Source organism: Castor canadensis, chromosome 7, assembly GCF_047511655.1.
Source record: "Castor canadensis chromosome 7, mCasCan1.hap1v2, whole genome shotgun sequence".
In the NCBI taxonomy this organism is placed as follows: Eukaryota; Metazoa; Chordata; class Mammalia; order Rodentia; family Castoridae; genus Castor; species Castor canadensis.
The window spans coordinates 109209316-109460001 of NC_133392.1; the positions used below are offsets into that span (position 1 = coordinate 109209316).

The 250686-nt window shown below is 39.9% G+C and overlaps 2 protein-coding genes across 11 annotated transcripts; both read right to left on the reverse strand.

Moving 5' to 3' along the window:
- Window positions 1–76137: 76137 nt before the first annotated feature.
- Leprot (leptin receptor overlapping transcript) lies at window positions 76138–88205 on the reverse strand. Of its 2 annotated transcripts, none has more exons than XM_074079867.1 (4): window positions 87998–88205; window positions 84152–84227; window positions 80037–80223; window positions 76138–77805 (listed from the first exon to the last, which is right to left on the reverse strand). In XM_074079867.1, the coding sequence occupies exons 1-4, from the start codon at window positions 88188–88190 to the stop codon at window positions 77689–77691; spliced, it is 573 nt and encodes a 190-aa protein (XP_073935968.1). In that variant the 5' UTR covers window positions 88191–88205; the 3' UTR covers window positions 76138–77688. The 2 variants fall into 2 exon arrangements, with proteins under 2 accessions (XP_073935968.1, XP_020039551.1); XM_020183962.2 differs by having other exon boundaries at window positions 88026–88175.
- Window positions 88206–92199: 3994 nt separating this feature from the next.
- Dnajc6 (DnaJ heat shock protein family (Hsp40) member C6) lies at window positions 92200–224430 on the reverse strand. 9 transcript variants are annotated; one of them, XM_074079872.1, is made up of 20 exons: window positions 224299–224406; window positions 192529–192591; window positions 131976–132126; window positions 130803–130852; window positions 130547–130695; window positions 121742–121864; window positions 117663–117796; window positions 116318–116512; window positions 115330–115447; window positions 113868–113947; window positions 112852–113045; window positions 112664–112744; window positions 110256–110690; window positions 109008–109142; window positions 105584–105652; window positions 103497–103616; window positions 97908–98171; window positions 97557–97699; window positions 95725–95901; window positions 92200–94547 (listed from the first exon to the last, which is right to left on the reverse strand). In XM_074079872.1, exons 3-20 carry the CDS (start codon window positions 132107–132109, stop codon window positions 94446–94448), a joined length of 2703 nt encoding a protein of 900 aa, XP_073935973.1. In that variant the 5' UTR covers window positions 132110–132126; window positions 192529–192591; window positions 224299–224406; the 3' UTR covers window positions 92200–94445. The 9 variants fall into 9 exon arrangements, with proteins under 9 accessions (XP_073935973.1, XP_073935972.1, XP_073935971.1 ...); XM_074079871.1 differs by lacking the exon at window positions 224299–224406 and adding an exon at window positions 214831–215236; XM_074079870.1 differs by lacking the exon at window positions 192529–192591 and having other exon boundaries at window positions 224299–224430.
- Between the last annotated feature and the right edge of the window lie 26256 nt (window positions 224431–250686).

Consider the following 250686-nt stretch of genomic DNA (forward strand, 5'->3'; position numbering starts at 1 on the left):
GTTTAAACTTTTTATACTTAAGAGGGATTTTTATTCTAAATTTCCATAGAACAGATTTTATAGGAATTATTTATATTGCATAATTTCAATGGGTTTTAAATATATATACATATACGTGTACATATATAATGATGAGAAATATACCAACATGTTAACAGATTATTCTGTAATCTATGAATTAAGAATAATATAGATAATAATAATAATATTCTATAATATAATTACAGAATAATAGGTGAGCTTACTTTTCTCTTTACTTTTTTCCTGTTTTATTTATTTTATTATTTTTTTATTAGGACATATTCATTATATGGGAGAGATTGTACTAACAATTCTGATTAATCTTATACTGTACATTATTTACATTGCCCCCATCATCTCTCCCCCTCAGCCCCCTCCCCACCCCACTTAAAGCAATTGCAAGAGGATTTTTAGTTCTGTTTCATATAGGTATATGAAGTCCATCAAACATATACCATCACCTTAATCTCCTTCCTTCACCCTCCTCCTCCCACTAGTATCCCCACCACCACCACACACTGTGCCTATTTTACAGTCCTGGTTTTCATTATTAGTATTTAAGTTGATGTTCAAAGGGGTGTCTTAATGTATGCCCACTGTGGATGTGCTTTACTTTGGTCCATTCAACCAATTCCATAACTCTCCCTTATCACATTACCTCCCATCCCCCATTTTCAACATCTTTCAATACACATCCTCCCTACTACTTTCACATCTTACGTTATTCAATATTACTGATGCTCTGTCATTCTCTTTTCCTTTCTCTCTTTCCCCAAGTTTCATAGAGTAACAAACATGTTCTACAACTAAGTTTGTATATGATAATGCTTGTTTTTGTGTCTGTGTTTATCTTTGGATCTATCTTCCACATATGAGAGGAAACATACGTCTTTTGTGTTTCTGATCCTGGCTAACTTCACTTAGCATGATCTCCAATTGCATCCATTTACCTTCAAACTCCATGTCACTATTCCATGTAGCTGAGTAATACTCCAGTGTATATATGTTCCACAATTTCATGATTCATTCATGAGTTGTAAGTCATCTGGGTTGTTTCCATAGCTTGGCTATTGTGAATAGTGCTGTGGTGAGCATTGTTGTCCAGGTGTCTCTACTGTATCCTGTCTTACATTCTTTTGGGTAGATGCCCAGGAGCATCTATCTATCGTATAGCAGTTTTAGGTCTAATTTTTTGAGGAATCTCCATTCTGCTTTCCATAGTGGTTGTACTAATTTGCATTCCCACCAGTAGTGTGTAAGAGTTCCTGTTTTGCCACATCCTCATCAACAATTTGTTGTTGTTATTACCTTTTATTATTAACTGGGTAAGGTGAACTATAAGTGTTGTTTTTAGTTGCATCTCTTTTTAGAACCAGGGAAGTTGAACACTTCTTCATGTACTTATTGGCCATTTGTACCTCTTCCTTTGAGAACTCCCTGTTTAATTCATGTGCCCATTTCTTCATTGGGATGTTGATTCTTTGGGAGCTGACTCTTTTTAGTTCCCTGTAGATTCTGGATGTCAATTCCTTGTCAGATGAGTAGCCAGCAAAGATTTTCTGCCAATCTGTGCGCTGTCTCTTGAGTCTAGTGACTGTTTCCTTTGCAGTGCAGAAACTCCTTAGTTTGATGCATCCCATTTGTTCAGTTTCTCTTAGATGCAGAGCCCTTTGAGTTCTGTTTAAGAAGTTGTTACTTATACCTATTTGTTCCAGTGTTTTCCCTGCTACTTCTTGGAGTTGTTTCAAAGTTTCAGGCTTTATAGAAAGGTCTTTGATCCACTTTGAGTTGATTTTGGTACAGGGTGAAAGACAGGAATCTAGTTTTAGTCTTCTGCATTTGGCAGTTTTCCCAACAGCATTTGACTTTTCTCCATCATGTGTTTTGGGCTCCTTTATTGAAGATCAGTTGGCTATAGATGCATGGGTTTATCTTTGGATCCTCCATACTGATCCAGTGGTATTCCTATCTGTTTTGGTGCCAATCCATGCTGTTTTTATTTTTATGGCTATGTAGTATCATTTTAAGTTGGGTATTGTGATTGATCGAGCATTGGATTTTTTGCTCAGAATTGCTTTGGCTATTTGAGGTCTTTTGTGTTTCCACATATATTTTACAATTGTTTTTTCTATTTCTGTGCAGAATGTCATTGGAATTTGATAGGAATTGTGTTGAACATGCATATTACTTTTGATAGTATGGCCATTTTTACAATGTTGATTCTACCAATCCATAAGCATGGAAGGTCTTTCCATCTTCTGATTACTTTTTTGAGTTCTCTCTTCAGTTGTTTATAGTTTTCATTAAAAAGGTCTTTGGTTTATTTTGTTAAATTTATTCCAAGATACTTTATTGTTTTTGAGGCTACTGTAAATGGGATTGTTTCCCCGATTTCTTTCCCAGCCTGTAAATTGTTAGTATATAGAAAAGCTGTTGATTTCTGTATGTTAATTTTGTATCATGCTACTTTGCCAAAAGAGTTTTTGATATCTAGTAGTTTTTTGGAAGAGTTTTTGGGGTCTCTTAGGTATAGGATCATGTCATCTGCAAATAGGGATAGCTTAACTTCTTCCTTCTTTATTTGAATCCCTTTTATTTCTTGCTCTTGTCTTATTGCTCTAGCTAGGAATTCCAAAACTGTATTGAATAGGAGTAGAGAAAGTAGACAGCCCTGTCTTGTTCCTGACTTTAAGGGGAACAGTTTCAGTTATTCTCCATTTAGTATGATATTGGCTCTAGGTTTGCCATATATAACCTTTATTATGTTGAAGAACATTCCTTCTATTCCTAGTTTCTTCAGAACTTTTATCATAAAAGGGTGTTAGATTTTGTCAAAGGCTTTTTCTGTGTCTATTGGGAGGATCATGTGGTTTTTGTCCTTGCTTCTGTTTATTTGCTCTACTATGATTATGGATTTACGTATGTTGAGCCATCCTTGCATCCCTGGAATGAAACCAACTTGGTCATGGTGTATGATCTTTTTGATGTGTTGTTGAATTCTGTTTGCAGTATTTTATTGAGAATCTTTGCATCTATATTCATTAAAGATATTGGTCTATAATTATCTTTTCTGGTTATGTCTTTATTGGGTTTTGGAATGAGTGTAATGCTTGCTTCATAGAATGAATTTGGTAGTGTTCCTTCCCTTTCTTTTTCCTGGAAAAGCTTGAAGAGTATTGGTGTTAGTTCTTCTTTAAAGGTTTGGCAAAATTTGGCCATGAATCCATCATATCCTGGGCTCTTCTTTGTAAGGAGATTCTTTATTACTACTTCAATTTCATTGCCTTTCCAAGTTATCTGCAGTGATCATATAATAATTTTATAATTAGGAAAAAATTATTTGAAAATATCTATGTAAGTATATGTGTTCTTTGGAGACTAGTTTTGGGAATGATAGCCATTCAGATGTTCCTGAAGGCCTGAGGCAGTCCAGTTACTGTTGGATGCTATTTCCAATCCCATACCCCAACCACTAGCTCATTTAGGATCCTAATTAGTTGGAACACCTTTCCTCACCCTTTGAAATGCTGCTGGCATCAACACAGGAGAATCATATTATCTTAACTGCCAGTGAAAGTCACAGCAGCTGTTTATACTGTGTTCAGAAGATGTTTACTTTTCTTTTTGATGGTAGTGGGGTTTGAACTCAGGGCCTTGTGCTTGCTAGACAGCTGCTTTCCCACTTTTAAACCTCAAAAGATGTTTAGAATTAAAGACAAGTTATCCAGATTGTCTGTTTACAATTTTATACCAAGAACAAAAATGATTTAGCCCCCAAAATTAGTCCCAGAACTAAAATATGACTTTTCCTTATGGAATTTTTATTCAAATTTTTCAGTACTTCCTATTATTTCCTTATATTTGTTATCTATTTACCAATTTACCTGAAGTGAGCACCTGACTATAAGAAAAATTATAGAATTCTCTAACTTTTATACATAAGCCAAATTAATTATTATTTCCCTGTGCCTGAAAGAATATAATGGGAAATAAGGTTGCAAGAATAAATATTGGGAAATTACTCCTAGACTATTACCTGAAAAGGCTGCTATGACTAAACGGTTGGTTAGAATAAAGTCATTTCATAATTCTGAAGCTAAATGAAGTTTTCATAGAAATGCATTTCAAACTTAAGTCCTTAAAGGAAAATGGCCAGTATCTCTCATTCTGATCTCTACACACATACTACAAACCAATTTTCACATAGCACAAAACACTTTATTCTCTGCAGGGGAATAATGGGATTTGAGAGCAAAACCACCAGGTCTGCTCACTGACCTATAAGCCAACTCTCATAGTCAAGCTGTTACAAAATTTACAGATTTATAGAGAAAAACCTAAATGGTATTTTTTATAGAGCCCTAGTTCTCAATTCATGGGTCATAAAAGACATAGTATCTTGTTCATTTTGGTACTTTCTTGCCTTGACAATACTGACATGACATTAAGGAACTTTTATCAATATGGTTGTGTGAGATAACTCAATTCAAACTATAGATTACCAGCTCCTCCTTCTCCCCTTCCTCTGGCAGGCAGAGGAACTGGTTTTCCCCTGACTCCAAGCACATGGTTCTAGTTGGACTGCCAGTTACAGTATCCAGGCAACAAGAAACACACAGCATGTGGTCCAAGATGGACCTACCACAGAACCTCCCCCTCCTGACTCTTACTGGAAGATAGAATGAGAATGGGAATTGAGAAAGGCCAGTCAAGTTGTTCTCTGAGACTTTTCAAATAAGAACTGGGATGAGATACCAGGGTGAGTCAAAGGGCTGAAGAGCTTTTTCCTCTCAGATGGTGGATGCAATTGGCTCTCTGTGTCTACAGATTCCACATCCATGGATTCAACCCGCAACATATTCAAACTATTTTTTTAAAACTGTAGCAATACCAAACACGTGTAGGTGGGTTTTTTCTTGTTATTATTCCCTATACAATACAGTATAACTATCTACATTGCATTAGGTATTATAAGTAATTGGTAGGGACTTACAGTATACAGGAAGATTGCATAGTTCCTTGCACAGACTTAGCCATTTTATTAAGGGACTTAAGCATCCATAGATTTTTGGTATATGTAGAGATCTCAGAACCAATCTTTGGTGGATATTGAGGGAAAACTGCAAAAATGGTTGTAAGCTTCAGCTGCTAGTATTCAGGCTCTCTGTCCCATGAAGTAGCATGGTCTGCTATAGAAGATAGAACATTAACTTCAAGCCACATGAGTAAGTGTTTAGAAACTGTGGCCTAAAATCTTTAGAAACTGTTCAGAGGCATCTCAACTTAACTTCTTCAGTGAGATCCTATCTTACCAACTGGTAGAAACTAAACTTCAAAGATTTCCAGTTCCTAGTTTTTAGTTGTGGATTTTTGCTATTGTTGTTATTGGTGGTAATGGTACTGGTGCTTGGGGTTTGGTTTGGTTTTCGAGCTCACATTTAATTTCTAAGCAGATGTCAGTGAGAGAGGAAAGAAGGCAGAGCCAGCATAAGCAAAGGTTCTGATCCCTGGTCATCTGTGAATTTGGCATCTGACTCCTCTTTCTTAAGTGTTGATCTACATGGATGCATGCCAGCAGTCCATTAAGATCAATGACTGTCCTTGTTTGCCCTAGGCCTTTCTGAAGTGCACCGACAAGTGTCCTCAAACACCACTCTGGGCTATGGCACCTTAGTATGGCTTTCCAAGCCTATGGCACCTTAGTATGGCTTTCCAAGCCTGGCACTGTGTCTATATTACACTCAGGAATTGTTCTTCTGCTCTTACACCTTGCTGAGACAACTTAGAACTCTATGAGGCTAGTTCAGACCAAACTATCTTCATCACATAGCTGTTCCAAGCACACTGGGGCTTCTCTCTGCTCTTAGCTCTAGCTAGGATAAAGGACAGTAGTTCTTCCTACTCTGATTTTCTCAGCTTTTGGTTCCTGCCAAAATCACTGGGAGTGTCTATTGCTTCTCCCTTCCAGGGCTGACTCCTCAGACATGAAATTCATCAGGTACTTCAAAGACTTTGTTCTGATTTTAGAATGACTATACTTGATATAACAAAAAAAATTGAACTTTAAATACTAATAAGCACAAATGCCCAGTGTGTGTTGCTTAGAGATGAAGTCATCGGCTAGGCACAGGGCCCTTTGCTCAGTGGTACTCCAACTCAGCTCTCCTCGCTTCCCTGCTGGCTTTCCTCTCCCTCCTTATCAGTTTTCAGAGCTCAGGCTCTGAAACAATTCCCTCCTGGTCTGTGTTTCTGAAGCTCAAAACAGAGTGTGCTATACCATCTTCTGTGGTAATAGACCAAAATACTAAGGCCTAGAAGAGGATAATATAGAAAATAAAATAAGGGGAGGATCCAAGATGGCAACTAGAGTGCAGAAACAGACAGCGTGAGCTCTGTAAATCAAAAATCTTACTGAGATGCTGGAGCCACACTTGGCATAAATAAAGCACCAAGAAGAAACAAAACTTAGACACCCTGAACCCCTAGCCCATACAAAGCTTCTCTACACCACATTACACTAAGAAAACAGAAGAGCTCCCACACAGCCAGACACTGGCTCCAAAGCTGCTTGGAGCAGACCAAAAGGTGAGCACAAGCAACACACAGTATTCCCCCAGCCACCCCTGGAATAAACCAGCATAGCCCCCTGGGCAGACTGACCCCCTGCCCTGCAAAAAATACAAAAACAACATGGAACATGGAACTGAAAATTAACACATAGCAGAGGGGGTGGGGTGTTGTAAGTGCACCAGAGAAGTGGGGAGGATCAAGGAGCTAATCTTCATGTGAACTTTCAGTAAACAAAGTCTGGAAAGGCAGAAAGGCCAACAGTGGGCCGGTGATAAGCCACTGCCTGAAATAAGGCAGGTAGCTGTCCACAAAGCTCATCTCCTGACCCAGTGAGCAACATCCAAAGTCAAACAACACTGCAAAATTGAAAAGTAATCAGAAAACCATCACAACATGCTGACAGAAGGGGGCCAGCTGACAGATCACTGACCTTGCCTCAGAGAAAGGGGGCAAAGCAAAGAAACAAGACCCCAGTAAACCAGCACAGTGAAAACCCAACTCCAAAGCAGGATGGCTGGTGGGCTACAGAGCTGATCTCCAGAACCTGAGGACAACATACACCTTAAACTGCCACATTCATTGAGGGAGGAACTGACTAAGCAGCTGCAGCTGAAAGACAAAAGAAAAACTGGCGAGACTCCCCAACCACCTGGTGAGACTAAGAGCTTCTGCTTAAACACCAACACCAGGACTGGATGCTGAAGGAGTAACACCAGAATTACTAAGACTAAACCTGCAGTTTTTTTGTGTGTTTGTTTGTTTGTTTGTTTGTTTTGTCTCTTGTTTATTTGTTTGTGTTTGTTTGTTCCTCTCTCCCCATTGACTTCTTTGGGTTTCTTTTCCTGGTTGCTGTTGTTTTGTTTTGTTAGTTTTACTATTGTGAGTTAATTAATACTAAATTACACCCAGACCAGGGACAGAAATAGCATACATACACTAAGCTAAAAACCCAATACACCCACAAAATAAAATTAAATGAAGAGAAAGAAAACACTGAAACCACCAATAGCCTATCAAGAACATAGATACACAGTACCAAGTACAGCAATCAGAAGATGAAAAAGGGATGGAAACCATTCTCCCCCCAAAAATAATTTAATATAGGATGCAGAGGGAAATGAAGAAAACAGATAACCAGTTCCAGACTCGAGCAAAACAAAGATAAATGATGCCAAGGAACCCAGCAATGTCCACAAGAACAACCTCAAAGTAGAAATCTTGCAGGTAATCTCTGGGAATTTCATGCAGATGTTACTAGACAGGTTCATCCAAAATGTACAAGAGGCACTCAAGAAATTCCAGGACACCAAAAATAAAGAATATGAGAAGACACAGAAACAAATAAATGAACTCATAGGAGCCCTAAATAAACACCAAAGTGAAACACAGAACACTAGAGAGAGATAAATAAAGATGAAAATTGACAATATTACAGAGGAAGTGACACATGATATGGAAAACCTCAGAAAAAAGAATGAAACAGAAATACAAAACACAATGGAAGGCCATTCCAGCAGACTAGAACAAGTGGAAGACAGAATCTCAGAACTTGAAGATGAAATGAAAATTAAAGGAAAAACTGAAGAGTTTTTAGTCAAACAACTCAAGACCTGTGAAAGGAATATGCAAGAACTCACTGACTCCATCAAAAGACCAAACCTGAGAATCATGGGCATTGAAGAAGGAGAAGAGCTGCAAGCAAAAGGGATTCATAATATATTCAACAAAATAATAACAGAAAATTTCCCAAATCTAGAGAAAGCTATGCCCATTTAGGTACAGGAATCCTCCAGGACACTAAATATTTGACCAAAATAAAACAACTCCATGACATATTATCATTAAAACAGCAAGCACAGAGAATAGAGAAAGAATATTGAAGGCTGTAAGAGAGAAAAAACAAATAACATACAAAGATAAACCATTCAAAATCACAGCAGATTTCTCAAAGGAAACCTTAAAAGCAGGAAGGGCATGGAGTGAGGTATTCCAGGCACTGAATAAAAAAATAACTTCAACCTTAGGATACTCTACCCAGCAAAACTATCATTCAAAATAGATGGAGCAACAGAAGTCTTCCATGATAAGCAGAAACTAAGACAATATATGACCACCAAGCCACCACTACAAAAGATTCTTCAAGGAATTCTGCACACAGAAAATGAAAGCAAACAAAACCACAGGAGGACAGGCAATACCAAACAACAGGAGAAGAAACATTGATTCAGCTGCACACAATCAAACCCTTAAACAACAAAAACAACTAAATGGCAGGAATCACCACATACCTATCAATACTAACACTGAATGTTAATGGATTTAACCCCCCATCCAAAGACACTGTTTGGCAAACTGTTTTAAAAATGAAGATCCAACAATCTGTTGTTTACAGGAGACCCATCTCATTGACAGAAACAAGCACTGGCTTAGGGTAATGGCTGGAAGAAGATTTACCAAGCCAATGGCCCCCCAAAACAGGCAAGAGTAGCAATACTTTTCTCCAACAAAGTAGACCTCAAACCTACATTTATCAAATAATATAAACAAGGACACTCTATACTAATAAAAGGGGAAATACACCAAAAGGAAATAACAATTATCAACCTATATGCACCCAATGTCAACGCACCCAATTTCATGAAACATACTCTGAAGGACCTAAAAGCATATATAGACTCCAACACAGTGGTAGTGGGAGACTTTAATACCCCCCTATCACCAATAGATAGGTCACCCAAACAAAAAATCAATAAAGAAATTCTAGAACTACATAATACCATAGATCAAATGGACCAAGCTGATGTCTACAGAATACTTCATCCAACTTCTACACAATATACATTCTTCTCAGCAGCCCATGGAACTTTCTCCAAAATTGATCATATCTTAAGGCACAAGGCAAGCCTCAGCAAATATAAGAAAATAGAAATAATCCCATGCATTCTATCTGATCACAATGCATTAAAACTAGAACTCAACAACAAAAACATCAGTAAAAAACATGCAAAAAATTGGAAGCTGAACAACACATTGCTGAATGATTAATGAGGAGAAGGGGTCATTGTTGAAATAAAAGAGGAAAGTAAAAGTTTCCTGAAGTTAATGAAAATGAAAACATGACCTACCAGAACCTATGGGACGCAGCAAAGGCAGTCCTAAGAGAAAAGTTTATAGCCATGAGTGCATATATTAAAAGGACAGAAAGATCTCAAATCAATGACCTAATGCTACATCTCAAACTCCTAGAAAAACAAGAAGAAGCAAATTCCAAAACAAGCAGAAGGAGAGAAACAATAAAAACAAGGGATGAAATCAATGAAATAGAAAAAAGAACATACAAAGAATCAATGAAACAAAAAGCTGGTTCTTTGAAAAAATAAACAAGATTGACAGACCCCTGGCAAACCTGGCCAAAATGAGGAGAGAAAAAAATCAGAAAAATCTGAAATGCAAAAGGGGAGATAACAACAAACACTACAGAAATCCAGGAAATCATCAGAGACCACTTTCAGAAACTATATTCTAATAAATGTGAAAATCTTGAAGAAATGGACAAATTTCTAGATACTTATGACCATCCAGAATTGAACTAACAGGACATTAACTATCTGAATAGAACTATAACACAAAATGAAATGAAGCAGCAATAAAGAGTCTCCCAAAAAAGAAAAGTCCAGGACCTGATGGATTCTCTGCTGAATTCTATCAGACATTTAAAAAAGAACTAATACTAACCTTCCTTAAACTGTTCCATGAAATAGAAAGGGAAGGAATACTGCCTAACTCATCTTATGAAGACAATATTACACTCATCCCAAAACCAGACAAAGACATCTCCAAAAAGGAGAACTATAGGCCAATCTCCTTAATGAAGAGCAATGCAAAAATCCTCCATAAAATAATGGCAAACCAAATCCAACAACACCTCAGAAAGATCATTCACCACAACCAAGTCAGCTTCATCCCAGGGATGCAGGGGTGGTTCAACATACACAAATCTATAAATGTAATACAGCACATTAATAGAAGCAAAGACAGAAACCATTTGATCATCTCAATAGATGAAGAAAAGGACTTCAATAAGATCCAACATCACTTCAAGATAAAAGCTCTAAGAAAACTAGGAATAAAATGTCCCTCAACATTCTAAAGGCTATATATGACAAACCTATAGCCAACATCATAGTTAATGGAGAAAAACTGAAACAATTTCCCTTAAAATCAGGAATGAGACAAGGTTGCCCACTATCCCCACTCCTATTCAACATAGTACTGGAATTCCTAGCCAGAGCAATTAGACAAGAAGAAGAAATAAAAACAATGCAAATACATTAAAAAAAACTGTCAAAATGTTCCTATTTGCAGATGACATGATCCTATACCTTAAAGACCCAAAAAACTCTACCCAAAAACTCCTAGACGCCATAAACAGCTACAGCAAGGTGGCAGAGTACAAAATCATCTTACAAAAATCATTAGCTTTTCTATACACCAACAATAAACAAATTGAGAATGAATATATGGAAACAATTCCATTTACAAAAGCCTCAAAAAAAATCAAATACCTAGAAGTAAACATGACAAAGGATGTGAATGACCTCTACAACGAGAATTACAAACCCCTGAAGAAAGAGATTGAGGAAGACTACAGAAGGTAGAAAGATCTTCCATGCTCATGGATTGGTAGACTCAACATAGTAAAAATGTCTATACTACCAAAAGCAATCTACATGTTTAATGCAATTCCCATCAAAATCCCAATGACATTCATCACTGAGATTGAAAAATCTACCCTAAAGTTCATTTGGCAACACAACAGACTGTGAATAGCCAAGGCAATACTCAGCAAAAAGAGCAATGCTGGAGGTATCACAATACCCAACTTCAAACTATATTACAAAGCAATAGCAATAAAAAACAGCATGGTATTGGCACAAAAACAGACATGAAGACCAGTGGAACAGAATTGAGGACCTGGATATGAGTCCATACAGCTATGCCACCTCATTTTTGACAAAGGTGCCAAAAACATACAATGGAGAAAAGATAGCCTCTTCAACAAATGTTGCTGGGAAAAGTGGTTATCCACCTGCAAAAAACTGAAACTAGATCCAATTTATCACCCTGTACTAGTATCAACTCAAAATGGATCAAGGACCTTAATATCAGACCCAAAACTCTAAAGTTAGAACAGGAAAGATCAAGGAATACTCTGGAAGCAATGAGTATAGTCAAGGACTTCCTCAATAGAACCACAGCAGCTCAGCAACTAAGAGAAAGGATGGACAAATGGACTACATGAAATTAAAAAGCTTCTGCACAACAAAAGAAATGGTCTCTAAACTGAAGAGACCACCCACAGAGTGGGAGAAAATATTTGTCAGCTGCATATCAGACAAAGGACTGATAACCAGAATATACAGGGAATTTAGAAAACTAACTCTCCCAAAATTAATGAACCAATAAAGAAATGGGCAAATGAACTAAACAGAACTTTCTCAAAAGAAGAAATTCAAATGACCAAAACACACATGAAAAAATGCTCACCATCTCTGGCCATAAAGGAAATGCAAATCAAAACCACGCTAAAATTCCACCTCACCCATTAGAATAGCTATTATCAAAAGCACCAACAACAGGTATTGGCGAGGATGTGGGGAAAAAGGAACCCTCGTACACTGCTGGTGGGAATGCAAGCTAGTGTAACCATTCTGGAAAACAATATGGAGGCTTCTTAAAAATCTAAACATAGATCTGCCATAAGATCCAGCAATCCCACTCCTGGGGATATACCCAAAGGAATGTGACTCAGGTTACTCCAGAGGCACCTGCACACTCATGTTTATTGCAGTGCTATTCACAATAGCCAAGTTATGGAAACAACCAAGATGCCCCACTACTGATAAATGGATTAAGAAAATGTGGTATTTATACACAATGGAGTTTTACTAAGCCATGAAGATTAATGAAATCTTACCATTTGCAGGTAAATGGATGGAACTGGAGAACATCATTCTGAGTGAGGTTAGCCAGGCTCAGAAGACAAAAAATCATATGTTCTCCCTCATATGCGGACTTTAGATCTAGGAAAAATGAAGCAATGTGGTTGGACTTGGGTCACACACGAAGGGAAGAGCACATACAGGAGGTATGGGGATAGGTAGGAAACCCAAAACTTGAAAATGTTTGATGTCCCCACTGCAGAGGAACTAATACAGTAATCTTAAAATGACAGAGGTCAGTATGGGAAGGTGACTGGGAAGTAATAAAGAGGTCAGGTAGAGATGAATCAATTCAGGTTGTGATACACTTGTGCATGGAAGCAATGCTAGGAATCTCTCTGTATAGCTACCCTTATCTCAACTAGCAAAAATGCTACATCTTTCTTATTATTGCTTATGTCTTCTCTTCAACAAAATTCTTGGCTTCCTGGGGGTGAGAGGAGAGGGAGGGGGCGGGGGGCAGGGGGAGAAATGGCCTAAACAATGTATGCACATATGAATAAATGAATAAAAGAGAAAAGAAAATGCTGGGGAAAAAACACACCAGATAATCATAATAATCAAAATGCTCCTCTACAGAAGGCACAATGCCCAGACAGGAAAGAAATAAAAGTCTCTTGAAGGAAAAGTGAGTCCTAACATTACCTAACTCCTGGCCCTCGGCTCGCCGTGCCCTGCCTTCTGGAAGCTCAATCAACACTTCCTTTAATTCTGTAAGATTCCTTAGCCTGTGTTCGCAGTTCTCTCTTCTTAGGCTATTCTAGATCATATCTACCACTTCTACTCTCTAGAGTCTCACCCAACATAATAGTTTAGCCAAAATAGGAAGAGCAAACTTGAACTTCATCCTCAGATATCCTAACGTCACCAGTAACCTTCTCCATCTCTTACCTCAGCCTCTTAATATGAGTTTTCTTCCTTCTTTTTATTTTATTTTTTTTTTTTTGTCAGTACTGGTGCTTGAACTCAGGGCCTCACTCTTGCAAGGCAGGCACCCTACCACTTGAGCCACTCTGCCAGCTCTTTTTTTTCCTTTATTCATATGTGCATACAATGTTTGGGTCATTTCTCCCCACTTACCCCACCTCGCCCCCTCCATCTTCCCTCCACCCTCTCACTACCAGGCAGAAACTATTTTGCCCTTTTGTCTAATTTTGTTGTAGAGAGAGTATAAGCAATAATAGGAAGGAACAAGGGTTTTTGCTGGTTGAGATAAGGATAGCTATGCAGGGAGTTGACTCACATTAATTTCCTGTGCATGTGTGTTACCTTCTAGGTTAATTCTTCTTGATCTCACCTTTTCTCTAGTTCCTGGTCCCCTTCTCCTATTTCTGCCAGCTCTTAATGACCTCTTAATGACCAACTTTCTCCATATGGTAGAAAACATATTGTTACAATTCTAGGGTTTTCCAACACCAGATAAAGGAAGAAATAAATCAGGGGTTAAACTTTCCATTATTTGGTTTCAGGAGTAGAAATATAAAGAGAAAGTAAATTCTTGAGTTCACTAATTCTTTCATATGGTGTGGAAAATAGCTTGCATTTATATTATAACTATAAAAAAATTCCTCTTTGTGACAAAGCTATTTTGGCTCTTTTAGTGTTCCATTTCAAAAGTGTATAAGGGAAAGGATAAATTTTTAAAGATTGTTTTGTATTTTAAACTAAACACAGAAGAAAAAAGTAATGAGAGTTAAAAACAACAAAAATATTTTTAAGCAGGTGGAAACCAAAAAAAAATTATGTGTTACTCCCTTTGCAGCCCAAATTAAACATAATACAATACATGAAAGAAGGGCATTGTATTCCCAACATGGAAAAAATTTAAAGTCAAGGAGATTGAACTATAAATAACGCCCCAAGCTCTTGTACACTTCCCAAGCTTAGAGTGCTTCAACTTCTTTGTTTCAATTTGAGATTGGATGTACTTGACATTATGAAACATATTCCATTTAAAACAACAATAAACACAAATGTCCACCTCAGGTTGCTTAGCGATGGAGTCATCTATAAATGAATTTCTGAAACTATTGATAATAAAAGAAGAGTTGGACTAGTACAAATGCAAACATTCCTGGATTTGTGAACATGGAATTTCTAAGTCACTATCACCAAACTTCCACACTTCATTGAAGAGTCTATTCAACTTCTTGGTAAAACCATCAAATGCCCTCTCCACCTAGTCCTTTCCCTCTCCCCCATCAGTTCTCCAGTGAAATACAATACTGGCCTGTGTTTTGCGACTCAAAAACACAATGTTTTACAACATGTCCTGTGACAATGAGTACAGGAAATAAAAACTTTAATTTTTATAGTTTCTTCTATTTTCCCCTGATACTATTTTCCTTTTTGCCAGATGTGGGACAATATGTTAATGCAAACAGTGGAAACCAAGTAACTTGAGAGTCTACTGTGACAGTCGTTGGTAACTTTCACCAGATTTGTAAGATTCTTGTGGTAAAATGAATTACAGTTGAAATCTCTTTATGTTTCAAAGTTGAGTTCTCATTTAGATCGATAGTTCCCAGATTCTGTATTTCAAAAATGTGTGGAGAACCAGCCACCCTTGCCAACCCTTTATTTTGCCAAGCAAGGATTTAGGGAAAACAGTGTTTTCCACTATCAGCATCACTGAATAAAAAGGACATTTTAAGGCCAAAAAGTAGGCAGGACATTAACTTAAAGATGGGAAGAAGTGTCATCATTTCCAAGACAGAAAGTTGACAATTATATACTAATTGTACTAGTCAGAATTCTGACAGAAAATAGACCCTGCTCTTAAAGGGTTAAGCTAAAAAATATTTCAGTAAGGAGACAAGTTGCATAAGTATATCAAAAGTTTAAAATACATGTCCAATAAGAGATGGTGAGTTACCCAGAGATTGGCAACAACAGGAAACCATTACTCCCCCTCAGCCAGAAGAGGTGAAGAAAGGGAACTCTGTTTCCAGAGTCACATGAGAGCTGGAGTTGACAGGGACTAGAGTCTCAATAAATGCAGCCACTGTTAGGACCATGATGAAGAACCAAAGAGCAGAGCTAAAAACGTGCAGTCCACTCTGCCATCCTGCCTAAGCCCAACTGGAAATCAGAGGGCTTTCAGCCCATAGCATCAGCCTCCTGGAGCACATGAAGGGACTGAAAAGTTGGAAAATGAAAAGCGGTGAGGGTCCACTAGAGGATGGTCATGTGTGCTGGTGGTAGAGGTATGGGGACTACAGACAGAAGGATGTGCATGTGGAAGTGGGTTTTTTTTTTCATTTTAATCACCTTAATTGCAGGAAAGCTACAAGAGAAATTTTAAGATATAATTATATGCTTGATACATTTGTCAGTTAGTGTCTCAGTACCCAATAGTGTGACATCAAGTGGTGTTGAAATGAGCAACTTGTTCCAGTACTTTATTTTTATCTCACTCATTATGAAAAATTCAAGTTCACATAGGTGTAAAACAGAAGCAACACTCAACACTTTCATTTAGTGCAGAACATTTTGCATGAATTACGGAGTGCTACAATATAATAGCCTCCATGGATCAGGGACTTCTGCCCTACATGTTCCCAAATTTTGTTACCCATTGATAGCACTTGAGATCTTCAAAAAATACTGATGCCTGACTCACATTGACAGGCATTCTGATTAAATTGGTATGAGATACAATTTGACATTTTTCAACAAAGTTTTTCGTTTACTTCCGGTGTTTCATGCCTGTAATTCCAGCACTTAGGAACCTGAATTCAGGAGTTCAAGGTCAGTTTGGGATACATAGCAAGTTCAAGGCTAGCCTGATCTATATAATGAGATCCTGTCTCCAAAAAAAAAAAAAATTTTAATTAAAACCTTTTTTATTTTAGAAGTCTTAAATTTAGACAAAATTTATAAAAGTAGTAGAGTTCCTACATATCTTAAATCAAGTCTTCCCTCATATCTACATCATACAGTAGTATGGTGCATTGATCACAATCAATTAATCAATACTGATACATAATTACTAACTCAAGAACACACTTTAGGTCAATTGGGAGAGATGATGAGGGTGATCTATCCAATGTACAATATAAGCTTATTTGGAATTGTCACAATGAATTCCCCCCCCCGTACAACTAATATATCCTAATAAAAAAACTTAAAAAAAACACATTTTATTCAAGTTTCATTGGGCTTTACCATATATTCTTTTTCTGCCCTAGGGTCCCCTTCAGGATGGCACATTATACACAATGGGCAAGTCTCCTTAGGCTGCTCTTAGCTATGGTAATTCCAGACTTTTCTTGGTTTCTGTGACCTTGACAGTTTTGGGGAGTTCTGGACAGGTGTTTTGTGAAATGTCCCTCAAATAAGGTTTGTCTAGTGTTTTGCTTATGATTTTACTGTGGTTATGTGTCACGTGGGAAGGAAGACCACAGAGGTAACGTGACATTGTTATTACATCATACCAAGAGCACATTCTGCCGGCATGACTTACTCCTGCTCATACTGACCTTGATCAACTTGCTGATGTAGTGTTATCCAGTTAAAGGGTAACTTTAAGTAACCCCTCCTTTCCATATGTACTCTTTGGAAAGAATCACCATGTGTAGTCCACACTTAGGCATGGGGAGTTATGTTCTGCCTCCTTGAGAACAGGGAAGCTACACAAATTATTTGGCACTCTCCTATACAGATCTATCTTTTCTACTACTTATTGACATAGTCATTCTTTTATTTATATCAGTAAAGAGATGGGTATTTATTTTATCCTCTGGATTATCCAGTGCTACTTTATTTTGCTCTTTGGCTGTTAGGAATTCTTAACATTGGCTGCTGTCTCCTTTGACATGCCTTATCATAACAGGTATTTTTTTAAGTATTTCTTCACATTATGGCCTTACAACATGCTGCAGTTTCATCTTGTATATTTCCTGATAATGAGTCATTTCTCCAGAGATCCCGGTTCCTTTCTTGAAACAAACAGTATTAGAAACAAAGATCCAGGTGGGGTGCTAGGTGTGTCCTTGCATCTAGACCCTTTCAGCTGGACTGTACTAGTGACTAACTAACAAGGTGACTTTAAAAATCACTGTATTCATTTGCTAGAAATGCATAACAAAATACCACAAACTGCTTGTAGATCAATATCAGAAACTTATTTTCTTACAGTTGTAGAGGCTAGAAGCCCAAGATCAAGGAGTTGGCAGGTTTGGTCTCTCCTTGGCTTATAGATAGCTGCAAATGACTGCTTTCTTACTGTGCCCTCACAAGGTCTTTGTGAATCTCTAGTATCTCTTTGTTTGTGTGTCCAAATTTCCTTTTCTTAGAGGACATTAGTCAGATTGGATTAGGTTCTACCCTCATGGCCTTATTTCAACTTAATCACCTCTTTGAAGGCCCTACCTCCTTAAACATTCACATTCTGAGAGACTGGGAGCTAAGACTTCACCATATAAATTCTAGGAGATACAGTACAACCAACAATAATTACTCTTCCAGTGAGTAATCATTTCTTCTTGATTTCTATAATAAGGAGTCAAAGATGAGGACCACTGTATATTAATTTCTGTATTATAATTATTGCTTTATTAAATACTATGATTCTTGTTACTTTTTCAAAAGTAACATTCATTGAATTTTTTTTTTTTTTTTTTTTTTTTGCAGTACCAGGGTTTGAACTGAGAGCCTACACCTTGAGCCACTCCACCAGCCCTTTTTTGTGTTAGGTATATTCGAGATAGGATCTCGTGAGCTATTTGCCCAGGCTGGCTTTGAACCGTGATTCTCCTGATCTCTGCCTCCTGAGTAGCTAGGATTACAAGCATGAGCCACCTATGCCCAGCAAATTGAATTTTTTTTAAGACTCTCTCACATAAAGCATGGTTCTAAGAGAAAATACATTCTAGGAGATTTTATTAGAAGAATATGCCTTGCATATCTACTTGGGCCCAAGTATTATTCCTGATTTATGAGTCAATGTATTTGGCACAGCCAACTTATTTTTACTTTTTCTTTATTATTTAAATGATTTTTTGTAGCAATGAGTTTAGGAAATCAGTCTATGGTCATACTACCCTGAACGTGCCTGATCTCGTGATCTCGGAAGCTAAGCAGGGTCAGGCCTGGTTAGTACTTGGATGGGAGTTTAGGAAATCACTCTGAAGAGCTCTAATATTTAATGGACAGGCAAGACACAGACACTCCACTGTTCTGGATTAAATGCATCCCCCAAAAGATACGGTCAAATTCTAAACCCTGATACTTATGACTATGGCCTTATCTGAAAATATGCTCTATATAGATATAATCAATTAAGATGAGAATATTACTGACTACAGTGGGTCTTAGCCCAATATGACTTGAGTCCTTATAAGAAAAGAAAAAAGAAATCCAAGGAGAATATCACGGATGGAAGATGGCCATGTGAAGATGGAGGCAGACTGGGGCTATGCTACCAGGAGCCCAGAAATGCCTGGCACAACTAGAAGTTGAAAATGGCAAAAAAGTGTCCTTCCTCAGAAGTTTCAGATGGAGCATGGCCCTTCCAATACCTTGCTTGGCCTTCTAGCCTCCAAAATTATGACGTAAAGCCATGTTGTTTACAGCTATCTAGTTTGCTGTACTTTTTAAAAGCCATGCTAGGAAATGAATACACCCTCCAGGAAGACTGAGAAGCCAGAGAGGTAGTGAGAAAAACAGAATATTTCAGAGCTCAGAGGAGGGAAGTAGATGGAAAGTTGTTTTTATTGTCAACTACTCTAGACAGGTGAGGTGAGATAAGAGCCAAGTGATAACCTGTCCACTCATTCAGTTTAGCATTATACAAATGTATGTGGGTTTATTAGTAGTATTATAAGGAATTATTAGCTTCACGGTAGATAGCTCACTTCTACTAGATTAAGGAAGACTTCTTGGAGAGCATGACATTGAGGCTGTAATTTAAGGAACAGATAAATTTCATCATGAAAAATGGAAAGTAATATGGTTATAGGGTGAAATTATGGAGAAAAATAGAACATAGATGTTATTTTGGGGTCAGATGATGAATGTCCCTAAACGTTATAAGGAGTTTGAACTCCTCTCTAGAAACAGGACACAATATTAACTATAAGTTAGGAATGTTGTATATGAAATGCTAACAAATACTAGAGTGTAAGCAAAGATTGGTAAAATGTAGAAGGTAACAAGAAAGGTATTAGAATGCCCAAAGAAGAGATTCTGCAGATCCAACCGCCCTGGGGCATGGATTTTTAAATGTAGTTCCTATTTTGAAACCCTCCCATTTGCCGGGCCCTCATTCTTCCCCAAAAGAGGGAAGAAAAGCATGAAAATACAGCAAAGCTCTTGAGGAACTTGCTATATTCTTGACTTCAATTGGCCTGTGATTTATTTTCCCAGCTTTCCTTCCTCCCAAAATGCAATGTTTGACTACCATAAGCGTTTAATAGCTTTCCATTTTCCACTGGCACCAGCAGCCATCAGGGGCATTTCGACACTGTAAAGACAAGTACCCTTTGAGCTATCTATAAGTGAATACTGCTGCTCAAGTGCACATTGGTTTTCCTTTTAGACTAGGACCAGATAGTGCTTCTCGATCAGAGACTCGCTGGTGAGCATTTACCCTTGAGACAGACATGAATGAACCAGACAATTTTCTAATGACACTGAATTGAAAAGAAAGCTGTGCCTTGATTCCTGCTTGTAAATTGATTGCCTCAAAATAAAGATACAAACTTTGAGAGAGATCATTCTTTTATGCTTGACAAAAGAGGGCTCAAGCTATTCTTCAATGAGCTTTTAAAGAAATCCTTGATTTATTTATTTTTAGATAATAAAATAATATGAAGTCAGGCATATATCTTCATGGCTTGGGCATTTAAAGAAACAGCTGATGTCATTGCAAAGTAACTGCCATCTTTTGAGAATCTAAACAAAACTGAAAACAAGAGAACCTGAGGATTAGGAAAGAAAAATGCAGGGTCCAAATAAGTGCTTTTCCTTCTTCTGTTTATATAATAAAATGCACTTATTGTTGCCATGGCAAAAGAGCCAGTGTGTTTTTCCTCTTCCTCTGCCTCTACCCATTATTATAGCCAATACCAAAAAATGTCATGTTTCACTATCATAATTCTTGGATCATTATGCTTATCTGTCTGCATTTACCACTCTCTTCACAGCAATTCTTACTTAGAGAAATGGTGGCTGTGGGTGTCAAAAGTGGTTTCCAATAATAGTTAGAAGAAAGAGCAAGAAAACAATGATGGGAAGGAAGTCATCCAAAAAGACCTGGGCACTTATCTGACCTCAGCAGTTATTCAGCCAGGAAAGCCTTGCTGTCTTGGAAATACCCTCAGATCCCAAAGAAAACACTCTAAAAACACCACTTAAAGCAAATTCCACTTTGTGGATAAGCTAAATGAATTTTGTAGTGATCTATTGTCACCTTCTAAACCCAGCCATAATAATGAAAATACAGACATTCTCTTTCTTCATTATTAGGCTGAACTTATCAAAATACAATGTCTAAATTGGGGAATTAATAATCTCACTACTCTACAGTAGTCATACAACATGGAAGTAGCCTGTCCAGTTCATGATGCCGTTTTATTAAGAGGAGTAGCACATACCGTGTTTTCAAAAGACAGCAAGAAAAGTCTTGCTACCACATTCCCCCATTCATTAAATGATTTGTGTATTCAAAAACCATTTATTTAGAGCATTTTATCAGTAGAGAGTTTGCCTAGCATGTGCAAGGTTCAATCGCCTGCGCATATACACTCATGAAAAAGACTATTTTATATGCTAAGTGATGATTTAACTAGAAGTTTGAAAACAGCAAGACTTTATCCTTTCTTTCAAAAAGCTTACATTTTAAACATGTCGTGCAAGAGGCAGTTGAATGTTCTCCATTTAGGAAAGAGAAGACTAAGTTTGGAGATCTGTCCCTGAAAGGATAGAAAAGTCAGGGAAATGCCACAAACTGTAGAAAATAATCACTAAGGGTTAGATAAGTGGTTTCATCCTGTTAACGTACCCCAAAGCTTGACTGCATAAACAACCAGTTCATAATGTTCTTTCCTGCTCGTTCCCATTCCATCTATTCTGAAGGCAAAGCACTGACATCAGTTGTAGACCCTGAGTTCGTTAGTTCATGTTTAAATAATTCTACAGCACAAGGGTACTATTGGAAAGCTCAGGACAGGAAGGGTCCCTGCCCTTGAACAATACAGGAAGAGTCCAGCCAAGGAAAACTTCAGATCCTACTTTCAAATACTTAAGTAACTATCTGTGCAATAAGGAACAACTTAAAGTTATAAGAAACAAATTGAGACTAGTGAGTGAATATTATAGAGAATAAGCTTTCCAGTCAATATGCATTAAAAAAAAATCCTCTATAGCAATACTTTTCAACTTTTAATGTGCATATGAATCACCTAGGGGATCCTTTTAAATGTAAATTGTTTTTCAGATCTGGGGTGGTATCCGATATTCTCCATTTGTAACAAAATCCCAGGTTGTTTTGATAATATTGGTTCCAGAGCCACCTCTCAAGTCACATTGCACATTATCTAACGATGGGACTCATTAGGATATATGCCAATCACTGAAAGTATTTAAGAGATGCTAATTGCTAACAACTGCCAGGTTGGGAACAGACTTCTGCTCTGCATTTAGCCAAGGAAGTATCAAGAGACTATTGTTTTATCTTGATGCTAAATGTGTGACATAATGTCTCCTTTCAAATGAAAAGGTTTATTTTCATAACAAAAATAATTTTCCATGTGATTACTTATTTTAAATACTAAAATCCTTTCACATAGATATGGAAAAAGTAAGGTAAGATTTTCTACTTTACTTCAATAGATGTAGAAACAAAAGATCTTAGACATTAAATGACTAGTTAAAATTTTATTCCATAGGGCTGGGGATGTGGCTTGTTTGCATGCACAAGGTCCTAGATTTGATCCCCAGCACTGCAAAAAAAAAAAAGAAAGGAAGAAAAGAAGGGAAGGAAAGGAGGGAAGGAGAAAGAAAGGGAGGAAGAAAAGAAGGAAGGAAGGAAGGAAAACTTCACTCCATCATTCAACAAATTTATTGAGCAGATAATCTTAGCCAAATCTGTCACAGGGCTGCACATTTAGCAATAAACAAAACAGACATGGTTCTGTCCTCCAATGATCACAGTCCAGCTAAGCATCACACAGAACGCCTACATATGTCTCATTTGCTATTAGCACATTGAATAGTTAAAGAATCTAGGGTCAGAAAAACAGTCTATGACAGTGAGAACAAAGGACAGATAATGTATCATTTCAAGTGTCAAGAAAATAGCAAATACCAGAGAACACTGCTGAACTTTCCAAGCAGCTCTGGCTCCATTTGGTTGGACAGCATGGCCAACTTTTCACCCCACTTCAAGAATTGGCAAGAATTAAATCATCATAACTACTACAAACAAAACAGCAACTGAAAATCCCATCTACTCACTTCCTCACCAGTGACCCACCCTCCACATCCTACTTTATAGGACAGAATAGAAAACCTCTAATTGTTGCAAGTAAAGGGGACTTCATACCCCATGAACGGATCAGCCATGAGATATGGGTGAAATGATCAGCTTCTGAGCAGTAAGCATCATCTTAGGTTCTCTCTTGGGAAATTTATAAGATGAAGATTGGTGGAACTTCCAGCACTACCAGTGGTCCCTGCATCAGAGGTGATTCTTATCATCATCCTTTACTCCCTATTCTAAATTCCCTTTACCCTGAGCAAGCATCTGTGCCTCAATTTAGGCAGATTATCAAAAAGATTATCTGAATGCTAAATGTATTTTTCCCGATGTCACCTCATAATAACTGCCTACCACTGCCTTAAGTTAATCATCCCTGCCAGTGTGGTATTTCTTTCTTTCTCTCTTCCTTCCTCTCTCCCTCCCTCTCTCTTTCTTCCTCTCTCCTTCTCACTTTCTTTTTCTCTCTCCCTCTCTTCGTCTGGTTCTCACACTATGAGAAGCCTAAAGTGACTGGTGTGCTAACTAGCAAAATGTTTAATGGGACTTTTGATGCAAAATTGTTCCCCTTTTGAAATTCAGCAGTCTGGAAAAGCACAAATTTACCAAATGGATCACTGGATGGCAAATAGGGAAATCTTACTCTATCATTTGGTTCCCATGTCTTCTGCTAATAGGGGACACAGCAACTACATAATGGTTACTGATTTAAGATGTATCCTACATCCTGGAGGATAGCACTCCATCCAGGCAGAATATGATCTCTAAGCTGTCTCCACAGTTGCCTCTTCAAAGACTGCCTCATCAATCTAGGCTAGCAGCTTCTGTGTGGCAGTCTATGACAGACCAATAATCACATAATCAAGTTATGCATGGTGATGCATGCCTATAATCCCAGCACCTGGGAGGCTGAAGCAGCATGACCAAGAGTTCAAAAGAATTTAAGAATGCTAGAAACCTAGGAGAAGGTATTAAGGAGTGAACTGAATCAAAGTACATTACATTATGTATGTATGCACACACACACACACACATAAATATAGCATAATAAAATCTACTAAATACTGTTGGGGGAGAGGATAAGAGGACTTAAGAGAATATAATAGAGGAGTGAATTTGTTGAAAGTGTGCTGTCTGCATCTATGGATGTATCACAATGAAACTCTTTATACAATTAGTGTATGGTAATAAAATGCTAGAAACCAAAAAATTGCAACAAAAATGAAAAGTGGCTTCTAAGTGCATATCAGTATACTTAACACAGACAAGAAAAGAATCAGTGATCTTGGAGACAGGTTAATTGAAACTCCCTAAGCTGAAATTCAAAGAAATAAAAGAATGAAACAACCATACAGTACATATGAGAACTGTAGAAAAGTTTCTAAAAGGGGTAATATATGTATAATTGGAATACCAGAAACAGAAGAAAAAGATAATGTAGCAAAAGAAACATGAAGTAACAAAAGATGAAATTTTTTCAAAATTAGTCAAAAATGTAAAACCACAGATCCAGGAAGCTCAAATAACACAAAGCAGAACCTCTTTTTAAAGGTTATGCCTGGCATAATCAAACTTCATAACCAATAACAAAGATAAAATCTTGAAAGAAGCCAAAGAGGAATAAAAATTCTTACTCACAGAAGAACAAGGATAAGAACTACAGCAGACTTCTCATCAGAAACAATGCAAATGAGAAAAGAGTACAATAAAACATTGTAGTGTTGAAAGAAAAACACCACCAGTCTAGAATTCTCATCTATGTTTGAATTATCCTTCAAACATGAAGAGAAATAAATACCTTCTCAAACAAACAAAATCTGAATGAGTTCATATCCAGAAAAACAGAAGATGTAAGAAAAGTTAAAAACAATTTCTCCAGGACAAAGGGGAAGAAGGTTTATAGGCACCTCCATGTACTGAAGCACTGTCAGCGATAGAAAGGAACAAACTATCAGCCCATTCAACAACCAGGGTGAATGTAAAAGTCATCAGTCTGAACAGACTCCACACTATCATTCAATGGCATGAAATCTGGAAAAGGCAAAACTATAGGAAAAATTTAAAAATCAGGTTTGGAGGAAGGGGGAGATTCAAATAGGTGATGCACAGGGATTTTTGGGACAGTAGAATTATTCTTAATGCTGAAGGTATGGATTAATGCCTTCACAGAGCACTCACCTGGCAAGAGGGAAGCCTTGAATCCAAACTCCAGTGCTGCCAAAAAGCTATTCTTTATAAAACCGTAATCATGGATACAATTTGTATTATGTATTTGTAAAAGCCCATAGAACTTTACAGCATTATGTGAATCTTACTGTGTGCAAACTTGAGAAAAATCTCTGAGGGGATTACAGAAAGAAATTCAGAATGTGCCAAACCAATGTAACTGTAATACAAATGTATGAAAAAGTTAGGATGAAAGGTGCAAACCTAAGAAACATAGGAGACGGGCAGAGTCTAAAGGCAGAAGTTGTACATAAGCTCTGTGCTTTAGTTGATAAAGTTGTATTCCACAGCAGAATAGAATGACTTTGAAACCACTGTATGCAAATACTGGAAATAAAACAGTAAGTGAATGTGTGGCAGATGCTGGCAGCTGAATTTCTCACTGTCTGAGAGAAAAGGGAAAGGGGAGAAGACTAGAATGATCCATTACAGTTAGATACAGTTAGCTTAATATGGATCTAGATTAATATAAACAGAAACATCTGTAGATATGTGTATGTACAGGTGTTGTATATACACGTTTTTCTTTCATCTGTCGAGTGAAGGAGCCTAGAAGCCATGACAACCCAGTAGCAATGAGTACATGCAACACCTTGGCTTCTAGTATCATTTCTCTAAGAAAATTACTGGGTGAAATGTACTGATAGACTTAGAGAGTCTTATAGTGCCAGAAAGGAAAGGAACACTCAGAAAGGGAGCGAAAAGGCCACAATGATATGGGCATGCCAAAGGGAACCAGGAGCCCAAGGAAAGGACTCCAATAGGCCAACGGTGGAAAATTTGAGTAACAAAAGAGATTAAATAATATTGGATTATAATCCAGAATATAAAATATATTAATGGAAGACAAGAGACAAACCTGCTGTGCAGAAGAATTCCAAATAATTTATATGCTCCTCTATCTTCTTGGAGGTAAAAGAGGTGGATAATTTGTTGCTGCTCCATCTTTAAACCTTTACATGTGGGCAGAGTTTAATAAAGAAAACAGGGTTGGGGGAATAACTTTACAGGCAAAACACCTGGTAAACACTACTTCAGCCAAGTAATCAACTTCAGCATCAGCAATGTTGACTGTCTTGTTGATTATATGTACCCTAGAATCCTGCAAGTATTTGCCATGTGCGATTTTATTAGTTTAAAATGTTAAACTCCGGTTCACATGGACCACTTCAAACAAAAAGGAAGTTACAATTTATTTATTGCCATCTTAGTTGGAAAATACTATGCTGGGACAGAAATTTCCTTTCAATTATGTGTTCCTGGCTTACTGCCTTCTTAAAATAAATAAGGCAGCACAGTCCCACATCTTAGAACACAAACAACAGCACCATGTAGCAGTTAGCCAAAAATCAAAACCTCCAAAGCAGACGTAACCAACCCCCTATGCCAACTTCTAACTCTGTTGACTTTCATCTCCCTTGCTTACATAAGTGGAAATATTTTCAAGATGAGTACTATTTCATTGACAGCAGACTCCAGGTCTGTTAGCAGAATGGGGTCCCTGTGGAGAGCATCACCAAACTACATAAAATGAATAAGGTGACGTTCAAAATCCACTATGAAGAATCAACTGTCTAATACTAAGAAAACAGTATTAGCACAACAAAAACCAACAGAAGGTACAGAGAGAAGAGGACAGAGATGTGCAAAGAGTTTGCAAAGTATAAGAGGATAGCAGCAAGAAGAGAAAAACAGAGCTGAAGAGTGGCTCAAGTGGTAAAGCACCTGCCTAACAAGCATGAGGCTCTGAGTTCAAACCCCAGTATCCTCAAAAAAAAAAAAAAAAAGAAGAAGAAGAAGAAGAGAAGAGCAATTGCCAACAATGGCTTTGGGCATCACTTGCTTCTCCTCTAGGTTGCTAGGTAAGCAATTCATAATGGTCGGTATAGAGTTGGGAGAGCCAGACAGTAAAACTGAGGTTGCAGAAGAAACTGCAAGGATCTGCCAAAATGAAAGGAGGAGAAGCTTCATGGAAAAATCACAGTTAAATCGAGCTTTAAAAGATGGATGGGTTTTGGCATAAGAGATAGGGAACAGAGCATTCCTGTGTGGTAAGAACAGAATAACCTCTGAAGCCAGGAAAGGCAGGGATCATGCACACCTAGTACACACCTAGCAGGTGCACTGATCTAAAATGTAGGAAAACTAAGAGAATAATGTGAGATGACTCTGGGAAAGAGAGTAGACCAGACCATTAGGGTCCCTCAGGCCAGAAAGAAGTACTAAATAAAATTAATCCAGCAGTAGTGATTTTAATGCACTGGAACAAGGAGAGAGAATGCATAAAAGACGTGCATTTATAGCCTTTTCAGTGACTCAGGTAAGAAGACTGAACACAGCATATGGTTTCATCTTCATTATTGCTGGCATTTGCAGCTCCTAGTATTCACCTATTGCTTTGCACCTCATGGGAAAATTGTAAATTTTTGTTGAATTAATAAATTAATGCATAATAAAACAACATTTAATATGGTAATAGAAAACGAAGAACAAAGAGAAAAATACCATTGAGGCGAAAATCAATATGATTTCATATTAGATTAGAAGGGGAGAAAGTATATATGATTTTGAAGGTTGGAGCCTTGAGCTTTGGTGTGAAGCAAGGAAGATCATGAGTTTTCCAAGCCTACTTGTGCATAGGAAAGACTTTTTTACTGTTAATATTTCTCACTGGAGGCATAAGCTATGATTGAGCTTAGTAAAACCCACAGCACAGAAAGGAACACAATAAGTAGATTATCATTGACAAGAAATTAAACTTACAGATTATCTAGCTATACTTTTCAGAATGACTAGCAGCAGTGTTCTTAGCTAACCTAAAAGTATTCTACGCAACCATCCTACTCAGTTTTTCTCAGTAGCAAATACAAAACAAAAGCCTAATTAAATAGAAAATCTGCCCTATAGCTCATCTCACAATTTTAGAAGCAATCCATTTTAGTTTAAGTACTCCTCACAGATACCTTCTAAAAGGCAAAGATACTGGAAAAAATGAAACTCCATGTTCCAGCTCACAGTGCTTCCATCTCTACCCAGCTGGAATAATCAAAATGGTCTACATAGTCCCTGCACAGCATCAGCTGTTGCCACAAAACAGGATGGCTTTCTACACCACAGATACACCAGGGTTCCCTTGGACAGAAAATCACAGAAGGGTCTCCCCTGGAAGACAAAATCTTAGAGAATGAATCATATTAGAAAATCCCATCATAATTCCATCCCAGATCTTAAACTGAAGCTCAGGAAAAGGATGACAGAAGTGACCTTAACATTCACCAGTGACAGTGAGCTGCCTATGAAGAAATCTCATTCCTTGCTTCAGAGTAATGGGCACTTTAGGTTTTTCTGAAGTTTGCAACCTACACACACAAATAGACCCACACAAATAGACACAGACCTATTAGTTAGAAACAGGGTCTCTTTTTAGAGTTTAATGTTTTTGATCCCTGCAATACATTCTGTGTATATAGGAAAGTAATTATTGTACCGTTAAGTAGATGGCAAACATTTGACCACTCTCCATCTAAACTAGCAGAACATATTTTTTTCTTACTTTTTTTTTGCTGATACTGGAGATTGACCAGCACTAGACAAGTACTCAACCACTTGAGCCATTCGACCAGCCCTAGCAGAACACATTCTTAAGGCCAGGCTGAAGTCTACACTAGCAGCAATGACACAGTGGGGTGTGGTAAGGAATTGCAGTCTCCAAGATCTAGCCAATCCTTGGTTTTTCCCCCTGTGAATTTGGTCAGGTGTGTCATGAAGATGATAAATTATTTATACTTCTCAAATGATATACCCACAGTACTTTCTAATTCTTAGCTCAAATCTGAGGAAGCCCACTCAGGAAGGAGCCCAGAAGACACTTCCTTAACTCGTCCAAGAGGTGGAGACCAAAATACAAGCACTTCAGCCTTCAAAGGACAGGATCTGACTGGTAAGGTTGTTTTCCTAGGGCTAAGGATAAAAATGCACAGGATATGCCATATTTCACAAAATGTCTAAGAAAGAATGAAATATGTTGTAGAATTATCTAGGGTCTTAAAACACCATGTTTGTCTTAAACAGCTGCCATTTCTTATATCACTTTCCTCTAAATAATGAGGAACAACCCAGGTGAAGCAACTAGGATTTAAGCAGGGAAGAATAGAAAACTCACAGTGACTTAGGAAAAAGAGACTACACCATGAAAACAAAAATGGAAGAAACACAAGGGAATTTGTTCATAGAAAAAGAAGCATGGAATAATCCTCATAGGAAAGTTCATATTATCTCCTGGAAAGGGCTCTAAACAAATTGTGTTCCTACTGCCAAATTGTTAACATTTAAAAACTATCATCAGATGACTGGAAAATGTATTATGTTCTTTTAAAATGCTTCCCTTAATCCTCTACTTTGCAAGCTCTTTTCTGCATTTTCCTTTGAGGGCTTGGATAGCAGAATTTCCCAGTAATGAGGACAATGCTAGAAGTTATCTATTGAGCAATTACTAAGCACAAGGGACTATGCTAAGTGTTTTATAGACAGTCTTTTAATCTTCACAGCAATTCTCATAAATTGGTAGCATTAACTACTTTTAGAAATAAAGAAACTGCCAGGTATAGGAGGTGGAGGCCACACGATCATAACTTTGAGGCCAATTCCAGAACTTGTCTCAAAAAAAAAAATAAAAAGAAAGAAGGAAACTGAGTCTCAAAGATTAAGAGAATTGCAGAAAAATTGTACAACTGAAAGGTAGCCAAGCCAGGATCCACATCACTGATCTTAGCCCTATACAGTTTCTACTAAAGTGGATTGCACCAAGTATAAACTCAGCCTACTGTGCTGGCATTTGGGCTATGAAGAAAAAAGTCTTCTGCACATATCCCTGACATGCCCCTGTCATCTCTCAAACTGAACCCACAAATGATAGGACCCCACGATGGCAAACAAATAGGAATTTCAGAAAAGCAACCTGAAAGTGGGTTTCTAAATATTAATTGATTTGGTTGAAGTAAAGATGAATTAAAATCCCTGTGAAGGCCCAGCATGGTGGCTCATGTCTGTAATCCCAGCTACCCAGGAGGCAGAGATCAGAAGGATCACAGTTAGAGACCAACCTGTGAGCAACAAAATGCCTATTATATCCACTCTGAGTGTGCCTGACTTACTAGACACTCAATTTTGCAAGATCGCCATTAAAGTCTTGCTTCTGCTGTAAAAAAAAAAAAATAGAGGCCAGCCCCTGCAAAAAGTTAGTGAGACCCCATTTCAACCAGTAAGCCAGGCTTTGAGGCTGCAGCTGTCATCCAGGTGTACTGGAGGCCTTAGGAAACAGGATCAGCATCTGAGGCCAGGCCCAAGCAAAAAAAAACTCCAAGACCCTACATGAAAAGTAACTACAGCAAAAAAGAACTAGAGGCATGACTCAAGTGGTAAAACACCTTCTTGGAAAACCCTGAGTTCAAAACCCAGTACCATCACCAAGAAAAATAAAATCCCAGTGAATAAATTAATTTGGTCTTCAGTTTTATTCAATATGCACATTCAGAGTAAGAGTCCCAGTGCATCTTCTGGTCTGTAAATATAATCATATTTATTTATGAAAATGTGATCAACTCTTCCTCATTGTTGGATTCTCCAACAATTTAATGGAGTTAAAAAAAATCTACTCCATTTTCCCTTAGGAGTGCATATGTGTGTGTAATATGTATTTATATGTGTACATGTATGTATAAACCACACGTAACATTCCAGGTTCCCAATATTACCATGCTTTCAACAACCGAAAGTCTAAGAGAGAAACAGACAGTAGGCAAAATGTCCCCAAATAGGTATAGCAAAAATCATGTACTGAGAGCCCTGTGCCACCCCTGGTGCCCACAGCCAAGTGTGCAAAGCTTATTTTACTTATCATTGCTAATCAGCTTCACATTGGCAGCCTGTTTGTCTTCCATTCCACTAGTGACCAGAAGTAAATGGAAAGAGAAAGTTTTTACACAACAGTCTTGTCACCAGCAAACATGGCAACTGACAGACTAGTGAATCTAGAAAGAGTACATTCCTACACCAGTTTGTTTATGTATTGTTGTTGAATGACTGGGTAAACAAGTAAAATTTCCAATAAATTCCTTACACAATTGTTTTAACAACAGTTCCTGAGTGGGGGAAACTTGAGTGTTCTAGTTATCTGTGTGCAGAATATGAGTCAAGAACTAGTGTTTTATATTACATTGAATAAACTTTTATTCAGTGATTGTTTGATTTCAAGGACCAGAACTAACCCTGGTTACTCTCAATAAATGTGTGTGTATGAGTGTGTGTCTGTCTGTCTGTCCACCTGTCAGGGTGAGATATTAATTATTGTAAAGATTTAAAGATCTGACAGATGAGCATTTGATCCTCACGGGATTGAGCCATGGACTATGACACCATCCGGGGACCCAGGTAGCTATGTGGTTCACCTCATTTTCTCTCTAGACTTAATGTGTTCATTCTCATCCCTGTTACTATCGCTTCTGCTAGGGACTTTGGCTTCCATGAGACTCCTCATGTTTGAGAAGAGTTAATGATCATGTTTTATGCTTTATATCAAAGAAATGGAATACTTTAAGTTAATTTATGAAAGATATTAACAAACTATACCATGTTCATAGATGAAGATCTAATCCACGAGAAAGAAGTTGTTCAGGAGTGTGGAGATGAAAAGAAAAAACTCATTTAGTCATTCATCAAGAAATTGAATGAGTACCTACATATGTCTTACGCAGGGTTTGCTGCTGCAGTTATAATGAAGCACAAAATGAGACATAGTTCCCGCACAAAGGAAATCTCATTGCTATCTTCAAATTCTAAAGTTTCATCATGTTTAAAATATGCATTTAGGCTTGGTGCAGTGCCTCAAACCTGTAATTCTAGTTACTTGGGAAGCAGAGATCAGGAAGATAGTGGTTTAAGGCCAGCCCTGGCAAAAAGGTCATGAGACACAATCTAAACCAATGACTGGATGCGGTGGCAGGGAAGCAAACACAGGAGGATCATGGTCCAGGCAGGCCTTCCTGGTCATAAAGTAAGACCCTATCTCAAAAAATAACCAAAGCAAAAAGAGATGGAGGCATGGCTCAAGTGGTGGAGCACTTGCCTAGCATGCGCTAACAAGGCCCTGAGTTCAATCTCAGTGCTGCAGTAAATAAGTGTGTGTCTGTGTGTGTGTGTGTGCTGCTTTAGAAGGCACAGCACAGATCAAGAATGAAAGTTATAGAAAGGTAGATAGAAAAATAAACTATCTGATTGTTGGTAGTGTCCAGAAATGAAATGAAAAAGCCCAACCACAACCTCCCCAACCACAGCAGGTAGTGATAACTACCAGGAATATTGTTGAAGTGATTCTAGCATGGGAAAAAAGACTAAAGTAAGCTATTTGCCAAAATCTTTTAATTCTAAGATTCCAAAATGGATCTGCAGGGAATAGAGTTCAGAAACATAATGACCCCATCGGAAAGTCCAGCTCACTGCAGAAACAGCTTGCCAACAGGACTCATTGTGTTGTTGCCATCCTCATTCTTCTCAGATGTACTCTCTGTACAGACATCACAGAAATATTCAAAAAGATCCACCGTGCCTCCAAAAGAACATTTTTATAAGCAATGCTGAAGGCTGACAGTACAAATTGGTAATAGGAGCACTATAGGATCCATGTGACTAATCTGTTTTTAGAACAATACTGAGAAATGACACCACTTCTAATCAGAAAGGGAAATAAGCTGACCTCTCTGAGTGCATGTCTCTGCCTGTGACGTGATGAGGGATTTATGTAAACAACCTTGAAGATCACCTGCATCCCAGCCCCCCTTGTGAGATGCCCGCCTTGCTCCTGATGACCGCAGACAGAGGCAGGAAAGGCAAGATTTTACATGCAGACTTTGGAGATTTAAAGTCCTAGCTCCCTCACCTCTGTACCTTTTCTTCATTTGGAAAGTGGATATAATCAAAACATATGTCACTTGTAAGAAAAAATAATAAACTAAGGCATTTATCCTACTGCAGTGCCTGGTCCATAGTGACAACTTAACTGATTAGTTAAAAATTTACATAACAGGAACATTTGCAGTATCACCTGAATTTTCTTATTACTCTTTCCTCTTTTGTAGATGAAGAAATGTTTTACAGTTAAAGAAATTGAGACATAGAGAAATTAAATAAATTTTCAAAGTCAACAGTGAGTGCAGAGCTTGAATTTGAAGTCGAGTCATTTGAAAACAAGAATTTAAACCCATGTAGTTTCTAACTACTGAATATAGCTCTACTTCAAGTGTATTCTCTCTGCCTGGCATCTTTAATAATACCAGGCTTCTGTCTGCATTTCAGTCACGTGAAATGAACACATGAATTTAGTTTTCTGAAGCGCCGTCCCTCTCTTTCATTAGCTAGCAGACTCTCCCAAATACATTGCAATTAATTACAGAACAGGAATCACAGCAATATCCTTGACCAGCCATTCCATTCCTTGGTCCTTTTTGTTCAAAAGCATGGAATTTTCTAATTCTAGTAAACAACAATACAGGATGCATCTGATAGTCCAATGTTCACTCTGAAATTGATCTAAAAAATGTTGACTCCATTGGTCTAAGACCAAATGTGATCCCTATGGGCATAAACCAACCTTCCTTCCCCATGACTTACTACTGAAACCTGTAGTAGTCCCTTTTCTGTTACTGTAATACAATATCCAAGGCTGGGTAGTGTTTTGGGGAGTCTTTCCTAGCATGAAGTTTTGTCATTGGCTCTAGTGAGAGCCACCCTAACTATGTCACATGATGACATAGGGCATCATATGAAAAGTAGATATCACATAGTGAGGCAGGAAGCCAAAGAGAGATGAGAGGGGCCAGTCTTGCTCTCTTCACAACTCACTCAAGAACTAAGCAAGTTTCTAAGAGAGCATGTCAGTACCTTCCAAAGGCAGTACCCCTAAATGACTTCCCACCAGGCCCTGCTTCTGAAAGGCCTCACCTCCTCCTACATCCTCACTGAAATCCAAGCTTCCAATACAACTCCCTTGGTGGGGAGTTGGGGGGTACATTACACTGTGTTCAAGCCATAATTAAGGGGAAACTTTTTCTGTTGCTTGGAACACTCAAGAGTCTGATCTACTGGATCTATACCTCATCCAAACCCCACCTGCACCTTCAGTGTCCTCATTACAATTTTTCCTAGTTGATATCAACAAAGCTCAGTATTACAAGAATCACTGATGACATTCCCTTTCTTTAAACCACAGTGAATAGGATAAATACTGACCAGAAGTCGAGGCATGACCAGAGTGACTTAGAAAAAAAATGATTAGTTTAAAAGCAAGTGTGAGCTCTTGGCTTCCGGCATCTACCTGGCCACACTATGCTTCCCTTTGTATTTTCCTTTCCTAACTTTTACTAAACTCCATTCATACCATGTGACCTGCAATGGATTCTTCCCCACTGGATACAAAGAATTTGGAAGTGTTCTGATCACAGACCGAACCAACGCCTGTAAGATTTTGGCGAAGCCAGCCAAGAAGTTAAAAAAGAAAAATGTTCTCGTTTCCCTGTTCTTCTCAGTTTATAAGCTGACTACAACCCCATGGCCTGATATGAAAACTGACCACGAGTGAAGGAAAAAAAAGCCTTTAGGACCCAACTCATGAGGCAACAGGGATATCCATCTTCACAGACAAATGAGATCTCCATAGCAACCCAGATCTCCATGAGGAAACTTGACTGTGCTGGACAATAATTTGGACAGCTTGTGTCCAAATGAGTCCTAAGGAAAAAATGTAAGAAGACAATTTCCCCTTATAGGTAGGGTCTGCTGTCCCTTGTCAGCTTGCAGCAGATACTGAAGATGGATTGCCCCTCTTTGGCAATCCCAAAAAAGAATTTTTTGGAGTATTGTCTCTCAGGGGAATTGAGGCAGGCTAGAAGTAGAAAAAGTTGGGACTCATGCAGGTTGCCCAGGGATGGGCCAGATATGGCCGGGAATGGCCCAGGCCCCTCCCCACTCGTTGATTATTGGATGCAAAGCTCCTGGGCGTCCCCTTCCCATGGGTTAGAGTAGGTTTTAAGAGCACCTGAAGAGCAGTATCACACTCTCTTGGCTTCCGGCTTCTACCTGGGCCCCACTGTGCTTCCCGTTGTATTTTTCTTTTCTAACTTTTAATAAGCTCCATTTATATCCCTCCCAAAAAAGCAAGTGTTATTAATTAGTATTTTAACTGTGTGTATGTAATAAAAAGTCCATACTGATGTTACTAAACTAGATTTTTAAATCTGGAAATAAAATACTTTGTCAATGTGAATATAGTAGAAAAAAGCTTGTAAAGAATTTTATATATTCCTTGATACTTAAATATTTATTAAGATCCTATTATGGGTAATATACTATCTAGGAACTAAGGGTACAGAAATAAATGAAGAGAAAGTCCCTACCCTCATGGAGATAATAGTCTGGTAGAGGGATGAAAACATATGCATTTTGTGGGTTTGTGTGTATAAAAATGTTATTATAAATTGAATTGTACCTTCTTAATTCTTTTTAAGTTTTGTTGCTGCTTAATGGAAATGTAATAGGTTTATTTATGTACATTGATTGCTATCCAACAGCTTATCTAAACTTGTAAATAAATTTTAGTAATAATATCTGTAGCTTCTTTTAGGCATTCTATGTAAATTATCATGTTAATTCTCAATTTCCCAGGGTTGAATTCAACTATAACATATTAAGAACTTTTGCAAATGTCACAATGTACCCCCAGCACAACAACAATAAAAAAAAAGTTCTCAATCTCCTCTCTTTTCTTCTAATTCCTATGTGCTTCTTTCTCTTTGTTTATGATAGGGTCTTGCTTTGTAGCCCAGGTTGGTCGTTTTTAGAACTCACAATTCTCCTTCCCCAGATTCTTTTGTTTTGTTTTGTTTTGTTTTTTTGTTTTTCCCCACAATTTATTAGAAATATATATATTTTTTTCCTTTTTCTTTTATTATTCATATGTGCATACAAGGCTTGGGTCATTTCTCCCCCCTGCCCCCACCCCCTCCCTTACCACCCACTCCGCCCCCTCCCTCTCCTCCCCACCCCCTCAATACCCAACAGAAACTATTTTGCCCTTATCTCTAATTTTGTTGTAGAGAGAGTATAAGCAATAATAGGAAGGAACAAGGTGTTTTTGCTGGTTGAGATAAGGATAGCTATACAGGGCATTGACTCACATTGATTTCCTGTACATGTGTGTTACCTTCTAGGTTAATTCTTCTTGAACTAACCTTTTCTCTAGTTCCTGGTCCCCTTTTCCTATTGGCCTCAGTTGCTTTAAGGTATCTGCTTTAGTTTCTCTGCGTTGAGGGCAACAAATGCCCCAGATTCTTAAGTCCTAAGATTACTGAACTTGATGAATGGACCTCTCGTGTGCATTGCTGGAATTTTCTTATGATGCAGCATAGTGATTGGGATTTTCCTACCTATGTTTTAATGTAGGCTTATAATTTATTTTCTTTTTAGAATGAAATGAGTCGGACAACTTTTCCTTATCTTTTATTTTCCAAAATAACTAACATAGGGACTTTCTGTTCCTTGAAAATGTGTTTGAGCTCACCTATAAAACCAACAGGTTCCCAGTCAAAATACTGAGGAACAGAGGAGTAAAAGAAAGGATTGATAACTACATTATGTTATTAATATACTTAATTTTCTATTTCATCATAGGCTGGTAGGCTTTTTTTTTTCTAGAAATACACCTTTCTAGACTATTTTGAATTGAATTGTATTTCTTTCACGTTTTAAAGCCTCTTACTCCATTTCCTCAGAATATGACTGTATTTAAAGAAAGCATCTTCAAAGAAATGATTTAAAGTGAAGCCATTAGAATGGGCCTTTATCCAATCTGACTGATGTCCTTATAGGGGAGGAAATTTGACCCACGAGTAAAGAAAAGACCATGTGAGTGTACAGTGAGAACGCAGCCACTGCAAGCCAAGGAAAGAGGCCTCGGGAGAAACCAAACTGCTAACACCTCAATCTTGAACTGTGAGAGAATAAATTCCTGCTGTTTAAGCCATTCAGTTTGTGGTATTTCGTTATGGTAGCCTTAGAAACCCTACATAAGTCTCACATTTATTGACATATAAGCTAGTTGGTCGAAATATTCTTTTTTTCTTTTTTAAGTTGTATATGTTTCTTATTCGTACCGTCTCTTTTTCTTATCAGGCTTGCTAGAGCTCTTTCTGGCTTAACACATGTGAGGCCTCTAGGCTCAATCCTCAGCACTGAAAAAAGAAAAAAAAAAAAAAAGAACCAGATGGTTCTGCGTTACCAGTTATATAATTTCTGACACGCTACTTCTCTTCATTTTTCTCTTTTGTAAAATAGAGTCTTATAATACTCTCGTTAGATGAGTCAACATAAACAAAAATCACTTTTTTATAGTGCTTATTAGTTAACCACTAAATATTAACTTTTTTTGTCATTTTGTTACTGTGATACTGTTACCCAAAGTATCATCTTTGGGCAATTAATTTACTCATTTTTTGTTTTACATTATTTTAATTTTTTTCTTTATGTTGTATATTTCCTTGTTTTTGGCTTACTTTCTTGCTTTTCCTTGTTTCTGAAAGCCATTGCTAATCTATTTTTCAGTATTGCTTTTTCCTGCTCAGAAAATCTACTCAAACCTCTAAATTTCCTCTGCCTTAGCTACTTCCAGAAAATCTTGATACAAAATAGAAATTATTCCCTTGTATATATTTTACAATTTCCTTTTAAATTACCATTGACTGCAAGGGTTACTTGGCACCTAGTATTCTTTTCTAGTTTATTTTCAGAAATAACAAATCTTTATCCTCCTTCCATGTCATTTTAGCTTCACTGTAGCCCTTCCTTTTCAATCCATCTCCATGAAGGTTGTGGTTCCTAGGACCTTCTGTTCCTGATTCATGGGCACCATATCTTCTTGTGCTTTTCTGAGGATGCCAGACTATTTCTGAATATTTCTTCTGGGTTCCAGAGCAGCTAGTTACTCTTCCCCTACAAGTCTTCTTGATACAGTTTCTTTTCAGTGTTGGACAGTACATCGGGACTGTTTACTTTTTCTTCTCTACTTTTTGAACACGGCAAGAGCTGTTCCAACTCCAGCTTCTAAACAGGTAGGGCTAGTGGAGTTTCCCTGGGTCCTGCTCATTGACCGTTGGTATAGAGACTAAGCACCTTTCTCAGATCTGTAACTCAAGGACAGATTCACTACTGGTACAGCTCTCATTCCAAACCTAGCTTCTAGCTGACTTCCTTCTGACCTACCTCTGCTTTTCATGCTCCTGACCTCCACTCAACTCATCTTGTTTTTTGTTTGTTTGTTTGTTTTTTAGCCAGCTGATCTAATTAAGTATCCACTGAGGTCAAGTTACTTCCTTTCAACTTAAACCTTCAGGATTTTATTCTTGGGAGTTGCTTTCTTAGTGTACAGTAAATGCTTCTGATTATCTTCCACTTTTTGCTTAGTTGTTTTGGGCAATTATAGCTCAGAGTCTCACTGAGATGAGGAAGATAATGGCTCCATTTGGTGACAAATACAAACATCAGGAAACACACCCTCTGTCTGGAAGCAAGGCATAGAGGACTACCTCTAAACCCATTTTCTACTTGTCTGAATAAGGAAAGAGGTATGACCTACCACCATACTATGCCAGATGGCAGTTTCTGGAAGTGAAGCTGTATATGCCAGAGTGTGCTTTGGAAACTGCTTCATGATGTGCTCTGTCTGTATCACTTCTTCATGTATAACCCTGGGGAGAAGTTTGCTAGCCAATCTGTGACTCAATTTCCTCATCTTTATAAAAGAGATAGCTACTCATTGGGTTATTATGAGGCATGAAAAGGATGAGCCATGTGGACTACTTAGAGCTCTGGCTGACTGCAATAATCGCTCCAGGATCACTGTTGCTGTTAAGGAATGCTGCTGCTTCTGTTGTGAAAAGTGAAAGCTGGGAGACTTGGGTCCATTTCTCTCTTTGCCAGCTGAGTAATCCTGAGCGTTATGTTTCCTCTTTATGCCTTAATTTTCTCATTTGGAAAATTACACTGTTGATATACATAACCTTTGAAATTTCACCTGCTCTGACTTCCTAACATTCTGTGGAAGTAGTGGCAACACTGTGTTTCATGTGTCCTCTGGGACTGGAAATTCTTTATAAGAAGTCTATATTAAACAAACTCAAGTCTTTGTAAATCCCACAAAGCAAAACCCAGCCTGGAACAAGTACTTTAACATGAAGTCCTATTTGTCCTTAAGTGACCTAAGCAATGTATGCTGTTTTTGCAGTACATCTTTCTTTTTTCTTCTTTTTTTTGCCTCCTCTTTGAGCTTTTGTCCATCCATTTCAAGTTTCTGTGTCATTTTCCTTATCAATATACCATTCCTTTCTAAATTGAACTGGCTCTTATATCATTTGATTTATTGATCAATTGTACCTTAATATATAAAATGAATGCATTTCATTCCAACTATTAAATCAAAATTTTCTCATTTGGTACACAATATAGAGCTTTGTTTACCATGCTAAATGAATCCCAGGCATTAAATGCATGCAAAATATATTTGGGAAGGAGAAAAGGATGAAAGTAGTCCTACAAATCACGCATCCATGATTTCTCTTGCCAGGCTTAGGCTTTATATTCAATATTACCTAAGCAGAATCTGTCCCCATGATGGCAGGGTATTTTCTATCAGGTGTGTACAGAACCTATCAGGAAAGAGTTCACCAGACCCTGTCTAGCCCAACCTTCTATTGCTACTTCTTTCCCTTCACAGCCTCAGTACAAGTTGCCCAACCATCTCTAATTCCCAGAATAATAACTCAAACAACTACAAACTACTGTCTACCCAAGAATTCCAGACACTTAAAAAAATTCCAGAGCCTGTAGTCAAAGGAAGGTGTATCTGACCCAGAGTCAGTGTACTCAGTCTTGTTTAATTGCATACTTAAGAACAGCATTTCCCAAGTGTATATTCAGCGAAAATATAGTTCCATAAAATATAAAGTCTTTGAAAGCAGAGGTGAAAGGTACTATGGTTACATAAGTGTGGGAGGCACTGTGCTAAACAAAATCAAGAACTTTATTCATAACAGGACATTCCAAAGCTCCTAAAACATTATACATTGTGACTCTCTAAGAGCCTCCCAAGCTCTTTTTACTATAGTACCATTTTTTCAAAGAACACCTGTGAAAATTAAGACTAATATTACCAAACAATAACCTATAATGGTGAAGGACATTTCCCAACCTCATTGATCTTGGTAGTGGTGATGTGACTTGCTTTGGCCAATGGAGGGTTAGGGGATGTGACTGGAGCCAAAACTTTATATATTTTTGTACAGATTACCTTGTCTCTTGATTTTATGTCTTTGCCATGAGATGCGAGTCCATCCTGGTTAACTATTTGTCCCCAAATAAAGAGAAACACATGGAGAAGATCTGACACCAAGCATAAGTGACTCACAAGCATGAAGCAGAACCACCAAAGGAGTTCATCCTACATCAGTTCTCTTGATGTTTCCTTTCCTTTGTTACATGGCACTTTTCTACCATAGGAACTACTACATATTTTTTCTTCCCTGCTTTCAAACAAGGGGAGACCTATTCCAACTCCAGGTTTTCAATAGGTGGGATGAGTGGAGTTTCCCTTGGTCCTTCTCATTGTTCATCAGTATGGTAAGTGACTAATTTTCTCAAATTCCTTCTTCCTGCCAACCCACCATCATTTTCCAGTGTTCAACAAAATTAGGGCAGCCTTTTAGATAAGATACACCTTAGTTTTCACTGTGATTTTCACATTTATAGTTCCACACAAAAGAACTGCAGCTTCTGAGATGGGATAGGCAGGCCTACTACCTAGCCAAATGGGGGACTAGCCAAATGGATGATAATTGGCAGAGCTGCCACTGGGGCCCAGGTCTCCTGAATCCTGCCCATGGTGCTTTTCTTTAAACTTTGCTACCCCTCTTAAGTTTTACTTATTTATTTTTTATCTTTGGCATTCGAAGGAATTAAACTCAAGACCCCATACTTGCTAGCTAAGTACCCTACCACTTGAGTCATGCCCCCAGTCCGTTTGCTTTTTTATTTGTTTTTCAGATAAGGTCTGGCACTTTTGCCCAGGCTAGTCTTAGACCATGATTCTCCCACCTCTACCTCCCAATTGCCAAAATCACAGGTGTGAGCCACCACACCTGACCTCAACCTCTCTTTTTATAAGAAGCCATTCATGTCCTTCTGTATACTTAGTTCTAAATTTTTACACTTAGAGCCACTGTCTAATTTGGAAAGACATCAAGTAATTAAAGAATGACTTCAAAACAAAATCCAGTTGTATAATAAGAGTGTGTGTTGAATGACTTAAGTATTAATACCAAGAAGGCTTCTATTCATTTAGTTGAACAAAAATAGAAATCCAATGTCCTCTACCCAAAATGGCCCATGTAACTTTAAAAGCTACTCTAAAGGGATGGAGAACTGTGGAAAATGACTAAATGGCACTGAAAGCAATACTCTACTCTTTAAAGGTTCACAAATTAGGCAATGTGTGTGGCAGAAAGATGGGATCAAAAGGAACCAGGACACAGCCCTGAACAAATCCCAGAGTTTTTAATGCAGACAAGTTATGTGCTCAAGTACTGAAACCAATAGTTGAGTAAGTTTAAAAAACATTCCTGTTAAAGGAGGAATTGGGGTGAATAGGGTGGATACATTTTGTATTCATATATGAAAATAGAAGAATGAAGCCTGTCAAAATTGTTCTAAGAAGGGGGGAGGTGAGAAGAGGGAGAACAATGGTGGGGGTAAGTTTAACTAAGATATATTGTAAGCACATATGTAAATGTCACAACGTATCCCCCTGTACAACTATCATATGCTAATAAATGTTTTTAAATGAAATAAAACAAAAAAATTCCTGTTGAACCTATTTGAGGGCAGGTAAAGTCTTCATCATGGCCTTGCCCTTGTGTGTGGCGCCTACTGTTGACCAGGTGGCAGCAGACACAGTCAGCACTGCTTTGGTGTCACAAGCTCCTGACTCTTGCCCTCCACTGATCCTAGGAAGCATTCAAGCAATGTCTGGAGGTCATATTCATCAAAAAGATTTCTCTGATACAGAATTGCCTGATATTTCTCATAGGAATGGAAATAGTACAGCACTTTTGAAGGGCACATTGCCAATTTTATTCATTCATGCATTCATCATTGGTAGCTCAGCAATAAAGCTTTTGCCTAGCAAGCATGAGGCTCTGGGTTTGATCCCCAGAACCTCCCCAAAAATTACCTCTCTATGCCAGCCACTCTTACAGGGGCTGTGTGTGATGAAGTGAATAAAGCACACAGAAATGTCTGCCCTTGTGGAGCTGACATTCTAGTGCACATGGACAGGTAGGGAATAAGTTATTCGAAGGGAGAAGAAAATAGCAAGTAGATGGTAAGAAATACTATGGAAACCATTTAAACATTAATGAAGACAGGGGATAGAGGTGGGCTAAAGTTTTAAATAAGGTGGTCATGGAAGATTTTGTTGATAAGGTGACACTTATCCTAATGTTACATGATTTATAGCTACAAAGAAAACAAAAGCTGAATGAAACACAAAAGGTGTTCTTTGTGATTATATTTTTAAAAACATTTTTATTAATACAGTTATACAGGGGTTTTCATTGTGACATTTCCATATATACATGTATTGCACCCCAGTTTGGTTCATCCCTTCTATTATTTTCCCTCTTCTCCGACTCCACTTCTTGAAATGACTTTGACAGGTTTCAGTGTTCCATATGTACAGAAAGTACCTCAACCATATTCACCCTCCTTTACTTCCTCACTTATCCCCCTTCCCACTAGTGCCCTCCCCTTAACCTGACCTGTTTTACATTCCTGTCCTCCATTGTTTTAGTTTCTAAATACCAGGTTTTGCCCTGGTATTTTACCTGTAAAAATACTGTACTTTACTCAGCCTCACCCCCCTCTATTACTCTTTCTTAGCTTTTTCCCCTTACCGCATATTATTCAATAGTTTTCAGTGGTTATCTTTAGAAAATGTGGTTTGGGGTACTTTTTGCATCCTGTGTTCTGTGTGAGGTTTTAGTTGGAATCTTTGAGAAAGTGTTCAGGCATATCTGTTTTTTAAAAGATTCCCCAGCAATTCTGATGCATGATTAAATATAAAGCTGTTTCCTCCCCACCTTACATTTTAGATGTTATGCTGAAAAAGAGCATATTGATGTCAATATTTTCAGTTATGCATGTTTCTAAATATTCTTGAAGTTCCTGAAAGAGTCATACATAAATATTTCGCAGTGATCATGAGAAATAAGTGATGCAATCCGTTTGGACAAGTCACCATCATGCTCAATACATGCACAGCTGACATCATTGTTGTGGTTATTATGAGAAGCTTAATAGAGAGCACACTGTTTGATCTGGACCTTGGAAAAGGAACAGAATATGGATAAAGAATAGGCAACTGATGTGGGTAAGAGTCAGATGTTGGATTTTCTAGGCAGGAGAAATGCATGGCCAAAGGCAGAGGGAGTAAGCTTATTATGAACAAAGGCAATTCTTCCTTTGGCTCAGCACAAGTTTAACAGAGCTGCTCTACCACAAGCTCCTGCAGGTCTGGGCTGCATCCACCTCGTTCACTGCTTTGACACAGCACTTAGCACAGTCATTACACACAAAGAGATGTAAGTATCTGTACACGGTTCAAAGCATTTTCATCACAACTAAATGCATGTTCACTTTACATGTGTTCTGGAGCAGTTTCTGTGACATCAGTTCTTTTCATAAGGAGCTTATCAAAGTCATGCTGAGAAAAAAAGGTAACCAAGATATATTCAAGCTTTAAAGATAAAACGTAATCATTTGTTAGAGGTGTATGCAATGGCAACTCATTTATTTGGTGTGGCTAGGAAGTTAATAAATTCTTTATGCGGAAACATCCCTTTAATGCCAAGGTTTTTAAATTGTATTTTAACAAAGTTGTATGGAAATACTCTTTATTACAAATTTCTGTGACTTTCTAAAGATTAAAAAAGGACCAAAAATCTGAACCTTCCCCTAAATGAAACTGTATCGATTATGAATAAGAAGTTAACAGCCAAAAATACCTTGGCTAACTTAAGGAAACAAAAAGGCATTTTATTAGCGGGCTTTAGTGTCAGCCCCCACATTACAGGAAATTTGGACGATCATTCTAGAAAAGGTCAGGGATCACAGCTCCAAGGTTCTATGTGGAAAGGAGGAATGGGGTGTCTATTTGGAGAATTACCATGAAGATGAATGAGCCTGAGAGCTCCAATACTCTGCTCAACTTCCAAAATCCTGAGAGAAGGTAACTGACTTGTACCATAGGTTCAACTTTGACCAGAGAACAGAAAGTAATCTTTCCTGTGGGGCTACATAAAACTTGGGAAGGTTATTATCCCAAAGGAAAATCACAGGGCTGCTTCCAGAAGACTGCACAATGTATGGTGGATATGCAAAAATACAGAATTCCAACACAAGAATTAGTGATCGCTTTGAACATCAAGGATAATATTAACTTATATTTCATTGATGTTCTTGGAACCTGCTCAGCTGTTCCCTACTTTTCCCTTTCACTCACTGGCCTGGACTTTTGTAATGTTTTTGCTTCTAATTCTTTTGACTTTCTTCTTTTAAAGAAGCATTTCTTGCTACTCTCCGTTTATGTACCTTTGGCATTTTCTATCATTTTCCTCTTCTACTAGCTGTGAACTAGGAAATGAAAGAACCAAGTTTGCTAGATGTGTGCCTATAATGAGACTGTATGAGTTCATGAGTAAAATGCACAATACCTATTGAAACTATTCCAGGAATGGGAGGAGGAGGGAATAAAAAAGAGCAGAAGAGGGGGTGAATCCAATATGATATATTTGATACATTGTGAGAACTTTTATAAATGCCACAATGTAACTCCATCCAGCAAAACAACAAAAAAATGCATGTGATAAATTCATATACTTGGTGTCATCCACATTGACTGCTCAGAGACTTCTCTTGCCAACATCTAATTGTTTAGCTAAATATCAGACCCCTCTGTAAATGATAGTTCACCAATTTTAAGAATGCAATGTTCCTTTGTTGTTATTTTTGAGAGTATTTTCACCACATTATCAAAAGGACAGAAAGGGCAAATATTTAGCCAGTTGTTCAAGTATAAAAATAGAGCACAGAGAACTTAAGTATATTGGTGGAAGGCTAGTGTAAAACCCCAGGTGTCCTGGTGTCCAGTCTAGGAGATAGTTAATAGATTCAGCTATGTCACTATCAGGAGGTCAACAGAATCATAAGTCAGAGGCAGCTTAAGACTCCATGAATTACTAGCAGAAAAAATGTATAAAAAAAACAGACAGAGAAACTTCAATATGTAGCTACTAAATATACCCAATTCTGATAATAGTAACTGCAATGGGAACATTGACTTCTCTGCCCAATCACTTTTAACAACAAATTGACAATCTCATATGCTTACTAATCTGCAGATGACATAAAACTAGAAAGGATTATTAATATATTGAATAATGGAACCAATATTCTTGCTGGAATTATTAACTGAAATTTAACTCTTATGAAATTTAGCTTAAATTTTAAATGTTCTTATATTTACACCTAAAGCCCAAATTTACAAACATTTCATAAGGGATATCTGATTTGACCACAGTCATATAGATTTTGACTCACTACAAATAAAGAAATACTGGTAATACCACATATCAAACATAGTACTGGACATCGTACTAAGCATATGTATTATAGCAATTTTCACAATGATTCTAAAAACTATGCATCATTGTCACCATCATCCCCATGTTACATGTGACAAAACTGGTCATGTGAGAAGCTAAGTAAAATGTCAGAGCCCAAAAGCTAGTTGAAACCAGAGGTTAAACCTGTCTAAAACCATGTCTTACCTATATGCTGCTGTTTTATTTAAAAATAAATTCCACTAATAAAAGATTCAAGGAAGTCTCTTTGTACCGCTCATGTCTCAATTAGAGTACTGTATATAGCTTTTTGAGAATCATAACTAGATAGATGATTGATAGATAGACAGAAGATAGATAAATGATAGACAGAAGATAGAAAGGTAGATATATGATAGAAAGATAGATAATAGATAATACATGGATAGAGACATAGATATAATAGATATATCATTTATACAGATAGTAACAGTATATTCTGAAAGCATTAGAAAGCAGGCCACGTGGGATATGAACGGAAACAGAAAATAGTGTAACTGGTGCCTTTAAATACACTAATTTGAAACAGTAACTCTGCATGTTGTGAAGGGATGGCCCTAGGTGATGGATTTAGTCAGACTCTCTTAGCCTTGCGGCCTTGCACCAGTCTCCTCACCTGTAAAAATGATGATCCCTCCCAGCACTTGGAACCATTAGCCCTAGAATATGGAAAGTGACCAAGAGATAGCATGATCCTTGCTCTTTGTGGGAGCTAAAGAACAATGACCTTTACCTCCATATTAGGAAGAGCATTCAGAAAGAGAACTGGCTGCCCTGCGAGGTAGTGAGCTTCTATCCCTAGGGACTTTTAGCCAGAGTTTATCCATACATGTAGAGGAGTACTGAATTGTGTTACTTAAATCTTTTGATTAGATGCTCTCTGGAGTCCTTTTAAAAGATGAGATTCTACATAAGAACATATGTGCTTTCTCCTACATACCAGATGAGCTCACTGGTTAGCAGGGAACCATCTTTGAATAACATCAGTGGAATTGAGAGTGCAGGGAAACTCCCTCACCATCTTTGCCACTAACCCCTGGAATCAAGGGCACACCTTTTCCAGGAACCTAACAAGGTAAAAGACTATGTACTCCTAGAGAAAAGGTTAGATCAAAAAGAATTAACCTAGAAGGTAACACCGACGCACAGGAAATCAATGTGAGTCAATGCCCCGTATAGCTATCCTTATCTCAACCAGCAAAACCCCTTGTTCCTTCCTATTATTGCTTATACTCTCTCTACAACAAAATTAGAGATAAGGGCAAAATAGTTTCTGCTGGGTATTGAGGAGGGGGAGCGGGAGGGGGCGGAGTGGGTGGTAAGGGAGGGGGTGGGGGCAGGGGGGAGAAATGAACCAAGCCTTGTATGCACATATGAATAATAAAAGAAAAATGAAAAAAAAAAAGAAAAAAGAGAAGAATGAAGATGGCAGTGAACCTGAAGACAGATAAATAAAAATGACCCCACCTGAAGAACAGAGGAAGACATTTTTTAAAGTGAACACAAGCCAGGTGTGGTGGTGCACATCTGTAATCCTAGCATTCAGGAGGTTAAGGCAGGGGTTCCTGAGTTTGAGGCCAGCCTGGGTTGTAGAGTAAGACCCTGTCTCAAAATAAAATAAAATAACCAGAAACTCGGAAAAAAAAAAAAAAAAAGACTATGTACTCTCCGGTCAGTGGGCACACTTCATGTAGTTAAACAGCCTAGAAGGGAAGGTGACTTTGAGATCGATTAAGTATTTAAAAAGAAAAAGAAATACATACATGCTATCTACATATAGCTACACCTAAATGTCCCAGAGGGGCAGGGCTAGTTAAATAGGTTAAAAATGGAAGAGAAAGATTGCACATTGACTTCATTCACCACACCACCCTTTCTCCCAAATGATGGCTGTGTTTATGAATTACAGCACTTGATCTGAGGCACTGAAGTTGATTTTACCCCTAGCTTTTTTCTTAATGAAAATTTGGTAGTATGTAATATTTTGAAGACCGGAGTTGCTCTTTGCTTTATTTTTTGAACTCTATTTCATCGGAGTGTATTTTATTACGTTACTAAAGTTTGGAAATCCATCTGGGATGATGAAAAACTAATTGCAGACTGATCTCCAACCTTAGAGAAGTGTTTCAGGCATATTGTTTACACGTCAGAGAGATGAAATCTACCTCCTGAAGTTTTCTTCTTGACACATTTCTGGCCAGGCTAAAATGATGAGATTTCTAATATCACAGCATATTGTGTTTCTCTTTTAGACTTTGGAAACTTTTCACAATATGAAATTAATTAAAGTATACTGTGTCCCACATGTGCTCTTCCTGCTTGTAAATCTAACCCCTAACTCTTGACCAGACTGTCTTCCATTCATCCTTAAGAACTTTGCTTAAAGTCATCATTTCTGTGTGTAGCCATCCTGACCGCCTCCCAATCTGCATTAGATCCCCATTTCAGACTGTTCTAGTTAGTACTCTATAACTTTTCTTCTGCATTTCCTTAAAATTTGTAGTTATGTATTTACTTATGTGATTATTTGTCCTCTCCCCAGCTAAATATTACATACCAGTTCTAGCTTGTTTGGCACATGGTGGATGCTTAACAAATATTTGTTGAATGAATGAATGCATTCCAATGTTTTATGACATCAAATCAGAGATGAGTAGCTCAATGCTAAATTCCTAAGATGTTAAGTCTCCTCTAAAAGTTAAAAGTTCAACTTAGTCCCTCACCATAGTTTTGTTTTCTCAACTTTGGCCTTATTTCTTACTTTAAAAATGTAACACTCTAGAATTTTTGCATGTGTGTGAGTAGATCTTTCTTGAAAACATGATTGTTTATTTGTTCATCAAAGATTTGACCAAAGGTCTTTTGGGAAAACAGGTCAACAAGATCATTTTTTTTGGCTGGCTGTGCAAGCATTCATGCACAAAGGTCATGAGCAAGCAAACAATATAATGACACAAGACCTGACATGGTGTCGTTACTACATCCCCAATACTTCTGAGGACTACAGTGTTGTCTAGCTAATGTTTTGGGAAAAAGTAAAAATTTAACTCAAAAGGTGATTAAGCCAAATCAGTCTGCCAGAAAGATCTCCTCTATCCCCTGACTCCACAATGGTTTACCATAAATTCACAAGGGCAAAGACAAAGTCCACTGTGTTCTTCATTTTACTTCTGGTGCCCAGCACAGAGCTCGTGCTTAATACGCAATCACTGAGTAAATGGATAAATACCAACTTTAGTCTGGTTCTCCATGCATGGACACAAATTTGGAATAAGCAAACCAAGAGTAAATAGAAGGTGTGGGGATGTGGCTCAAGTGGTAGAGCACTTGCCTACCAAGCACAAGGCACTAAGTTCAAATACTAGTAAACACACACACAAGAATAAATCAACAAGAAAAGTTTGGTTATAAAATAAGTAATTTCTTAATTCAGCATTACTAGGTTACCATTCACCATGAGTGTTGTCCTTCTTCATTGCTGCTGACAAAAACATCTTTGAAGCTTCACTCTGGGATCTGCCTTTGAAAACTGGTTTTTGAACCATGTAAGGAAGACTGTTCATTAATTTTTACTCATAAACTTTGCTGCACCCAAATAATCATTAATCATCTACTTTCTTCACCATTCTTTATTTCAAATAGTCCTTGATAAATGTTTAAAATTATCTAATTATGACAAAATATTTTGGACACTTTTGAAATATTTTGGATGTTTTTGATTATTTGGGATAGAAAATTTGGATATAACTTCTCCCATAAAGTTTAACTCCTACCACATATACATAGAAGATTTATTTTTATTATAAATCTTAATAGTCATAAATGACATTGGCTTATCAGTGGTATATCATCACCTAAAATAAAAATTTCCTTCTGTTTATTTGGGAAGGACCACCCTAGGGAAATGCACTATTTACTTATCAAGGTTGCCAATAGCTGTTACTATTAATAAGTGCTCTTTCATATGAAGAAAATGAGCCAGGCAACGGTGGCTTACGCCTGTAACCCTAATTACTCCAGAGGCAGAGATCAGGAGGATTATAGTTCAAAGTTAACCCAGGCAAAAAAAAAAAAGAAAGAAAGAAAGGAAATTGAGATTAGGGCTCTTCTAAATTGCCTCATGGGGCAGAGCTAAAACCAATGGGTGGAAGTCACAAAGACATCAACTTCAATTCATTGTTAGGAATGACCAACCACCAATTAGCAAAATCTACTTTCAATATGCTAGTTGCTTCACTTCTTATTTTTGCGCTTTCACCACAAGAGGGTCACCATAAATTCTAGAAATGAAACTTGATCTCTTTGGTGATGGTGTTGAAGTAGGGAGTAGTTATTTCAGCCTCTCTTGGGCAATTAAAACACTATAAGCACAGAAAGGGCTTGAAATATAATGCTTTTGCTTAGAGAAGAGTGTGTGCATCTGTAGCCTGTAAAATTTGAATATTTCAAATAAAAATTATGGACTAGAATTTAGAGGAAAGGATGGCAGGAGGCTGAAGGGAGAGTAAGAAAGGACAGTCAGGCAGAGAAGAAAAATTTCCCTCCAAATTAAACCCTTTTCATTTTCTGGGTAGTATGCCACACTTTAGAAGGTTTCCTGGCTGACTCCTGCCTAATCTCACATCAAATGTCACTGCTGTGTGCTGTGTGCTCAGGAAGGTCATGAGTTTCTCCATTTCGGCAGCACTGGATCAGTACAATAATCCTTGAGGGCATCAAGAGGCACTGGGAAACAAATGAGAATGAGGATTAATACAGTCGTTTTTTTATAAGTAGAAGGCTGGAGTGGGAACTGTTTCAGCTCAGCCCAGGTCAACTTAACCCAGTTAGAACATTTTGTATATCACATAACTACACAAGTGCATATGCAGACACGCTGGCTAATTTAAGAATGTTACTCTCACCTGAACCCAATCATCCTAACTAGGCTCAGTGCATTAATTTATTTTATCTTCCTCTTTCTATCTGGAAAGTTCAGCTATAAATGTCAACTCATTATTTCTGTTCCTTCAAAAGAAGCTTTATGCCATTGTTGCCAACAACATGAATTCCAAAGGCCCTCTATAACCTGGCTCCAATCTAACGTTCTAGCCCAATAAATACAAATCCTTCCTCCAATCGCCACCACACACCCTGTGCTGTGCTATTTCTCACACCGCTCGTCACTGATACCCTCCAGCTCTTCCTTACGTGGTCCCAAACTTTCAAGGACAATCTTGAACACGTACTCTGGAAGACTGACTTTGTCATAGCTCAGGACACACAAACTAACTCCACACTTCACACCACACAAATAGTTCAGCCACCCTAGATGAGCTCATTTGGCTCAGCACAGCTCAGTTTAACAGGCAGAAAGTACATTAAAGTGACAGAGGGCCTTGTGCAAGCTATGAAAGCATTTCCTTTGACACAGTTGGGGTATACATGATATTCAATAAAAGCTTTCTGAAATAGTTGCCAATGTTTTAAAGGTAGCACTTTCAACTTTTTACATTTACAGCTTCTTTTGAAATACCAGAAAATGAGGTAACTCCATTTACCTTCCTAACTCTCAAAAATCAGCCACATTAAGTAGCAACTATTCTTTCATTTGTGCCTCTAACTTGATATTGTTTCCAGCACCACCTCTTTCATAAGAAAGCCACTTGCTTTCCTCAGTTAGACCCACTGGCTGGATCCTATGGGCATTTGATTTTGCACATACATAATACACATACATGTAACACCAATGAATTGTGAAATTTCACTCCTAGTCCACATGGATCTACAGAACTGTAGAGCCATGAGACAGTAAAATACCCTAAATTTGCTTCAGTCCTCCCAACCAAACAACATTTCCTTCTTCTTCCCATGCTATTCTTGCAGTGCTGGGAATGGAATACAAGGTCTCACATATGTTAGGCAAGTGCTATACATCCAGCTCTTTCTTCCCATTCTAAATAGAAATACAAGTCCTAGCACTCTCTGTTTTTTTCAAAGGTTGCAAGACTGAAATATTTATTGCTGTTCTGCCATCCATTTTTTCAATAAGCTTTTCATTTCAGAATGGCTTTAGATTCACAGAAAAATTGCTGAGATAGCACTGGTTACTCCCATGACTACAACCCATTCTCCTTTTTCTCTAAACTTTAATATGGCTTACCTGTGACAATTGTAAAAATGATAGTAACACGTGATTATTAACCAACATCCATACTTAATGCATATGTCCTTTGTTACTTATTTATCTTTTTCTTTCTAACATCCTCTTTCTGTTTGTAAAAGTCGACCCAGAATACCACATTACATTTAGACACTATGCTTCCCCAGTCTCCTCTTGACTCTAAGAGTTTCTCAGACTTCCCTTATTTTCTAAGACCTTAACAGATTTGAGGGGTACTGGTCAAGTATTTTATAGACTGTCTCTCAACTGGGAGATGTTCTTATTGAGATTATACTGGGATTGTGAGTTTTGGTGAGGAATACCACAGAAGGAATGTGACATTCTCATCACTTTGTATCAGTAATATATCATTGATGTTGGCCTTGACCTCCTGGCTGAGGTGTGACTGTCAGATTTCTCCACTGTAAATTTCTCCTCTTCCTCCTTCATGCCGTAGTCTTTACAGGAAGTCTGTGTGTACAGTTCACTCCTCAGGGATGGGGGGCTGTGCTCCACCTCTTTGATGTATCTACACAAATTATTTGGAAGTTTTCTATATGGGGGATTTGTCTTTCCTCTGCTATTTATTCGATCATCCACTTGTATCAGGAGAGGTAGACTACTGGATATTTATTTACCACTTTTAGCTATGATCCAATACTATTTTATTGTTGCGCAAATTTTTCTGTATTTGGCCATGAGGCATCCCCATTGACTCCTGTTTCCCTTGAACATATCCTCACCATTGTGTGGAGTTTCTGTTCATTTCCTTACTTTTTTGTACTTCCGGCTTATCCTGTCTATTTCCTGCTCCAGTGCTAGAATGAGCCAGTTCTGCTAGGAGCCTTGGTTTATTTCACTGGAGAATGGTATTACAAAATACTATCTGGGTATCTTCATCTATTCTATTGATATTTATTTTCCTAATAAGCAAATTCTTTGTTTATTGGTGGTATTGGGGTTTCATCTGAGCTCTTGTATCTGAGACTTGCCTCTAGCCCTTTTTGGCTTTAGTTTTATTTTTCAGATAGGGTCTCACACTTTTGCCCATGGCTAGCCTCCAACTACAATCCTCTTACCTACCTCCTGCATAGCTGGAACTATAAGCATTTACCACCACACTCAGCTTGGTTTTTTGATATAGGGCTTCACTATCTTTTTTCATCCAGGATGGCCTTGAACCACAACCCTCCCTTCTCTTTTTCCCACATAGCTGGGAATATAGCTGTGTCCACCATATCCAGCCTTCCCAATATTCAATTTCTAATTTCCAGAGTATTCCAAAGGTAATCTCCATGGAGAGTTCTATGACTTTTATTAATTCTCTCTCCCTAAAATGCATTAACACAGTATTATTTGGGGGTAGACATGAATGTGTGCATATGTATCTATGCACATATAGTAAAGAGTCAGACCCATAAGTTGTGAACAAAAAAATAGGCAAAGAGATAGAAAAAATAAGACCAAAGCAAAACCTAGTTTATTTTAGAAAATCCACTATGCCATGTAAAGGATAGACTCTTCCCAGGACTGGGGAAGGCAAGGGTGCAGAGGCATTGCAATTGGGCAGACCAGAAGTGGATTCTGACTCTGGCCTTTGCTGGATGAAATCACTTTATTTTTCTGAGACTCAGAGACTTTGGTTATAAAAAAAAATTCATTCAACAACTATTTTATGATCATAATATGTGGCAGTTTTCTGATATGTAACATAAGTTAGTTTCTGCCTCTCATTTGGCTTAAATCATAGAAAACAAACCACAGTAAAATAATAAGATGATAATAAATATAGCGATAAGGCCTATAAAGTACTCAGAACTAAATAGGAAAACAACAGCAGGTGTTAGAGATAATTGGGCTCTAGTTTAGACTATTTGATCTGTGATGTCCAAATGAGAAGGTGGACCTTAACAAGTTTGAAATATTAATAGTGTTATCTGTAGAAAGGAATGGGGGAAGGCTGCCCTAAGGCCAAAGGCTCTCAGGTAAGATGAGCATGGAGTATTCAAATAACAGAGGAAACAGTTCAAACAAGTGAAGTGGGTAGAATAGCCCCCCAGAAAACTTGACAAAATAAGTGGAGGGTAGATGGTCGTAGAAGTAAAATATAATTTTGTGTGTAATGGGAAGTTATGCCAATTCTCAATTTATTGAGTCAGTTCTAAATTCAGCCTTCTTTGCCTGAGTTGTGATGCTAGGGCTGGCTCCCAGGACCACCTCTCCTTTGCTAGATATACAGTATGGCACTGTGTCAGTAGCAGGCATGGGGAAGACATTGCAGAAAGGACCTCCACTTGATTTGAGTCCTTTTCTCTTCTTTCTTTGTTTCTTTCTTTTTTGGTTTGTTATTGTTGTTGTTACACATGTCTGTCATTAGCATGTTAGCAAGCACCTTCCCAGTGAGTTTTACTGGCATCCTAAAAGATGGTTTTCTAGTGAGCTTGGACAGCATCTCACAGGGCTGCACATCTTGATCACCTCCCCACAGATGTCTTTCATGCAAGTCTTGTCAACACCCTAGAGGGAGATTCCCAGAGGTCAGCTTCCCAGAGAATTCAGCAGCACCCTAGCTGACTTTTTAGCAAATATGACGGGCAACACAGTGGGTGACTTGCTCCATGCTGGCATCTAAGCAAATTCTACTATCCAGAGAGCCTGAGTCACAGTGTGGGAGAGCAACCTGTTGTCCTTGGTACAGGTTAAGACATGCTGGAGCTGGAGTGAGCAACAGAACAAAAACAAAATCTATCTATCCCCTAGAAGAAGGGCAGGAACACATGCTAAGCTCCTAAGCCAATAGCTTAAAAGCTCCCATTTAAGGCGTATTCACATCAACTCCTTTTACCTCTGAATTATGCTTAGCTACTAGAAGTGAAGAATGCTTCTGATGGAGTCATCAGTATGAAACAGATGATAGGGACCCACGTATCCCTGGGATACTAAGACAAGAAGTTAAGCTTTGTTAGACCACTGTCAAATATTGTTAAAGTGCTGTTACTGATAAGCTTTTGTTTTTCTTTAAATGTGATATGTTGGGAGCTGGGGAGACTTAACTCCCCAAACAGCTGCTAGACCCTTCTCCAGGACCCAGCTCCCTTGAGGAAAGGACTGTCAGTCAGGCAACTGGACTGCCCTCATGCCAATACCAAAAGCACCTATCTGACTCCAGAAGGAACTGCCCCAGCAACTGCTACTTCCACCCAGGCCAGAGGGTCAACAAACCCCTGGGATTGGTGCAAAGACAATACTTCATTTGCATAATAGACTGGACCATGATTGCTGCAGACACCACCGTCCCCTTCCTCTTATGGCTATATAAGCAGGCTGTTTGATTCACTTTGTGAGCAGGTGGTCAGCATCCCACAGGGCAAGCCCATCTCAGTGACATCCTAACAGGCAGCTTCCCAGCATGTCTTTGTGCTGCACTGTGGGATGCTGGTCAAGCTCACTCTTCCCACCCCACATCCCCATCCCATGTTAAACATAAAGTCCCCATAGTGGTTTTTTTTTGGAGTGGCCTTGAAGTGTAGATTAAATCCTTTCATTTTGTGCCTGGCACAGTGTTATGCGCCTGTAGTCCCAGCTTCTTGAGAGGCTAAGATAGGAATGGATAAGATATTCCTGGAGCCCAGGAATGAATGGCCCCTGGGCAACACAGAAAGATCCTACTGAAGGTAGTTTTTAATTTCTCCATTTAAGTTTGAGGTTTGGGGATCAGAATCAAATCGTTCCCAGCACTGTGCTTGCTCCAGCTAAAGAATGTCTGTAGGCCTACAGTTGCAATCTCATGGGTCAGAAAGGTCACCATGTAGCAGTTGTTAGCAGTTGTGACCCTCTGCAGGGAAGCAGGATCACACTGCTGGCACATTTCAGTTTGCTCACTATACAAGTTGTACAGAGCCAAACTCAATGGGCATTCACATACTGTAGGCTAACCCATCATGCCCACATCACATACAACTCAGCCTCACGCTGTGTAGAGTCACTCAGGTTGGGTATAAATGTACCATCGACTTCCGTTTTGAAAGGATATGAGTAGTTTACTTTTGGATTTCAATTTTGCTACATTATTAGTAGTGAATAAAAAAATCTGTGATATCTAAAAGGAAATTCTCCATCAAATAAGTGTATGACAAAAATGAATATCAATCCCAGCACTTAGGAGGTTAGGGCTAGATGATTGCAATTTCGAGGTCAGCCTGGCCTAGAAAGTAAAGCATTGTCTCAAAAAAAGGGGCAATAATAATAATAACGATCATGGTAACCATATGGATAAATCTCTAAACAAACAAACTGATACTGGACATTCAGTCTCTTGAACTCAATGCCAATTCACAAATAATGAGAACAGGATTTTTTGAAGAAAGGAGATAAAGGTTTTTAAGTTTTACCAAGCAAAATGAAGACCATAATGACATGCTGTCTCAAAAACACCCTACAGTCTTAGTCCCAAGGTGGGAAGGACAGGCTTTTAATGGAAAGCACAAGTTTCCAGATGTATCTGCTAAGGGGTGACTTTGGGCGGGTTATGGCCGTTGGGTCTGCCTGGTTCCCCATGTGCTAGATGAGTCTCTGGAGTGGTGTCCTTTGCTGTCCTGGACATTCCTTCCTTTGTTGATGTGCTGGGTGCTCTTTCATCCCAGTGAGATAAGGAGAGAAGCATCATGACCTTACCCAAAGCTGCAAAGACATTCTTGAGTTCCTTTGCATGGAGGAGTTGGCAAGGCGGAGGAGGGGAGAAAGGCAGGACAACGAGAAAGAAAAGAATTCTCTTCCTCTTTAAACTTGTGTGACTGTGTGATTGAAAGGAGACTGGTCAGTAAAGTGATTTAGTTACTGGACTGAAACTATAGTTGTGAGCATATTTCAGTGTCTTTTCCTGTTACATGGCTAAGAAAAAGGAATAAAAAAAAGAATGTCCGCTATAGATTCTACAAGCATTAAACAGATAATAAAAGAATCCTATAAACAATACTATGCTGGCATATTTGACAATTTAGATGAAGTGGACAAATTCCGTGAAAGACATATACATACATGGCTCATTCAAGATGAAAAAGATAACTCAAGAGTCCTCAACCTAGTAAAGAAATTAAATTTGGAATTTAAAAAGTACAAGCAACTAAAGGAAAAGAGATAAGTTGAATTTTACTATAATTTAATGTTTGTGCTTCCAAGGACGCCATCAAGAAAGGGAAAATAAAGCCAGCTGTGGAGACTCACGTCTTCGTTCAGGAGGCTGAGGCAGGAGGATTGCAAGTTTGAGGCCAACCTTGGCTATATGAGTCCCTATCTCAAAAAATAAATAAGTAAAAAAAAAGACAGTGAAAAGACAACACTGACACACACACACAATGGAACAAACTGTTTACAAATCTTTAATCTTATTTTTAAAACCCCATCTAAAATATAAAAACATTGCTTACAATTCAATAATAAAAAATCCAATCTAAAAATGGGCAAATGATCTGAACAGACGTTTCTCCAAAGATGTACGAATAGCTAATACACACATGAAAAACAGAATGCTCAGCAATATTGGCCAGGGCAGGGGTTAACCTTTCCCAAAGAAAGGATTGATTCTTTATGATAACTCCTGAAAGGTAACCTCTAAGCCTTGGAATGTCCTGCCCAATAGGGGTGGCCTTGCTTATCTGGGGGTCTTGGGTCCTGTCCATAGTCAAAGGTAATAGTATGACTTAGAATGGGGCCTATTATCATATTAGGTGGTCTATGTTAACAATGAGATTTATGATGGGCATCTTGGGTGATGAGGTATAAACCCAACCTCTGGAGGAGCTGGAAACTAAAGTCAGCCATAAAGGTGATCAGCCATGTCTACATAACTGACTGCACAATAAAAACTCTTGGCAATACACTGGACACATTGTCATACATCCTTTCTGAGAGAAATTAAGTGTTGTCCACACAAGTCGACTGGAAAGGACTTGAAGTTCTAGACCTTATATACAGGCTTATGTACTCTTTACTATTGCTGACTTTAATCTACACTTATTCACTGTAATAAACCATAAATGTGATAACTTTGCTGAGCTCTTTGAGTGCTTTTAGTGAACTACTGAAGACGGGGATCGACTTGGAGAATTTCCAAGCTCACAAAGGTCAAGTTTTCTTTTTTTAGGTCAATACTATTTCTACATACTAGCAATGAAAATTAAAAATTTAAAAATTAAAAATATTATAGTTAGCAAAAACCATGAAATACATGGAGATAAACAGAGTATGTATAAAGTTTAAAGAAATCAAAAGTGACTTAAGCAAATGTAAAAACACATCATATTCATGAACTGCAAGACTCATTACTGGTAAATGTCAATTTCCTAAAACTGATGTACAGATTTAATGCAATTCTAGTTAAAAATCTCAGCAGGACTTTTTTTTTGTGAAAGCCAACTATCTGACTTTCAAGGTTATTATAGACAGAGTTACATTAGTCAAGACAGTGTGGTATGGGAGGAAAGGTAGACATAATAAAATCAATGGAATAGATTACAGAGTCCAGAAATAGACCCACACATATATCGTTAATTTATTTTTTATAAAGATGCAGAGGTAATTCAAGGGAGAAAGAAAGTCTCTTCAGCAGATGGTGCTAAACACTCCCAGTTTTGAGTGTGATGAGTTTAAAAGTTGCCATCCACCCTAATAATTAAAAAGCTGAACAGACATAAAAATCAACAATTCTTTTTAGATTCATAAGAAAAGTGGGGTCACAGGCAACCCATTGCTCTCTAAAATTGAATATGGAGGGGCAGGTACAAAGAACCATGAGGGATCTCTGCAGGAACAAGTGCCGAGGTAAGAAAACCTAAACTGACTGATGAATTGCTGGAGGCTAAGTGTGGACAAGTCTGAGAGCTAAACACTCCAGGTGAGCAGCTCAGTGGTGGACTGCTTGCCCAGCATGCAGAAGGTCCTGGGTTCAATATTCAGCACAGCAAAAAGCAAACAAAAATTCTCCAGAAAGACACAGTCATAAGATGGCCCCCATGTTTTGAGTGTTTTACCTCTAAGGTGACAAAGTTCTCACAGTAAATATTGAATAAAAATCCCCTAATGTTTCTGGCAAGGGGTGGAGTGAAGAAAAGGAACTATGTTGAAATACACCAGCACTCTGTTCTTCTTAACAAAGCTAGGTTTCAGAGGAAGCTGTTTAACCAGAGTCTAACCAGCTGGGGTTTTAATCAGAGCCTAACTGACCTGGGGGAAGGGAAATACCTAACTCAAAGTCCCTCTAGCCTTCTTGATCCACTTAACTGAAGAGAAAAATAAAACCTAAAAAACACTTGTGGAGTTCCCAGTTCATAGGCATGCATTCACTTAAAGACTGAGATCTAATCAGAGAACTGTAGACTGCTTCTCCTCTATGCATGACCATCACATGACTAAAGGCCAATTTACAATGGTTCCTTTTACCCAAAACACCAGTCCAGCTCTCAACAAAAAAATATAAGATGGGACCAGTGGTAAATACCTGTAATCCCAACTGCTCAGGAGGCTGAGGCAGAAGGGTCACAAGTTTGAGGCCAACCTAAGCAATGTAGTAAGACCCCATCCTAAGGCCAGGGAAGCTGCTGTCCCAATTAACTTTGGAAATGAGTGACGTCTATAACACTAAAAGTGAAAAGAAATGCATTAAAAAAAAAAAGTCCCGGCATGGTGGTGCATACATTGGGAGGCACAGAAAGAAAGGCTGTAGTTCAAGACAGCCCAGGCAAAAATTAGTGAGATCCTACCTTAAAAACAAGCTGGATGTGGTGACCCATACCTGTGGTCCCAGCTACCAGAGAGGCAGAAGTAGGAGGATTATGGGTCGCCAGCCTGGGCAAAGTTAGCTCAAGATCCTATCTGAAAAACAAACTGAAAGCAAAAGGACAGGGGGCATGACTCAAGTGGTAGAGCACTTGTCTAGCAAGCATGAGACTCTGAGTTCAATCCCCAGTGCCAAAATAACAAAAAACAAAGAAAAAGAAAAATACAATGCATACTAAAAGACAAAAACACAACTGGAACAGACAAGGCAAGCATTGGGACCAGACATGGCAAGGATGCTGAAATATCTGACAAGGAATTTTAAAAAAACATGATTAATATGTAGAGGGCTCTAATGGATAAAGGAGATGAATGGACAATGTAAGCAAGGAAAAAAGAACAAAAGAAACACGAGGGAGAAGACACAGTGAAAGAGGCATGGAGAAAGCCTTTGATAGGCTTATCTGTAGATGGGACATGACTGAGGAAAGACTCTCTGAGTTTGAGGATCTATCAATAGAAACCTTCAAACTGCAAATGCAAAGAGAATAAAGACTGAAAATTACAACAGAATGTTCAAGAACTATAAAACAACTAGAAAGGTATCATAAATGCATAATGTAAATACCAGAAGAAAGAGTAGGAGAAGACAAAATAAAAAGTTTTTATTTTTCCTATTCTTAATTGATCTAACATAACATTTTCCTCAAAATAATAATAGCAACAATGTATTAGATTATGTATGCCTAGGTATATATCTTATGTGTGCTTATGCATGCTTAGATGTAAGTGAAATGTCTGACAGCAATAATTCAAGGGATAACAAAAAGGAATTACAGTATTTTTTTTTTTTTACTGTAAGTTACTCACACTACCCACGAATCACTGTAGTGTTACTGAAAATAGGATTGGATTTGTTGTAAACTTATGTTACAAACCCCAGGACAACCACTAAAAAACTAAACAAGAACAAAAAGAGGAGGAGGAGGGAGAAGAGGATAAATGCTAAGAAAGGAGAGAAGATGAAATTATGAAAAGTATTCCAAATGACAAGGTAGAAAAAAAATAAAAGACAAAATTAGGAGCAAAGAACAAGAGCAACAAATAGAAAACAGTAAAAAAAAAAAGTGGTAGACATTAATCCAATCACATCAGTAATGACTCTGAATGTCAATGATGGAAAGGCACCAATGGGAAGATGGAGATTAAGGGGACAGGAAATATGGACATATTTCAACATGCATATGACCTAAAATTGAACCAAGAGGATATAAATCGCCTAAACAGATCTATAACAAGCAATGGAATTGAAGCAGTAATAAAGACTCTTCTCAGCAAAGAAAACCCCAGGACCAGATTGATTTACTGCTGAATTCCACCAGACCTTTGAAGAACTAGCACTACTGCTTCTCAACCCATTTCATAAAATAAAAAGGGAAAGAACACTACCAAACTCATTCTAGGAAGTCAGTATTACTCTAATACCAAAACTAGGTACGGACATAACAAAAATAGAATATTGCAAACCAATTTCCTTGATGAACATGAGATGTAAAACAATTCTAATAAAATACTAGCTAACTGATTCACCAACACATTAAAATGATCATACAAAGCTGGGCACTGGTGGCTCACTGAAATCCTGGCTACTTGGGAGGCTGCAATAGGAGAAGAGTAGTCGGAGGCCAGCCTGGGCACAAATGTTTGTGAGATTCCATTTCAACCAGTAGCTAGGCATGGTGGCACATACCTGTCATCTTAAGTTACTCAGGAGATTGAAATCAGGATCATGGTTCAAGGCCAGCCCAGGTCAAAAAAATTAAAGTCTGTGAGATCCCCATCTCAAAGGAGAAAACCTGTGCCTGGTGGCATGTGATGGCGGGAAGTATAAAACACAAAGTGAAAGATGTCTACACTGAAAACTATAAAGCCTTGAAGAAAGACAGCGAAGACACTAGAGGATGGAAAGACCCCACCCCCTGGCATGTTCATGGGTCTGCAGAACTAATATTGTGAAGATGTCTATACTACTGAAAGCAATCTACAAATTCAATGCAATCCACCCCCAAAAAAATCCAATATAATTTTTCATAGAAATAGAAAAATCAGTCCTAAAATTCATATGGAGGCACAAAAGACCCCAAATAGCAAAAGCAATCGTAAGCAAAAGGAGAAATGCTGGAGGTATTATAATACCTGACTTCAAATTATACTCCATAACCATGGTAACAGCACCAGCATGGGACTGCACAAAACCAGACCAACAGAATAGAATACAAGACCATACAGCCACCTGATCTGTAACAAAGGTACCAAAAACATACATTGGCTCAAAAAAAATCAAATACCTAGGTGTAAACCTAACAAAAGATGTGAAAGACCTCTACAACGAAAACTATACACTTGTGAAGAAAGAGATTGAGGAAGACTATAGAAAGTGGAGAGATCTCCCCTGCTCATGGATTGGTAGAATCAACATAGTAAAAATGTCGATACTCCCCAAAGTAATCTACATGTTTAATGCAATTCCCATCAAAATTCCAATGACATTCATTAAAGAGATTGAAAAATCTACTGTTAAATTTATATGGAAACACAAGAGGCCACGAATAGCCAAGGCAATACTCAGTCAAAAGAACAATGCAGGAGGTATCACGATACCTGACTTCAAACTATATTACAAAGCAATAACAATAAAAACAGCATGGTACTGGCACAAAAACAGACATGAAGACCAGTGGAACAGAATAGAGGACCCAGATATGAAGCCACACAACTATAACCAACTTATCTTTGACAAAGGAGCTAAAAATATACGATGGAGAAATAGCAGCCTCTTCAACAAAAACTGCTGGGAAAACTGGTTAGCAGTCTGCAAAAAACTGAAACTAGATCCATGTATATCACCCTATACCAAGATTAACTCAAAATGGATCAAGGATCTTAATATCAGACCCCAAACTCTTAAGTTGATACAAGAAAGAGTAGGAAATACTCTGGAGTTAGTAGGTATAGGTAAGAACTTTCTCAATGAAACCCCAACAGCACAGCAACTAAGAGATAGCATAGATAAATGGGACCTCATAAAGCTAAAGAGCTTCTGTTCATCAAAAAAAAATGGTCTCTAAACTGAAGAGAACACCCACAGAGTGGGAGAAAATATTTGCCAACTATACATCAGACAAAGGACTGATAACCAGAATATACAGGGAACTTAAAAAACTAAATTCTCCCAAAACTAATGAACCAATAAAGAACTGGGAAGTGAACTAAACAGAACTTTCTCAAAAGAAGAAATTCAAATGGTCAAAAAACACATGAAAAAAGGCTCACCATCTCTAGCAATAAAGGAAATGCAAATTAATACCACACTAAGATTCCACCTCACCCCTGTTAGAATAGCCATCATCAGCAACACCACCAACAACAGGTGTTGGCGAGGATGCGGGGAAAAAGGAACCCTCTTACACTGTTGGTGGGAATGTAGACTAGTACAACCACTCTGGAAAAAAATTTGGAGGCTACTTAAAAAGCTGGACATCGATCTACCATTTGATCCAGCAATACCACTCTTGGGGATATACCCAAAAGACTGTTACTCCAGAGGCACCTGCACATCCATGTTTATTGCGGCACTATTCACAATAGCCAAGTTATGGAAACAGCCAAGATGCCCCAGCACTGACGAATGGATTAAGAAAATGTGGTATCTATACACAATGGAATTTTATGCAGCCATGAAGAAGAACGAAATGTTATCATTCGCTGGTAAATGGATGGAATTGGAGAACATCATTCTGAGTGAGGTTAGCCTGGCTCAAAAAACCAAAAATCGTATGTTCTCCCTCATATGTGGACATTAGATCAAGGGCAAACACAACAAGGGGATTGGACTATGAGCACATGATAAAAGCGAGAGCACACAAGGGAGGGGTGAGGATAGGTAAGACACCTAAAAAACTAGATAGCATTTGTTGCCCTTAATGCAGAGAAACTAAAGCAGATACCTTAAAGCAACTGAGGCCAATAGGAAAAGGGGAACAGGTACTAGAGAAAAGGTTAGATCAAAAAGAATTAACCTAGAAGGTAACACACATGCACAGGAAATCAATGTGAGTCAATGCCCTGTATAGCTATCCTTATCTCAACCAGCAAAACCCCTTGTTCCTTCCTATTATTGCTTATAGTCTCTCTACAACAAAATTAGAAATAAGGGCAAAATAGTTTCTGCTGGGTATTGAGGGGGGGAGAGGGAGGGGGCGGAGTGGGTGGTAAGGGAGGGGGTGGGGGCAGGGGGGAGAAATGAACCAAGCCTTGTATGCACATATGAATAATAAAAGAAAAATGAAAAAAAAAAACATACATTGGGAAAGACCATCTCTTCAACACACGGTGTTTGGAAAACCAGATATCCACGTGTAGAAGACTATCTCTCACCTTGAACAAAAATTAATTCAAAATGGATGTCCAATACCAGAACATTTGAACCTACTAGGGAAGACCCTTCAAGATTTGGCATTCTGAACAGAACTCCAATTACTCAGGAAGTAAGAGCGAGAATTGACAAATGGGACTGTATCAAGTTAAAAAACTTCTGCACAGCAATGGAAATAACTCCCAGAATGAAGAGTCAACACACAGAATGAGAGAAAAATCTTTGCCAGCTATTCATTAAACAAAGGATTAATACTCAGAATATATAGAGCTCCAAAAATTAAACACCAAAAAGGCAAATAAACCAATCAACTAATGCACAAATGAATTGTACTTCTTCTGAAAAGAAGTACAAGTAGCCAATAAATACCTGAAGATCAACACCGTTAGACAGAAAGGAATGCAAACCTAACTGTACTGCGATTCCATCTCACCCCAGTCAGAATGGCAACCATAAAGAAAACAAGCATCGCCAAACGCTGGCCAAGGATGAGGGAAAAAGACTCTTACACGCTGCTAGTGGAAATGAGAATTAGTTATGGAAATTAGCATGGAGGTCCTCGAAAAACTAAAAACAGAACTCCAATATGTCCTGCTAAGTCACTCCTAAGCATATGTCAGAAGGAATGTAAGCCAGCGTACACTACAGGTATGTGCACATCCATGTTAATGGCAGCACGACTCACAATAGCCAAACTATAGAATCAGCCTAGGTGTCTATCAACTAATGAATAATAAAGAAAGTGTGCCATATACACAATGGAGTATTGCTCACTCATAAATAAGAATGAGTTATGTTGTTTGTAGGAAAATGGATGGAACTGGAAATCATTATGTGAAGTGAAATAAGCCAGACTGAAAAGACAAATATCACATGTTCTCTCTCACATGTGAAATCTAGACCCTAAAAAGAAAAAAGAATGACAAGAGTGTAAAACATGAGGACTGTATGGGGGTGAGAACCAGAAAGAAGAGGGAAGGTGAAAGAATAGAGTGAAGGGAGGTAAATATGATCAAAATACTTCATATGCATGTATGAAAATAGAATAGAGAACCTTGTTAATAACTGTTTAAAAGGAGGAAGGGGGATAAGAAGGAGTAATTATATGCATGTATGGAAATATCACAACGAAACCCTTTTGTACAATTAACATACGTTAATAAAAAGAGGGGAAAAGTACAAATGACTTCTAAACACATGAAAAATTGCTTGGCATCTTTAAGCATCAGGGAAAAGCAAATCAAAACTACACTGACAGTCAGCAACAGGGAGATAGTGGTTCAAGGACAGCCCAAGCAAAAGTAAGACCCTATCTCAAAAACAAGCTGGGAGTGATAATACACACCTGTAATCCCAGCTCTTCAAGGGGTGGAAGTAGAAGAATTGAGATTTAAGACCAACCTAGACAAATATTGCTTGAGACCCTATCTGAAAAACAAACTAAAAGAAAAAGGACTAGGACATGCTCAAGTGGTAGAGCACGTTCAATTGCCTGCATTCAATCCCAGTCCTGCAAAAACAAACAAACGCAGGCAGAATGGCAATCATCAAGAAAGGACTTAATGAGGGGGCGAGGTGGCTCAATGTACACACATGTGAGTAAATATAAAAACAATAAAATTTTTAAAAAAGGACTCTTATTCACCATTGGCGGCAATGTATATTAGTTCAACCACTATGGCAATCAGTATGGACGTTCCTCAAAAAACTAAAAATAGAACTTCTATATGACCAAGTCATACTAAAAGAATCCAGGTCATCTTATCATAGAGATACTTATACACCCACATTAATCCAGGCACTATTCACAACAGCCAAATTGTGGAATCAGCCTAGATGCCCATCATGAATGAATGGATGAAGAAAAAAAAAATATATATATATAGTATGTATATACACACATGCATATATAAATGTATTTATATGTATGCATATATGCACCCACACACACACACAATGGAGTTTTACTCAACCATTAAGAAGAATGAAATTATGTTGTTCATAGGAAAATGAGTGGAACTTGAGATCAACATGTTAAGTGAAATAATAAGCCAGTCCCAAAAGATAAGTATCCCATGTTTTCTCTCACTTGTGGCTGCTAGGGGGGAAAACAAACAAAAATAAAGCAAGATCATGAAAGTAAAAGGGGGACTGCTATGGAGGTGGAAGAGGAAGGGCAAACGGAAGGGAGGAATGGGGATACAAAAGCTTAATAGATCAAGGTACATTACATGCATGTGTGGAAATGTCATGATGAAATCCCTGACTAGGTACAATTTAATATACACCCCCAAAAAAGGCATTTCTGGAATGGATAAAAAAATCAGCTCAATGGTATGCTGGGTAACCATCACTAGATCAAGAAACAGAACATTCCAGCACTCCTAGAGCCCCCTTTACAACTGTCCTGCTGTGGTTATAGTCCTAAGGAAACACTATTCTGGTTTCTGACAGCATTGGGTCAGTTTTGCCTGGTTTGGGGCTGTACATAAATGGAAGTCATAAAACACGTACTCATTCAAATCTAACTTCTTTCATGGCACGTTGTGTTTGTGAGATTCATTCAGACCTTTAAAAGTCAAAATGGCTGCAGAACAGTCAAAAGAACAAAAATTCCTCTCTGAACCTCAGGATTGGCTGACATGGCATATTACCATGCATACATCAAGTCAGGACCTGAATGCACCAAAGAAAACAAATTTTGAGAGTCTAACAATACCTTACAAGGTTTGAGATATACTGAGTTTGCCTTTTGACCTGGACATTCCAATGAACAGACAAAATCTGCAGTTATCCTGGTGTGCATGAGTTTCCAACCATCAGACTTGCCTCAGTCCTACTTATTTAGCCCAAAGAATGCTAGGCTGCACATACCCACTGCCCCTGGTCATAAAAATCCAGCGCACCCTTCCTGGCAGAGTGCTCATTCTGAACCTGTGTTTGTTCAACTTGCAAATCTGTTCTTCATCTGAACAAAACTGTTTTTTAACTTTTATTTTAACATCATCTTCATTTTCTCAGTTCACTCTTTGTATGTGTTTGTAGACAATAATTACTGCTACCCATTATTCTGTCCATAAAAATGCCACAATTTCTTCTTCAATTATACTGTCGATGAGCATTTGGACTGTTTTCAGGTTTTCCACATAATTTCTCTCATGGCAGAGTCACTTTTTTTTTTTTTTTTTGGTGAGACTGGGGTTTGAACTCAGAGTTTCACACTTGCAAAGCAGGTACTCTACCACTTGAGCCACACCCCCTACCATTTTAGTCTGGTTATTTTGGAGACAGAATCTCATGGAATATTTGCCCAGGCTGGCCTCACACCTCAATCCTCCTAATTTCAGCCTCCCATGTAGCTAGAATTTACAGGCATGAGCCAATGGTACCAGGCTACAAATTCTTGAAAAAAGCAAAATGCCAGCTGATAATGTATCCATATAACCCAAGGATTACTTCCTCAGTGTCCCAAAGTTGATACACACACACACACACACACACACACACACACACACACACTATCTGGAGTGCACGTCAACCCACATGTAGCAGAGTCCTACCCCACAAGTCTGTCTTTCTACTAGCGTTATCATCTCACTCATTCTTGGTCCACCTTGATCCTGCGTCTCTTGCCGCCGTTGCTAACCTCTTCTCTCTTTCCCCCATTAACCCCAACATACAGCCTCCTCTTTTTCTTCAATCCCCCTATTCCTTCTATATCCCAGAACACCAGAGTCAACACCAATGTGTACCCTAGCCTTTTAGTGACAGTCTGGGGCAAGGGGAGGAGAAGCAATGAAGAGGCCAGGAGGTTTCACCACTGAGCTGCAAACAACTAAAACACTATTAGATGTCTTTTCTCAAAAGTCCTTAGGCCACCATCCCCAAAGGAATGTCTCCCTGGCTCTGTTGGTGACTCAGGCCTTAGCCCTTGTGCTAGGATGTCCTCCCTCAGTGCCCCTTTCATCAGCCTGACACACACTCTTCTCACTTCATTAGGAAAGGTATTTCTAGCCCCTTCCCCTGTCCTGGAGCACAGCTCTTGGCACTCACATGACTCATCTAAGTACAAATAAACAACTGCCAAGTTTTTTGCTTGTTTTGTTTTTTTTGGGTTTTTTTTTTTTTTGCTGAACATTGTGCTGTCAGCCATTAAAACAGTACCTTTCCTCTTGCCCCACTAAATGAAGGAAATGAATACAATCTAAGCTTATAATCTCAAATCATTTTCCCTTTATTGATAACTTGAACAACCAACTGTGAACCTTGAGGGCACCATATGACTAAATTGCACCAGTCAGCTTCTAAGGCTGCCATGAGGGAGCAGTAGTCCCAGAACACCTGTGCTTTTCAGGATAACCCCTTGCCCCTTCACTCACTACCCTGCCCCTTCTGTTAAATCAGGTGACAACTCTATTTCTGTACCCCAGGGACCAACAGCCAACACCAAGCAGTCAGTGCTAGCCATGTGGCCCATCAAGCTTAACCCTATTGGGACACAGTTCCTCTTAATTTGAGTTTAAACAGAGTTTTTTGCCAACGTTATTGAAAACATGTTTTCATGAGAACTCATCTCGTTCCACCTACTGCCAGCTAAATTTATCTCCATAGAGTTTAACAACCTGGAATAATTAATTAGAGACAAAGCTATTTCCTGAGTACTTTGAACATAACTGTGATTCTGTGACTCTGTGATTCACTCTCAGTCGTCTGCCCCTGAACAAAATGCATTTATTTATGTTTCTGTGTTTTGTTGTTCTCTTTTGCTTCTTTCAAAGACAGATTTGGAAAAAGCAATTTTGGAAAAGCAATTGTTTTCCTCTCTTAATAGAATGGCTTTAATTAAGATACAACTACAGAGAGTCCATTAAGACCAAAATCATGCCTTCTCAATTCTCTCCAGTGGCTTCTCACCAAAGCTCTTATAATGACCTGTGAGGGCCACAGAAGCTCTCTACCCTCTTGCCTCCCCACCCGACCCCTGCCACTACCTTACCTCCCTCACTCTCCCCCAGAATGCTCCATGACAGTCAGCAAGTGTGCTCCAACTCAGAACCTTGGCACTTTTTTTTTTACTTTTATATCTCCAGTACCAAAAATAAGATAGTAGATACTCAATGAATATATCTTGAAAGGATGATTAATAAACAAAGTGTTGAGTGAAACCTGAAAACAGATCCTATGTTTGCTCCTTCTCCTTATTTACATCTCTGTAGAACAATGAATTATCTTTATCCCTCCTATTTAAATGCCCGCTTCTACAAGTTGATCTCTCTGCCTTTATCTTGATTTTTTTTTCTTTTTTTTTTTTTACTGCATGGCACTGACTACTACAAAATTGCATTACTCAAGCCTTTGTTACTTTAAAAATTGTCTTGCCCATTTAAAGGTAAGCTCCAGGAGGTCAAAGAATTTGTTAGATGTCTCCTCAACTTTTCTAGAATGTTTTTTCTCCAATCAAAAATTATAAGGCCATTTATATGTGGGTATATATCTAGATTCTTGGTTCTGTTTCATTAATTGTTATGGGTGTCCTTTCTCCAATTCATACCATCTTAGTTAGTATAACTTTATAACAAGTCTGGAAATGAAGTAGCATATTAATTTCTCTGAATCTGTCAGTTTGATACTGTGTCCAATCCTTATTGAAGAGGTATATATCTGAAGATTCCATGAGGATTGGGGACCTAGGACCTTTTCCTTAGCAGTATTCTGGGAAAGTGGGAAGACCTAAGAAGGGAAGTAGCTTTATGCTTTTAAGCCTTATCAGAGATGCCCTTCCACCAATACTGGCCCCAAAGGTATAACAACCACAGGCCCTACCTAAAGAAATTATGTCATCTGAGGCAAAGAGTAGCTTATCAGTAACTACTGATGGATGAAGTAACAGTTAGTAATGAGAAGGATGAAAACTTGCTCCTTAACTTAAGGTCTGGTATCTCTATGCTGCCCTGGTTTTCAATGCAAGAAAACTGAGTTTGAATTTTTCATCAGTCCAGTGAAACAAGGAGGCAGGAAGTTAAGTTAAGATGGTATAAAAAAAAAAAGAGATATGTTTGTGTTTGCCAAGGAAACAGAACCAATTGGATAGACAGATAGAAAGATAGATGATAGATAGATAGAAGATAGGTAATAAGGAATTGGCTTATATGGTGATAGAGGTTGTAAAGTCCCAAAGCACTCTAGTCAGCAAGCTATAGCCCCAAGAGAGCCACTGGGATAGGCCCAGTCTGAGTCCAAAGGCCTGAGGGTCAGAAGAGCCAATTCTATAAGTTACAGTCTGAGTCTAAGGCTAACAGCAAAAGAACAATGTCCCAGCTAGAAAAGAATTAGGCAGAGACAGCAAATTCCCTTATTCAGCCTTTTTGTTTTGTTCTCTTCAGCTCTCCAATGCTTGGATTGCCCATCCACATTGAGGAGCACAATCTACTTCACTTAGTCTAAATATTCAAATGTTAATATCATCCAGAAATGTCTCATAGACACACCCAGAATAATGTCTAACCAAGTATCTGGGCACCCATTGTCCAGTCAAGGTGACACATAAAATTAACCATCACGTGATCATCTTTGTACCTAAATATCTGGACTGAGATTTATACCTGTGGCATTAGAATCACTTTTCTGGCTCTTTGGGAAGACGTGGGTACACAAGCTTACCTGAATAGAGACATGGAGAACAGGAGAAAGAAAAGAAATTGCACAAGTATTTCATTGTTATTTTTTAATTGACAGATATACATATTTACCACATGTAATAATATGTTATATATGTGAGTGTATACATATATACACACACATTAAAATGACTAGATAAAGCTAGTTCCCTCATATAGTTAGTAGTTTTGTGGTAAGAACATTTTATATTCCCTCAGCATTTTTCAAGGATCATTTCACTTTTAAAACCTACTGAATGGAAGGCATATGCATTTTCAAACAACCAGACAGCCCAATGCATACATATATCATCTACCAGTGAGTCAATTCAGCTGTGAATTTGGACATTACTTATTTCCATAATACTAAGAGTCATGTGAAACCCAACCAAGCGCTTTCTGATGAGAAAGAGCTCAAGAATTTCTCATCAGGTTGAAAGAAGTAAACTTGAAAATCAATTAAAATGCAGATCATGACCGCTTTATCTAAACAGAATAAGTCTATTTTGAGCTAACGCTATTTAAATGTACCACACTACCCCTTCACCAAGAAACTCCATACCAATTAAACTGTCATTGAATAGAGTCCCTAGTATGTGCTACCTGTATTTATCCTGATTGAAATACTTTCATTTCAAATAAAGAAATCCAAACCAGAATCAATTTCACATGACAAAATGTGTGGCTAGGCTGGCATGGTGACTCACAGTTTAATCCTAGCTACTTGTGGAGGCAGAGATCAAGATGATTGCAGTTTGAGACAGCCTGGATGAAAAGTTCATGAAACCCCCTTCTCTCAACCAATGACTGGGCACCGTGGCTGTGTGCCTGTTGTGAGAATCACCTAAATTGGGTCTTTTCTGTCAAAGAGCTCAGTCAGTAGAGCATAAGACTCTTAATCTCAGGGTCCTGGGTTTGATCAAACTATGGAATATGTCTGTCATTGTGTGTATATTAGCTAATTTCCCCAGCTGTCTATGTGCTTGGCTGTAGAGTTTCTGCCTTTAAGCAGAGAATTGTCATCGGATGTCCTAAAACTCAAACTGCTAGTCTTAGGATAACCATTATCCAAAGGAATCTGTGCTTCAAGGTCCCCTTGGCCCCGGGTTGATTATATGCTGCCATTTCAGGTCAAACAGTCACTTCAGGCCTCAGTTTCCCCAGAACCCTAGAATTCCCGCCTTATGGGTCACCTCTTTGTCTTTGGGTACATCAACCAAATTAAGTTTCTGTCCATGTTCTCCAATCATGTCTGCTCTTCCCCTGTACCCTCCCCTAAACCTCAGCCTTAGTCAATCGTGAAGACAGTGAACCCAAGCTTCCTCCTTAGAGCAAAGGGGCATTCCTGAATAATGGATAAAAACGGAGGCTGTCCTTCTGCCTGTGTGTGTGTGTTGCTGGCTTGCCTGACTTAGGTCAGAAGCACACACCCCCTTTTCTGCAGAAGTACATTTTGCCTTGTCTATCAACTCTGGAGCACGTGTCTGATTTGTGATCATGGCAGCGCCCGGTATTTCTAACACTGTCATCCCAGATATGTGGGAAACATAAATAGAAATATCATATTCCAGGCTAGGCCCAGGCATAAGTGGGAGACCCTATCTCAAAAATAACCAAAGCAAAAAGGGCTAGGGGCATGGCTCAAGTGATAAAGCATCTACCTAGCAATTTCCAGGCCCTGAATTCAAACCTCAGTACTGCCAAACACACACACACACAACACACACACACACACACACACACACACACACACACACACACACACACACACACACACACACACAAATATATGTGGGCAGGTGTGGTGGTGTACACATCTGCAATCCCAGCACTCGAGAGGCTGGGGTGGGAGGATACAGAGTTCAAAGCCAACTTGGGTTACAAAGCAAGACCTTGTCTTATAAAAAAACGAACAAACAAAAAAGCATGTGGAATTAAACTCTTCTCGTTGCTAACACTGCCATGAACAACATGATATTCAGCTGTCCTCTAAAAGACTTTGAGCACCTGAATAACACTCAGGTTATCTCAGGTGTAGTGGGCTTTTTAATCTAACTGATTGGCTTAGAATTTTAAAGCCCATAAGAATTGACTGTTTTTAGCATTCTAACTCACATGAAGATAAATTCAAGCAATAATAATAAAAAAAAAATAGGGAAAAAAAAAGTAAGAGAAAAAAGATTTTCCTAACATTGCCTGAATTAGTCCTCAAGGTTGACAGAAGCTGCTGTCCTGTTGCTTGTGCCTCACTGTCTACACCATCATGAGGATTAAGGACCACTTGCTTTCCAGTTCAACCCTCTCTTTCCTATCAGGACCATAACCTGGCCAGTGTTCCAACTAGCACATAATTTCACTTCCTAATTCAAGAGCTATTTTACTCGTATTTTTATTCTTAAATTTCAAAATAACCAGGGCTGATGGAATGGCTCAAGTGGTAAAGCGTCTGCCTAGCAAGCATAAAGCCTGAGTTCAAACTCCACCCAGTACTGCCAAAAAAAGAATTTCAAAATATTCATTTACAGGATAATGGGATTATAGATATTATAGCAGGCATAAACTGAAGAAAGCAAGAACGAGCCCCAAGTTAAAAAGCTGAGTTAATTTCTAAAAATTTCTAATAAATCTAACCATGCTCATGTCTTAGAATATTCTAGAAAACACAAAAGTATACAAGCACACATTTCCTTAGTAACTGTTAGATGGAGACATCATTACACGTGCAGCCTCTGGAGAACTCCACTGTACAAAAGTAGAAAGGCCTCGGGGTCTGGATTCCATTTTGAGGACCACTTGTCTAAACACATGCACTGCTTTGCAGAGGTAAGACGGGCAGCCAAATTCCTTCCACCTGACCCGAAACCTTGCCTGCAACCACACCTATGCCTTCCACAGTCCACATTACTCCCTCCTCTCATCTTTTCTCTTCCCTCCAATGACCCCCTCTGGACCCTTGATCTCTTTCAGCCTGTCCTCCTCACTGGTACCTTCCCATCAGCATTTAATCATGATGGACTGTATCCTGCTCCCAAAAGTACCCTGAAGAACCTGTTCCCTTCTGCTTGTCTCTAGCCACTACCCTGTGTCCTCAGCCTCTTGGAGATGTCTGCACCTGAGCCTTAACTCAGTATATCCCTCAACTGTTGATGCCCTCAGGGCCTGTCCTTAGCTCTTGCTGCTTCTTTCTCTGTGAGATACTGGATGGTCTTTTCTCCTCTCTAGTTCAGATAAAATCTTGTACTTTTTATGTGTTAAGCAAAAATACCAAAGCTGTTGGACTATTTTTTATAAAAACATGAAAAAGAAAAGAGTGTAGATTTATTCTACCTAATTTAAAGGTATAGTATAAAAAGCTATACGTCTTTTAAACACGTGGTACCAATTCAGAATACATAAGTCAAAAAGAACTGAAGGAAAAATCCAAACACAAGCTAGGTAGACAAAATTTTTACTATATGGTAAAGGTGATATTGGAAATTTGTTATTTCACCAACTTATTAACCAGCTTAGATATCTGACTAAAGATACTAACAGAAGGCTGGGGGCACTGCTCAGTAATAGAGCACTTGCCTGCCATGTGCAAGACTCTGGGTTTGACTCACTGAAATACACACATACACACAAATATACACACACATACACACACACACAAATATACACATACACAAATATACACACACAAATATACACACACACATGAATATACACACATACACACATGAATACACACATACACATACATACACATACACAAACATGCATATACACACATACATATATACACATACATACACACAAATATATATACACACATAAATATACACAAATATACACACATACATACACACATACACACAAATATACACACACATACACACATACACAAATATACACACATATACATATATACACATACATATACACATACATACACACATATGCACACATATACACACATATATACACACATACACACAAATACATTGGGAGAAATAGTCTCACCTCACATGACTTATAAAAGGAAATTCTCAGTTAATAAAGATAAATCTATGTTAATGGATTCATAAAAGCTCTAGGAGAATTAATTTTTCTTCTCTTGCAATAGAATAGACCTTTCTAAGAATGCACATAAATTCAGATTTTTACGGAAGAAAATTCATTCGGTAGAAAAATGACATAAAATTTAAAATCACAGGATTACTTTTTGCCTGCCCAAAAGATTAAAATATTTTTACCAAATACAAGAAAGACAGTGCTTAGAATCTTTATATGTAAAGAACTTTTGCAAATCAACAAAAAAAGAAACATTTTTAAATGTAGGCAATTCATGAAAGGGAGAGAGAGAAATGGCTTAAAATAAAATAAGAATGAGAAGTGATTCAACATCCTTTTAAACATGCTTAATTGAAAATAATGAGATTGGGGTTGGGTTTTTTTCCTGAACAAATCAGCAAATCTTTTAAAACATGAAGACACATTTTGAGGGGAAATGGGTGTTTTCAAGAGCTGTTGAGCAGGCAGAGGGCCTGGTGCCATGAAAAATGGGCTTGTCAACCCAGCCTTGCTTTTCTAGAAAAGCACCTTAAAGAACTAAGGAGGTGTGTAAAGACTGACTCCTTCCTCGGGAAGCTACAGTGTGATCCTTTTCACCTCTTCTGCTTTTGAACTTCACAGTGAGGTCTACGTGACCACCATACCCAAAACTGCATGTCCCACTTAGGACTTCTCCCTTTTCCCCAGAACACTTTTATCAGTACATTAAGGTTATCTTGGTTATGTGAAATATGTGTAAGCAACTAAGACACTTTTGCAAAAGGTGGGATAAATTGATCGCTATTGCCATCTGAGGGAAAGAAAAGCTATTACAAGTCAACTAGACACTCAAAACAGCATCCCAAAAATTACTGCTATTGTTCTAAGACAGGACAGATTGTTGCTCAAAACAACCCATTTTAAAACATTAAGAACTTCTCACTTATTATCTTTTAAGCAAGGCAAAATCAGAATAGACTTTTAAAATTAAACTTTTCTTCAGTGGTCAAAGTAAAGTTTATTATAATAAAGTGCAAGTGTCATGATTAAAAATGCTGATTAAAATTATAAATAGTTTTTCTAACATAAATGCTGTATATAACTTTAACAATTCTATATGTACAGAGAACATTGAAAGCATAAAATCACGCACAACCAGATAATATCATTGTACATAATCCTTTTAGACCTCACTTTTACTTTCTGGTCCAGCACCACACCAACACATGAAGGTATAATTACTCAGATCACAAACCTCAAAATGGAAGTGTTTTGAATGTCTGTCAGTTATCATACATTAATGCTTAAAGTCATTGGTTGTATTCTGATCAAATGGTTCTATTTCTCATAGCTCCTTCTCCCAAAAGGTCTTAGATGAAAGATGAGCTAGAAAAACCATGATTACAGGAACTGACATGATGTACATTCCCAATGATTCATTTAAAGGCAGCATAAAATTTTATGTGAATGACAGTAAGTATATCAACACATAATAAAATCCAGCTGTTCCCGTCTGCTTGCTCACATGACTGCCATAGCTCTTTGGGAAGGAAAAGCCAGTGCCATCAAGAAGTAAGAGCAAATCAGAACTGCTGAGGAGTGAGGGGTGGAGTGACATTGGGATGGGACTGAGAAGAAGCGTGGGATTTTAAAGGGAACTGAGAAAGTGTTACCTACTCTTCCCTCCTACAAAAGCCTAGACTGGTTCCAGCCAAGCCTCACTCCCCTGACTTCCAGTAGGGCTCTTGGGTTATTACGCACCCCAGCACTGTTAAAAGAGCCACTGGCTTTCAGAGGACATGAGGCTCTATCTGTTCCCAACTGAGAACACTTTCCACAATTTTAAGGAATAGCCTATATTATAGGTACGAACATTTCATAAACACCAGGGAGAATCTGAACTCATTCTCAACATGAGGATAGGTGAGACAAATTTTTACAAATGAGCAGGTAACACCCAGAGGGTTAAATGGTTGAGTCATGAGGAAGACAAGGAAGCTAGGTGTGATGTTTATTCCTCTATGACAAAGTTTCTCCAACTTTAGTGCACATTATGGTAAACTTGGATCTCATCAAAACATCCTGGGAGAAGGTTTGGGATTCTGCATTTCTAATAAACTCCTAGGAGATGCTGATGCTCTTGATCTGTGGACCACATTTTGCAAGCAAGGGTCTACAACACACAGAGAGAGCAAACTCTGTCCTCCTGGGCCATAAGAGACCTGTTCAGTGTTCTCTGCCTACCCAGGCAAAAAGGTTTAGATGCCCTGCGTAAGTGAGCAGCTGTCTACTAGACTGGATTAATACATTTCCTGAAAGCATCATGACTATGTGAATAGCCAAACAAATAATGTAATTCAACATGAGTAAATGGAGAGGTCTATTTTCTGGGAATAAAACTAATCTCTTACTTATGAAGGTTTCTTTAAATTGATCATGATAGAAAGGTATAAAAAACCTCAGCATATTAATTTCCATAGTAAATGCCACAGTGCACACATATACATATAGTACAAAGTCTAAGAAATCAGAAAAGTGCTACCACTGCTCCCAGCTAAAATCATCTCCTCTTCCAAATATGAGGAAAAAGCCTTGAATGGTAAGGAAAATGACAGCATTGCCCGCCAACACAAGGCCACAGGCTCCCCATTTGATCTGAAACACAAAAAAGAAGGGTTAAATGCTTACTTCCTTCATTTTGAACTCTTCGCAAATCTGTTATCTTCTGCATTAGAAACCTCTAACGAAATATGACACGATGCTGCTAAAAGACTTCCTAATGTAATAGATGGAGGACAATGAGCCATTCACTTGTTAGTCTAATTGCTTCTGTGATGGCTGTTAATTAAATCTAGTATCATCCCTAACATTTTCCCTATCAGACATATTTCTCTATTTGTTTTTAGTTGACAATGACTGCCTTAAGCAAAATACATGCAGCAAGATATGAATGACCCAATTACAGTACTGGGCACTGAAATTTTCACATGCATCGACTTCTTTCACAGGAAACAGGAACTGGAGAGTTACCAATTTGCTTCTTTTCTAGGCAAGAAAAAACTTTAAATAATAATTTGCATTCAAAGGAAACAGCTTTCCAGCATGGCAAATGGTTACACAAAGGCACAGTGGGGGTGATAGTACCATCTAGTGGGCAATTTTTGCTTCAATTTAACCAGTGGAAACATTCATGAAAGTTTCGTCCCAAAGCATGATGACAGTATTGAATAGGAAAAATATAAATATTTACATCAAAACTTAAGAAGTGCTAGTCCAAGGCACAAGAAGGGTTTTACATGCAAAACCCTTCATTGCTTCTCTGTCACCTGATGAAAGTCTAATCTAGCATGGCATTCAAGATTCTTGCTCATCAGTCTTCCTCATCCTCTCTGAGCCTACTCCTTTTATGCTTCATCATATTGGAATGTTCTTTACCCCATACGTTGCATTGTCACACCTGGCTGCTATTCCAGATCATAGCCTTCTCTATCTAATCAAACCCTATTTATCCAACCCCTGCCAAACGCCAGTCAGAGTCTCTCTTTTCTTGCTGTTACTATGGCATTCTGATGTCTTAATTATCACATGTAGCCTATCTGCAGCACACTTACCTATCAGGACAGTCTCTGTGTGCTTTTGGAGCAGAGGCCTGTGTTTTACAAATAGCACATGCTCCAAAGATATTTGAATACCAAACATATAAATGAAATTTGCACGTATCTGATATAATGCCCCAAACTGAAATAAAATGTAGTTGGGCAAAATAAAAACAAAGAGTAAGAGAGTAGGTGAATAATTTTTTCAGAGAATTGAAAAAAATTATACCCACAATGTGTGTTCTGGAGACAAAAAAGGAAATTTCTATATTGGACATGAAGACATTGTCTTAGTCGGTGTACCTTCTAGTAGCTCCACAGACACTCCTCAATATATTCTTGATGTATTGAGAATTAAGTCCATGATCCCACATGCAAAGGAATTTAATATGATCTTCATTTTGTAATTACAAAAGTGTTGCTCTGTGGTCTTTCTGGATTGCCCTATAACTTAACAGGCAGGGGTAGAAGAACAATCTCAAAGAATACTTAAAAGCAGAAAGAGCAGGAAGCATACGTTTAGGCTAAAAGTTGTAAGAGAAACAAGGAAAGCATTCTGAAAACACGGCTGAGATACTGATAGGAAGGATCTAACGGAGAGGAAGAAGGGCAGGACACATGGTTCAAGCAGCAGAGCGCCTGCCTAGCGAGCACTAAGCCCTGAGTTCAAACCCCAGTACCACCAAAAAATAAATAAATAAAGTAGAGGAAGAACCCAGATGCTGGTGACTCATGCCTGCAATCCCAGCCCCTAAGGAGGCTGAGATCAGGGGGATCAAGGCCAGCTGGGGCAAAAACTACGAGACCACCATCTCAACCGATAGCTGGGTGTGCTGGTGCACACTTGTCGTGGGAGGCTGAGATCGGGAGGACCACAGTTCCAGACCAGCCCAGACAAAAAAGCTCACAAGACTTTATCTCAGGGGGAAAAAAGTTGGGGATGGTAGTTTGTGTCTGTCATCCCAGTGATGGCATGAAGCATAAAAGAAGAGGGCTGTGGCCCAGTCTAGCCCACACAAAAAGCTAGATATTATCTCAAAAATAACCAGAGCAAAAAAGAGCTGGGGTGTGGTTCAAGTGACAGAGCACCTACCTAGCAAGCTGAAGCCCTGAGTTCAAACCTCAATACCACCAGAAAAAAAAAAAAAGTAGAGGAAGAGAGAAACTAAAAATACATCTGGCTTTGACTATAAAGTCTAAGCAATGAAAATAAAATTAAGGGTTCAGACACAGACCTCCTTTGAAATAAACTCATGACAGTTGAGCAAAACAATGGGCAACAAAACTTACCACAGACACTCGAGCAAGAATAACAGGAAATCCAAAGGCAGAAACAACAATCCCAGTCGTGAAGAAATATGCCAGCTCCCGGCAGGCACTACTGGTGGCATCGGAGTCATATGTGGCTCTTTTGGCAATGAAGTGGGGGATGGGGGAGATGACGTAGAAAATCAGGACGAACAAGGGCCAGTAGACACTGTCAGGCGGACACAAAGGAAACCCATCTTAAAGACATACTATTGTCTTAAAATCACTGTTTTAGATATCTAGGTCAGAAAATTAGTTAATCAACTGTGAATATTAAAATAGATGATTTCTGCCAAGAATAGGTTAAGTAGTGATAATTTAATATTTACTGCTTCATTAAGATCTAGGTAGCTTATATTGTTAAGAAACTATACACACATATGAACAAAATAATAAAAAAAAAACAGCTGAACAACGTATGACCTAGAAGCATTATTACTGAGCTGCAATTTCTTTTTTCGACGTGTGTGTGTGTGGCTGGGGACGAGCTCAGGGCTTTGCACATGCTAGGCAAGCACTCTACCATGGAGCTACATCCCAAACCCTAAGCTGCAATTTCTCTAAGGATAGAATCTTATTAAGTCTTCTCTGCTTTCACTACAGAGCACAATACAGTGGCTTACACATGCTAATTTAATACATAAAGATCTTTTGGGTGCAGGCACACTGAAAGATTTCAATGGTTCATTATAAAACCCAATTCATAGCCATGGCCTACAAAGGCTTACATGATCTGTTGCTAGCTACTTCTTCTGCTCATTTTGAACCACCTTTCCTCCATTTTTATTCTTTCTCTCTCTCTCCTCCTCCTCCTCCTCTGGGGTTTGAACTCAGGACCTTGCCAAGCAAGCATTCAACCACATGAGCCATGTCCCAAGCCCTTTTTGCTGTCATTATTTTTCAGATAGGGTCTCACTAACTTCTGGTCCAGACTGACCTGGAACCACAACTCTTCTATTTCTGCCTCCTAAGTAACTAGGATTACAGACATGTACTACCATTTCTGGCTTTTGACATAGGGTCTCACTAACTTTTTTATCCAGACTGGCCTCAAACCATAATCCTGCTATCTCTGCCTCCTGAGTAGCTGGAATTACAGACACGCACCACTATACTTGGTGCCCTTCATTCTCTTAACCTGTAGCCACAGCAGCCTTCTTTCTGTTCCTTCAACACTGAACTCATACCTGCCTCAGGGCCTTTGCTGTGCCCTCTGTCCAAAATGCTCTTCCTGTCCACATCATACAATGTCAACTGAGAACCACCTTCCTGTGACTGGCTTCCCTGGCCCCTCCTCCAAAGTACCTCAGGTTACCCTGAGCACATCGCCCCTCTGCTTTCTGCTCAGCACAGCTCCTACCTGATACCGTCCTATTTATGAGAACAGGGATCTGATTCATCTTGGTCAGTCCCCATCCATCCCCAAGGCCTAGAACAAGGCGTTCCACTTATACATGCTGAATAAATGAAAAAAAGAAATAGACATTAAGTACGAAAGGCATGAAAATGCACATACTCACTAGTAGAGACTTTAGATAAACGCCAACCTTTATTAAACTAGGCAGTAACAATACTGCAACGCAAAACAAGACTGCTTTCTTTCCAAATTTTACTGCTTTGCACTTACAGAAAACTGTCATCTGGTTTCCAGTTGTATTTTTTTTCTATAAATCCTTCAAAAACAGTTATCTTTGTCTCTGTATTCCTTAAGGGAAAAAAAAGTCCCTATAATAATAAAAATCACCACAGAAGTGTGATATCATAAATCTTCCCAGACAGCAGCACCCCTAGCAGGAGGTGAGGTGAACCCAGCTATCAACAGCTTCCCATTCAGCCACAGACCACAGTGGCCAAGAGGGGAACCAAACAGCAAGATGGGAGTGTCCTTCATCCAGAAGCCTTGGGATGGATACAGAGTTTAGACCCCAAATATTAAACGACAGGGATTAGATTGTGCTTCAAGAATTGCCTAACAATATTGGTGCCATGGCTCTTGGGGAATCTCTAGTTCAAACCCCTTATTTTACCCATGAGAAAATGAGATATGGAGAGGGGAAGAAGCCTGGGATAGCCACAGCTGTCACCTGACATACCAGAGCCAAAAGCTCTTCATTCTTCTGGAATACAGTGACAGTTTCCTCAAACTGTTTCTATTTACAGTAAGCCTCCAATATCCGACTAAGAGACTGTTCATGTTGAAGCAAGCTGTTTACACAAAAAATTTAAACATAACATTATTGAGTAAATATGTAGGCCAAAGGTTGGCAAATTTTTTCTGTCCAGGAGCTAACAGTAAATATTTAGGCTTTGCAAGCCATGAAGTCTCTGTCTCATCTACTCTGTCACTGCAGTGTAAAAGCAGCCAGAGACAGTGTGTGGACTTGTGAGTATAGCTGTGTTCCAGTGAAAATTACAAAAACAGGAAGTAGGCTATATTTGGCCTATGAGCCAGTTTGCTGATGTCTGCTATAGACGCCAATCCCTGAGTCATCATCATGAAGACACAAAATTAGCAGTAATAACGGGTTATTTTCTTACTTTATGGGGACACAATGTATCACAAAGATCTCAAACACCTGGATTTAGGCTGGGCATGGTAGGTCATCTCTATAATCCCAGGTACTCATGAGGTAGAGCTTGGTAATACCGCACAGGACAAATGTTCGTGACACATTATATCAGCAGATAAACAGGGTATGATGGTGGTTCACACATGTACTCCCAGCTATGCAAGAGACACAGGTAGGATGCTTAAAGTAGGAGGCCAAACCCAGACAAAAACGCAAGACCTGATTGGAAAAACAACAAAACCAAAAACAGCAAGGAATAGGGCTCAAGTGGTATAGCACCTGTCTAAAAAAAATGCAAGGCCCTGAGTTCAAATCTCAGTACCACCAAAAGAACGAACGAAAACAAAAAGTCTGAATTTTGTTATGGAATAATGGGAAACTGTTTGACCAAGAGAATCAGAACCCAAGTTCCACTCCATCTCTGCCACAGATTGCTATACAATTTGGCTAAGTCTTTACCTATTCAGACTTTGGCTTTCTAAAGCTAGAACAAAGGAATAGCTGTGAGTGCTCTGGACAAACATGTTACTGTCTTCATTGCATCTGAACAATTTCGTAACAACCAGCTCCAGTTGATCTCAGTCACACTCTGTCAAGTGCTCGAGCCAATCACCTAGGACACATTCAGGAACTCTCTCCCCTGGTTGAGCCCTGACATCAGTTAACAAAACCTATTGGCTCTGCTCCTACGTCACTCTCCTCTTCTTTCCATTCCACTGCCAATAGCCTCAATTTTGCTTAATTCAGGCTAATTTCCCCATAAGATTCTTTTGACTACAGTCTCAGTACTTTCCTATCTAGCTTCACATTCTGCCCAAAACACCTCCCTCCCCCCCCCGTCCCCCCCCCCCCCGCCTGGAGTATAAAACCTAACCTCCACGTGGCATATAGACCACCAAAAGACTGACTATACATGCCTGATCAGCTCGTCTTTTCTGATTGTTAAATAAAGGAAGTTTGTTCCCTCTACCTGAAATCCCTACCCTTGACTCATCAGCCAGAAAAACTTTTTTATACCAAGTCTCAGCTCACAAACAGCCCCTCCATGCAGCCCTCCTACTGTCCCCAGGATACTCAGATACACTTTTTTTGTGTCCCACTGTACCCTGTACACATCTCCCCTCAGCTGCCATCTGATGATCCAGATTGTTTGCCTGTCTCTCAATCATAGCCCCAACTGTAAGCTCCTTGAGGACAGGGCTCATTCTTACATTCCCAGCTGTTCCAGAGCAGGACCTGAACTAATGCCTATTAAATCAACAGACCAATTTTAACTGGATGCCAGTGGTTCACACCTGTAATCCTAGCTACTTGAGAGGCTAAGATTAAGAGGATCAAGGTTCAAGACCAGTCTGGGCAAATAGTTAGCAAGATCCCATCTCCAAAATAACCAGAGCAAAATGGACTGGGGGTGTGGCTCAAGTGTAGAGAAGCCACTGCTTTGCAAGTATGAAGCCCTGAGTTCAAACCCCAGTCCGACCAAAGAACAAAAATAATAGATAAGCTCTTTCTGAAATGATAACTTACCCATAATCCTCCAAGGCACATCCCAGCATAAGAAAAGTCAGTCCAATGGCCCCACTGAAGGACAATGCCACAAGAGCTGTGAAAAACAAAATCAAGGGTTAAAAGTCCAGATCAGTGATTGCCAGGGGCTGGAGGAGGTAAGGGCAAGGGACAATGATAAGTAATGGGCACAGAGTTTCTTTTGGGGATGATAAACATGTCATGGAATTAGATGGCAATGATGGCTGCACAACATTGTAAATATTCTAAAAACCATGGAATTTTGCACTAAAAAAGGTTGATTCTATAGCATGTGAACATATCTCGATAAAAAAACTACTTCAAATAACTACTACTATGGACCACACGTTTATATACCCGTAAATTCATATACTAAAACCCATATATTAGGAAGTGGGGACTTTAGGAGGTAATTAGTTAAATGGGGTTAAAAGGGCAGAGTCTCCATGATGGGATCAATGTCCTTAGAAGAGAAAGAACTGAGAGCACTCATGTTCTCACCGTCTCTCGTCCCACTCTACCATCTGTAAACCAGGAAGCCCTCACCAGACACCAGATTTGCCTGCCCCTCTCCAGAAGTATGAGAAAATAAAAATGATATTAGGCCACCCAGTCTGTTGCATATTTTTATTGTATCCCAAGTTGATAAGACAACTGCCTGTGTCCACCACTTTAAAATCAAAAGTGCAGAAAAATGTCTATCAACTCCAGTACCTTTCACCAGTCCACATTTTCTACAAGACGGCTGCCAGCCAGTCTACACAACTCCAGTGAGGGGAAACACAAACCACCTGGGGCAGGTTAGTTAACTCTGACAGTTTCTAAATGTTGGAAGCTCTCCTTCCCTAAATTATATCTAAAACGGAGTCACTCTGCTATACCTCTGGTCATTCTGCCTTCCCTAAGCACAAGTACTTAACTGCTTTTATGTCCTTTAGGAAACAATTCCCAACTAGTAGCCACTGAATGAAACATCTATTCCCTGCATCTGCTGGACGCTCATCTCTGAGAGGATGGGAACATCTTTACCCTTGTCATACTGCTGAGTGACAAGCAGAGAACCAGGCTGGTAAAAAATTTAAAAATCTCAAGTCAGAAACATGGATTCAAATCTCAGCTCTGTCACCAACCTGCTACACAACCTTCGGTAGAAGCCAAACCTCTCTGAATTTGGCTTTTTACCTGTAAAATGGGTAAATCCCATCTTATGGCATTTATGGAAATTAAATGAAATAATTTATGTAAAGTGCCTGGCAAAAGGAAGTGCTCAATAAATATTAACTGATACAGGTATCTCCTCATTTTAACAGCGTACTTCAATAAAGACAAATGAATAGCATAGGACTTTTAATTTTAGTAGTATCCAAATTCTCCTCTAAAATATCCCTAATACTCACAATTAGTTATTGATTAAACTAATGAACAGTTTTTATTGCTCCCTTTTAATTTAATAGATTTAGAACTAGGCCTCTTCCTCCGCCTCCAATCTGGACTACTCTGCCTAGGGAGCCAGTGACCAACAGGGACCTCAAATTCAACCCCTATCACAATGAACCACCACCCCCAATCCCCTATCTACTCCTCCCAAATGCACACTCCACCTGCTCTTTGGAAGTCCTATCTTAGAGGCCTCACACCAAAGCAGCACTCTGCCTTCCAGCAAATCAGCAAGTCCAGATCTCTCTCAATCCACCCTGACCAAGGGCAGAACCTTATCATCTACTGCCTGTAACCAACCATGCCTCTTCCAATCCATCCTCCACACAGCAGTTGGTGGTATCAGTAGTGGTTTACATGCATGTACCCACGATCTGATTCAGCTGCTTTTCTAGGTCAACCTCCCCACCCTCCCTCTGAGTTCCTGAAAAGAACTCAGAGGCACCCCCTCCAGTCACATGTTATTTTCTCCACTTGGAATACACTCTGCCCTCCCCTGATCCCTCAGCAGTAGCAACCCTTTAGGTTAAGTTCTCTTTTGCAAAAGCAGTCCTCTTCCTCCCTAGAGGCGTAAGCAATGCCATCTGTATTAGTGTCCTCAGACTGCTGTGACAATAGAGTACCACAACCTGAGTGACTCAGAGCAACAGACATTTATTCTCTCAAGCACCTTCTGAAATGAAGGTGTCAGGAAGATGGACCACAGTCTCTTTGGATATGGTAGGAAACAAGCCTTTCTTGCCCCTTCCTGACACCTGGTGCTGCCCGTAATTAGTGCTGCTTGGCTTGCAGCTGCATTATGCCAATTTCTGCTCAGGTCTCCGTTCTGCATTATGTCTCCATTTCCAGATTTCTCTCTTCTTTCAAGAACATCCAACATTGGATTAGGGTCCATCTTAAGCCAGTATGATCTTACCTTGATTACATCTGCAAAGAACCTATTTCCTAACACGGTCACATTCACAGGAACTAGGGAGTTAGAATTTGAACATATCTCAAAGAGGGACATGATTTGAGCCACCATACCATCTGTGGTTCCCACTGCACCTGAGCACACCTTATTCTCTTACACAGTAATGCAATTATTTGTAGCTGTCACTGGATAATATTTCATTTATCTTTTAACCCCAAATCTCCAACATATAGCAGTTCCTCAATAAAAGCTGAATTCTCTGCAAAATGTTTCCTTGCTTTAGTCCTTTTCTACTTCCTAGCCTACATTCCTTTCTAATATATCACAATTTCTAACACTCACTACTGTACATTGCTATTATTTGGTACTTTTTGATCATTCCCAAACACTGTCTAGTGAGATATTATTTGTCATCTGTTTTCTGTATTCCTTTCAAATGTGTATATTATACACTGGACAAGGACCAAGTAAACTATGTTTATTCAACTGATATTGAATATAAAACATCAGCTAGAAATAATGATAAAATGTGTCTGTTGTGCACAGCTCACACAGATAAATTCATAGTGAACACGCAAACACATGCACAGCCGTATACACTGTATACCTGCTTTCAGCAGATGTTAACTGGCAAGACCTTTACGTACAAATTTCAAGGATAGGAACTCCAACACAGAAAACGAGCTATGCTAATCTATTTGAAAGATCACAAATGGAATCATTAGCTACCCAAAAAACAGAAGCCTTCAATAACTCTTTCCCCATTCAGAACCTAATTCCTCTGAATGCACACAAATAAGGGAAGTGGTGTTCTTGGTTCCCCCTTAGCCTCGACTGTCCCATTCAAGAACACAACTCTACACACACTACTTTCTTGCCTGTGCTCAGAAGAGTAGGGAAAACACTGAAGAAAGGCGTGTTAAAATTCCACCTAATCTAGGCTCCCAGAAGGCGAGAAATAAATACAGCGTTGCTGTGTGCTTTCCATTGACACCCACAGCCGTCAACTCTGCCCTGTTGGAAAAATCATTAGGAACGTAAGGATTAAGTTTCCCAACGCCGACAGGGGAGACAAAGGTTCCTTTGTCCGCGGAAGAGACCGCGAAGGACAGGAAGCGTTAGGGGGCGTTGGGCGGCAGCGAGGAAGGACCCGGGATCAGGACTCGGCGGCGGTGGTCGGGCGCTCGGAGACCCGGACGCCTGGAAGACGATGCTCCGAGGCTGGACCGGGCCTCCCCAGAGGCAGCGCGGACCGGCAGGGGGCGCCGGGGCTCGGCAGATCCCAGGCCAGGGCGTGCACCAGTGGTCGCACCAAGACGTGCCAGGATCCCCCGAAACGCCCCTCCACCCACACCCGAAGAGCCGAGGAGGGCGGGTGAGCACCTCCCCCCCCCACCCCCGGAAGCGGGAAGGGTGGCGGTGGTTCGGAAAGTCGGTCCCCTCCTGGTGCCGAAGGCACAGCTGTAGGTTGAGCCAAGCAGAGAAGGCGACCCCACCCCAGATCAGCGAGTCCCGAGGATGTACCCTTAACGCCTGCCATGTTTCTGGAGCTGGGGCCGCGGCTGCTTCCGGCTTTCTTCCTCCGCCCCGGCCCCCTTCCTCCGCCCCGGCCCCCTCCAAGCCAGGCCCAGGGCCGCCCAGCTGGTCCGGAGCCCCGCCCCTGGCTCGCGGAGCCACACAGAGCCCCATCTCTACTGGGCCTGAGCCCTGCCACTCACAACCACGCCCTGATCACGACCGCATAGCCCCGCCTCCTCCGCCCCTGATCCCGCCCTTGCCACGCAGATTCCCGTCTCTACTGGTCCAGATCCCTGCCACTCAGCGCCACGCCCTGATCCCGCCCTGCCTTGCCCCGCCTCCTCTGCCGCTGATCCCGCCGCCGCCACACAGAACCCCGCCCTTACTGGCTCTGAACCCTGCCACTCAGAGCCACGCCCTGACCCCGCCCCGCCACGCATAGCCCCCGCCCCCTACTCTCCATAACTCCGCCCTTAAGTTCTCAGAGCCCCGCCCCGCACACCCAAGGCTAAGCCTAGAGTAACCTGGGACCTGAGCTCTGCTTCTCACCCTCTTAACCGCCCTAAGCTCCGCCCCTCAATCTGTGGGCTGGGGCATCTGCTCTACCCAGACCACGGTCCCAAAAGCTCGCTCAGTCCTTTCAAGACGCCCATAGAAAGCCTAGCTGCCTGGAAACCCACCTGAGAGTGGAGACCGAGAAAGTGGGGAGGGAGAAGAAGGAAACAGAGGGGGAAAGTTACGTGCCGTGGAGGAAGATGAGACATGCAGTTACTAACCAGTGTAGGTTTTCTGTGTGCGCGGGCGTGTGTCTGTCTGCGCTCACGTGGCTGTGGGGGGTGAGGCGGGGCACCAGAGAACAAGCCCGGAGGAGACATGCCTTCCTAGGATCTTGACCTTAGAACTTCATGTAAACTCTCTCCTCTCTTTACTCTGGTTTATTTGTAGAGACAAAGACCTAAAAGACTTTTTTTGTGTCCATCGATTTCACGGACCTTTAAATAAAGAGCTATCATTTTTGCACGTTGGTGTACCTCAAAGGCTTCAGGTAACCAAAGCCAGTTTTTAGGTTTCCAAGCGCCACTTTTTACTTACCTTCTTTACAGGAATGGAGACTTTTGTCTTGATCTTAGAAATTATCCAACGCAAGTGCTTCTTACCTTTGGGGAAAGAGGTTCAGAAAGGGTAGGAATTATGCCAGAAAGCTCTTGGAGAGGTTGAAAAAAAGAAAAAGTGAAATTTCTGGACTTACAAGGGAAGAAAAAAAAAGTGTATGCTGAGATTGCTAAATCTACTGTGCAATAAGACACATTGAGAGGCACCACACTCCCATAACATTGGTACATTGTTATAACTGTACTTTGTTATTGTTGTTAATATCTTCCTGTTACTATAAATTATCATGGGTTTGAACACATAGGAAATGTAAATATAGGCTTTGAAACTATCCATGGTTTTCAGCTTGGCGGGGGTGGCTTGGCATATACCCCTTGTGTATAAGAGGGTGTACACCAAGTTCCCCTTCGTGTTAAAGCACCCAAGGGGAACTGCTCACCAGCCAAACCCTGAAAACCTGTGGGTTTCAGCTCCTTTAGTAGTTTAGTGCTGAGCTACTCTAGTGAGGAAGTTGGATTTTCCCCACCTTAAATGATGAGGTTATTCTATGGGGTTCAATGTCCCCATTCCCCTCCTATTCACTATCACCTTCTTTATCTCCTGAAAAGCCAGTTATAGGGGTTTGCTGGAGCCGAGCAATAAAATACTGAAAAGTGGTGAGAAGCAAGAGAATAGCAGTATTAGCCTTAGGGTGATATCTAGAATCTGAAAAATTCTGAGGCAGTGTTTGTCTCCATCTTGCTCTCTGCCCACACCAGCTGCCCTTTCCCATTCACCACTTTCGAGAGAAAGTTAGTCATCTTGAAGATGCTTTATTTAACCATCTCCTGACCAAATCTGCTTTTCCCTTGCCAGATGGGTCTTCCACTTACCCATTCCACATTTCCTGAAGAATAAGAGTCACTGAAACCTGAATCTTTACCCCCATCTTGCTATCAGTCTGTTACCTGGCTGTATGAGATCTGTGCCATTGTCAGGCTGCCTAGGATGACAGTGGAATTCTTAAGATGAATCTTAATATTCTCTCCTTGCATTCACACTATGAGCTAGGTTTTATTATCTCCACTTTACAGATAGGAAAACAAAGGCTCAGATAGTAACTAGCAAGTAGGAAAGCTGAGATCAAGTCCCAGGACACTCAATTCTAAAGTCAGATGGTCAGTGTTTCTATTATTCCCCAAAATAGATTTTATGCTCTGAGAAGGCAGGGATTAAGAAATAACAATAACAGTTTATGTTTAACTGGGATTTCAAATCCATTTGTTGATTTGATATTCATCTACATATCTACTGGTATCTTGATTGAATTAACTGAAGGGGCAGGAGAGGGGTGATCCCTTTCCCATCCTTCACAAAGTATCATTGCCAACACCCCTATAATAAAAGACAGGTTAACAAGAGAAAAGCTTAACAAATTTATTTGATCATAGTTTTATATGATACAGGAGCCTTCAGATAAAAGAGCCAAAGACCCTGAGTGAACTGTGTATTTTTATGCTTAGATTCAATGAAGCATGGACAGGCATGTACAAATACGACTGATCAAAAGGGTATGATCTAATAGTAATAGACTTAAGAGGGAAGACCAGCAAGGACTGTCAAGATTCTTCTTGGTCTCTCTGTGCAGATTCCTTCCTTCTGGGTACAGGAAGAATCCCTTCTGGAATAGGGGTCTTACAGCCTACAATCAAACAAAGAAGGTCAAAGAATTTCTTCATTGTAGACTCATACAGAAAGAAGGAGAAAAGTCAGAATAGTATCTTTAGTTTTTAATGGCTGAGTTTTGGAAATGAATTGTGGTTCTATGACCCACCTTATGGAAGAAGAGTTCTAGTTTCTATGGCTTGCCTTGAGAAAGAATGAGGTAGGTTAGAGACAGGAGGGCAGGAGAAGTTCAGAGAGAGTTTGCTTTGGGGGCCTTCACTTTACCATGTCATTTTCTTAGCCCCAATATAAAACATATCAGTAAGTTTACCATATATAGTATCATTTCTCCCTGTCCTACAGAGAATATCTGTCTCAAACCACACCTCAGAGTAAACTTCCCTAGGTCAGTTTCCTGAGGTAGGATATACAAAATCTGCCTCTTAGTGGCAAGTACCCACCTGTGAACAATTTATACACATGGTCCCTAATTCCTACTCTGCAGGGTTGTTAGGTTTCTATTTTACAAGTCATAAAAAAAGTAAGACTCATAGAGATTAAGAAAATTGTCTACCATAACAGACAATAAGTGGAAAAGTCAGTACTCAAACCCAGTCTTTTACTCTCACAGAAACATTCAGTGCTATGCCCAAACACCGTAATTCAGCTTTAGAGTAATCCAGCCCTGTTTATTTGACCTAAATTCCCTGATGGTGTTTCCAGCAGGGGAACTGCTCTGTTGCTGTGATAACTGCTTCTGGAATTCAACTTTTGTGCTCATTCCTTACACAATGGTGGTTCATCAGTGGCTTTGGGACCCAAGCAGCATTCTTCCAGATGCAGACAATACAGTGATGGTTTGATGTTTTTGAACCACAACATTTATTTGCAAATGGACATCCTGCTCAGTCCTTAAAGAACTAAAATATCTGAGACTTTGTGTCTATAATAAATCCCAGACTCAGCCCACAAATACACTTTTTCCCTTTTTCTTTTTTTTTTTTTTCTTTTGGCAGTACTGGTGTTTAACTCAGGACCTTACACTTGCTAGGCAGGCGCTCTTACCACTGGAGCCAAGTCCACAGCCCTACAAATGTGTTTTTGAAAATCCATTAATATTCTGATCAGGAGAGCAGCAGATCTATGCTGGTTCATTTCAAAACATGGTATTCACATAGCATGATCAGAGAGAGAAAGAATGTGTGTGTGTGTGTGTGTGTGTGTGTGTGTGTGTGTGTGTGTGTGTGTGTATGGATGATGAAAGTATAGGAAATCTCATCAGATTACATTTTGGTGAAAATGTATTATATGTTTTTCATATTCTTTCCCCATAATTTTCCTTTAAAGTGAATCAGGTCAGAGATGTAATTCAAATTTGTCATTGTATTCCTACAAGTACAAAAATAACTTAGGTTTCTAAAAATATTTTTGAGCCTTTTAATATACATTACAAATATTTTAGACCAATCACATTTTGTTGTGTATAATATATTTACAAAACAAAAAATATATTACAATAAATATGAATGAAACAGTGAATCAGATCAACAACAAGCTCTGTCACTACCAGATATTTAAAAGGAATCCATAAACCTGTTGGTCTGCATATGTTCAGAGTTTTCTGATAAACAGGGGTCCAGAATTATAATGTATCTGGAAAAGAGATGGGGGGAAGCCCCTGACTTTAAGTAAGATTCTTTCTCATTGCTAATTACATAATTTTAATGATATTTTTAACTGTGAACATTAATGAATTATCCAAACATGATACAAAGCTAATATAGTTCTATGATTTCAAAATGTACGTGACTTCCACATAATATCCTTTTAATTATTGTCATTATATACTGTAGTTCATACGATATCTACAAATGTGAATGAGAAAAGAAAAAACAGGTCACAGCAACATGTCTCACATTCCAGTTTTAAGTAAGACAAGCACATACTGGATCAAACATTATAATACATTAAGAAGTAACATCTAGTTTGTTATGGTTACCTTGAACAGTTTACAGCTGTGTATTTAAAAAGAGAACATTTTTTGAGAGTTTCACATTATCAATAAAATGTAAAATAAATAATTAATGTTTGTGACCAAAAAAGAAAGATCTATATGGAACCTAAAGAATTTTTGACATGCTGCTTTTCTGGTACAGTTTGCCACAAGAAAATTAAAACAGAAACAAAAAATGATTGTCTTTGAAAAACAACTTTTGAAAGCATTTCATGATATTGAGCATAAATCTTTTAAGATTAGCATCAAAATCTTCATGACCACCTGCTTTGTGCATATATATGTGCATTTAATATATATACATATATTTATATATATAAAACGCACATCATGTATGTGCTCACTAGGAGATCTACTAAAGCCACAGAATAACAAACTGCTTACCCCTCAAAATGAGAGACAGCCAAACACTGAATTGAAATCCAACCAGTTGGAGGTCTGGAAAAGTTTCCTTCTTGCCGTGCTTTCACAAAGGTCCCTATCTGAATATTGTTCCTGTAGACCTCCAACTACTTTACAACAATAAACCCCACAAAAATAATCCAAGGGATCCATAGTCATTGGTTGGGAAGGAACAGAGTTTCTCAAAGCAAATACTAACAGGCCACTGACTAGGTCTGAAGATGCACACAGCACTCTCCCTGCAACTGCACCCTTCTCCTGACTCCTCACCTTCTCCTGACCTTGTCTTTTGTCCTTATCACAACTGCTCACAAATCTACAGAACATTGAGTCCAGGTATTGATCCTGACAAAATGTGACTGGGCCAAACTGCTTTCTAATGTGTTACCAGCTAAGAAACATTTTCTTGACTAAGCAAAAAAATGAGTATTATGTCTTATGGTAAAATTGAAGTGTCTTTCAAATCAGGTTCAGAATTGTTATGTTATTAAGAGTTTTTCTTTAATCAACTATACTTTTCTCAAGGGAAAAGAGGGCAGCAGCCCAACATCCTGACCAGAAGTCAAGATTTCTACATCTTCAGAGTTTCTATTTTCTTTAATCAGCATTTGTGTTCATTTTTAACTTATCCAGGAAGAATTGGTGGTAATCCCTGAAATTTTACATAATCACTTCCCACAATCCAAGTTCCTTTATATTAGTTAGTGCTCCTGCTCAAATGACTATGCAGTATTATGCTAACAACCATACTTTGTAATTTCCATTAAAAAATAGTTGGTGGTTATGTTCCTGGAGTCTTTGTAAAACCATCACTCAAATTATCTTTCAAAAAAACCCACCTAAAACCGTTCTTTAAAACCATCAGGTAATCCTATTATCATAACTTTTGCTAATTAATCTTATTCTCACAGCAATAAGATGGATGTTATGCCTTCACCTTTGGTGGCCTCAATTTTCCATTTTCCCAGGCAAACAGCTTAGTAGGCTCCCCAAAGAGCAGGCTGGAATGTTCTGTCTCTGCAGGATCATCTATCTAAAAATTCCTTCTCTTGCTTTGGATCTTTTATGGCAGGGGTTTGGAGAAACCAAATGTCCACATTTCCTTATTATGAGAAATTAATTCACGAGTAATTTAACAGTTTAGTACTAGAAATGCATTACTGGAATTTTTGGTTCATCTGTGAAAACCTCAGAATTGTGATATACACTAAGCATTAGCACAGGTCTGCAGCTGAGACGAAAAAGCTCACAATTTAATACAAGGGCTTTTGGCCTTGGTTTTCAAATTCAGACCAGGCATCGTTTAGCTCCATGAAAATCATCTTTGCATATTGTTCATAGGGTTGCCCAGTAGCCTGTAGAAGAAAACAAAAACGCACATTAGATGCCAGAGTCCAAAATTATATTTAGATTAAATGAACTGCTAAGAAGGGTTCTAAGTAATTAAAATGCTTTCCTATAACACTGCTTCTCTTTTTATAGCCCAATCTATATGACCATAATTCTATGCCATCCCCCTGGAAATTCACATACGGTAATAGTGATCCATCAGTAAGTAGATAACAGAGCTTATTGGACAGCAAAAGATACATTTTCCTTCTCCAGAAGTGTCTACCAAATAAAAAAGCTAAATGACAGCCTGTCTCCAATTGATTGGGTTTCTAACCTCTTATTTTCCAATTTGTGAAAAGTTAAGTTCTTTGAGACACATAACAGGGGCAAACAATTTGTGCATTTTTCTGGGTTCCCATTTCTATTTTGATTGATCAAAATTCAAGTACTAGCCAAGTGCCCGTAGCTCATGCCTGTAATCCTAGCTACTAAAAGGGAGGCTGAGATTGGGAGGATCATGGTTCGAGGCCAGCTCAGGCAAACAATTCATGAGACACCATTTCCAAAATAACCAGAGCAAAATGGACTAGAGGCATGGCACAAGTGGTAGAGCACCTGCTTCACAAGTGTGAAGCCCTGAGTTCAAATCTCAGTTCCCACACACACACATACACAAAATGCAAGTATTAATGTTGTTTCTTATTAATTCTTCTATTCGAGTAGTCATAAAAAGTGAGGAGAGATGGAAATCAAATACATGGGATTCAAGCATGTGTTCCCAAGAGGCACCTCAATCATGACTTCAAGTCATGACTCACTTCTGTCTAAGATATCTGTCTGAATTATGATTTTACTAGGCCATGAGGTAGTGGAAGTTTCTAACACTGTAGAACACTTGATGCATACATACATCAAAAGACAACATAAATTGACACAAGCAGTTTATGTAAAAACAATGTGTTTAGTTCTGTTGTTAAAATCTTGCTGTTTCTCACTAATGTTGCAAAACACATTCTAATGCTTTTCACTGCTGTGTCTCCAAAAGAGAAAAGCTTCTTTCATCTAGCTCTCTGCTAGACTTGAGTTTTACTAAATACATGGCTTAATCAACCAGAAAATGGGAAGTATGTGTGTTTTAATACATGTTCATATAATGAAATGAGAACCAGACAAGTGATACGACAGGGAGGTCCTACTCACTTTATCTGGGTGCACAACCAGCACAGCCCTCCTGTATACCTTCTTCACCTGCTCTGGTGTCACCAGGTCTGCCATGCCAACTGGTTTCCACTTGGTCTCTCCAGCCCACAGCACAGTGTGCATTGTGGACAGAAGGGCTCTGATATTTCTCTCTTTGCCTTCTATCCATTCCAGAATCTGTAAATGTGGGGGAAGAGAATTAGGAAATTCAATTGTTTTCTGGTCCAAGACTCTGGAAACCTCCCCGCTCTAGCAAAATCAAACAGTTGGAGTACCCCGTACACTCCACACTGTTCCTTCTACCTGGGATGCATTTCCTTCCACCTCCACCACCTACCTTGTCTTTCTGGTCTTCAACAGCTTGCTCAGGAATCTCACAAAGTTTACCTCAGAGAGTTTGAATTCATTCCTCTTTGACCTCTTACACTTAACTACATGCTCCTAAGTATAAACTCCAAGAGGTCACACCTGCATCTGCTGGGTTACCAGAACTACATAAACATCCCTTTTAGGAAGGCCAGACTCAGGCTAAGGAATAAGGCTCAGTGGTAAAGCATGCTTAGCATGCACTGGACCCTGGGTTCAATCCCCAGCACTGCCAAAAAAAAAAAAGAAAAAGTCTTTCAAGAAAGCCAAACTTATCTAGGGCTACTGGTGAATGCTTGTAATCCCAACACTCAGGAGACTGAGGCAGGAACATGCCACTATATAGCAAGACCCTATCTCAAAAAAAAAAAAAAAAAAAAGAAGGCCAAACATGTTTTCTGGCCTGCTCTATTTTAAACATGTTCCTGTCATGATATGTGCCACACTTTATTGCAATTGTATGTTCATCTTTCCCTGCCATGAGGCAAAGCTGTGTGAGAAAAGGTACTGTTCCTTACTTATCACTCTATCTCAGGAACCAAGTAATAGACCTAACACAGAGCAGAGCTCCAAAGAGACTCAATGAATTGATCCATTTGGCCATTTATTCAACTATGAACATTCATAGATGAACCTTCAGAGTTTGAACAAATGAAGTGTTTAAGTTAAAGGAATAAAAAAATGCATTTATCATCTAACAGCCTAGTGAGTGTTTCCTGGTGTATGAATGGCTCAGTCATGGTTAATGATGGCTACTTTCCCAACACTTACATACTCTGTACCAATCAAACAACCAAACAAAGATTTTAAAAAATGATCAACTTTCTTTTATAGAAAACTGTTTAGAGTTTGCCTAATAAACTGTGATCCTAGGAGGATCACAGTCCATGACCAGCCCTGGCAAAAGCATGAAACCCTATCTGAAAACATAACTAAAACTAAAAGGACTGGGAGCATGGTTTTTGTGGTAGAGCACCTTCAAGTCTGATGTTACAGAAGTGACAATTCCTGGATGCATAAGTATTTCTCTATCAACAGAGAACAGATCCTGTTTTAGTCAACAGTCTAATAAAAAGCTCTCAATGCAGAAAGAGAACATACAAAAAATGCACTCTTCTCCTCACCAGACTCTAAGGACTTGTCTTTAGAATCTGAATACCAAGCAGCACATACAACCTCCCCGCAAAGCTACTTAGATATTAAAAGGCATGTACTCAAATCACAACTTCAGGAATCCACCAAAATACTGTGGTTGCCAGAACATAGGTGCTATGGGCTGAATGCCTATGTCATACCCGAAATCCATATGCTAAAGTCCTAACCCCCAAGGTGATGGCATTAAGAGGTAGGGCCTTTGGGAGGTGATCAGGCAATAGACTGGGCTCATGCCAATGACTCCACACACCTCTCTTTGTCAGAAGGCCTGGCCCCGTAAGACAATGACACTGAGTCAGGGGCTCACTCACCTTCAACTTCTCGGGATCCATTTCCTTAGCCATTTCCTCCTTTCTCATCTCAGCTATTGTTCGGGGTCCCTTTTTGTCTTTGTGAGCATTGAAGCCTTGACTAGAAAGTAGGTCTTCAAAATCTGCTGCTTTTTGTTTCCCTTCTGCAATACAATTTTTGAAAATTTTATTTTTACTCTTAAGCAGAATATCTTATCATTATCTCAAAGGATTTAGGATCTTCAAAGTGCTTTTCCATTCATTAATCGCCATGACACTCACAAATGCCCTGTAACAAGGCAAAAGACTGCCATGCCCATATTACAGATGATGACAGGCTACCTACACCAGGCCCCACACCACCATCCTCACCCAGATTAGTTGATCCTTTCCCTCGCTCGCCCTGGGCTGCAGGCATCGCTGAGAAGCTCACGTTGTAGTTGGGGCGGTTCTGAGGGGAGGAGTGTGGCATGCTGGGCTGGGGCTTAGCCTGTGACTGCTGCCAGTTGTAGCCTCCAGCCTGCTGCCACCCTCCAGCCATAGGCTGGGGAGATGCTTTCTGTGGCGAGCTGAGAGATGGAAATCCTCCACCCAGTCCAGTTGGTGTGGTAGGTTTGCTAGCAAATGAAGAACCACCTACAGAGCAAAAAGGAGAAGGAAGGTAAGGCTACTTTGAGTAACCTCTAACTCTTGCATCTCAAGAAACTGTTTGCAATGACTTTAGTGGAAACTGCCTTGACTGATAGCATAATTAACCTTCCTAATAGGTAAAAAAATGGCAGGCATATCTATTAGTTCCTTAATCCCCTCAGTGACACTTTTAGGTATGTTCTCATAGCCTCACATTTTCTTCAGATGAACAAACAGCAGCTCAGGATAGTTATGTGATCTTTTTAAAGTCACACAGCCAGCATGTGGAAGAATTGGAACTTGAACCTAGATCTTTGACTCCAAGCCAGAAGAAAGAGCCCTGGCTCTTCCCACCAGGTGATCGTTTCCCAACCTCCTACTGTCTAAGTAGATTTTATTTCTTTGCTAGTGTCGAAACTACCAAATGACAAGAACAGGGAATAAAACAAAGTTCACTCATTAAGGGGCTACTTAAACTTCAATTATCAGGGTTCATGATTCTTTATTTTAAGTACAAGCATGATTTAGTGCCCAAGAGTAAATAAAGATGATTTAAAATTTGACAGTTTCATCCTTTCACTGGTTGCATTTTGTTATAGGAGACCCTGCATAAAATAAGAATCTGAAATGTGTTGATCTCTTAGGGCCCTTTCATAAAATAAGCCCAAAGTAACAGTGACAATAAAATAACATTGATACAGCTCTTTAGAGTTTATAAAAAGTGGATACACACCTTAATGCCTTTGATCTACACAATACCTTTAAGGGGTAAGGTGAAGTCAAAGCTCAGAAATACTGATACACTCATGATCACACAGCTAGTTAATGGAGCTGAACTTGACCATATGCACCCGTCTTACTTTCCAGAATCCCTAATTCCTCCCAGAACTCTGAGCCTTTACCAAAACTCATCCTTTACTGTATCTACTTTCTATAGATATTTCCCCTCTGTCCTGATCTCAGGACTCCTGTTTCCTTCCCCACTGAGAATATTTTTATTATGGCCACTGGATTTAGAGCCAAACTGTGTTTGAGCCTCAGCTGTCATTCATTCTGCATTTATTCACTTCTGCACTCACTTGTATGTATTGAACATTCACTATGTGCCAGGCTACGGGAGATACAGAAAATCCCTACTCTTCTAAAGCTGGGTGAAAAATTTCATCCCTTTGAGCCTCAGTTTCCTCATCTGTGAAATTAAAATTATGTCTACATCACAGGTATAATGTGAAGACACAGGTATAATGTATGAAAGTGCTTCTCAACTCCTGAATGAAGTGAACTAAGAGGCACTGTACATTATAAAATAGGCAAACTCATATCCGAGCACCCACCACCATTATAAGGGCTCAAGAAATACTTTGGTAATACATGGAGATAATAGCAGGGCTAGTGACACACAGTGCCAAACCCTCTTCATGTGCTCTGAGTCTTCCTGTCAATAACTCCTGAACACACACTTAAGGTGGGGTATTCCTTCTGCACTGAGGTTTCATTTTGTTTCTTAAGGATGCTTAGTTTAGTCTAAATAGGTCTTAATTACTGTAAATTTTGGTAAATATGGAAAAACCTAAAGAACTAAAAAACCACTTTCCATATACCCACCACACTATCACTTATTCATTAATTTATGAACCACCTTTGCACTTCTACACACCAGGCTAAAGACACAGTGGGAAATGCAGGCACTGACACCACTCTCATGGGGCCTGTCAACTGCATGACTTTGTGATATCTAACCTTTCAGAATATTTTCTTCCCATGCTCAGCAATTCTAATTGTTAATGCTATTGAAGCAGTGAACTGACAGAAATACAAAGCACTTGCTAAACCCTGAGGCCACTGCTATCCTCATTAAAAGCTAAAGCAATGGCTCTCAACCTTTTCTGTGCAGAATTACCTAGGGAGCGCTCTCTCTCTCTCCCTCCCTCATTCCTCTCTCTCTCCCCCTCCCTCCCTTTCTAACACACACACACACACACACACACACTCACACACACACATACACATCTTGTATGACCATAGTGAGTATTTTACATTTGAGTAACATTTCTATCTTCCACTGTATTGTAAGGTCCACTGCCTGGATGGTGAGATGCAGTGATCTTCCTTCCCACCCTCAGCTTCAGTCACTCTGCACATGTTTCTGCTCCAGAGTTTCCAAGGCTTCCCCAAAAGTCTGGGGGAGGAGGGGAAAATAGATAAAAATTCTCCTCTCCCTCAATTTTCCTTATAATCCATTAACAACTTCCACCGATTTCCTCCATTAAGTGTCAGTGGTTCTGCCATTACAGAGTTCCCTTCTCTGGAAGCAGCCAGCACTTGGTCCTTCCCACACATGACTCCATTCTTATTGGTCCTCTATAATATATCCAGAATTATCTTCCTAAAATGCAAAATTAACTGCTTCCTCAACTAGCACTCAATCTGAAGTACAAACGAATTCTGAAGTCTTTCCTGAACTGGACTTAACCTATCCAAACCCTTCTCTCCCTTCTCTATCCTACCACAGATCCCAGCTCTCTGCTTTCAAGCATTGTATGTGACTTAAACATGTCCTTCCCTCTGCCTGGGCTCCTATCCCTCTGATCCAACTTCTAACTATATCATAGGTTTCAGCATAGAAGCCACCTCTGCCTGATTGGGCGATCTCAGAACACCTGCGCATCTCTTGGTCCTTAGCTCTTTTCAGATGTTGCTTTGGAACAGAAGCGATCACCTGGGATCTCACACAACCACCTGTACAAGTCACATCCAGCCTGTTATACCTGAATAGCTATGAAAGAAACCAAGGCATTGATGTTTGTTCATATCAGAATTGTTTCATGTCAAAATGCCTTGAGGAGGACTCTGGCTTTTGTTTTTTCTGCATTCTATCACAGTAGACTTCCTTACAGTAAAATGCCAGGTAATTAATACATAAAAGACAGAAAGAAAGATTGGAAAATCACAACCTTGAAACATGATAGTAGTAATTGCTTCAGGAAAGAGTCTTTTTTTGTTTGTTTGTTCTTCTCAAGACAGGGTCTCTCTATGTAGCCCAGACTGGCCTCACACTTACAGTCTTCCTGCCGCCACCTCCTGAATGCTGGGATTATAGGTGAGTGTCAACACACCCACCAAGGATCATTAACGAATGCTAAAACCATGAGGTAAAAGTCAAATGGAAAATAGGATATTTTAAAATAGGATTATCTCCAAACATCTCCCCCAAATTACATACTAGTTACAAAAATAAGCTGGTAACTTCACAGTGAATAAATCTAGCAGATAGCACTGTGATCAAAATTAAGATTAAACCCAAACTGAGGCTCTCTCCACTGGTCTATGTCCTTCAAATATCAATGCCATGGAAGGTGGAGAAGGCTGAGAAACGTTTCCAGACTAAACAAGTCTAAAAGACATGACTACTAAATGCAAGACATGTTGGAGTTTTAAGAACTTCCTATAAAGGCCACTTCTTCAGAGAGGACTTTCCTAAACACTGGTAATCTAAAATAACACCTAAATCCACCACTATTTGCCATCTTCTTCCTTATTCCAGAAAATACTAACATGCAGCATAGGAGCTATGAATGCAAACTTGAGAGCTAGGCTTCTGGGTACTGAAATCTTATGACTCAAACATGTCAATTAATTCTTTTTTTCATAGTTTCCTTACCTACAAAATGAGGATTCTAATAGTCCCTACTTCAAAAGATTATTAGGAAGATTAAATATATACAAAACACTAAAAACAGTGCCTGGCTTATGGTGAAGTCTTCAATAGACAGTAACTGTCATTAGTATTACTTTATGATTTGACATTGTGTATTTATTCATCTGCTGTTTGTTTCTCCTTCTAGAATGTAAGCTTAAGGAAAGCATGAGCTTTGTTTTGGTTTTGACCAACATTTACTCTGACCAATAGTGCTACCACATAGAAAGCACTTAGAAAATATCTGTTGGATGAATAAATGTACAAAAATGAACAGTGAATGAGATTTTTGTGTGTGGGGGGGTGTTGTCTTTGTTTTTCTGTCTGGAGTAACAAACTCAGGGCCTCATGCTTGCTAGGCAGGTGCTCTACCACTTGAGCCACTCCACCAATCTTTTTCTGTGTTGGGTTTTTTTGAGATAGGGTCTTGCAAACTATTTGCCCAGGCTAGCTTTGAACCATGATCCTCCTGATCTCTGCCTCCTGAGTACCTAGGATTACAGGTGTGAGGCACCAGTGCCTGGCTGTTTTGTTTTTGAGACAGGGTCTTGCTACTTAGTCCCAGCTCACCTCAAACTTGATATGTAGCCCAGACTGGTCTCCAGCTTAAAATCTCTCTACCTCCCAAGTGCTGGGATTATAGGTATGGACCACCATGAGACCTCACCCAGATGAGACCTCACCCTAAGTAGAATTTGACCTGATATTATTACTTTGAAATTTTCATTAAGATACAAACAAGGGGTGGGAGGAGAAGACGACTGTGTAAAATGATGTTGAGAGTTCTTAAAAGGGAAAATTGTGAAAACGAATGCAATTATGGCAAAAATGGCATGCATGCCCACATTCCCTATGGCTAACTTGCTTACGGAGGGCCCTCTAAAGAACATAGGCCATCGACATGGTCAATGTACAGCTTTGTGCAGGGCGCCCATCCTTATTTAACAACACTGCTCCACCCTAGGGAAAGAAGAAAATGGAGGAAGAAAGGACTTGGGGACAGGTAGTCCAATGAACTACTCCTTGCAGAAAGGTTCTTTGGCGAAACCACTTTGAGAACCTGGATACTGTATCCCTGTGGAAGAGCATCATCATGAACACTGATTCTCCAAACGTTTTTGCAGCAATCACAATCCACCAAACCCACGTGCACATGGAACACTTATCCTGAACCACTACTAACTTACAGCAAAAAATACTCTGGAAATGTAACACAGTCTATTTTCTGGGTAGAATTTCATAAACTGATCAGAGAGCAGTGTAGTAAATGAGCAGGAAAAAGACTAATAGGGTGAGGGTTTCAAGGGTAACACATACAGCTGCTGCCCTGTGACACAAATCCATCTGACCAGCTTCATCTCTTTCTGTTTCCCTATATATCTCTCCTTTGCCATGGCCTTTTCATCATATATTTCTGGAATCTCGACATTTATTCATACTACAAATGCAAAATAGCACATTAAAAAATGAATTAATAGAAATTATTTCCAGCCTGGTATTTGGTATCATTTTTGAAAATGCCAATCTTGACTTTCAGGATATAGCTTAATAGTATGCACTATTTGAGGTCCTGGGTAGCAATACCAGCTGGTTATGACAATCAAGATTTATATCTTAACCTGATAAGTTTATACCTAGTGTCCCAAGGTCAGCAAAAGGATCCAGAGTCTGGGGTTTGTTTTGATGGGTAGGAGTGCCATGTGAGGATCCTGTTGGGCTGGTGGCAGCTGACTTGCTACCCATTCCAAAACCTCCTGAAAAGGAAATAAGATCATTAAAAATGAGTTAATTGTCCAAGGCTGAATTCTGCAATTCAGAATTTCAGAGCTACAGCTCAGTTGTCTGAGGAACATTAAGGTTTGGAAATGTGTCAGAAGTCTCTACTTGAGTGAGGGGTGACCTGGAGCAAGGACAAGTCACAGAACAAGCACAGGTCCTTTTCTGCCCATAATGTTAACATCACTTCCAGTATTTATCACTCATGTCTCCTGACTTGGTTCTTTCTTATGGGATTTGGAGTCAAGACTGCAACTGAATTCTGGCACTGTCACTCTCTAACTGAGTTAGTTACCTTGGGCATCTTGTTTAACACCTTTGAGCTTCAATATTTTTTCATTGTTTCTCTAAAAAGAGGAAATAATACAAAAACAAAATCACAAGCAATAAAGTAAAAAATGTAGATAAATGGAACTATTTCAAGTTTAGGGAAATAGTCAAGAGAATGAAAAGGTAAATTGTAGAATCAGGAAACTATTTATAACCATATATCTGATCAGAAGTTAGAATGCAGGACATATGAAGAGTTTCTACAACTCAATAACAAATCAACAAATAGACAAAGGACTCACACAGACCCTTCTCCAAAGAAGATTCACAAATGGCCACAAGCATATAAAAAGATTCTTGACATCACTAATTATTAGGGAAAAATAAACCAAAATGACAATGAGGTTATCACCTCATAACTGTTAGGATGGCCATTAGAAAAAATAGCAAGTGCTAGTGAGGATGTGAAGAAATTTCAACCCTTCTACTCTACTGGTGGGAATGTAAAATAATGCTGTCCCTGGGGAAAACAACATGAAGGCTCTTCAAAAATTAAAAGTACGACCACGACATGCTTCAGCAACGCCACTTCTGTGTATGCACTCAAGGAACTGAAAGCAGGACCTCAAAGCGGTATTTGCATATCCATGTTTATTAGAGATTTATTCACGACAGCCAAGAGATGGGAAGAATCTAAATGTCGATCAACAGATGGAGAAGATCTGGCATATGTATACAATGGAACGTTATTTAGCCTGAGAAGGATTTTATTATGTGCTTAACAAGAATGAACCTTAGAGCATTCTAAGATGCAAAAATAGCCAGTAACAAAATGACAAATGTAGTAAGGGTCCATTTATATAAGGTATCTAGAGTAGTTCAACTCATAAAGACCAAAACTAGAATGATGGTTACCAGAGACTGGGGAGAAAAAAAAGATGGGCTATTGTTACTTGGTGGGTATAGTGTTTGACTCATGCACGATGGGAGCAGGATTCTGGGTATCTGTTGTATAACAATATGTGTGTAGTTGACAATATTCTCCTGTTTGCTTGTAAACTGTAAGAAGGGAAAATTTTATGTTGTGATTTATTCTGTTTAAACCACAATAAAAACTTCAGAAAGTTGTGATAAGTACATTGTGTACACACATATCTTGTATGACATCAGAATGCAGTCACTCAAGACAGCTCTCAATAAATGTCACAGTAGCCATGAGGAGATCTAACTTATTACAGACAAATCCAACCTCAAAAAGTACTTTGTGAAGAATATTCAGCATCTTCTCTGTGCCAGAAACTCTCATTACACAATTGTGTGTGATAAAAATTACCATCTCCATATTTCAGATAAGAAAACTGAGGCTCAGATTTGTGCAAAAAACCTCACGCGTTTCTAAGTAGTAGAGTTCGAGATACATCAGATCTGTCTGAATCTATTGTCAAGACAGATGTTCAGCAGATGAGACTGAGAAAAGTTAAATAATACACACTAAGTGGCACAATCATGTCAGAAAAGCTCTGGCCAAATATGAATCCTTAGGAAATATCAACACAAATTACACAAGTGTGCTCTGGGTAACTGGTACTCTGCAAGTGCTCACTTCATCATGGTGAAGAAATTATGCTTTAGTGATTGGATAAGTGCTTACAAAAAATAACCTGCTGACCTTTACCTGGTTTAGTATGCCAGTCCCAACCTGCAGAAACATCTGGCTGAATGTTCACAGCAGGTGTGCTAGAAGCTGAAAGTGGAGAGAAATGAGAACAAAATAGCTCAGAACCCACTTTTCTGAGTTCACCCAGGATAAAACCATCCCTTCTACACCCTTCATGGCTTCTCAAGATCCCAACAGATGGCTTCTTCTTCTGAGCTTTTGCCTCACTCTGCAGCACTGGGGACTTTCTGCTTTCATTTATGAGCTCACACGAGGCTCAGTAGAAGCCATGTAATATTTATTGTCTCTGTGCTTTCTTTGGTTCACCTTTGTTTTACTTCCATATTCACATGCTTGGAATTACAACTGTGCATATGTCTCTCTTCATTAAATTGTGAGCCCCTCGAAGGCAAGAATTGTTCTACTCATCTGTGTGTGTCCCGCCTGTACACTTAACAGTGGGTAACAAGAAAAGGGGAAAAATCCTTAAATCCAACTCACTTTAGCTTAGCATTAACAAGGGCACCAAAGTGTGACCCACTTAGATCTGATATTTTCTTTCCTCTTCTGCTGTGACACAAATTGATAATGATGAGTCATTCAGAATATGTACTGGTTACTAACTATCCACCACCCGCTATGCTGGTGACAGGATATATCTATTGTCACTCAAAAGAAGGCCATTACAGCTTCAAAATGGATTGTTCTGACCCTTCTCAAAACTCCAAACAGAATTTAGAAGAGATGTTCTGCTATAAAGAAGAATTTCTTTCTATGGTAACTTTAGGCTTTGTCCATAAAAATCAGTAAGAACAAATACTACGTTAATATTGCATATGGGATTGAAAACACACATACACACACAAACACACACACACACACCACCCAAAGAATGATCAAGACATCGGGATTAGCATTAGCCCCACCATGTTCACTGTTTTGCTTACTTAGTATGAACAATTACATCTTGTATCTTCCTACACTTAACTTAAAAAAAAGAACATACCACTAGCGACAATAACAGTTCTTTCCTTTCTACTCCCTCTGGTTTTTTTTTTTTTTTTTGGGGGGAGGGGGTATTGTTGTTATTGTCGTTTCGATTTTTTTGGTGGGTCTAGAGTTTGGACTCAGGGCTTCGTGTTTGCATAGCAGGCACTCAAAAAGCAGACTCTCTACCACTTGAGCCACGTCTCCCATTCATTTTGCTCTGTTTATTTTGGAGATGGGATTTCGAGAAATATTTGCCCAGGCTGACCTCAAACCATAATCCTCCCAACCTCAGCCTCCCAAGTAGCTACAATTATAGGCCCAACTTCTTCCTTTCTTTTCCTACAGCAACCCATGAAAATTGAGGTGGTAATTAGATAGTTTTACTGATATTTGTTATCTGATTCCTTCTTAGCTGTGATCTTAGTCTTACATCTATTAGGATACAGAAGGAGGCGTTAGAGCTGCATCCTTATTACTAATCAAGCCTACACATCTCAGCTGGAGGTGTGGCTCAAGTGGTAGAATGCCTGCTTTGCAAGTGTGAAGTCCTGAGTTCAAACCCCCTGTGTCACCAAAATAAATAAGTAAATAAAATTTTAACCGCCCCCCCCAAAAAAAAGCCTACACATCTCTTACAGCAACCTACCATATGCAAGTCATCACACCAGGAAGCAGAAACATAAAAGACATGTTGCCGTGCCCCTGGAAACTTAAAATATGCCAGAGATAGGAATATACAAATGAAAAAGTAAGTGCCTGATATTTAAATCATAATTTTGTACTTTATTATGGTTAGTTGCTTACTTGTGCTTTTAACACCATATCACAAGTGATTATTCTTTTAAGAGTAGATATTCAATATTTGTTTAATTCAAAGGTGGTATCTCTTGATTTCCAGAAGAGATTGGTGATGCCTTCTAGAAACTCAGGGGAAGCGTCCCAAGGATTTGACAGTGATCAGTCTGACCTCCCCACACTGACTTCTAAGTCTTACCTATGTGCTAACCTACACGGAGATGATGCAACTGGTTCACAAAGACTGAAATGATCATTTCTTTCCTACAAAGCATCATGGGAAATTCTCTTCACTCTCTGGCGTGATACAGACCAAAATGAGGAATGTGGCTACAAAGGAGTGCTAGCTGGCCTAAAATGGGTGGTAAACAACATGTTCCAACCCGCTCACCAGAACCAGAGTACTGGATCCATCCACTAGGCTGGAGTACTGACATCCATGTGCATGAGACATCAAACAATACTGCACAGAAGGGAGAAGGGTAAGGAAGAGTCATGGGGGCGGGGTTAGGCTGATTAAAGTACAATATATTTACAGGTAAAATCCCAAGGCAAAACCACACTGAACAATGAGCAGAGACTTGAACAATGAAGGACAGGAATGTAAAACAGGTCACGTTAAGGGGAAGGTGACTAATGGGAGGGGGAGGGTAAAGGAGGGAGAATATGATTAATGTGCTTTTATACATATATGAATATGGAACACTGAAAGCCGCTGAAGTCATTTTAAGAAGGGGTACAGGGAAGAGAAGAATAATGGAGGGGATGAATCTAGTCAGTGTACATTGTACGTATATATGAAGATGTCACAACACCCCTATACAGCTATTATATACTAAAAAAGGAAGAGTTAAAAACACTAGTACTCCTATCAAAGCAATAATTTCAAAGTATTAGAGTCAGGAAAAGTAACCTTATAGAGGATACTACCGTGCATCAAAGAAACATTGATAGGAAAAAATTTATTTATTTAATATTTATATATTAGAAACAAAGATAGGTAGCACCTACTGTGTCAGTAGTTCTCCCAGGCACTAAGGAAGCATCAATGAACAAACCAAACCAAAATCCCTGTGTTAATGAACCTCAGTCACACTTACAGCACACTCAAATCAGACTAGCCACATCTCAAGGGCTCTACAGCTGTGTGTGGCTAGAGACTATCACATTAGATGAAAGAGCTCCCCACATGAGGGTGGTGGGATCCCAAATTTCACTTGTGGAATACTAATTTCATGAAATGATAACATATTTTGTTAATTTAAGCTCTTATTTTTCCACATTTCAAAGATTTCTCCAATCAGGATGCACCTATCAATTAAAAAAGCAGTTTTAAAAAAAATTTTATTGGTACATAAAATACTGGCATCTCTTACAATCAATGGTACATTATGATTCTGTGTAAAAAAAAAGAAAAAAACTCCACAATCAAATAAGTTTTAGAAAAGCTGAGTAAAACAATGTTAAGCAAGCTTCTTTCCTATAAGACATCCCAGAGCTTTTAATATGTTAATGTGAATTGTTAATTTCCAAAGGGGAAAAACATTACATAGCTTCTCACACACACACAAAAGCACCTGCTGATGCTTTTATATCTGCACACTTCCTAGTATTCTGCAGAAACCTATGCTGCACTGAATGCAATGTAAGTCCTTACCATGCACTGTAGGTGAAGGACTTCTGGTGGGCTGTAGAAAGGGGTCACTGGAAGCACTGGATGTGCTCAGAAAAGAACCCAGCAAATCCTGATCTGACGGCTTAGAAGGTGCTCCAAACGGGTCAAAGGTGGTACCTAGAAAACAACAGGGAAAATGTATTTCTTAGTCCCATAAACTCACTTATTCTACAAATACCTGAGTTGCTACTATTGCTTGGCCCTAGGCCAAATACTTGAAAAATCAGTACAATGCCTGCCTGTTGGCTCCACAGGCCTTTCTATCCTGGTCTATCTTCCAGGGCTAACAATGGCCCCCCAGGATTTCTGACCACCAAAGAATAATCCCACATTTATAGACAAAGGAAGAAGCTGGACTTATTTATGAGATAAATCATAAATAGATTATAAATGAGGGGCCTTTAAAATCTTAATAATGCAAAATCAGCCAATCCAGATTACAGACTAGGTGAAAAGACAAGGTCACCAGTGATGACTCCATGAGTACCTAAATCATGCATGCACTGTAGGAGGTGTTTAGTGACCAAACTCTGCTTACGATGAGTGTTCACATTCAACGAAGCAATGGGCAAAGACCAGGCAGAAGGGCTCTGCTATTAAGATGAACAAAAGAAAACCCCACTCACTAGGTTTTTTAGTTTTGTTTTTAGTGGTCTCTGGCTCACTTGAAGGTTTTAAAAACAATAAAATGAGAGTAGTGAATAAAACTGAATTCTCATACTGTCTTACATGTATGAAACTCAAATATCTTTCTCAGCAAGCTATAGCAACTAGATTCATTGAAGTAAGGAAAAATTTGTGAATGAATTAAGAAAACTGAAGAAAGCAGGAAACCACAGTTGCTAAAAATAATGCCTGCAACAACTACCACTATTGTCCTTTCTGAGGATTGCACTGTCTTTCACGAAGATCTCAGCTGACCCCCAATTCTGCCCTGTCAGATAGAAGTGGATAATGAAACTGAAGCTCAGAAAGAACCTCAGAAACTTAGCTTCTTTCCCAAGATCAGGAACATAAGAAAACTGGAAAAAAAATTTAAAGTAAGAGCATGGAGGTCAAATATCCACTCTTACACTGTTCTACAAAAATAGACAATATTTCTATTTTCTCTTGTGTTCTCCATGTAAGGGGACCTAAATATAGACTTCTAAGAGCAGTTCAATTCTGTGTGCTTGACCCAAAAATTAGAATTCAAACCTGAGAAGTATAGCACACCAGGGAAACAATTACCTTCTCCCACTCGAAGGGTTGGTGACGCGGAGGTGGAGGTGGTGGAACGGCGTGGCGTTGACTGGGTGGATCCGGGTCCACTAGGATGAAACACGTCCTCCACCCCTGACTGTCCAGCCTGGGCAGGACCAGCCGCACCTCCGCCGCCAAATAGGTCACTCAGTAGTTCAGAATTGGTGGGAGGAGCCGCGGGCGGAGAGAAGTTCTTACTCAGGTCGGACCCCTCCAAGCCCAGAAGGTCCACCTCTTCCGCAGGTGGAGGGGCAGCTGGCTCCTGCTGCTTTTTGCTGGGCCTCTTGGCTCCGTGATGTTTGTCACCATTGGCATTGCCGTGCGGACTAGAAAGGGTTAGGAGTTCATCATCCGATTGCTCACTTTCCTGATTCACTAGTGCTGCGTGGTCCTCCTCACAGAGCGATTTCTCTGCTTTCTGATCTAAGAAAAGCCAGTAGGCCAATAAATGGTTACTAACAGCAGCATCTCAATGCTGAGTATTATTACTATTATTAATTGCCAGGCACACTGATAGGTACTTTGGAAAACAACAATAGTAACTCCAAGTTTCACTGACTTTTAATTTTCCAGGTGACTGCAGGCAAAAGCAAGCCCTTTCTGTAGTCCAAAGCAAAATGACTCACACACTACTAGGTAAACAGAATGGCTCTGCTTCAAATCATCCTTTAGCCATCCCAAAAGCAAACAGATGGGCCCAGGAAGAAGGTCTCTTGTGGGAAAAGAATGGAGAGCCAGGGAGTGACTTGCCTGGCCCTACTTCAGACAGTCTTCACAGAACTTTGTTATTTAATAACACATTCCAAATCAGGTACAGTCCCACACCCCTCATCCTTAATTCTGAAATGCAAAAGGCTATGGGAAAGGAAAGGCTTTCCTACCTTCAGTGTAAATTCAGCTGGCAAAAAAAACCTGATCTTAATATGCATGATTACAGGTTGTTCTCTGAGCTGCCACTGGGGATGTTAAGTAATAGATAACTTATGTGCCATATCACCTTTATAAAAATGCAAAAAGTCTGCATTTCTAAGCATATCTGGCTCAGAGAGGTTCAGGTAAGAGATTGTGCACCTGTGCTAAACCTATTTCAGAGAGTGACTAGACACATTACTTGTAAATTACTTACTAAAATGGCAATGGAAAGAGTGAAGTTTTATTAAAAGCCCTTGCTGTGAGGAAGGAAAGAGGTAAGGAAAACCAAGAAAGAGCTGCAAAATCCACGTGCTGTCTGGATTTGACTCGGTCCTCCAAGTTTGAGATGTTTTTGGTCCTATTTCTCAAAATAAAATTCTGAAAGTCTACTTTTAATTCAAAGGATTTTATGAATAATTGCTTCACAAAACACTGAAAATTGCTATATCAACAGAAGTAGTATCTTACATTCACAAATCAGAGGCAGATCAAGAGAACTTTAGCAAGACCATCCCCAAAGTCTTATGTAATGTCCTGACTTCTCAATTTCACACCAAACTTTGCAGTTAATCTCAGCAAATTCTAAAGCAAGAATGTGTGTTCACGTGCATGGAAGCAACTCTAGGAATCTCTCTGTTTATCTCAAACTAGCAAAAACGCTATGTCTTTATTATTATCTCCTATGTTTGTTTTCAACAAAAACGGAAAACAAGAGGCTGGAACAGGTTCTGCCCAGAAGCTGGAGGGGTGGGGAGGTGGCACAAACTATGTATACACATGTAAGTAAATGTAAAAACAATAAAATAAAAGGAGAAAGTAAAAAAAAAGAATGGCAATCTACAGATGGTTAGCAGTCTGAAGTGATATGTTGAGAAGAATTCTGAAAATCTCTCCAGGGTCAGGAGAAAAGAATACGGTGATGGAGCCCTGATTTCTGCTAATGGTTTTAAAGCAAGTAGCAGAGATACAAGTCAAGTGTTTGTTTTCCCTATGCCAGGTAAGCCCCCTTCTGCCTTGCCAATGACTACAGCAAACTGGGAGAAACACTCGACTTTACATTTTTAGAATATTTAGTTGAAGACAAGAAATAGACTCCTTTATTGATGTCTTTGTGTTGTCAGCAGTCTAAAGGGAGATCTTAGAAAATATCACACTTATATGTCAATCTGGAAAAGATGTGGTCCAGAACACAGTGTAGAGAGAGAATGTAGGATTTACCATAAGAAGGTCTTTTGCATGGAGTTGAACAAAGGGAGTTGCCTCATCTGAAAAAGTAGTGAAAGGTGTGAAACAAGGAGGAAGGAATCTGGTTGAGTTCTAAGTGCTGTTTTAATGTGAATTGCTTCAGGGACTAAATGTCTTTTAAAAAGAACCACCTAACTTAATCTCATAATCAGCTAATCCTATAATTTACGGAAATACTTGGAAGAGTGTGAAAGGGGGTAAAAGAAAGGGAAGGGAAGGGAAGGAACTGCTTGGAGTACCTTGCCAACAGAGAGAGGCAAAGAAGCCACCTTGCCCAACATGCCTGGGGTTGTCTGGAGGGATATCTATTGGAGCCTGTCCTGCAAAACAAAAGGCCATGAGGCATCAATGAAACACAGGAAATAAGGCAATGTAATAAGAAATACCAAGACTTTTCCTGAAAACCAAAACCAGCAGGTATCCATACCTCCCAAGGCCAGAGTATCTTGATGTTCCTGGTGAGAAGAGAAGAGAATGCTAGGGTTGACATCTTTTGTGCAGTAATGCTCCCATGGTGGGGTTAAGTCTACCGCTTTGTCATGGGGCTGTAGTTCTACATCCAACATCACCTGAAATAGCTGAGGATATTTTTCTGGTACATCACATGCATCCAATTCAGGCCTAAATGGAGATTTAAAAGAGTGACACCAGTGAAAAACAGTGGAACCAGAATGATGATCAGCACAGAAGTGATCTTAGGATGACTTTTAGGTTAAAAGAAACTCATTTCTAGGGAAGACTCAATTGTTAACTAGGTATGTTGCTTTGCTTTTCTGTGCCTTGGTTTCCTCATCTAGAGAAAAGAAGAGAATAACACCTGTTCAAAGAATTTGGACACTAATATATGTTAAATCATTCTGGAAAACAGAGCTGATACATCCAGCCAGTATGCACTAGCATGGCCCATAGCCACCATTCTGAGCCCTTGATTGTCTACCCCTATCCTGGTTTACGCAACACCCACCTTTCCCCAGCTTCAGCCACCCTGCCGACTTTCCTAGCCAATCTATGATATAGCAACTAAAGAGCAATGTCAGATGCAAAGGGGTCCTCTTGTGGTATGACCTCAGTGGTATGGCCAGGCATCCATTCTAATGGGTCATGGCTAATTACACACGATTGGTTGAACTGCCATCCTGTGGCAAACACAGGGATACACAAATGCAAAGGATCAAAGTCATAATACATTGTTCCCTTGTGTTCCCTCACATAGAATTTTAGACCATTCTGGTTGAAGTGTTTGATCCATTTGTACCTCTTAAGACAAATCATACTTAATTAAAAGATTTAAAAAACAGCCAGCCTCTCAGTACGGTGAAGCTACACTCAACAGTCCTACTCCAGAACACAGGACTCTGGGAGACACTGCAGCATGGCACTAAAGAGGCTCAGAGCTTCACAGCCATACTGGTGAGAAAAGATCTTTGTCTAAGCAGCACTTACTTGGTGAACTTTAAAACTGTTGTGTCCAGGGGTATGAATCCAGAATGGAACTGGAGCTGGAATATCTGTGTGTTGGTCACCTGAAAATATGTGAGAGAAGCACATTACAATCCATGAGAGAAAAAGGAAAATCTGAAGGTCTAGGGACATGGCTCAAGTGGTAGAGCACCTGCCTAGCAAGTGTGAGGCCCTGAGTTCAAACCCCAGTTCTGCCAAAAAAGCGGGAGTAGTAATCAAACCCAGAGATCGTATTTTGGGGAACCATATTTCTACAGCTGATTCTTTGTTTTCTATGAATACTAAATGATCTCCCAGCTTCCTTTCTAGCCTCTACCCTCTGTGAGCTCTGCCTCAGCAAGCTGGTTCCTCGTTTACTGATGTTCCATGCTTACGCCTTTTCCCCAGGACACTGTTCCAGCCAGTCTGAACTCATCCTTCAAGGTCTACCTTGAAGGTCATCATGCTCTCTGTAGATTATCTGGGCCACCACTGGCTAAAACAAACTGTTCTCATTACAGCACTTCATCTTCCCTTTAAAATGGTACTATGGATACTTGGACATGTAAATTTCCCCTCTAGGCAGAATTTCTTAAAGGAAACAACATAGCCTCAGTCTAGTCTATCCTAAACATGTAGGCAATGGTTGGAACAGAGCATGAATTCAGTAAATATTTGATTAATTAAAACACAATCACTTGCAACACCATTCCTAGCATCCAGAGTGGCAATAACTCAAATATCTATCAACCGGTGGCGAGATTAATAAAATGTGGTATACAATGGAATATTACTTAGCTATAAAGGGCAAGAAAGTACTGATACATGCTGTCACATTGATAACCCTACAAAATAATATGCTAAGTGAAAGAGTCAGCTGCAAGAGACCACATATTATATGATTCCATTTACACGAAATGTCCAAAATATATTAGGACAGAAAGGAGATGGGGAAAGGAAAATGAGTGGTAACTGCTAATGGGTACAAGGTTTCTCTTAAGTCAGGTAAAAATGTTCTGGAATTTGATAGTTGTGGTGGTTATGCAACCTTTTGAATATACTTAAAACCAATGCACTGTGTACTTTAAAAAGATGGCTTTTATGTAATGTGAATTTCATTTCCGTAAAAAACTAATTTTTTCACATCACATTCTTAGTTGAAATCTCACCCCTTAAGCTAATCCAAACAGAACACTGTAAGAAAGGCACAGCTTCTAAAGAACATGGCAGGGTAAAAGTTCCAGGGCTACCACAGCAATCACGCCAAGGACTTTGGGCAAGTAACAAGCTCTCTGACTCGGTTTCCTCCCCTATAAAATGAGGGAGATGGATGTAAACATCTTTACAGGCTCTTTCTTGTTCCAAATGCAAGTTACTAAAGCCCAAAGGACTGGGAGAAGAGATTCAGAAGTACCCTACTAAAATCTCAGAGGAGCTAATGCCATGATTCTTTGTGAAAGCTTACCTTAGCCTGCAGCCGGCTCCCGATGGTTGACCTCAAGTGGTACATAGAAACAATCACGTCTCCTTGTACAGTGATGTTCAAAGGAATGAAGATTTTTCCATCTTGCACACGGTATTCTCTTGAAATAGACATCAAAATAGACATTGGAAGAGAGTCTAATATGGTACAGTCACAGAAATACAGGTATAGCCCTCTGTGGCTCTGACCAAAGGACCTGTTTGCCCAGGCCTGGACCCAAAAAAACACTTCCTATTTGAGCAAAATCAGGAGTACAGTCAAAGGACTCCTAGGTGCAGACTGGTTCTACAATGGGAGAGCACTGGTCTGATGCAGGCCCTCTCCATCCTGACTGGACTCCAGGTAGTGTATCTGCTTATCAGACCCTTTCTTTTCTTCAAATGCATCACCCTTCATATGCTTAGCTTTTCCTAATCTTAAATAGTAAAGGTAGGTAAAGGGAACAAAAATCCAACCAAGATCTGTTTAGAAATAGAAATGCCATGCTCTATGAGGGTCTTGAATGCTAATCCCCCAATTCAACCTATTCCCAACTAATTTCATTTTATGTTACCACCCATTCTCTTCTCTCCAACCTCTCCAAGACCTCCCACTGGCATTAGGGATCCTATAAGTTCTTTAATTAAATCACCATCTACCTAACTGTTCACCTAGAAACCTCATTCATTTCTGATTTACCAAATTCCATCAAAGCCATCTCCTTCCTAAATGTCTCTGTTCTCCTACCTCCATTGTCTTAATGCTTGCTATAGTTCATGCCAGTTCCTTAGCCTATAGCACCATTCGATGTGAAAAGGAGCTACAACATCCTGGGATTTAGTTGGGCTTGTCTATGATCACTACTGCTGTCAATCTTTTTTTTTTAATTAGTCATTTCACAGTGCTATAGTCCTGCAGAAAAAATATAATCCAATTTACATAGGAATTGACCAGTACACAAGAAGAAGTGAAGAAAAATATCATAACTTACTTCATTCGTTCAAAATCTGTGCAGGTTGAATATATTTTGGTTTCTCCAAGCAGAACATCACAGTAAGGGCGACATCCATTTCTCTGCTTGTTGAAAAAAGGGATTGGACTGACAGTGATCGCCTTGATGGTGAGAGGCTTGAAGTGAGGACGGTAGGGTTTGTCTGCCAGTAGGTCACACATATAGCCCAGATATCTGAAACATGAGATTGCTATTCTGTGAGGCCCATCACACCAGAGTAAATGAGCAATCTTTGCTATGAAGTTTGTTGTTGCAATAAAAATTTACTAGCATTAGCAAAAGAGAAAGCAGAGTTTTTATCCACTGACACCATTATACTCCCAAAGACCAGATAAAGGGGTATTTATTAAATAAAAAAAAAAGTTTATAGGCACCAAGCGTGATGCACACCTGTAATTCCAGCACTTAGGAGGCTGAGACAAGAAGATAGAAAGTTCCAGGCCAACCTGGGCTACATAGCAAGAACCTGTTGCCAAAACAATAAATGAAACAAAAGCTTATGGGAGCTTTACACTAGCTCAATATCTGAACACCTATTCCTGTTTTATTCAGCAGATTAAGTTTATCAACAAAATGCTGATTTGGGATAAATTTTAGGATTTTATTATCAAAAGTACTTCCTTTGTTATTACTGTTGTGCTGAGGGTACTTGTGATGCTTACAAAAATTCTTACAATATATCAGATATATCATAGTTGAATTCACCTCCTTTATCATTCTCCTTTATGAAGTACTTCCAATTCAAAAAAAATAAGAAGATGCAATTTAAGTAGGAATAAAGGAAATAAATTATGACTATAGGAAAGGAAATTAATCAGTTATCCTTTGTCCCTATATCTCAGTCATAAGAGAAGTCTGTCTTAAAACTTATTCTCTTTTGAGTTTCTTCTTGTTAATCATGTCTCCCACATGATGATCACCAGGGGAAAGTATAACCAGCTACTGCTTGCATTTCAGTGAAGATCTAAATAATGAAACAAAAAAGGGACTGCTCTTAGGGCTTGGGATCAGAGACAATGGCATGCCTACATCAATCAGGTATTTTAACAGACCTGGGCAAATCTGAACCGTTGTCAGTCCAATATTCTCTCCTATAAAATGAGGGAAGTAGACATAAGTATTCTGGAAAGTTTCCTTCTCATTTTAAAATAACCAACTTTCATATAGGGGTTTTAAAAACTATATGAAAACCCAATATCCTAATCCAGTTTAATTATTTCCACAGATCAGCATAATGCTAAATGTTCCTATGAGACAGATGTCAAACAGTACATGGTACCCATTGGGCCACACTTGCACCAACCATGTCCCTAGCTTACTATACCTCCTGTGGGATGGCGACAGTCCAATTCCTGGTCGCTTTGCATAGAGCAATCGAACGGCGGGGCCAGGAGTAGAGTAGAGATTACAGAAAATAAACATAGCACCAACCAGAATTGACGATGCCGCCCGTCCATCCTGTCAAAGAAGACACATAAACTCACTAGGAGCAGATCAAATCTGAGAATACCTGTACTTGCAATTCACAGAGAAAAGGGGTAGGGTGGGGGCGGAGTGGATCCTCTTACCTGGACGTGACTTTCATTTCAGAATTGTTCATTTGAAAACCAATATCTTTCCTGGTTTTCAAGTCACAAAGCAGCAAGGGAAGGCTTTTTTTCCTTAGGATAAAACTGACTATATATTTACCCAAGAAATCCAGCAAAATTAATTTGACTTGCACATATTTGCTGAAAAATAATATAATCTTCAAAGTAACTTTGGACTTACTGTATCCAACTATTAGTTGGAGGCTCTTGGTTTAGGACTGGAAGTAAAGAGCTCAGGTTAGGTAAATGCTGCTTGTTGGGATGCTATATATATATATATATATATATATACACTTCACTCAAAGTATGTTCCTACTCAATGTAAAAATTTCACCTCATTCAATATAATCTGTTATGGACTGAATCCCTGTGTCTTCCAACCCCATTGTGATGGTATTAGGAAGTAGAAATCTGGGGGTTAATTAGGTCATGAAGGTACCGCCATCATGAATGAGATTAATGCCCTTCCAAGAAGAGGGCTTGCTCAGCCTTTCCCCCTCCCACCACCCTCCCTTCTTCTCTCCTCCACATCTCTCCCTCTCCTTCTCCCTCTCTCTGCTTTCAGCCATGTGAGGACACAAGGAGATGACAGACATCTACCACCCAGGAAGAATCCCTGATCAGATACTGGATCTGCAGACACCCTGATCTTGGGCTCATCGCCTCCAGAATTACGAGGGAAAAAATCCTCTGTTTAGGTCACTCTGTCCATATTGTACTTGTTGTAGCAGCCTGAGTTGACTAAGACAACAGTTAGTAACTCTCCTGACAGTTGGTGACTCGGAGTCTTTTAGAATACTCTAAGTGATAAGGATATTAATGCTACTTGAAGTGGCCCACTCCAGTTTACAAAGTGTTTCCTTATACTGAATGTGTTGAATCAAAGTCAATTTCTCCAGGGCTGGTAGCAGGGTTCAGGTGATAGAATTCTTGCCTAGCAAGCACAAGACCCTGAATTCAAGCCCCAGGACCATCAAAAAAATAAGTCTATTCCTCCACAGTTTTTACTCAATGATTTTCATTCTTCCTTCTGTAAGAACAAAAGAATAAACCTACTTTTCTCACTGTGAGAGCCCTTAACACATCAGAAATGCTTTCCCTTTCCACCAACACTTCTGTTTTCCAAGTTAGAGCAAGCCTAATCCCTTTGATTCTTCCTCCTTTGACATTCCATTCTAAGAAATATTATAATTTAGTGCATTTCCTCTGAACAGACTCAAGTTTTAAAACATCAGCCTTTAAAGGTGCTGTCCAGATGTCAAACGCAAAATGTGAAATGAACTCTGAACAACTAGAAAAGAAATATCACCTTCCTTAGTCTGGACACTGTGGTTTTATAACATAACCCCAGGCCAGGTAAGTACAATGCAGGCTAAGTCACTTCATAAATTCATATTGATCTCTGTATCCATTAAAACCCCTAGTTCTTCCTCAGATGATCTGTTAAGCTAATAGACAATTATGCTTAATCTTTTAGAACAAGAATTCTGGGCTATGCATTTAATTTCACATTGCTAATTTCTGTTAAACAACCAAACTACAAGAATGATTAAAATCCAGGTTGACTATGTAACCATCTCAATTATGAAAAAAACCAATAAGCTTGATTCCACATCTTCATCAAAGTTATTGATTTATAAAAGTAAATTTTCCCATAAGGATGTTGATCTATTAGTTACCTACCTTTAGAAACAGATATTTGGTCATAACCTAATTTAATATGTAGCAATTTAACCCAAATTTCTCCATCTTGACCATAAGAAACTAGGAAAACTCATGCAGGAATTCAATAAACTATCTCACCCAGTCTGCTAGCCTTGCTTCACAGTTGGTGTGTTGTTTGTGTTCACGAGTCCATATGGACTCTTTTTTTTTTTTTTTTGAGGAGTTAAAAATCATCTGTGCAAAGATTCATTAGAATTTTTGCTTTGAAGTACCATTAGGCTCCCTAGCCAGGACCAACTTCTTCCATCTTTGAGGGGAAATCCCCTCTCTTCACTTGCCTGGTACGTCTTCTCATTCCCTGATAGAACAGGGAAGCCACAATTGCTTCTCCAAGTGCTTTCACCAATCTGCCACATAATTTAAGTACTATGAAACCCTCCTACTTTCTCACTACCTATCGGCCTTGTCCTAATTATCATGTTATCCCCTTCTTGCTTAATATTTAGTCCTATGAAAAAAAAGAAACAGAATAAAGGTGTGAGGATTATACCTGTGCCTCAAGAATTTGTTGTTGGCCTTATTCTGTATACAACTAGAAGAAAGTAGTTTTTCTCAAACATCATTCTCTTTAGAATTTAGCCTTCCTGACACTCTCAATGAGTCCATGGTTCTTGGATATGTGTCCCTTCCTTCTACTTATCGTGCAGTTCTTTCTAAAAGTTTTATTTTTATTAAAGGACTGGTATATGCTTGTTATTTTTTACGAATGTGGAGTACACATAGGGCAAGTTGAAGCAGTCGTCCATAGCTTCAACTCCATTTCCAAGACTGGTATAGACGTCCAACTCAGATGTGTCCTTTATAATGGAAGCCATAGAACATATTGTCAAACCACAGTTTTTTGTCAGCCTCTTCTCTTTTCTTCTTCATGGGATTTTTATTCTTTATGCTTGTACCATTCGAACTGGAAGTCTGAAGTCTTTCTTGAGTCATTACACAGTTGTCAGACCCAGGCCTCTCTGAAGTTTTAGAAGATTTTTGAGGGAAAATTACCAATGCACTTAAGGCTGTTTTGTGTCTGAAAAGTAATCCTGTTCTGTTGTGTAATCTGCTGTGCCTACAAAAGGAAAACCTTATAGCCTTTGACATTAAATTCTTACAAACACCAAGTGTTTTGCCTGATTGCCAAGTATTTGGGACTTGAAATAGAAAGAAAAAAATGTTCTTCAACTTTCTTCCCTGCCTCAGCCAGCTGGCTCTCAAGGAGGAGGAGGAAAACAATCCAGTAACATCATAGTAAATATATATATATATGTATATATACATATACCGAAGTTGTTAAAGCAGTAGATTATTTCCAGTGCTTATGATCAGACTCCATTGGTGCATTCACTTGTTTATATACTCAGTCACTTATTCAAACCCTTTGTGCCTGAGTTACAAGGGTAAAAGAAAAGGGGCACAGTTCTTTTCCTTTAAGATAATAATCTAGTGGGAAAGCAGGAAGAAGAACAGCTTAGTATGACACAGTATATTAAATGCCACAGAAGATGTTTAGATACATAATAGAAATGTCTGTCTTGTGAAAAATACTCAAGAGATTAAGATTTCACTGAGTGTTGAGCTTTAAAGGACAGGTAAAATGCCTGAGAAGAAGGGTTGGGGAAAGGGACTCTAGGAAGTTAAGAGCCAGAAAAAAATCATCAGTCCCATTGGTAACTGCTCTAAAATGCAGTCAATCTATGTAACTACTTACAAGGGCATACATGCCTTTTTTTTAAAACTTATTTTTACTCAAAGGAAAGTAGTAAGAAAAAAATAAACATGCCAATATGTTCATGTCAATTTTATTCATACAAAACTCATTCTTACCTGTGTACCCACAGCTCTTGCTTCTACCTCCTTTTTTTAATAATATTTAGCATTTTTATAGTCTCCAAGTAATGTAGTTTATGAATATATCTGCCTCTCCCACTAGTACTCAAACTTTTAACAATTCTTCCCTCCTTTTTACATCCTTCACATTACCAAACTACACAGGGGCTCAGTAAATGCTGTTGAACTCAAATGTTACCTGTCCACCATTCTGGATAGAGCCACCATTTCTGACCAAGCCAAACCACAACCACCAGCAACAAAGATGACTCACCAAGCAGTGGACAACGCAGACGTTTTTGGGATTCTGTAGCAGCCAATTATACATATTCCGACACACAGCAAAGAGGTTGTGCAGACTTGGGGCCTGCCTAATGGGCCAACTGCATTCTGAGACCTAAGGGAACATAGCAAAAGGAAATGAATTCCCCCATCAACTTACTCCCAAAAACTGGTATCACCCCAAATGCCTTCTGGAACTGACACTACATCTTCTTTTAATATAGCCAGGAAGAGTTGGGATCAGGGTCTAAATGCAGAAAGAACAAAACTTAATACCTTAATATTTTATATTAAAAAATCCATTTCAGTAAAGATACGAAAACACTTTTAGGATATATTTTAAATTAAATTAGGCCATTTATACATCATACCTGCATATTTCTAGTCTCTTAGATAACATAGAATTTGGTTTCCATTAAGTATAAATGTTTTGACTAGATGTTTAACTATAGGATCATCTTACAAATCCTGCTCTATTCCTAATTTTATCTCAGCTCTCGTGATAATATGGGAAGTGCTGTATAGTAAGCAGGCTTATGGACGAGTCTTATTTTTCTCTTTGAGTGAAGGGACCCACAACTCCACAGGCAAAATCTTTTGTAGCTTCATTTTTCTTTAACATTTACATTCATTTAACATGCTAGATGGCATCAACTACGTTCCAGGAATGCTGCTTGGCCTGACCTATACAACAGTCAGATGAGGCAGGTATGATCCCCACTTTTTAGGTGAGAAAGGTGACTCACAAAGGTGATTTGTCCCCAGCCACACTGCTGATCAGAGCCAGCACTGCAACCCAGATCTTCTGAATATTAATCACTGGGCTTTAGCAGCATGCTGGTTGAAATTTATCATTTGTTGAAAAATACTAGGCCTAACCCCCAACTGATTAGATATTTACTAATTTAACTGAGAAATAATAAGGAGGATCTTAAACTCAGACAAACTTCATAATACCTTTAGATCTTTCTTTTGTCATACAATGTGCTGAACAGTACCTCCCCATGTACCTCACAGGGTTGTGGATATTCCACAGGGTTTATCTTAGAATCTGACATACAAAAAGTGATCCATAAATGTTAGCAATTACTATTATTGTTTTATCAACTAACTACCAATTCAAAGCTCTGAAGTCAAATGCATACTGCTATGGATTAAAAAAAAAAATGAATGAAGCCCTGACTGGTGAGACTACAGACTGAAGGGCCAGTCTGAAGGTAGGAGAATATTTGAGAAGCTGAGTAGCTCTCAGATGTGCATTTTTCCAAAGGTCTATCAAGCTATCACATGGAGAATGGTGATAGATGACAAGGGATTAATGGCAGGGAGACCAGTCAGGAAGCTGTTGAGGAATTGAAGCAAGGGATGATGGCGGCTATAGGCTAGCTGAGTGGCAGTGTGTACAAACATACCTGAGGGACTCAAGAGACAGACAGGAAATGGAATACCTGTACCCAGACTTCATAACTGATCATATGGTGGTAGTGTGCACATGGAGAAGAATCTACTTAAGAGGAAATGGCGAGAGGAATCAAGGATGATGCCCGTGATTCTTGCTTGGATGACCAGACAAAAGAATAGAAGCCCTGGTCGTGGTGACACATGCTGGTAATCAGTGAGGCAAAGAGGATGAGGCAGGAGGGTCACAAGTTTGAGGCCAGCCTGGGCTACACTTTAAAAGCTGGCAGAATGACTCAAGTGGTAAAACACCTGCTTAGCAAGTGTGAGGCCCTGAGTTTAAAACCCAAGTACAGAAGAGGAGAAGAACAAGGAGGAGGAGGAGGAAGAGGTGGAGAGAGGAAAGGAAGGAAGGAAGAAAAGAGAAAGAGGTATTATTTACTGAGATACAATTCTGAAGAAAGATCAGGTTTTACATAGATGACTTCCTCAAGATGTGCTCTTCAATGCCAACACCACTGGCCTAAGAAAACCCAAATGTCTCAAATCCCTTATGTTAAGCATTTGGAAATGTCTTTGGTTGGCTCTTTTCTAGTCACCAGATAGCTAAAATATAAATATAAGTGGGAAATTATCTGTGGTCTCTGTAGTACTAACCCTTATTCTTTATGGTCAATTTGTAACTTTTTTATGTAAGATGATTGTGGGGTGAAGGAGACCTTTCAGATTACCCATATTTGCGAACATTTGGGGATGACAGGTATGCTTTATTTAATGAAGTATTTGAAATGTTTGATGTGACTACAACCAATGCAGGGGTGATCCACTATTGGGTCTCTGTCAATTGGCTTGCACAATGAAGCCAACACGACTCAATGTGGCCTATTTCTGACCCTTTCTTTATCTCCAGTATATTCCCGATTGATGATTTTTCAAGGGATAGAAATGACTTACCGAATGAAAAATTTTAAAAGTGCAAAGATAATTTATGCTGTCAGAAGAATTACAAAATATATATTTGTATAAACGGTTTTGCTATACAATGTTTCTCTTCCCCTGGTAAACTCCTGCTAATCTTTTAAAACCCAAGTTCAAGTGTGCTCTCATCTCTGACACTTTTTCTAACACACACACACAGAAGCGATCAGTTTTCTACTAATGTCTTTGTCTATTTTCATCTATTACAGTTTTTGTTTTGCTTTGTTTGGCAGTTATGGGATTTGAACTCAGGGCCTCTCCTCTTGTTAGGTAGGCGCTCTACTACTTGAGCCACTCCACCAGCAACATGGATAATGACAAAGGCTGAGTTTTCACCCTGGATTTACCACTTACTACTTCTCCAGGCCTCAATTTACTTGTGTGTAAAGTGAATGTGCATATTATAGGATTGTGGTGAGGATTAAGTAGCACAATGGAAACACATTTAAATGCCAGATATCTTCCTGATCTATAGAATTGGCTGTTTATGTCTGTCTCCCTCTGTAGTACCTGAATTCCATGAGAAGAGAGACCATAATGTCTTCATTTTTGTAACCTCAGCATCTGTTGTCCATGTGTTGCAGAAGGTAGGTACTTAGTACGTATTTGCTGAGCAAATGAATGAGTGAAAGAATAAAGAAAAGAGTCCCTTTTGGCATCTCTTTTTCTAATAAGACTTGTCTACATGTACTACATCTTCAGAAAGGAACAGGTGAATCAAATTTGTTGGGTTTTTAAGATTACAACAGAGAAAAAGTATACAAAATTATTTTGCCAGGCAATATTTTTAAAGGTTTTAAAACTGTATGCTACCCACCCACACAGCAAATATCAACACCTGTAATATGTCTCAGCCAAAAGTTGGCTAAATTGTTCTTAGCACAATAGGCTAACAGCTCTAGAATTGTTAAGTCAATCAAGCAAATAATATTAATTTAAAGTATTCCATAATTATATGTTCACTTTTCTATGTAATTATACACCATTAAGCAAACACATAATTAGAATTTTTTAAAAGCATGTGCTCTTTCTAAAGAGGGAAAACACAAAGATATAAACAAAACCCAAACAAAAAGTTTTAAAGGAATTGAATTACGGCAAGCTCTCTCTGCAGCTCTGTGCTTATGTGCTAAGCACGACCTCTGGCTATATGAAACTTTATTGCCATCTCAGCCTCCCTGACCCCTGGAGTCGCAAGCATCAGAACATCTTGTCAATTACAAGGCTGTTATGATCCCGCCCAGTTGGAGAAGAGGCCACACCATCACCAGAGATGGGTGCCATTCCACCGTCACCTCTCTATTACCCCAGCACAAGACAGTATGGCCAGAAACGTCCCACATTCTAGGAATGGAAGCAGGGTGACAGAGAATCAGTCTGGTGTATCATATCCAGATATGATGTGCCATATCATCATCTATTATTGCCAGTGTTAATCATAGTTACCACTTACTGAGTGCTGGCTCCATGCCAGGCACTGCTAATCAAATTTATTCCTTACAATAAACCCACAGACAAAAATTTAAGAGTACTTGTATGCTAGGTACTCTTATTGTCCTCATTTTACACAAGAGATAACTGAGTTCAAAGAGAGGTGAAGTGACTTATTCAGGAAGAGGAAGAGTTGAGAGGTAAATGTAGGGTAATTTTTTAAGTTTAAAATTTGTGTAGATTATAGGATTTTGTTTCAAAAATGATAAAAAGTAGTTTGTGTATTCCCTCCTGTACTATCCTGTCTAATGGTTATTAACAAGAAGTCCATCTTGCCATTTGTACAAGGTGATAGCATCAAGTGGTAGCTATATTTCATCAAGGTAAGAGCTTCAGTTCACCTAAGGCAGCAAACTAGGTTGTGGGATCCTTGCCCCTGGGCTCCCAGGCTAAGGGAGCATCACTATTTCCTGTCCTGGCACTAGTGCATGGAGTCAGAGGGAGAGATGAAATGTGAGCTGTATGGTCATTCCTCAATAGACATCGCCTCACCACTCCCAAACCTAATCAAAAACCACTGGGCACTATGGGGACCTCTTCAGTAGACTCTGGAAGGAGAAAGGGGGAAGATAGTGACTTTCGGTCATAAGCCCTTTAAGAAGCCCAAATTGATAGTACATTTTCCAAAAATCAAATTGTTCCCAAAGGTGAAGAAATCCTATGAGACTGTATGGTTCAGAAATAATCAACATGAAAGCAGAGTCTAAAAGAGGCAGCTGGACAACTGGCTTCCATGCTACTGACAGGGTTCCTTCCTTATACTGTGTCTTTCCTGGACAGGCAGAGGAAGAGTGGGAGAGGGTCAAGGTAGCACTGGAACAGCATTACTCAGAACTCAGTAATGTTAGGGAAAAGTTAGACTTCATGCCCTTTCATCTGCTTTTGGTTTTGTTTTTGTTTTCAATGACAATGCCAAGAAATGAGTAAAGTAATGGTTCTTTACTCTGGGGGCGTGGCTACAAACCTTTGCAGAAGCCAAAGCAATGTACACACCCATGTAGTGGATGGATACAGGTTTACATTAGCTATAGGTAGTGAAGATGGCTATACAGCACTGTGAACATAATGATACTGAATTTTAGACTTAGAATGGTTAAAATGACAGCCTTCATGTTATATGTATTTTCCCCCAATACTGATTTTGAAAGTGGAGGCAGATGCTTAAGTTCTTTGAAGCCCACCAATGCATCTAAATATATAGTGGATCTGCAGGTCATTTTAACTTAGAATGAAGACTATCTGATGTAGATAGTACATCTCACTGGTCTCTGAGACTTTACTGACAGCACCAGTACCTTTCATTCCTTCAGGTAGATATTGGCTGTGAAGGATCATCAAAAAAATTGATGTTATACCTCCTGTGCAATCCTGAATAGTCATTCTAGTACTTCACTTTTGTTTTGTTTTGTGTTGTGTTTTGTTTTTTGAGACAGGCCTTCCAAGTACTGGGATTACAGCATACACCACTATGCACAGCAAGCACCTCATTTTTAATGTGAGGCCATCTGCCATGAATTGTTTTGAGTTGAGTCCTCCGCCAAAGTGAGACTAAATGGAGTTCTATTTTAATTTGGCCGCATCCTATTACATATGCAAATACTAAGAAAACTGCTATGTGATTATTTCATATAATTCCTATCAACTCATATGGCTTCTAATCATAAAACTTAACCAAAATATGGAATGACAACTCTCAGCAAAGTAAAATCTTCCTGGAAACAGCCTGTCTGTGCCACAACCACCTGTATTCCAAATATACAATCACATAATCAAAGTACAAAGTGACTGAGTTCAGTTTTCAAAGCATAGAGATAAATGGCATAGACAGAGCCAGACTCTATGAGTCTAAATAAAACCAGTCCCATGTTAGGTCTTTTCCAACATTGGTTATTTATAGAAAACTCTGCTGTCTACATTTATTAAAATAAGGTTTAATTAAAGACCCAGCCCTTCACTAAATAGAAAAGAGGAAGGAAGAGTTCCAATTCTCAAGGACTGGAAGGTAACAACCAAGAAAACTTTTCTAACTAATGCAATAATGAGATGCAAATCCATTCACAGTTTTAGGGGGTAGGAAAAGAGATGTACCCGAATCAAAACAGAGCTAAGATAAAAATACTAAGGCTTTGGGACTGTCTAGCTAAAATGCAACTGAGGGTTAAGGGAAACAGGTCTGATGGTCCACCTTCATTCTGACAAGTTCTGAAACTATCTGGGAACAGCACTGGATGCAGCACAATCCTGTGTTTTAGGGGAAAGAATTGAAAAAGCCTGTGGCATGTGGAAATCATCCCCTTTGTGAAGTTAGGCTAACAAAGAAGAGAGTGAAGAGTGTGTGGCACCCATGGCTTTTTAGGGAGAAGGTGTAGTTTATGCAAAGGGACTCGTGTGCGTGTGCGCGTGTGTGTGTGTGTATACTTATGCACCCTGGTTGGAGTATGGATTTGGGGCAGTGAATTTGCATTTATTTTATTTATTTTATTTATTATTTGCATTTGCCTTTAGAATTTCCTAGGTTCTCTCTTGAACGAAGTGTAGGTGCCTTGAGAACAAGATACCTACGGTGTTTAACAATTCTTAGCACATTTGCTCTGTTAAGAAATTTTTAACTCCAAAGTTAAAAGTTGGCTCAAGTGGTAAAGCACTTGCCTAGCAGGCAGGAGACCCTGAGTTCAATTCCCAGTACTGAAAAAAAAAGAAAGAGATGGCCAGGGGTGAGGAGGTCATGGAGAAAGCTGGGCATTATTTCATGTATCAAATAAAATAAACATACTCCTTGCTCTTCTAGGGCAAGTGAGAGCAACCTAGGATAGATGCTCAGTATGTAATTCTTGGTTCCTTTGATAAATTAAGCCTAATCACAAAATCTCTAGTTACACACATAGATACCTTTCTTTAAAGATATATTTATAGAGATTGCTTTTTTTAAAAATACTATTCAGACATCTTCATATATATAGATATATATGAATGTTTCTATAACAATGTTGTGTGTTTACTTATGACTGGGGGCATGACTTAGGTGTTAGAGTGCCTGCCAAGCAAGTGCAAGGCCCTGAGTTCAAACCCCAGTACCATACACACACACACACACAAGTATTATATCTATATTTACTAATAGAGGAAAAGTGTTCCAGATTCTCACAAATCTTTCGAGATCCAATAAATTCTCTACAAAATACTGTGTAGGGTGGCACACTGTCTTTCAATTGTAAAAACAATGGCACTTAGTCTCCAAACAAGAAAACCAATTTAAAGATTTTCACTAAGCTAGAAACAGAATATCTAGCCACATTTTCATCTGATGTTAATTCACCTGCTCTGAATTACATAACAGATGAAATAAAAATTGGAAGGTTACTTTATTACAGTGGATTTTAAAGCACTGCACTTAAAAACTCCATTACAGAACGTTAATGTAGATCCAAGTACTTCAGAATGGTTTCATCAGTGTTTCTCAAAGAGTGGTACGCCCAGAAATAGCAAGAGAAACACCAGGAAGTTGTTAGAAGTGTATATTCTTACTTCAACTGTGTCCTATCAAATCAGAAATCTGTGCTTAACAAGCCCTCCAGTATAACTCTGATGCATACTGAAGCCTGAGACTGTTCTACAGACATGCTGAAAAAAAGTCTTTAACAAATGCTCGCATCTTATTGCATATTAATTAGGACAGGGCAGGCTCTTAGAGAACATATGGAACAACGTTCTTGAGTATTTTACAGATACGGAAACTACGGCAATTGGAGATTATCAAGGGCAATTGGAATTTGGAGCAAAGTGTGTTCCAGTGTAAAGCTGAGGTCCCCGGGACACACCACTGATGGCCAGCTATCATTTTGTGTGTCCGAAATCAAGTCCCACTTTTGAACTTGAAGGCCATTTCTACTTACAGATCCAGATGAACTGGCAGAACCAATCATATCAAAATGTGAAGCCAAAAATATTGAAGAAATTTTTGAGAGAGAAAAACCTTTATTATAGTGAATAAGAATTTTTTTTAATGGTCAGAAATATCAGGATCAACACCGGAATCAAACTTAAGCCAGTTCTCATAATTCCTTAACCACCCTGAAACTAGGAATTTTTCTCTCTTTTATTGGAAAAGCCCCTGTGAGAAGGGTAGCCTAGCTTTTCGCAGCAGTGCTGTGAGCTCAGGGTAGTGGTTAAGAACACAGGCCTTTCTATTTGCTAGTTGTAGAGTCTCTAGCCCTTAATTCTCAGTTTTTCCACCTCTTCAGAAGACTCTTTTTTTCTTTTGGCAGTGATGGGGTTTGAACTCAGGGCCTCACGCTTGCTAGGCAGGCACTCATACCACTTGAGCCACTCTGCCAGCAAGGTTCCTGAATTATATGCAGTCTTGTACATAACATTCTCACTGTAGTGTGAATGCTTTCTAAATGTTGACTGCTGCTCTCACCATCATTAATATTAGCAATAGTATTACCAAACCTACAGAGTGGACCATTTACACACTATCCTTCGTTTTTGGAAGAGGCACCTTCCAGAAAGAGGCAGAATGTCAGAAATATATTTCTATTAGTACTGGTGTGTCTTTACTGGTCTAGCCACACTGTCTCATCCTGATGCACACATGGGAATAAGGATGATAGTGCTACAGTAAGGGCAGCTAGGTATCTAAATGGAACCTCATGAACAATGTACTAAGGAGCAACCAGCCACCAAGTGATTTGGCCCCAAAACTTTGATGGTATTTCATTGATAGACACTTTTATGAAAGTAGTCTCACTTAAGGAAAACTTCAGAATATCTCAGAATAGCATGATAATCGTGGTGTGGATAGAAGTGTCCAGAGTTTACAGTTTTTCAGCTTCATGTGCTTAATGGCAAAAGCTTTGAGGAACACCTAAGAGGAAACAATGCCCTGTGATGTCTTCAACAATACTATCCCAGGGCTCAGATTCCTTACCCGGCTGTGAAACTTGGCAGTTCGGTAAGACTTGGGCGACAGATTATAGACTGTGTAGTGGTCAAGATGTCTGGAATCCAAAAAGCTCCGAATGTCATCAACTTGATTTCTGAATCCTATGTCAACATTGTCCATAGGAAAGGACATCACTAGGAGAGGTTACACAGAAAGAAAACAGGTTAAAAAGGTCTGCAGCTGTGATAAGCAGCTTTTGAAGGTTGAGTGAAAGAACAGATAATAAACATAAGGAACTTACCAATAATTCTGGAGGTAACATAAGTGAAGTCTAAATCTCCCTTTGTGTAGCTAAAAACAAGACAGGAAAGAGTACTCATTAAAATGACCCAAGTATGCTAAGATTTCTCTCTCTCCATCATTGCACATCATGAACTGGCACCCTTCTGTCTGGCACGCGTACCTTGACTCTTCTCAAGCCCTTCTCTCTTAACAAGGTGGCTTCATTGAGAGAAGATGGCCCATATCCTAAGGGGTACAAATATACCACTCCAATTTGTGCATTCCTTACCCCATGGATGCCTCTTCTAGGACAATCTCAGAATAGCATCACTGCCCCTACTTATTAACACTGATTGTTGCAGCCTTTCTGCTTACATGGAAATCTCTCCTCTGGCTGTGAGCAGCTAAGAAGTTGGAGAAGAAGCGATTGAGAAAGAACAAATGACACCCTTTTTCTGTCTACCAAGATCCTGGCTGGGAATTGGAGAAAAGAGTAAATTTTGGCTTTGAAACAAGATTAAAATGTTAATATATTGGATTTGCACTTGAATTTCTGATTCAAAACCGCACATTGTAAGTTAAAGTAACCTTACAATTTTCTAATACTTAAGAATGAAAAATAATTCACATTTTTATAAGAATTTTCATACAGTGAAAGAGTAGAAGGCTTCTCCCACTAAATAAAATTTAAAGGATAAGGAGGACACAAAAAGTTCTGTTTTGATTACAGTACACACGTATTGCTTATTCAGATCGCACAGGCACCGTTAATCTCATTTAATCCTTGAACCACCCCAAGACACAAATCTTATCAGGGTATGAAAGCACAACTCAGAAAAAAATAATAAAAATAAAGCTCAGAGAATTAATTAACTTGCTTTAGGTTACATAGTTAATAATCACAGACATTTTATTGAAACCCCATTTTTTTACTGTAAAGGCAGGAATGGCAACCATCACACTCTAACGTACCAATCAGCTGAGTCTTCCTCCCCCCAACACACACAGGGTGTGCTTGCATGTTCTAAAGGACTCAACGTCACGGCTTTAGTGACATTTCTCAGTTGACCTGATCTCATACAATGAGACCATAATAATAATACTCTTTGAGTCAAATAACTTGAGTTGGCAAGCAACCAAATCCCTTGGGCACATGGGACCCTACTCACCTAACCAGGAAGGATATGCATACCTGGCAACAGATTGTATGACTCTAGAAGATGTGTCTTTGAGGGTGTCTTTCAAGTTGTCCTTTAGGTTACTAAAGAGCCTCCCTGCACCACCTTTTACCATGTCGAAGAGACCTCCCCCATAGCTAGGCTCCATGTCTGGAGACGAGGCACCTACCAAGAAAAAAAACAGAAAAGGCAGTGATAGCACAGGTCACACTGAGAACCAGTCCCCCGTCACTTCTAAAACACTCATGGGCCATCTTTGGGTGTCAGGGAGAGAGTCCTTGAAATTAGGTCCTACTCTCAGAGCTTATCGATTAAGTTATAGCAATGCTACCAGTCCTCAGAGACCAAGGTGAGTCCTCAGTGAATCCCAGGAATAGGTACCTGCAGGGCTGACTGCCAAATACTGTAGCCACTAGGCACGTGTGGCAATTGCACCCTGAAAATGCAATTAGGCCAAATTGAGACGTACCATAAGAATAAAAAAGAAACCAAATTTCAAAGCATTGGTGCAAAGGAAAAATAAGAATGGAAAACATCTCATTAACATTTTTACGTTGATTACATATTGAAATGATAGTATTTTAGAAATACCGAATTAAATAAATATTGAATTAAACTTCAATCAATTTCATCTGTTCCTTTAGCTTTTGTTAACAGGGGTACTATGTTGCTTAGGCTGGACTTGAACCCACCATCTTCTTGCCTCAGCTGGGACAAGAGGTATGTGCCACCACATCAGCTTTAGAAAATCTTAAATTGCCTACATGTCCTGCACTATACAACTTTCGGATAGTCCTGCTCCAGAGAGACTACCAAGGAAGGGCAGCAGGCAGCTCTAGTGAGTCCGGGGCCTCCTCTGCCCTTTGAGGGAGCTGACTGTTAGAAGCTTCATTTCATGACTGTCCCTCATGGCAATAGCTCACATCTGTCCTGGAAAAATACCTTCTGAAAGGCTTTGATAAGAGGCTATAGGGTGGCTACTGGTGCTATTTGCTAAATGTTTTAGGTTCTCTTCATCAAATTGTACTTCCTGGCCCCTATGGTTAGCTCCAGCGCAGGACTTCTCAGCCTGAGCACTACTGACACTTGGAGACAAATACGTCTTTGTCAGGTGGTAGGGGAGTGTCACCTGCGTCATAGGCTGTTTTTGTACTATCTGATTTCAGACATCCACTGGGGATTTGGAATGTATCCCCTGCAGATATGGGGGTAGGAATACTCTATTTTGTGATGTGACTGGCTACTATGAAATGATGTATCTTTTATTATGCTCATTGGTCAGAAGCTGTTTTTAAAATGGCATTTCAGATGTCTGCTACATTTAAATGTTCATATAAATGCCTATAAATACATGTTGACTGTCGTATTCTTCCATCCTGATCACAAAAGCTATTGATACCTAAGATATCACTAGGCATCTATGCGAAAATGAGACTGTATTAGAAATTGCAAAGAATAACAGATGCTGGTGAGTAAACAAATGAATGGACACACTGACAAGCATTAACAGTGTCCATCACTTGCTAGGTTGTCTTTTGAGAGGAACCTTTCTTGGACTTTATGACAGTACAGTTTCTCATAGTTGGCAAGTGTTCATTATTTCCATCTTACAGATGAAGAAATGGAGGCTCCAAGAAGGGAAATGGCTCCTCAAATTGCTCAGCTAACCAAGAGAAGAGCCAGCAATCCAAACCCAGGTGTGTGCAACTCCAAAGCCCCAGCTAATCTACCGTTTCCCACTGTTCTACAACTCCACACCAGCTTATGATTCTAACAGCTGCAATCAGTCTGCCCTACTGTCTTAAACACAACTGCTCCTCTCCTAATCCTTGCTCTCCTCCAGAGAGCAGCCTGCAAGCAGCCTTACATCTGGCTGCTTGCAGAAGCAGCTGCCCAGCAACAAGCGCCCTCATAAATCACTGCACCCATCAGATCAACCTTACCAATCTCATGCTGTAAGCAGCCTCTGTCGCCTCTCTGCTTCACAGCTTGAAAAAAATGTTGGGACCTGCTCTAACGGGCAGCCTCATGGACTAGAACTATGCTACAAATATAAGAAGCTTCTTGTGTGTTTTATTTTCCTTGTGAAATTGGGCATATTGTTTTTCTTTAAACACATCATGTTTTCATTTTAAATATAGTAAGAACAGAACCACATAAAACATTTACAACTTCCCTATTTCCACTTCAAGTTACCACTACACCCAGAATATCCTTCTGATATGTCGTTGTTCTAAGAGATGACATCAAATAGATTATCCAGACATCTCTCTGACTATTAATTTCATGCTGGAACAGAACTCCAAGGCACCTATTAAAAGACATAAGTGTCCTTGATTATCTAAAAATCAGACTCTCAAGCCACATGATCTGCTTGTGAGAACCCTGGAATGCTGCAGAAACCAGAATAACTTGCCAGGATCTGTAACCCTCACACATACACAAACTATACGTCACACTAGCCAAGACACACACACACACACACACACACACACACACAAAAGAGAAGAAGGGTGCTGTTTGATTTTGCCTTGAGTTTTACCTTTCAGGTACATATTCTGGCTTTTCCTGGTGAGCTGCAAAAGGCCAAAAGCACACATTCTGCAAAAAATACTATAGCCTCAGCTAGTTGAGAGAAAGGGCAAAGAGATTTCAAACCCTGACACAGCAAAAAGTGAAATGAAACAGTTAGAAAATGACAGCCGGATGCTCATGCCTGTAATCCTAGCTATTTGAGTGACAGAGTTCAGGAGAATCACAGTTTGAGGCCAGCCCAAGAAAAAAGTTAACTAGACCTCATCTCAACCAATAGTTGGGCGTGGTGGCACATTCCTGTTATATGTGATCATGACCCAAAAAAGTAAGACCTTTTTCCAAAACAACCAAAGCAAAAAAAGGGCTGGAACTGTGGCTCAAGAAGTATTCCTAGCAAGTGAAGCCCTGAGTTCAAACCCTAGTACCACCACCAAAAAAAAAAAGTGATATGCAGAAGAAAATAATTATTAAGCTACAGATGTGACTCAAGCAGTAGGGCATCTGCCTAGCAAGAGCAAAGTCTTCTGAGTTCAAGCGCCAGTACTACAAAAAAAAAAAAAAAAAAAAAAATGACCACAAGCCACAGAAGATCAGGGGTAATACAGTATGATACATGGAATCCAGTCCATTTCCTGTCTTTGTACAGTCTGTGAAATAACAATAGCTTCTACAATTTTAAATAAGGGAAAAATTCAAAAGAAGAATAACATTTCATAACATACGGTAATTATATAAAGGTTAAGTTTCAATGTCTAAAGTTTTTATTAGAATACAGGGCTGGGGGTGTAGCTCAGTAGTAGAGTGTTTGTCTAATGTGCACAAAGTCCTAAATTCAATCCCCAGCACTGTGAGAACAAACAAAAGAAGAACACAGCTGTACTTATGTGTTTGTCTTGTCAATGGTTGCTTCAGTCCAGCCATGGCAGAGAATAGTCACTGCAACACAGACCTATGGCCCACAGAGTCTAAAGTATTTACTATCTGACCCTTCACAGCCCCTGCAAAGATGGCATGCTTTGCATGCCACCTCCACCCTTTTCTAAATGCTCCAATAGGAAGCACACTTTCTGGGATTACCAAAGTGTCCTTGGGAATTTGAGAGTCTAAGAGGGTTGGGTGGGGAGGTCAGAGCATGAGGGTGCCATCTAAAGACAAAGGTCCAGGTCTCTGCCTCTCAGGCTCCAAGTAGATTCTTGTTCCATGCTGTCTTGTCATTTTGAAATCTAAGGCCACCAAAGACAAACATCAGAGGGTCACACTCTGCTCAGCCCATGGCTTTCCTAAGGCTGTAATAAACAAGTTTTCTGTGGAATTCCTAGAATTTAGGAGATGAGAAGCAGCCTCCTATCCCTTCAAAGTCATAGGACAGCCTGACTAGTTCTTACTCACAAAACTGGTGCAGGATTTCTGCCTCCATTAGACTGTTCACTGTTGACTCATTTATTATATCACACTTCATTCCACAAAAGATTTGAGGTGATTCAATAGTTATTTGGAAAACAGGTCTCTCAGAGGCCCAGTACAAATGCTCAGGCTGTTCTTAGCTGCTTTCATGTGCTTAGAAGGGTAGGAAAAGTAAGTGTGACTGCTCTCCATAAACCTTTCACTGACTTGTTTTGTGTAGGAAAGACACTGAGTACTGCGAAAGAGGAAGGAAAATGCTGGGTAATGCTCAGCAGTCCACAGTGCACAGTGTCATCACATGTACACTTCACTGCTGGTATGTCATGTGCCTGTCCCACCCTGGCTCAGTGCAATCCCACTGGTGACTCCTAAAAGGGACACTCCTCCATAAAGTGTTGTCATCAAAAGAAGGATGTTACAAAAAGATCTGGAAGAAAAATTATGTTCATCGAGGTATTATCTAGGATAGCAGAGGCTACAGATGATGTATTTTCCCAGAGGAAGGAAACTGGTGAAGTATTTCTAATAGTGCCATATAGCAACTTAATTGATTATAATTAGCTACTAAAGTTGCCTTGTAGAAGAGGTCAGATACCAATGACAATGGGCAAAATGGAAAATAAACAGAAGGCAAAACATATGCACAGTACAACCTAATTTTTGTAAAAGAAAAACATGTGAGTTTAGAGAAAGAAATCAGAAGTTACAATAAACATAAAAAACAATGACCAAACTTACCAAAGTCCTCCTCAGTGCAAGGCACTGATCTAACTTTTTCATATGCAGTAACACATTTACTTTTCAGCACTCTAGGAAGGCAACACCATTGCTCTCCCCATCCACACAGGGGAAAATGGAAGCCAAGACCCTCATGACTCCCCCGGATCTGGTAAACAAGGATTTGTAGCCAGGCAAGTCACGCCAGAGTCCAGGATTTTATCTACTACATTTCAAATTAGTTACAACAACTACATCTAATTATATATGGAAAAATGATGAGTGATTTTTATTTGTTTGTGTGACTGCTTTATCTAAATTTTCTGCAACTTACCATCTTTAGTTTTGTAATTTAAAATGTTATACAAAATAAGGACAACAGCCAGATGCTATGCCATTAATATTCCATGTCTCCATCCTCAACCACTGTGGGGCCTCCCTCCTCTTGTAAGACTCATCATAGCTCACAGTCATCCAGGTTTCGCATCCCTGGCTATGAGGAGGCAAAATGCTACCCACAAGCCTTCTAGTAGCCCTGCAGTTCTGTAAGTCCAAGCAGACTCAGACTGGCCAGGCATATCCTTCTGCAGTTGACTCATTCCAAGTCCTGATAGCCTGCTTCACTGTGGTGATAACTCACTCAAGGCAGATGTAAATACTCGGGATAATCCAGGACATTAAGGACAGGAAGCAGAGGACTCTTGGCAACAATCCCAGTTCTTGGGACCTCAGCCTTCCTCAGCGGGTCCTCTGGGCCTCCACAAAAATACTTCCACACATCACTTTTCCTCTTTCCAGAAAGTCTTTGTCATCCAGTTCTAATTACTGTTAGTGTTCTGCAGTGTTCAGTTATCAGTCACCTCCTGCTTGAGGGGCAACAGATAAACTGAACTTTGGCTTTAGGATCTAGTCATATTCATGCTTCTTTTCACTGATGAACATTTTCCTCTGTGGTTTTTTGTTCTTTTTTGTTGTTGTTCTGTTTTGTTTCATTTGGAGACAGGGTCTCATTATATAGCCTAGGCTGGCCTCAAACTCATGGTCCTCCTGCCTCAATCTCCTGAATACTGGCTGGTATTACAGGCATGCACCATCACTCATAGCTTTCTCTGTGCTTTTTTAAATGTCACAATGCTACAAATGTCCTCTCCTGGTATCTATAAGTTGACAACTGTAGAAAGAAATCCTGGAACTAAAGTGACTCTGTAGAGATGACTACCTGCTCTTGCCCCAGGAAAACACCATTCCTTCTCCACAAAGCTTAACAAAGGGCAAGAAGCCAGTGTTGTGCCACAAAATCTTCTTCATCCTTATATAACAGATTTTTCAGCTCTTGTCAATTAAAGGAATGGATCACATGAGCATAAAAATTACCTATACCATGGAAAAGCCTTGGTTCCAGAATCACACACTGCTTAACATCATTTCCCATTCATCCTACTCTGGGGAAGCTTCAAGGAGAGAGGATGGACTGGAGAGAGATGACTTAGATTTGGTGCTTCTGCTTAAAAACTATGTGATCTTGGGCTAATTATTATACTCCTCTGGGTCTCCTTTCCCCCTGTAAACTGGAACTAATTAAGGTAAAAAAAATTTCTTACATTCCTCATGGCATTGATGAGATCAACTAGGATTGTGCATGATATGGGTTTTAGGTAATGAGATCTATTGATTGATTGATTGACTTAACGTTATGGGACTTGAACTCAGGACCTCACACTTGCTAGGCAACACTCTATCATTCGAGCCATATCCCCAGTCCCAGGGCAGTTAAGTAACTGGTCAAAGTCCTGATTTCCTGATCTGTAGAATGGAAACACTATTAAACTATCACATACGATTGCGGGGAGGATGATATAAGATAAAGCTCCACAAAACTCGTAGCAGAGTCCCTGGAGTGTTGTGAATGCTTAATAAAAAGTAGCTTAATAGCTACCAGGTAGCCATGGTTTCGGAGAGGAGAAAGCCATGAAAAATGCTGCCTGCAGTGGATAGGCAGTCTCTCCACAAAGGGCCATGTTGCTCAGTTTCAGCGTTGTCATAGCCAGACTGCATATGCATGCAACAAGGGAGAAATCTCTTTCAGGTGCTTCTAGCTATAACATATGTAAACCCTTCATGGTGGAGTTCAGAATCATAAACGTTTAGCAGAAGTGGACCTCTTTCTATTGCTGAGGTTTCTGCTCCCCATTTTGAAGTGATCTGGTGCCTGATGAGGGGACCTATTAGAAGTTATTAGCAGGACTAATATTCAGGCACACAGGTTCACTGGTTGTGGTGTTTTAAATACTACAAGACTTCTGAACTATTTGGCACATGAGTTATTAAAACTATAAGTCACATTGCACAGCAGCAACCCTGAACAGGTCTGGCAGCTGCTTAACAGATCTGGGACACAGAAGCTGGGGCTTCTGCAGCATCCACCAGCAGCCCAGAGGAGCCCAGCACTGACAGGCATAGGCTCAGAGCAGCGAGTGCCAATGAGTCAGACGTTCTGGGTTCGGGACATGCAGGATGCACAGACATCCAAGTGTATCACAACTCTTGCATCAACAAAATGCTTAGACCTCTTTGGACTGGAACAGGTGCCAGGCCCTTCTGATAATGAATTTGTGGGGGAGTTGCTGGAAGGGTCTGATGCCATTCCCCGTACCAAACAATAACTCAAAAACAGAGAACATTTAGCTAGCAATGAGCATTCTTGAAAATATCCAAAAAAACAACAAAAAATTTGGAAATTAAAGTAATAATTTGTGTTATATCAGCTGATAAATAATTATATATGTGCATTTTTGTCTATAGAATAAAGGGGGCTATACTTTTTACAATATATCATATTATCATACCTGTCATTAAGTATTTTGTTATCACTACAGACACCATAATATCACAGCATATACTGCTGTAGTCATTTTTGGGGTCTTTAGTGGGAACAACACTGGATTTATAGTTCTGTAATCCCAGCTCTTTTCCAAGCTGTATAGCCATGGGAGAATTACAAACATGGAGTTTCAAAGAAGATAAAAGATATGGGAATGAAGTAAATGGTTGCCTAAGTTCCCTCCAATTCTAGAACTCTTTGACACAGTCAAAGAGTCATCATTATATAAAAATCCTTCATTAAAATTAATATTTTAGGCCAGGCACTCTGTTAACAGCAGTTTCCACAAACTACTAAACTAGTTAAGCACAGTGACAGGTGAGTCCCACTGGAGAAAGCTGGACTTTGGTTGAGTTTAGTAATGGTAATGACAGGATGAGAATGCACCTGGGATTGCTGGATCCAAGGCTTCTACTCTTATCCGACTCCCCATCCTGCTTTCCTTCATGAGGGCTTTGTGTCTCTTGATTCCTTCCCTGCCTCACTTTGCATCTCTGTCCCAGGACTCAGCAGTCTGACCAGTGTTATGATTACCTGTGAATGGGTTAGCTCCCCCTCAATCCTGCTGACAATGAGTGTTTGATAATAAGAAGCACAATTCATGCTTCTTCACATCCCCCCAAGTTCTTAACCCAGGGCCCAGCACACAGTAAGAACTCAATAAATGTATGTGAGGCTGGGCTGCTACAGAATACAAGAGCCAGCAAAAAGATAGCAGAGATGGCCTAGAAGACAAGCAAATCAGCCTCAGCAGAAGCCTGCTCTTTGCCTGGCTGTGGACAATATGCATGACCAGATGCTGTCATTGTCTCCTACTTACTCTTCAAATTCCTGATTATGGCACTGTCTCTTTCAGCACCCACAAAACATGCTCACCCAAGAGAAAGAGATTTCATGAAAATCATGAAATTCTGTACAATTTATTGTACAGAAGGCTCATATTTGACAAGAAGACCAAGGAGAAATTTTTATCTTCAGTAGGTAAGAAGAGCTAAGTAAGAAACCAATACTAGTTCCTCTTTCCCAAAAGGATCTACAATATTAAAAAAACAAACAAACAAACAAAAGAATGATAAGAGTAGAAGGAATGAGAAATGTAGTGAAAATAAAAACTACATTGAGGCAAAATTGACTCTATATAATAAGAGCAAAGCACAGTGGCCATTAGCAGGTTGGTCCTAGGCAAATTCCAACCAGATGGATAGAACACATTTTGCTCCTTCAAAGATCATTGAAATAGTTCGACAGTTGCCAATCCAAATCCTAACCAATAAATTCCCATAAAAAACAGCACACGGACACTGCTTAATTTGATTCAATGCATATAATAAGCCCTTATAGTGTGCCAGGGAAATAGATCCACTTAAGAGATCTTCACTCTCCAACATTTTGGCCACATAAAAAAGTCTCAGCATTATGAAATATAATAATGACCAAATTTACTTAATGAGAGCAGAACCCCAACAGAAACATGAAGAAATAGTAAAGGTTCTGCTCACTGAATAGTGTCTTAACTCCAAGAAGTAAGGGACCATCAGTTGTCATTGTTGTCACTATTTTTAATTCCTTTTTCTAATTAAAAGATTGGGGCTTAAATGGCATAAATTAATTTATTTATTTTTTAACTTTCTTACTGTTTTTTTTTCTTTTATTATTCATATGTGCATACAAGGCTTGGGTCATTTCTCCCCCCTGCCCCCACCCCCTCCCTTACCACCCACTCCACCCCCTCCCTCTCCCCCCCACCCCTTCAATACCCAGCAGAAACTATTTTGCCCTTATTTCTAATTTTGTTGTAGAGAGAGTATAAGCAATAAAAGGAAGGAACAAGGGTTTTTGCTGGTTGAGATAAGGATAGCTATACAGGGCATTGACTCACATTGATTTCCTGTGCGTGGGTGTTACCTTCTAGGTTAATTCTTTTTGATCTAACCTTTTCTCTAGTTCCTGTTCCCCTTTTCCTGTTGGCCTCAGTTGCTTTTAAGGTATCTGCTTTAGTTTCTCTGCGTTGAGGGCAACAAATGCTATCTAGTTTCTTAGGTGTCTTACCTATCCTCACCCCTCCCTTGTGTGCTCTCGCTTTTATCATGTGCTCAAAGTCCAATCCCCTTGTTGTGTTTGCCCTTGATCTAATGTCCGCATATGAGGGAGAACATATGATTTTTGGTCTTTTGGGCCAGACTAACCTCACTCAGAATGATGTTCTCCAATTCCATCCATTTACCAGCGAATGATAACATTTCATTCTTCTTCATGGCTGCATAAAATTCCATTGTGTATAGATACCACATTTTCTTAATCCATTCGTCAGTGCTGGGGCATCTTGGCAGTTTCCATAACTTGGCTATTGTGAATAGTGCCGCAATAAACATGGGTGTGCAGGTGCCTCTGGAGTAACCTGTGTCACAGTCTTTTGGGCATATCCCCAAGAGTGGTATTGCTGGATCAAATGGTAGATCAATGTCTAGCTTTTTAAGTAGCCTCCAAATTTTTTTCCAGAGTGGTTGTACTAGTTTACATTCCCACCAACAGTGTAAGAGGGACCCTCGCCAACACCTGTTGTTGGTGGTGTTGCTGATGATGGCTATTCTAACAGGGGTGAGGTGGAATCTTAGCGTGGTTTTAATTTGCATTTCCTTTATTGCTAGAGATGGTGAGCATTTTTTCATGTGTTTTTTGGCCATTTGAATTTCTTCTTTTGAGAAAGTTCTGTTTAGTTCACTTGCCCATTTCTTTATTGGTTCATTAGTTTTGAGAAAATTTAGTTTTTTAAGTTCCCTATATATTCTAGTTATCAGTCCTTTGTCTGATGTATAGTTGGCAAATATTTTCTCCCACTCTGTGGGTGTTCTCTTCAGTTTAGAGACCATTTCTTTTGATGAACAGAAGCTTTTTAGCTTTATGAGGTCCCATTTATCTATGCTATCTCTTAGTTGCTATGCTGCTGGGGTTTCATTGAGAAAGTTCTTACCTATTCCTACTAACTCCAGAGTATTTCCTACTCTTTCCTGTATCAACTTTAGAGTTTGGTGTCTGATATTAAGATCCTTGATCCTTAAATGGCATAAATTTAAATGGCATTAATTATTAGTCTTGTTGCCTGGAACAGAGAAAATGTCCTTACTGATGTCAGACCCTATCCATTATGGTAGACAGAGGTATTAGGGAGTTGAGGGCCTACTTAAAGAATACTACAAAGAAAAATAATGCAAAAGTCTTCTTTTCTATATTTCAGTTCCATTTAATATGGACAGGGAGAAAACAGAGCCCCCAAAGGGTGAATTAGAAACTTGTCATGTAAATGCAGCAAGAAGAGTTCCTCAAGCCCTTCCCTTTCCAATAAGATTGTCTTCTCTTAGCTCCCATATGACATTTTGGAGCTGCCAGTGAAGTCAGCTTCTCAGAGAAAGGCAGAATTGTTGCTCTTCAGAGGAGCAATAATTACTGGGGCTACAAATTGTTTGCTACTTTCAAGTTCAGAGCAGATGTATATAAACTATATGCTACACACAACACGTGCACAGCCTTACAACATGATAAGCATTATGCTAAATATATAGTATCCCACACCATAAAACTGAAAGACTTTTTTTTTTCAGATAAGGAAAAACCATGTCTCAAAGAGGCAAATTCATTCACCCAGGGTTACTTAACTAGGATAGATACAAGATTCTAGACTTATTCCCAGCCATATTAATAATTATACTAAGTGTAAATGGATTAAACACTATTATTAAAAGGCAGAGATTATCAGGCTGGCTAAAAAGCAAGACCAATGTTATAATTTAGATATAAAAACATCCCCCAAAGCCAATGATCTAAGGGCTTGCTTGTCACTGATGGGCTTTTGGGATGTGTTTGGATCATAAGGGCTTTGAGCTCATCAATGGATTCATCCATTGAATGATAATTGAATGGACCACTGGAAGATGGTTAGTAACTGCAGAAGGTGGAGCCTAGTTGAAGGAAGTAGGTCACTGGGGGCATGCCCTTGGGGCCTGTATCTTGCCCTTCTCTCCTAGCTACCATGATGCTCTGCTTCTCCTGAGGTCCAAAGCAATGGAGCTAACTGAACATGAACTGAAACCATAGCCAAAATAAATTTCTTCCTTTAAATTGTCTATATCAGGTGTTTTGTCACAGTGACAAAAAGCTTATCAGCACAACTAAACTATAAGCTGTGTCCAAGAGATTCATTTTAATGATAAAGCACAGACAGATTCACAGTAAAAGGATAAGAAAAGATTAACCACGCAAAACAGTAAGCAGAAGAAAGCAGGTGTGCCTGCATTAACATCAGACAAAGTACTTGTGCAATACAGGAGTCTTCATTCCAGAGATAAAGAGGAATGTTTCATGATAATAGAAGGGTCAATTCTTCCAAAAGATATAATGACCCTAAATATGTATGCACCTAAAATTGCAACTTTAAAATATATGAAGCAAAAAGGGACAGAACAATAGGAATAAAGAGACAAATCCATAATCATAGAGGTTGATTTTTAAATTTCTCTCAATATTGATAAAAGATAAAACATCAGGAAAGGTATATAGACTATTTGAACAATAATATTGGCTTAGTCTCTTCATGATGTTATAACAAAATTCCTGATACTGGGTAATTTATAAACAACACAAACTTGTTTCTCACAGACCTGGAAGCTTGGAAATCCAAAATCAAGGTGCTGGCAGGTTTGGTATCAGGGAAGTTTCATTCCTCACAGATGGTACAATCTAGGTATCCTAAGATGACAGAAGGGGACAAATGCCATATACTCACATGGCAGAAGAGCACAAGCAGCCAACTTTCTCCTCAAGCCCTTTCATAATGCATTAATCCAACCATGAAGGCAGAGTCCCATAACCTAATCACTTTCCCCAAATCTCTTCCTCACCTCTTACTATTTCCACAATGGAGACCAAGTTTCAACATGAATTTCAACACACATTCAAACCATAGTATCAACTACATAGCCCTAATTGACATTGATAAAATATGGCAACAACAGCTAAAGATAGATTTTTATCAAGTATTTACACCTGCTAAGGCATAAAATAAGTCTCAACAAATTTCAAAAGGTTAAAAAAACACACATATATGGATATCAGCCCAGACTTACTGAAATGTCTGAAGGCATAAGAGGAAATCAAGTCACCCAGCTTGCCAGAGCAAGGAAATTAATATGGCTCTCACTCTGAAGGCTGAAGGCTGTGTCCCTTTTACATATCCATAAATAGAGCCCAGGCTAGGAAGATAAAATGAACAAATGAATCTCCACAAAATACCATTCTTGGTGCCATAATGCTGTCTAGCTTACCTTTCCACAGCTATTCTCTATTAAGACTCAGTGCTGAGCTAAGAACCAAAAGTCTGTGCTCAGATAATGCAGAAAGGCTAGAATGGAAATTCCATGTAGAACTACATATCGCTAAACTCAAGGGAGAGATCAACCAACCTGTGCAATAAAGAATACTGGAATTTTGGAGCTGGATGTATAACTGGTTAAGAAAATCTTTGTGTGTGTGTGTGTGTGTGTGTGTGTGTTTATCTGTGGGGTTGGAGGGAGGAGAAGAAAAGGGAGAGAGGAGGTATAGGACAGAAATGTAAACTACTTTTGTACCGGAAAAAGAAAAATACTGTTGCTGTTTTACAAACTATATCCTTGCATCATGGTTCTGTGTTTTTGTGTGCATGTATACAAACACATTTTGTGTTCTGTACCCATACACACAGGAATATGACCATATTGTACAGTGTTGACCTGCTATTTTTTCCACTCAACAATGAAAGTTAGCATTAAAAGTCATTAATATCTTTTCTCTAATATCTCTCATAGGGTTTCACCATAATTATCAGAGGATTTTCTGCTCCTGAGACTCACAAGTATTATTGCAAAGCTGTATATATTGTGGATAGAAGTTTAAAGGAGCTTGTTCCCAGCTTGGGCACAGGCACAGGTTGCTAGAAGCAGGAGAGAGGAGAGCTTTATGGAGCAATAGGTACATGAATTGCAGTTTGGTGGAAATGGGCTGAAGAGCCTTTCAGGCTAAGCCAGCAGGGCAAGCAAATGCCAAGAGAACACCAAGTCAAGGACATACATAAAAATGAAAACAATTACAACTGAGTACCAGGTATCACTGTACTAGGGACCGTGCTAAGCTTCCCCAACACTGAAAGGTAGATAGATGTTCTGATCTCCACTAAACAGGAAGGAGAAAGACTCCAAGATGGCAAACCATGTATCTGTGGATCACATACTGTTTATGTACGTACTATGGAACATGCTAGAACCAGGACATCATGCTGTTTCCTCAGCGTATTGGGAGGGTGAAGAGGGTGTGTCATAGAAGGGTGGATGAAACTGGGAGGGTGAGTGTCCCAGAAGGCTTGAAGGTCAAGCTGATGAGTACAAACTTTTACTAAACTCCCTATATAGTTGCTTATAGGATTTGGTCCTCACAATAACCACTAGCAAAAAAATAGGTATCAGCAGATTTCCAAGAGCCTATTCATAGAGCAGATTAATATGTCTCAGATAAGTGGATTTCCCCAGGGATAGGATACCCTTTAGTGCACATTTCAAAGATGAAAATTCCATCTTGGGGCACCTAAAGGAAACTTCAAGGCAGTCCTTCAGCATCTAATTGCCAGATAAATGGGTAAGTAGGGCGCTCTGATCAGCAGTCTCTGTAGTAAGTCATGCCAGGCATACAGATGCTCAACAAGACTAAGCAAACTCAGAGTGAGGACACATTTAAACGCTGACTAAACAAAGGATGCATATACTCTCAAGATGATTCCTGGGACAAAACAAAAAACCCACAGCAAGCATTTGGAGGAAAATCTGCCACCCAAGTGCAAAGAGAAGCAGCTGGTCCTTCATTTCACTGGTCTCAAGGGAAAGAAAAACCGCCACTATTTGTGAAACCAACTCTGTCATGGACTTGGTTTGTAGAGATATTCTCACAACTGTTGGATCCCTCTTCCTCAGTGTGGAAAAAACTAATCGATGAGCAAATTCAAAGTCAGTGAACAGGCTGGCTCCTGTGCTTGGCCAGTCTTGGTCTACACACAGAACACACAGGCTAAATTTCAAGGCCCAAAGACCTTATCTGCTAGGTAGTAGAGGTTGGTTCCTACTATCTCTTCAGCCCTTTCACTAGAAAAATGACCCTCCATGTGCTACTTTTCCCCAGGAGTCTCAACTCAACAATGACTACTCCTGGAGAACCAGGGAAGGAGAAAAGGCAGTTGAGACCAGCAAGATATGATTAAAAGGACCTAAAATAGCCAGGCATAGTGGCACACTCTATAATCCCAGCACTTGGGAGGGAGAGGCAGGAGGATCACCAGTTTGAGATAAGTCTGGGATATATCAGGAATTCAAGGCCAACTTGGGCTACACAGTGAGACCCCGTCTCCAACGAAAAAAATGACCTATGCTTTGTGAGCAAACAGATCTGGATTTATGACACTGACCTTCCTTCTTTTCTGCCTGTGTAACAGTGTGGACATTAATTACTCTCGCTAAGCTTCAGCTTCCTCAACTGCAAAATGAAGTAGATAATATCTCTACCATGTACATAATGATGTGTTCTTATTCCCATATGGGAAAGTGGAGAAGATCCTACTGGACAAAAGGTGGAAAAAAGTAAAAACCAACATAAGAAAGGAAAAGGCACAGAGAAATAGTCTGCAGCTTAGAACTGCCGTGTCCAAGATACAGCCTCAGGTGTCTTGCTCACAGAATCCTCTTTACCATCCATGAGGGCACACTGTCTGCCACATTTACAACTTAGTAAATGGTAACTAGAGGTGGAAGTGTATGTGGCAGCGCTGAATTTACAGCACTGCTCACAGTGAGTCACCAACTGGGACTCAGAAAGCTTTTCCTCACCTGGAGACTTTCGCTGTGTATGGATTTAATCCTACAGAGATCAAGTACCCAGGGAAAGGTTCTTAGATGTGAGTACCCACATGTAGCCCCATCCTGCCTGAAACCAGCTTGTCAAGCAAAGAGTGGGATCCCTCCCCAGCTCATCCATCATTATCTGTTGCTCTGGCTGTCTTTCTTGCTTAATTATGTGCCAAAAATTCTGACAAGACCGTCTGAGCTTCACTGTAAAGCACGACGGTGGAAATCCTAAAATAAACGCAAGATTAATGATATGACCTCAGTCTTGGCATGGAAGTCCATTAATTGAAAATCATGGCCTTAATTAAATTCTAGGCATAGCTCTACCAGCTGGATTAAATTTTTCTGAGACCTGTTTCTTTGCTCATCTGAAGATAACAGAAGTGCTAATGAAAACTAAGGCAGTTTTGGGCATCGCTGGGGGAGACACACAATTGATTATTGCCCAGGCCCACTAGCTACCAAACTGTCAGATCACCATCATTTCAGCCACACTCCCTGCTTCTGTGTCCTCAAGGATGTTACATAACCTCTCTGAACCTCAGTTTTGAGGTAACAGTTGTTAAGTGAGTAAAATACACACATGTGTGCATGCACACACACCACAAGAAGTGCTCAATAAGAAGTGGCCAGTATGCTCTTCCCATCTTCACTCTACTGTCAGCCAGGGTTGGATGAACCTGAAGAAGTCTGCCTGTGCATTTGTGTCTGGTCTTGGGACGAAGACACGTGTGCAGAAATCATCAGCCAACGCTGAAATATGGGCATTGCAGTCTCCACTACAGAGGGAAAGGGAGAGCTCTGCTCAGAACGGAAGAGTAACGTGTACGAAGCGCTGTCTACAGCATACACCAGAGTCAAGTTATCATGGTCTTTCTTCACAGAACTGGGAGTACACAGCGCGCTTATTAGAGAGGGCTGAGAGCTAAGACTGGGAAGGTGAGTGGTCCTTAGACGGCCAAAAGCTTGAAGGTCAGACTAACCTTCAAAGGAGTGGTTGAAGGCATTAAGAATCATTGAGAAAGGTATGGAGATGCTTTTGTGGAAAGCCACAAGACAAAATTAATTGAGAATGAGCAAAAAGAGCCTAGTGAGAAGTCAATGCCTCGCTGATACACATATCAAGCACCAAGCACAACACTTACCAAGGTAAACAATCCGAAACGGACACCTAGCTGAATTGAATTTAATCTGTCTAGAAACCAAACCTCAGTTCACCTTTAAATTGCACTGCAGTACAGCTAGGTGCTAACAGCAGTACCCACCGTTTCAAGCAGCACCCACCGTCTCATGCTGGGGACTAGACCACACAAGCCTACTTCCATTATCTTACTGAATCCTCACGGTCATGTTGCCAGGTAAGTTCTCTAACCCCTTTCACAGATAAGCAAATTGAGGGCCTGTCTTAGTCCGTTTGGGCTGCTTATACACAAAATTACCATACTCTGGGTGAGTTATAAACAACAGAAATGTGTTTCTCTCAGTTCCAGAGATGGAAGACCATGATCAGATGACAGAAGATTCAGTGTCTGGTGAGGGCCCGTTCCTGGTTCATACACAGTGCCTTTTTCCTATGTCCTCGTATGATAGAAGGGGCAAGTGAGTCTCTTTTTTAAGGCCATTAATCCTGCTCATGATGGTTCTGCCCCCTGCCCAAATGCTTCACATTGGAGATTAGATTTCAACACATAAATTGGGGGAGGGGAACAGAAATATTCAGTCCATAGCAGGACCCAACACAAAATCCAGGTCACACAGCCAGGCTTCTTTTCCTACATCTGTCTCACTCCAAATCCTGTGTTCCTCTTATGACATTTCTCTGCTTCCTATATATTTGCTAAAAAACTTAAAATATGAAAGGAAATAGAGAAGCCCAAAAATTCTGCCAGAGTAGAAAAGCAGGCCCGGGCCTGATGTCTGCTCTGTGTATGATCTAAGGACGTTTTTAACACCAGACACGCAGCAGGGGAAACTGCAGCACAGGTTGCTGAGAAGACACAAATTAATGGAAATTCCCGGCTAAGGCTTTCACAGGCAGGAGAGGGAAACTGCAGTCCAGCAGTGATTGTGGCCCCTTCTGTGGACTCACAAAGGGACAGGGAGAGCGGCTCAAGATGCTTTTTTCCTAAATTGGCCTCTTTTTGTCACCCTTCAGGCACACAGTCTTCAGGGTCAGCAGATGCCCAGGCTTTGATTCTCATGTTCACCAGCTATAAGCACAGCATCCCAGGTGGCAGCAGAGCACAGGAGGAGGAAAGAGCAAGAGCCCAAAGAACCAAACTGCATGTGCTCTCCATCTTCCCCTAAAGAACCATGCTGCACCCTGAAGACCTGCCCATTGTCAGTCCTTTTGAAGCAGAAAGCACATCAGCGCTAACAAACCAGGGGTCATAGCCTAAGGCTGTGACTGAAAGAGCAATAAGTTATTAGCTGTATCTGGTCTCCCTGGTGCCTTTTAGATCCCAGGTAACCTGATCAGAGCTCACAGGCTCTGGGATTTCAAAGACAAGCACTGACACCACACAAAGAGTCTCCTTGAAAGGCGGATGACAAGTGAGGCTGAAAGCAGGTGTTTTTCCATCATACACAATGTGTACTCTGCAAAATTCAAAGATTGGTAAGGGTGGCCTGGCAGGTGCATTTTAAAGGTTTGGTTTCCTTCTTTAAAAGCCGGAAGTGAAGCTTCTACAGAACCTTTGTGTACATTGAAAGAGGGTGATCAGCCCTTCAGTTCTGCAGCCCCCACCTGACGCCTGGACATCCCCATTTGTGACTAGAATAACTGTAACACAATCACACATAGGAGCCCACGTTCTCTGGGCTCCCCCGGTGTGCCAGGTCCAAGCAAGATGCTTCACACACACATCTCATTCCATCCTTGCAAGAATGCAACAAAGGCCAAGTCATTCCCTCTGTACAAGTGCAGAAATGAGGCTCAGGGAGTTTAGATAGCCTGTGTAAGCTAAGAGGCCTACAAGTGGAGGGGCAAGGGCTTCCCAGGATTAAGCAACAGGTCTGACTTCAGTCAGCCTGCCTTTGATGTAGCCAGGCTATTTCATCCAAATGTCCTGGAGTGTTTTTAAACATACGGTTTTCTGGATTTTTTTTTTTTTTTCTGAATCAGAATCCCTGAGGGTGAAACCCAAAGTCTGCATCTTCTAATACACCAAGGAGCTTCTGATAATAACACAGACACAGCCCTTCATCACACTTCTTCACTGAGAACAGTTAACCCTAAATAAAGGTCAAGGCAGGGGGTAGTTACAGAGGGACTACCATTTACTGAACACTTTTTATCTGCCAGCTGCTTTCTACAGGTAATCACATTTAATCCTTACAACAACCTGCTGAGACGGAAATTCCATGCCCACTCCGAAAAGGAGGAATTTGAGGCTCAGTAAAGTTAAATAATTAGATAAAGGTCACAAATCTAGCAAACAGTAGGTTCAGAATATGACCCAGTTCTGTCTGGCTCAAAATCCCACACCCTTTTATTGTCATGCTGTTTGACAGAGAGAAGAGCAGAGGTCTTGTCAACAGTGTATGGAACAGCTCAGAGAAAGCCTGGCTCACTAGGAATCAGACAGCAGAAATGGCTACATCTTGGGGGTGCCCAAGTCTTGCTTCAGCAGCCACCATTGCTGTTTTATAGGAACAGAAACCTAGACTCACCAAGTACCAGGGGGACAGCACAAGAGTGCAACCATTGGTCCTCCTCTTGGCACATTTCTGCATTTGGAGTCTGCTCTCTTCAGGAATTTGGGGGCCTGCATTATCTAATCCATGAGAGTAAACCATGGATTCAAATTCCAAGTGTCAGTGTGCCCTTAAACAAGTGCTTCTCTAGGCAATGTCTTCAAAAATGAGGAGTGGGATTAGCTGCTCTCCAAGGTCCCACCAGCTCTGTGTCACTCTGTGATTCCCCCACTCTCTCATATGAACAAAATGTGATTTATGTAATCTATTACAGGGAAGTACTAGAACGAGCATCACCAAACTGGATGTGGAGTGGAAGTTTTCATGATTTTTTTGGTAGTACTGGGGATTGAACTCAGGGCTTCATGCTTACTATGCAGGAGCTTTACCACTTGAGCCCCTCCATCAGACCAGGGTTGAAGTTTTAATTGTCACAATGGTGGCAATGTCTTTAACTCAGCAACTTCCTGGCTGTTTCTTTAGATAAGCTGCTTAAGCCTTTCTGAGCCTGTTCCACCACCTGTAAGATGGAATAACAACTTCTAACTCGTGGGGTTGTTCTGAAGATCGGAGATAAATTCATGTAAAAACACTTCATGTTCATTCAATCCCCGTCATGGTTATTTCTGCCAAGAAATCCCTGGTGAGGACTATTATATAACAGGTTGGCCAGCTGCAAGTGTCTTCTGTCCTCTTTCTCTGCACTTGGCTTGACTCTCAAGCAACTGCCTGCTGACAGATCACTTCCTAGTGCCTTTCTTATAAGCTTTCAACATAAGCATCTTGCCTGTAAGCTCCTAGCAGGCAAGATGAGTGGGTTAAAGACTGCATACACGGTGCCAGCCAGAGTGTGTGCACAGCAGTCACAATTCTAGTATTGTAGTATTCTCCTACCCAAAATAACAAATAGTAACTAAAAGTAGCTGCCAGTTGAGTACCTGCCACATACCAGACATCATTCTAAATGCTTTATAATCCTATGAGATACATACTAATACTGTCTTATATTTTGTAGATATAGAAATGGAGAGAGGCTAACTTACTTGCTGAGATCACACAGTTCATACAAGCAAACATACACAGCCTTATACAACCATTTGTTGAATAAGAATGCTGGCCACCAGTCGAGCTGTTTCTTTGGATAAGTGTCTTCAGCCTTTCTGGGCCTGATCTATCACTTGTAAGATGGGGTAACAACATCTACTTTGTGTGGTTATTCTGAAGATCAGAGCAAAATGCATGTAAGATCAGAGATAACAACATGTAAAAATACCTAATGATGTGCCTGGCCTATTTCTTTACTCATGTGTAAGCTGAGCTCCTACAGTGTAGAAGCCTTTGTGATAGGTGATGGGAAACAGAAGAAAGCATGGCCCATGCCCTCGAGCTGCACATAGTTTACTGAGCAGGAAACACAGACAAAAAAGGCGGGGGTGGAGGTGGGGGGGGGCGGGGTGAATATGATACCATGTGGGAAGGACAGCCTCATGCACAGGTATCAATAGTGCTCAGAGGAGAACAACCAAGGGCAAGGAAAACTGAATGGAGTTTGCAAGGATGAGGATGAGTGAGGCTGAATAGCCAATGTGGACAGATGGGAAAAGGCCATTTGGGCACAGGTTGTTGCATTCTGTCAATCAGGCCACACCCTTAGGTATCAACTATTCACACACCTCATGTCCAGTCTTTCAAAAAGTACTGTCTGCATTAACTTCAAATTTTATCTCACTTTCTACTGTGTTTCCCCTTCCTACTTTTATGTGTACTTAGATAAGAAATATAATAATATATATCATACATTATTTACAATATATATTTGTATACACACCTGTACAGATACAGTCCACTTTCTTTCACTACTTATGGTGATCCCAACCTAATCTAAGCCTCTATCATTTTTCACATGAATTACTGAAGTAGGCTCCCTTTGTTTCTTTCTCTTTTTTTTGAGGTTTGAACTCAGGGTCCCATGCTTGCTAGCCAGGTGCTCTACCACTTGAGCCATGACCCCAGCCTTTTTTTGGTTTAATTATTTTTTCCATGTAGGGTCTCAAGTTTTTGCCTCAAACTGGAGCATTACAGGCAACAGCCACTGTGCAGTAGGCTCTTAACTGTTTGTGTCTGCCTCTACCCTTATCTATTTCCTTTGGCTCTGGTTAAAAGTGACCTTTAAATAAGTAAGTCAATTCATGCTGCTTTACTGCTTAAACTCTTCCAAAGTTTCCCCATCTCACTTAGAGTAAGAGCCATGTTCTTGCTATAGCCTTCAAGCTATTATCTGAATTGGTCTCTGTTTACCCCTCTGGGCTTATCTTCATCTTTCCCTCTCTTTGCAGCAGCCACACTAATCCTCAGTGCACCCATCCTTGCCTCACACCTTCATTCTTATAGCTCCATTAATCCATCACCCAGACAGCCACACGCTTGCTCCCTTACTTCTATAGGCCTCTGCCTAAATGTGTCTTTCCAGGTAAGCTTTCCATATCCCCTGTATGAAGCAGCACTCCCAATCTCTTCCTGTTAGTTTACTTCTCTCCATGGTACTTTTTATCTTAATTTTTTTCCCTGACCCTACTACTAGACAAGAAGTTCCATTAAAGGAGAGTTTTATTTGGCCACTGTTATTACTCAGAGTGTCTGGCTCAATAAATATTGTTAATTCTGACCTTCAGTTTTGGATAAATTGTTCAGCAATACTGAACACGGAGTGCTAAGAGAGGGTGATGAGGGTGGGGAAGAACCCTAGTACTGAATGCTATATGTCCCTTTAGACATTTGAACTTTACCTGGTAGGTGATGGAGAGTCTCAAGCTATATGTAATGGGCCTTCCATTTCAGTTACAGTCATCCATACTTCCTGGTGGCATCATATTAAAAGAAGAACATGCTTTTGTGATGTTTATGTGGTATAAATACAGGAAGGTTTCTAACTAAAGAAGCTGAACCACTATACCTCTAGCTAGCCACTTATGACAGCTGTTTCCTTCTGGATTAGAATAAAATGTCTCTGCACAAAGAAATGTGGATATACACAAAGAAGGGAAATGATTTTCCCTAAAAAGCCCCCAAGGACACTAGCAACTTGGGGTAGGACTGCTTATTCAAGAACTGAAAAATTCAAAGAATGTATACACATGTAAGTAAATGCAAAAATGATAAAACAAAATTTAAAATAAAAAGAACTGAAAAATCTCTCTTGTTGATTGTCCACACAAGCCCTAGTGGAAACCATGATTGTATGGCATAGGAGGTTATGGGGTAAGAATGAATAAATACAAAGAAAACTGAAAGTCGCTTTTTTCCTCCTCCCTCTGCATCCTCCTTCCCACAGGCAAAAACCAAATGCAACTCACCTTTTTATACCCACTACTACCAGTATCTGAGTTCAGCCATTTCCATCCCTGTCCTCCTAATTATCCTCTGGCTGACTCCCCTGAAAACAACTTTGGACCACTTTTCCAGAGTGATGTTCTTAAAATGCAAATTTGATCTTACCAACATCTGTCCTAAAAAATTTTAGCAGCCCATCCATCCTTCATCCTTCTGCTCCAGCCCCAGGGCACCTCCTGCAGTTCCAACAGTCCATGCTCCCACTTTCTTCAGGGACTTTTCACACATGCTGCTAGGGACCCTCTGCTATTTCAAGAGTGTTTCTGCGGCCTCCTCTCCAGCAACAATCTTGCATGCTGAATACTTTATATTTAGTGCTTTATTCCATTCTAAAAACCTCACATTATTCACCACCTTGCCAGAGCTGTCAAGCTTAAAGGTTTTGTAGTCTGTGTTCTCCCAGTTCTTCTGTCAAGCATGGTTACATCTTATATTTATATTGTTCATGTCTGCCTTGGAAATTCTGAAGTATAATCTCACCTGGGAGTCTTCCTTTCCTTTTGACACGTTTTTGTTATCATGCTCTCCAAAGAATATGTAGTTATATTAACCTAACAGAAAAATTGCCATCTTTTTCCCAATTATCTAGTCCAAGAGACTCAAACTTAATCTTCAGTAGAACTTCTGATAATGAATGAATCAGATACAGGCATAGCTGAAATCTTGGTAACTTTACATAATGATTTACTTACTTATTTCTATACATATCCATGCTTCTTTTTTTCTTTATTTTTAATAGCTTTATTATACTTTTGAATTAGCATGTATTAATAATACAAGGGGGTTTCATTGTGATAACTCCATAATGCACACACACAGTGTACTTTAAACATGTTCACCCCCTCCATTACATTCCTATCCCCCCATATGTTTCTTATTTTTAAAAAGATCATTCAAATAATCCATAATAAAGATTTTCCAGGCTTTGCCTCCAACATGATATAGTCAAACACAATACAATATTAAAGACTATAGCAAGGATAATGTAATCAAATAGTCTTAAGGAATTCTGGCATAAGTGACATTATAGAAAGCCTTATTAAGGATAGGATGAAACACAATTTTAATGATTTCTTTAAATGTTTTAAACACTATCAATGGATGAAAGAACCCTATGTCCTGTCTCTAAAGGTGACATTGATGCTTTTGAAGGTTTTCAAGCTACATTTTCAGGAGTTCCAACTATTGTACGATAACATCTGGGTGGGAGTATAGTTTCTGTCACCCAGTAACTATGTTGTGACCTTGGCCGAGTCACTTAATCCTTTTGAACCTCAGTTTCCTCAGCCATAAAATGAAGATAATCATACCCAGCTTGTTAAACAGTTGTAAAGATGAAGGAAAAGGACATCTGTGGAAGCACTTTATAAACTAAAAATAAGGCATTGATGGCTTTTATTCATGGTCAGTGCCAAAGTGCAAATGCAGTCAGAAGATAAAGCTCTTCCCGAGCTTGTTTTCTATCCAAGTGTCTGCTTGTTTCACCAATCTGTTATTTTTATTGTAACTGGGAGTGCATCAAAAAGGATCTTTGCTGAGCCTGGGCAAAGAACAAGTCCAGAATGTACCTTTTAATTCCCACAATTAATTTTTAAACTGGTGTTCTTTTAGTTTGCTTTTTAAAAGAACCTCTTGGTATGTTAAAATCCTTAATATGAACAGCTGAATTAACATTGGCTTAAGAACTCAAGTGCCCAAACCGAAACAAATCTGCTAGTTATTGGTGGACATCAGCCAGCTGTGCACATCTATGAGGCTGTAGCCACTGGGAATAAAAGAATCTGCCATTGTTTCAGAACAGCTCCATTCTTTGGTCAATATAGCACCCACTGATCACCCTCCAATTTGCTATAAATTCTAGATTTGAGATTCTGGTGTAATAACCTAGTTTTCAACCCATTAAGTCCTTAAATAGATTTTAAGAGAAAGAATGATCTAAATATTTTTAGAAAACATTGCTGATATCGAAAACATTATTGTTTTCTTACATTCAAAGCCCCTAGGAAGCCCTGAATGAACTCCAAAAGAAGCATTGTCAATTTAACCACATCCAAAGGTGAATTTAATGACATGAAAAAAGAACAGCACTTCATTCAGGAAGTTGTTGATCATTCTCCCAAAGATGGCTAAGCAAAAGAGAAGGTGGCAAATGTAAAGGCATTTGCTTCTCCTAGCTTCATTGAAGCTTGTTCAAAAATAGCCATTGATGGTTGGAGGTGGAGGTTACTGCCAATGATGAGTTTCTGTCTCCCCTACTGTAATAAACACACTTCCAAATGTGTAAGCCTCAAACATGACATTAGCTTAATTTCTTGCCTGTTTTCTGTTTCTCTGCTCCAGCACTTGTTTTTGCTATTCCTTCTGCTCAGAACCACTTCCTGGCTGTTTTCATGATCAATTCCTTCTTAACCTCCAGCAGATCCTACTAGAAATACCACCCATTCAGAAATGGTAGTGCATCCCTCGCTGCCACCCCACAGTTCCCCCTCAAATTTGCTATTCTGAACTATCTAGGTTTCCACTACCTCTCCTGTGGTCTGTATATCCTGGTTTGGGTTGGAGAACAGATTTTGCCACAGAGACATGTTTTTTTTTTCATACAGTGCCCCATTGCTAATATTTGTATGCATAACCCACCTACCATACTAATAAAAAAACCAAATTTTAGGAAGTAAGGCTATCAGAAAATAAAAGCCTAGAAAAATCTGTGAACAGAGTCTATGATCTCAAACTAGGTGCAGTGAGGCCAGAAAAAGGACCTGGCACCAGGTCCCAGCACATGTTGATACTCCAGAGCAAAAAGAAATGGAGTTCAGCCTCACTAAAGGCTCAACATGAGGCAGCAGGAAAATTAAAACTTCCCAACTTGACATCAGACCAACATGGGTCTGAATCCCAACTGTACCACGCCTAACTGTGACATGTCTATGCCTCGATTTCCTCAAGGAACACTGCTGACAGCAAGATGAAACACAGAAATGACACCCTTTGCCACTTTGGCCACAAATATTTTGTCTGACCTGAGCTCACACTTGGTGTATAAGACCTGTCCCTTTAACTTGGGCTTATATCCTATTTAAAACACTTCCTGCTCAGGGTTATAATTGGAAGTGTCTAATTATTATGAGGAACATGAGAGTGCTTTAAGAAGTGTTAATGAGCAATTTTGATTCATCTGGGATCAAAGTGAGGGGCAATGACCTCAGACCCCAGCAAGCATAGGTAAATAGGTAGCAGTTTCACCATGTTATTTGCTGTGTGACTTTGACAAGTTATTTCATCTCTCTAGAAAATTTGGTCTGTAGGCTGGAGATTAATACTAGCACCTGTCCCTCTAGGATTATTCTAAGAATTAAAAAATATATCTTAAGTATTAATCATATCCCAGAAAATAAATAGGGAGCCCCAAATAAATGGCAGGTGGTTTTACCATTGTGAGCACCTCACCAAAGATTCTGAAATCAAACCTTTGTGGAATCCTGAAAATTTCTAGAAGACCCTGTTCTACCATCTTTCCTAGAAATGGTGCTGCCAGGGGCTATAGAGTACCAACCAGGGCCTGTTTTCCTGGTGCTGAAATATCTTCAAACTAAAATCCATTCCCCACATCTTCTTAGGAATAATTTTAATTGGTCACAGGACCTCCTACAATAAAACACTACATTTCCCAGGCCTCCCTTCAGCTTGAAATGAGCATATGATTAAATTCTGACCAGTGGAATGTGATTGGGCAAAACAGTATAACTTTCAGGCTATTTCTTGGAGAGAAGAGGTGTGCCCATCCTTTGAGTTCACACTGGCTAGAAAACAAATGTATTGGTTGCCCATTTGAGATAATGGAGAAAGTAAAACTCTAAGGATCAAAAACAAGGAGCTTGGGACCTTTGCTATTTCATAAGGAAAGTATCCATTCCAGATCAGACTTGTATATGAGTAAGAAACAAGCTTCCATCTTTTTAAGCTATGATTGTAATGGCTTTTGTTATGTGCAGCCAAACTCATAGCCTCATAAGTACGGTAGACAATGTGGTGAAGTGAAGGAGAAAGGCAGAATATGGCTGAGAATTATAACATGTCCTTCGCATGTCATAGAGGTTCATAATTACTCATAGAATTAAATGTCTTCTGTTGAACTCCAGGCAATCAACTCAAATTTGGAATATTGAGGTCAGCTACAAAAATAAGAGGGACATTGGCCAGCTGGAGAGTGACCATGAGAAGAATGACTAGAGCAATGAAAGGTCAAGAAAACCCATCTCATGAGGAAAGACTGGAAAGCTAAGCCAGATGACAAGATTAGGTTTCAAGTAACCTAAGGGTGGTAAGCTGAACAGGGCTTCTCTCTTTGCACTCAAATTTCCTCATCTATAAAATAAAAAGTAAAACCAGAAAAATCCCTTTCAGCTATACCACAAAGAACCTATAGATCCTGAGGAATTCATGTGGCCCCAAAGACCAGAACTACAGCACACGTAGATATTGCACTCAGTAAAGGGAAGCTTTCCACTGAACAGCAAAAGACAACTTCCTAGCAATGTTTCTTGTACAGCCATAGAATGGCTGCCTTCCAAAGTCCAGAGCTGCCTGACTGAAGGGTTCAGTCAAAGGCTAGACAAGCAGTCAGGTCCCTAGGGATAGTGCTGAGTCTTAGAAGGAGTTAAAATAGCTCCCTAGAGACTCAGCTCCTTCTTAGAGACTGGTCAGGACTGTGAGCTTTGTAATCATTGGTGCTGGTTTTAAATGAAGCTCTGCCACTTGCCTAGTTACATGGTCCTGAGCAAGTTAGTTTTTTGTTTGTTTGCTTCTTCATTTTAAAAATGGGATAGTAAAACATAACATGAAATACACTTTATTTTAGAAGATAATACATATCAAGTACACAGGTCCATAGCTATTTGTAATATTCATCATCATCTTATTAGCTTTAAAAATGGGGGAAGAAAAGAGAAAAATGTCGGAAGATCAGAAAATGAGCAACATCCTGGTGGAAGCTCCAGCAGGTAGCAGGCTGGAATTTGTGGACTGGGCAAGTAGTTGTGTAGCCAAGACAAGCCAGGGCTGTCCACATAAATGCTGTGACAGGAGTGAAGGCAAGATCAAAAGCCACCCAAAGGGTGAGTGAAGATGGAGAACTGGAAGCTGCAGACTCATCAGAAACTAGGAAGAGCTATCATGCAGACATCCATATACCCATCCAATATTTATTATCTACGACATTACAAAACGAGGAACATGCCACGGTAAGAAAATGCAGAAGCACCTGAACCAGACTGAGAGGAAAGGATACCTCACTCAAGACCTGCATTACTAAGGCAGAGGGATATGGGGTGAAGAGTGAGGAGAGAGCTCAAGCTGATGGTGGCTCTGAGGGATGGGGGGATTCATAAAACCTCTCCCACTTCCTCTTTACAATTCTCACATGCTAAATGACCACTAAGATTTCTAAGTCCTCTCTAACTCTAAGGATCTAACATAAAATGCCCTACACATTAGGGTTAAGGTGTTTTTGCTGTTGTTTGGTTGCTTTTTGCTTTGGTTTTTATTGTTGCTGCTGTTTTCTCTTGTTTGTTTGTTAAGACAGAGTCAGACTGTGTAGCCCAGGCTGAACTCAAACTCACGCTCTTCTGCTTCTGCCTCCTGAGTGTTGGGATTACAGACATGAACCACTTCATCTGACAAGTACGTTTTTAAAGGAATAGTGCTGGATATGGATATGGTTTTGGAACTTTTCAGTATCTTGAGTATGGTGATGGATTTTCAAAACCTCATGGTGATAAAATCGTATAGAATTTAACATACACTCTAAATACAAGTAAAACTAAGGGAATCTGAGATGTAGTGAGTCAGTGTTGATATCCCGAGCATGAAATTACACTACAGTTTTGCACAACATTTCCATTGGGATAAATAGGTAAAGCTTATACTTATCTTGCTGTATTATTTTTCATAATTGGAAGTGGATGTATTATAATTATTTCAATAAAAATTTCAATTGCAGAAGTAGTTATAGAAAAATATAGTTAAATAAATTAGGGTAGTAAAATATAAATTCATTGTTGAAAATTTGGCAAGCCACATATATAAAATTTAATTATGGGTACTCAACTACCCAAATATTTCTTCGCAATATTTTGTTCTAGCTCCTTCATTTTTAGCTAGTATATCTTTACAATGATTTTCCCATATATGTGTGTGCAATTTAATTTAATGCATATGGGTGTTTACTTGTTTATTCCATTATTTTTATGTTTTATCCTCCTATAATATTATAAATTCCTTAAGCAATTATTTTCATGGCTATTTAATAACACTTTATTGGTATATCATAGTTTTCTGAACCAATCTCTGACTTGTGGACATTTTAGACTATTCTAAAAAATTCCTATTATAAACAGTTATGCAATACATCAAATCTAACTAGTTGCCAACATTACTGAAACAAAAGATGACAAGTCCCCGACAGAAGAGTTAGAGTAGATCTTAGAAGTCATCTGACCAAAAGTTTCCCCTGAAAACAAACATATACCCACACATAAGTCATGTGATACTTACAGAAACTGTGGCCTAGTCTCACTCTAGGAAGGACAATGCACAATTTCAAAAGTTCTCTATTTAAAAGAAGAAGAAAAAGTGTGAGCTACCAACCTTGCTATAGGTCATATTTGACCTTGCAGAGTCAAGTAGGGAAGGCAGAAATTAAGGAAGCAACAGAGAAGACATACTTAAGACTTTGAAACACAATAGATATGGTTCACAATCCTATGATCTTGGGGAAGCAATTTAACTATTATGTTTCTTGATCTATAAACATACCATCTTCCTTACCAGGCCCTCAAATGTATGTTATCTAAATGAATGAGCGAATTACTGGCATGTACAAATAGCCCACTGTTCACTGTTGCTCAGACATTCAATGTTCTTCCCAGTTTCCAGTTGAAAAGCCCTCCCTCATCCCCTTACCTCCCCCCTTCATGGTGAGCACTAGTGTTCTGCTTCAGGGCAGCCTTTATCAACCCACTTACTTCCTGTCCACATTATCTGCCTCATACTCTATCATAGCTACACAGAGGCCTGCCCTGACTGCTGGCAAAGAAGCAAGTTGAGGACCAGTGTTGCTCCTTTTTCATCTTTGAGGAGGGCTTTACTAATCATGCTGACACCACAAGACAGGCCCTTCACGTCCCCTACTCTGGCTACAGCTACTGGAGAGAAATGTACCAATAACACCTATAAGCCAATTGGATTATTTCCTACTAGAATTTAGAATTTGGAATTCAGAGACAGATGATCAGTGAGGATTGGTTGCTTGAAATAGTGACATGCAAACTTGAGACCCTTGAAAAAGCTATGCACACTGAGAAGACAAGAAAGCTGGTCTGCAGAGAGAGAACAAAGGATGAAACAAATGTGGAGGAGAGGGAAGAAAAGAACCCTGAAGTACTGAAGAGAGATGACATTCCAGGTGTCTCTCAGTTCTGCAGATCCAGGTCCAGGAGGCTGGGCTCCACACTCTGCCCCTGAGACCCAGAATTTACTCTGGGACTTTATAACAACTCCCTTCCTTTGGTTTTTAACTAGGATGTTTTAGATATGCTTATTATCTGCACCAAAAAATAATTTACTAAGACATAGGTAAAGATGTTTTCCTCCATTTCCTTATCATTCAATTGCTTCCTCTGCAAATACTCTTTCCAACTTTATCTAAAATGTTCAAATACTACTCAGATTTCAAGACCAACTCCAAGTACAACCTACCCAAGGAAGGTCTGTCTTTGCCTTTTCTGAATTCGTTCACAGAACATCACATCTGTGTTGGCATATATGTGTTAACTATTCCTGGACTTGACTTGCCTTTTCCTCTCTTTAAATTACCTCCTCTCTTCAGGCCTCAGTTTCCTCACTCTCAAAATGAGTAGATTAGATGAGATTAGTGACTGCCAAAATGGATTTGACACAGTTCCAGGGTTCTGCAGTCATACACCAGACGACACTGTTGGGGAAGAGGCTGAATTGCCCCCAAAAAAACCAGTGTTCAGCCCTGCATACTTATTTTAACCAGAGTTACTCTATTTTCATATACTTTACATATGCAGAGTCTGGATAAGGTTTTATTGACAAAAGAAATACAAAAACCCAAAACTAGAAAATCCATACAGTTCCATAGCAGTAGAGCTAGCAAAATACAAATAACAAAGACTGAGATTTTATTTACTTGTTATTTTTGTTATAAAAACAAGTATATCTAGGGAAGAGAGTGCTTGCCTAGCATGCACAAGACCCTGGGTTCCATCCCCAGCACTGAAAAAGAAGACAGAGGAAGAGGAGAAGGAGGAGGGGAAAGGGCAAGGAGGAGGGAGAAGGAGAAGGAGGAAGAGAAAGAAAAGATGAAATTGACCTGTCTTGTATAAAAACATCTGAAATTTTGAGATTGATATTGTTCCAAATACTGTTTAAATATTCACAACAAGCATATGAAGTTGATGCTCTTCACTCTATCCCAAGACAAAGACCCGAATCACACAAATTGAAGTGTCAGGCTGGTGGTGTAGCTCAGTGGTAGAGCACTTGCCAAGCATATGCGAGGCTCTGAGTTCCATACTGAGCACCAAAAGAATAACACAAAAACACAGAAGTCCCAAAACCAAACTTTGAACCCAAGGAACACAGATCCACATCTGAATTCTCAGCTATAATATTGTCTTCTAAGTTTGTTTAGAAGAGATACCTTGGCTTTTGTTTTTCTTTTTTATTTCCCCCTGCAAGACTGGTGCTCACTGAATGAATAAATGTTCGAATTGATAAAGGAAGTCTATTTGGGATTCTATGGAAACTGAGACATGAACTTGAATCTCCTAGTATCTCAGCTTTCTACAGGTGATAGCATGAGACAAACAGAGTTTCCATCTTAAAACTTGGTTTTTTTCCACACCCACTCCCTGAAAAGCAAAGGCCCTTCTTGCAGCCTGGAAGGAACTATTTTGGGTGTGACTACATTTGTGGTACTGACAAATACCATTAGCCAATGGGTTCAAAGACATATGCTTCACCAGGTTCGTTATCTTCAACTCATAATCAATATGTTCCCTCTATCAAGGTTTCTCAACTTCGGCACTACTGACATTTTGGGCCAGATAATCCTTTACTGGGGAGGAGGTGGGAACTGTACTAAGCATTGCAGGAGGGTTAGCAACAGCTAGGCCTCTATACAGCAGGTGTCAGTAACAACTCCTCCAACTATTACGACAACCAAAAGTGTCTTCAGACATTGCCAAATGTCCCAGGAGACAGGGGGAAATTGACAACCACTGTCTTAAGTGACCTAGCTTTGGCAGAACCATTGAGGACAAACTAAAAAGGAGTGAGGGACCTTAGAAGAGTCCAGGCTGACCTCAAACTCACAATCCTCCTGCCTCAGCCTCTTAACTGCTGGGATTACAGGACTGGGCCTGGCAATGGAAACATATTTTTTTAAAGAAAAACAAGCAATGCCTAGTCATGCTTAGAATATAAATGTCAATTCCCTTTTATCCTTGGGAAGTGCCTTACTTTATCCTCCACCCTCAAAATTCCCCTTAAGCTGAGCTGTTCTATGCCCCCCTGTGATATAGCAAGCATTATTACTCATTGACTGTCTAGTCCACCTTGACTACTTGTTGACTGCTTCATCCGAGAGTTGTAGTTATGTGTCCTGCATATTTATAGGGACTCACAGTATTTCTAAACCATCCCAAAGCTTACGAATAATCCTAGATTAATATAACAACAAAAAAGGCTCCAGAGCCCTGTAAAATGAAGAGTGAAAAAGACCTTGGTGAGAACTCAGGGTAACAAAATAATCTAAACTTCACTTCTGCCTCTTGATACAGTCAACACTTACCAAGGCTCTGCCACAGAGCAGGAAATTCACAAGGCTCTTTTCTATACCTTATCCCACCTGACCCTCCTAAAACTCTGAAGAAAGACATTACCTCAACAGAGAGGAAAACAGAGGCTCAGAGGGGTAAAATGACTTGCCCAACATCACAAAGCTAATCAGCAAGTGTCAAAAACTTAAATTTAGAACAATCACTGTCTCTAAATCCAGTTCTCTTTCCACTGCTATGCAGAACTATTCCACAAGAAAACTAGAAGCCACAATCCATGAAAAGCCAAGAAGGTAAATGAAAACCTTTTCATTCTTTTTGTGCATAGATATATATATGCCAAATGTTAACAAGTGGATTAGCAATTTTTATCATTTCTTTGTGCTTTTCCACATTGTCTAAACTGTCTTTGCCTTGAATACATATTGTTTATCTAACAAAACAATGAAAATCCATTCACAAAAAAAATTTCTTAGAAATACCAACATTTAATGACAGTTTCAAGCAAACCATTATCATCATTTCTCACTTACAGACTAGGACAGATTAAGAAGTTTGATAATACTCAGCTTTGAGAAGGGTGTGGGAAAACAGGTAATCTCACACACTGTTGGAAATTTAACTTGGTACCAGGTTCTTAGCAATACGACAAGGTCTGTCATATGCGAACTGCACGTGTTCTTCATCTTTGCAATGCCACTCCTAAGAATTTTTCTCACACGTATACCACAAGCATACAAAATATATGCTGTGTATATTTCAAAATAGCTAATAGAAAGGATTTTTAATGTTCCCAATACAAAGAAATAGTAATGTGATATGCCAAATTATACTGGTCTGATCATCCATTGTATATAGACACTGAAACATCACACTGGGCCCAGGCATGGTGGCACATACCTGTTTATCCTGGCTTCTTGGGACATGGAAGTAGGAGGATCTCAGTCCAAGACAGGCCTTGGAACAAAAGCACAAGACCTTATCTGAAAAATAAATTAAAGTCAAAAGCACTGGGGTGTGGTTCACATGATAGAGCACTTGTCTAGCAAGTGCAAAGCCCTGAGTTCAAACCTCAGTACCACCAGAAAGATAGAAAAAGAGTGGGAGGGAGGGAAGAAAGAAAGAAATGTCACAGTGCACCTCATAAATACATACAATTATTATGTGTCAATTAAAATATATTGCTATATATATATATATATATATATATATATATATATGTCTGAAGATACTACCTACCCACAGATTAATTATGGAAGTGGCACTGAAAGTCATTAGAGAAAATGAGGTGCATCTTTAGGTACTAGAAAGCTACCCAAGAAAATAACAGCATATATAGAAGGATTCCAGAATGTACATGTGCACATTATATATGAATTGATGCATATGCATATGTGGGCAGGCAGGAATCTGCACGTGTTTATGCTACTGTATATAAGTTTGTATATACATAGAAAATTTCCTAAATAAACCCAGAAACCTTTAAAATTAGTTACATTTAAAGAACAGGACTAAAAGTTGGAGAAAGTAGAAATGGCTTTTATTTTCATTTTTATATCACTTTCTCAATTGCTTTAAATGTTCTTTTAATGAACATGTGTCATTGCTATAAACTAAAGCAGGCCTTTTTGGTGGGGGAGGGTTGGTTTTTAGTGAGACAAGAGGCCTGGCTCTCATGAAATGGCTTGGGAACAAAGCAAGACATGAAACAGAGCGGTCATCTGTTACAACTGCAAATGCTCACAAAACAAGACAGTATGTGAAAGTCCCCAGCCTCTGTGTGCCAGTGAGAAGCATAATGGAGACAGCTCTCTCCTGGCACATTCAGGGACAAAGGCTCCTCTACCCTGTCAGGGGACTTTAGTGGTTAGATTTTAAAAGACCAGCAAATACAGTAAAATCCTGCTATACTTCTGAGGACAGCCTAAAGCAATTTCCCTAGCAGTTAAAGTTCAGCGTTCCCTGTTCTAACTCTCCAGCAGATACATCTTAGCAATGGGGTGTCCAAGCTCTCAACTTCAAATCTTTGCAAATCTTCTTTACCATATCACAATATGTCAGAAGGCCTGGGCTTTGCTGTTGACTTGGTTTCATATGAGTTCATCAAATCTCAGAGCTTCTCCTCTTTAAAACTATGTTCATGTTACCTACTGCACCGGATCATTGTAAGATCTAAATATGATATGGTATAAAAATCCATGCTAATGGTAGGGCTATTAATAACGGGGGGGGCTATGCATATGGGGAGGTCAAAGATTACACGGAATAGCTCTGTATCTTCCTTTCGATTTTTCTGTGAACCTAAAACTGCTCTAAAAAAAGGTCTTTAAAATTAATTTAAAGGTGGGCATGGTGGTGCATGCCTGTAATTGCATCACTTGGAGGCTAAGGCAGGAGGATCATGAGTTTGAGGCCAACCTGGGCTACACAGTGAAACCTACCTCAAAAAACAAAGTTAATTTAATAACAAAGGTTAACTCTTACTGTTAAATAATACAGCTGTTTACTTCATCTCTCAAGCCACCTCAATTTTTTCCTCAATATAAGCCAAAATGATCTCTTAAAAGCACAGCTAGGACCTCGTTGGCTGTCATTCCCTTCTGGCTCACTAAGTGCCAGCTACACCAGCTACATGGTCCCTTCTGCAGAGCTGCCCCTCCACTCCAGATCTTTTTATTTGCTGTACCTACTTCAGTCACCTGCCACATAGTAACGTTTGATTGATGACAAACCAAATCTATGGCAATGGTCCTATAAGAACATATCACCTAGTGGTGGCCATGTTAGCTTGTGTAAGTGTATTATGTTTACACAATGATGAAATTCCCTAACCATGCATTTCTCAGACTGAATCCCATCATAATGCAAAGCTTGACTGTAAATGAAATACCTTATACCCAGTTCATTTGGGGTGGGGGGCTTGCTTCTTCAGTTTCTTCTTCTGTTAGCTCAAAGCTTACCCTCCGAAGAAGATGTCAAGACCACCCTCAGTAAGACAGGCCTTGTTTTCCATCCTCACCCCAAGTTATGCTCCTTCATCCCAGCACCATTTCCAGCATTTAGTGCATCATCTAACCATTTACCCACTCATATGGTAGCTCCTGTGTGCAAAGGTCTTGCCTGTCTCAGCCTCTACTGTATCCCCATGGCTAAAACAGTGCCAGCACATGGTAGGGAGCCAGGAGACATTTATGAAATGAACAGATGAAGAGTTATGGGCTGCAAGTGCTCTGGTGTACATTCTCACCGGACACCTCACCGGTCAGACAGACAGGTTTAGGATGAGTTTTCTCAGTTGAATGACCTGTCTAAAGTGGTAGCTTGTAAACGACAAAATCAGAGTTACATTTGGAGTTTCTAACTCATGATTCACTGCTCAATGGCATCCATAACTTTGAATTGAGGAGGATTGAAAATAGAGCAATTTATCTAGTCTTCAGCAGTAGGGAAGGGAAAGAGAAAGATCAGATTTCATGCATAAGTGAGATAGAGAAACCAGGAGTTTAAAAAAAAAAACAGTGAGCTATCATCTTGCACTCTCTGGCTTTGAATTAGTAAGTAAAACTTCTTCCTTCATCTGAATGAAATGCAGCTGCCTTTGGGGTGGATGCTTATGAAACCTCTCATCAACCAGTCACAGTGTGGAACATTTTGCTAATTGAAGCAGCAAGGGAAATTTTAGGTAGGTCAGATGCAATTACTCAAGTTGAAAAGTAACACCAGTGTTCACACACACTAGGCTTCAGGCAGCAGGCTGGGAGCTAAGTCACATGCACATACACACCCAAAGACTTCAGACATACACATATGGCCCTGTGGCGTTGGGGTCCACATCTCTCAAACGTGCTGGCTCACTGACCGGGAAGAAGGGAGGAGTCCCAGACAGGAAACGGGGAAAGGAGAGAAGACAGGAGCAGAACAAGTGGCAGAAGCACAGGAGGATGGAGAGAGATGAGGGTGTTGAGGATGGAGGGGAAGGAGAAAGAGGAACAAGAAAGAAGGAAGGGAAGAAATACAGAACAGGGATAAGAGGAAGGAGAAATAAGAACTGTTGCCCTGCTAAGATTTTTTGCTGCAGTGCTCAAATGGCCAGAGGCTGGTTGGTACAAGGAAGTCCTTGAGAATTTCTGGGGTCAGAGTTTTTCCCAGATATCTGTCTATTTCCAGAAAGACAAGAATCCCTGCTTTCCATAACCATCTTCCAAATTTCTCTGGTGTTTGTCCTTTCTTGCTGTGCTTCCACAATCATGCAAGAAACCAGAGCCCAGCACTTACACAATGATAATGGGCCCCAAAAAGGGGCTAGCCCCTGCCCTACATCATCCTGGCCTCAGCCCAGTACCATGAATTACCTCACTCAATCACCAAGCAGACAGGGGCCTGCTCCTGCCTTGCACCCCCACCACAGTACTCCACTGGGGATCTGCACAGCCTAATGGGCAGCCTACCAAAAGCTGAAGGTCCACAGAAACCATGTGCTAAACTCAGCCCCTCCATAAGCATATTTATGGTGGGCTTACAGCATAGAAAACCAGTTGATCACACTTTTCACTTTGGGCCAAGACCAAAAATTACCTCCATTCCTGCTACCATGCAGGCTCTCCTTCTTTGGCTCCCCCTACACCTTACATCCCACATCTGTCCAGTTGTCACCCTGGCCATTGACCTGTGCAATGCTTCCCAGGACTGTCTCTTTTTCCCCAGTCCCATTGGCACTACCCTGGCTTGAGCCTTCATCACCTCTCAGGTTACCAACTAAATTGCCACTTGACAATCCTTCTTGCTACATGCTCTGTCTTCCAGCTTACTAAATGAGAAATACCTGGGCCCAAGAATCTGTAGTTCCAACTGGCACCTCAGGTAAATCTTATGCTGCCAGGAAATAGCAGCAATCCACTCATCCTTCACACAGCTGCATATTATCTCAGGATTCACATTCTGTTCCCTGGAGCTGCAGTATAACTTTTTGTAGGCCCTAGACAGTTCTACCTTTGTGGGCTCATTCCTCAAATAAAAAGTAGATATATGTTATGACTACGTAGGAATACAGATGAATTCATTATTGTTATCCTCATTTATTTTATTTGGCTTTTTAAAGAAATTAAGGTTACTATTTTGGAGCCCTGAAGGTATTGTGGTTCCTAGGCACCATGCCTAGTGGAAAAGTCAGTCCTATCTCATTTCTGCCCCAAATCTTCAATGGCCTCCTACTGCCTACAGAAAAAAGTCCAACCTCCTCAGCAGGTTACCCCTAACCTAGGTTCAATCTACCTTCCCAGGGCCATTTGCTACAGTGCTTTCCACCCACCTGGTCTCCAACTTCAAGGCCTAAATGCAATTGTCTCCACGTCATACCCTGAGATGTCACTCTGCCTTAGCCCTCAGCCCAAAATACTTTCCTTTTCCTTCACCAGCCCCTGATTTCTGCTTCAAACATCACCTTCCATCATGGTCTTCCTTAGTCCTCCTGGTTGAATGATGGCTCTTTCTTCTGCACTCCCTAGCACTTCTCTGTCTATTATTACCCCACTTATTCACCTTGCCTCTTGCAAGTAGCCCCTACCCTAATGTGCACTTCTTTCACAGCATAATATTTCTACACTCAGGAGGTGGCTTACCACATATGCCAAACACACATGCCAACTACCAGGCAGGGTACTACCCTGCGATCGTCATTTTCTAGACATGCAAACTGGTACCACACAGAAGGCATTGGTCATCTATTTGCTACTTTGGTAGTGTTATTTGTTTTATTAAGACCACATACAATTTTAATGTAAAGCTTTATCCCTGATGCCTTTTAAAATTATGCTCAAAAGAATTATTGAAATAAGATATTTTAGATCAAGATTTTGGACTGTGACCTGTCAGGTAAAGCAATTAAAGGAAGTAGAAATCGCCAGATCTCTTGGCACATGTAAGTTTTAGTTCCTTGAACCATGAAGGACTTATTCCTCAGACATTGAGCTGCTCTGTCAAAAGCTTCCAGGGAAATTTCAGGAAGAGATGTTGAATACAGAATAAGTATAATAGAGATTTTTTTCCTATACTACACATTTTGCAGTAAGAAAATACACACCTAAACTCCAGAATTCTTTGATCTACCTCAAAGCTATAACTTTTTATCCAAAGTTCTAGGTTGGAGTACAGATTATAATAAAGCAATAAGTCAATGTAAAGTGTACCTACAACTGCAGATAGCCAAAAGTGATACAAAGAATTCAATATTAAACCTGAAAATGCCAAGATTCAAACTATGTGATACTGAGTAAGAAAAAATACGGATCTACAGATAAAAGTCATCCATAGTTAGTTTGTTTAAAAAAAAAAAACTATATACGTTTTGAGTTCCTATTTTTTAGTAAAAAAAAATAGTTACCTTTATGGTGAGTCATCCATTGCATTTTTGTCAAGAAAGCAGTCTTTTGAAAAGCTGTTCATTTACATTCCTATGTTCAGAAAACCCAGACTATGTATTATCATCATTCTCTCCCCGCTGGTATTCATGCACATGAAAAATGCTCATTGATGAATTGGTCTAGCTTTCTGCCAACAGCTTCATTTAAGCCTGGCCTCATTTCTTTCAAAAATCTAGCTGTATACTGTAAATTCATCTAGGTTTAGATAGGCATATTTCATTATAAATGCCCTTTTCAAAAATTCAAAGTCCGTTCATGATTTCATTAATGCCACAAGTACTTATCAGGCTTCCAATAAATGCCAAGCAGTGACAAGAACACAAAGGTGAATAAGACAAAGCCTTGCTCTGAACTTTATTTACAGTCTAGTGGGAGAGACAGGCCAGGCTGCATATCACAGCTTAATGTGATGAGAGCTGTGACAAGGTGTCCAGGCTGCTGGAGAGCATGGAGAAGACCATCACACACAGCTTACAAGGATTAAAGAGCAGCCAAGCCAAACTCTAAAGAAAGAGGAGGAGAGCACCTGCAAAAGTAGACATCCAGATAGCTCTGAAATAAGTTGGACAAAGCTTTTTCTATGCAAAAGCATAGAAATGGAGGGGGTAGAAACAACAAGAAGTTTTGCTGGGTTAGCTTTCAGAGGTTCCATAATGGGCTTCTGAGGTCTAGTTAAGAATACCCTGGTCTTTGTACTGAGAGCAGTTGGATCCATTTTCCTTGGCAAGACATTGTTCCATAAATTTAGAAAGCTGTACCAATTACATGTTCTCTCATGTTCTCTCAAGGCTTTATCAGCCTTATTCAAGGCTGCTTTTGCTCTGTCTTCTTCATGTCTCCTTCATTTCTAGCATTTCAATGATTTTTATATTATATGTATAACAAGAAGACATATCTGTGGTGTTGCAAGAGATTGAAAGTGAGAAATAACTGCACTCATTTCAGTTCCCTCAATCCCTCCCATTTTTCCTTGCCTCAGTGAAAGAAGCAAATAGAAAAAATTTCCACTGAACTCTTCATTTGCAATCTCTTTGGTGTTTTACTCACTATAGAATAACTAGAGCTTATGTGCAAGGCCTGACTCTACTAAACTCTGAGTATGGCTTCTTGGACTCAAACACAACTACAGCTGGTTACCATCTCCAAAGGATATACCTGCCTCTACAGAGGTCCCCTGGATTGTCCATGACCAGAAATCTCAGCTGTCTCCATCGACAGACAGCAAGGACAAGAGACTCCTGATTCAAGCCTATTGCCTCATACTATACCAGCAGGAAGCAAAGACTGACTTTGACTTCCCATTCCCTGAAATATTTCAGGGTCTCAAGTCCTTGAGGGAATTATGGGTAGCAGTTAGATATGAGAGATGGGGATATGCAAAGGGAACTCTGAGAAGGAGAATCCTTGGTGCTCTCTCTCTCTCTCTCACCCCTGCCCCTTGGCTGGCCTGCTTGTTTAGCTGCAAGCTTAACTGCTCTAGAATTTGGCATCTAGCTCCATTTCCTTATGAAACACCTGTGAAACCCCTAAAATGACTGACAGAGAGAGGCCTGTTGTAAACTTATAAGGAGATATAGCCAGATTAACCTTGCTCTGAAATGCATCCACATCACTTACGGCCCCCTGCACCTGACTCCAAGTAACGAAAGATTTAAAAGTTCTGGTCTACTCAAGTTAAGGTGGGCTACTTTGAGCAAGATCTGCCTTTTATCCATTGCTATATCATTATGATCTCATGGTGGTTTAAAATTTTCTCCCTCCCCCATGGGTTTTCCTAAGGTGATCATGGGAAATCACCTGGTACAGAATGTTTATTGAGACAAGTAATGCTTTCACAACTTTCACGTCAATCACTCCTTGTAGACTGGTCTTCAGCAGGGACTTGACCCACCAAGTCCCCTAAATGTCAATAAAAGCCTGTGCATGGTGGAAGTTGGGGTTGTTCTTTACCTTTCTGAGATGACCCACTCTCAGTTCTGGAAGTGCCTTTTTCTATTCTAATAAACTGTACTTTTTCTACCTTGAAGAAAAATGAAGAACAAAATATATGCACAGGGTCTAGCATGATGTTTGAATCATAATCACTAAATGGAAGCTACTTTTATTATTAAGCATTATTGAACAATGTACACATACATACATAATTAAACTTTGAATTTACATTTTGTTACAATTTTAATAGTACGTCTAAATGTATATATGTGCAATGTATATGCTTAGACACACAAACATTATATGTTGACAGTCCTTCCATCAACTTTCAGTACGGGCTATCTCTGAGTCAAGGGCCTAAAGAATCAGGGAGGCAAGGGCACTTCACTTTGTTCATTCTATTCCTTTCAGAATCTTCAATTCTTTTTTAATCAAGAACACAGGAACCATTTATAATAAAACTTGATGAAAACCCTGCTATGCAAAATCAAAACAATAAATTATTCTTAAAATTTAGAATAAATATATGCAAATGCTTTATGTTTTATTGTTGTTTGTTTATTGAGACAGGTCTCATTATATAGTCCAAGTTGACTTTGAACTCCTGCCTCAGCCTCCCAAGAAGCTGGATTTATAACCACGTGCCACCACAGCCAGCTTTGGAAATGATTTGTATAGAAAAAGAAAAGAAAAACTGAAGAACCTCGGCTTAATTAGCCCAGAAAAGAGGATATCTGGACCAAGAGGAGAAACAGTATCAGTTCTCAAACTGTCAAAGGGTCACTATATAAAAGAAGGATTGATTTTTGCATCTAGACATTAGAAAGGTTAATTTTGACCAAATAAAAGCATGATGAGAGCAGAAGACTGTAAAAGCCCCATCACAGAAAGCATTCATCTTTGGCTACAGGGTTCTGTTTAAGAGATTTGGTTCAAGGAACTTCTCTTACAAGTCCAAGAAACCTGGCAGTCCCCAACCAACTGAAATTTGATACACAGATGAAGATACCTTGCTATGTTATCCAGTAGCTAGTGCATTCTTAAATGGTTATGCAGAAATAGCAAAACCATAGACACACATGAAGTAAGTTCGATAAATTGACTTTGCAACCAACCTTCAAAATCCTTGCATGGGCAGGTATTCTTAAGAAAGGAGTATTATTACATACATGCTTATTATATTTCTATGAACTATAAAGTTACCCAAATAAATATTTTATAATAGTAAAGCATAGTTCAAAATGTGAATATTGAATTAAGCACTACCTAGAAAAGCATTTATTAAAGATAATTTTTTTCCAAACAGGTCACACTCAATGGAAAAGTATTTTAACATCCTTCATATTTAGTCATTTTTTGTCATTGTGACAAAATACCTGACATAACGAACTTAAAATGAGGAAATATTTATTTGGGCTCATGGCTTCAGAAGTTTCAGTTCTTCATGGTGGGGAGGACATGGCAGAGCAGAGCAATTCACATCATGGCAGTCAGAAAATAGAAAGGGGAAAAGCCCTAGAACCAGGTATAGTCTTCAAAGGCACTCCCCGGTGCCCTACTTCCTCCAGCTAGGACCCACCTCCTAAAGTTTCCACTGTCTCCCAAATACCACTACCAGCTGGGGACCAAGTGTCCCAACATATGAGCCTATGGTGGTGGTCATTTCATATTCAACCCATATATTTCATTATTCTTACTCTTTTAAACATCATTAAAGTGTTTCCAGACTTTAATTGGACTACTCTTTTATGGCAGGTCATTATGAGTTTGCTAAGTTAAGCTCACCTTAGTGGCTTAAGATGGGGAGTTCCACTTGTGTGGGATTTGTGTGTTCTACTTCCCCTGGAATGTTAAGTATGCATAAGAGAGGAGTCTTTGCCCCCATTTCCTGAGTGGGGAACAGGAAATGCTTCCCTCTTGCTTTTCCTCCCCCTGTTCCTCTCCTAATAAACTTTACTATTAAAAAGAAAAAGGATGCATAAGAAAAATGTGGAGTTTCTTGAGTAGTGAGTTGGAATAGCTACAGTGCCATTGTGATATGACAGGGTGACCTTAGAATGACAACCTTTTCTAGAGAATGATTTGAATAAAGAGAAGACAGAGAGCTCTAAAAGACACATCTGGCTAGGAGGCTGCTCTGGAACCTATCCCTTGAAAGTCTGTTGACTTGGAAAGTTATTACATTTGTCTGAACATCTGTCCCTTCCTCATCTAAAACCAAAGGGGAAAATCAGAGTAGATAATATTGTTTCCATTTCAATAATCAGTTGATGCTATGCCTACACAGGTCAGTTTAGTTTAATGGGGAAAATCTCAGCCTTTATAGACAGAAGATCTAAGTCTGGCTGTCACAAACTAGCTATTCCACCTTAGACAAGTCTCCTACCATCTCCTACCATATCTCCTTGTAAAATAAATAATAATAAACTGGGAGGACACAGACAGCGAAGTAAAGAAAACTGCAAATGTATTCTCCCGTTGTGTTAAACCCCAGCTAAAGCTCCAGGATAAAAACAGCTATTACATTTCCCCTTCTGTTAATAGGAAATAAATTTGAAAAGACTACTAGTCTTTCAGCTAGTAACAATAGTACACAGATTTGATCCTAAGTCTCCAGGCACAGACACATCTGCTGTCTTTCCTACTTAATAGAATTCTGGGATATGAAATAAGATAAGTGTCCAAGCAGTCTATCTATTATAAATAACCATACACATGCAAGGTATTGTCGAGACTAAGCTTTTAAGTTCTCTAGATGGACATCTACATAATTTTTCCATGAAAAAACATTTCTGCCAGAGCAAAAGCTCCATGACCGCCTATCCTATCCACCATGTCACAGTACAGTCAGTTGAATAAATGGGCAGATTACTATTGCATTAGAAGTGATCTATGAGTTTAATTAAATATCCCAAACAAATGGATACATTTACACTGCACAGGACACACTTTGAGGCTCTGAAAAGAAAGACTATAATTAGATAAGACATATAGCTGCACTAGTAAACTAAACCCTCATCCAAACCAAACAGCATCATTCCAAACTGCATTCTCGATTGTAAATATACATTTTTAAAAATCCAACCCTACAGGACTGCACCAAAGCCCCAACATTCCCCTAACAAGATATAGGATTGAATGTGTTGGGGAAGGGAGCGGTTGGTGAATGGGAATGGAATTTCTGCAGCCTCTTCATCCAGCACTAATTTGATCAAGTTGAGGAATCAACTCATGGCAATGGCACAGGCACAATTAGAATCTTCTTAATGAAGATGCTTTCCCATGGCAATAGTTTATCAAGGCAATTTATTCTTCTCTCGACCGATTGAAAGAGTCTGATTTACTGCAAAAGACGACCCTCAAAAATCCAAGAGTTAGTATTGACTGCTGTGCTAGTTACTGTTCCTACTAAATGATTACCCATTACAGGCCAAAAGGATTCAATAAATTATTGTATCCCCACAAGGTTTAGCACAGTGCTTGCTCCATAGCCAGGCCTAGAAAATACAAGTTGAATTTACTCTACAACATAACATATTTTAAAAACAAATTCCAACTCCTAAAATGATTAATTCCTCAGAAAAATGAAAATGCATAGATTTATTTTCATGTCCCTGAAGTGAGGCTCTGCACTCATTTGGAATGTGTTTATTTCAATTATTTGCTTACATGCCCACTGTGTTCCAAAAATGATTGTGGAGAGTGGCGTCAGTCAGAGAAACATGAACCTGTAAAAGATTTTTAAAGGAGATTACCTCCAGCCAAAATATGGATTGCACTTATATGCCACAGATTTGAAAAAAACATAAATCACATAACCACATACAACATCAATACCAAACCTCTGAAGCCATCAGTCCATTGGGGGAAGACGTTAGTTTTATTTAAAGTGGTCTGAGAGGACCTCCCACCAATACTACCTTATTTAACTTCAATCAGCACTTGACTGGTAAACTTGTTTTCAGCCCAAGACATTTGACTATCTGTAGACAATATTTCATCCCACTTCAGACATGAGGAAAATAGAAAGTGACAGCCCAGGGAGAGCCATTATACAATTAAAATAAACAAGCAATTGTTTGTAAAGAACGGACATTAAATTCGGTTTGGTTTCATCACTGACTAAACAGCCCAACATGAATGTTTCTTTCGAAATCAGTTGTCTACTATTAAAGTTACCAATGTACAATAAACTACCGAGCACTGGCATAAATTATCTCTGTGTAAACAATCCTCTGATCCTGAATTCCTGAAAAGGAAAGCAAATAATTGTAGCGCTATCCCTCCTCCAACGTGGATACAGTAAATGACTGTTTTACTACACAAATTTTAAATGCTAACAGCATTCCTAAGAGAGGACTCTAACTTACTACATTTTATAAAAGATGGCTGCAGGCTCAGATAAAAAGTGTAGAAGCACTTCCCTATAGGTAAAGGTTTATAAAATATTAGTCCACTCAATGCATGAGTGTAAAGATAAACAAGACCAAAGTCAACAACAGATGAAATAAATTTCACTGCGCAAATCATAAAAGCTGTGTAACAGGACTCTAGGTCCCAGGTATGGGACGGCTAAGACGCTCAGACGTGGCCGAGCTTAGCAGAATTGTAAATAACATGACATTTCCAGAGTAACAATGGAACAGATACCGTCTGCAGCTTGCAAAAACAATCAAGGCACTTGCTCCTTCACCTCTCCCGCTCACCCAGCTGGGTGGTGAGAAGCAGCTGCCTCTCGGCGCCTTGCTCCCAGCCGCTCTTCGCGCCACCCCCTCCCCTCCCCTTTCCCTCCCCTTCCCCGCCCCCAACTGGTGTACTCAGCAGCCTAGAGAGATTAAGAGGTGCTCGCTACGGTCACTGAGCCTCGGACTGATCTAACGTTTCCTAGCTCCCTGGACGAAAGAAATTAGACACGCGACACCCTGCTGGTATTAGATGCCTTCACCTCCAACCTAGCGCGGTCCCCAACCGCGGCCGGGGTGGAAGCGTGGGGCTGGAGGACCCCGCGGAGCTCCGCGCACCCGCGGCCGCGCTACCTGAGCTGTCCATGGTGCTGGCGCGGTGCGGGGGTTGCCGGGCGGGACTCCGCGTCGCCGTCGCCGCGCTCGCGGCCACTCGCGGCTTGCCGCCACCCCCGCCGCTCGCCGCACTCAAGTCCCCATTACTGTCCACCAGCTGCAAAGATTCATAACCATCGTTGCTGGTCTTTTTCCGGTAGCTCCCGAGGAGGCTCATGGGCAAGCGCAGAGAAGAGGGGGAGAAAATAATCCACCTGAGAAAGGAAGGTGGTGGAAGGTGGAACCGGCTCAAGAAGGAATTTAAAAAAAAAAAAAAAAATTAAGTGCCCGACATGACGCCAAGAGGAGGGAGAAGAGGGAGCAGCCAGGCGAAAGGCGCTTTCCGAGGCCACCGCCCTGGGCCGAGCGCCACTCGGGGCTGGGAGCGAGGGAGGGAGCGCGGCGGGCGCAGGCGGGCGGCGCGCGCGTCCCCGGTGCCGCCCCGCCGAGCGCTGGCCCTGCCGAGCTCGGGCACCCGGCCGGCCACCTTCTGGCTGGACAGTGCCCGGAAGCAATCCTATAGGTGTCGCCGCGTCGCCTCTCTGCGCAGCAGGGCAGCTCCCCCAGTGATGGGCCGTGGGGAGGGAATAATAGAAGGGTTGGGGAGATTCGAAGGGAGGGAGGTGGAAAGCGGAAAACGGGGCGGGGTAGGAGGGGGAAGGGACTACTACAACGAGGGTGGGAGGGGTGTGTTAGCGCGCGTGTGCTGAAGAAGAAAGGGGCTAGGGGTCTCAGCCGGGTGAGCATGGAGAACACGAGGGGGGGTCTGTTGGGAAGAGCCAGACACGCCCATTTCATACAACTTAGCCTATATTTGCTGGAAGATTCGGTAAGTCAAAGCCACCCCGATAGTAACCGTCCTCGTGGAGTGCTCTGTAACTCCATTGCAAAGAAAAAAAAAAAAAAAAACATGTTAATACAAAGCGATGTGTAGGAAATAGAGTACTGGATTGCACGTCCCAGAACTGGGATGATCCCTAAGTAAAACAGCAAAGCGTTGACTGCTGCAATGCTAGGAGGTAGATAGTGCATTCCGCCTAGTAAGCAGATCTGACTACACGTTGAATGGATAAATGGGGGGAGGAGCTAAGTCAGGTGCAATGTCAGGTCTGTCATCATTTACCTTGCGGACACCAGTCAGTCAGCTTGAGCGATGGCTACAAAGCAAGACAGACAAGGGTTTTCTTTCCTGCCTTGCCCCTTATTTTTCTTTCAGAATTCTGGGCAAAGAAAGTGGCCAGTCATTATCAGAGGACAATTTATTTGAAGGTTAGTTAAGCTTAAGGGTAAAGACCCCTTTCTTGCAGAAGGACCTTTAAAGGCTGTGTGCCTAATTTTGCATTTGTGATTTTGTTTTCTTAAAGAGGGTCCCAAAATTGTCTCCCATAACCTGGATAAACTCCGTTAAATCTCAAAATATAATTACTAATCTTTCATTTTCACCTGAGAAAATAAGACTTCAGAAAGATGCCTCATTCCCATCAGCTCAGGTAAAAGAGTAGGTGAGAGTCTTGGTTTTAATATATCATTTTTAGAACTAGGGGGCATAACTAAAGTGGTAGAGCACCTGCTTAGTTAGGTCTCAAGACCCTGAGTTCAAACCCCAGTACCACCAAAAAACAAAACCAACAAAAAAAAATAGTTTGCCATCAGGTGTGGTGGTACATATCTACAATCCCAGCACTCAGGAGGCTGAGGTAGGAGGATCTCAAGTTTGAGGCAAGTCTAGAGTCCATAGCAAATTCCACAGTAGCCTAGCCTACATGATGAGATCTAGAACTTTGAGTGACTTGGTAGCAAAGTGCCAGTGGTTCACGCCTGAAGAGATCAGGAGGATCACAGTTCAACGCCAGCCAGGGCAAATAGCCTGTGAGACCCTATCTCAAAAATACCTATCACAAAAAAGGGCTGGTGGAGTGGCTCAAGGTGTAGGCCCTAAGTTCAAAAACCCCAGTACCACGCACAAACACACACACACACACACACACACACACACACACAAAAGTCATTTGATACAAGAAAGCATGTTCAGCAAGTTAGTTTGAAAAACATACTAAAAGTCAAAAGACTGAGGTGTGGCTTAAGTGATAGGGTGCTTGATCTCAAGACCCACAGTTCAATCCCCACCCCCCCCCCATGCCAAGAAGAAGGAGGAGGAGGAAGAGAAGAGGGAAAGGAAAGAGAGAAGAGGGGAGGGGGGGAAATGCATGTAAAATCTGCTGGAGCCCATACACGACTTACATGCTTTTTCTCTTCTTGTTAGTTTGATCACCTCAGATCACAAAATCAAACTAAAGCTTCTAAGATGTTCCAGTCCAGATCATTTGAAACCCAAAGACTTTCCTGGAAGCTCTAGCTTAACATAAGTCTGCATAAAATAAATTAATTGGATTGAAAGACATTTTCTTGTTCAAGGATCAATCAACCACAGATCTTCAGGAAAAGGATGAATCAGAAGAGGTTAAGAGGACTTCCTGGAATACCTAATCTCCCTGACAGTTGTTTTCCCATCTGATGAAGGTATAGTGTGACCTGAGTTAGAATCTAGAGCTACAGCCCACTTACAATGTGATCAAACAAATTGAAGGGTGGCAGGAAAAACTGTAACAGAATTTTAAACACAAATGTTTTACTTTCAATTTTCCAAATCTGTCAGAGTGACCTATTTTAGTTACTTCCCTGAAGTAATAACTCTTAAAGTCTAGTAACAAAATCTTCTCCAGTAACATTTTAAATCTTTTTCTGTACTTCTCTTTCACTATTAAAACATTACTGACCCACAGGGAACATAAACAACTAGTGTCTTCTGCGTGCCTTGACACATGCTGGATTTATGATCCCCAGATTGAGAGAATTTAGAGAGAACCATGTTTTGAAAAGTGAAAATTATTATTTTCAAAAAGAGTGCTCTCAGTTATTTTTGCTCAACTTCAGAGCTGCAGGCATATTGCTGGAAGAAATTGTAGATGAGACATATGCCTTTGTATTTTGGGATATCTATCTCCCAAGTTTGCAAATTTAAAGAAAGACATGAATGAACTAAAAAGCATCAAGGATTTTTTTTGGCTAGGATCTGAACCCAGGACTTTGCATATGCTAGGAAAGTGCTTTATCATTTTTTACATCCCCAAGCCATATTGTTTTATTTTTTATCTATACTCATAATTCATAACAAACAAAATTAATCAGAATACCTATTAGTAATTCCACAAACTTGGGATATAAAGAAAATATGATGGCCAGAAAATACCGTAAATAGACTAATTTACAGCAGTCTAAAAACTAGAGATTGGGTCTATATTGAAATATGCATGAATTTCAACATTAAAATTTTCTTTGTTATATTCTAATAAAATGGGGGAAAAATAAAGATTATTATTTTACTATCAAAAGATCAAATTTATAAAGATTTCACTTATCCATGGAGATATTACTGTTCTACTTTATAGATAAGCACAGTAAGTGTGCTATCATTATATAGTTGAAGTAATACTTAAATTAGTACCTAACATATATGTAGTAAGTACCTAACAAATGTTGTCTATTGCTGAAATTATTGGTCTGGATTGGGTGCAACTCTGTCTTCAGTGCCTTGACAGTCATAGTTTCTCCCATGAGAGGAGCTGAGAAAAAGCTAAGTATTCTTTTTTTCTAGAAATATGTTAATGGAAAGTAGTCGATGTGATTATGAATAAGAACTGGAGCTTAAGGAAGGGAAGTGGTACTGGTTAAAAAACAAAAAACAGGTGAACATTTAGAGCCTAACTCTCCTATTTTTCCAAGTTCAAGACTACTCCATGATTTATCTTATCTCAAGAATATAATATTGAATATGGGACAAAGGCAAAGGCTTGAATGCCTCTTGGAGGGGGAGGTATTCTTTCCCGTTGCTGATGTCAGTTGTGAAGATTATCCACACCCACGAATGTTTAGGAGCTGGCCTCTCTCCCTCTGTATCCCTGTCATCCTGCCCAAAATCCAAATGCTCTCCTGTCACAGCAAATGCCATATGTGTGTGTGTGGGGGTGGAAGATGAAGACATGCCAGGACCTACCTAGGATTTGGATCTGTGCTTTCTGCTCTGCAGAAGTACAATGGCCTAATGAAGATTGAGGTTCTGGAACCGTATCATCTATAGTCCCAAGATCACCAACTCTTCACTCTATGTCCTTGGGCAGGTTACAGAACTTCTCTATCCCATTTTTCTCCCCTGTAAAATGGCATAATAATAGCGCCAGCACAACAAGGTTGAAGTGGGCATTAATTTCTTGATATATACTAAGTGCATAACAAACACCACCTATTATTACTATTAATGTATTGTTCCATTTTTATATTTGAAAAAAATCACTTTCTCAAAAATGCAATTTCTGAACTTTAAAATTAGGCTAAAATAGTTCCTAAGATATTTGTTATCATGATATAATGTGAAGTCATTTTGTATAATGTAAAGTGAACGTTCCCCTTGAGTTTTTAGATATTTGCATACCTGTCTTTCCTTGAACTCCTTAAGGACAAAAATTCAAGTTTTGCTCATGTTTGCATCTCCCATGACACCTAAAGGAGTACCACACTCTCGTTAGATGGTAAATAAATTTCTACTGAATTAATAAATTAATAAACAGAAATGCTACACTATGTTTTTTTTATAAAGAGAGCTGCTGGCAATGAGGGTGGCTCAAGTAGAAGAGTAGAACGTTTGCCTCGCTGAACAAGTCCCTAGGTGCAATCCCCAGTACTGAAAAAAATAAGCAAATAAATTTAAAGGCAGAACAAAACTAAGATATTCATATTGCAGCCTATTAATGGCTTCTAAAGTAAATTTAGCAGCTCGTGACCATTATATTCACAAAAATGTATTCCTTCAATTTTCTGCTTTAATTACTATACTTCAAGGAATACTGTTGAAACTTACTTTGGCAACATGCCTCAGGGTCATAATTTAGGTTATCTCTTTATTGCATATTGTGGATACAGATAGAGCAAGGCCCTAAAACTGGAGAACAGCAGCTCTTATCTGGCCCTCCAAACATGTTTGATTTGTCATGTACAAGGAAGGAGGAAGGAGGGAGGGAGGAAGCTTTTAGCCTAGATGCCTTTCCAGAAGGTACACGGGCTCCAGTTTGAGAGCCATAATTCACCACCACTTTCCAATATGTGGTGCCCAGTCTACTCCACTCATTCCCACAGCTGTCAGACAATGCTTGCAGGCTTTCAAATTTGAGACCTGTAGTGTCATGGTCTCACCTTAAGCTGAAGCTATAAAAGCTGAAGGAGAGACATGACCAAAAAGATGCCAAAACCACATCTTCAGGCCACAGTCCAGAAAAAGGGGGAACAGACTAGGGATCTGCTCTGACTCTTCTCTGAATTAGCAGGGTGACCTTGGTTCATTCTCCTCATCTTGGCAATAAAAGTGAAGACACTAAACGGCATGACTCTCTAGTTCTCAAATTTCCTATCATCTGAAAACTTTAGTTGTCATTTCCCTCTTCTCCTCCAAATGATGCCCAGAGGGAAACCCAGGATCACTCAAGTGTTCCAATTTGCTATGTCCCAGTTACTCAAGGTTCACTGGAGGTACGTATGCATAAATAGTAGCAGTTGTCAAGTTACACATAGAGCGACACATAAGAGAGAAGAGTAAGAGTGCTGGAAAATAAACTGAGTGAGCTGATGGCTAATGAAAAAAATCTGAACTACTCCAATAACATTACTTTGTACCCAACGGAGGGCTCAGTCTCCTGCAAGACAGGACAAATTTTCCAGATACAGCATATTTTTAAAGGTAATATCCTAAAACCTGTGCCACTTGAAGCTCTGGTAGTAATAAAAATAACTTTATTGATTGATTATATGCCATTTTCCAGATGCCTTACCTTCCTCAATTCTCACATTCCCAACAACCCCACAGAAGTGTAATTTTTAGACAAACTTGGAGAGGCTAAGTAACTTGCCCAAGGCTATCAGTTAGGATTCAACTACTGTTTTTCTGAGCATGCTTTGGCCATTGTGTGAGGCTAAAGGGGCAATTCCACTGATCAACGTGGAAGTTAGAAGATCCCTTAGGGCTGACCTGCCTTACTAAGAATGGTGAAAAATGGTTGGGGAGACTTAGGGAACCTGCTTGGTTTTTAGCCTCATTGCAGGTTCTGCTCAGTGAAGCCTGAAAGTTTTCAATTAACGTAGCATCACAATAGACAATCTTGTTTTGTAAACACCTGGCTCAATGAAGTTTTTATGATCTACTCTTAAAAATTTATATTTGGTTATCCTTTGGTCCAATTTGAAATCACCAGAGAGTGGCTGGCAGCAGTGAATCAAGTGGTAGAGTGCCTTACTAGCAAGCACAAGGCCCTCAGTTCAACTCCCAGTACTGCAAAAAAAAAAAAAAAAAGAGGAAATCACTAGAAGGAAAATATCTTTATTTTCATTAAAAGCAAGCTTCTAAACTGGGCTAGGTGTTACATGCCTATAATCCCAGCACCACAGAGGCTGGTGCAGGAGAACCCCGCATTCAAGGCCAGCATGAGCCACAAAGTAAGACCTTGTCTTGATAAATAAATAACTTTTTAAATATAAAACTGAAACACACTCCTAACTTTAAAAGAAGTCTGACCTCTGTTGCACCTGCACAGCTGTACAAATTTGGGTGTATGTAGATTAAAGAAACAAGATGGAAAAACCAGTAGCTTTGGAGAAAAAATTACAACTATATTTTTGGGTAGTAGGTAAGTTTTCTATCATCTGTAACCATTCAGCCACATTCCCTTTCTTCATGGTGTAGAAAACTACCTGTCCTGCCTCACAGGAAGAAGCAAATAAAATTAGATATATGAAAGTACACAATGGCCACTAACACCATACTCAAATATTTCATTTTATCAAATCTAAGAATCCATTTTAAGTTACAACATTAAGAAAGAAAACTACAGGCCAGGCATCAGTGGCTCACGCCTGTAATCTTAGCTATTCGGGAGGCAGGGATCAATAGGATCAAGGTCATCACAAAAAATGTGCTGGTGGACTGGTGAAGTGACTTAAGGTGTAGGTCCTGAGTTCAATCCCCAGTACCACAAAAACAAAGAGAAAGAAAAACATGCTGCAGATGAAAGTATCACCGTCACTTTTAAGATGCCTCAAAATTTCATAATGTCAATATGTAAAAAAGAAATAGTTTTACAATTTTAGAATTGTTTCAGAATTAACATAATAATTTTTCATTATAATCTGACTATATAGTAGCCTGAGGACATATTTGTCAACTTATCCTTCAGGGATTTTGAGCAACTTTGATAGGTAAAGACAGTACTCATGTTTTGCCAGGCTTGTCTCGGTGCCTGCTAAGTAACAGGTGCTCAAAAACATCTGCTAATTGAACAAAAATGCAAAAAATTATTGGGGTAGAGCCATCTTTAGCTTTTAAAAAATTTTACCCTAGGTTTCTTTAATGAACTCACTTAAGACATAACAACTCCATTTGCTAACATGTGGCTTGTTTTTGACTTTTCAAGGACTTGCTCATGATCTAACAATACAACACCTACATTACCATTTTAAGAGCAATTCATGGACGTACTTATCATTTTCATATGTCCTCTTGCAAGCAAGGAAACTGCAGCTTCTCAAATGGACAGACTCTGGTAAGCTACAATGAGCTGGTCCTGTGCACACTTACTCTTAGTCTCAGAAAAAATATTTTAAAAGTTTTTGTGGCCTATATTTCCCCAAAGTCAGGTACAAGCCAACAAAGAAGTAAAAGTTTCCCCTAAACCCTGGATATTCCTGTGTTTGGCCCTCACCACATAGGATTTTATGTTTAATATCCTTAAAATAGAAAGCTTATTATCCATAACCCCATTGTGCCTAACAGGGTACTGTACTCTAAAGCATGTGGAGCACATGGCAGATATTCCACACTGGTGATTCAGAAGGCAGTGACCACCCAGATGCCAGCAAAGCCAGTTCTTGGGGTGCTGAGTCTCCAGAGCACCAAACCACTACTGCCCACGTGACCACCTATAACTAGAAGGGAGGAGCTAGTATTTCCTGAACAAAATTACTGGCTTTTCATGTTTTTACCCATTCAAATGCAAAAGGTCTTACGACAAGGATTACCATGCCCATTTCTTACTTAAGGAGACCGCAGTTCTGGAATGCAGCTGCGTGTATGTAAGCAGTGATGCCAAGTGATGCCCAATATTCCTCCCCACATTCAATGTTAGTAGAACCCGTTTCACTGGGCACATGGCCATGTAGTATAAAAGATATACTTTGATCCTGACACACATGCAAGCATTCTACAATCTGCCACTCATGTATATGGGACGAAATTGCGACCACTGTAATATAAGCAAACATCTTATGAGTAACTTCTGTTATGAGTTCTTAAAACGGAAGATAAGCGGTATGACCTTCTCTTAATCTTTTTCCCTTTTTCTGATTGGAATACAGAATTGAGCAGGTAACTCAGACCATGAGGTAAACTTGAGATTGAAAGACTTTCATAATGAAGCAAAAAGACAAAAGAACATTGGGCCCCTCAATGTTCCCAGAAATCCATGGAAGCCCTGGACTGATTAACTTTAGATTAAAGGAGAAAAAGAAAAAAAATTACTGTTGTAAATCATTGTTATTTTGCTTTCTTCTGTCATTGCAGCTAAACTAATCTTATATGGAATATAGTCTGCAACATAACCACTGGATTTCAATTACAAATTTACCACAATTTTTACTAGGAATTAATGTCCATGTGGTTGTGGAGAAGTCATACAACCTCTCTAAGCCCTGTTTCGTCATCTAATAGGCTGCCATTACAATTGAATGGTATAAAGACCATAAAGAGCTTAGCATGGTGCTTGGCACACAGTGAGGATCGAATGAGTGCTATGTGTTGTTATTTCTAGTCATTGCTCCTCAACTGATACATAACTAAGCCTATTGTGCCTGACTCCAAAGCCAGCAATCTTTCCATCTCACCATGCTGCCCAGAGGCTCTTTCAGGACAGACACACCCCAGAGCTGGGAACCCTGCCTATGTCATCAGTGAACTCCCTAGAGATACCTTTCCCTTTGGATGTAACTGTCTTTGATATGCCTACATAATTTCAATGTAGTATATGCTATTTTAAGCCATCAACATTGATACATAACTCAAAGCAAACTGTCAGCAAATCACACAATGATTCTGAGACTATTTGCTTCAAGATGGCCAAGTGAGAGATTGTGACTTAATTCTCCATTTGTACTAAAAGTAAATAAGGAACTTAGGTAATGAGTGGAGAAATTTGTCTTTTTACTTTCTGTTATGGAAACTTTCAGCTATACACAAAAGTAAGTAAAATTATGTAATGGACCCCTTGGACCCAATACTCAGCATCAGCACTTAGCAAGTCATGGGCAATCTTTCTTTATATGTATAGACCCTTTTATTTATTTACTTATTTATTTATTTATTGCAAGTGCTGGGGGTCGAACTGAGAGCCTCATTTATGCTAGGCAAGTACTCTATCACTAAGTTACATTCTCAGCCCTTCATAACTACTTTTTAAGCAAATTTCAGGCTTCCTGTCATCTTTAAATATCTCAGTATGTGGCTTAAAAGCAACTGAGGCCAACAGGAGAGGGGACCAGGAACTAGAGAAAAGGTTAGATCAAAAAGAATTAACCTAGAAGGTAACACCCACGCCCAGGAAATCAATGTGAGTCAATGCCCTGTATAGCTGTCCTTATCTCAACCAGCAAAACCCCTTGTTCCTTCCTATTATTGCTTATACTCTCTCTACAACAAAATTAGAGATAAGGGCAAAATAGTTTCTTCTGGGTATTGAGGGGGTGGGGGGAGCGGGAGGGGGTGGAGTGGGTGGTAAGGGAGGGGGTGGGGGCAGGGGGGAGAAATGAACCAAGCCTTGTATGCACATATGAATAATAAAAGAAAAAAATAAATAAATAAAAAGAATAAATAAATAAATAAATATCTCCGTATGTGGTATTCTAATTTTGGGGAAGTAACTATCAGATTTCATCCATACTGGAGGCAAGAGTAAGATGCATTCCATCTGCTTATGAGATACTAAAGCTACCACCAATTCCTTTTCAGAAGACCATCAGAGGGACCTAAGAGTCATGAGTGTGAGCTAGAAAGCAAAAGATAGATGGGAAGAAGCCACGCTAGCTCTTTGTAACAGCCCATTCTCTGAGGAGCTAATCTATTGTTATGACCTACCCCCACAAAACAGAATTAATCCACTCATGAGCTTAGAGCCCCTATGACCTAATTTCCTTCCACTAGTCCCCACCTCTTAAAGGTTCCATCACCCCAACAATGCCACACTGGAGACCAAGGTTCCAGCACATAAACCTTTGAGGGGAAAAACTACATCCAAACATGCAGTAGCTATAATATATATTTATATTTTATCAACTGAGAGCAGTGCTTCCTTTTTCTGGGATATTCTCTTCCTCTGTGCTGGAGGTAAAGCTGCCATAACCCAGGGGCAGTACCTGAAACCAAGCTAGGTCAACAATGGTCTTTTTTGTGAGACATTTCAATTTAAAACCAAAGAGAGGTCAGTTATGGTGGCATCCATCTGCAATCCCAGCACTTGGGAGGTTGAAGCAGCAGGATCTCAAGTTTGAGGCCAGCCTCAGCTGCATAGTAAGACCCTGTCTCAAAAAGCCATGGGTGGGGCGGGTCAGAGAGATTAATTCTAAGTCCTTCCCTAGAGCAAAGATGACACACAACAGTTGTACAAGCCATGCTTTGTGACACGTGGAGACAGTGATCCAAGAGAAGGATGTTGCAAAAGAGAAAGAGTAAACTTGAAAGAGAAACAAAGGGAGACAGAAGTTAGCATTTACAGTCTAAAGGTCTACACCCACTGCACCCCTCCTCTTCCCACAGTTAGAAGATTCCCCCTTCAATGACTCAGTTAACTCACATGTTATCTCCGTCACGTGTGGCCAAAGGAGTCCTACCTAATCAGTACTTAGCACAAGGCCTGCATCACTGTAGTTCAATGCACTGAAGTTATTATTTACTCATATAATTGAATTATCACTCCTACCCTATTACACATAAGAAGGAAAAATTTAAATGCCTAGATGAAAGCTTATATTAAAATTTTAGTAAAGATAAATAAACACTCTTCATGCTGTCACTTAGAATACCTATCCATTCAACTAAACCTTCTATACATGTTCAAGCTCTAACTAACATTTACACAATATTTTGTGGTCTACAGATAATTTCCACAAAACATAGCACTTTTCAGTGAGCCATAAATATAATTTTTAAATTTCTAGTGGCCACATTAAAAATAAAGTGAAACAACAGAATTAATTTTTATGATATATTTTACTTAATAAGGACAATATATTGCCATTTCAATATGGAATTAATAAGATACTTTTTTTCATACTATGTATTTGAAATCTATTGCATGTTTCACACCTACACTGCATCTCAATTTGGACCAACCACATTTCAATGTTCAGTTGCTAGTTACAGGGAGTGACTACTATATGATCCAGAACAGATATAAAATATTTTAGACAATCTTCACAACACCTAAGAAGACTGACACTTTTGTAGTTACAGATGGGCAAACTGAAACTCAAAGAAGTAAAGTAAGTTTTTTCAGTCAACAGCTAATCAGTGCAAAGCCTAGGCTTAAACCTTGGCCTCTGACCGCCACATTGTGTGCTCTTCTCCTCACTGTGTGCTGTTCAACATGTTTCTGAATTACAATCAGATCAATCAAATAAATAACTATGACATGACTTCATCCAAAAAAGCAGGCTGGACAGGCACAAGGATTGTATTTTGTGATTGGTCACTCAGGTCATACAGTCTGTCAATGGACAAAGGACTAAACCATCACCAAATCCATACTTATCCATATTTATTGGTTCTCTGTATTTGTAATTAATCACCTACTATCACAAAGAGATGTGTTCCCTCCACTACAAATGCTCTAACATATATAGATGTATGTATACATATATACGCATACACTCTAACATATATATACATATATATTTGCTTATTTTCTAAATGGCTAGAATAATAAGCATATCACTTGTTAAAGTTTTTGGTCTTTTGTCCTTGGATCCTGAAGCAGCTCCAGAGCCCTAAAGATTGAAGCTGACTTGGCTATGGTGTTGAGAAACTTTAGGCCTCAAAGCAAAATCTGTCTCTGGGGTTTGAACTCAGGGCCTCATGCTTGCTATGCAGGTACTCTATCACTTGAACCACTCCATCAGCCTCCAAAACCCTATCCTCCTTTTAACTGTTCCTTTTTCTCCCAAAGGCAGACCATAGTAACTAGAACTTCCCTTCCCCAAGATGGACCACTGAAACAAAACATATGTCCTAATCTTCCCCTGCCTTTCTTGGAGCTGGCCACAAAGGAACTCCCTGCCTACCTTGTCTCATAGTAGATCATAAGAGAGCCATTTCAGAAGGGCTCTGCCATGCCCAAAAGGCAGGAATGTGCTAGAGAGAGGCCAAGAATCTGGGCAGGCCTGGCTGGATTTGCCTACTCAGTGTATTTGTATCAGATCACAGATCGACCCTTTTGTCCAATCACATCTCTACCCAGTTGTCCATGTCTCAATCATACTCATGCAGTGAAACATCCAGAAAAACCAAAGACTACATGATTTTGAGAGCTTCTGTACAACCGAGAACATGAAGACCCACAGGAAGGTGAACAAGAGCTCCTCCTTATCCTAGCAACACCTAAGGCCCTTCCCACCCTTCCAGGCTGCTCCCTACCTACCTCTTCATCTGACTGTTCATTTGTATCCTTTAAAATATCCTTTATAATAAACCATTAAATGCAAATGTTTCCCTGAGTCCTGTAAGTCACTCTAGTAAAAGTATAGAGACTTACAGAGCGGGTTGAAGGAACCCTAATTTGGAGCCAGTCATTCAGAAGCCCAGAGGCCTGGTGCCTGAGGTGAGGGCAGGCTTGAAGACTGAACCCACAGCCTGTGGGATCTGATGCCACCTCCAAACAGATAATGCCAGCTGATGTCTGCTGCAGAATTGCTTGCTAATGGAGAGAAATCCAGACATATTAATGGAATTGTGAAAATAACCTACACATTTATTAGGGGAAACCAAGATTTTTTTCCTCAATATCTTCAGATCGCCCCAAATTTCTGTGTTGAAGCCCTAACCCCCAATGTGATGGTAGTTGGAGGTGGGGCCTTTGGGAAGTAATTAGGTTTAGAGGAGGTTATGAGGGAGGAAGTCCCTTGATGGGATTAGCGTCATTAGAGCAAAAAGAAGAGGGATCAGAGCTTTCTCTCTTTCTACCACATGAGGACGCAGGGAGAAAGTAACCTTCTGCAAGCCAGGGAGAATCTGCCAACATCTCATTCTTGACCTCCCCAGCCTCCAGAACTATGAGAAACAAATGTTTGTTTTTTGAGCTACCTGTCTATATTCTGTTACAGCATCCTGAGCTGTCTAAAACAGAGGGGAAGTGCTCATTGTGAGCCCGAGTCCTGTGGACTTTTCTGAGCTCTCTTGCACTCTTCTCTGTGCTCTCTCTGGCACTCTTGCTCTCTTTTGCAGGCACTCTCTTCCCCAGAGTAACGAGCCCAAGCTACTCTGCTGTATGATGGGTGACCACATGGAGAAGCTGGCCCCAGTATCCCAGCTGGCACCCCAGACATATGAGTGAGCCCCACTGGCAACAGCTGAGCTTGGCCCAGTTCAGAGGAACAGCCCTACTGAACCCACCTAAATTGCTGCCAGCAGAAAATATGAGCTGAATAAACATATGTTGCCACTAAGTTTTGTGGTGGTTTCTTTTATAGTGAAATCTAATTAAAACATATGTAAGTTTCAGTGTTTCTACCATGAAAAGCATAACATTCATTTACAAAAAAAAAAAAAAAAACTTCTTTGTAAAGAAGGAAGAAAGGAGGAAGAGAGGGAAGGAGGAAAGGAAGGGACGACAGAGGGAGGAAGGGAGGAAGTGGAAAGGAAGTGGAAAATCACAACTGTAGATCTAGGTTCAAATCCTGCCCTCAGACATCAGGACAGCTCCATGATCCAGTAGGTGTGTTAGTCAAATCATCCAAAATTTTCAAACTTTTCTACTATTACAGAATTGCTTTTTATATTAAAGGTGGTAATATTTACAGCTTCCATCAGAGTAGCTGGCACTTAATGAGCACTCAGTACATCTCAGATCCCTTTCTCATCTTCTCCTTCCTATATTCCCAGTAATGCCTACATTTTTATGGCTTAGCTATATCCAACACAACATGCAATTCTATAATTCACATTTTGTTCTTCATTTATTCTCATCTCCTTTCCCAGGTAACAAGTCATGTCCCTCAAAATCTATCTGAGTTAAGTATCTTGGGATGATTGTGGTGTGGCTCAGGGCAAGTACTAAAGACTCAGAACCAGGCAAGCCAATGGCATAACTCTCAGTGAAGATTGAAGACCTGAGGACTTAGTGGGTTGGGAGGCTTGGAGGGTGGCAGGGCCTGCTGGGGTAAGTCCTGAAGTCAAAAGACTAGAGTGCTGAAGTCCAGGGGCAGAAAAAGAGCTGTGAGTCTCAGCTCCAAAGGCAAAGACCTGAAATCCTTGGTCATTTTGTCCTTTCTGGGAGCTCAGCTCAATGGACCATGCCTGTCTATGTTAAGGGCAAATGTTCCTTCTTCAGTCCATTGACTCAAATGCCAGTCTCTTCTGGAAACACCCTCACAGATACCCCAAAAATAGTGCTTTACCAGTTCTCCAGGTATTCCTCAATCCAGTCAAGTTGACACCATCAGAGATGAAAGCTCTTTACACTGAAAAGAAATTGAAGAAGACACAAATAAATGGAAATATATCCTGTGTTCAGGAATTAGAAGATTTAGTGCTAAAATGTCCATAAAACAATACAGATCCAATGCAATCCCTACTAAAATACCAATGACATTCTTCTTAGAAAAAGAAAAAACAATACTAAAATTTTTACAGAACCACAAAAGACCCCAAATAGCCAAAGCAATCTTGAGCAAAAGGAAGAAAGCTGGAGGCATCATGCGACTGTACTCCAAAAATACACTATAAAGGTGCAGCAACAAGCCAGGGTACTGGCATAGAAACAGACACCAGGACTAACAGAACAGAATAAAGAGCAAAGACACAAATCCACACACTTACTTAGACCCACCTGACTTTCAACATGGGCACAAAGAACACACAAGGGGCAAGGGATAGTCTCATCCATATATTAAAAAAAAAACCTAAAATGGGCTAAAAACTTAGATGTAAGACTCAAAACTCTGAAACTACTACAAGGAAAATATAGAGGGAAAGTTCTATGACGTTGGTCTGAACAGTAAAAGCAAAAATAGGAAGATAGGATTACATCAAATTAAAATGCCTCTGCACAGAAAAAGACAAAATTAAAGTGAAAAGACAATTATTTGCAAACTAATACATCTGATGAGAAGTTAATATCCACAATATGTAAGAAACTAAAACAGCTCAACAGTAAGAAAACAGATAACCAAATTTTAAAAATAGGAAAAACAACCCTGGATAGACATTCCTCAAAAGACAACACACAAATGGACAACAGACATAGAAAAGATATTCAAGATTACTAATCACCAAGGAAGTGCAAATCAAAAGTACAATGAGATATCACCTCACTCCTGTTAAAAATGGCTATTATCAAAAAAATAAAAGCTTCACATTGACAAAGCTATAGACAAAAGGGATACCTTCCATTTGTAATGGGAATGTAAATTAACACAGTTAATATGAAAAAGTATATGGAAGTTTTCAAAAAATTAAAAACATAACTAGCATATGATCCAGAAAGCCCACTACAGGTTTAGATGAAAAGGAAGCAAAATCAGTATGTCAAAGATATATCCGCACTCCTGTGTTTATTGAAAGATGTATATGTATACGCACACACATTGGAATGGAATACTATTCAGTTATAGAAAGGGAGAAACCCTATCAGTTGGGGCAACATGGATGAACCTGCAGGACCTTACATTAAGTGAAATGAGGTAGACAGAGAAAGACAAATACCATGTGATCTCACATATGTGGAGTTGGAAAAGTCAGTCCCACAGAAGTAGAGAGGAGAATGGTGGTTATCAGGAGCGGGAGTGGTTAGGGGAAGAGGTTGATCAAAGTACACACAGTGACAGACATGCAATACATACATCCAAAGAATTCACATCTAAAATACATAAATCAAAAAGAAAATCTACAAATCAATAAGAAAATTGCAAAGAATCCAATAGAAAATTTGGCAAAGTTATGATTAGGACTTTCAAAAAAGATCATAAATAAATGGCTAATAAACTTAGACAAGATGTTTCACCTCTGAGCCATAATAAAAACTCAAATTTAAAGCACAGTGATAAACCACTACCTGCCAACCAGAATGGCTACAATTTAGAAGACTGACAACATCCAATGTTGATAAACATGGAGCAATGACACATCAACACTGTTACAGGAGTAGAGCCTGGTACAACCCCTTCTAAGACCATTTGGCAGTACCTACTAAAGCTTAATGCACATAGCCCCAGTGACCTGGTAATTTCATTTTTAGCTATTTAACCAACAGGAATACACTCACAGATGCACCAACATTCTCATAATGGACCAAAACTAGAAACCATCCAAATGTCTGTCAAAATGAAAAAACTAGTCTATTCACTTAATGGAATGCAGGAATGAGAATGAATGGACTAGAATTCTCACACCTTGTAAGTGCATCACACGAATAAAGGTGAACAAAAGAAACGAGCAGAGACCACATACTGTATGATTTCATTTATATAAAATCCAAAAGTAACTAATCTACAGGATGTGACCTCAGAGTAGTAGTCATTCTTAGCAGAGGTGACAGGGAGATAGGGCAGAGAGAATGGGCCTTGTGGGTTGCTGGCAATGCCCTGTCACTCAATTTGCATTTACTTTGTAAAAATTCATCAACCTGTACCCTTAGAAGCTGTGTGTACTTTTTTGCAAACTTAATTTGAAAGTTTGCTTAAAATTCAATGCTCTTCAGGCATAAACATACTCACAAATCATTACGAGGAATTATTAAGCCAAAGTTTAGCAGGTCATCCCCTGAGAAGACTCTAGATGTTCCCATTTGTGTAGTGTTCTTATTTATATTATAAGCTGCTAGTTTTGCTTTTTCCTAATGCGCTCATTAGGAAATCATAAATTTCTCACATTAGAATTTAACTTCTGGATTTTGCTTTTCCTGCAAGCTTTTTAACCCTTAAGAATGCAGATGAAACTGGCAACAAATTTAGACAAATAAAAACAGAGCAAGAAAGCTAGCAAGAAAGGCATAGTGGTACATGCCTTTAATCCCAGCACTTGGCCAGCTCGGGTAGGAGAATTACAAGTTCCAGGCCAGCCTATGATGCATAGCAAGACAGAAGGGGAAGGAACAGAGGGGAGTAAGAAGGGAGGAGGAAAGAGGGAGGGAGGGAAGAAGGGAATAAGGAAGAAAAAGCTAAATCTTAACCTGGAAACTGAGTTGCAATATAAAAAGGGATTTCCCAGTCCAGGCACCTGTGAGTGATGTAGTGAGTGGTGAAAGCAAGACTAAAAACAGTAAATAGGATTGGCTCAAAGTCTGCTTGACTCAGTGAGACCCCAGATCCCCCTCCCTTGGCCATACAGCTGGGCAGCAGGTATTCCTCAGCCCCAGCATAAGGCTGGAAGTTTATACTCTGAAGAAGACATGGCAGGATTGGGGGACACCAGGCACAGCTTAAGGCAGAGGTATAGCACAGAAAACAGTTAAAATCAATGTTCACATTCTGAACGCAAGACCCCCAGTGCTCCTCCCAGCACTGGGTACCAGTGCATCCTCTTGAAAGAAAATAAATGGCAAAGCAAATGGAGGCGGGCACATGGGACAAAACCATTCTTAAATCAATCTCTTGAAACTTAATAAAATGGGCTTGGGCCAGGGATGTGGCTCGGTGGGAGAGCACCTGCCTAACATATATGAGACCCAGGGTTCAACCCCCAGCTTCACAAAATAAAAAAATTAAGAAGTAAAATGGGCCTATTTCCCAAAGACTAGAATTTAAAATGAATGAAAGGAAACATGCCAGGAATAAACAATCACTATTTATTTAAGAGCCACAGAGAAGGACTTTTAAAGAAGGACGGAGGGACATTAGGCTGAAATTAACACCATAGCATTTCACTACCTCCTGATTCACAGACCCACGAGTTCTCAGCTTTTAGTTATCTTGTCTCTAAGCTCATCATCTCCTCCATGTTTTTACATTGCACTACCTGATTTGTCTGCATTTTTTAAATGGACTTTTAATTTCTTACAAGATGAGTTTCTGGTAAAACTACTAAACACCTGACTTTACATATACTAGTGTATCTGGGAAAGCAATATATACCGTGCCTCCAATCTAGTCCCACTCATTCCACTCTTTCTTTCACTCTACTCATTCACTCACTCACTCATTGACTTAAGCATTTTCATTTGCACCAGGAATAATTTAAAGATAATAACTTTTTTTTTTTAGATAAGCACGTGTCATTATGTAGCCCAGGCTGGTCTCAAACTCACGATCCTCCTGCCTCAACCTCCCAAGTGCTTGGATTACAGTAATGTAGCACTTTGCCCAGCTAAGATAGTAACTTTCAAAATGTAATTTTCACAGGGCATTAACTTACAATGTAACAGTTGCTGCTTTTATCTGGACAAGCAAAACAATATAAAGAACATAGGCTGTGGGTCAAATAAACCTAGGTTGGAATCTTGGATCCACTACTGCATTAGTCAGATTTCCATTGCTGGGACAAAATACTCGAGATAATCAATTTAACAAGAAAAGATTACCTAGCAAGCACAAGGCCCTGAGTTCAAACCCCAGTACTACCAAAAATGAAAATTTATTTGGCTCAGGTGTCAGAGGTTTCAGTCCATGGTCAGTGGCTCCTTTACTTTTAGGCCTGTGGTGAGTTCATGGTACAGGGAACAAGGTGGAGTAAAGTTATTCACTTCATAGTGGCTGGGAAGCAAAGAGACAGAAGAGGGCCCGGGTCCCACAATCCCCTTCAAGGGTACACCCCCATGAACTAATTTCCTTCCTTTAGGCCCCACTTCCTACAGCTTCCACCACATCCCAATAGCAACATCAACAGTGAACCAAGCCTTCAACACATCAGCCCTGGGGGACAGTAAACATCCATACTACAGCAAGCACCCAGGAGCTATCTGACTTTGAACACCTTCTTTCACAATTCTGACCCTCAATGCCTTCTCCTACAACATGGAAGCATGAATACTACCTCTCAGTGCCAGGCTTAATTACTGCTAGGCTTAAACAAGCACTTAGCATAATGCTAGCACATAATGAAAGGTAACTAAGTAGAGACTGAGTTTCTTGAATGTGTTAACCCACTTTGCATCACTTCATTAGAGTTATATCAAAACCAACACATTCTTCCCATCATTTGTTTTAGTTTTCTGCATTCATCAAATAGGATGAAAGAGATAACCCATGGGCTTTTCAGTTCCAAGAAATGATATACAAGTGATCAAATGAGAAAAACAAAACAAAAGGCAAGGAATAGTGACTCACACCTTTATCTCAGCTGCTTGGGAGGTGGAGATCAGGAGGACTGCAGTTTGAAGCCAGCCTGGGCAAAAGGTTAGTGAGACACCATCTCAACAAACAAACAAGCTATGGTGGCATGTGCCTATGGTCCCAGCTACACGAAAGGTAGGAGGATCATGGTCCAACACCAACCCAAATAAAAAGCAGAAGATACTATCTGAAAAATACGACAAAAAAGGGGGCGGGGCTAGGGACTGGAGGAGGAGCATGTCTCAAGGGTAGAGGGTTTGCCTAGCAAGTGCAAAGCTCTGAATTCAATACCCAGTACTAAAGAAAAACTACATGAAACTGATAAGGCTGAAAAGCACTAACCAATCAGACTCTATAACCAAGGTAACCTAGTAATTATCATTTTTTCATCAATTTAAAGGAATTGGACAGAAAGATAGGGACCAGATGGAAAGTAACAGAATTGAAACCATTGACTCCAGAACAAAGCCATTTGGTTCTCAAAGGCAGAGGAAGACACTGCATAGAGGAGAATGAGAGGAAGAGGAGTTCAGAGGTTCCCTGAGGTTGGAGTCTCTCAGGATCACTGCCTTTGGGAGCCCTGGAAGACTTCCAAACACAGATCTGGAAGTCTACCTGTCAACCTCCAATGAATCTAATACAATAGTCAGTTGTGGAGGAGAGGTAAGGATGTTCTCATAGTGAGATCTTGATGAATATAAAAATAGGCTCTCTGCTCAGTCCTTGCCCTGGGGTCAGGCTCCCTGGGAACACAAGACTCAGTGAGCGGTCCTCTCACAAGAAACAGAGGAGCATAAGTGGAGGAGGAAGATGCAGACGGACTTTGATGTGAAGAAAGATGCCAAGGAATTTCAAGCTGGATGTTCTCAGTCTTGCTGAGAGACAGTGACATCATCTCTGAGGGAAGAGGCCTTGATGATGATGGCAGGCTTTGATGGACCCTGGGACACAGGCCTGGCAGGAAGAAAGAGTCAGGTCAAGGTTGTGGAGTTAGGAAAAAGTCAGAAACAATCACAGAACAGAGCAGGCATGCTGAGAGTTGGGAAGCTGAGTGCAAAGCCCACATGTTTGCTTGGTAAGAGAAGGGGAAACAGTCAGCAGTGTGTCATCACACACCTATCATAACGGCTATGATGAAAACCAGTAGCAATACCAAATGGTGGCAAGGACAGGTAGAAAATCAGTCATCATGCAATGCCGGTAGAAATGTAAAATGGTACATCACTCTGGAAGACAGTTTGACAGTTCCTTTTAAAATTAAAAACGGATTTACTATATAATCCCACAACTGTATCCTTGGGCATTTTTCCCGGAGAAATGACAACTTATTTTCACATAGGAAGTCATATACAGATGTTTGCCCAGCTCTATCTAATAGCCAAGAACTGGAAATCACCCAAATGTCTGTCAATGATCAATAAACTGTGATACATGCATACCATGGAGTACTTACTCAGTGGTAAGAGGGAATAAAATATTGGTACATACAACTTGGATGGGCCTCAAATTAGGCTGAATGAAAAAAAAATCTCAAAATGATGCACACTTCATGATTTCATTTTTGGAATAATCACAAAACAGCATAATTATAGTCATGGAAAACAATTCAGTTGTCAGGGTTTATGGATTAGGGACAAAGGATGACTGTAAAGGGGTAACTCAGGCCATCCATGGGGACATCCATGGTGTTTGTTAGTAAAGATTACAGTATGAGAAAACTGAATACAGCCACACACACACACACACACACACACACACACACACAAATGAGTTCATGTACAACTGGTAAAACCTGAATGTGCTCTCTGGATGTGCACATGTCAGTTTCTTGGCTTTGATACTGCACTGTTGTGGTGTAACACTCAGGGAGGTTGCATGAAGGATGCGGAGAACTTCATTGTGCATTTCTTTCCAATATTTGACAAATCTATAATTATTTCAAAATAAAAGGGTTGGAGTTTGTGGTGGTTTTTTATGGTTTTTGATTAGTTGATTGGTTTCGTTGTTTTGATTTGGTTTTTGATGGCACTGGGCTTTGAACTCAGGACCGTGCACTTGCTAGACAAGCGCTCTACCACTTAAGCCACACTCCAGTCCTCTTTGCTCATTTTTCTGTTGCTATGTGGCCCAGGCTAGCCTCAGGGTCAGAATCCTGCTGCCTCAGACTCTGGAGTGTTGGTACAGACAAGTGTCACCACATCCAGCTGGATTGTTTGTTTGTGAAAGCCAACAGTGCAACAAACTGAGTAGCAGTCATTTAACAAACATTCACTGAGTGGCTTATATTTGCCAGGTTCTACTGTTATAATAGTGACAAAACAGCCCCGATCTCAAGTTCATGACCTGAGTCGGAAGTTTGGCATTGTCTTTGCAGTTAAGACAGCATCCACACGAGCAAATAGCTCATCCCCTACAAACCTTGGAAATACTGGGGATGCCAAGGAAGAAAGGATAATGTCACCCCAGCCAGCCCAGCAGACAAAACCCATCTGCCCACCACCCATCTCTCCTATCTGGTGACATATCAACACCTTGATTTTCTCCTGAGGGCCTAACCTAATTCTCTCCTTTCCACCATTACTCTGACTGGAAGAAGACTGGCCCCAGTCCCCTCTGCAGACTGATCAATCAGCATATTAGTCCTCTGACTTTAAGGCGGGAGGGGCTTAAAAGGTTTCCAAGTGCACTACATAGAGCCTTTTGCTTAAAAGCCTGAGACACTGAAGTTGTTTGCATGACCAAGGACACTGCAGACAAAGCATTCTATTGCTATGTGACACCCTCTCATAGTCTGACCAATTTTTCTTCCAAACTTGGAAAAAAGTGTTTCCTAAAATGCTTAAATAAAAAGGATTAAGGTATTTATACGTGCTACAATATTACATTAAGTGAAATCAGGCAGACATGGAAGACCACATATTGCATGACTCCATTTATATGAAATGTCCAGAATTGGCAAATCCATGGAGACACAGAGTAGGTAAGCATCTGTCAGTGTGGGACGAGGGGCAAAGGGGCAGTTACTATTAATGAGTATCAGGTTTCCTTTGGGATGACAAAAAAGTCATGGAATTAGACAGTGAGGATGATTGCACACCTTATGAACTGTATACTTTATCAGGGTATATTTTATGGTCTGTGAATTATATCTGAATTTCTTTTGTGGTACTGGGGTTTGAACTCTTGATCTCACTCTTGCTAAGCAGGTACTCTACCACTTGAGCCACTCCACCAGTCCACTGTGTGCATGTGTGCATGTGTGTGTGTGTGTGTGTGTGTGTGTGTGTGTGTATGTGTGTGTTGGGTATTTTTGAGATAGGGTCTCTCTTTTTTCTCCGGATCTCTGCCTCTTGGGTAGCTAGGATTGCAGCCATGAGACACTAGCTCCTGGCCTTTCTGAATTTTTTTAAGTACATTAGGATTTCATTTATAAAATTTTAAACTTAATTTCACTTTTTCCATGTAATTCTTCCTTAGAGCATTTTTTTTTTTCTTTTTGAAGTGCTGGGAACCAAACCCAGTGCCTTACACAAGCTAAGCAAGCATCTATCTACCACTGAGTTACATCCCCAGTCATGAGAGGAAATCTTACTGAGTGAAAAAAAAATCTCCACAGGACTCTAACACTCAGAAAAGCCCAGTTTGAAAATCTCTGTAATAAAATCTACTCATTCACTTTTCACAGATGGGGAAAATTAGACCAGAATAGAAATGACAAGTCAGGGACTAGACAGTAAGTAAGGAAAGTTCAGGTTTCCTCCCTTGCAGGGCCTCAATGCTTTCAAAATCAAAATAATGCTTTCATTATGAGAAAAAAAAGTTATCAAGAAAGAAAAGAAAGAAGGAAGGAAAGGGGAAAAAAGGTTGATCAATTTGTATCATGTTTATTATATCATTTGTTTACACAGGGATTTAAATTATCTCCCTAACTCAGAAATATATTGTTCTATTAAAAGTAGACTTTGAATGGACACAGTATCTGCTTCTAAATCTTCTTTTAATAACTGAAGACCTAGTTGTTATGATAAGGAATTATGAATATGGCAGCATTTTACAGTCACTAAAAATGTGGAAAATGGGTAGTCATTTAACATGAGCCAAATGAAGTCACACATGAACACAGAGATGCAGAGGATAGGGACAATGATTTCACAGACTTCGTCTGTGATTTCCTGGATTTTTATAATCTTATTGGAGAAGCATATTTGCTTTATAGTTACTAAGTATCATGCACCACACTAGGTACTTCCAATGAACTAATTTTCTTTTTTTGGTGGGGGGGGTGCTGTACTAGGATTTGAACTCAGGGCTTCACAGTTGCTAGAAAGGTGCACTCTACTGCTTGAGCCATACTTCTTGCCCTTTTTGATCTGATTATTTTTGAGATAGGGTCTTGCTTTTTGCCCAGACTGGCTTGGACAGTGAGCCTCCTATTTTAGATTCCCTGCCACAGCTGGAATGACAGGCATGCACCACCACACCTGCTTTTTCTGTTGGGGGGGCGGGTCTCACAAACTTTTTTGCCTCAATTGACCTTGAACCATGATCCTCCTAATCTTAGCCACCCAAGTAGCTAGGATTTTAATGTACTATTTCTAATCTTGCAACAATTCTGTGAGATAAGTATTACTATTTCCTTTCTAAAAATAAGGGAACTGAGGCTCAAACGAGATAAGGAATTTCTCAATCTTGTCAAGTTTAGGAGGAAATCTTCAAATGTGGTTTTCTTTTCCTGGTTTCCCTCCCTTCTTCTCTTCTGTTTTTCCTTTCCTCCACCTCCACTTTATAGCATGTACTAAGACCCAAAGATGTGCCCAGATTTCATCAGTAATTAAAGATGTAGGAGAAGACATGAACGGGAAAACACAGGCTGCCCTGGGCACATGTTATGGGCCTAGTCATGCAGAGGGAACCTGAAGTCTGAGAAAGCCTTCCACAGGTGCAACTACTGGAAAGAGGAGGAGGCTGAGCCAGGGGAACAGCAGGGTAAATGTATTCCAGGCAGAAGAAACGGCATGCTGGAAATATAAACCAGCCTTCAAGGAAGTAAAATGAATCCAGATGACTTACTACCAAATCTGAGCTGTGTGTATACATATGTGGTATGGTTTAGATAGTAAACATCACTAAAAAAGGCTCATATGCTGAAAGCTTGGTGACCAGCCTGTGATGCTATGGGGAGGTGGTAGACCCTTTGGTAGTAGGGCTTAATGGAAGAAATTGAGTCATGAAGGGTATGCATGCCCTTGAAGGGGATATTAGGATGTTAGGACTCTCTCTCTCTCTCTCTCTCTCTCTCTCTCTCTCTCTCTCTCTCTCTTTCTCTCTCTCCTTCCTGGCTCCCATGAGGAAACCAGGCCTTATCCACTACATCCTTCCACCATCATATACAGTGCCACCAAAGGCCCACAACAACAGCCCAAGTGCCATGGACTGAAACTTCTGAAAACCATGAGCCAAAATAAACCTTTTCTCCTTTAAGTTGGTTTTCTCAGGTATTTTATCACAATGACAGAAAGATAACACAAGATGTGACATATGTGTGTGTATACTTGTATTTAGGTGCATATTTCAGGGCTGATGGAGTGGCTCAAGTGGTAGAGCACCTGCCTAGCAAAGTGAGGCCCTGAGTTCAAACCCAAGTATTACAAAAAAAAAAAAAAAATTAACAATAGATGCATATTTTAACAATTTGACTTCAACATTAAATATTGATATTCACATTATTTATCATTAATATTTTAATATTTGTTTAAGCTATTTAACATGTATATTTTAATATTTCAATTATGGATTCCCAAGTCAGAAGTATCCTTACTATAAACTGAATAGACCAAGTCCACAGGACTCACCCCACCTCCATCCCGTTTAAGGCAGAGGTTTCTTCCAACACCGTTTCTCAGATCTTTGCCATTTTCTCACAGCAGCAGGAGTCATAGCTCGGCTCAATTCCTGCACACTATCACCACCCCCTCAACTTGGAAAAAGTATTCTAAATTTAAACAACACAGCACCAAACTAAAAATGGCTTAGAAAGAGGAACAAACATACCTTGTGTTGGACTCTTGTTAGATTTCACAGGCACAAATTTCCCTTTTTTTAAGCATATGTGATCAAATGATTCTTAGGTGATAAAAAAAAAAATCCACCAAATTCACATGAGATAAAAGTGTCTGTTTTTAAATGGCCAGGAGGCTGGAGAACAGTAGGAAAAGAATAAAGAGTGAGGTGCTGACTCACGCAAGATGTATTTGGGGTTCTGAGAATGTCATCCTGCCCCAGCATTAGTGCAGGCTGGATTTTTCCTTTCTCCCACCCCCAGTTCTGATCAGTAAGTTAAGAAATCAGTCAGAACTAGGAGTTGAAAGGCCTGAGCATCAGTCCTGGTTATGAGACACCCCCAGCCCCTACGTAATATTCCCTTTCCAAGCTGTAGTTCCCTCATCCATGAAGTGAGGAGGTTGAACTTGATCAGTGATAGTCAAGCTTTTTGTTCCCCACCAACGCCTTGCAACTTTTTCTGTATTTAACATTAAAATGTTAGTTCACTTTTTAAATTTTTATTTACAAGTGATCAAGTCATGCATTTAGCTCAATGAGTTTCTACAAACTGTCTGCCTTATAAAGCCAGCAGTCAGGTCAAGTAACAGAACTTACCAGCATCTTAGCTACCCCTTGCTTAGCACATGTTCCAATGCTAGAATTGGAGTAGGGGAACACATCTAAAAAGACTTTTTTTAAGTGCTAGCTTGTTTCTTGGTCTGGTTTTAATTTTAAAAGGAAGAAGAACATTGGGAAAACATGAAAACCCTTTGCATAAATTCCACAATTATACCTATCACTTTGTCACCCTCTGGCTCTATAGCACATATGAGTAGAGCTGTTTACTGTCCTGATCATTCCTAGAATCACTATAATATGTGTATGTGAAGGAAGGAGAGTCAAGCGCAGAAAATGAGAAGAGTGAGGAAATGACCAGAACTCATATTTGAGAGGTTGAGGACATGGACAGTGACACAAAACTCATGGTCAATACATCCAATCCTCACACCTGGGGAGGATGTTGGAAAACACCTGCTCGGCCATGGTACAAGGTTTGGACCAAGTTTGCTAAAATGTTTTGTAACTCAGTCACTCAAATTATTTTGTAAATTTTAGAATTATATTGAGCTTGGAGGGGTGCACACTGACAATCCAAATTATAAAATAACAAAAATATGAAATATGGAAGACCAGACATAGAAAAATGAAAAGCTCTTTATCATGCATATTTCTGGATGGAAGACCAGACATAGAAAAATGAAAAGTTCTTTATCATGAATACTTCTGGCACAGAGCAACAAAAATTTGTAAGCATTTCAAAGAAAATATAGAAAAAGATACTGACAAGCTTTTAATATGCAAGAAAAATATTAAAAATCAACTGCATTGTTATTTATATAAAATGTTCAAAGTGTCATTTGCCCCTGGTATTTTTTGGCTGGTTCCTTTCTTTCTTTTTAACAAAGTTAAAAGGCATGGGCAAGTTCAACTTCCCATTATAATAGAGTGGGTAATGCTTTATTACAACAAACCTACAGTTCTGCTGAGGGCAATTAGAAAAGACAGATAAAATCCAAAAGCATTTGCTTGAAGTTATTTGACCAGGATCTGAAGAGCCGACCTTAGAGAGAAGAGGCTCACTGAAGTAAGTCCAAATTTCTGCAAGCCCAGTTTCCCACTTAGGATATTTGCCCATTTCTGGCATAGGACAGGAAGCTAAGAAACCCAGCAGAGGGCAGCTGCTAGGAGGTAAAGTCTGCAGAGCTTCAGATGCTCTCTTGGAGCTGCAGAGACAAAAAGCAAAATTCAGGACGAAAAAGGCACATCCTAGAGAGGCTGAGAGAAGTGAGTCTGACACCACTTTTCTTGAGGTATTATCAACTCACCTGCACAAGGCAAGGAGAAGGAAGCTAACAAGCAGAATCAACAGTTTCAGAGTTTTTAGCAGACTTACAGTATGAGGGAGGCAAAAACTGGAGCTTAGGACATATAAGAGGTTATATGTCCCTGGAGGGCTTAAGATTGGGAGGAAAACACAAGTAAGGCAAAATTTTAAATCCATAAAAACAGCCTTAATTAGAATGGGTGCTTACTTGGACTCTATTGCTAGCAAAGAATAAGATAAATACTCTCAGCAAGGAGGTGACACCATCAATGCATCTTCATACACACTGTGAGACATTTAATAACAAGTTCTCAAGCAAAGAAAGAGGACCAAGAAGAAAAGCAGATAAACAGAGTCAAAAGGACCACACATTAGAGATACTAAACATGGTTTTAACATAACTGCAATTTATGTATTTAAGGAAACAGATGACAAAGTTGGATGCATTGGCTCAAAATCCCAGTTACTCAGGAGACAGAGGTAGGAAGATCTCAGTCCAGGCCAGCCTAAACAAAAGGTGGAAACCCTATCCAAAACTAAAAACAAAAGTCAAATGGTGGCTCACTAGCCTAGTTCCAAGCTCTGAATTCAACCTCCAAAATAGACAGAGAGAGAAAGATTATATGACAAGATGGAAAATTTATTTTTAAAAAAAGTAATAAAATTCTAGAACTGAAAATTTTTAAAAGTTAAGTTAAGAAGTTAACAAGTTGTTTGTGAACAAATCTGACAGAGCAAAGCAAGCTAGAGAGCTCTAAGGCAAGCAAAAAATAACAAAACTGAAAAAGAAAAAGAAGTGATTAAGAGCACAGAATGGGGCTGGGATGTAGCTGGGTGGTACGGTGCTTGCCTAGCATGCGTGAGGCCCTGGGTTCAATCCCAGCACCAAAAAAGAAAAGACAAAAAAAAAAAAAAAAAAGAGAGCACAGAATGTAAAATATGTAACAATATTTGAAGAGATAATAGTAAACTATGAGAATTAAAAAGCATCAAGCCACACAGATTCAAGAAGGGTGAAAACCCCAAGCTCAATAAACTCAAGGAAAACCTAAGAAACTGTTGAAAACCAAACGTATAGAGAAAAGTCTTAAAAGCAGTGGCAGGGGGAGGGGGGAGAAAAGGGGGTAATGCATCTTCAAAGAACAATAATAAGACTTGAAGCAAACTTTTCTGAAAAATGATGAAAGCCACAAGTCAGTGGAATGACATCTTTAAAGTGCTTGGGAAAATCTGCCAGAACTTTTTTCAGATGGGGTCTCACTCTGTTGCCCAGTCTGGCCTCAAACTTCTGGGCTCATGTTGTCCTCCTACACACATCAGGAGCACACACCACTGCCCCTGGCTTATTCCTCAAATTCCTACCCACCTAGTGAAACTACCCTTCCAAAAGCAAAAGCAAAGTTAATTCATTTCCAGATCACAAAACCTGAGAATATTCTTCTCTAGCAGCCATCCACTGTAAGAACTACAAAAGAGTTATTGTTTTATGCAGAATGAAAAGATCCCAGACATAGAATACGGAAACTCAGAAAGAAATTTTAAAAGTGAATGCAGTTAAATCTGTGCAAATCTCAATGAATACAGAGTCTACAAAACAATAGTTTCAGTCTCTCGAGGAGATTTAAACAGATATATAATTAAAAAGAATTAGCCAGGCGCCAGTGGCTCACACCTGTAATCCTAGCTACTCAGGAGGCAGAGATCAGAAGGATTGTGGTTTTAAACCAGCCCAGAGGAAAAAGTCCGAGAAACCCTATCTCAAAAAAAACCATCACAAAAATAGGGCTAGTGGAGCAGCTCAAGGTGTAGGCCCTGAGTTCAAACCCCAGTACTACAAAAAAAAAGAAATTACAAAAATGAAATAAAAGATAAAAAGATAAAAGAAGGTGGAGTGGAATGGGAAAAGACAGACTGAAAGTGTTCTAGGACCCTAACATTATCTGGAATGATTAAGTAAAAATAGCATTAGTGAACACACATGTGCACACACGCAAAGTAAAATGCAAACCAGTGTTAGCTAATATGTTAGGAGAGAAGGGAGAATGCTAAAAATAATACTTGATTAATCCAAAAGAAAGAGGAAATGAAAGTGTGCATAAACTACATGGGATACAATAGGAAACAAGTGGTAACTAACTTTGCAGTTTTAGACTTTCATATATCAATCCTCAAACTGAAGTACAAATTGTCAGACTGAATTTTTTAAAGCTCACTTATATGCTTCCTTTTAAACATACTGAATAAATGTAAGAGCACAGAAAATTCAAAGTACAAAAATGTGAAAAGTCACACCCAAAGATTGCTAGTACAGTTACATTAGTGTTTAAAAGGTAGACTTTAAGGGAGGAATCTTGTTAGAGATAAGGAGACACATTTCATAACTACGATAGAACAACTGATATTTGTATGATATGCACCAAATAATATCATGTCAAAGTTAAAGGAAAAACTGGAAATATCAAAGAAAGAATAGGGAAATCAAAAACCATGGTGTGAAAGTTTGACCTCTTTTAGGAACCAAAAGAATGAGAAAAAAGTCAGTTAGGAAATAAAATATCTGTACTGTAAAGACTGACAAAATTGATATCTTTGACATATATAAAACGTGGAACCAAACAGCCTTAATATGCACATTCTTTTAAAGCACACATGCAACATACATATATAAAAATTGATGGGTGTGGGGCCTCAAAGTATGTCTCAAAAAATTTCAAAGACCTAAAAGCATACAATGTATGTTCTCTTACTACAGTGAAAGGACAGTGGAAATCAGTAGCAAAAACATAAGTAGTATCTTCCCAACTGCTTAGAAATTAAGAGGTACATTTCTATAGGACCCTCTGTGGCAAAAAAAAAATAAAATAAAATCCATCACAATTGAAATTATAAATATCTTAAGATAAATAATAAAATATGACACAATGCTTACAGGATGCAGCAAAAAATATGCTTAAAGGAAAATGTATAGACTTAAATGAAAATATTTTTAAAAGAAATGCTGACAATCAAAAGATATATATTTCTATTTCAAGAAACTAAAAAATTTTTCCAAAAGTACAAAGTGTACAAAAATGAAATCAGAAATATAAAAGCACAAACTCATGAGATAAAAGAATAAATGTATAATACAGAAATTACACAAGTTAAAACTGCAAAGATTATTAAAATTCATAAAACTTTCACAATATACACCAAAATAAGTGAGAATTGCTAGGATAAGTAATAGAAATATTAGGATCAGGAATGAAAATAGGAATTAGTCTACACAACCTACAGACATTTAAGCAACCATGAAAGGACATAAACAAAACCTGAAGCCAAAAAATTTGAAAATTCAGATGAAACTTGGGACAAATTCCTAGAAAAATATCACTCAGTAAGACACAAAAAGAAATAAAAAATTTGAATGAATTTATGACTATTAAAACAATTTAATGCATATTTTAAAGCTTCCAACAAAATTTCCAGGCCCAAATATCTTCACCAGTGAAGTTTTCTAGACATTAAGCAATAATTTCAATTTAATGAAAGACTTCCTGGGAATGGAAAAGAGCAAAGACTTCCTAATTCTTTGTATATGGAGAGCATATTCTTCATGCCAGATCCTGACAAGATTAGCACAACAAAGGAAAATTACAGGTTAATCTCCCCCATGCATAAAGATACTCCTTAGTAAAATACTAGCAAGCCAGGCTGGGGTGTGGCTCAAATGGCAGAGGGCCTGCAAGCAAGCACAAGGCTCTGAGTTCAAACCCCAGAATACTACCAAAACAAACACACACACACACACACATTAGCAAATAAAATCCAGCAATTTATAAAATGGGTAACATATCACAACAAGTTGAGTTTATTCCAGAACTGCAAAGTTAGCTTAACACACAAAAAATCAACTATACTATAATTGTCCATACTATTTATAGAAAAAAAAATCACGTGATTAGAACAGTACAAATATTTGATAGAATTCCACATCAATTAATGATAACACTTAGCATGCTAAGAATATAAGGTAACTTTCTTAATCTAATAGGTGTTTGTGAGTCCCATATAATATATTGTACTTAGTGGTAGAAAAATTGATAGCCTGTTCCTTCAGATCAAGAACAAGAAAGGATACTCACCACCACCACTTCTATTCAGCATTTTAAGAGAGATCCTACTTAGTGCAGTAAGACAAGAGGAAAAATGTGTAGTATTAGAAAAGAAGAAACAAAACTGCCTTTGTTTATAGAAAACGAACTATGTAGTAAAAATTCTCTGATCTAAAAACTATTAAAATTACTAAGAGAATTTACCAAGGTAAATGAAGTATAACCCAGGTGTGGTGGCAAAAACTTATAATCCCAGCACTCAGGAAGCAGAGCTAGGAGGATCACAGGTCAGCCTTGGCTACAGAAGCAAGTTCCAGGTCAATCTGAGCTATGAGATTCTATCTCAAAAACTCATAAACAGGAAAAAAATGTATTGCTAGCTCCCAGGAACAACTCAAAAATGAAAATATTAAATGCCAGTTCCAGTTGCATAAAAAAAAATCAATGATAAGTGACATCACTTTCTAACAGAATTACTAACCTCCCATGTACAGTATCTCTGACCTTAAAAGGGTAGTTCATGCTAAGGTCAAGTCCATTGTTGTGGACTGTTGTAATCTTTTTTAAAGGAACCAGAAATATAGAATTCTCCTATTCTCCCTTATTTCTGCTTCTAAGATTTTGATGTAGAAAATACTCAAAGAATTTACTGGAAAGGAAATTTGGAGCTGAATTATTAAAATGCCTGCTTTCCAAACAACCTAGAAAATGAGTCAAGGGCCATCATTTTCTAAGGTTTACACTCCCTTTTAATAAAAGGTAAATTGACTCTAATAATGAATGATGTTGACAATTTTATTTAAAACCTCTGTGATTTTATAACACTGGTTATTTTCAAACTGTTACCTACCACGGAAATGGTTTTGGAGGTAAAAAAGACACCTGGGTTTGAATCCTGCCTCTGCCACTTCCTAGCTATGCCTTGCAGCACAAAGTTCTTAATCCATTTCCTTATATGTAAAATACCATCTACCTCCCAGGATTGTAACAATATGCAAGGTACCTCACCACCAGCTTTTCACACACTAATTGTTCATTAAATAGGAGTTATGGTAACTATTATTAAAATTAGTTGTTGTGTTCACCAAAAATCTACTTATTAACTCATTCAACTATTTTTCTTCCAGTTGTCCCATACATATTTTTTCCTGGTTTGCAAAGTATTTTGAGATATGCCGAGTATATATTATACAATGCCTTTTAGATTTAAAAACCTCACTGAGCTGCCCTCAGATGTCCTAAAAAGAGGAAAAAGAAAGAAAGGCATTCACTAACTCACAATTCAGCATTTACTGAACACCAGTCATGTGACACTAGCTATGAACACTCAACATCCTGATCGTTTATTTGCCCTGTCAACCACTTTCAAGTTTTCAGTCTTATAAAAAAGAGTGACTTCCAAACAATTCATACATTTTAGTAACTTTTCTGTGGTTCTTCAGCACAAACTCTAAATTGTAGTGTATTTGTTTCATATTCAGGTCACCAACTGGTACTTTGGTTCCCACAGGCAGCTCTCATGATCTGGTGACCATGCTGACACCTTCTCTTCAGCCCCCACACAAACACACACTCAGCTGGGCCTGTCAACACAGACTCATCTCCAGCTCTAGCGGGATTCTTTCAGCTCAAGACACTGTCTTGGAAGAGACTCCGGGAACCTCAGAAATACATTAATTCATAACCTGTTTGAAGCCTTAGATGCCTTCATAAATCTGAGGAAAACTTCAATAGATAGATGGGAGAGAGAGAAAGAGACAGAGAGAGAGAGAGACATGCATATATAAGCATACAAAACTGCATTTCACGGAATCCTTGAAAACCAAATTAGTAAGTTATGATTCATTTGGTGTTCCTCAAACTGTTTTGGGTGGGACTCATAGTAAATAGATCTGATATCAGAATACAGCCTTCACTAAAGATACAGGCATAGGTAACAACTTTCTGAAAAGATTCCAATAACTCAGCAAGTGAGAGCAAGAATTGACGAATGGAATGGCATCAAATTAAAAGGCTTCTGCAAAGCAAAGGAAACAATTACCGAGTGAAAAGACAGCCCACAAAATGAGAAAAAAATTAATATCCAAATATATAAAGAACTCAAAAATTAAACACCAAAAGAACAAATAGTCCAGTTCATAAATAGAGAAATGAATTGAACACAGTTCTCAAAGAAGTGCAAATAGCCAATACATAAAAACTGGCCAAGACTCTTAGCCATCAGGGAAATGCAAATCAGAACTACACTGAGATTCTATCTCATCCCGGTAAGAATATTTGTCCAAGAAAACAAAAAACAAATGCTTGCCAGGATGAAGAGGGCAGGGAAGGAAACCTTGTACACTGTTGGTGGGAAAGTAAATTAGTACAGTCACTATGACAAGCATTATGGAGGTTCCACAAAACAATTTTAAAAAACAGGGCTGGGCATGATGGTGCACATCTGTAATCCCAGCTATGCAGAAGACAGAGGCAGGAGGATCTGGTTCATTGGCCAGCCCAGGGCAAAAGCACAAGACCCTATATGAAAACCAAACTGAAGCAAAAAGGGAGGGCTAGGGGCAGGGGTCAAGTGGAAGAGGACTTGCTCACAAGCAAGCACAAGACCTGAGTTCAAACCCCAATACCATGCAGCTGGACCACTTCTGGGTATATGTCTGAAGGCATGTAAGTCAGGTTACAACAAAGGCACCTGCACACCCTGTTTACTGCAGCACTACTCACAATAGCTAAGCTATGGAAACAGCCTAGGTGTCCATCAATGAATGAAAGGATAAAGAAAATGTGGTATATGTGCACAATGAAGTATTATTCAGCCATAAAAAAAGAACCAAATTATGTCATTTGCAGAAAAAAATGGATGGCACGGGAGCTCATTATGTTAAGCAAAATGAGCCAGACTCAGAAAGATAAATGTCACATGCTTTCTCTCATATGAGGAATCTAGACAAAAAGAAAAAAAAAGACGAAAGAAAAGTGAGACCATTTGGGAAGAGGAAGGGGATCAGTGGGAGATAGAGGGAGGATAATGGGATGAATATGCTCCAAGTACTATACATATATAGTCAGTTCATTATATATATGTGAAAATGATATAATGCAGCCCACTATTTTATGCAATTAATACATACTACTAAACAAGAATACAGCCTTCACACCTGCATGCAAAACACGTGTAAAATGGATGTTTCCAGAACCAAAAATTCTGTACTGTGTACAATGGTTTCTGATATTTTCAGTTTTACGCTGCCTATCTAAAATGTTGCTTACGGCTCACTAAAATTGCTTCCTCACCCCCACAATCTGAAAAACAATAATCTAATTCAACGTCTCTGCCCTTTAGAGAAACCGAGAGCCACCAAAATCGAGGGTCTTTCCCCAGGTCAGAGCCTGGCTCTCCTGAGTCCCACCTCAAAGCTGTTTCCAGTAGAAAGTGAAACCAAAATTCTAACTGCCACCTCCCCCAAAAAAAGATCTGGAGATCTGAAGCTTAAAACATGCATGTACACTGAGAAAGGGGGAGTGTTCAGTTCTAAGCAATGGTGAACGCTGACCTCCGCCAGAGCCTCCCATTCAGGCAGCTTCAATTTTTCACGTCCATGGCCTAGCATGACTTGGCAACTAAGCCAAATTGTTTCTTTCCCTTAACCCTTTCTCCAGACACCACAAACAACACAGGCAAAGCCAACATCGATTTTAAATACTTTGATTACAAACACACAGGTATTGGGGCTGGTGGAATGACTCAAGTGGTAGAGCACCTGCTTAGCAAGAGCAAGGCCCTAAGTTCAAACCTCAGGACCACTAAGGCTGCTTAATTAAAATTTAAACATTAAAACCACATAGATCAATAAAGGGATGTGAATGGCCAGAGCCTGGGAGGTGTTAATGCTACCAACACTTTTAAAGCCTCAGTTACAGAAATCGGGATTGCTTAAGAACTCTCATTACAGTTTGATGGGTAAAAACGCCAGCCTCCCTCCCCTTGGAATCGGATTGTGCTGAGGTTATTCTCCCCCCCACCTTTATATATATATATATATAAAGGTATATATATATATAAAGGTACATATCGATGCTACATATCGATGACGTATCATATACATATAGATACAGGTATAGATGGATGTCACTGCCCATCAGATGGGAATCCTGTAACAAGCCAGACTGTGGCAGACTCCCGGGGGCCCGAAGGCCAAAGCGGCCGCCGATCTGCAGGCAGGCCGGGCTGTGGCTGCGCACGGATCACCGGGACGGCCTGACCCGACGCGGGGAGCGGCGCTGGACGCGCGGATGGCGAAGGAGCAGCGTGTGACCTGCGCCTCAAACCCCCGAGCCCAAGGGCAAAGAGCTGGGGCCTGCTTGAAGCAGAGCGCGCCGGGAGAGGGTAGGGGGCAAGCTGCTGCGCAGCGGATCCTGGGCGAGACCCCTGAAATCCCGTTGTGTGTGGGGAAGCTGACGAACCCTAAGATTAGAGCCCCGAAAGCAGGGGTTGCGCTGGAGATGGCGGCCTCCCTCCGGAGCCGCCAGAGCGCTGTCCCCGGGGCGCGCGGCCCCTCTGCGCTCTGCGCGGGCACGCGGACCCTGAGGACCACCAGGCAGAGGGAACGGAGGAAGGGATCCAGCCCGGGAGCAGGACCCAGGACCACCAGGGACCTCCTGAGACCCGAGGGTACGTTGCTCCTCCCCCAACTGCGGCAGAAATCTTAGGGAGACTGGGAGTTTAAAACCCCAGAATCCTCCAAGATCCGTGTTGTTGAACTTAAGATGAGGTTGGCTCATTTGTAGTGAGCCCTTTCTCTTTCCGAGTTTTCATTCAAATCCGTTTTATTTTTTCCTCGCTCATCCCTCCAACATAACTAGTTTTTTGTGGTTTTTTTCCTTTTGGCGGGGGTGGAAGGGGTGCATCTGAATATCCTTCTGCGGGGTAAACAGTTGTGAAGGTCAGTGACGACTCAAATTAATGTTCATTAAGGGATTCTCAGCCAACGTTTATCTTGAGAATCCAAACTGTTTAAGTTCCAAGTATTTTGGATATTCCAATAATACACCGGAAAGCTACATTTTAATGATTAACTATTGTAAACAGCCCCAAAATAAAATTATCAAAATCCTGGGAGCTATTATAAGCAAACCTGTGAGATGGAAATGTGTTACTCAGCCCAAGATTAAATAAAGAACACAGAAATACATCTATATTTAGTACGACAAAAATGGAAAACTGAATGACACAATATTTGGAAACCAGAAGCCAGTCCTTTCTTTAAAAGAGACATTTATTATATAAGTGGAATTTTTAATAATATGGGCACAGTAATTTTAAATCAGCCATTAATACAAACTAAACATGTCCACGAATGACAACTCACCCCTAGCATCTTCTAGCCTCCCCCTTTGCGGTGAGCCCCTTACCTTTATTTTCAGAATCTTTCATTCTCTGCTTTCTCCCTCTGCTGCAAAGGACCAGGAGAAGTCCAGCTGATTCTGCAACCCTGACTTTTGATTTGTCATTCACAGACAGTCAGCGGTCTCGGGGGCGAAGTCCCTCAACAGAGGAGCGCCCAGGCTATGATAATTGTCAGTGTGCGGGGGTTATAATTTTGCTTATGCTAGAGCGAAAGGATGGAGATGAAGGCAGACGTAAACACAACTTCCAAAACATGGCATGGAACAGGATTCGGAGCTTAGGCTTGTCTTTCTTCCCTGGGAGTAGGGAACCATCTATACAGAGCCTCCTTGCCTCTGGAGAGATTTGGTTCTGTCTGTGCCATGTGCCTGGCTTATTTTCAAATGGTAACCCCAACTTTAGAGGGGATTAAGAACCCTGTGCTGTGTTGCATCTTGCATAGTCATTCATTGCTTTGATCATTTATTTAACAAATATTTCTTTTACCTCTCTATGGATGAGGCATTGAGCTAAATGCTGGGGGTACAATAGTGTACAGAACCAGCCCCCAGTACACCCAGCTCTTAAAATACAAAGGCGTTCTGTGCAGACAATGGCCCGTGTCTGCTGCATGGACACAGGTCACTGAGCACATTTCACCCAGGTATGAATTGATACTCCAGAGACTTTAATAATTTGTTGTAAGACAGCAAGTGGCTCAGCCAGGAATAGGTAAGAGGAAACCAGACCAGGAGATCCCTCTGTTGTGGGGTGAAGGGAGGAAGCTTCAAGTAAATCACCATCATTCAATTCAAGTAACTTTGTGTTATTACCTAGCTCACACTCATTCTTTCTTCAATCATTTATCCAACAAATGGTTATTTGTGCCAGGTACAGTTCCACCTGTTAGGGTTTCAGAGAACAAAAACCTGACCAAGTCCCTGCTCCTGAGGCTCTTACATTCTGTTAATCCAGATAGGCAATAAACAAATATAGGCATATCAAAAGGGCAGGAAATGCTGGAAAGAAAAATGAAGCATGGTAATGAGATGCCGTTTTAGGTAGGGTGGCCAAGTGAGGTGACATTTAACTTATGGAAAATGGGTCAGGGTCATCACAGTCTTCCAAGCATCTTTACTCAGAAATTGCTTTTTAAGTTCTGAACCCTCACAACCTCCTGTACTCTACCGGCCCTCATTGATGGCTAGTGTTTGTTCCCCATTATACTGATTGGAAAACTGATATCCAATAAGATTAATTGACCCAATCCAGAACCCAAATAAACTGAGAGAAACACAACAAAAAAGCAATACATCTACCTGCAACTCTGGTCCTCACAAATTGCTGAATTAAATCCAATACTGACATGGAAAATTTCCTGAAGTAGTAGTCAAGCAAAGAGGGTTGAAGACCTCTCTCTACAATTTATGAACTGAGTGGTGCTGGGCAGATGACTTAACTTCTCTGACTCCATTCTCATCTGTAAAATGGGGCTAACCATACATGCCCTGGAAATGTACCAGACTGTTGAGAAGATCAAAAGGGAGAATAGATTCAGTACTTTGTAAGCTAAGCGCTCTATAAATGTAAGGTATAATTACCAATGCTTGGGCACATTTAAGAGGACTAATTACCAGTGTTCATCTGCTCATTACTATAGCCAAGAGTCAAAGATGGCTGTAGAGTGAAAGCTTTCCTGGCCACTAGGGGTCTCTGAGTTGATTTTACTTGCTAAAATTTGAAGAGTCCCTGAAAATGTGGAAATTTTGAAGTATTTGTATTTGGCTTCCATTTTATTTGGCAGTGGCTAATACCTCTCTGCTCTTCTTTGAAAACTTAAGACTATTGAGGAAAACAGATTACTATAGTTTGGATCTTGAATATTTCCCAAAAGCTTATGTGTTAAAGGGTTGGTCCCCAAAATAGTGCTATTTGGGAGGTGGTAGAACCTTTAAGAGTTGGGACATAGTGGGAGATCTTTAGGTTACTAGGGGCAGGCTAAAAGCGTACTGTGGATCTCCAGCCCCTTCCTCTTTCTCTTTGCTTCCTGACCATGAGATGAATGGTAGTTGCTCTGCCACATGTTCCTGGTCCAAGACAATGGGCCAAACCAATCATGGACTGGAAACTCCAAAACTGTGAGCCAAAATAAACCTTTTCTATTTGTAAGTTATCTCAGATGCTTTGTTACAGTGATGGATATAACACATATGCCTTCAATTCACCTCTTTACAGGCCAACAAATGGGTTACTCACTCATCCATCACATCAAAGAAATGAACACCTCTACCTCCAAGGACTAAGTCCAGGACAGTCAAAAAGGGACCCAGGAGGAGCACTTTAGGGGGGGCTGAGAGGGTGAGGGATTCATGTAGTCTTCCTTAAGTAAGTACTGTGCCAAGTACTGGTGCAGTGCTGAACAAAACATTCTCTGTCCTCAGAGGCTTGTGATCTCTAGTCAAGAGGTTTTCACACTGTATGCTGACTTTCTAAGTTAGGCAAAGGGATGCCAAGCCTTAATTAGTATGACAGGGACTCTGAAGTAGAAGTATGAAGGGACTGGATTCAAATCTGCATTTTGCCATTTACTGGCCCCCTAGAGTAACTGGGGACAAGTTCTCACACTTCCCTATGTTTCCATTTTCAATCTTTAAGATGCAGATAGTAATATACCTACCTCCTACTGTTGGGAGGGTAAGGCTCAAATGAGTTCAAACACTGGAAGTGTACAACCCAGAGCCTGACACACAAAGTAAGAACTCTGTAAATGCTGTAAGATTAATATCGTTACCCATGACCTGGGTCAAGTTTAGCCCTCTGAACCTCAGATTCCTCATAAAATATGGAAAATAATAACTAGTTTGTAGAGTTATTGTGGGACTTACATATCAGGAAGAATGTAAAACCCTTGGCATAAAGAGTAGCTCTTGACTGGCCTCATTCAAGGTCCTTTTTAATCAAGCAAGCTGCCCCCCATTTGGAGGAGCTGGGAGGAAGGATGGGTGACTAAGTCTGGACTAATAAGGAAGTGGGAGAAGGGAAGGAGGGGTGCCACTTATATTTCAAAGGAAAAAACTATTTTTTGAAAGAGTGGTCATTTCTAGGAGTATCTACATTTTACCCAACATTTACCCAAGCTTCAAGCACATAAAAAGATTGAAAGACTTGTACTGTGAGTTCCCTATCCATATATATTTTGGTATGTTTGGAACACGTGTCGATCTCTTTAATCATTCTTAATTGATTTTGGGGGGGGAAACACAGAGTCATGGTTTTTTTTACCCAGGTTTATGTCGATCTCTTAGACTCAAACAATCCTCTCACCTCAGCCTCCCAAGTACTAAGACTATAGGCATGTACTACCACACCTGGCTACTTGGTCTTTTGTTTTAGATCAAGTTGAAAGACATTTAAAGGTCTCATCAAATAAAAAAGGCTTTACTTTCTCTCCTGACACAACAGTCACTTGAAGCCTTAGTTTCCCCGATTCTTTGGCCATTCCAAGCAGGGTCAAGTGAATCCTCAGAAGTCTTGTCCTGCCAGTCAGAAAACTTCAAGGCACACCTCGTTGATAGACAAGGATGGGCTCAAACCTTGGAGTTTTCCAGAAGGCAGATCTGAAGCTTCAAATAAACAGGTGCCAAGGACCATTATAAACAGTCATTAATGGGCATGATTATCTCTTTCAGAAACTGGGTTAAGGAAAAGCTTCAGGCAGGCTCCACTGGCAGTGAAGTCCATCCACAGCTCTGCACAGTCCTTGTCTTGTTAGCTGCCACTTCTGAGTCACTAGACTGGTGAGTCATGCCTAGTAATCGAGGCCATCTTGAAAGCAAAACCGAAGAGAATTTTCAAGAACAATGAATAAGACCCTGAATTGAAAGAGAATAAGGCATTTTATTGGCCTAGCAAAACAAAAAAGAAAAAGAAGAAAAACCCACTGCTGTAATATTGGGGGGTTAAACTTGCAAGGTGCAAATTTTACTCTGGAAGAAAAGAAAGTTTTTCTATTCCTTTGGAACTTTGGAGGTACTTTTATTTCTTGATTACTGAATAAATAAGCAAAGATATCAGAAGATATGTCCCAAATGAGGCAAACCCACTCATCTTTCAGTGACTTAACTGGAGCCTCTTCTAGTTTAGTCATGCGTTCCCCAGACGTGCTAAGGTAGGGTGAAGGAAGGCAGTTTCCCCTGCATCACCACAGGGGGTCTTCCTCCATCTAGCAATGCCTGTTTGGTTTGTTCAGAGCACCTAGATGGCCATAAAAGAGGTGAGATAAAGAGAGAAAAATGGCTGATGAGGGAGTGAGGGGAAGGGACAGTATGTGGAGGTGGATGATTTAGGGGGCTAACCACAGAACTGGGCAGTATGGCTACAAGAAAAACTGAATAAATTCCCATGATGCCAAGGTACCAGGCCAGGGGACGGAAACTCACCTATGAAGTACCTACTATTTCCCAGCCAGTTTTCTTATTACCATTGACATATGTTTATTGATCATTTGTTGCCTTTAGTGCAAGGGTGTTCACGGCTGGCCACTAGGTTTGAATCCCAGGGTACTAGCTGTACAACTTTGGAAACATTAGTTAGCCTCTCTCTGCATTGGTTTCTCTCATTTATAAAATGGAGATTACACAACACGGTTATTCTAAAAAACAAAAAATAATAAAACAAAAACATTCACTGTTCAAGACAGTGACTGGCACACAGGAAGCAGTGCAAACAGGTACTTGGGTTTGAACTCAGGGTCTCATGGCTTCCTAGGCAGACACTCCACCACTGAGGCACACTCCCATTCTTTTTTAAATGAGAAAACAGAGGCAGAGAGAGGCAAAGTGAGTTGGCAAATGATTCACAGTTAGAAAGTGGCAGAACCAGGATCCTCCTCATGTCATCTGTATCTCACAACAGCCCCTTGAGGAAAGGGGGATGACCCCTATCATCCTCCCTTTATTGGTGAGAGCTTGGAAACGCAGGAAGGGTCTGACAACTTACTCAGGCCACAAACTGGCAAAGGGAACAGCTGAGGCTTAACCCCACCCTTGCTGGTTTGAAAGCCCTTACTCCTCCCACAGGTCAGTTTCTCAAACGTCAGCATGCACCAGAATGGATACAGGGCTTGTTAAAGCAGACTTCTGGGCCCCCTCCCTAGAGTTTCTGATTTGATAGCTTGAGATGGGTGCTGGAACTTAGCATTTCTAAATAATGTCGATGCTGTTGGCCTGGAAATCAGGCTTGGAGAAGAAACTGGACCTAAGAGTATAGGTCAATGAAGTCTTCCCACTCTGGCAGTGTTGCTTACCCTCCAGCACTTAACTAATATATCTTGCATTTACATAGTCTTCTCAGAGTTATGATCCCATTTGATCTTTCCAATAACCTTAGAATTTAGGTAGTAGGACTCATTTAATGTGAGATTTTTAAGGACATGTTGTAAGAAAATGGCAGAAAGGACCAAGACCACCAATTGTCTGGCAAGTGTTCTGTCCTGTCCTCTTTTCCAAGTAACCTGTCCTGGAAAGCATGATTGGCAGATGGAGACAGATTCTACTTCAAGCTCTGTGTCCTTCCCCAGGAAATATCATGTTTCAGGAAGAAGCTCCCTACCCCAGCAAGGCTGTAGGGAGATGATTTCTTGTGGAAGGAACTCAGAGGTAATTATCTACCATAATCTCAAAGTGAGAGAATTCTACTCCTCTCAAAATACTTCCTCCTGCTTTTCACTCCCCTTTCTGCAACCTAAAAGCTTATTTGACTAAAATATGGTTCTCTGGAAAGGATGGACACATTTGGAGGGTTAATTTCCACTCCACACAGCTTGTTCAAACTCCCATTCACAACTACTTGCAGCCCAGTGGTAGAGCACTTGTCTGGCATGTCTGAGGTCCTGGGTTTGATCCCCAGAAAGGGGGCTGGGAGGGGGATGCAGCATGATGACTTATTTGCATGGTTAAACGTTAAGAATATTTTTTAACGGGGTGCAGGTGGCTCATGCCTATAATCCTAGCTACTCAGAAGGCAGAGATTGGGAGGATCATGGTTCAAAGCCAACCCAGGCAAATAACCCTTCACAAAAAAGGGTTGGTGGAGTGGCTCATGGTGAAGGCCCTTAGTTCAAACCCCAGTACCACAAATATATATATATATTTTTTTTTAAATATTTCAACATGATTAATATTCAGAATATTTAAAGAACTCCTATAAATAGATGAGAAAATGACAAACTACTGAATAAAAGAACAGGGAAAGACAACCACAGCAATGGCCAATATTCTGGCGAAAAGACACTCAAAGATGTTCAACTTTGTTACTCATCAAAGAAAAAAAAGAATGCAGTACCATTTCACATGCCTGAAATTTGGCAAGCACTAGAAACCTAACAGCACTAGTAAAAAACCAGAAATCTCACATACTTTTGGTCAGAAGTCAAGCAGCATAAATGTATGGCAATATCTTTCAAAGTTTAAAAAAGAAAAAGCATATGACATTTTATCCAGTAATTGTCCTTCTAAGTATCTCTGCTATAGTTATGGTTACAGATGTCCAAAGTGTAAATTTCAGACTCATTCTCTTTGAAGACATATGTGAATAGAAAGATTCATTTATTTCAAACATGTTTATTGAATGTCCTCTATGTTTAGGATACAGCGCTAGGATGAAAAAACACGAGGAGTTCCTAGAAGCCATTTTCCTTCTACCTACAGTCTCCTGGTGAGAAAAAATATGGGAGAAAGAAGAATGCTAGTACAGAAGACCTTCTGGTTGGCCCAGAAGACTCAAACTACAGTCTTTCCCATATCTCATTGAACTTTCTAGTCTCATAACTAACCATATTTGAGGAGAAGATCTAGACCAATATTCATAAAAATAACAACCAGCCTTTTGTGAGCCTCTACACACCAGAAGCTCATTTAGGAATCACAACACCACAATACATAGGTATTATCATCCCCATTTTCATAACTGAGTTTAAAAAGATTAAGTTCCCTGGCCATGATCACACAGTGTAGCTGTGTCCTACACACTACTCCCAGACAAAATCATAGCCTCTCTACCATCAAAGCACATGACTCTAAATGCCCAAGGTGATATCAACATCATCATGAGAAATTCAGGTCACCCTTTTAAAAAATCAAATAAAATTGGAAGATGGATTTCTTTCATTGCATGACATTTATTAATTTTACCTCTCCCCTCTATGAATACTGGAACACACTTATTTTTTGCTAGGAGATGTGACAGAAAGGACTCTAGGAGGGAGAGGGGATAAAGGAGAATGATGGAGGGGTAATTACACTATGACATATTGTAAGAGCTTTTGTAAGTGTCACAATGTACCTCCAGTACAACATTAATAAGAAAAACCAAGAAAGAAAAGACTCTTTACAGGTATGAGACTCAAAGGTCACTTATCAGTCATGTGACCACCTGCAAGTCACTATCTCTAGATTTCCTCTCCTCAGGGAAATAAGTAATATCTGCCTCCTTTCCTTCCAGTTGTATTTTCAAGACCTGATAATTGAACTACTTTAACGTAGTTAAAGACATTATAACAACCAATCCCCAGGCCTTATCCTTGCAATGGGGGGAGAGAAAAGAAATAAATAATAGAGAAATGCAGGAAGCAACTAAGATCCCACGTAAGAAATGTGCCTCGAGAACCTGTGAGTGAAGTCCAGGACAGGAACAGACAAGCAGAGAGCCAAAGTTGCTGTGCACGCAGTTGACCTGATTTAAAAATTATAATGCTAGAACACTTATTGTAACCAGAGTTGCTGCGCGGCGTTATCTATTTATTCCTCTTTTATAAACATTCACATGACACCCAGAACCACACTATGAATGCAGTTGTCACTCAATGGACACCTGTTGCAATCACCAATCTCATTCAAGCAAAAGAAAAGAAAAGAAATGATGAACCTTTAGCCTATCCTACTAGGTTTCCACAACACTTCTTGATGACAGTAGGGAGGAAATTTTATTAGCACACTGACTAAAAGTAGGGACACACACTATGAAAGCCCACAAGATGATGACGACAAGCTGCAGAATCTTCCTAACTACCACCATAGAAGAGTTTGCTTCTAGTGCAATAAATAAATATTTGAAAGATCACTATGACTGGTCTTTGTCAAATTTATTTTGATAATGCTTACTATGTGCCTGTACTTTATAACTATTAACTCTTTAAATTCATTAATTTATTTAATCCTCAAAACAACTGGGCAGAGATGACTGTCAGAGTGACAGGGTCCTGGTGCAATCTGGCTTCTGCCCTGGATCAGGTCGGCCATTTTAGAAATCAAGGCATGTCAGCCTCTCAGAGAAAGGATCTTTGGATGACTGAAACAGACAAAAAGGACAAGACAGGCACATGCAAGCAGGTATCTACAAAGTTACCACCCCCTGCCTCTCTCATCCTCCCACACTCCAGTATAGCTTAGTGAAGGTACAATAATGAAGCAAGCAGCAGAAGGACCCTACAATACCAGTTGCACAGTGACAAATGCCCTACAAGTGATGAAATAGTAGAGGAGAGGTTACAGGTGGCAGGAGCTCCAGAAGGACACAGAATTTTTACTAGACTTAGTGAATAAGTTAAATTCAGCTAGGCTGACAGACAAGCACATGGCCAGTGCAAACAGAGAAGCCATGAGCCAGCAGATATGCCATTTCCTGGCAAAGTGGCTCCCAGCTCATTTAGACAAAATCCCCAGTCGTCTCCCGGCCTGCTCACACCTTGATCCTAGCCGGGCACCTCTCAAGTTCCCTTTTCTATGGGAACCATTCCACTTGCTTTCCCTCTTGGGCAGGAAGCTCTTTCCCAGCTGCATGCTGGAGGAACTCGCTCAGTCTTAGGTCTTCTGAAGGGTTTGCCTGGGAAATGCCTTCTCTGTGCACCTGCCTCTTCCTCTCCCAGCGACTATCTGTTCCTCCCAAGCACAGATAGCTATGTGTGACAGGTGTGACATGCATGCCTCCCTCTCTAGAAGCAGTTCCATGAGCTGGGCCCTTGTGGATCTTGTTCCCTTTCAGTCCTGGCAGGGAGAGGTACTCCATAAAAATTGTGGAATAAATGGCTCAAGTCGGTGATGAGCAGGTGTGAGTTGAGGCCAGGAGAGGGCAGGGTAGATGGTGAGTGGGGAGTGGTTTCTTGTAGCTAGAGCTTGGGAGATGTCCGGGAGTCTCCTTAGATAGCTTGGAAAGCGGGTGGGTGGGATCGAGGTGGGGAGGAGCTAGAAGGGAGCCTTGGGTTCCCATGAATGCCCCCAGGTACCGCATTGCAGGCCCCGGACCAGGTGTGGGGGTCCTAGAGAGGGCGCAAGGTTGTGTCGCCAAGTCATCCTGGATTCCCCCTGTGCAGATGAACAGCCAATGGGACACAAGGGACGTGGGGGAGGGGAGCTGTGCTGGGCTGGTCCAGGTCGAGGGTCGCCTCCCCCCTCACGAGGTGACCGGTCTTCCCTACCCCCGCGCGCGCCCACACTCACCCCGCGCCGCCCCGAGAGCCGAGCGCGTCCTCCACGACCTCCGGGTGGCCCTCCACGGCCGCAGCGAAGCCAGCAGCCTCCGGCTCTCCCTGCCTCCTTTCTCGGTCGCGCCCATCGGTGCCCGGCCCCCTCCCTCCGCCGCCGCCCCGGCCCAAGGGTCACCGCTCGCTGTCACTGTAGCCGCCGCCGCGCGTCTGCCAGGTGCCCGGCCGCCGCCCGCCGGGGGACGCGCGGCCACCGGGGGAGGAGCTTGCGGCGGGGACACCCAGCACGCCGAGCTGGGGACGAGCGCCGAACAGGTGCGCGGGAGTCCGTGCCCGCCCAGGTCCGCCAGGCGCCGCCGTTCAGCAGCATCCCACGGTGTGTGTGCACCGGTTCTGTCCCCGTGTCCCAAAGGGTAAAATCTGCCCAGAGATCACACAAGGCAAATGAGGACGATTCCCAAGTCTTGGGCCGCCTTTTGCTTCATACCTTGCGACTGCCTCAGAATAAATAAACTTGTTAGAAAAAAGTGTTTAAGCTGACAGCTATTCCTGTTTTCCTTACGCAACAAATTATGAGTTATCCCGGAGTTTGAAAACCCAGGTCCAAGGTGGGAGGGAGAGGATATAAGGACATATAGGAGGAGGGTGCATATGGTAGAAATATTAATAAATATTTCTAAGAATGGAAGGGGAAAGGGAGGATAAAGGAGAATAATGAAGGAGTAAATTTAATTATGACATAGTATAAGAACTTTTGTAAATGTCACAATGTACCCCCAGTACAACAGTAATACAATAATAAAAAATTAAAGAGAAAAATCTGTACTTTTTTTCTTTAAAGAAGATAGATATGACACCACCAAGCATGGTTGACTTCATGAAAGGTGTTAATTTTTGGCCTTTTAATTTCAATTAATAGCAATAGGTAATACTTACTGTGTACTTAGAATGCCAGATACTTTTCTAATCACTTCACGTGGTTTCCCATTTTTCTGCTCAGTGACCTAGGAGGTAGGTGTCCCCTTTTTGACAGAGAGGAAACTGAGGAACTTGGTCAAGGTGATAGATCAGCGTGTAGTGGAATGAGGACTGGCCACCGCACTCCCTCTGTGCAACTTCTGTAGTTCGCTGTGTCCTGTTGCTTACACCTGTCCATGTACTGACTTTTCATTAAATACTTGTAGCTTTTCCCCCTTTCAAATGAGAGAGAGAGAGAGAGAGAGAGAGAGAGAGAGAGAGGAAAGGAGGGGGAAGGGAAGGAAAGAAAACCCATGTCCAGACAGGCCATTTAAACCACCTAGCCACTTGGTGGGGTGGAAGGCCTTGTCCCATTTTCTAGATGGAGAAACTGAAATAGCAGAGCTGAGAGGCTCTCCTGATCCCAGGAACACCACTTATCTCTGCTGGGACTTTGTTGAGAAAGGACAGAGACTGAAAGGGAGATCAAGCCATCCCCCCCACCCCCTTAACACCGCCTCGCTCATCTTTTTTCTTTTTTGGTGGTACTGGGGTTTGAACTCAGGACCTCATGCTTACTAGACAAGCACTCTGCCACTTGAGCAACTCCACCAGCCCCTTTTTGTATGGGATATTTTCGAGATAGAGTCTCAAGAAATATTTCCCTGGGGTAGCCTTGGATCACAATCCTCCAGATCTCTGCCTCCTGAGTAGTTATGATTACTGGGGTGACCCACCAGTGCCCGGCACATTAGCTATGACCCTAATCTTTATGCAGTGCTTTTCATGCCAGACTTTATACACATCATATTTAGTCATCCAATGGTACTCAGGTTGAAACAATGTTCAACCTCAACCAACGCAGAAACTCAGTGTTAGAATCAGCAGGTTACATATCTTAAAGCCTCAATAAAAGTTACACATATAATATATATGGGTCAAATAATAAAATTGCCACTTTTATAGGTCCTGGCAATTGAATATCAAGCAAGTTTCACCAGGTGACCAAGATTAAAATCAATGGAGACAGATGAAAATTGAATGCCTAGGAAAGACATGTCACCTATGGTGTATTCTAGCCTAAAATGCCCTACTCACAGAGAAACATCAGAAAAACCCAAAATGAGGACTCTGCTATCATAAGAGCAGAGGAGGTGCTGTGCTCTTCAGAAGTGTTGATGTCACAAGAGGTAAAGGCTGTAAACAAAAAAGAGGTTGGAGAGACATGACAGCTGAGTGCAAGACCCAACCCCAGCCTGGACCCTGGGTGACAGGGATTTTAAAGGATATTAGTGAGTTAGCTTTCCAAAAAGATTAATATGGATAGTAAAATAGGTAAGTGATCAACTCATTGAAATTGTTAAGTGTACTGTGGTTATATAAGAAAATGTTCCTCTTTTTTGAAAACGCACACTGAGATATTTCAAGGCCATGATGCCTTCTAAACCTTCAAGAGGTTTAGAAAAAGGAAGAAAAAAAGGTTTTTTGTATGTAGGACATATAGTGGGAAAAGTCACTTTACCCAATACTGAGATGTACTATAAAGCTATAGGTATCATATAAGTGTGGTGCAAGGGCTGGAAATGTAGCTCAGTGGAAGAGCTCTTGCTTAGCTTGTGTAGGCCCTGTGCTCATCCCCAGCATCACAGCAAAACAAAATAGTGTGCTGCTGGCAGAGGAATAAGACAAATAGACCAACACAACAGAATTAAGAACCCAGAAATACCACTCTCGGGAATATGCCCAATTGGTCTTTGACAAGGGTCCAAAAGCAACTCAGTGTGCTAGGCGTGAAGGTCCACACCTGTAATCCCAGCACTGGGAAAGCTGAGGCAGGACATAGGAGTTCAAAGCCAGACTGGTCTACAAAACGAGACCCTACCACAAAGCAAGAGAAAGAAGGCAGAAAAGAAATGGAGTGAGGGAAGAGAGAGAGAAGAGAAAGTGAAGGAGGCAGGAAGAAAGAAAAAGAGGGAGAGACGGAAGGAAGGAAGGAAGGAAGGAAGGAAGGAAGGAAGGAAGGAAGGAAGGATGGAAGGAGGGGTGGGAGGAGAGTCAAAAGCAATTAAGTAGAGAAAAGAGCTTTTTCACCAAATGATGCCCAGCATGACTGGACATCTGCAGACCTCAACCCGATCCTCACACTTCATTAAAAAAATCTATTCAAAATGGATTGTGAACTTACAGTGTCACACTATAAAGCTTTCAGAGAGGAAAAGAAAAAATCTTCTAGGATCTATAACTATACTAAGAGTTTTTAAGACTCATCACCAAAAGTACAACCCATACGAGAAAAATTATGAAAATTACTTTTCAGGCCAGGTGCAGTGGCTCATGACTGTTATCCCAGCTACCTGGAAAGCAGAAATCAGGAGAAAGCCAGTTGTAAAGCAAAAGGGGCTGGAGGCATGGCTCAAGTGTTAGCATACTTGCCTAGCAAGAGTCCCTAAGTTCAAACTCCAGCAGCACCAAAAAAATAAATAATTAAAAAAAAAAAAAAAATATATATATATATATATAATTTGTTCTGTGAAAGACCCTGTTGAAAGGATGAAAAGACAAGCTACAGACTGGGTAAAATGCTTGCAAACCTATATGAATATCCAACAAAGGACTAGTATTCAGAGTATATAAAGAATTCTCAAAATTAACATTAAAAGCAAACAGTTCAATTGGAAAACATGCAAAAGGCAGTGTAGATATTTCACTGAAGAGGGTGTACAGGTGGCAAGTGAAATCACCAGTGGAGGCAGATTAAAAACTTAATGCCTCCAATGTGATATGCTGATGTGCTGAGAAGACATTTGCCTCTGGTATATTCTGGCCAAAAATATACAACTTAGATTATTATGGAAAAACATAACATAAACCCCAAACATGGACATAGGAAAAGAAATCCATCATGATTATCCATTAGGGAAATACAAAGTAAAGCCACAATGAAGGCTGGGGGTATGGTCCTGTCTAGCAAGTGAGAAGTCCTGAGTTCAAACACCAGTACCACCAAAAAGAAAAGAAAAACACAATGAGATATCGCCACACAGCTACCAGATGGCTACAGTGGGAACCCATGACAGCACCAAAAGCTGGCAAGGCTGCAGAGGGAGGAACTGGGTCACTCATACATTTGGTGGACATGGAACTCTGCACACTTCTCCGGAAGAGGTTAGCACACCACTACCACCAGCTGCACTCCTGGAGCCTTATCTGCCACGTGAAGAAAAGCTTACACAAAAACTTACATGTGAATGTTCACAGCAGCTTCATTTGTAATAACCAAAAACTGGAAGCAATATCAATATTGGAATTGAACTAATAAATCCAATTTCTGTTGCTAACACACAAAACCACACACTGGGTTAAGTTATAAAGAAAAGAGGCTTTTTGGCTCAAGGTTCTAGTCCAATGTCAAGGGGCTGCATATGGTGTTGGCCTTCCTGCTGACGGAGTCTTGAGGCAGTACAGCATCCTATAGTAAGAGGCAGGAGTGCTCATGTGTGTGTCCTCTCTCTTCCTCTCTCTCTCTCATATAAAGCCACCAGGATTCAATCATGAGAGCTCCACCCTGATGGCCTTGTCTAATCCCACTCAGTTCCCAAAGGCCCCACCTCTTAAAGTGGAAGTCAGATTGAGTTTCCACAGTCTTAAGACGTCACCATGGTGATCAAACGCCAACATGAGTTTCAAATAGACACACCACAGTCACAGCACAACACCAAGCAGCTCTACACAGCCGTGCCAGGGAACAGCACTGCACAGAAAAAGAATGGACTTTCAGGGAACTGTGCTCGGTGGAGGAAAGCCAAGCCCAAAAGTTTCTGCTGCATGACTCCATTTATAGGACATGCCTGCCATGGAAAGGCTGTGGATACAAAAGACAGAATAGCAGCTGCCGGGGGTGGGAGGGAGGTGGGTGTGAGAATGAAAGGCCACACGAGGGTCCTACAGGGATAGAGCCACTCTGTATGCTTACTGGGTCACTGGTTGAAGTACCAGTTGTGATATTAGAATTATAGTTTTACTATTTCTTTTTTCTTTCTTTCTTTCTTTCTTTCTTCTTCTCCTTCTCCTCCTTCTCCTTCTTCTTGTAGTCTCACACTTTTTGGGGGGGTCCTATACTTTTTGCCTCAAACTGCAACCCTAACTATGCCTCTAGCTCAGCTGGAATTACAGAGATGTACCACTACATACAGCTTGTTTGTTGACACAAGGTTTTGATAACTTTTTGCCCAGGCTGGCCTCAAACTGTGCTTTTATCTTCACCCCTCAAGTAGCGGGATTATAGATGTAAGACACTACATCTGGCCTTTTTTTCATAGTCAGTTTCACTACATAACCCAGGAAGGACTTGAGCTCCTTCTTCCTACATCAGCCTCCCAAACTCTCTGTTATTTTGTAAAACTGCATATGAATCTGCAATTATCCCAGAATAAAACAGTTTATACCTGTAATTTTGATCCAGTATCTGAAGTGGGGTTGAGCTGCTAGATTTGTGTTTCATGGTTACGTTTGACTTCCTCATGACTTCCTGCTCCCTCAGGAGGCCAAGGATCCTGTGCTATTCTTCAGGGGGGAGGTACAGAAGACTCAGGGAGGCACCAAGGCAGAACTGAATTACTCTCCTGGCTCAGAATGAGACTTTTAGTGGTTTAGATAAATGACACAGTAACAACAATTACAGGACAATCCTATTTTATTCTTTCTGTAATTCCAAATAGGAGGATATGAGTATACAGTGAAGAAGGGAAGAGACTTTGAGAAAGGAAAAATTGAGAGAAGTTCTCTCTCTCTCTGTCTTCCTCCCTCCCCCCACCCCCACCTTTCTTTCTCCATAGCATCCAGACTGAAGCCACTGGCCCTCAGAATAAATGATCTATTTAAGAAAGCTACTGAAGGGTATGGTCACATGCCACCAATTAACACACCAGGCAAGGGTTTCCCTCTGCTCCAGGGCTTCCTACCTGGACTTACCAACATGGCTAGAGGTTAAAGCACTGGTGTCTAATTTAGTTATCCAAACTTTCTGTGCAATATGGTTATATGCCTTCCCTTTCCAAATTATTATTTTAACCTCAAATATCATTTTAACTTGGTGGCCTAGAAGTTTCCTGTCAGCTCTGCCACCCTACTTGTTTTGAAATACTGATACCTGTTAATAGCCCCAGGAGGCCTGGATCAGACTCACCTTGCCTTCCTGAGGATTCCATCAGCTCCAGGAGGGACTCAACAGCTCGTCACTTCAGTTTGGGGAAAGATGAGTGGGACATTCTTTGGCTTGCCCTTTTCATCCAAACATCATGTGACTTCATGGCATTCCTCCAGCTATGGCTGGAACAAGGCCAGAAGCCTTTGGCTCCCACAGTTACAGCTTGCTCCAGGCAGATCCACAGGGAGGGACCTTGTCCACAGTCCCTGGAGTCCATGAGGAAAGAATGCAGCCTGAGAGAAGCTCTTCCACTAAGTGGAAACTCAAGTGCCCTGGGGCACACTCACTAGTGAGAGCATCACACAATGTCTTTTCAAATGTCAAAAATGCAAACCAAATAAACCCACTTGTTTGTACATTGTACATCTGGACCACTGCACCAGGAGAAAAACAGAGAAAAAACCCTGAATTCTATTCATGTCATCTTTTTTACAAAGCTAGGTTCAGAAATATGAAAATGACAGTCCTTAAAATCAGTGAGATGTAAGATTTGTCTGTCGATATGTCACTTGTTGGTGTGACAATCTGTGTGACCAGAGACCTAGCTCTGTCACTTGATCACTGGAATCTCGGCCAACTTACTAAACTCAACACCTCAGTTTCCCCATCTATAAAATGAAAGTGATAAATAGCACTACCTCCTAAGTGTGGAGAGTTTTATTACATTTTATGTAAAGAATTGAATAGGCTCAGTGGCAGCTTATTATGCTTTGTCCATTTAGAGACACAGTGACTTGCTAGACAGGTGCTCTACCATTTGAGCCACTCTGCCAGCCCAAGTGGCAGATTTTTTGATGTCATTGTTTTTTTTTTTTTTTGCAATGAATAAAAAGTAAAATGGATGTATGTCACCAAAGAAAGAGAAATGAGAAAGTCTGAATTTTTGACAAAAGTCATATTCTTCGAACTTAATGACTGAATTCTTCCTATTTTCTGTTATGCCCAAGCAGCCCTGTTACCTACCTCCATCTTCCCTTGCAGAAGGTTCCAGGGTATAAACTAAACTGTATAACCAAAGGCATGGTGAGACCCTCTGGAGCCACTGGGACCAACAGTGTTGCTATGTGTGTCAGTTGTTCCTATGGCAACACCAATAGGACTTCACTAGTGCAAGAAACAATTCAGGTAGTCTCTATTGAAGTGCTCCAAGTTCACAAGATTGGAGAGAAATATCCACATAAAGCTCTCCAACAAGCTTCTATCTGTTTCCATTACCTGTTGCTGCATAACTTGCCACCTGTTATGGTTGGAATATGAAATATCCTCCAAGGCTCATGTACTGCAGGCTTGGTGGCCAGCTGGTAGGCTTTTAGGAAGTGATTGAATCCTGAGGTCTCTGACTTCATCAGTCAGCTAATCCTTAATAGATTCAGAATTTGACAGTATCATTGGGAGGTGGTAAAAAGTGGAAGTGGGGCCTAGTGGAAGGACATAGGTGACTGGTTGAGGGGGCTATCCTTGGGACTGTCTTTCTCTGGCCCCTTCCTGCATTCCTTTTCTCTGCTTCCTGGCCTCCATGATGTGAGTTGCTCTGCTCTGCCATGCCCTCCCTGCCATGATGGTCTGACACCTCTGAAACCCTGAGCCAAAACAAATCTTTCCTCCCCTTAAGTTGTTCATGTCAGGTATTTTGTCCCACAATAGGAAAGCCAATGAACACATCACCCATACCTTGATAGTTTCAAACAACAACTATCATTTATTTGCTAATGATTTTGCAATGTGGGCAGGGTTCACTTCTGGTGCACATGGCATCAGCTGACATTGCTTGGGGCTTGAAGTTCCTCAGTCAAGTAGCTAACAAGATGGTGGTGGTCACGCCTGTAATCCTGGCGATTCAGGAGGCAGAGACCCGGAGGATCATGGCTAGAAGCCAGCCTGGGAAAATAGTTCTTGAGACCCTATCCCAAAAAAAAAAAAACCGTCACAAAAAAGAGCTGGTGGAGTGGTTCAAGGTGCTGGCCCCAATTTCAAAACACTGAAACTGAGTTCAAACCTGTGAACCCTGAGTTCACTTCATTTCTCTGAGCCTCACTTTTCTCAGCTGTAAATTGGCTAACCCTATTCACCAAGTGTAGGGAGATTCCTACTTAGTGGTTGGTCATGGCCTCGAGGCTGAGTGTGGCTAAAAAATTGGAGGAAAATGATGCATTCCTGGCTGGAGGCAGAAATCCAAGACAAACTCTGAGAACTGAAGGATGTGGGGGCCAGGGTCCCTGATGCCTCCATGACACAGACCCTTCCCCCTTGTCCGTCAATCACATTGGACTGTCACATGACCAAGAAATGTCTGTTCCATCCCCAGCAGGGAGATTCTGCAGACACTTCTTTTTTTTTTTATTGTTTTATTATTCATATGTGCATACAAGGCTTGGGTCATTTCTTCCCCCTGCCCCCACCCTCTCTGTTACCACCCACTCCCCTCTCTCTCTCCCCCCACCCCCTCAATACCCGGCAGAAACTGTTTTGCCCTTATTTCTAATTTTGTTGAAGAGAGAGTATAAGCAATAATAGGAAGGAACAGGGTTTTTGCTGGTTGAGATAAGGATAGCTATACAGGGAGTTGACTCACATTAATTTCCTGTGCGTGTGTATTACCTTCTAGATTAATTCTTTTTGATCTAACCTTTTCTCTAGTTCCTGGTCCCCTTCTCCTATTGGCCTCAGTTGCATTTAAGGTATCTGCTTTAGTTTCTCTGCGTTAAGGGCAACAAATGCTAGCTAATTTTTTAGGTGTCTTACCTATCCTCACTCCTCCCTTGTGTGCTCTCGCTTTTATCATGTGCTCAAAGTCCAATTCCCCCTGCTGTGTTTGCCCTTGATCTAATGTCCACATATGAGGGAGAACATACGATTTTTGGTCTTTTGGGCCAGGCTAACCTCACTCAGAATGATGTTCTCCAATTCCATCCATTTACCAGCGAATGATAACATTTCGTTCTTCTTCATGGCTGCATAAAATTCCATTGTGTATAAATACCACATTTTCTTAATCCATTCGTCAGTGGTGGCGCATCTTGGCTGTTTCCATAACTTGGCTATTGTGAATAGTGCCGCAATAAACATGGATGTGCAGGTGCCTCTGGAGTAACCTGTGTCACAGTCTTTTGGGTATATCCCTGCAGACACTTCTTACAGCAGTCCCAATAGTCTTCCCAATATGCCTAATAAAGCTGGATACTGAGGGAGAAATACTGGCTGAGAGGTATCCCTGCAACATGACGCCAGGTGAACATGCCCAAGGGAAGATGACCTGCAGCTAGCTGCACACCAACATTTCCTGGCTGGTCACAAAAAGCAAATAAGATCACTTGATGATACCCTGAGGACAAATACTTCTTAATTATATTTACCATGTTATATCTCCCACTTCTATGAGTAACTGCAGCTACTTCTTGTTAATCAGGTGTGAGTTGTTGGTGATGATGGAGAACTGAACTGGAAGGACAGAGAGAAAGGTGTCACAAAGGGTTTAAGGAACATGAGTACCTGAAAAAGCTCACGTCCATGAGCTTAGCTTGAAATATTGGCTTGCCTTTCTCCTGAGAAACGAACATCCCCTAATCATTCTTTCTTTCCCATAAAAACTATTTTGAACAGATGCTGTGCATGTCCCTGGGATCCAACTCTAAGCAACAATGGAAACGACTTCTCTCACAGAAAGAACTTGTAGTCTAATGGAAGGGAAAGACAGTAAACTACCACCTAACAGGTAACCGTGTGAGTGTACAAGGGTAATCTGTGATATGAAGGAAAGGGACAGAGTGCTGGTCTTGCTGGAGCACATGTAACAGGTGACAGGTGGTGAGGGGATGAGGTGACAAAGTTCACAGAGAGTCAGGGAAAGTCTTCCTGAGAAAATGACATCTACTTTCCCAACTCCAAGATGACTGAGTGTTGTCCAGGAGAAAATGCTACTATTACTAATAATCATAGTCAATTCTTTTCTGGTGGGGGTGGTGGGGGTGGTTTAAGACAGGGTCTTTCTACATAGCCCAAGCTGCCTTGATGCCTTGACCTTGTGATCCTCCTGTCTCAGCATCCTGAGGGCTGGGATTGCAGGTGTGAGCCACCAAGCCCAGCCATAACCAACAATTTTACAAGTCTTATTATGGGTTAGATTCCAGTCTAAGTCCTTTACATATATTAATGCATTAAATCTTTCCAGAATCCTTATAAGATTATTACTATTCTCATTTTACAAATCAACAAAATAAAATAAAATAAAATCCCAAGGCACAGAAATGTTAGTAAAGGACAGAGGAAGGACTTGAACCCAGTGATCTGGTTCCAGAGTTCATGTTCTTAGTCAAGATACTTTTCTGCTCCAGGCAGGAGCAGAGAACCCCTGGATGGCTAAAGCTTGGTAAGCAAGGGAAAGGTGGCACAGGGAAAGCAGCAAGGATGCAGATTTGGGAATTCCTTTATGGACAGGGTTGGGGGACGCGGTGATATGCATTAAGAAGTTCAATAAACTCTCCCTAAATTCCACACTCCTTCTTGGTCATGAACTAGGTGATCCCAAGAAGTCACATCCAATTGGATGGTATAGTTATAGAACACTGTGGAAAGTTCTATGGGACAAGTACTGGTCTATTCTCATTCACAGATTATTTTTCTACTTCAGCTATGTACACTGAGTACTTCCTGTGTATCACAGCTATGTACACTGAGTATTTCCTGTGTATCACAGCTATGTACACTGAGTACTTCCTGTGTAGCACACCCTATGATGGATATTGAAGTTGGCTAAACTATCATTTTGCTAAAAAGTGTTCAAATATGGGCGTATTGGGCTATACACTCTTTGATGCATTTGTGAGTGGACACTCAAACCTTGGGTAAGTTACTTAACCTCTCTGACCTTTGCAGCATTGTAAAGATTGAACAAGATAATGTATAGAAACCACTTACTAAGCATTCAATAATTATTCATTATTGTTCATGTCACATCACCCTGATTGGCAGGGGACACAGTGGGAAGTGATGGGATCACTGTGACTGATATAGGCCTTCCTTGTCCAAGGGCAGGATGTGTGTGAAATAATAAAAATAAAACAAGGCTTAGAATCCACTGTGAGATTATGTATAGATCAGAAACTCAATTGGTGAGTCCATTTCTTAGTGATCACCACAGCCAAGAGGACATGAAAAAGAAGTATCCTCTGGTTTCCTTTTAGTGAATTGGCAGGGGTAAGGCAGATATTTTGTTCATTTCATTCTTGCTTTCATTTCCACACCTCTAGTTTGGAGTGTGTGACATCATGTTCACAAAGGTCATGCTCCATCTGCTTCCAAGCACATGGGTAGAGATGCAGCTCCCCAGTTTCACTGCCTTCTGCAGAAACAGCACTGTTAATTCTTTGACATATACATTTCTAGACCTTTCTCCTACCACTCCATACATGAACAAATGAGTATAAACGGTACGGCAAGGAGCCACACTTGGTGACACACACCTCCCTAGCACTTGAGAGGCCGAGGCAGGAGCATCACAAGTTCAAGACCAGACTGGGATACATTTCAGGAACTGTTGAAAAGGAAAGAAGGAAGGAAGAAAGGAAGGAAGGAAGGAGGGGAAGGAAGGAGGGAAGAAGAAAGAGAGGAAGGGAGGAAGGAAGGAAAGAGGGAGAGAGGGAAAGAGAGAGGGAAAGAAAGAGAGAGGGAGGGAAAGAGGGAGGAAGGAAAAGAGGGAGAGAGGGAAAGAGGGAAGGAGAGAAAGAAAGAAGAAAAGGAAGGGAAGGGATGGGAAAGAAAAGGGAACAGAAAGGAAAGGAAAGAAGTAGTTAGAGTGTAGAGCTCATGGGGATATAACAGAAGATGCAACTAGAAAATTAAGCAGGACCTGACTGTGAAGGGCCTTGAAAAATGCACACGACATCATAAAATTCAAAGCCATCACTGGCCCTGGAATTCACCTGAAAATAATCTGAGGACAGGGAAATAAGTGAGCACGTGGATGACACAATTTGATGAGTTGAAGGCAGATGTCATTGCTGAGTTTAAAAACACAGATTATAGACTGACAAACCATGACTGAATGTATGATAAGTAAGGAGATACCTAGAAAACAGAGGACCAAAATATTGAGTTTATCTTCTAGGTGAAGGAATTAAGGACATATTAATTTGTATTCTTTTGAATATCAGAAAAACAGATTTTCACTTAGTAAAAACATTTAAAATCCAATTATAGAAGAGTAATTGATATGTCTTCATATTAGATGACTATAAAACAATTGAAAGTAGTATTTTGGAAGCAAATATGATAATGTAGGGAAACTCCTATCCTATGATGACACCAAAATATGATACAAACCCATAAGAAATATTATTATAACTATATGTTACAACAATGTGTGCACAAACAGGAAGAAACTAAAAATAATACCTCCTTGAGTAATAAGATTAAAACTAGTTTATCTCTCCTATTGCCCCATTTTTCTTTACTAAACCTGTTGTTTCCATGATTTAAAAAAGGAAAAAGAATAATATCCCTTCTTGAACTCTGTTTTTTAGATGCCAGGAAAAAAAAATCAACCAAGGAAAATGTGGTAGAGCTTAAAAAGGAAAGTACTGCAGTTAATTGTTAAATTTTTTAAATTCTTTCCAGTTTTGACCAATTGACATACCCTCACTAAGTCATTTGACTACAAACAATCTTAGATTATTGCAACTTAATCCTGAGTAATACTCTTACTGTTCTCAGATGTATCATTAACGAGCCTAGTAATTGAATTTTATATAGCTGTCCATGACCTAAATGCAGTTGCACAAAGGTAAAGAACATGCCTTCTTTTCAAGCAATCATGACGAGAAAAAGAACTTCACACCCTCCCCCGCTAAAAAAAAAAACCTTCAAAAGTTCCATAAAAGGTCTGGGTAACCTACAGTGTAAAGGGCCTGGGCTCAATTCCCTCACCAAAAATAATAAATAAATAAATAAATAATAACAAAACAACAACAAAAAAGTTTCCATTAAGCAGGAATAATCCAAACAACATTCTTTCACTGCAATGTAATACAACTAGAAGTTAATAACAAAATTTTTTAAAGCTAAAAATCCCTTCCACATGGATTTTTTTCTGGTCAGAGGCTTTATTATTTCAGAAAAAGGATCTTGTTTACTTTGAGATGATTAGACTAGTTATTTCAGAATTACTGAAATAAATATTTATCAAAATAGTAATCATCTCAATAACCAAATAGACTTCTTTCTTTCATCAGACTTCTGAAAATAACACTTCTGTATAAAAATATACTACAAATATCACAAGAATGTTAACTCATGATTCATGCAGGAAAACAGGGAAAATTCTGCTGGAGGAACTAATGAAGCCTTTCCCTTTACATGTTTGATTGATGTGTTTCATAAAGACAGAACTAGTTGTGCTCTGGTTTTTAGTGCTTTGTCTGAGAGGGAACGCAGGACACTAACTGTCCTAGGAGAAAAACTGCTTTCATAATCTCAATCAAAAGCCACAATTAGGCTTTTGTGATAAAGGTTTCAAAGCTGAGGAGATGAGAAAAGCAAGCATGTATTCTATCAGACATTTCCATAAATATGTATCCCCCACAGATCTCAGCAATTATGGGCATATTATTTACATACATGAAAATGAAACAAAGATTTTGTTTTAGAAGATTCAAAAGTAAAACTCACGTATATTTGCATATATATTATATGAATACATAATACGATTCACATTCAAGACTGCCCTAACAATGCCATAACCATAAATTGAATGGCCAGGCACTGTGGGGCACTTCTATAATCTCAACTACCTGGCAGGCAAAAGTGGGAGGATAGGGAGTTTGAGGCAAGTCTGGGCAACATAAGGAGATATTGTAGCAAAAGCAAACAAACAAAAATTCCCAACAGGTAACCTATGAGCACATCCACATGGTGAGAGGACACTGAGAAGGAGCAGCAGAAAGATGAACCATCTCTGTCTTTGTCTGATGCTCAAAGGTTTTGCGAAGTTCAAGTGACAGGAAATCAATGCGAGTCAACTCCCTGTATAGCTATCCTTATCTCAACTAGCAAAAACCCTTGGTCCTTCCTATTATTGTGTATACTCTCTCTTCAACAAAATTAGAGATAAGGGCAAAATAGTTTCTGCTGGGTATTGAGGGGATGGAGGGGAGAGGGAGGGAGTGGGGGGGTAAGGGGAGGGTGTGAGTAGGGAGTAAGGGAGGGGGTGGGATAAGGGGGGAGAAATGACCCAAACATTGTATGCATATATGAATAAAAGAAAAAAAATTTTTTTAAAGTGACAACAGTCACTTGATTCTTTTCAGATAGCCACATTTCTCTCATGGGCTCATCACTGATCACACACATGCCAAGTCCTAAGTGTTCAAAGAAAAAAGACTTCAGGTGACCCCTTTTCTCCTTTCTGGTCCCTTTACCAAAACTTGCCCACATCTCTTACTACAATCCAAAGAGGAAGCAGGCAAACACAAGCTTGCTAATTTTTACTCAGCCTTTTTTTTTTTGGCAGTACTCTATTGAGTGTTCTTATGTCAAAAATCAAGGAAGTGTCCAAATGCTGATGGGCCATATCAAAAAGAAACAAGAACAACTTGAAAAAGACCCATATACTAAATATAAGATGATTTGAGCATGAGGAAGAATGATAACAAAGCCAATAAAGAGGCTCATTAATGGCGTCGGGACGTAAGGTAATGAACAGAAATCAACTGTATTTCTATACACTAGAAATGAAGAAGGCATAAGTGAAATTAAGAAAACAATTTCATGATGACACCTGTAATCCCACCATTCAGGAGGCAGAGGCAGGAGAATCACATGGCTGAGGGCTACATAGCAAGACCCTGCCTGAAAAAAACAAAAAGAAAGAAAGAAAAAGAAAACAATTCTATTTGCAATAGCATCAACAGAATAAAATAGGAATATGTTTTGCTAAAAAAAAATTAAGACTTGTACACTGAAATTTTCAACACATCATTGAAAGAAACTGAAGAAGAAATAATATATGGGAGGCCTCATATGTCACATTCGTGAATTGGAAGACTTAACGTTGTCAAGACACCAATGCTCCCCAAATGGATCTGTATATTTACACAGGCTGGAGGTGTGGCTTTGCTTCCTTAGCAAAGATAAGGCCCTGGGTTCAAACCTCAGTGCTGCCCCCTAAAAGAGAAAAAATCAAATAAAATTCAGACAAGAAACTGGGGTGTGGATGTGGTTTCAGTGTTAGAGTGTCTGGCTAGCAAGCATGAGGCACTGAGTTCAAACTTCGGTACTGCCAAAAAAAATTTTTTTAAGTATTTATCTTGCACAATTCCTATCAAAATCCTAGCTGTCTATTTTTCAGACATTAACAAGCAGATTGTAAAATTCATCTGGAAATGCCAGGGACCAAGAAGAACTAAAACGTTGTCTGGTTGCCTGGAAGAACCTTTATAATTCAATAACTAAAAGCCATTCTGATTTTTAAATGGATAAAAATTTAAATAGACATTTGTCCAAAGAAGAGATATAAATAGTCAACAATGAAATATGAAAAGATACTCAACGTCATTAGGACAATGCAAATCAAAATCATGAGACACCAGACAGGCGGAGTGGCTCAAGTGGTAGAGTGCCTGCCTAGCAAGCATGAGGCCCTGAGTTCAAACCCCAGTACTGCCAAAAAAAAAAAAAAATCATGAGATACCACTTCCCATCCACTAGCACGGCCACCACAGAAAAGATGGACAATAGCAAGTGTTGACCAGTACTGAAACCTTCATTCATTACTGTTGGGAGTGCAAAATGGTGCAGTTGTTTTGCAAAAGAGTTTGTTCCTTAAAAAGTTAAATACAGGGCTATAATACCACCTAGCAATTCTAGTTTTAGGAATATATCCAAGACAATTAAAAACATATGTCCAGATATGCATGGTGGTACACGCCTGTAATCCTAACACTTTTGGAGGCAGAGGCAGGAGGACTTTGAGTTCCAGGCCAGTCTGGGCTACACAGTGAGAGCTTGTCTCAAATATGCATACATTTATATGTGTATACATATAAATATATATTTTATTAATGTATACATACATTATATGTATGTCCACACAAAAAAACGTGTACACAAACTATTCCTAGCAACATAATTTACAATAGCCAAAGTGTAGAAGTTCATCAATTGATGAATAAATAATTGAAATAGAGTATAATCATATAATAAAACATTATTCAGTCATAAAAAGGAATGAAGTACTGATTCATGCTAAGACATGAATGAACTCTGCAAATATTATATGATCTGAAGAGAGCAATTCACAAAAAGGTCCCTTTTATTATCCCACATATGTAAAAATGTCCAGAATTTAAAAATCCATAACCAGAGAGCAGATTAATGCAACAGTTGTCAGGGATTGGTTACAGAAGAAAGGAAATGAGGGTAACTAATAAATGGGTACAGGTTTTTTTGCTTTTGGGGTTTTCATTTATTTGGTTTGTTTTTGCAGTGCTAAGGATTGAACCCAGATCTTCACGCATGCCATACAAGTGCACTGATGTACACTCTTAGTCCAAAAATTCTTTTTAAGGTCATAAAAATGATCTAAAACTTAACCGTGATGGTTGCATCCTTTTATGAATAAACCTTAAAAATCCCACTGAATTGTGCACTTTAATAGGCAAATTTTAGTATGCATGAATTATATCTAAGAAAAAGAATACTGATTCTAACGGATTATGACACACTTCCCAAAATATCACCCCACAGATCACAAATTACAAAGGGGAAAAAGACATAACTTTCTGAGTAGATGTAAGTTTTTTTGTCTACACATGTAGGGGTAGCCATAGAACATATTTTGAGATAATTAGGGAAATATAAGCATGACTTGATTAAATGAGACTATGTAATTATTTTCATGTTCATTTTCTTAGTTGTAAAAATGACATTGTGGTTTTGTAAAAAAGTCAATGAAAAAAAATAATCAATGAGATGCATACAAAAATATTTAAGGTGAAACAGGGTGGAAAATACTCTTGATGTCTCTGGAACTGAGGAATCTCCTTGTTTTTAGAACTTCATGGCTAAAATTCCACTACTGGCAAACTAAGATGCTTGATTACTTGGTCACTCTAGATAATGGGTTATGACACCATAAATTTCAAGAGTTTCAGCCAAAAAAGAGGGGAGGGGTGAAGAAAGCAAGCAAATGTGGAAAAGAAAAAGTTACTTAAATATTTTGGGTAAACAGTCCCAGGTGTAGTATTCTTTTAAATTTCTCTTTAAATGAAAAAAATTCTGAATACTAAATCTAGACAAAAAATTTAAGTCTAGGGCTGATGGAGTGACTTAAGTGGTAGAATGCCTGCTTAGCAAGGGTGAGGTCCTGAGTTCAGTCCCCAGTACAACAACAACAAAAGAAATTTAAGTCTAAAAAAGTATTGACTGAGTCTTGAAATACTAAGGATTGAACACAGAACCTCCTGTGTTCTAGGCAAGCACTCTCTCACCAAGCTGTATCCCCCTCTTTTTTGTTGTTGGATTTCTTTTTTGGAGACTGGCCCGGAATTTGCAATCCTTCTGCTTCTGCCTCCCAAGTTGCTGGAATTGCAGGCATGTGCCACCATACATGGCTTGTTTGAGTCACTGTTAGTCTCTTAGAAACTTATTTTCTTATGTCTGTATCTAAAATATAGTGCATGAATTTATTTTTAAAAATGCCTAACTTCTTGATACTGGACAGATATTTACATTTGTTGTATCCTTATTGTGGATTGTGTGAATTGTGTCAAGTGTGCTTTTTTATGTCATTTAGCCCTTTGGGGCCTGAATTCTACTTTCCTATCAGATTGACAACCTTGTTCTCTTACTATTTGTGTTTTCATTGCCTGTCTTCCAGAATTACTTTCTGCAAGCCTGTTGCATACCTCTCAGCCTTGAATTTTGTTTTGTAAGTCTATCTGAAAAAGAGTTCTTTCAACAGATGAACCAAGGTCATCTACATGTACTGATAGAGCTGATGTGCTTGGTGGTTACTCCATTGTATTGTTTTATTTTACATTTATGGTAGGCATCAAATTTACTACATGTGTTCTTTTTTCTTTGTCCCTTTTCCTTTTGGTATTTAGAAAATTTTGTATTTTTATTAATACCATATACAATTCCCCTGCTCCCTTGTTGGTTTTTTTTTGTTTTTTTTTTTGGCTGTACTGGGGTTTGAACTCAGGGTCTCACACTTGCTAGGCAAGTAAGTGCTCTATCACTTGAGCTATTCCACTCAAGTGTTGGGTATTTTCAAGACAGGGTCTTGAAAACTTTTTGCCTGGGCTGACCTCCAACCAGGATCAAGAGGATCCTGGGCTGGATCCTCTTGATCTCTGCTTCCCAAGTAGCTAGGATTACACGTATGAGCCACTAGTGCCTGGCATTCTGGCCTTCCCTGTTTTTATATAGGCTTCTACTAGTTGGTTTTTCTGCTCTAAATGATTCCCCCTTCAATACTACGTAAGTAGCAGACAGCTTATTCCTTATCTCTCTCCTTTCTCTACTATTTATACATTTTTAGTTGCACTATCTTTATTTATGTATCTTTAATTGTTCTATCTTTGAGCATACAACATTTACATATTCTTCCCATCCTCTATCAGTACCTTTATTTTAATATCTCTAATTAAATAGATTTTTCACCACAGTTCCTTGCTATATTTTCTCCAGTTGCCTCTTGGTTTGATGTGGCTTATCATCTACTATTCAAGGATTCTTACAGAAGGACTATTAACTAGTTCAACCTTGAGTTGAGGACTCCTTAGCTGGATATAAAACCAATGAGACTTTCTATCCTGTTAAGTATTGCTCCATTGTTTTTAATTTGTGTATTACTTTGTCTTTTTGCCTAGGGATCCAAGGAGTTTTCTTGGATGGGAGAAAATGTCTTTAAGGTGATCATTTGGAGTTAACTTTCACAGTTCTACAAGTAGATTCAGGACTTTTTAAATCTAATTTTTGTAATACTAGATCATAGGCTTGAATGTTGGTCTCCATTCACTGTTTCATTTTTCTTCTTTAGGAAATTCAATTATAAGTATGTTAGATCTTCTTTCCCTTCTGTAGCTATTATTTTCTTTCTGAACTTTTCATTTTTTCTCCATTTTGTTTTAATTCTCTGGGAAATTTTCATTCTACTTTTCCATCTCTCCTTTGTACATTTTGCTGACTCTGTGTTCTCTTGCCTACTATTTAAATTAGGTTTTAGACAGTTGTCTTCCTCCACTTTCCTGTGCTCAGCTGTCATTTCACACCTTTGTGTTCTGTTCTCCCTTTTATTCTGCATTAGTGACTTTCTGATTTGTGTTTTTTTCATATCTGTCATTGTTTGTCTAATTCTACTTGATTCATGTTGGTGGATTATACCCTTTTCCCCTGCTTTGAAGTAGGTCTTGAATGTTTTTATCAGCTGAATAACTGGTAAAAACAGTTCTCAATATATTTCCTTTATAAAATAATGTTGTGTGAACATGGCTGTTTCTTCTGTTCATTTTTAAGACTGTTGGATTTTCCTGTACTAGGCGTTTTTACAGCAGGGTTGGAGGATTCAAGTAGTTCTCTATGTTTCTTAGCTCAAGAGCACCCTCTTCAGTTATAGCACTGAAATGCATTTCATAATGAAGTGTCTTTTCTTTGGAGGACAGTGTTAGGAAGAATATATGTCTTAGATTTCATGAAAATTTTGTTTCTATAGGATTCTTTTTTGGTGGTGGTGCTAGTACTGAGGTTGGAACTTGGGGCCTCAGGCTTGCTAGGCAGGCACTCTATTGCTGGAGCCACACCAACAGCTCTTTTTGTGTTTGGGTATTTTTGACACAGGGTCTCATTTCCACCCCCACCCTTTCCCACAGGATGGCCTCAAACTGTGATCCTCCTGAACTCTGCCTGCTTAGTAGCCAGGATTACTTCTGTAGGACTCTTAATTTCCTCTAAGTTCTTTCTTTTTCCCTCTTCACCACTAAATCTCCAAGAAATACCTCTTCATTCCAAATTCCCTTTTCCCCTCCCAGAAACTGTGTCTTCTCAAGACTTACCTGTTTAGACAAATGCACTTTCAAGCCCCTTTTTTTCCCCTGTAGCAAGTGCAATGAGTCAATATGGCTGTTCTCAGTATATCTATCTCCATTTATCCTGGGACTCTCTGGGACCCCACTGTACTCTCCTTTTACCAACAAATCCTCTCTCCACTTCGTCATGGACTCCATATATGAAGCTTGTTCTACTGATTTACAATTTTTATTTTCCCACTCAAATGGAACAGGAGTTTACAGTATTCCTGGTTATATGGGAGATATGAGTTAAATGTGATTTTATAGCTATCTTTGTTGATCTCTTTGTGGTTTTTGTAATATGTGTAAAAGATACAGATTTAAGCACCTGTTACTTACTTCAGAGTGTTTGATATCTAGCCTGAATTTATAAACACAAACATTTATAAATTTTTATGTAAGATGTTCATATGAACACTATTATAATAGGCCTGTTTTATTGGTTTCATCCTAGATTAAAACACAATGTTTTATGCAGATGATAGAAAATGGTTCATTCAGGACTCTAAGCAACTTTGACCTGTCACCCCCCACCACCACTCAACAGATATAGGGCTTTTCATACTGTGGCTGGTGCATGTGATCAATGTATCTAGGATAGCCTGTGTGCCCTCTGTCACTATGTCCAGAGTAGTCTGCCTGAGATGGCCAGTGCACCCAGGATGTTGGTGTGTGACATAGCCAGGGGACCCTAAGTAGTCTGTGTATGTGGACAGTTACTGTGAAGAAAGTGGTTGATCTGACCTGACTGACTGCATGTGGCTGTTTCTGTATCTCCAATTGCTCTCATGGCTCATGGCCTATGATAGAGGGGTGCTGGGTGTTGATTCCTGATGGGTTATGAGACTTAATTTCTCCATAGGAGGCCTTCTAGGCTTGTGAAAGGGACAGACCCCAATATCCTGGCAAGGAGAAAAAATGGCCACAGGAGAGACTCAACAATGCTCAGCTCCTAGTCACCTTCAAGTGTCAGGGCTCCTCACTGCTTGCAATCTAAGTGGTAGTGCTCCACACTACCTTTGATCCAAGATTAAAGGTACCTTGACTGTGGTCCCTCCAAGTTTTGGGTAATGAGTCAGAATGAGGAAGAATAGTTGACCTCATCATTAAGTGCACACTGGAGTTGGAGTCTTCATTCAGCTATTTATTGTGTGGGCTGACTTTTTCAAATCATTTCTCTGAATCTCAAGTTACTCATGAGTAACTGGTATAATGCTTGGCTTATTGGCTGGCACTAGAGAAAACCCTCAACAAATTCTATTATCTTTCTTACACATGTGCACAGCTTAAATTTGTTCCCTCAAGTATGGGCCTGGTCATCATTTTATCATTGGATGCTCATGTATTCAGTGGTTGAAATTACTATGGAAAATAGTACATCTAGTTGAACTCTGGGGGAAAATTCAAGTAATTTAAAGAGGGAGTGTTCTATGATAAACAGGTTATCTCAGTTTCTAAATAGTCTTACATTTTTTTCTTTGTGATCTAAACAAGAAAATCCTCCCATCCATAACCTTACATATTTAACTTCTCAAAAAATACATTCACTACCTATCTATATCTTTTCCAGTTGTTTACTTTGTAGCTTGTATTTTAAAATTACCTTTTATAAGAATTTTAAATTTATTATATGGGCTGGAGTAACTAATTCGTAGCCCTTGTTGTTTTAAGGAATTTATGATAGGCATAAGGCCTCAGGCTTGAGGGGATATTGTTTTGGGTGTGGAAACTGTGAGGGATTTTTGAGTTTTATTTGAATAGGGAGGGCCATCCTGGCCCACCCTACACTCATCTCATCAGTCCACACTGTGGAATCTCTTTGTTCCTGAAGGAGGGGGCAGCAGAGATAGCTGCCTGGGGGGAGGAGAACTTGAGCCTTTAATTGAGATAGTAAATCCCATCCCAGCAGGGACACTGGTGTTTTAGGAACTATGAGGAAAGGGTGACAGAAGAGGAGGTCTCCCCAAGAGCAGGCCAGAGGCTGGGTAAACTAGCACTCTAAGGGCTGGCCAGATTTGCCCCGAACAATAACTTTTGTCATTGGACCAGGGACCAGGAGAAAAAGGTAAAACAGAGAAATAGGCTCCACTGTCTAGGAGGAAAATGACCTTTCACTTCTCTACCATTATGACTACCTGAGGCTCCTCAATATCGATATTAATAAGGGGAGCATGGACAGGAGACCAGGACCCATCAATCCATAGGAGGTGGCACCTCACCTTCCATCTGGTGACGGGGGCACTTAGACCTCCAGTGGTTACCCTTGCAGAGAGGGCAGGGTCCCAGTTGGGGGCAGGGCTGTCTCCCAGGCTGTCCCCCCTTAAGCATTCTCTGCAGAAGTGCCCCTCCTGTCCACCATGGTAGCAAGTTCAAGATACAGGCCCCAGTTGGGTGGGGCCCTCTCGGAGAGCAGCAATGAGGCCATAGTGTCTCGTATCTTTTTCGCTCCTGTTAGTAAGGTCCTGGACATACAGACATAGCTATAAATACAGACATGGGCTAGCTGTATTACTTGGTTCAATGACTTTTTCCCTTCAGCCACAGTCTGAGTTTTTTATGAATATCTGGGGCTGACTGTTAGAAATTTATCTTTGAGGAGAACCTCTCTCACCTGGGTCCATTGTGGTATGCTTTCTGATAGCCTGCTTAAGATGTTGTAGAAAGGTAAGAGGATTTTTTTTTTTTGATTTAGCAATGTTGGGGAATTGAACCCAGGGCTTTGTACATGCTGGGCAGACATTTTTTCATTGAGCTATGTCTTTATCCCCAAATATATAGATAGATAGATGATAGATAGATAGATAGATAGATAGATGATAGATATTTTACTTTTATAGAAAAGGTCTAATTGGAGTATGATATTGTAATTTAAGGAACACTGTGAAGGCCACTTCTCTTGGTCACCCAAGGCATACTGAGGCCAGGCCTCAGTACAAAGCTTCCAACATCTGCCAGCCAGAAGACTGGAAGGTGCAGGTCCCATCTAGAAAGAACAAAATGTTAAGATCCTATCTTTTAGCTAACAGCAGGCAGCCTCTTTAATAAAGGCTACTTTTAACAAAGGAATAAATCATCTGTAAAATTAAAGAAGGGCATTTAGAGGGCATCTCAGGCCAATAACAGTACCATATGGGACAACTAGTGTTAATAGTTGGAGGGAAAAATTTATGTTGAGGCCAAAGGTATAGAAAATTTTAAATGAGAAGTTTAGAGACCACAGTAATATCTATTTTGTTATTTCCGGAACTATAACCTTGAGCTAACAATTGACTTACAAGGGCTGGGTCTGATGCCCCAAGGTGTGAGGTGGGGCTAGGAGCAGGACTTGTGCAAGGCGCCATTCCCTCCACACACATCTGGGACAAATGACCCTGACTGCCTAGGCTTGATCCTGTGGCCTGTCGCCCTTCTCCCCTTCCTGTGTACCCTGTGTGCATTTATTCTAGGGGAAGTGGTGGCAGGCTGCAGCCATTGCCACATGTGGCTGGTGGCCCAGGATGTGCTAGGTCCTCTTTATGGATTTTCTTAGCTATGGCAGGTGTTTTTGCTGTGTCCCAGAGCCAGTATCCCTGTATCCCGGAGCCAGTATCCCTGTATCCCTGTGCACGAATGCGCCTGTTTGCTTTCCATCCTCCCCTTGTGGGGGCGGAGTTACAGCATGAGCATGGCAGCCAATTTTTTGTAAGTGGTTTTTATAAAGCAGCTGACTTATTGTTACTTTAGACTGAGAGGCCTGGCAAACTAGTTGGAATAACTTAAGTCGTAAGGTACTATGTTATAAGTTTTTCATGGGAGGCAGGGTCCCAGTAAGCCCAGGGAGGGGAAGGCAGACAGAGACAAAGGACACATGGTGAGACCATGAAGCAGAAAAGGTGTCCTGACATCTTAGGTAAGGGAGGGGAAGGCAGAGCCAGGAGGCATGACACACACCTGAGAGATTAGCCATCACCTGTGCCTCTAGGTCACTCCCATTGACTGGTACTGGAACACTTTCAGCAAAACGAAACCTCCACTCTCTGGTTGCTGTCTCAGGAAAAATGGACATTAGTTGGGGGGGAGGTGAAGAGGAGCAGTTGTCAGATGACATAATCAAAACAGGACTCCCACAATGTAGCATGAGGTGTATCTGAATAGACCCCAGGCTTGGTCTCAGCCTGAGCTCTCCCAGAGCTGGAATCACCTTGAGGCCAGAGTTGGCAAGGAGTGGCTTGCTTAACTCCAAGACAGGGAAAGATTTTCAGGAAGATAGGAGGAGATAGGTATGGTAAGCAGTGCAAGAAGTCTGTTTACGTGAGGAAGTAGGAGGTTTGGGAGAGAGGAATTGGTTGATTTAGAAACTGGTTTACAGGCTAAAAGAATCTGCGCAGGGGAACAGAAAGTACAGAGTGAGGGTTTGATGCAGAGATAGGGAAAGGATTGGATGTAGGAAAGTTCCTTGGATTTACCAGCAAGCTCACAGAGATTATATAAATCCCTTAAAATATTGGGATTGAAAGTGCCATTAAGTGGCCATTTGGAGGCATTGTCTAATGGGTATTGGGGCCAGGCCTGGTTACAAAGAAAAATGAGCTTTCATGGCTTAAGATCAGGTGTTAGGGGAGGGGCCCAAGGTTGGCCAGGAGACATCCCAATGGGGAGTCTGAAGGAATTTGGGATGGTCCAACTCCCATGGTGAAGGCCTGACCTGAGGAGAGATGTGGTGGGCATCCCCAAAATATCAGGTCCTCAGGAGAGAAAGAGAAATGGGGAACACAATGCCCAGAGGGAACATCTTCACCTCAGGGGGTCCACAGTCCCTACTGGGGAACCCAGTTCCCAGGAACAAGAGCAAGCTGTGACCTAGCACTAGGTTTTCAAGGGAATGAGAGAGAGAGAGAGACCACAGCTCAGTGTGCGAGGAGGACTCACTGAAGGAGAGAGAACCTTGAGGAAAGATTGGCCGGTGGTGGATGGCAGTTGGAGGTGTGCTGGGGTGGAGGAACTTCCCTGTGAACTAGTGAGAGAGTGGCGGGGTTTTTTTGGTTTTTTTTAGGATTGGGGGTCCCAGTAAAGCATCTCAGATCCCGGAGGAAGGAAATGGGAGTTGAGAGAGAGAGACAGCAGAGAGAGTGGGATGGGGTGGGAGAGGTCAGAAGAGCAAGGTCAGTGCCAGGAACTCAACCCAATCTGAGTCATGGCACCAAATGTTAGGAAAAACGACGCTCACAAAAAAAGCTCACAAGAAAAGTCTCATGTCCATAGAGCAAGGTTTAATGGCAGGCCCAAACTGCCAGGCTGGCCAGGGAAAAGATGGTACAGCCCCAAGTCTGGGTGAGGCGTGGCTTTTATAGAAGGGGGAGGGTAAGGAAGTTAGTACAGGTGCAGTAGTCTCTAGCAGGGGTGGGGCTGTCTTACAGCACAAGAGTTTCTATTAAGGGGTGGAGCTGCCATTTTGGCCAATTCACGAAATGGTGACATTATTACTCTATCAACAGCCAAAGTCAGTCATATATCAAAGCATAAAGTCAACGGAGATACAAAATCCTCCCAAAATTACCAAATGTCTTGAACTTCAATACAATCTACCGTATTGCCAATCAAATCCAGTCTCCCTCTCCTCTGCCTGTTCAGGGGGGTGGAAGGCTTTAGAATTTGGTTTTCAGGTTCTTCTCAGTTGGCTTCAGGCTGGGCTCAGCTAATGAGAGGCCCCCATAAGTGAGGGAGTGTAAGGTTGCTCCTCCCTCTCTCAGGAGGTTGCTCCCCCAAAAGCTGCATGTCTTCTATGGCTCGAGTTCCCATTAGACAGCCCTGCTGGGGTTTCTGCTTCTGCTGAGTAACCCCAGAGGCTTTGATGTAACTGTAATAGGACAAAACCTGCTCACATCATACAGTTGCTTCAAGAATAAAATTAAACAAGGTACATTAAAATCTGTAGCAGATAAAATGCTGGACAAACAAAGAATTTAAGAGTATGCAAATGAGGCAACAGGATATAGGAGGAGGAGAACAAATGGGACTGGGGAACTCTTGGGTTAAGACATTGCTTTGCCACCAACTGTGACCTTAAGATCACATTATGTTCTTTTATTTTCCTCATCTGCAAATTGGAGAAAGCTCTTGATAATGTCAGTGGCTTCAGACAGCATTTGTGAAACTATGCATTGTCAAGTGTGAATGGATATATAAATATTAAATGAAC

Excerpts from the sequence above, each read along its gene's own strand:
- Leprot (XM_074079867.1), bottom strand. The coding sequence starts at position 88,190 with ATGGGGCTCTGTGTGGCTCCGCGAGCCAGGGGCGGGGCTCCGGACCAG. Across the intron at positions 84,228-87,997 it reads TCGGGACTCGCTGATCTGGG|CTCTTGTGGCATTGTCCTTC; the intron begins GTGGGGTCGCCT and ends TGTTTTTCACAG. Across the intron at positions 80,224-84,151 it reads TGTGCCTTGGAGGATTATGG|TGTCTACTGGCCCTTGTTCG; the intron begins GTAAGTTATCAT and ends TCCGCCTGACAG.
- Dnajc6 (XM_020183960.2), bottom strand. The coding sequence starts at position 177,949 with ATGAGCCTCCTCGGGAGCTACCGGAAAAAGACCAGCAACGATGGTTAT. Across the intron at positions 115,448-116,317 it reads ACAGATTTTGAACGAATGAA|AGAATACCGTGTGCAAGATG; the intron begins GTAAGTTATGAT and ends GTCTATTTCAAG. Across the intron at positions 94,548-95,724 it reads TGGTTGTGCACCCAGATAAA|GCTACTGGGCAACCCTATGA; the intron begins GTGAGTAGGACC and ends TTTCTTCTACAG.